The following is a 269,447-nucleotide window of genomic DNA, read 5'->3' as shown; positions in this document are numbered from 1 at the left end:
AGTTTCTCTAACTGTGTCCTGTTGCAAATAAAATGGACTATTATTACACTGATTCAAACAGCTATATTGTCATAAGTTAAGAACACTCATAACTATTTTTCAAATTCTGAAGAAGCCAGGAAGAGAAAGATAAACATGATTCAAATTTTCTTCACAGGAGTACACCTTACTCAAATATTAAAGGCTGTAAACAGCTCAAAATATGTTTCCTTGACTATGGTAAACAATACATGAGTCAGTAATGTTACAAGCAAAAATAGGAAAGATTACTTCATGTTTCTATCAGTCCAGTCCATTCAGTTAACTCTTGTTTTGTTTAATATTCATAAACATTTTAGCTCTTCATGGGTCCTGGTAGGTTTTTCCTGTATTCCTGTCACAGCTCCAGAGTTTTCAGAAGCCTGCATTTGTGAGCACCAGTCAAAGGTCTATAGCTGATTAAAAAACATTTTTGGAAAAACATCGAAACCAGATGACAACTGTCTGTGTTTAACAAAACATCCAGAGTAGTTACAGTCAGAAAGATGATTGACAAAAATTTTGGTTATGTCTATGGTTTGCAATAACTTAATATAACAGCATTAATTGTGGTTGATAGCATATATGTCAGACATTAGAATTTTAGAAATGCCGTACAATTTAGGAACATGTATTAGCATTATTCATGAAAATGCCATCTAAAGAATATTGAAAACCATTTTTGGGATTCCTTGTAACTAAACATGTTGTATGATCCTGTATAAAGCTCTCGTGGATACTCCAGGCACCCTCTTTAGCATTCGAAAACCAGAAATTAGGAAAGACCATTTTGTAATCAAAGTTTGATTTTGAGAAGGATACTACATGTTAGGAGTTTAAAATACTTGATGTTACAAAATAAAATTGCAGATTACCATAAATTATTTATTTAATGAAAATAATGACCTATAAATAAAAAAGCAGAAACTTTTACATTATTTAAAAATTTTCCTTCAGAGCAGATTCGTGCCTTAAGAGTACTTTTTGTGCTTTCATTTCAATGCTCAATTTACAAAAAACAAAAAACAAAAACAAAAATCATATAATATCCTCTTGAATTTAATTGATGTTCACACACAGAATTTCTTGGAAAGATTTATTTTTACAATTCTTCCATAACTTGTTTCAACTTTCAGCTTTATTATCTGTAATTCAAAACAGTTGTTTGATCCTAGGCAAGAATTTATATTTGCATTCCTTCTTATAATCTTTTATTAAAAACACATTTTACTGTCCTTACACACCTTGTCTGGAAATGTACTTCCAGTGGTTTCAATTACATATTATCACGGTAAATTTTAGCAATTTTAACTTTAATGTAAAGCCAGGTAAATTGTCCTAATTATGTGCTAGGAGCAGCCATAATTAAGGGTGTGTTTAGTTCCATTTTTCCTCAGGCTTGACCAATTGTGAAGCAAAGTTGAACTGTTTTCAAAAACCAAAAAAGCAGTTATAACCTTAAAACGTTCAGCAAACCTAGTATCTGACCTGCATAATTTAGTCCACCTACTCACATATTGATGACATTTGTGTTTTACTGATAATCTTAAGGCTGTTTTTATTCCTCAAGCATTAAAGTCATGTGAACTAAAACATACACATCTTTCATCTTTCCTTCAAAAATATTTGATCCAAGTGCTTATCATTTTTTCAGTAAACTTATTGGAGCTCTTTTACACACATACAGGCAGAAGAAAAACCTAGTACCTATAAGATTTTAAATTTGCCAATTTCCTGATTGAATTACTGGCCTCTCATGCATCCATTTTTTTCTTTACTTGTTCCCCTTCCTTGACATTTCCATGGCTCCACCTCCTTTTCCCAGTGCACGTGTGGCCATTACTCAGAGAGAAACAGTCAGGAAAGGGCCGATTTTATCTGAAATCAGCAGTTCAATTTATCAGCCTTTAGGCTGTTTTAGGCTTAAAAGTGAAGTTTTGGCCAGGACTCTTGACTGTCTCCTGTCTCTGTTACTCAAAATGAGAAAAGGTCCCTTGGCTATCTCCGGTCTCTATCACTTTACATGAAAAAAGAACAGTTTATTTAACAAATGAAGTAGAGAATACTGAATATTCAAACAAAAAAACAATTTTTGAACCTTACCACAAGGATGAACTTAAAATGAAACAGGACTTATTTTTATAGCTGTTGTAAATAATTTTTTTCTTGAACTTTTCTTTCAGATGGCTCATTCTTGGCATGTAAACATGCTCCTAATTTTGTATGTGAATTTGATATAATGCCACTTTACTGAATTTCTTTATTAATTCTCAAGATTTTTAGTGTACTATTTAGTTCTGCTATATAAAAAATTGTATGATCTGCGATCAGAGACAATCTGACTTTCTCCTTTTTCATTTGGATGTCTTTTATTTCTTTCTCTTGCAAAATGATCAGACTGAGAATTCCAGTACTCTGTTGAATGAAAGTGGTAAAAGTAGACATCATTGTCTTGTTCCAGATCTCAAATGAAAAACTTTCCTATTTTCCTGTTCAGTGTGATATCAGCTAATGAATTTCATATTTTGCCTTAATTGTATTCAGGTAGATACCATCTATACCTAATTTCTTCTGTTGTTTTAATCACAAAGGCATGTTAGATTTTTCCAAATACTTTTTTTGCATCTAGAATAAAAAATAAAGGTGCCTAGCAGTAAAACTAGTTAAAAAATAAACACTCTCTACACTGTAAATCATAAAACACTTCTAAAGAAAGTAAAACATGAAAAGTTTGAGAGATATTTTTGCTCATTAGCTATAAAACATATTGTTAAAATGGCTTTGCCACTCAAGGGCATCTACAGATTCAATGCAAACTCTATAAAATACCAAATGACATTTTTTTTTCACAGAAATGGAAAAAACAGGCCAAAAATTCATAGGAAACAAAAGAAAACCTCTCCAAATAGCCAAAGTAATCCTATGAAAAAAGAACAACCTGAAAGCATCAAAGCACCTGACTTTAAAATATCCTACAAAGCTATAACAAGCAAAAGAGCATGATACTGGCATAGAAAACAGACACATAGACCAAAGTATGCAGCGATCCCAATAATAAATTCAGAAACCTAGGGCCAAGTAATTGTTAAGCTGTTTGGAATACGCACTCAAGAAACAACAATCTTTTCAATGAATGGTGCTAGGAAAATTGATTATTTAAATGAATATAACTAGATGCCAACTGGTTACCTACCATATTAAAACAACTTAATTGTATATAATTAGAAGACTTAAAGGTACAACTCAATCTTAAAAACTATTTGAATAAAACATAGGGAAATGATTTACCAAATAGGACAGGAAGAAAATGTAAATAAGAACTCAAAAGCATAGGCAACAAAAGCAAAAGCAGGCAAGTGAATTTAACAGAATCTAAAAAAATTACATAGCAAAAATAAATTAATAGAATAGAGACAACTTACAGTGTGGGAGGATATATTTGCAAAATATGCATACGACAAGGGATAATCACACAAAATATATAACAAACACAAAAGCAAAAATAACCAGAATTTAGTAATACATGAGAGACCTTAAGTGAAATTTCTCCAAGGAAGACATACAAATGGCCAAGTACATGCCAAGAGGGTCAACACTATTAATTATTAGAAAAATGCAAATTAAAGCCACAATAGGATACCAGATTACTCCAGTTCAGATGGATATAATCAGAAATAATATGTTAATACGTTCCTGCCACTTTCAACGGGAGGCATTGTGACATATCTCTGGGCCTCTTATTTAGGTGATTTGACTCTCCTCTTCTGCCTGGAAACTGCCCACAAGGGCCATTGTGCCACAGAGTTAGGCGTAGCCCCAAACTTATGTGACATTTCTGCCAGGAACTTGCCTGAAAAGAGAATATTGGAATATTTCTGCCTCGGCATTTAGGTTATATGGCTGTCATGCCTGTTTCATTACCACAGAGTAAATTTTGACATATGCCTTGGCACAGCTCACAGGCATCATAATGACTCTGATATGCGGACCCCAGAAACAGGAGTTAATTTGACTTTTGTAACTTGCTCTAGAAACACGAGTGATGTCTTAGATCTCTTTCTGGTAAAAAAAGGCCACTGAAGATTATAACAGCCTCGGATATTTTATAAAGCCCATGACTTGTACAGAGAGTGTCTTAACAGAACCCAGAAGGATGAAATTGTAAGTTTCACATGCACACCCACCTTAAAGTAAGGACTGTCACATCTCACATTGTCACTCATGAAAACAGGACATGTGTGGTATTGTAAATCTCATCTCTGGTATATTCTACCAGTGTGAATGTGATACAAATATTTGCAAGCATCTGTGTGATTTGACCCTCTAGATTGGTTTCAGCCCACATAAGGGACTGTGATCTCTACCTGGGCCAACTTCTCGATGATATGACTCTCCTCCCTTGGATGTCTTCTCAGGATTGTGACATATCACTGGATGTAAAACCCAGGTGATGTTACAGCTTCTAGAGGATGTGAGCATCCTGCCTTCGCCATTCTCTAAGGATTGTGAAATATTACCAGATCTAACACCCAGATGATGTTACATTCTTGCCTGCGCCATTTCCGCAGACATCATTGTAACATATCACTGTGTCCACCACTTAGGAAATGTAACTCTCCTCTCTGGAAAGGACGCTGAACACAGCAGGTGGTAGTAACATATTGCTAGGCCCAGGCACACAAGTGACGGTACTCTTTTGCCAGGGCTGTGTTTTAAACAGGGCATTGTGACATATCTTTGGGCATATTACCAAAGTGATGTGACTCAAAGCTTGGGCCTCACCCACATAAGGCATTGTGACATAAAAGTTGAACCTACACCAAGGTGATGTAACTCTTTCACCTTGATTCTGTCCTAAGGGAGCCTTGCAACATATCTCAGGACCCAACACCCGGGCGATGTGGTTCTTCTGCCTGGTTTCTGTCTATGTCTTATACTGTGACGTATACCTAAAGAAGAACCCAGGTGATAAGACTCTCCTTTTCTGCCTGAGTCCTGCCTAATGGGGACACTGGGACATATCTCTGAGGCCATAACCTAACTGATATGACTCTCTTTCCCTGCCTGGGCCTTTCAAATGGTGGAATTGTGACATATTGCTGAGCACAGCATTTAGGTCATGTGATTCTCCTGTTTTTATCTGAACCATGCCCACAAAGAAAAATTTTGACAATTTGCGCACAGAGGATGTTACACTTCTGCTACGACACTGAATAAAGAGGGAATTATTGCATACTGGTGGGCCCAGCAGCCTGATGATGCTACTGTCCTGCCTGTGCCAGAGCCACAGAGGGTATTTTGACATATCTTCCTCCCATTCTGTAGGTGTTTTAGCTCTTATCCCTTGGCTAACTTTTTCTACATGTGGAATTGAGTGATACTGCTGGACACAGCACCCAGTTAATGGTCATTTGGCCACCTTCAAACCACACTGAGACGGAAGCTCGGCTTTTGTGCAGTCCAGCAGTACAGAGAAACAGCAACCCAAAGTCTTGGGTTAGGGTTGCTTGTGCCCAGAGACCAAAGCACACCACCTCCTCCGCTATCCTAGTGTGGGAAGGAGGGTCAGGATGCACATGCATCAAGCACCCAGTGCCCAGCAATCACTACCACAGGCAGCAGGGAGATGAGGCAGAAAGGGTGAGGAAAGTAGCAGTTGGAATGTGTGTGTGCAGAAAAGCTACTAACCCTCTTATTTCAGCCACAGTTAGCTCACTGCAAGCAACAGAAATCCACTCTGGGCAACCTAAGCCAAAAAGAAGATAAACTGAAGAACCAGAAGACAGAAAGGGAAGAAGGGGAATGGTGGCAGAAGGTACTTTGCGGGAGAAATGGATCTTTCTCAAACATTTTATCCCTGCCTGTTATTTAATCATGACTGGGTTCTTTGGGAAGAGGGTACGGCTGGCCAGGGGAGAGCAGGATACCGTGAGTGGTAGCTTCCAGGCATCTGTCTACCAACACAGGGGAAGGAAGCACTTCCCTCAAAGAAAGCCAGGATGCTGGCACCAGAAAAAGGGTGAAGGATGCTGAGCATGGGGAGGGCAGAGATGTCTCTCCTCTCTCTGGGACTGTATCTTGTCACCTGTAAAATGGGGGAAAACTGTGGCTACATTGTGAAAATTTAATGAGATAAAACAGCACAGTGTGGCTTATGGGAAGTCCCTAATATATAATAATTTTAAATAATTGTAGCTAAATAATTTTAGCTTATCATCTTAATTTTTGATTCAGCTCTCTCTGGATTTTACATCCTAGCACAGATCAATGATCTTGCAACTCCAACCACACCATTTTGCAGTTCTGAACCTCTACCTAGAGAAAGCAGTGGATCTTTATACATTCAACACATCCCTTCCCTCTAGAGTAATGAAAAATAAACCTAGTTTTGCATAAGTCTTTTTCTGTAGGCTGGGTCTCTGGAGTAAGTGAACCCCACGGCCAATCCATCTGAAGTCAAGGTTAATAGGGCCATGACACTAAAGATGAGGTATTAAAGATCTCCCTCTGGTACCGCATTCTTTATGATGCATGGCCAATTACCCACTAAGGAAGATATTGCAGCCGTAGCAATTTTATCCCAAAAGCATGTCATTTTATTTTTATTCCCACTGACAAGCACATACCTCTTTAAAAAAAAAAGAAAAAGAAAGTGACTATTGCTCAAACTTACATTTTGCCCACACATTTTTCAACTCTTGGGATTGTATATTCCAGTCTGGATATGGGCACTAACCAAGCCTTTCCTGATGGGTGGGCTTGGCTGTTTTCTCCATGGTTTCTTGGCTCAAATTTTTGGCAAATTACATGTTTTTGCTTAGTTTTCAGGCAAAACTAGATGTTTCTGTGGCTTTGCAGTTTTTCTCCACCAAAAGCATGAAATTTGACCAATTATTTACTGATAGAGTTATGGAAAGATGAAGCTGTGGCAGATTACAAGTTTCAAAATCCATCTCTGGTAAATTTGTTTGAAATAATTGACTACAGGATATGGTAGATATCAATTATATGACAAACCTTTTAGGTTTTGTTTAATGTTAAAAATAAAGTGATAATGCTGGCCTTAGCATATTAATTAATGACTTTGGTTTTCATCCTAAGAACAATGGGAGCACATTAATCTTTGGCAGAAGATAAAGTGACCAGATTTGTGTTTTAACAGGTCTCTGTAGCTATTGAAAATGGACTGGAGAAGACGAGTTGGAGTGAGAAGAGAGTAACAGAATCAGATAAAAATGTGCCATGTTACTATGAGCAGGAGATGAGGCAGCCTCAACCAATACGGTGCAGAGAGAAGAAAATCACTTGAGAGAATGGATTAAACTGGGTGGTTAGAAAAGAGAGCTGAATTGAAAATTATGATAGTAAGCTAAATAATTTTTACACACAAAAAGGCAGAGTTGCATTTACAATTAGTCTCTTCAGACTGAATATTACAGCCAAATTATAACAATTGGTGTTGCAATCACTTCCCTTGGGTTTGTATCCAAGGTTAAGAATGTCAGCATCCAGAGGTCCAAATTCTTCTTTTTTTCTTTCTTTCTTTTTTTTTTTTGAGAGGCCCAGAGGCCCAAATTCTTAATGTTTTTAGATGATAAAGTTTATTCAAGGTAGACTGTCTGTGTTGAATAATTTAGCCTTTTACAAATTTCAAGAAAAAATCTATTGTCCCTCTTCTCCACCACAGACACACTTTAATTGAACATTAAGCATATTTATTAAAGAAACATTCTCTTTTGCTTTTTCTCCCAAGAGAGATGGTGTTCTTACTCAGAGTTATAAGTGTCAGAATAAAGAATGCCCATGAGGTTGAATTGTATGATGCTACAGTAAAGTGAAATAAACATTCTCAAAAACATGATTAAGACTTACAAACAAACAAACAAAAACCAACAAACAACTTTCTGTCGAGGAATTACGCTTTTGGGACAGAAACTTTCCTTTAAATTTGAACAGCTGCATGCCGATAAAGAATATGAAAAAGGCACAACACACCGATTATGAAAACATGACTACACTTTAAGAGAACACAGAATTTTTCAGATCCATCTTAAATCGCAGGAGTTCTAGACCGAGACAGGAATGAGTGCTCTTGTTGCTAAAATCACTCTGATTTGCTTCTTGTTAAATAATTCACTCAGCAACATTACAGATTAGCACACACACACAAAAATTGTTTGTAGGTGAAAAATTGTTTGGAAAAGGACACCTTATTAGCCATGTTATCTACTTACAAATAAAAGCCGATTTTTGGCTCTCCTGAATGAAAAGAAGGATAATTGGAGGATATCTGGGGCTTACTAACTTGATTTTAGGCCAGGGGGGTCCCAGAATCAGGGAGCTCCTCAAGAGGGCCTTGTCGTAGGAACTACCCGATCTGAGCTTCTCCTCAGTCTGAGATGTACCAAGGCCACTGCTTGCCCCGTGTTTACAGGATTCAGAGTCTTCAGGAAAAGTTGAGCCCAAGTGGTAGAGTCTTCTTCCCCAGCTGTGTTCTCACCTCCCAAAGCCCCACACAATGGAAAATCCCTCAAGAGGAGGCAGTCACAGAGAGAAGTGGAGGCCAGGTGGCCTCCAAATGATCAGTGTCGTACAGGGCTCCTGTCTGCTCTACGGCCACCTCTCAAGTTGTTCTTTCCTAGGTTCCTTCTTAAATTTGATAGATTTATCCGAAACAGGTATGAATTCAGATCCTACCAATTTAATATTACAAGAACTCACCCAGGGGAAGGAATAGAGCTTAACAGTAATGTTGAAAAAGGAAAAGGAAATTTTTAATAAACAAAAGGTATCAATAAAATGGAGGACCCTTTATCTACTTAATTAACTGTTTGGTGACCCTGACGAATTTAGTGATACTCAAACCACCTAAGTAAGTGAGCTACTGGGACTGAAATTTTGGTGCTCTCTCTCTCTCTTTCTTTTTTTTAGAGAGGGTCTTGCTCTGTCATCCAGGCTGGAGTGCAGTGACACGATCAAATCTCACTGCAGCCTCCAAATCTCAGGCTCCGGCAATCCTCTCATCTCAGCCTCTCAGATAGTCAGGACTACAGGTACATGCCACCATATCTGGCAAGGTTTTAATTTTTAATTTTTGTAGAGACAGGGGCTCACTGTGTTGCCCTGGCTCAAACTTCTAGCCTCAAGTTATCTTTCCATCACAGTCACCCATAGTACTGGGATTACTGGCATGATCCCCTGTGCCTGGCCTTTCTTTGTTAAAATTTGCCTCTAAGTGGCAGCCCTTGAAATGTATTTCTAAACTGCTGGGAACAATTAAGTTTGATTTTTTTTAAAAAGTAAGAAGGAACCCGATTATTCAGACCTTGCACTAATTCAGGCTTTCCTTCCTACCAACCAGCCCCTTTTAAGATGGTCTCATGAGTTATTAGCATCTTCATCAATGTTTCAACAAGAATGACTACCTACATCTGCACAACAGTTTTCAAAATATTTCCATGGTTATTATTCTCTTATCTGGCCCCACCCACATCCTGCTGATTGGTCCATTTTAGAGAGAGCCGATTGGTCTGTTTTACAGAGAGCTGAATGGTCTGTTTTGACAGGGTGCTGACTGGTGCATTTACAATCCCTGAACTAGACAAAAAGGTTCTCCACATCCCCACTAGATTAGCTAGATACACAGTGTCGATTGGTGTATTTACAAACCCTGAGCTAGACACAGAGTGCTGATTGGTGCATTTACAAACCTTGAGCTACATACAGGGAGCCAACTGGTGCATTCACAATCCCTTAGCTAGACATAAAGATTCTCCAAGTCCCCACCAGATTAGCTAGACACAGAGCTCTAATTGCTACACTTACAAACCTTGAGCTAGACACAGAGTGCTGACTGGTGCATTCACAATCCCTTAGCTTGACATAAAGATTCTCCAAGTCCCCACTAGATTAGCTAGATACAGAGTGCCAATTGGTGCATCCACTAACCCTGAGCTACACACAGTGTGCTGATTGGTGTGTTTACAAACCTTGAGCTAGATACAGAGTGCTGATTGGTGTATTCACAATCCCTTAGCTAGACATAAAGATTCTCCAAGTCCCCACCAGATTAACTAGATACAGAGTGCCGGTTGGTGCATCCACAAACCCTGAGCTAGACACAGGGCGCTGATTGGTGTGTTCACAAACCTTGAGCTAGACACAGCATGCTGATTGGTGCACTCACAATCCCTTAGCTAGACACAGAGGTTCTCCAAGTCCCCACTAGACTCAGGAGCCCAGCTGGCCTCACCCAGTGGATCTTATACCGGGGCCACAGGTGGAGCTGCCCGCCAGTCACTCACCGTGCGCCTGCACTCCTCAGCCCTTGGGCGGCCGATGGGACCAGGCACCATGGAGTAGGGGGTGACGCTCATCCGGGAGGCTCAGGCCATGCAGGAGCCCATGGCGGTGGGGGGAGACTCAGGCATGGTGGGCTGCAGGTCCCAAGCCCTGCCCCGTGGGGAGGCAGCTAAGGCCTGGTGAGAAATCCAGCACAGCACTGGTGGGTCAGCACTGCTGGGGGACCCGGCACACCCTCTGCAGCTGCTGGCCTGGGTACTAAGTCCCTCCCTGCCTGGGGCTGGCAGGGCTGGCTGGCCACTGCAAGTGCAGGGATCAGCAAGCCCACACCCACCCAGAACACTAGCTGGCCCACAAGCACTGCACGCAGCCCTGGCTCCCACCCCTGCCTCTCCCTCCACACCTCCCCGCAAGCCAAGGGATCTGGCTCCGGCCTCGACCAGCCCAGACAAGGGCTCCCATGGTGCAGTGGCAGGCTGAAGGGCTCCTCAAGCATGGCCAGAATGGGCGCTGAGGCTGAGGAGGCACCGAGAGTGAGCCAGGGCTGTCAGCATGCTGTCACCTCTCAATCCCCCCTCTAAACAGGACACCCCAACTGCTGTTGGGAATTTGGCTGATGACTGCTCTAGGTACTTCCTGCTGCATAGGGGCAATAAAGGGGCCCTGCAGTTGTAGTGTCCTCTAGAGGGGAGCTCTCTAGGCCAGCAAAAGCGCCAGTGGGTTGGTCCAGGAGTCCTCAGTAGCAGTTGTTAGTTGAACTCATTTGGGGTTCCATTTGTGAGACCATCTGTAGCTTGATGTCCTCAATTCTAGAGGAGACAAATTTGATAAGGTTAAAAATATAGGGCCCAAAGGGGAGTAACAGCAAGATGGCTGCCATGGGACGTAGAAAGGGGAGAAGCCATGTTGCCCAACTCCAGAGGTTTGTATAAGAGTTTGAAAGGTGTCGCCTGATTTCAGAAGCCTTTTCCTATAAACGCCGGCAGCATCTCCTACTATCCCTGACTGGTTAGTGTAAAAACAACATTCTTCCCCTAAGAAGGTGCACAGTCCTCCTTTCTCAGCAGTGAGGAGGTCTAGGCCCTGGCAGTTTTGGAGAGTCACTGCTGCCAAAGAGTCTATTTGGGATTGTAAAGTAAGAACAGATTTCACTATTTCTTGCAAACTGTCTGAGATATCCTTTGAGAATGTGTGGTAGTAGGATAATGAAGTAGATAAACCAGATATTCCGGTTCCTGTAGCCATTCCTAACCCTTCAAGTAGGGGTATTAGTTGTATGGCTCTGTGCTGAGAGACTTGAGCTTTGAGGGGTACTGATAAGGTCTGATTTCCTGGGGCAATGATAATGTTGGGACTTAGAAAGACTAAGGTGCAGGTGCCTGTCAAGTTAGTGGGGAGGCAGACACAGGTCGTTGTTCCACGTAAGAAGAATATGCCTTGCCTGGGTAGACAGGACTTAACCCTGGCTTTTAAAGGAATAGTGTACACTGTTTTTTTTTTCTTTATTATTTCTTTCTCTCTCTTTCTCTCTTCAACTCTTTCTTTGTCTCTTCCTCTCTTTTTAACTCTCTCTTTGACTTTCTGTGTCTGACCCTCTTTCTCTCTGACTCCTTCTCTTTGTCCCTCTGTTTCTTCCTCTCTCTCTCTCTCTCTTTCTCTGACTTTCTTTTTCTCTCCTTCTTGCTGGTCTTTCCCTACCTCTGCCAGTCACTCATGCTGCTGTTCTCCCCTCTTCTTCCCATTTTGATGGCTTTGGCAGTGTAAGAGTGCCACCTACTTGTGCTTTTGCATTGCATGCAATAATTCTATAATTTCCTTGTGGCATTTAACAGGGGTTCCCCCAGAGGTTAGGAACTCCCTCTCTTAACATATTGCAGCATGGGCATGTAGGATTAGATAAGCATATCTGCTATCTGTATACACATTTATTCTTTTTCCCTTTCCCAGTTCTAAGGCTCGGGTAAGTGCCACTAGTGCTGCTAACTGGGCACTGGTCCCTGGGGGAAGAGGCTTACTTTCAAGTATGGATACATCACTAACTATGGCATAACCTGCCCTTCGTATCCCATTCTCCATAAATGAACTTCCATCGGTATATAGGTTAAGGTCAGGATTAGTTAAGGGGACTTCTAAGAGATCATCTCAAGCGGCATAAGTCTGGGCTATAATTTGTTGGCAGTCATGCTCGATTGGTTCCCCATCCTCTGGGAGAAAAGTGGCAGGGTTGAGGGCCATGCACATGAGTATTTGAAGCACCGGTCCCTCAAGGAGTAGCACCTGGTATCTAAGTAGGTGGTTGCCTGATAGCCACAAACTTCCTTTGGCACCTAGTATGCCATTTACATCATGAGTAGTCCAGACAGTGAAATCCTTTCCTTGTATTATTTTGATAGCCTCTGACACTAAGACGGCCACTGCTGCAGCTACCCTTAAACAGTGAGGGCAGCCTTTTGCTACTGCATCAGTTTCCTTACCTAGGTATGCCCCTGGTTGTGGGGTTGTCCCACGAGTCTGAGTAAGGACTCCAAGAGCTATCCTAGCTCTCTCTGTGAAGTATAAAGAGAAGTTTTGTCCTGTGGGAAGGCTTAAAGCTGGAGCTTCTACTAGGGCCTGCTTTAAGGTTTTGAAGGCTGTTTCTGCTTCTGGTTCCCATTCTACTAGATGAGTATTTGCCTTCTGGGTTTCCTTGATTAGAGTATAGAGGGGCCTGGCTATCTTGTTGCATCTGGGGATCCACAGTCAGCAAAAGCCGGTAATTCCAAGGAACCCCGCAACTGTTTTAATGTTTTAGGGTGGGGATAAGCCAGTAGAGGCTGTATTCATTCATTGCTGAGGGCCCTGGTCCCTCTGGCTAAGATTAGGCCTAGATATTTGACCTGCTCTAGGCAAAGCTGGGCCTTCGACCTAGACACCTTGTACCCTTGATTAGCTAGAAAGTTCAAGAGATCTAGAGTAGCCTGCTGGCATGAGGCTTCCAAACTGCTAGCCAAAATAAATCATCCACATACCAAAGGACCAGAGTGCCTGGACTTGAGAAGTGGCCTAGATCTTGGGCCAGTGCCTGATCAAACAGGAGAGGGCTATCCTTAAACCCTTGGGGCAAGACCGTCCATGTTAAGTTCGGATGTGTGGTCTGTGGGATCCTCAAAGGCAAAGAGGAACTGGGAGTCAGAGTGCAGGGGAATACAGAAGAAGGCATCCTTGAGGTCCAGAAGTGTGAACCATTCTGCTTCTTTTGGTATTTGAGAGCAGGGTATAGGGGTTGGGTACAAGTGGATATAGAGGAATTACTGCCTCATTGATGAGTCTAAGATCTTGCACTAGTCTCCACTGACCATTCGCTTTTTCTACTCCTAGAATTGGGGTGTTGCAGGGATGGCTGCATTTCCTTACTGAGCCTTGAGCTTTCAAATGTTTAACAATATTCTGTAGCCCTTTATTAGCTTCAGGCCTCAAGGGATAGTCTTTGATAAGGAAAAGTGGTGGGATCTTTTAAACTGATTTGGACTGGGTGGGAATTTTTTGCCCTTCCAAATTGTCCTTCCAATGCCCAGACTTCAGGGTTGATTCCCTCCTCAAGTAGGGGACAACAAATGGGTAACTTCTTCCCCATATTCATGTAGATAATAGCTCCAGCCTTGGCTAATATACCGCTCCCTAATAAGGGTGTGGGACTTTCAGGCATAACAAGAAAGGGATGTGAAAAGAGCAAAGTCTCCCAATTACAACTCAGGAGGTGCGAGAAATACCTGGTAACAGGTTGTCCCAGGATTCCTCAGATGGTAACGGACCTTGAGGACAGTCATCCAGGACCAGAGATTAACACTGAGAATGCTGCACCAGTGTCCAGGACGAAGTCAATTTCCGGGCCCTCAATAGTTAAACATACCCGGGGCTCAGTGTGGGTGATGGCATGAGCTGGTGCTTGCCCCGGGCACCCTCAGTCCTGTTGTTGGATCATCTGGTTGGGGGCTTCTGACCCAGGAAACCTTCATCCTCTAGTGGACATGGATGAGGGCGCAGCTTGTTTCTCATCGGACAATCTTTTTTAAAGTGTCCTAGTAAACCACACTGATAACAAGCCCTACCAGGTGATTGGCCTGCTCCATTTTCTGTCCTCTCTGAACCACCAAGGTTTGTTTATCTCAGGGCCAGGACTAAGGCCGCAGCCTTTCTCTGACCTCGCTTTTCTTTTGGGCCTCTTCCTCTTGGTCCCTATTATAGAACGACAAGGTTGCCAGGTTTAATAATGCCTCTAGATTTTGTTCAGGGCCCAGGGCTTGCTTTTGGAGCTTTCTCCTGATAGCTGTGGCTGATTGGGTAATAAATTTATCTTTTAGAATCAATTGACCCTCGAGGGAGTCAGGCGAGAGGGGAGTATACATTCTTAAGACCTCTCGTAGCTGCTCGAGGAAGGCAGAAGGATTTTATTCCTTTCCCTGTGTTACGGTGGACATCATTGAATAATTCATGGGCTCTTTTCTAATTCTCCGTAGTCCCTCTAGAACACAGGTCAACAGATGTTTACGACTCCAGTCCCCATGATCTGAGTCAAGGTCTCAGTGGGGATCCATACTGGGGATGGCTTGCTGACCAGTAGGGAATTTGTCCCTTTCTTCAGCTGCCATTCTATCATTTACTGACTAAGATACCAGGTATCTCCAAACTCTCAGGCTGCAGCTAAAGCCACATTCTTTTCATTAAAGACCAGGGTTTGATCTAAGAGTAGCATGACATCTCTCCAAGCGAGGTCAAAGGTTTTCCCTAGACCCTGTAGGACATCTATGTACCTATCAGGATCATCTGAAAACTTCCCCAGGTCTGCCTTGATCTGCTTTAAATCAGAGAGGGAGAAGGGGACATGCACGTGGGTTGGGCCAAGTTCTCTGCCCCCTACAGCTTGAAGGGGACATAACCGATTGCCTGGGGGGTGGGGTTGTGGTCCTTTGGAGATTTCTTTGCTTATTTCCTTCTGGGCAGGGGAGATTACAGGAGGATTATCATTAATAGGAAGGGGAGCTATAGGGAGGCTAGGATATGGGGGTAAGCTGAGAGGTCCTCCTGTGGGATGTAAATTGTAAGCTTTGCATAGTTGTGTATTCTCCCTCAATGAAAAGAAAGCTTGGACATAAGGTATTTCACTCCATTTGCCTTCCCTCTTACAGAAAAGGTCAGGATGCAGGATAGTATTGTAATTTCTACTTCCCTCACGTGGCCATTTTTCCCCATCAGAGAGGGAATATTGGGACCAAGCCGTAGTGCAGAAAAAAAAGAGCCACCTCTTTTTCAGGGTTTGTGGGTTAAATTGGTCCCAATGGCTTAGGATGCATTTCAAGGGTGAGCCTCTTGATGCCTGAGTGTTTCCCATCTGAAAGACAAAACCGCCTGCGGTTTTGGTTTGTTTTGTTTCTCCCCCTGCCCTAGAACCCGCAACAGTCCCTGGACCCTGCTGATCAGAATAGTTGCACTCACCAACACATCAGCAGAAACAACCCCTGCCCAGGAACCCACAATTGTCCCTGGACCCTGCTGGTCAGAATAGTTGTGCTCACCAATGCAGCAGCAGAAACACTAGCTTTCCTTCCAGACCACATGGAGGACTGAGGAAGGTCGGTCCTTACCGATGCATTCTCAAAAACCTGCACCCTTGCTGTCCTCCTAGACCACAAAGAGGACAGACTGAGAAAAGTCAGATTTAGTGGCCCTTACCAACACATTCTTAAAAACCTGTTAGAGTCCTAAGCATTCACCTTTTAGTGTTGGGACTTTACCCCTGTCCTATACAGATGTTATGCCCCAAAAATGAAGTGGAGGGCCATACCCTGAGGGAGGGAGGGGATCTCCAGGGTTGGAAGAGTGACACATCTTGTCCTCACTTACATGAATAGGAAGGATACAATTTCTGAGGCTCCCCATATCCTAGCTTCAGGAATAGCTTTTTTTAGGCCTATTAGTCTGAGGAGGGATCCTAAAATTCCAGGTAGTCCCCACTATGACAGGGCTTTGGGCAAAAGTTATGTCTTTCTGATTGGTGAGCCCAGGTGCCTGAAGAAAGTAACAGAGTCCTGGAGTTTATACTAGAAATCATTCTTACAGGAGAAACTAGAAAAGCACCAGAGACAGGTAACAATTTTTAGAAGGAGGACTAACCTCAGAGAAGAGAGGCAAGAGGAAGTTTGTGTGGCAAGCATTTGGACACAGAGGGCAAGGGTCAGGGATAGATAAGATAGATGGGCGAGTCTCGCTTGGGCGACATGCCTTTGAGAGTTCCACTCATGGCCGTAGGGTCAACCAACGTGTTGTCGGGACCCCGGAGCTGAATGGCTTTCCTCTCTGTTGACCCTCGGCTCAGCCCAGAAGTACAGGAAAAGCAGAAGCTTGTTCTAGGCAAACCAATGCTCCCAACTCCGAAGAGTTGGGGGTTGTTAGAGAGCGCATTTCCAGAAAGCCTGACACCCGTGTCTTTAGTCCGGTGGCCGCACTAGTCGCTTTTAGCTGGCCGACAGGTGCCCGATATTTAGCCCCCGAATTCTAAGGAAAATAGGGTAGAATAGCAAGTGAAAGGGGTCTGATGGTACTCACTGCTTGGTGACAGGCGACAGTCTCACCGCTTGGCGATAGTCCCTTCGTGGTCACCAAAATGTGTCCGGAATTGGCGGGTTCTTGGTCTCACTGACTTCAAGAATGAAGCCGTGGACCCTTGTGGTGAGTGTTACAGTTCTTAAAGGCAGCACGTCCGGAGATTTTTCCTTCTGGTGTTCGGATGTGTTTGGAGTTTCTTCCTTCTGGTGGGTTTGTGGTCTCGCTGGCTGATGAGTGAAGCTGCAGACTTTCACGATGAGTGTTACAGCACTTAAGGCAGCACGTCTGGAGTTGTTCGTTCCTCCCAGTGGGTTCATGGTCTCGCTGGCTTCAGGGGTGAAGCTCCAGACCTTCACAGTGAGTGTCATAACTCATAAAGGCAGTGTGGACCCAAAGAGTGAGCAGTAGCAAGATTTATTGCAAAGAGCAAAAGAACAAAGCTTCCACAGAGTGGAAGGGGACCCGAGCAGGTTGCCACTGTGGGCTCAGGCAGCCTGCTTTTATTCTGTTATCTGACCCCACCCACATCCTGCTGATTGGTCCATTTTAGAGAGAGCCAATTGGTCTGTTCTACAGAGAGCCGATTGGTCTGTTTTACAGAGAGCTGAATGGTCTGTTTTGACAGGGTGCTGACTGGTGCGTTTACAATCCCTGAGCTAGACAAAAAGGTTCTCCACATCCCCACTAGATTAGCTAGATACAGAGTGTCGATTGGTGTATTTACAAACCCTGAGCTAGACACAGAGTGCTGATTGGTGCATTTACAAACCTTGAGCTAGACAGAGTGCCGACTGGTGCATTCACAATCCCTTAGCTAGACATAAAGATTTTCCAAGTCCCCACCAGATTAGCTAGCCACAGAGCTCTGATTGGTGCATTTACAAACCTTGAGCTAGACACAGAGTGCTGACTGGTGCATTCACAATCCCTTAGCTGGACATAAAGATGCTCCAAGTCCCCACCAGATTAGCTAGATACAGAGTGCCGGTTGGCGCATCCACAAACCCTGAGCTAGACAAAGGGTGCTGATTGGTGTGTTCACAAACCTTGAGCTAGACACAGCGTGCTCATTGGTGCACTCACAATCCCTTAGCTAGACACAAAGGTTCTCCAAGTCCCCACTAGATTCAGGAGCCCAGCTGGCCTCACCCAGTGGATTTCACACCAGGAGACAGGTGGAGCTGCCCACCAGTCCCTCACCATGCGCCCACACTCCTCAGCCCTTGAGTGGTCAGTGGGACCGGGTGCCATTGAACAGGGGGTGGTGCTCACTGTGGAGGCTCAGGCCAGGCAGGAACCCATGGTGGGGAGGGGGGGTGATGGCGGGGACTGAGGGGGGTGGCAGGAGGGATTGGGTGGGTGGGAGCGGTTGGGGGGGCGGTTTTGTGAGGACAGCGGTGGAGGGCGGGCGGGGGTAGGGGTGTGGAGCCTCAGGCATGGGGGGCTGCACATCCGGAGCCCTACCCCGCGGGGAGGCAGCTAAGTCCCGGTGAGAAATCGAGGGCAGCACCAGTGGGCCAGCCGTGCTGGGGGACCCGGTGCACCCTCACAGCTGCTGGCCTGGGTGCTAAGCACCTCACTGCCTGGGTACAGCAGGGCCGGCTGGCTGGCTGCTCCGAGTGCGGGCCTGCCAAGCCCACACCCACCCGGAACTCTAGCTGGCCCACAAGCGCCGGGCGCAGCCCCGGTTCCCCCCGCCATGCCTCCCCCTCCATACCTCCCACAAGCGGAGGGAGCCGCCTCCAGCCTCGGCCAGCCCAGAGAAGAGCTCCCATGGTGCAGCGGCAGGCTGAAGGGCTCCTCAAGTGCAGCCAGAATGAGCACTGGGGCCGGGGAGGCACCGAGAGCAAGCAAGGGCTGCCAGCACGCTGTCACCTCTCACTAGGACAGAGATTCTCAAGTTTTTCCAGTTCACAGCTCCCCTAGTATCTCTGTAATTTTTTCATGGCACATACAGGTCAAAATAAATACCCCAAAATTTGTTTATGAATTAGTCAGGCCCAAATAATTTACCAATTATTTATGTCCTGAAAACACAGTGGCCACTTCAGGAAAAAATAATACAGACAGACTGAAATAAAAATACATTTACTTTATTTTCAAATGATCACAATTTTTTTTTTTTTTTTTTGAGACGGAGTCTCGCTCTGTTGCCCAGGCTGGAGTGCAGTGGGCCAATCTCGGCTCACTGCAATCTCCGCTTCCTGGGTTCACACCATTGTCCTGCCTCAGCCTCCCGAGTAGCTGGGATCACAGGCGCCGGCCACCATGCCTGGCTATTTTTTTTTTTTTTTTTTTTTTGTATTTTTAGTGGAGACAGGGTTTCACCATGTTAGCCAGGATGGTCTCAATCTCCTGACCTCATGATCCACCCACCTCGGCCTCCCAAAGCGCTGGGATTACAGGCAGGAGCCACCGTGCCCAGCCACAATTTCTTAATAATGTGAGGTGTGTGCCTGTTGGGCACTGAACAGTTACTCAGACCTTGGACTCAGATTGGATACTGCCATTCTCATTTCCTATTTCACGTTGATTTTTTTCACAATGCGTCTTTTTTATCATAGCAACTGTCTGAAACTCAGATACTGTGCAAAACCATCAAAACCAGTGTTTTTGCACAGTATCTGACAGATGTTAATGAGTTTCCTTCAAAAGTCTAAACTATCTTGCCGTGTTCTGATGTGTTCACTGAGGCACCTCAGAGAGCCTCAGCACACAATTTGAGAACCATGACGTACAAGTCACCATGCTATGCCTAGATATGGCTGTTCTGGAGGAGTAATGCCTTCTAACCTGCCTGGCAGTCACTTCCTCTGTCCTTTCCAGGCTCCTGTGTCATGCCAGGAGGACAAAGGGCTGATGATTTTACCAGCAGTTTCCCAGCTACCATTCCTCAGCCAGGAGGAACCAAGCTTCCCAACATGAAGCAAAACCCAACCCATTTAAAAAGTAAAGGTGATGATGGTAGGCTCCTGCATGTTTTCTGAAATTACCTATATTCCTCTCATCCTGTGCTCACAGGCATATGACATAGGTAAGAATGAAAACTGGATTGAATTGTGAGGAAAGAACAAGTTTTCCCCAGCTCCCAAGCATGTCCCATCTGAATACTGGAAACTATGTGTAAATCTTAAACAGCAAGGTGTGGAGGAGAATCCGTTCAAATTAGAGTCGAATGTTATGAAGACATCCCAGGATCCTCCTGGGGAAGGAGATCTGAACCATCAGGCACCTGAAGAACTGCTTTGTGGCGAGGTAGTGTCGAGGCATTTCAGTGTGGTTAGTGCTACACATAGCCTCCATGCAGGTGGGTGAGAAGCCTGATTGTCTTTGACTAAGACTGAATTTGGTTCCACTTCAAACTCTTATTCTACTGCATGGTAGAAATGAAACAGCAGGCAGTTCAGGCTTTCCCATGAAGTTACACAAAACAATATGAAATTGCTGCTATTTGATCATTTCTAAACTATAAAAATTGCAACTACATATGGCCCAGATGATAATTTGTCTCCATCACTCCCAGGGTTTGTGACAGTCATGATCCCAGGGGCCACCTGGTTTCCATCACCACCCACTCTGTTGTGCCTCCGAGATGTCCTCGCTCTCCTATGCTCTCCATCATTGGTCCATGAAGACCTCATCTGCCTTAGCCCCATCAGCCAGGGCTTCCTGAGGCTGGAGTGAATCATCTCAGCAATTCCCACATCTCCCTTGGGTGCTGCTATGAAAGGTCTGTGACAGGAATGAGGCACAGTCCCTTTTCTCAGTGACATTTACCAACAGCCAAACTCTCGTGGTCCCTAATCTCTCTTCTCTCCCGCTCTCTGGAGTGAGAAGAACCAGTTCTTCCAACTTTATTTACTCTTCCAAGTCAAATGCTTCTGGCATCAACTTAGTACCTGAACTGTAAGGGTCAGGGTTTTAAGCTCCTGCATCTCAAACCTTTGGTGTGGAAACAGAAAACATGAGTTTCTCTTCATATTCCCCAGCATCCCTCCTTTTAGACAGCAGATACCTCCCAGTGTAGCTCCAATGGGAGAAAGCCCTTGGGGTGAAAATAGTGAGGAAATCAGGACCCGCACATCACCTTGGTGTGCAGTGGGTGTCTGGCTCCTCTCATGCCTGGGTCTTGTCCAGGTGTGTGGGATGCACCTGACAGGGAAAGTCCTGACCTCTCATTTCCAAGCTGTGTAACCCTGGGCAAGCCACTGACCTCTCTCCAAACATCAGTTTCCTCAGGCCCTCAGAGTTAGAAAACATAGTGCCAGCAGGCCCAAGGCTCATCCTGTATGGTCAAATACAGTCAAGCAGAGAGAGAAAAATCTTCTGGATTCAATGCAAATGCAACAACTTCCTGTTGCTTAGGAGTAGCCAGACTGGCTGGCTTTCTAAAAGCTTAGAGATATTATTTTTGAAGCTATCTGTGTATACTTTATTCCCTTTCATACATACCCCTCCTGGCTGACCCAAATGAAAAAAGATATGAAACTCGTTTCTGGCCCGGCTCTTGCCTGATCAGATGGAATGTGTGGTGATAACGCCCATTTTTCCGCTCAGCTGTATTCCTGTTTATTCCTGTGAACACATGGTCTCTGTAATTGGCAATAATTTTTTTCTTTGGGATATTTACCTTCCTTTTGTGGGCCAGCCCAGATTCTTGGGTGGATTTGTTTCCCACTGAGTTACCAGAAAAGGGCACAATGTGATTGGGAGAGCTACATGGAAGAAAGCTCAGCTCCCAGGCCCTCACACAAGCGACTCTGTGCTCCCATCTGTGTCGGAGCCTGGGGACTATGAGGAGATTGCAACGGAACACCCTGTCCCCTCTACCAACATTCTTTCCCCATGAAGCAGTGGCATTTTCTTTTGTGTTCTCACACAATTCAGACTAGGTGGAGTAGCCTGCACGGCATGACTGGAATGACCCTACTGAGCAGAAGTGTCCCCCTTCTCCCTTGCCAAAACTGTGGGCTGAGAGAGAACCCGCCTGATAGCCCCCTGCTTTGGAGGTGTTTCTGCGGTGGTCCTTTTAAAAAGGGTGTATTCGGGGCATGGGTTGAAACACCAAGCAAGTGTAAATCACAGGCTTCACACACTTGCCTTTTGGGAGGCAGGTCAGCTCCAACCTGCAGCAGCTGAGAAAGAATACATAGCGGTCCTTGAGGACAGAGAGCTTTGTTGATGACCAGCCTTAGGGCACAGGAGAAAGCGAAAGGCCGGAGCAGCCACAGCCACTTCTCTGTGCCCAGCAGTGTAGCCACCCGCCTAGCAATGCTCCAGCCATGCAGAATGGGCCTGCCTCCTCTCTGCCTTGTCCTGAGGATGGAGATATCTCTGACCTGGAGGTCCTAGGACCTCACTTCCTAAATGTGTGACCCTAGATAAGTTGCTTAACCTCTACCGGAACCTCAATTTCATCATCTGTAAAACAAGAATAATCAACCCACCTACCTCATAGGGTTGTTTTGATACTTAAATGAGACAAAGCATGTGTCTAAGGGTTTTCTGATTCGTAAAACACCACAGGTATATAAGGATTGTTTTCCTGACTTATCTTAGGACCTTTTGAAAGAGACCTTCAATAAGAGACCTTCAATAAGTTATCTAAGTTCAACCTCTACTATGCACAATCCTGGACAAAAGGTCGTCTACCCTCTGCTTGAATCCTTGCTATTATGGGAAACTTACTACCTTTCTTTGAAGAAGAACTCACTACCACAAAGCCCTATGACTTGAGCTTCCTCTGGTTAAATCACAGCCATCTCACATAAGCTCCAGAGTAAATGGGAAGGGAGAAACTGACTCATCCAGCAATAGCAGAAATATCACCTTGTAGATTGTGTTGTTCTGCTATTTACAGATATTTGTGAAAAACCTGAAGTCAGTGTCATTCATCTTCCCTTTTGAAGGTTAAGTGTGTTTGTTTTTGTTTTTGTTTTTGTGACCAGAAATACATTAAAATTGGATTAGGAGCAATGTGCAGAAAAATTCACAGATGCTCAGTGCAGTGTATTCATTGTATAAACATGGAATAAAATGTTTGTCCCAAGATTATTTCACTTTGTCCACTTAGAAAGATTTCCTGTGACTTGCATAAATGTGGAAGAAAGCTTCTTCATTTCTTTTTAGCCAGGATCATTTGATGACATTTTGAAATGTCAGGGAGACTCTTAACTTGAATCTGACCTACAAAGGGCCATTGAGAACAGTGAAGTGTGCCCCCAAAGCCAAAAACTTTGTATAGCTTTAATTTCAGTACAGAGGTAAATCGACTTCTGCTTTTGGATTTAAGATTTGGCAAGCATGTGAAATTAAGTATCACTAAGGGGGATTTTTTACAGAAGGAAGCTAGGAGATTATGAGTGTTAGGGCTTACAGACTTAATCTGCAATTAGCATAAACATGCAAAGGTCACCCTAAAGAGATGCATGCCCCTGTGATCTGTAGGGGTAGCTGTCAGAAGTAGAGAGAAACGGCAAACAGAGTTTTGCAAACAAATGTGTGGTGGGGATTCAGGTTTTCATGTACGTGTTGCATCTGTGACCTAGAAGATATCAGACACATGGCCTAGGATAAATCAAGGGTGAGAAGTCACCAGCCCACAGAGAAGGTATCACTAACTTTGAGGCTAACAGAAGTAAATGACAGTTTGTGGCAGCAGCTGTTGGTCACCCACTCAACAGTGATTACCTCCTTCTTCTTTGTTAACAGAAAATGATTTCTGTTCAGGAACTGAGCAGCAGATAGTTTTTAGAATCTGGACCCCATTGAAGTTTCAAGGTGTCGACCTTGATTAGTCTGTGTCCAAAATTGTAGTTCTGTGTCCCTTGTTAGTGATCAGTTTACGATGGGGCATGTGGCACACTTCTGATCAATGAGAAGTCTGCTAGAGGTACTTCCAGAAGAGTTTTCCTTACTTTTAAAAAAGAAGAAACCACAGAGACTTTCTGTTTCCGTCATTTGGATGTTGCTGGGAGATAATGTGATGCTTGGAGCTGTTGCAGCCATTTTGCAACCATGAGGGGAGGACCCTGAGGCAAAGGCAACATGCTTAGGGTAACAGAATAGGAACATTGACAAATCTAGACTCCTGTATTAGGTTGAGGTGCTAAACCAATCAGTGCCAGTACTGCCTCCCTGTAGACTTATTACCTGGTCACTCAGAGATGAGACTATGGAGTCAGACTTCCTAGGTTCAAATTCCAACTTTCCCACTTACCAGCTGTGTGACTTTGGACTTCTCTGTGCCTCATATTTCTGATTTGTGTATCTACCCTGTAGTATTCTTGTTAGAATTAAATGAATTAATACGTGGAGAGTGCTAGAACCATACCTGATCACTCAAACATTTAACATTTTTTCATCATTTAAGCCATTTCGAGTTGCATCTTCTAGTTGTTGCTTTTGAAAGTATCCTATGTAACACAGCAACTTTCAGTTAACTTTTTTCCTGTCAGAAAGTTAGGAAACTCACAACAAAAAGACAAACCATCCCTTAAACAGTGGAAAAAGGACTTGAGTGGATATTTCTCCAAAGAAGATAGGCCATGGCCCACAAACACATGAAAACATTCTCAGCATCATTCATCATTAGGGAAATGCAAATAAAAAGGAGGCACCACTGTACACCCATTAGGATGGTAATAACTTTTTAAAAAGAAAACAGAAAACAGCAAGTATTGGTGAGGATGTGGAGAAACTGGAATTTGTATATTGCTGGTGGGAATGTAATATGGTTCAGCCACTGCAGGAAACAGTTGGTGGTTCCTCAGATGACTCAACACAGAATTATCACAGGACCCTGCAATTCCACTCCTAGGCATCTGTACCCAAAAGAATTGAAAACAGGGATGCAAGTACATGCATACACATGTTGATAGCAGCACAGTAGCCAAAAGGTGGAAGCAAACCACATGTCCATTGATGGATGAATGGATAAATAAATTGTGATATATACATACAGTCGAATAACATTCAGCCATAATAAATTAGAAAAAATGATGGGAAATGAGAAAAATATCCCATTTACAAAAGCAACCAAAATCACAGAATACTCAGAACCAAACACAGAAGAAATACAAAACGGCCTAAGGACACGGAAGAAGACATGAAATGAAGGGAAACATCACACACGTGACTGAGCAGGCTCAGGCCTGACAAGATATTAATTATTTCCCAGTCACCCTGTGAATTTAATCAATCTTTAATTTTTTAACTTAGCAAACTGATTTTTAAATTCCACCCAAAGAATACATTTGTAAAAGCAACTAAATTAATTTTTTTTAAAAGAGCCAGGTGTGGTGGTATGAGCCTGTATTCCCAGCTACTCTGGAGCCTGAGCTGAGATAGAAAGGTTGCTTGAGCCCAGAAGTTTAAGACCGGCCTGGACAACAGAGTGAGACCCCATTTAAAAAATTAAAGGGGATAGCTCTTACTAGATAGTAAGATATATTTTAAAATTGCTATAATTTATGAATTTGATACCAACATAGGAATGAGAAAATTGATTACCAAACCAGAAATCAGAATTTATCATATACTGCTTGGTATTTGCAATCGGTAGGAAAAGGAAAGATTAATTAAATAGTCTGGGAACAACTGCCTTGAAACTAATATACTAAAATAAATTCCACGTGGATTACACACAAAAATAAAACCACAATAGAACTCAAAGAAAATATAAGTAAATATTTTCCCATTTATCAGAACTCATCCACATGGTTCAATTCAACTGCAGGGGAGGTTTGAAAACGTGTGTGGTTTTTTGGGAGGCACTCGCTGTTATTGTCATAGATACATAACCTATTTCTAGGGATGAGGGAAAGGACAAAACAAAGGATTGAAACTGAGGGGCTTTCTGCCTATCCTCATGTTTATCAAAAAAATTCCAATACCCAAAATACACCATCCCACAATTATAATTGGTTGCATAGGCAAAGCTTCTCTTTCTCGTTTGGTGATCCTAGTATATCTCTATAAGGACCACATCTTAGCTGATATTCCAGCTGCACATTGGAATTACATCTGTTCTCATTCTCATATTAATAATGAAGCTTGATTAATAAATTGCAAGGGCTAACTCTGGAGCTATTGGTTCAAAATTCCTTGCTAGTGAGGAAAACAAAAGAACAACTGTATTTTAAGAATAGATCCACCATAATAACATGCTGATGGTCAAAACTGATCAGGTAGTCTGGATGAAGCCTCACACCTTCCTACACTTTGCAAAAGAAGTAGCAGGTAAGGAAGGACTAGCCTGAGCTCCTGTTCAGCCCTGGGGAGGAAGCAGGTATGATGGAGCTGGCAATGTGGTCAGTCCTGCTGTGCTCAGCCAATTTGCTTGAACTTCAAACAGAAGTGTTAACCTCACGGTGTGCAAGTTCATCCATCCTCTGCTTTTGTCCTCCTTGGAGGCTTTCAGTGGCGCATGTTGGGGGAAAAAAAGGCACTTGTTCTCTTCTCAATTGTACACAGCAGCTGATCAGTGTCTGCACGAATTCTTGAGCAAAGAACATATTTCAGACCTTCTTATTGCTTGCTTACTTAATTTAACAGATGTCAGTTGTGACACACACATACGACTTTCTCCCTAGACAATGGATTATGACAAATTTCATTTTATGCCTGGCATGAAAGCCATGCAATATTGGGTATTGAAAGGACTTTTTTTTTTTTTTTTTTTGAGAGAGAGACAGAAAGAGGGGAAAACCCGTTGTGCCTTAAAATCCCTAGTAATGCAAGAAAACCAATTTCCACAAAGGCATTGTCCTGGAAAGCTTTGTTGGTTTATGTCGCTACCTAATGGGAATGTGTCAGATTACACAAGGGCTGTTGTGTCAGGTCACACATCCTGTCACAATGAACACACTGGTGGTGTGTGGGTGGGAATGCAATTTATGGGGATGCCTGTGCTGGATGAGATGTTATCTTCACATTCTGTGTCTACTTCTAGTTATTTAACCTTGGGCAAGTCCCTCAACGCCTCTTAACTCAAGGATCCTCACCTAAAGGAGGGTTCCAGATGCCAGCTTTGTGAGATTGTTGACAGAACTAGGAAAAGGTGTACTTAACTGGGCTAGGTGGCTCATGCCTGCAATCCCAATGCTTTAGGAGGCTGAAGCAGGAGGATCACTTGAGGCCAGGAGTTAGAGACCAGCCTGGGCAAGATGGCAAGATCTCATTTCTTCAAAATAGAAATTAAAAAATTAGCTGGGTGTGGTGGTGTTAGCATGTATTATACACCATACCTGGGTAACAGAGAGACTCTGTCAGGGAAGAAAAGAAAAAAGAGAAGAGAGAAGGAGGAAGGAAGGAGAGAAAGGAAGGAAAGAAGGAAGGAAGGAAGGAAGGAACAAAGGAAGGAAGGGAGGGATGGAGGGAGGAAGGAAGAGAAGGGAAGAAGGAAGGAAGGAAGGAAGGAAGGAAGGAAGGAAGGAAGGAAGGAAGGAAGGAAGGAAGGAAGGAAGGCAGGCAGGCAGGCAGGCATGTATTTTAAACTGAGGCATAGTCCAAAGCTCGTAAACTCAGGGTTCTGTCAGTCCATGTAATAAAATCATGAAGCCCTACATATTTTTTCTTCTTTTGGTATAAGCTTCGGTTTCAGAGGTATGTTTTTTGACACAAGTAAAACTTCCAGCATGGAAATAAACTGCCGTCAATGGCTGCCCTTGAAGTTGGAGAGGTGATAGGAAACTGCATTGAACTGGACTGCATTGAACTGGTTTGAGTGGCTGCATTGATAGGCTGCATTGAACAGGACAACACTTATCTGGTCTCAGGTGGATGACTGCTGTCAGCACAGAATGGCCAGGATGTGTGGCAAGATCTTTCTGTTTACTAAAATCAACCAACCACTTGGGATATCCTGCTTGTAAATGCTGGCCCAATTTTTTAAACACTACAGGGGCTAAAGAAATCATCCCTGGGGGCCAGGTTCAGCTTGTGGATCTCAGCTGGCGCTCTGCTGTTCATTGCTATAGACTTGCAAGAAGGTGGGTGCTAGGTGTGGAGCCTACGCTATCTGGGGTACTCTATATGTGGGGAAGGGGGGCGGGGCTCAATGCTCCATGTCTGTGGGGAGGTTAGTGGGAATCTAGAGACAGAATCAGGATTGGGGACCTGAATTACTATGTTACTGGCCTGATGCCAGAGGCTCAGCCTGGTAGAGGCCTACGTAAGACCTTCCCTGGTCATCGATCCTCTTTCCTCGCCACCATGTGTTTCTCTCCTCTTCCTTGGGACAGCTCTCCCTGAAGCCTCCAGGCTTCCCTTATGAGATCCCCCCAAGAGCTAAACAGTTCCTGGAGACCACTGAGAAGACTGCCAGACTGAGAGTCAGACTTGTGGATACATACTTACTGTTTGGCCTTGAGCGGGAACCTCCATCCTTCTGAGTCTTTGTTTCCTCATTTGTAAAGTGAGGAGGAAGAGAAAAGCCTTTCCCAGCTTCTCAGGATGGCACCCGGGTACAGATCATAGAGATGATGCATGAGGCATGCTTCGTGATCTTGAAAGTGCTGAGCAGTACTCGGTCATTTTAAAACAATGACATCTTCTTTGAATAATTCTTAAATCCTGGTACAGAATTACGAAAGGATCATCTACTCAATTAGTCAACTATTTGTTCAAGAAATATGTACTGAGCCTTCATTATGTGCCAGGTACTTCTAAGCAATAACTAAGACAGACATGGATTGCCTGCCATGAAATGTCAATTCTAGAGTAGGAGGCAGAGCATAGGGAAGAAAGGACGGGAGGAGGGAAGAAAGGAAAGAAGGACGTGAGAAGGAAAGGAAGGGAAGGAGAGAAGGACAGAAGAAATGAGGGAGGGAGGGAGGAAACGAAGGAAGGAGGGGAGAAGGGAAGGAGGGGAGAAGGGGAGGAGGGAGGGATGGAGTGAAGGAAAGAAGCCAGCTTAAAATTGGCCGTGATGAGTATTTATACTACTAACATTGGAAAATTCAGTAAATCAGGGTTCTTCCTGCAGGCTGACTTTTAAATATTTGCCGTAACTACTGAAGCCAGAGGTTACAGTGAGGAGCCAGAGGAGGATTCTGAGTGCAGGAGAAACACAATTTGCTACTCATTTTATCCATTTTTCAAAGGATCCTCTTCACCACGTACAGAATAGACTGGAGCCAGGCACAGTAGCAGCGGGAGTTACCAGCCTAGAAGGCTGTGAAATAACCCAGGCATGAGATGCAAGGGGCTTCGGTTGGACTAGCAATGGAGTAGCCAGACATGGATGGTTGGGATATGATGGGGGGCAAGGCTGACAGCGTTCATTTGTGGATTGGCTGTGGGGTAAAGATAGAGACAGCTAGTGAATTGTACAGAAACACTCTGTTCATGAGGAGCTTACAGTTTAGTGGGAGAAACAAAGCAGGCAGTCAGCTAGGACTTCCACAGATATTTATTTATACTGGCTTTCAACGACATATAACACAGGGAAACCTAGCCACGTTTGGAAATGAAATGTCATTTGAGCTTTGTTATGGTGAGGTATGATACAATCACACACCCATGGAGGTATTTACGTATAATTTCTTCCACACCTGATTTGGTTCTGCAAACACCCCAGGCCCCAAACATGTCATTTGCTAGTAATGTGCTGTGGCAAGGAGGCGTCAGAACCGTGTGAGCTTTCACACATTATCTACCCACCCAACTTCTGGGTTTTGCCTATTCTGTCAGGGTCCTCTGTGAGCTGCTGGGGTAATGGGCAAAGGGTGGAGATGCAAATGAAAATAGAAATGCTGAGTGAACAGGTTATCTAGTGGAAAGAGGGTGCCAAAGGAAGCAGGGTAGCTAGTGTGAGTGGACTGTTTGATACAGAGTGTGGGAAAGAGTAAGATCTGGAGATGCCCTGATGAGGGGAGTCTTGAGGAAGGAAATGAATGATGAGTTTCTTCAGGGCTGATGATAGGTTATGTCATTCAACCCATTCTGCAATGACCACCATGTGACTTTGCTCCTAATAAATAAGCACATTATATTTCCCCACCCCTTGATATGGGGTTTGGCCATATCACTTGCTTTGGCTGAAAAGACTGAGATGAATGGGAGTGACAGGGAACTTGTTATGAGATTTCTGCTTTAAAGGCTTTCCACATTTGCCATTGTCATCTGCCATTGTTTGCCACAGGAGGAGAATGAGAGACATACGCTGCAGAGCCAGCCTAGCTAAGCCCTGCCTAGGTCAGCCAAAAAGCAGCTGACCTGCAGACATGTGAGCAATTATAAATGGTCATTGCTTTATCCTGCTGAGTCTTGAGGAGGTGTTTGCACAGCAACAGCTGACTGATGCAGGGACTTACAGTGTGTCCCACAGTGTAGTTTGGCTTTTCCTCATTTGGTGTTAGTAGGGACTTCAGTTACTTCTAAATGCTTTCCAAGTGGTTGATTACTATTTATTTTGGTAGTATATTGAAAGTGCCTTTGCAAAAATTCTATCAGTGAGAAAAATTATAACAGTAAGCTGAGCTAACTAGTTACACGTAGTTAGACAGGCATGACTGGGGCAAGAGAGACATCTTTCCCCTCCTACAAGGAATGTTAGGTGATACTTTGAGAACTATCACACTGTCTCTGAAAAAAAGATAATTTGGGGGTCTAGGCACAGTGGTTCACACCTATAATCCCAACACTTTGGGAGGCGGAGACCAACAGATAGCTTGACCCCAGGAATTCAAGACCAGCCTAAGCAACAAGGCAAATCCTGTCTCTACAAAAAATACAGAAGTTAGCCAAGTGTGGTGGCACACACCTGTAGTCCTGGCTACTCAGGAGGCTAAGGTGGGAGGATCAATTGAGCCCTGGAGGTTGAGGTTGCAGTGAACCATGATTGCCCCACTGCACGACATCTGGGGTGACAGAGTAAGACCTTGTCTCAAAAAAAAAAAAAAAAAGCTTTTGTTACCATAGGTAGTTAGGCAGGCATGAGCAGGGAAGGAGAGTGCCCTCTTCACCAGGAATGTCAGGCGACCATAAGGTGATAGTGAGGTGGTTGTTAAACTGTCTCTAAAATAATAATTGGTTGCAGCCGGCACCAGGGAAAGGCAGTCTCCCAACAGATAGAAAACACCTGAAACTGATGATCAGCAGCTTCCTGATTAGATCTCAGGAGTTGGGTGAGTGAACTCAAGCATGCACACTAAGAGGCAAAATGGTGGAATTAACTGGTACCTGACCTTCCTTAGGGAATACTCAACCGGTAAGGGAAAAATGTTTCAAGGAGGCCTGAATACAACTTTAGTAAACACAGTGCACACCTGGCCCCTCCTAAGTGCTGGCAGGCCACCCCAAGGGAAGGATCAGGGGAGAAGGGCACAATCACCCCGGAAGCATAAAAACCCAAGTCAACGGTCAAACCTTGCACTTGATCTCTCAAGTCACCCGCTTGCCCCTCTTCCAAGTGTACTTCACTTCCTTTCATTCTTGCTCTAAAACTTCTTAATAAACTTTCACTCCTTCCCTTAAACTTGCCTCCGTTTCTCCCTCTGCCTTATTCCCTTTGGTTGAATTCTTTCTTCTGATGGAGGTAAGAATTGAGGTTGCTGCAGTCTTGTGTGGATTCACCACTGATAACAGTTAAAATGGTAAATTTTATGTTATGTATATTTTATCACAATAAAAATTACCAAATAAGAGATAATTGGCTATTTAAACATAAATAATAACCATGTATTATAGGGGTTATGACTTATACAAATTGGAAGACAAAAACAATAACATAAAGGCTGGTGGGGGAGAAATAGAAGTATACCCATTTAAGGATGTCATACCACATATGAAAAGGTATAGTATCACTCAAAATATATTGTGATAAGAAAAGATGTATGCTACCACTAAAATAATAAAACAAAGACTTAAGGCTAATAAGTCTATAAAGGAGACAAAAATAGATCATAAAAATACTCAACTAATTCAAATCAATCCAGTTAATCTAAATTAATCCAATTAATCTAAAATAAAACAGAGGGGGAGGAAAAAAGGAACACAGAACAGGTGGAACAAATAAGAAACAAAGGCCAATGTGATAGAGTGAAAGTTAGCCATTACAGATAAAAAGTTTAAATAAAAATTGTCCAATTAGCCCCATTAAAAGGCAGACTGTCAGATTGGATAAAAATGCAACACAACTTTGTGCTGCCTGCAAGAGATGCACTTTAAAATATAAAGACACAAATGGGTTAAAAGTGAAAAAAAAATTTTTTTTTTCTTGAGGCCAGGCTGTTGTCAAACTCCTGCACTCAGGATCCACCTGCCTCAGCCTCCCAAACTACCGGGATTACAGGCATGAGCCACGGGGCCTGGCCAAATAGTCTAAGTTTTGACAAGGGTATGCCATTGCTGACACTGGCCAAGAGGAAGCTGGAGTGGCTGAGCAGTTTTCTGAGAGCCAAAACCCAACTCTGTGTGTGAGTTTTCAGCCACTACAAAGGACTTACCACAAGGTTTGTTCCATGGGTCCTCCCCACCTGGCCTCGGTGCACAATCAGAGCACACAGTCCCCTAGGGAAGTTGTATCAAAGACTCAGTTCCCCCCGTACTTATGTTCTTACACATACCTGCATTCCCAGCCCAGATACTTCCATGCAGAGGTCCCCAGATCAGGAGGGTGCTGGCAGAGGTCTTTCTTGGCTGCCTCTACTAGACACCAACTTCTTGAGGGTAACCTGAAAATCATGCTTTTCTCCCTTCTTCTTCTTCCTCCTCTTCTTCTTCTGCTTCTTCTTCCTCTTCTACTTCTCTTCTTCTTCTTCCTCTTCCACTTCCTTCTCTTCTTCTTCCCCTTCTTCCCCTTCTTCCTCCTCTTCTTCTTCTTTCTTCTTCTTCTTCTTCTCCTCCTCCTCCTTCTCCTTCTTCTTTTCTTCTCCTTCTCCTCCTCCTCCTCCTCCTCCACCTCCACCTCCCTCCTCCTCTTCTTCTTCTTCTTTTTTTTTTTTTTTGAGACTGAGTCTCATGCTGTACCTTAGGATGGACTGCAGTGGCGCGATCTCGGCTCACTGCAACAACCTCCACCTCTGCGGTCCTCAGTATTAAGTATCTTCCACTCCTAGCCTTCCCCAAACTCCCACCCTTCACCACAGGGTCCATAAATTCCCAGCAACAGCAAAATAGCAGGAGGCTCATGTTCGGCAGTCCCTCTCGCTAAGCAGGGAGATGATCACCCCCATACCCCAAACACCCCTCCTCTGAGCTGCTCCATGGGGGAAAACATGGAACATTCTGGGAGCTGGCACTTCTTCCTTTTTTGCTTCTTGCTTATACTGTTGCATAAGTGAATAAAGTCTTGATGGTTTCTTTTTTTTTCTTTTTAAGTTTGGCCGTTTTCTTAACTGACCACGTTAAAACCTGGCAGCTCAGCTCTCTCTCCAGCTGAGCCCTCGACAGAGGCTATATTAATATACTAAAAGAAGTAAATCTTAGAGTGAAAAATGTTACCGTGGGCAGAGAGTCATTTCAGCATGACAAATTGGTCAGTTAATGAAAATGTGACAATCCTAAGTGTTTATGTACTTCATAACAGTGCTTCAAATACATGAGGCAAAAACTAATAGATTGCAAGGAGAAATAAACACATCCATAATTGTAGCTGGGAATTTCAATAATCCTTTCTCGATAATTAATAGAACAAGTGGACAGAAAATCAGCAAGGATATAACAGATTTGAACAATACTATCAAACAACCCCTAATTGACATTTTTACAACACTCCATCCAATGGCAGCAGAATATATATTATTTTCAAGTACACATGGGCCATTTACAAAGACCAACTACATTCTGAGCCATAAAACCATTCTCAATATACGTAAAAAGATTCAAGTCATACAAATATGTTCTTTGACCACAATGAAATTAAATTAGAAATCAATAGAAGAGGGATAACTGAAAAATACCCAAATATCTAGAAACTAAATAACATGCTTCTAAATAACTCACAGTTCAAAGAAGAAATCAAAAGGGAAATTACAAAATATTCTGAGGTGAATGAAAATGAAAATACAGTATATCAGAATTTGTAGGATGCCACTAATGTTTGGCATGTAATACTAATACTAATGGAACTGTATAACACCAAATACCTATTTTACAAAAAAAAAAAAAAAAAAAAAAAAAAGATTCAAGGCAATGACCTCAGGATCCATCACAAGAAATAAATAATAAAAACAAGAGTGCACATTAAACTCTAAGGAAACAGACAGTAGGAAATAATAAAGATCAAAAGAGAAATCAATAAAATAGAAGACAAAAATAGAGAAAATCAACAAAAACAAAGTTGGTTTCTTGACAAGAAAAATAAAATGGAGTTGGGCACACTGGCTCATGCCTGAAATCCCAACACTTTGGAAGGCCAGGGCAGGTGGATCACCTGAGGTCAGGAGTTCTAGATGAGCCTGACCAATATGGTGAAACACCATCTCTACTGAAAAATGCAAAAATTAGCTGGGCTTGGTGGTGCACACCTGTAATCCCAACTACTCAGGATGTTGACGCAGGAGAATTGCCTGAACCCAGGAGGTGGAGGTTGCCCCATTGAGCCGAGATCGACCCATTGCACTGCAGCCTGGGCAACGAGACTGAATCTCCATCTCAGAGAGGGGGGAAGAAAAAACACAAAGCAAAAGAGAATGGATAAATCTCAAGACAGATTGATTAGGAAAAAGGAGAGATCAAAATTTTTCACATTAGGAATGAGAGAATGGGTATCAGTGGTTTCTAAGATACTAAAAAGTATAAAAAGGGAATATCACTTGTAAAATTTTATGCCCATAAATTTTACAATGGAAATGAAATTAACAAATTTCCTAAAACACATAAAATATCAAAGCTCAGTCACAAAGAAACAGATAATAGCCTTATATTTTAAAAAAAATTCAATATAGGGTGTGCACGGTGGCTCATGCCTGTAATCCCAACACATTGGGAGGCTGAGACAGGTGGATCATCTGAGGTCAGAAGTTCAAGACCAGCCTGACTAACATGGCAAAACCCTGTCTCTATTAAAGATTCAAACAAATTAGCTGGGTGTGGTGGCACACACCTGTAATCCCAGCTGCAAGGGAGACTGGGGCAGAAGAATTGCTTGAACCCAGGAGACAGAGGTTGCAGTGAGCTGAGATCGCACCACTGGGCTCCAGCCTAGGTGACAGAGAGACACTCCATCTCAGAAAATAAATAAATGTACAAATACAAATAAATTTAAAAATTTTCAATTTGTAGTTAGAAGTCTTCCCACAAAGGAAATTTGAGACCCAGATAGCTTTGCCAGTGAATTCTCCCAAACATTTAATGAAGAAATAATACCAATTCTATACAAACCATCCCAGAGAACTTACGAGGCAGGGAACACTTGTAAGAGACCAGAATTACCATGACACAAAAACCTTACTAAGATGTTAACAAAAAAGCAAACTATAGGCCAAGATTCTTCATGAATATAGAAGAAAAAAATTAAAATTTTAGCAAGTTGAATTCAAAATATGTAAAAAGAATACAATATCATCATAAATTGGGATTTCACTTCCTAGGAATTCAGGATGATTTTACACTGAAAATAAATCAATACAATTCTCCATGTTAGCAAAGAGATAAATCACATGATCATCTCAAAAGACACAGAAAAAGCAGGTGACAAAAATCTAACATGTATTATTAAATAAAAACTTTCAGCAAACTAAGCATAGAAAAGCATTTCCTCAAACTGATAAAGGGCGTCTGTGATGGTTAATACTGAGTATTAACTTGACTAGCTTGAAGGATGCCAAGTAGTGTTCCTGGGTGTGTCTGTGAGGGTGTTGCCAAAGGAGATTAACATTTGAGTCAGTAGACTAGGAGAGGCAGACCAGCCCTCATTCTGGGTGGGCACAATCTAATCAGCTGCCAGCACAGCTAGAATAAAGCAGGCAGAAGAACATGGAAGAACTAGACTTGCTGAGTCTTCCGGCTTTCATCTTTCTCCTGTGCTGGATGCTTCCTGCCCTCAAACATCGGAGTGCATGTTTTTCAGCTTTTGGAGTCTCAGGCTTAATGCCAGTGGTTTGCTAAGGGCTCTCAGGCCTTCGGCCACAGAGTGAAGGCGGCACTGTTGGCTTCCCTATTTTTGGGGTTTTGGGGCTTGGACTGGCTTTCTTGCTCGTCAGCTTGTAGACGGCCTATCATGGGATTTCACCTTGTGATCATGTGAGTCAATACTCCTTAATAAATTCCCTTTCATATACACATCTCTCCTATTAGTTCTGTTCCTCTGGAGACTCCTGAATAATACAGCATCTATGAAAAATCTATAGCTAAAAACATACTTCATGATAAAAGACTGAATGCATTTCCTCTGTGATCAGGACTAAGACAAGGATGTCTGCTCTCACCACTTGTATTCAACCTTGTGCTGGAGATACTGGAACATATAACCAGACATGAAAAAAAAATGCATCCAGAATGGAAGAAATAAAACTGTCTTTATATGTAGCCAACATGACTATCTATGTAGAAAATCTAATAGAAACACAAAAAAGTTAGAAGTAATAATTGATTTTAGCTAAGGTTTTAGGATAAAATATCAATAAAAAATCAACTGTATTTCTACAGACTAGCAAAGAACAATCACAAGTTGAAATTTTAAAAATACTTTGAATAACATAAAAATATGAAATACATAGGGATAAATCTGACATAAAATGTGAAAGACGTGTACACTATAAACTATAATACATTGCCAAAAGAAATTAAGGACCTATATAAATGGAGAGATAGACCATGTTTATGGATTAAAAGACTCATTATTATTAATATGCCAATTATCTCCAAATTACGGATTCAATGGAATCACAATCAAAACCCTAGCAGACATTTTACAGAAATTGACAAGCTGACTCTAAGATTAATGTGGAAATGAAAAGGACCCATACTAGACAAAACAATTTGGGAAAAGAAGAACGAGGCGGATTAACACTGTCTCAGGTCAAGACTTATTACTAAGCTACAGTAACCAGAATAGTGGGTATTGACATCACAATAGACAAGGGATATCATTAAAAAATAGAGAGAGCCCAGAAAGAGACCTAAATATATATGGGGTGTGCGTGTGTGTGTGTGTGTGTGTCTGTGTGTGTGTGTGTGTGTCTGTCTGTCTGTCTGTGTGTTTGTGTTTACAAAGGTGCAAATGTAATTAAGTGGAGAAAGGACAGTCTTTTCAACAAATGGTGCTAGAATAATTGGTTACCATATGCAAAATCCATACTTCACACTATACCTAGAAATGAACTGAAAAATGGGTCACAGGCCTAAGTTAGAAACCAAAAACGATAACATTTCTAAAAGAAAATCTTTGTGACTTTGCACTGGGCAAAGATTTCTTAGCTATAACACCAAAAGCATGATCCATAAAAGAACAAACTGATAAACTGGATTTCATCAAAATTCAAAACTTCTGTTCTTCAGATGATGCTACTAAGAGAATGAGAAAACAAGCCAGACTGGGAGAAAATATTCACACAGAATATGTCTGATAACAACCTTCATCCAGAATGTATAAAGTACTCTCAAAATTGAGTTAGAAAAACAATAAAACAATGGGCAAAATACTTGAACAGATACTTCCACAAAGAAGATACAGGGATGGGAAATAAGCGTATGAAAAGATGTTCAAAATCATTAGTAGTTAGGAAAATACAAATTAAAAGCATCATATGCCTACCACAATAGCTAAATTTAAAAAGATTGACAATACCAAATGTTGTCAAGGAGGTGGAGGAATTAGAACTGATATACTGTTGGAAACGAAAAATGGAAAACTGGCAGTTTCTTAAAAAGTCAGACATATTCCTGCTATGTGATCCAGCACTTGTATATCCAAGAAAACTAAAAGCGTATCATAAAGTGACTCATATATAAATGTTTATAGCAGCTTTATTTGTAAAAGTCTCACACTGAAAACAACCCAAATGTCCAAAACAAGTAACTAGATAAAGAAACGTTGGTGTATTCATACAATGAAATACTATTCAGCAAAAAAAAAAGAAAGGTCTATGCATACATATAACAATATGAATGAATGTTAAAGTAATTATGCTGAATAAAAGAAGCCACACCAAAATAAACTAGTAAGTGTATTATTACATTGGTATATGCCTCTAGACAATTAAAACCAATCTGTATGACAGAAAGGAGATCAGTGGTTGCCTGAGAAGAGGGTACATGGAGAGAGACAGGAAAGAGAGATTACAAAGGAGCACAAGGATACCTTTTGGGATGATGTTTATGTTCACTATATTGATCGGCTTCATGGGTATATACATATGTCAAAACTTATCAAATTGTACACTAGATACATATGCTGTTTATTTTATGTCACTTACACTTCAAAATGCTGTTAAAACTCTCACCGGCTTAGGTATGCAAGGAATGTTCCTCAGCAGAATAAATGCCATATTGGACAAGCCCACAGCCAACACCATACCCAATGGTAAAAAGCAGAAAGCTTTTCTTCTATGATCAGGAACAAGGGTGCCCACACTCACCACTTCTATTGTGCATAGTACCACAAGTGCTACCTAGAGCAGTTAGGCAAGAAAAAGAAATAAAAAATGTCCAAATCAGAAAGGAAGAAGCAAAATTGTCTCCGCAGATGACGCGACCTTGTATACAGAAACTCCACCAAAAAACTGTTAGACCTAAAAAGAGAATTCAGTAAAGTTCCAGAATACCAAAATCAACATTAAAATTGAATTGCACTTCTTTATTATTATTATTATTATTATATTATTATTATAACTTTAAGTTTTAGGGTACATGTGCACAACGTGCAGGTTTGTTACATATGTATACATGTGCCATGTTGGTGTGCTGCACCCATTAACTCCAACAATGATAGACTGGATTAAGAAAATGTGGCACCTATACACCATGGAATACTATGCTGCCATAAAAAATGATGAGTTCATGTCCTTTGTAGAGACATGGATGAAGCTGGAAACCATCATTCTCAGCAAACTATCGCAAGGACAAAAAAACAAACACCGCACGTTCTCAACCACTGGTGGGTATTGGACAATGAATTGCACTTCTATACAGCAACAACAAATTATCTGAAAAAGAAAGAAAGAAAACAATCCTACTTACAATAGCAACAAGCACAATAAAATTACTTAGGAATACATTTAATCAAGAAGTTTAAATATCAGTATATAAAACACTGAGAAAATAAATTGAAGATGACACAAATAAAAAGAAAGACATCACATGTTCATGTATCAGAATATTATTAAAATATCCATACTACCCAAGGTGATCTATAGGTTCATTGCAAACTCTATCAAAATTCCAATGGCAGCATTCTTCACAGATAGAGAAAAAATAATTCTAAGATTCACATGGAACCACAAAAAAACCTGACCAAAGGAATCTTGAGAAAGAAGAGCAAAGCTGGAGGCATCACATTTCCTGATTTCAAACTATGTTACAAAGCTATGTTGATCTAAAGAGTATGGTACTGGCATAAAAACAAACACATAGACTAATATAACATCACGAGTTTGAACGGTACAGGTCCACTTATATGTGAATTTTCTTCTGTTTCTGCCACATCTGAGACAGCAAGACCAATCCTCCTCTTCCTTCTCTTCCTCAGTCTACCCAATAGGAACACAAGGAGTATGAAGACCTCTCCGCTTTGACTTAAGGAATAGTAAATATATTTTCTTTTCCTTATGATTTTCTTAATAACACCATCTTTTCTATAGTTTACTTTAGCGCACGAATACAGTATATAATACATATACAAAATACATGTTAATCAAGTGTTTACGTTATTGGTAAGGCTATTGGTCAATAGTAGGCTATTAGTAGTTAAGTTTTTGGAGAATCAAGTTTTAAGGCCAAGGTAATTCAAGGTCAGTCTGGGCAACATAGTGAGACCCCATGCCTTAAGAAAAAGTTATATGCTGATTTGCGACTATGCAGGGGTCAGTGCTCAAACTCCACGCTGTTCAAGGGTCAACGGTATATTATATGCAGAATATAAGAGAGTTGAACTCATCAAAACATAGAGTACCATGGCAGTTGCCAGGGAATGGGGGTGGGGGAAATGGGTAGATTTTGACCAAAGGGCCCAAACTTTCAGTTATAAGATGAGCAATTTCTGAGAATCTAATGTATAGCATGGGTGATAATGTATGTATTAATTAATTTGATTGTAGTAATTATACAATGTATTAGGTTGGTGCAAACTAATTGCACCAACCTAATTTAGGTATATCAAATAATTGCATTGTACACCTTGAGTATATACGCTCTTCATCAATTAAATAAATAAAAATAAAAATGGTCAGATGAGTTTAATAATTAAGAATCTGAAAGAGGGAAAAGTCAGTTAAAATTTTGCTTGTAGTTACAGAATAGAGCCAAATATGTAAAATTTCCTTGTTCAATTAAAAATCACTAAAAAACTAACACTAATATGAATGTATGCTAATTCTGCAATGGTTTTGTACAGTGTGGTCATCTACAAGTTCAAATGCTACACAAGTATTCAAAAAATCATTCGGAAAGTGTTTCTAGTCTAATGCTAAGTGAGTAAAGGAGACTGAAAAATTGTGCCTAAACCTATGGGTGACAACTTTCCTTCTCACTATTAAAACTTGTTTCGAGCAATACTTTGTAACAAAATAGGAATGGAAACATTTTAAGGCTATTAATTTTTAATCAATGACTTAAAGACAGTCACTTATTTTTTTTTTTTCTAAATGATTCAAAACCTAAACAGGTGGTATGGAGGAAAGACCTGCACTTTTTTAGGAGTTTGAATAATCAGGCAATTGACCACATCAAACAAATTAATCTCTAGGGAGAGGCTGAAAATCCCTTCTCCAAAATGCTTGAAACCAGAAGTGTTTCGGATTTGGCGGTTTTTTTGTTTGTTTGTTTTTGTTTTTGATTTTGGAATATTTGCATATATATAATGAGATATCTGGGAGTGAGACCCAAATCTAAATATGGAATTCATTTATGTTTCATATATACCTTAGGCACATAGTCTGAAAGTAATTTTATACAACACCTTAAATAATTTTGTCTATGAAACAATGTTTTTGTACACTGAACCATCTGAAAGCAAAGGTTTCACTATCTCATATTAGCACCGAAAAACTTTCAGATTCAGGGGCATTTTTGGATTTGGGATTTTTGTATTAGGACACACACATCCTGTACTGATTTTAGAAGAAGGCTTTCCCGGGAATGATGCAGCCCAATAGGAATGGCAACTGCCATTAAAAGCAAAAAGCTAGATTGAAATATTATCAGAATAAGTTGCCACATCACTCATTATTCACTAAAACACTTCTATTCAAAAGGCCCAATTTTTGTAGATTCCTGAAGTAGGACTTGACACCGGGTATCACAAATTTACAAACTTACCACTTCAGCGTTTTAAAACTTTCTTACCAGGATCCCTGGTCTTCTGGGTGCCACGGAAACTCCAACTAGAAAAAAAAAAATGAAATTCCCTTCGGCTGGAAACTCTGTTCGTGTCATTCCTGAGCCCCCCTAGGTGTCTATTGTAGATTTATATAAGCTGCAGTTCGCAAACGCACTTTGCATTTGTTCCACAAACCCTGTTGAACACTTGTTTTGTAGGAGGTTCCACATGCTGGGCAAAGAAGAATGAATAAAACACAGTCTCTGCCCTGGAAGAATTTACAAAGAAATAGTGGTACTACAGGTGCTGTGGAACAGCACAGAGTGTGTAAATGTTAGCTTAATGGTATCTTTCTAACATCAAACTTTTTTATTTCTTCTGTTTTCACACTCTCGTTGCAAAAAACTCAAACAATTTAGAAAAGAATAAAGAAGAAAATTTTAAACTCTTTGAAATCCTACCATCAAGTAATAAGCATTGCTAACATTTGATGAACATCTTTCTTAAGCATTCATGTACTAAAAAAATGAGAATTACACCCTAAATGCTATTTTTATAAACTCAGTGCTATTTTTCAACATTCCTTTTCCTAATCAGGAGCATGTAGTAGATCTCATGAGATGCTGCATCTTTTTTTTAATGTGATGTCAGCTATTATCATTTATATGCATTGGCCTGTCATAAAAGTCTGCAGAATCTAACTAAAGCCACCTATGTTCATTCACCTCTACCTTATCTTGCAGGTGCTGCCTCTTGTCCCAGTGTGGAAGGAACCCTGACCTTGCAATTGAAAGGCCTTGCTTCTGGTACTGACCACGTTCTGACCCTCAGCCATCCCTTAAACCTCCCTAAGTTCCAATGTTCTCTTCTGTAAAACGAGGGTTGTAAATATTTGCCCTGCCTGCCTTCTTCCCACTGGCTATTCCCTCTGCCAAAAACTGGGCTACTTGACCTCCAGGAACCTTGCATATGTGTCACTCTTTATTCTCCTTATCATCTTTCTCCTTCACTAGAACATAAAGCACTACAAGGGCAAACATTTTTGTATGCTTTGTTTCCCGATATTTCTGTCTAGAACAATGTCTAGTGTAGTAGATGACAAACAAATGCTTGCTGAATTAATTGGACAGAGCTGAACAGAGAATGGGAGGTGGGAAGACTGCCTCGCCACACAACTCTGGGGGAATCCTTCACATTGTAGTCCATGTGATGGCATCTCCTGGAATTGTGCAACTGCACAGGCTTCACAGCTGTGCGGCAACCCCAACAACAACCATGGAAGTACTCTGTCAAAGAGTATGAATTATTAAATAAAAATATTTTTTCTAGTAATGAAAAAATGTGAAAACAAAAAAAGGAAAAAAATCATCTCAAATTCTTCAACCTAGTGATAATATCTTCATTAATATTTGCTGAACATCCTTCTAGACACTTCTCTACTGATATATATACATATCAATCTTCATTTTGCATAAGTGACATCATACCATAAATGCTATACTAAGTATCTGCTTTTGTTTTTGCCCAAGAGTATATTATAATCAGCTCTCTTTGTCAGTAAATACAAATCCAAATCCATATCATCTGTGTAAACCAGGGGTCTGCAAATTAAGGCTCATAAGCCAATTCCACCTGGGTTTTGTGTGTTTTTTTGTAAATAAACAAAGTTTTATTGGAACATGAATGTGCTGATTCCTTTATGTACTATCTATGCCCATTTCTGTGCTACAATAGCAGAATTGATTATTTCTGACAGATGCCATATGGCCCACAAATCTACAATACTTACTATCTATTCTTTTCCAGAAAAGTTTGCCAGCCCTGCTTCGTAGCTGAGTATTAAGTGGTATGAAAATACTCTATTTGAATTATTCCTCTATTAGAACATATTTACCTTGTTCCAATTTTTGTTGCTAAATACGTCATATACACATCTTTCAACTCATATCCAGTACATCACCTTGAGATAACTTCCTAGAAGTGGATTGGCTGGGCCAGACATGAACTCTATAAAGGTTCTTGATACACATGATTAAAATGCCCATGGCATGGAACCCTCATCTATTTCTGTGCTTTTGTATTTTCTGTGTGTATTTCAGTTTTGTTTAGTTGGCTCAAGTAAAATTAGTTCCTTTCGAAAACGTTCAGCTTGTATGAACTCAACTAAGGGTACCAGGAATTTCCATCTGCAACCCAGCCAGGAGTTTGCCAGAGGCCAGGAGAGCTCCTGTCCAGGAAGCTCCAAAGAGGCCAGGGGTCTGGTGAGGAATGGAGAAGAGCACGACTGAAAACTTAGAAGAGAGCAGCCAGGGACTGATGCCAGATCCTTTGACCCTGTCAAAAGATCTGAACTCTGGCCCACATTTGTCCTTTTGACCCCATCAAGTTAACCAAGAGTTTAGCCATCCATGCTCCACACAACTGTAGCTTTTCTTCTTCTTCTGTGCACCTATAACTCTTGTCTCATTAGATTGCTCTGAAGTTTGTTATTGATTATCTAGGAAATAAATACAACCAACTTTTTGCCTATTTCCCAATTGTTACGGCTGGTAGAAATAATCAGCATAAAATAAAACTGACAACAGATGATACCACACATGGCAACAATGCTATTGATTAAAAATGGAAAGAAGGCTCGCATCCTTTTAATAAAATGTATTCAAATTTTATTTTTTGTTTTTGTTTTTATTTTTTATTTCAATAGCTTTAGGGGTGCACGTGGTTTTTTGTTACATGGATGAATTGTATAGTGGTGAAGTCTGAAATTTTAGTGCACCCATCACCTGAGTAGTGTATATCGTACCCAATATGCAGCTTTTAGCCCTCATGCCTCACCCACCTTCTCCCCCTTTTGATTCTCTGATGTCCACTGTATAACTCTGAATGTCTTTGTGTCCTTATAGCTTAGCTCTCACTTATAACTGAGAACACATGGTTTCTGGATCTCCAGTCTTAAGTTACTTCATTTAGAATAATGGCCTCCAGTGACACCCAAGTTGCTGCAAAAGACATTTTCTTTACATTTAGACTTGCAAAATTTGATGTGAGGGAGATTTGGATTTGGAAAACAAAAGCAAAAATTGCAGTGGTTGAAACTAAATAAGGAAAAATTAATGTGATACAAAAAAACTGATCAATGAATCTAATTTGTGTAAAAACAATGAAAATAAGGAAAGAATTGCAGTGAAAAGAAAGTTCAGTGAAATAAAAATAAACACAGCAAACATGGAAACTGGCTTTGCTGCATGGTACAGAATACAATCAAGGGATTAAATTGGCTTGAGATTGTGCTGGAAAATATTTTCTTGATGAAAAGCCACCTATGTTGGGGATGAAATTTCTTTAAACCGACAGCTAGACAAATAACTTTCTACTCATTATTGGACTTCTATAGTCAATTTTTCACAAGAATGTTGGGGTCTCTGAAATCACTAAAGCCCCAGTAAAAAGGAAAATGGAATCTCCTATCAGTTGCTGTATGTAGAACCTCTTTTGTAAGCAAGTGGCAGCCAGTGTTAACACTTCTCACACTGACCTTAACAATTCTTAGAATATTAAAAAAAAATCTGCACAGAAATTAAGTATTATGTACTTATTTCTAACAATTCCAAGGAGGTAAACATTACTGTACCATTTCAAAGTCTTTTTGTAGTGTACATTTAATAGCAAATAAGAGAATATTTTACAATTTGATTACATAATTTTACTTGTGAGTTTTGTAGGGTTTATAGGCCATATTATTTTTTACCCATCTACTATACTTATTTAATAGGCTTCTGGAGAGGATTTTATAATGTTACACTAGTTAGTCTTATTTTTATTAGAATACGCTTATTACTGAAGGTTTCCTATATCAAAGAAACAAAGGAGAAAAATAAAATACAAAAATTAGAAATCAGCCATAGCCTCTGTGGAGTGCAGTCACCAAAGTGCCAATTCCAGAGGCAAAGTATTTTTGTTTTATTTATATTGTTATGGCTCATGTGGTGACTTCATTTAAAGACACTGTTCCCAAAGCTGAATTATGTATGAAAGCAAATACGGGAGACAGGAAGCAGGGAAGGAAAAGAGTAAAATCAAGAAAGCAACATCTCAAATACCATGAATGATCCCGTTACTTTTTCCCCCTCATCAAGACCGACTCAAGGCCCGGGCTGCACAATACTGAGAAAGACCAATTAAAAACTAAATTGTCTGAAATGACTGTGGTCACACAGGTGAAATTTTGTTTTCTGAAGAGAAAAAAGAAATTTGTCAGCTTCTTGAGGGCAGAAAAATATTGTTGTAGATCTCTATGTTGCCAACACTTAGTATAGAGCTAGTATAGTTATTTCTGAATAAATGAATGGGTAAGAAAAAAATAACGCACAAATGAAAATATGTCATTATTTAAATACTTGGGACTTGTCTGTCTAGTCTTGCTCAGTGGTTCTCAATATTGACTGCACATTACAATCATTTCGAGAGTTATTTTTTCTTCACTTTTTACAATGTATTATATACAGAGAAGTGCACATTTCTAGGGGAGATTTTAGAAACTGCTAATGACCCCTATAATGGTTTAAATTTAAGATACTGACAATATTGTGGTGTGGCAAAAATGTAGGACAACTGAACACTCACACATCACTGGTGGATGTGCGAAATAGCACAACTACTTTGAAAAATGGTTTGGAGGTTAGGCACAGTGGCTCATGGCTGTAATCCCAGCACCTTGGTAGGCCGAGGAGGGTAGATCATGAGGTTAGGAGTTGGAGACCAGCCTGGCCAACATGGTGAAACCAACGCCTCTATTAAAAACACAAAAATTACCCGGGCATGGTGGCACGTGCCTGTAATCCCAGCTATTCAGAAGACTGAGGCAGGAGAATTGCTTGAGCCTGGGAGGCCGAGGTTGCAGTGAGCCGAGATCGTGCCATTGCACTCCAGTCTGGGAGGCAGAACAAGACTCTGTCTTGGAAAAAAAGAAAAATGATTTGTAAATTTCTTATAAAGTTAAACAGACACTTACCATAAGACCCAGCAATTCTACTCCTACACATTTACCCAAGAGAAATGAAAACATATCTCCACACAAAGACTTATAAGAACGCACGTAGAAGCTCTATTCATAACAGTCAATACGTGGAAACAGCCCAGATGCCCATCAACAGGTGAATGGATAAACAAAATGTGGTACCTCCATACAATGAAATACTAATCAGTAGTGAAAAAGAATAAACTATGGATATATGTAACAATATGATGACTCTGATAAACATGCTGAGTGAAAGAAGCCAGACTCTTAGGTTCTGTTTATATGAAATTCTTGAATAATCACCATTAATCTACAGTAACAAGCCAGATTAGGGGTTGCCTGGGATGAAATGTGGGGTATTTGAAGATGATGGAAATATTGTATACTGGATTAGAGTAGTGTTTATAGGGAGGATATATACTTGTCAAAACTCATTGAACTGTACACTTAAAATAAATGCATTTTGTTGTATGTAAATCACTACCTTTGAAAGATTGATTAAAAAAAAATAATAAAAACTATTGACACCCAGACTCCACCTCAGACCAATTAAATTAGAATCTCTAATGGAATCCAGACATTGGGCCTATTTAAAAGAGCTTCCTGAGTAGTCTGATGTGTAGGAAGAGTTGAGAACTAGCGGCCTTAACTTTAAGAGAATATTGGGGAGGAAATAAAACAACAAAATAATTTTTTAAAGAGTGACTATGAAGGATCATGGATGATTTTTACTTTCTTCTTTAAGCTACTCTTTATTTTTGGATTTTTTTCCATCATGAATTATGTGCATAATTTTAAAAGACAGTGTTATTTTATTTATTTACCTATTCTACTCCTCTCATCCTCTCCAATTTTGCCCTCTCATTCATTTTGGTTCAGATAAGCCATTATCTGACATTCGTTCATCCAAAGCTGATTAACCATCCTTTTATGCAAAGGACTGTTTTGGGAATTGAAGGTGCAAAAAAGAACAAATAAATGTGCTCCAGGCAATCAAAGGCATAGGAGACAAAGATGTACACATTTATTTTTAAAAGAACCTCCAAATATTATAGTAGCACAAAGATGACAAGAGATAAGAATATGTTAATTTATTCTTGTGTGTTTCCAGAAAATGGTGTGGAAATTTCTTTAAAAACTTAAAATGCACCTAACATAGGACCTTGCTGTTCAATTCCTGGGTCTTTGCCCAAAAGAAATAAAAGCATACATCTACACAAAGACTTACACACTAACGTTAGTAGCACCTTTGTTTGCAATAGCCCCAAACTTGAAATAGCCCAAATGTCCATCAGTATAAGAACGGAAACACAAATTTTGCAAAATCTTTATTATGAAATACTACTAGGCAATAAAAAGGAAGAAACTATTGATACATGCAACAACACAGACGAATCTAAAAATCATTATGAGAAATGAGAGAAGTCACAGACCAAAGGGTATATACTGTATGATTCCATTTATATAAACTTCTAGAAAGCTTGAAGTAATTCATAGTGACAGAAAACAGATTATTAGTTGAGGGTGGGTTGGGGAATGAATTACAACGAGATGATGGGAATGTTTCTTATCTTCACTGTTGTGATGGTTTCACAGTTGTATACATATGTCAAAACTCAGCAAGGTGTACGATTTTAATATGTGCAGTTTATGTACAGTAATTATATTGCAATGAACCTGTTAAAATTAAAAGGAGGAAGAAAGAAAAAGTGAAACCAACAAGGCTGTGAATGGGCCTGAATGAGACCCACGGCATCCAACTGGTATCCTTGCTAACAACAGGGAACCATCTTGTGGGTCTGGACTAGGGAGAAGAATCTGGTGACTTCCTAAACTTTAGAGTCGGTTACTAATAGCAGAAGCAGCCAGTGGAGAGGAGGACACTTGGGATGGGGCTTTCTTTGAACCTTGAGAAGAACCTGCATGGATGACAGACATATCAAGAAAACGTGGGGCAGAGTCCCAGCACTTCCTCGTCTCATTGATTGTTTGGATTAAGCTAAAGTGATTTCAATCACTATTCAACAAACAACAAGGTACCAAGACCTTTTAGTGGGGGAAACAATTGTCTTTAATGATGCTGGGACAACTGAATATCCAAATGCAAAAGAAGAAAGTCGAGACCCTACTTCATACTATATAAAATGTTAACTCAAGATGAATCAATAACCTAAATATAAAAGCTAAAACTGTACCCCTTTGAAGAAAACATAGGTGTAAATCTTCTTCAAAGTGGATTTAGCAATAGATTATTACATATGACACCAAAAGCATGAAAAACAAAAACAGATAAATTATATTATGTCAAAATTTTTAAATTTTATGCATCAAAGGAAGGACATTACCAAGGAAGTAAAAATCCAGCCTACAAAATGGGTGAAAATAATTGTAAATCATATTTTTGATAAAGATCTAGTATTGAGAACATACATATAAACAACTTTTAACAACTCAACTACAAAATACCTAACAATCTGATTTTAAAAGGAGCAAAGGACTGAATAGATGTTTCTATAAAGAATATATACAAATGGCAAACAAACATGTTTTACAAATGTTCAATATCATTAGTCATTAGGGAAATGCAAATAAAAGCCACAATAAAGTATCACTTCACAGCCTCTAGGATAGCTATTCTTTTTTTAAATGGAAAATTAACAAGTGCTGGTGAGAAATTAGAACTTGTACATTGCTGGTTATAACGTAATATGGTTCAGCTGCTGTGGAAAACAGTTTGGCAATCTCTCAGATGATTAAACACACAATTACCATACGACCCTTAAGTTCATTGCTGTGTATACACCCAAGAGAATTAAAAATCGGAACTCAACAAAAAATAATAGATGCTAGTGAGGTTGCAGAGAAAAGGGAACCCTTATACACCACTGGTGGAGTGTAAATTCATTCAACTCTTATGAAAAGCGGTATGGCAACCCCTCAAACAGCTAAAAGCAGAACTGCCATTCGACCCAACAATCCAATTACTGGGTATATATATACCCAGGGGAATACAAATCATTCTGCCTTAAAGACAAATGCACACAAATGTTCATTGCAGCACTATTCACAATAGCAAAAACAACAAATCAACCTAAATGCCCATCAATGACAAATGGGATAAAGCAAATGTGGTACATATACACTATCAAATACTATGTAGCCATACAGAAAGAACAAGATCATGTCTTTTGCAGGAACGTGGATGGAGCTGGAGGCCATTATCCTCAGCAAAATAGTGCAGGAACAGAAAACCAAATACTGCATGTTCTCACTTATAAGTGGGAGCTAAATGATGAGAACTTGTGAATACAAAGAAGGAAACAACAGGCACTGAGGTGCACTTCAGGCAGGAGGGTGGGAGGAGAGAGAGGAGCAGAAAAGGTAACTGTTGGGTACTGGGTTTAATTCCTGGGTGATGAAATAATCTGTACAACAAACACTCCCATGACATGAGTTTATCTGTGTAACACGCCTTCACATGTACCCCCAAACCTAAAATAAAAGTATTAAAAAAGAAGAAAATAGGGACTCATAAATAAGTACATGTGCACACATGTTTATAGCAGCACTATTTACAATAATCAAAAAGTAGAAACAGCCCAAAAGTCCAGCAGGGGGAATGGATAAACATAATGTGGTATATTCATGGAACGGAATATTATTCAACCACGAAAAGGAATGAAGTATTTGATACCTGCTGCAATGTATGCTAAGTGAAGAAAACATGCTAAGTGAAAGCAGATAAAACATCACATACTGCATGATTCAATTCATACGAAATATTCAGAAAAGGTAAGAGTGCACCTAGGTGGTTTCCAGCGATTGCAGCTGTAGAGGGATGGGGGAAAATGGCTTAAAGGTATTTTTACTTTGGCATGATGAAAACATTTTAGAACTAAGATAGAGGTGCTGTTTGTAAGACATTATGAATCTACTTAGTGCTACTTTAAAATGGTTAATTTCATTATTTTAATTTCACCTCAACAAATTATTTTTTTAAAAGATTATCCGTATTCTAAACAAATCAGATCCGTTCTGTGTAAACCACTGCCTTCTAAGAAAAGGGCATGGAGTGAGATGGGATTGAAGTTTAAGTGACAGAGGAATTTAGGGTGGTAAACTGGGGGGCTCTGCAGTCAGACCCCTGGCTCTGTAGCTAACTAGCTCTGTGACATTTAGGTAAGACATTTAGGTAAGATACACTTACATTAGGTAAGTGTAAGTATTTGTGTTCTCATATATAAAAAATAAGAACAATATCTAACTTCACTAGGGTGTTGTAAGGATTAAATGAGGGGAGTTACTTAATGTGATTTTGTACAGAGCCTGCTGACACATGGTAAATTTTAGCTCAACCTATTCTTAAGTGAATTTTTTTCTCCCTCAAATTTTAAGTTGTCCATTTCACACTATAGTCCTAGTTATAGCTTTCATAAAGCCCAGTCAAAAATATTTCTGTCTCTTGGATTAATTAAGAGCAAGGCTGACTAGAAGCCCCTAGAGCTTGTCTCCATCACAGACACCAGAAAGACTAAAAAAACACTACATTTTAATGAGAGTAACTGAAGGAGAGATCCAGAGAAGCTCAGAGGAATAGCAGGAACCCTGATGAGCACAGAAACAGAACAGCCACAAAGAGAATGGAAGGAAATGCCAGGCCTTCACCACTCCATCCCCAAACTGAGATAAGCTAGGAACAAAGAGGAACTTCTTCATACAGTGAGGAGGTAAGCAAGAGAACACCAGCAACCCCGATCAACACCTTGGACATCCACAGACCTCACCATGGCAGAGGTGCCCTACGGTCCTCACAGGCACTACCTAAGCCCACCTGAAGGAGCTGTCTAGAGTTCACAAAGCTGTGCTCCCTTCAGAGAAGTAGCTAACACTATGTTCTCCTCTGTGGCCCACATGTCTACTGTGCTATACCATCTTGCAGCTAGACCTACAGCTGGAGTGTGTCGTGCTCAGGGTTCAAGTAGGCACAGGTCCCCTTCATCCCTGAGGCTAAACTGCCACCAAAACACTCCCAGCCTAGTGACTGAACATCCCCAAGGTGAGCTATAAGCATCTGTTACACACTTCTCCTGGGGCCAAGTGGAGGTGGAGCTGATCCACCTACTCTTCCCCTAAGTCCTCAGGCCAGATCTGAAACAGTACCCTGCCTCCAAGAAAACAATACCTTAGTCACTTTGAGCAGTCATGCCTCCCTGTGCCTAAGTTTTAGCAGTGCCCTGTATCCCAGAAAATGGTCTCTGGGCCACCTGGGGAATCAGGGCCCTGGCCAAGCTGAGCTAAACTGCTATAGTACCTTGCATCCCAGAGAAGCAAAACCGTGGCTGAACTGAGACAGTCTGCCCTACAGGCCAAACAACTCTAGTATCCTAATTCCCCGGAGAGCTGGACTAGCCACCTAGAGCTGGAGCTGCTGAGACACCCCTCTCCCTGGAAAGTAAAATCATCACAGTGCTGTTTCCTGCCTAACAGGGCCCAAAGGACAGCTGTGCTCCACTATTCAGGGTACTTGCTACTGCTACACCTGGCCTCAGAGAATCTGGAATACTGCTGACTCCACCATCACAAGGTCTAGAGTCACTACTACTGCCACTACAACAACTATTACTACTACAACTACAACTACAACTACAACAACTACTACACCTACTACTACTACTACAGCTACAACTACTACTACTACTACTATCACCACTACTACTACTACAATGGGACCCACATTGCCACTGATACCTATTGGCTTGGGTTCCTGAATTGCAGCACTACCCTGCTCCCTAGGCCCAAACATCCAGAGCACCCCTTCTTCTCCAGAGTTGGTCCAGTGCTGCTCCCTGGCCACTAGGGATAGAATCACAGCTACAACCCAAATCCCTGTAACCAAGCTGCTAGGGGGTACCTCAGAGTCAGAGATCCTGGCTCTTCGGGCAACCTGCATTCAACCTCACCACAGAGAATAAACAAGCACCCCAAGACCCAAGTGCCACACATAGTTCATGAAACCTTGAGCCTAGGACCCTAGCACCATAGCCATTTGGAGCACCTAAACCTGGAACACAGCACTGCTATAGCTACTTATAGGCCATGTCAGACCTGAATCCAGAAAGGATACTCTTGTCTAAATCTCCCCAGTGTGTGGAAAATGAGAATGAAGAAAACCCCCAAAGCCTTTGATATGGAGGACATTAACAACTTATGCCATCATCACTACCACAAACTTGTATGGCCTAGGCAACTGAGGTACTCACAGCTACTGCTGATATTGAATGCAGCCAAAGAAGCTGAATGAGGCCATACCACTTCATCTATCTTGAAAAAGAGTCACTGCACCCTTCTCAACTGGCACACTAAAACTCAGGTGCACATGAAAGTCTTTCTCTACAAAAGCAAGAGAAAAGCATCAAGTCACATATAAGGGCATCTCCATTAGACTAGTAGTGGTTTTCTCTGCAGAAATCTTACAGGCCAGGAGAAAATGAGATGATATAATTCAACATGCTAAAAAAAAAAAAAAAAATTCAGTCAAGAATGCTATTCCCAGCAAAGCAATCCTTCATAAATGAGGGAGAAATAAAGTCTGCCTAAAGCAAGCAAAAACTGAGGGAGTCCATCACTGCTAGACTGGCCTTACAAGAAACGGTTAAGGAAGTCCTACATCTGGAAGTAAAAAGATGATAATCACTACTACAGAGACATATACAAGTATAAAGATCACTGGTAGAGCAGATATACAACAAAAGGAACAATAATCAAATCGTATCACTATAGAAATGACCAAACTGCAATGATAAACAATAAGGCAGAAATAAATGAACAAAGGATATACAAAACAACAAGAAAATAATTAACAAAATGACAGGAGTAAGTCCTCACCTATCAGTAATACCTTGAATGTAAACAGATTAAATTCCTCACATAAAAGACTTAGGCTAGCAGAATGGATTGGAAAAAAAAAAAAAAAAATGACCCCAACTGGATGCTGCCTACAAGTAACTGACTTCACCTGTAAAGACACTTGTGTGATTACATAGACTGAAAGTGAAGGAACAGAAAAAGATATTCCATGTGAACCAAAACCAAAAGTGAATTAGAGTAGCTATACATATCAAATGAAACAGACTTCAAGTCAAAAACTGTAAAAAGAGACCAAAAAGGTCATTATGTAATCATAAAGGGTCCAATTGAGCCAGAGGATATAACAATTGTGAATATATATTCACCAAACATCAGAGCACCCAGATATATAAAAACCAAATATTATTAAATCTAAAGGGTGAGATAGACTTCAATATAGTAATAGTTGGGGACTTCCAACACTCACTCTCTGCATTAGACAGATATCTCTATATATACATATATATATATATATATATATATATATATACAGAAACCAACAAAGAAACATTAAACAGGAAATGAATCTGAGACCAGACAGACCTAACAGACATTTCTAGAACATTTTATCCAATAGCTGCAGAATACACATGCTTTTCATCAGTAAATTCTGCACATGGACTGTTCTTGGGGACAGACCACATGTTCATCCACACAATTAAGTTTCAACAAATTTAAATGAACTGAAATCATGGTAAGTATCTTCTCTTAACCACAATGGAATAAAACTAGAAATCGATAACAAGAGTAACTTTTGAAATTACACAAATACATGGAAATTAAACAACATGCTCCTGAATGAGAAGTAAGTCAATGAAAAAATTAAAACGATAATTTAAAAATTTCTGGAAACAAATGAAAACAGCAACATTTGAAAACCTATGCGATACAACAAAGCCATTTTAAGAGGGAAACTTACAGCAATAAATACCTGTATCCGAAAAGTGGAAATAAAATTAAAAACCTAATGATGCATATCAAGGAACTAGAAAAGTAAGAGCAAACCATGACCAAAATTAGTAGAAGAAAAAAAATAATGAAGATCAGAGCAGAAATAAAATGGGAAGTATAAAAATACAGAAGATCAACAAAAGAAGAAGTTGGTTTTGTGAAAAGGTAAACAAAATTTGCAAACAGTTAGCTACACAAACCAAGAATAAAAGAGAAAAAGACTATCAGAAATGAAATAGGAGACTACCAGAGAAATATAAAGGATCATTACAGACTATTCTGAACAACTATACACCAACAAATCAGAGAACCTAGCAGAAAGAAATAGACAAATTCCTGGACACATAAAACCTACCAAGATTGAACCAGTAAGAAATAGAAAACACGGGCCGGGCACGGTGGCTCACATCTGTAATCCCAGCACTTTGAGAGGGAGAGGCGGGTGGATAATGAGGTCAGGAGATGGAGACCATCCTGGCTAACACGGTGAAACCCCATCTCTACTAAAAATACAAAAAAAATTAGCTGGGCATCATGACAGGTGCCTGTAGTCCCAGCTACTCAGGAGTCTGAGGCAGGAGAATGGCATGAACCCAGAAGGAGGAGTTTGCAGTGAGCCAAGATCGCGCCACTGCACTCCAGCCTGGGTGACAGAGAGAGACTCCCTCTCAAAAAAAAAAAAAAAAAAAAAAAAAAAAAAAAAAAAAAAGAGAAATAGAAAACCTGAACAGACCAATTATGAGTAAGAAGACTGAATCTGTAATAAACAGCCTCCCATCAAATAACTGAGGAACTGAGGGCTTCAATGCTGAATTACACCACAAATTTAAATAAATAATAGCAATTCTTCTCAAACCCTTCCAGAAAGTTGAAGAGAATTCTTCAAAGTTCATTATTTGAGGTCAGCATTACTCTGTTACCAAATCCAGACAAGGACACAACAAAAAAAGAAAACTATAGACCAGTATCTCTGATTAACATAAACGCAAAAAACCTCAACCAAATACTAAGAAACTGAAACCAACAGCACATTAAAAAGATCATTCCCCATGACCAAGTGGGACTTATCCCAGGGATGCAAGGGATTCATCCCAGTAGAGCAGATATACAAGGGAGAAAGGAAAAAGAATCAAACTTTATCACTACAGGAAAATACTAAACTGCAATGATAAACAATAAGAAAGAAGTCAACAAAGGTTATACAAAACAACCAGAAAATAATTAACAAAATGACAGGATGTTTCCACATATGCAAACCAACTTAAATATGATACATCGCATTGACAGAGTGAAGAACAAAAACCATTTGATCATCTCAATAGATGCAGAAAAAACATTTGATAAAATTCAACAGAGCTTCATGATAAAAACTCTCCACAAGTCAGACATAAAAGGAATATATCTGAACACAATAAAGGCCATATATAATAAACCCACAACCAACATCATACTGAACAGGGAAAAATTCAAAGGATTTCCTCTAACATATGGAAGAGACAAAAATATCCACTTCACAACTTTTATTCAGCATAGTACCAGAAGTTCTAGCCACAGCAATTAGGCAAGGAAAAAAAAAAGAGCATCCAAATTGGAAAGGAAGAAGTCAATTTGTCCCTGTTTGCAGATACAAAACCTTTAAAACTCCACCAAAAAACTTTCAGAAGTCATAAATGAATTCAGCAAATTTGTTTGCAGATACAAAAACCCTTAAAACTCCACCAAAAAAACTTTCAGAAGTGATAAGTGAATTCAGTAAATTTGCAGTACACAAAATTAATATACAAAAACCACTAGACTTTCTGTGTACCAACAACAAGCCAGCAGGAAAAAATAATCAAGAAAGCAATCCCATTTATAATAGGTATAAAAAATAAAATAAAGTGTCTAGGAATACATTTAACCAATGAGACAAAAACCTCTACAAGGAAAACTATTAAAAAACTTACGAAATAAAGATTACACAAAAAAGTAGAAAGACACCCCAACCCCATGTTCACGGGTTGGAAGAATTAATATTGTTAAAATAACCAATTCTGCCAAAAGTGATCTACAGATTTCATGCAATCCCCGTGAAAATGCCAAATACTTCTTCATAGAAATTAGAAAAAAAAAATCATAAAATTCTATGGAACCACAAAAGACTCCAAGTAGCGAAAGCAATCCTGAGTCAAAAGAATAAAGCTGAAGGCATCACACTAGCGAATTTCAAAATGTACTGCAAAACCGTAGTAGTAACAAAAACAGCATGGCATGTTGAAGAGATCTCTGCACTCTCATGTTTATTGCACTACTATTCACAATATCCAAGATTTGGAACCAGCCTAAGTATCCGTCAACAGATGAACGCATAAAGAAAATGTGGTACATCTACACAGTGGAGTACTACTGAGCCGTTAAAAAGAATGAGATCCTGTCATTTGCAGCAACATGGATGGAACCAAGGACATTATTTTAAGTGAAATAAACCAGGCACAGAAAGACAAATGTCTTTATTCTCACTCATATGTGGGAGCCAAAATAATTGATCTCATGGAGGTACAGTGTAGAACAGTAGTTAACAGAGGCTATACAGAGTGAGTGTTGGGGTTGGGGGATGGGAATTAAGGGAGGTTGTTTACTGGATACAAAAATATAGTTAGAAGGAATAAGTTCTAGTGTTTGACAGCACAGGAGGGTGACTACAGTTAACAATAATTTATTGTGTAGTTCCAAATAGGTAGAAAATGCTCCCCACACAAAGAAATGATAAATGTTTGAGGTGATGGATATCCCAATTACCCTGTTTTGATCACCACATATTGCATGGAAGCATGAAATTGTCACAGATATCCCATAAATTGTGTATCATTATTATGTATTAGTAAAAATATTTCTGTATTTTGATTTGGAGAGTCTGCTATCTATGAGATAGTATAAAAAGCAATGGCCCAGATGTCAAGTCTCAGTTTCTTATTTATCTGAATCCCAGGGTGTGTAAATTTAAGAAAATCACACCTAAAACCTAGACATGTCTAGCACTTCAAAGGAGTTGACGAAGACCAAACGAAATCATATATACGAAGTAGCTCTGAAAACCCTAAAATCCTATACAAATTTCAGGGAGTATGCATGTGATGAGAAGAATGGGATATGAAATCCTGCCTGCCACCTCCAGCATTTCATGAAGGAAAAACAGAAATTGTGCTTAGGGAATGCTGGCCTATGTACCATTATTTCACTCATTTGTTAGTGTTCTACGCATTCAAGGCCCTCTCAGAAAAAGGGAACTATTCTAGAAAATATCCCGAAGAGCCTAGCATAATGAGCTGTTTCCTGCTACCAAAGAAGATACGCAAAAGACTACATTTCAGGACACAGTCATTCACCAAACCATGGCTGCTCTATACACAGACCACGTGTGAAGCTCTAGTTACTGAAATGTAAAGGCTACAGAAAACTTAGGTGGGTTTGAGTGGGATGCAGGTGGGTAGATTTGTGGATGGGAAGCTAACCACATTGATGTGTTGCCCCAAATAATCTCATAGTAACACTATAAAGTAGATATTAGTATCGTTGTTTTACAGAGGAAACCAAGACTCAGTGAGAAGCTCGTCCAAGCTTACTCAGGAAGTATTTGGGGCTGGGATTTAAAGTTCACTCTTTTTTATGACATTCTAGTACCTAAGTGATCAGAGGCATTTAACAATGTTCATAGGAGCATAGTTTGTAACAGCAATCAACGAATCAACACAATTTACATTTAAAATTTTAAAACGAAAAATAAAAGTCAATTGTCCCCCAGCGAGGGAAATAATAAACCGTAAAATATTCAACTGATACAACTAAAAAGCAGTGAAAATAAATACAATCTCCCAGTCAACACGGATGAGTCTAACAATGTGCCAAAAAAAAAAAAAAAAAAGTTACAGTATATGTTCTCTTAAAGTTCAAAATATTGTGAAAAGAAGCATTTTATTCAGCAGATGATTAAACCAAAATTCAATTTAGTGGTTTCTTCTTCTTGGGGAGGAAGAGGGTGTGATCAGGGAGGCCATATTTTTTAATTAATGAAATGTTCTATTTCTCAAGCCAACTTGGGTATTTATTATTCTTTAAATAAATATTTTTATACTTTTGAGTGAATTAAATGTGAAATTTTAAAACACAAATACACATACAAAAAGAATATGGATATCAAATGCCTAAGGCTGTCTCTGGAACTTGATCTCAACATAGTTTTTTGATATTGATCTGTTATTATCATTCTTGCTTAAAGGTGTTAAGAGGTATTAGTTAATTCCATAGCAGGAAAAGGAGCAGTGACAGGCCATGCTTTTCTAAAAACCGTGGGTAATACTATTTGTAAAGTGTGTCAAGTGAGTCAAAGGCATAGTTCTTCACTACAGGAGGCAAACACAGTGTCTCTGTCCCCACGATATCCACTCTGCCCCTTCCCACTCGAGCCTAGTCCCTCACCCTTGGCTTGCCTGCTCTTGGCCTTGGAATCCAGCTTTGCCTCTGTAGTCATTCCCTCCTGTCACTGATTTCTGGCCACAAGTCTTGGTTTTCAAACTTTCTATTCAATCTATTTCAGCCCATTCATGAGTCACTCTTGCCTGTGGACAGCTGGCATTCCCAGGCAGGGGCTTGGCAGGGAAAGATGAATTCGGTGAATTAAGCCAATGGAATCCTTTATGAAAGTCATAATTGACCTGACAGGGCTGTTTCTATCCTAAATCCAGGGGCAGCTTGAGATGATATAAGGAGAGCTCCCCAACTGAGGCCATATTTCTCGAAGTATGTTACAGTGGTCAGAATCACCTGGGGCACACGTTAAAAATGCAGATTACTGGGCCCATCCAGAGCATTAGAATAAGAGCATCTGAGAATGGGGCCCAGGATTTGGCTTCTGAAAAACACCCCTTATGATAGCTCTGATGCTCTTTGACTTCCCTGTAAAATTGGTATCTTGAGGAAACCTGCCCTATCGAATACTGCGCTGATCTGAACATGGGACACAACTTTGGATGGTGAGCATATCGGTTTGTCAAAGACACATCACCAACCAAAATGATGAGCAACAACCAAGTCATGTTCAGGGGGGGAAAAAAAAGTGCAGGTCACACTTTCCTCAATATAGTGGGTTTACTGCTTAAACACTTCAGATTTTACTCACAGTGAAGCTGCTCCAACACCACCAGGTAGGGGATCAGCATAGGTAAAAACAAGGAGAAAAATGTCCTCTGCCTTTTAAATTACCTCTCTCCATTCTTATGGGCCTAGTCAGATTTATGGAGGGTGTGAAGGAGGCGGGAAGAGTCCTATCAAAATTTTTAAACAAATGTACAAGGGCAGAGGGGACACGTCCACTTAAACAGCTGGCCTGGCTGTATCATTATCAACTGCCTTTCTTCTGGAGTTTCATCTAAGATTGAGCCAGAATGGAGTGTGTCTCTATCCATGTTATTTTGGGCAAAGACAATAGATGTGATTAGTACCTTAGTGTATTTTTGTTATTCTATAAAAAGATCTGATTGAGGGTTATGAAACCTCCAATTTTCCAAAGTGCTTAAAATGTTACTATTGCTTCAAATTTATAAGGAGTGTTCATGACCTGAATATCCCAGTCATGCAAGTATTTGTTCTATTGTTAAAGATGTAGTGAACCGGTATCTTGAAGTTTCATGTGGAAAAGACCTAGTGAACCGGCATCTTGAAGTTTCATGTGGAATTCCTGGCACGCAGCATTAATGAAGGTGCACGTAAGATACAAAGCCTTGTCTTGGGGAAACGAACTACAGACTTAACTAGAGAACTGTTTCAGACCAGTTAAAAATGTAAAATACAGCGACCATAGAGTTTAATTGTACAGTGGTAGTTTCAACTTCTGTACCAAGAGACAATTTTTTTTGTTTTTTTTTTTTTTTTGGTTTTTTTTTTTTTTTGCGTTTACTTAGGATTGGCCCACAGCTACAGCCATACTGGACAGATGTTTTTAACTCTAAGTGCAGTGTTGAATTGTCTATTATTTCTTTGCTACCCAGATTATCTTGCATGAGCATTCAAAAACATCTTTATAGTTTGAACTTCTTATGTCTATTGTTTTCTACTACAAAATGTACTGTCTACAGATGGAAAGTTCTGTCTTTGATGAGTGGCAAGGAATTGCTCACAACAATCAGTTACATACAGAGACATATACTACACATGTTGGGAAGGGATAGATTACACTTATCAAAATATGTACAGGAGCAATCCTTACCTAGGGATTCCAAATGATCATACTCAATAGCTGGCCCATTCACAAGACTTGGTCCATGTAAAATACTGCTACTTTTTTCTCCCTTATGTTTCCCCACTTTCTCTATTGGCATCTTTGTGAAAGCAAGGTGGCACACTGCCTTATCGTTGCTGCTCCTCATTACCCTCAACTGACAGCAAGGAAAGCAGGCAAGGCGATTAAGCAATGTGGCAGCCCATTTTTATCAGTTTACCTTTAAAAAAAAGCCAAGAAAAATTCAGTGAAGAGGGGGCTAGAGGTGCTTTATAACGACAGGGATGTGCTGTGGAGTATTTATTTTTAAGAGTCAATGACTTCCTTGCCAGACAGGTACTACCAATTCTGAAGTTATTTTGAATTAAAGGTAATCTGATTTTAGAAAAAGAAAAAACCAACATGCAGAATACACTTATGGAGGTGACCAACCTTTTTAGAGCTGCTTGATTTCACCATAACTTGAACTTTTTACAAAAAAGTGCTTAACTGTTATTTTTCAATTCCAAAGATTTTTGTGGTAATAATTTAATAGGAAACTAGAAACAAGCTGGTGTAAAGCAACTAACTTAACCCATATGTAGTCTAGTTTTGGGGTCTGAAAATACTGAAAACCTACTAGCTTGATCAGCTAGAACCAAATATTCTGGATAATTGTTAGTATGTACGTAACCATAAATATATGCATATATAGACACATATGTATACATATATACACACAGGCACATAAAAGAATTACTAATTTTTAGCCTATTATTGGACACTAAACATCACAATTTAATCTTTGGTGATGCAGAAAGCACTGTTTGCTATCCTGCATATCCTTGGAGTCAACTTTCTGGTTATGAATCAGCAAGCCTACTAACTAATGAAATACAAGAGTGTCTGAGGAGTTTCCTCTCCACTGGACTCAGCTTATAGAACTGAGTACTAACACTAAAGCTAGAAGAAGCGGTACTGATTTTTTTGATTGTATCCACAGGAAGTACCTGCAATATAAAAAATTTAAGCTCCATTAGGCAACTGCAATACCCCGAAATAAATGATCTAGAGACTAGGCCCAAAGTGTACAGCAGACAAAATGCTTCATAGGGTCCAAAATGTGAGGGACCTTAGCCGTGAGATAGCAGAGTCGGACGTGTTCATCAGCATTCCTACTCTGCACTGCTGTTGATGCACCTCTTAAACTTATCTTTGTACCTACAATTGCTTTTATAGGCTAACTCAGACAGATTAGTAAATTGAACTTTATACTTCTGCATTTTAACAATTATACTTCTGCATTTTAACAATCTAAAGCTTGTTATACGAATTTAAACCTTGTTACACAGTTCCCATGCAACTCCCCACCATTTTACATTATTACATCAGAAAGCCAAAAACACATTTGAAGAAAAAAAAGTTTATTTTTATTCATTTATGCAAAGACAGTATCAGCAATAGGTAGTAGGAACATTTTTCTCAGTTTAGAATTAATTTTCCATTTTGAAAGGTTTACGACTTAATATCTTCTTTACCTTACTCTATTAAACACTTCACTCCAACAAAGACAAAAATTTATTCCCTTACTTTTCCTTAAGGTCATATCGGAATAATTAGAATTAACTCTTTAGAATATAGGTATCATTTATAGAAATCTGGAGATTTAATCACAGAATGATGTATGTTGGAATGTTAAAAGCACTAAAAAAACTATGGATAATTTTTTAATGGACAAATTCATGGTGCTTTCAATTTCTGAGGTGTAATAAAGCCTTCTTGGGAATTCTAAAGTTTAAAGACTCTATCCTTCGGATTCAGAATGAAAATTTTGAGAAATCATAGACCCCAGTGGGCATTAGTAATATGGCCCATAGTAACGACATTAACTTAGAGTCTCCACGTTTTAGGGAAGAAGCCATTGAAAGAAGGGCCAGAAAGCCACTTTAAACACATGTCCATGGCAGATCAAATGATACTGATACAAATGTTTCCCTTAGAAAGGTATTATATCCCATTGCTACCATTCCACGGCTTGGCCCTTGAACTGCTCATACAGCTACTTCCATTCTTTACATCACCAGTTCTAAGAGCAAACCTCCTGAAAGACTAGTAAAAGAGGCTGGGAAAACAAGACTGTGGGTATAGCAAAAGGGCTCTGGTGCTCTAGCTGTGTGGTCACAATATAAAATGAGGACACTACCTAATCTAGAAACAACGCTAACTTTAACTCTAGCAGATTCTAAAGATATACTTACTAAACAACTTTCGTGGTTTAGAAATATCAAAACTACCTATTTTGCCTCTTCTGGACATATTTTATTTTACAAAAGGAAATATAACAGGCTAAAAAACAAAAATAAAAATCTATTTATAGCAAGTAACTAATACTTCAATGTTTTTATAAAAACAATTCCTTTCAGATACTCTGATTAACCTTTGAGTGACATAAAAAAGCTGCAGCGTTCTTTATTACCAGTATTTTGCAAATTTCACATACAGCCATTAAATTTAGCATTTCAAGGAACAATTTTTTTAATAAAAAAGAAGAATGGTAACTCATTGAGAAGGTTATATACCTAGTAAGGTTTAGTTTGTCTTCGATTCTTTAAAAAATTAGGCCCAGAATTTTAGTTATCCTAACTACTATCCCAATCAAATTGGACATACATATGTGGATTCTAGATAAAAGATAAAATACTTTGAATAAACATTATGACTCACTGATTGGACTGTTTGCTTAGAATCTGTTTTACTGGGTTTGGATAAGACTTCAACAAAGCTAACTATACATTGAGTTCCACTGATTAAAAATGCAGTTTTAAAAATTCTGCTTCTGAGGTAAATTTCTAGATAAATCATAAATGCAAAGCTCAATACTGAAATATTGTACTGTTCACAGGTACTTCTTGGAGAAGTGAAATGCTTGTGTTCAGACTATCAAAATTCTTAGCTTTCAAATCAGGTTTTAAAAACTTTTTTTGAAAATCAGTATTTGCTTTTAAACACTTAAAATGCAAATTTCAATTTTTTAAAAATCCTTGCAGATAAATCTTAACGTTCTTTCAGTCTCGATTATTTGTTACTTTAAACTATATATTAAACACAGAACCAGGTTCTAAATAAACATCTAATGAAGAACAGTTTCAGTGTTAAGATAAAACTAGAGAGTCTAATAATACAAGTTACACAGAAAGTTTCAGTGTGATTTACCAAAATTCAGACTTTCTGTAATAGTGGAAAACTTTTAGCTTAATATTCAAAACCAGCAACTTCCCATGAAACTAGATAGCTGAGAGGATCCAACAGATTTAAATACTGCCAAACTTCTTCTAAAGCGATGCACTCTTTTACCCTGGAAAAGACAGAAATAGTCCTTTTATTTTACTGATAATTTCTGATGACTACTATGGATCTGAAAGTTGTCAAAACTTAAACCATTTGTTTTGGGTTTAAACATTATAAATAATGAGAAAAAAAGATGATTCTTTTCAGGAAGCATATTTGAACACTGGGATAACAAATGTACCAAGATGGCTAGTTTTATTAAACAGTTAAAAAAAGAAATCAATAATTAAATAAAACAAATTCCAGTAAACTGAGAAATAATAGGACTTAAACTCAGTATCATTTTATGTACTTCTTAGTTAATAATTTTGCAGTAATGTCCCAAAGACAGCTGGTAGAAAATGTAGTTGTAAAGAATACTTTTTTCACTAATTGAACTGCATTTAATACCAACTACAGCTTGCAAACAGCTCTCCAATCTGAAATTTTGTGTTTTTAGATTAAAATATGTAAGTTTTGGCATTTGAAGAACATATCATTAACCTGTGAAGACATATCATTCTTTAGAAAGGAAGATAAAACTTTAAAATACATGCAAAACTTTCTCTTCACTCTATGTTGCCTGCAGACGTGCAGAGAGAAGTGAGAGGTCTTACAAGGAGGAATGGGAATGAGTGACCGAGTAATAACATTTCCTTTTCTACAAAGCTGTGCCCTTTTTTTAAGACTTCAGTTTCATTTTCATATAAATAAAAGTGGCTTCTGGAAGTTACCTCATCTGTCAAAAGAGTGATAATCAATTTAGGTTAAAATCTAGAAAACTGGTCACCAACATGTATGTATCTTCAGAGGTCATGTAGGAAACAAGATTGTGAAAGGGCTAGATAACTAAGACAGTGAAGAGAAATCGGCTATGGAAATTGTAAATACATTCAAAAATATCTCAGGCATTCTAATTCAATATAACAACGTGCAGTCAATTAAAATAGGTCTAAATGTCAGACAACTGCAGGATGCCAACTTCTGATTCCTCTCCCAAATAAGCAGAAAACTCTGGAAGTTTCAAAGCGAGTCTTTTGTCTACCACCAGGTGAGAACTCAAGTTTAAAAAAATATTTTCTGGGCTGGACATGGTGGCATACGCCTGTAATCCCAGCACTTTGGGAGGCTGAGGCAGGAGGATCACTTGAGCCCAGGAGTTCAAGACAAGCCAGGGCAATATAGTAAGATTCTCTCTTAAAAAAAAAATCTTTTGGCTGGGCACGGTGGCTCACACCTGTAATCCCAGCCATTTGGGAGGCCGAGGCGGGCAGATCACAAGGTCAGGAGATCGAGACCATCCTGGCTAACACGATGAAACCCCATCTCTACTAAAAACACAAAAAATTAGCTGGGCGTGGTGGCGGGCACCTGTACTCCCAGCCACTCGGGAGGCTGAGGCAGGAGAATGGCATGAACCCGGGAGGCAGAACTTGCAGTGAGCCAAGATCGCACCACTGCACTCCAGCCTGGGTGACACAGTGGGACTCTGTCTCAAAAAAAAATAATAATAATTTCTTTTTAACTAGTTAAGTGTGGTGCTGCATGTCTGTCGTCCTGTTTGGGACGCTGAGGCAGAAGGATCCCTTGAGTGCCGGAGTTTGAGGTTGTAGTAAGCTGTGATTGCGACACTGCACTCCAGCCTGGATGACCAAATGAGGTCACCTCAAAAAAAAAAAAAAAAAAAAAAAAAAAGAAAACACAAAAGACTATCTTCTGCTTTGAAAATCACTTAAGTACTACTGTAGACACCAATGTAATCAGAATTTTGGGCAAGATAAGCTGATGTACAACTCCAGTTCTTTCTTTTCTAAATTGTACTATCTATGTAGAATGAAGCAACGAGAGAACAAATGTCAAATTTATATATGTTTACTCCATGTTGCAAAGATGTTAAGAACTTAATTCTGCTATCTGGCTCTACTCTTCTACATTATACAGAAGATTCATAATATAACCCTTTAAAAAGGCTTAGGCTTCATCCCATATCCATTCACAGACAAAAAAAAAGCTAGTTCTGTTGTAAGACACAAAGTGATGGCTAAACATTTTCTTTTCAATGTAAAGTGTGTAGCCAGTTTTGACAAATCTGGCAGTTCCACTAAAGGTTAAATATGACTTAGCAATTCCATTCCCAAGTATATACGCAAGAGAGGTAAGCACGTATGTCCACACAATAACTTGTACATGAATGTTCACAGCATTAGTTATAACAGCTAAACAGTGGAAATAATCCAAATGTCTTTAACAGATGAATGCATAAACAGAATAAGGTAATATCCACAAATAAAAAGAAATGATTAAGTTCTGATACGTGCTAAAATATTGATGAACCTTACAAACATTATGCTGAGTGAAAAAAATCCAGTCACAAAATGCCACATCATTATGTATGATTCCATATACAAGAAATCTCCAGGACAGGAAAATCCTTAGAGGAAAAAAGTAAATTAGTGTTTGCCTAGGGATACACACAAGTTCCAGGAAAATAGCAGGTGACTGCTAAGGTACGGGGGTGATTTTTGAGGTGATTTAAATATTCTAAAATTGATTGTGGACATGGTTGCACAACTTTGAATATATGAAAAAACAGTGAAGTGCACATTTTAAATACATAAATTGTATTACTGGTATTGTTTCAATATAATTGTTATTTAAAAAACACCTTCCCTTTATTAACCATAATATTTTTCTCCCACCGGACTGACCAAGTTAGTTCTTTTTCGTATTTATAGACTTAGAACCACAGGGACCCAGAAACCTTTAGTCCTGTACCTTCTCATTTTAGACTTGTAAGAATTAGAGCCCTAATAAAAGATTTATCTATCCAACATGGATAGAAAGTGGGATCAGAAGTCAGATCTTTCTGGAATTCAACTAGCCACATTCTCTTCCACTTCACCAACTCTGAATCAACCTCTCTTTCTTTCTACTCAACTTTTTACTGCTTCATTTTACCCCTTTTCTCCCTTCACACTGTTCAGGTGTATCATCTGAGTAAACCATTTCTTTTCTTCTCTTTAGTTCAATATGCATGTATTAAGTTCTACTTTTTTTTTTTTTTTTTTTTTTTTGAGACAAGGTCTCTCACTCTGTTGCCCAGGCTGGACTACAATGGCACAATCATGGCTCAGTGAAGCCTCAACTTCCCAGGCTCAAGCGATCCTCCTGCCTCAGACTCCTCTGGAGTAGTTGGCACTACAGGTATGTACCATCACAACTGGCTGATTTTTGTATTTTTTTGTAGAGATGGTGTTTTGCCTTGTTACCCAGGGTGGCCTCGAACTCCTGAGCTCAAGCAATCCACCCACCTCAGCCCCACAAAGTGTTGGGATTACAGGCGTTAGCCTCTGCACCCAGCCAAGATCTGCTTTCTGTATCTAAAATTTTCTTTTACTATTTGGTCAAGGTAGTCAACTAACTCTCTTCTCTAGTAAACCCTTTCAATTACAAATTTCTGCTGCAGGATTCTTCCCTAAATTTGACTACATTATATCAAGGCTCGGCAGCAGAAAATATACTGCCAGGTAAAACCCACACTGGTTTACTGGGTTACAGTCAAATGCCAACAGTTCAATTAAATGTTCTAGGCCGGGCACGGTGGCTCATGCCTGTAATCCCAGCACTTTGGGAGGCTGAGGCAGGTGGATCACGAGGTCAGGAGATCGAGACCATCCTGGCTAACACGGTGAAACCCCGTCTCTACTAAAAATACAAAAAAATTAGCTGGGCGTGGTGCTGGGCGCCTGTAGTCCCAGCTACTCGGAAGGCTGAGGCAGGAGAATGGCGTTAAGTAAACCCGGGAGGTGGAGCTTGCAGTGAGCCTGGATGGGGCCACTCACTGCACTCCAGCCTGGGCGACAGAGGAGAGTCCGTCTCAAAACAAAAAAAAAGAAAAAAAATTCCTCTAAGAAAGCCCAAAACACATGTACCACAAGGAAAACAGCTAACTTGAGAGGGAACAAGTGTGCTTTTTAATTATGCATGCCATTCCTTTCATACCTTGAAGCAGTCATCTTGAGTAACAGCGGAATTTATCAGTCTCTTCTCTGGATTAAACAGACAAGATACCACCATTTGTATGCTTCGGTCCACAGATTTCTGAAACACAGAAGTTTTCAGTAATGTAAAGACAACTCTTTCTTTCACTCACTCTTAATAAGGGTGTGTTTTTTTTTTTTTTTTTTTGATGGTTTAATGAACATATTAGTTTATTTCTAAAGAAATGCAAAAATGCTAAAAGAGGCTGGGAGCAGTGGCTCACACCTGTAATCCCAGCACTTTGGGAGGCCAAGGAGGACGCATCACCTGATGTCAGGAGTTCAAGACCATCCTGGCCAACATGGCGAAACCCCTTCTCCACTAAAAAATACAAAAATTAGCTGGGTGATGGGTGCCTGTAATTCCACCTATTCGGGAGGCTGAGGCAGGGAAAATTACTGGAACCTAGGAGACAGAAGTTGCAGTGAGCCGAGATCATACCACTGCACTTCCAGCCTGGGCGACACCGCAAGACCCTGTCTCAATAAAAAAAGAAATTCATAAAAATGTGATTCATAATTGCTGCCACAGATCCTCAGTATGTAAGTTTTCTGACAAATCGAAGAATTATTTTAGAACCTTAGCGATAGAATGCTGGTTTAAAAAGCAGAATTTGTTAAATCCCTAAGTGAACTCCAATGTTTCAAGAAAAAATACTCAGAACAAAACCAGACAATTATACTGTAAGAGTTATGTTTTCCTATTTATTCACATTTTAAAATCCAATATCAAATCAAGGAATTTACATTCCAATGGGACTTCCTGGGTATTATACATATTACCAGCACATCAACTACTTCCACACTCCCACCTATCTAACAGAACATATGTGACGCAAGAGTGACAGTACTGTTATTACAGAAATTTGCACTAATGATAAAAAAAAGAAACAACCCTGTCTATTTCAGTATTTGAATAATTACTACTGACTTCACCACTGTTGGAAACTTCTGCCACATATAATGTTATGGAGAGAATGCTTATTTAAATAATATTTTTCACTGCTTAAGATCAAAACTGTTGTAAAAGAAAAGGGACATATAATTCATACTAATTCTTCTTTTGAGTAGAATTCTAGAGGAAACCCTCCCATAGCATTCTGCCAAATCATATTAATACAGTATTTATTAAAGAATGGCTTTTTAAAATTAGTGAAACTAAAATACAGGAAAGGACTTGCTGAATCAGAAACTTTAGGTATATACTGAAAATTTGGGGTATCTGAAATTTCAACAACCTTTACATTAACTGCTGAGTATCAGTCCACTATTTAAGCTCCATGATTTATGGCTAACATCTTTAAATTTGGGCAAAAATGTTTGCTTCTCAAAAAAAGTTATTCAAACTAGAAAAAAATATGAAATATATATTGTAAAAAAAATTCAAAATTAGATGTTTGCCTTTTGTGGGCCATTTCCAGAGGGTGGGGTAGCTTCATGAATTGAGCATTCATTTAGCACAACATCACCTCCCGTATCAACTTCACTACAGTGACAGTTAAGAGCTGAATAAGCCTATATTTAAAATAATGAAACTGTAATTAAACAGATAATACAGATACGTTTAAAAGCTGCTTATTTATTCCTCAAAAAGGTGAGCTGGTATCAAAAGTTTCAATGTAGGTTGTGTTGAAATTCAATTGTGTTACTTCAGAAACCTTGTTTTAAACAAAAAGTTGAAATACATTAAGGCAGCCTTTTGTTTTAAAACGTCTTCCAGGTATCAACATAATCAGAGGTAGAAGGATTCTAAGAAACAAATGTAGTTAAGGGAGTGTTTGAGAATTTTAACACTTATTATATATCCTTCAAATATCCAATCGTGATGTAAGACAGCAGCTCTGTTGTATTAGAGGTAATACTCTTGTTTTATTCCTATTCGTCTTTTTCCTCTTTAAGAGTAATTAATAGCAAAACATTTCGGTTTCTCTTCAACAAATGTTTTATGGCTAGTAAAGCCAGAGGCATATTCTAGGCAGATACATGCTAATTCTAAAGCCAGTTAATACCACCATTCCTGGATTATATCATCTATCAACAAGTAACTGAACACTTATCATTATGTGGACCAGCCACTGCTTCAGCACACAAAAATCCGAGAGACAAAAAGGCACTGTTGCTCCGGTGGGAGTTTATAATTGGGTTAAAAATAAAGTAACAAAACATAAAACGTTAATATAAAGAACCATTTAAAAATATCTATAGGCATATATGGCATAGAAAAGAAGTCAAGAAAGATGAGGAAGTATACGTTTCACTAATTCACTTTACTCCATAACCCCTTTTGCTCCCCAACAGGCCACTGCGGTAGTACCTTAAAAAAAAAAAAAAAAAAAAAAAGAAGGAAACCAAAACTATTAAAACATTCCTACACATTTTCAAAAACTCATGAGATACACAATATTGAAGCACTTATCATGCTGGCTCCTTTGTTATTAAAGTGAAAGAAACAGAGCAAAAAAAAAAGAAGTACTTTATGTTTCTAATCCCTGATGTTCTTGTTACTTTTATACATAAAACCTCGCCATTTTCCCAATTTTCTGGAGTTGGCATTGTGGAAATCTCAAGGATACTAGTTTTTTTCAATTTATTACTTATCATCATAGATATGATTATGGGTCACAGATGTAGTCATATCTATGAAAAGAGGCCCAGAGAACTACTATCATGAAGCAGCAAGCTAAAATAAAAATATAATTGGAATTCTGTGCTCTAAGAATGGGATGATAAAAAGATGAAAAAATACATGCTGAAATATAGAAGGGGACAACGAATCTCAGAAAACTGTTTTACAGAAAAGTTATTGCTAAGTATATCCCTGTCAAAATGTTAATTCATTACTTCTAAATAATACAGAAGGCTTCATTCTAGACCATTGCAAGTGTTTTCCTAAATTTTAGGTACATTTCACTAGTTTAATTCAGGAAATTCATATAAACAAATTAAAGGCTTCAATAATATCTGAAAACAAATCATTTTACTCCCTCTTCAATTACCTGATAATTATATACAGGCAACTGACACCCAGTGGTGACCTGACCTGGTAAATGTGGATAAGTAGGATATGTCTGAAAGTAAGTTTACAGAAAGAATGAATATGGTAAAACATCTTTTTAAATTAGAAAAAAAAATTATCCCCAAAATAAAAAAAATGAAAAACTTTAAAATATTTATTAATGTTCTATATAAAACAATGCAGAATTCTAAATGAATGAATGACTTTAGGAAGAAATAAATATTCTCTGTCAAGTGCTAAGCCCCTTTGGATGGGGCGGGGGAACACACAAATGACAAAGTAGTGACTATTTCACCAGGCAAAGTTCACCTTACTGACACTGTGTACTTATGCCCACCCAGAAGTTGTTTCTTACACTGCTGATAAGGCTCCATTAAGACAGATCTCAATGTAAGTTAAGTTAATACATTTGCTATTTCTTTGTCAATATACTTCCAGATAGTTTTGTCTTTAACAATATTACAGGGTAATATGTAGTTCTCCTACAGATGTTATGTTTTTTTTTCTGTACTTCATTTTGAAAAACTAAGGGCAGTGTACAATCCAAAACTGGAGAAGGACAGTACAATGTCTTATATGTTTCGATAAATACTTATTGTTTGAAAACATATAGGAAGCAGCATACATGAATACACCCAGATTCAGTAATGGCCCACCGTAAATGTTAGGAACAAGGAGGGCTTTGTCTCTAGCCATTGTTCAGAGAAGAAAAAAGAAGAAGAGGTATATCCTACACATTTCAAGTACACAGAAAATGTCAATAAATGAGAGACACTGAAGAACTATTTCACTACTATTTTGTTCCTTTATTTTCCATCAGAGAAAATGTCTTTTAAACTAACACATAAATAAAATGGACTAAGAAGAAAATAGACGTTATTTATCACCAATAAGTGATAGAGTATGCCAAATCCTACTTTAAGTATCAAAGTAATCAGGATCAGAGAAATTACATGCCAGAAATTCACAGGATTTATAGGTACAGTAAAATAGGTCAGAAATCTATACATTCCAGAACGAGAATATATCCAGAAGTCAGCAGTTTATATGAGGAGTCACCTGGAAATCATTGCAAGTAAAGAAGAGCTAGATTAATCGCTATCCTTAAAGAATAAACTAGGCAGAAACATTAGAACAGCTGCTTTCAAATGTTTTCAGAACTAGGTATAATGGGGGAAAGAAGTTCAGGTATTTTAGAGGTAATACTCTTTTTTTATTCCTATTCTTATTTAAGGGTAATTAACAGCAAAACATTTCTGTTTCTCTTCAACAAATTTTTGGTGGCTGGTAAAGCCAGAGGCAGACCCTATGCAGATACATGCTAATTCTAAAGTAAGTAACATTAATACTATCTTTCTTAGATTACACAGTCTATCAACAAGTAACTGAACACTTATGATGTGGACCAGCCACTCCTTAAGAACACAAAAACCTGAGAGAGAAAAAGGCACTGTTGCACCCATGGGAGATTGTAACTGGGTTAAAAAGAAAGTAACAAAATGTAACACATTAATATAAATAATCATTTAAAAATATTTATAAGGCATAAATGATATGGAAAATAATCCAGAAAGAACAGAAGTACATGGTAGGCTAATTCACTTTACCAGAGGTACAACCTACCTGCTTTGCTCCCCAACAGGCCACTGCGGTGGCATCTTAAAAAAAAATAGGAAAACAAAATTATTCAAATATTCATAAACATTTTCAAAAACAAATGATATATAAAATATTGAAGTACCTATGCTGGCTCCTTTGTTATTATAATAAAAGAAACGCAATGGAAAAAAGAAGTACTTTATGGTTCTAATTCCTGACACTCTTGTTGTTACTTCCACATACAAATATGAAACCACACCTTTTCCCCAATTTTTTGGATTTGGCATTGTGGAAATCTCAAAGATGTTACTACTTTGAACTTATTATGCTACATATGATTATTGGTCATAGATAGAGTCCTACCTACTATGAGAAGAGAACCAGACAACAACTGTCGGGAAACAGCCTACTAAATGAAACTATAATTTGAATTGTGTGCTCTAAGAATTGGGTAATAATTTTATTTACTCTATATCCCTAAAAAATTCATGAAAGTCATTCTGGAGGTTTCAATCAGCTATTTGACAGCAAAGATGAAAACTATATCCTGAAATATAGAAGGGCCAAATCTCAGAAAACTGTTCTACAGAAAAGTTATTGCCAAGTACATTCCTGTCAAAATATTACTTCATTACTTCTAAATAAGACAGAGGTCTTCACTCTACACTAATTCTAAGTGTTTTCTTAAATATTAGGTCACTTCACTGGTTTAAAATGACCAACTATTCAGGAAATTTGTATAAACAAGTTAAAGGCCTCAATAATACCTGAAAGCAAATCATTTCATTCCTACCTACATTACCTGGTAATTGTATACATGGAACTGATATCCAGTGGTGACCTGAACCGCTGAATTTGGATAAGCAGGAAATGCCTGAAAAGAAAGGTGGCAGAAAAAAAAGAATATGGTAAACCATTTTTTTAAATTAGAAAGAAATATCATGCCCAATATAACAAAAATATTAAAAAAGGTAACATATCATTTTTATACATACAACAATGCAGAATTCTAAATGAATGACTGACTTTATGAAGAAAGAAAGAATCTATGTCATGTGCTACACTTTGGGTGTGAAGGGGGAACAAATGACAAAAGAATTGACTATTTCACCAAAGTTTACCTTACACTGTGTACTTATTCACACCCAGAAATTATTTCTTACACTGGTGATGAGGCTCCATTAAGACAGATTGCAATGTAAGTTAAAATTATACATTTGCTATTTCAATGTCAGAATATTTCCAGATTGTTTTGTATCAGACAATATTAAAGGGTAATATGTAGTTCTATAGATATTAGTGCTAGGTCTGTACTTCATTCCAAAAAACTAAGCGCAGTCTATAATCCAATACTGGAGAAGAGAAAGTAGAATGTCTTATATGTTTCAATGAATTCTTATTGTTTGAAAACATACAGGTAGCAGCATACATGAATACACCCAGATTCAGTAATGCCTCACAGTAAATGACAGAAACAAGTAGGGCTTTTTTTCCAGCCATCGTTCAGAGAAGGAAAAAGAAGAGGTATACCATACATGTTTCAAGTACACGGAAAACATCAACAAATTAAAGACACTGCAGAACTATTTCACTATTATTTTGTTACTTCATTTTCCATCAAAGGAAATGTCTTTTAAGCTAACACATAAATAAAATGAACTAAGAAGAATATAAACGTTATTTATCAACATTAAGTGATGGAGTATGTCAAACCCGACTTTAAATATCAATGTAACCAAGATCAGAGAAATTAGATGACAGAAGCTCACGGGATTTAAATATATACTAAAGCACATCAGAAATCTACCCATTCCAGAAACAGAATATATCCAGAAGTCAGCAATTTATATGAGGAGGCATCTGGAAATCATTTCAAATAAAGGATAGCTAGATGAACTGTTAAACTTACCAAAGAATAAAGTAGGCAGACACATAAGGAGAGCTGCTTTCATTCAATCTGGTACTGGTTATAAGGGGGAAAGCAGCTCTGGTGATTTGGAGGTAATACTCTCGTTTACTCCTATTCTTATTTAAGCGTAATTAACAGCAAAGCATTTCTGTCTCTTTTCTACAAATTTTCTATTGCTGGTAAAGCCAGCGGCAGAATCTACGCAGATACATGCTAATTCAAAAGCCACGTGAATACTACCTTTCTTTGATTATATAGTCTATCATGAAGTGGACCTGCCATTGCTTAAGCAAATAAAAACCTCAGGGCAAAAAAGGCACTGTTGCTCCCATGGGAGTTTATAATCGGGTTAACAAGAAAGTAAAAAAATAAAATAAAACATTAATATAAAAATCACTTAAAAATATTTACAGGCATATACGACGTGGAAAAAAAATCAAGAATGAACAGGAAGTCTATGTTTGGCTAATTCACTTAACGTCAAGGAAAACATAATCCCTTTGCTCCCCAACAGGCCCCTAAGGTGGCATCTTAAAAAAAAAAAAAGAAACCAAAACTATTAAAATATTCCTACACATTTTCAAAAACACACGAAAAACACAATTTTTTTTTTCAAAAAACTTTATTTTTATCGACAAATAATAATCATATATATTTATGGGATACAATACAGGTATACATTGTAGACTGAGAAAATTAGGCTAATTAATGTATCCATCACCTCACATTCTTCAGCTTTGTCAGTGTCCCTTTGGACATGATATCTTCTCTTTTTTTTTTTCACTAGTATTATGGTAATTATATGATTGTTTTGGTCTTCTCACCTCACTGCCTGCTTCTTCCAAGATATCTTTTGTTTTGTGCACGGTTTCTGTCTTTCATCAATGTACTGTAATATTTACCTATCTGTTCATATGAAGAGACACTAAAAAAGCTGAAAAACACAATACTGAAGTACTTATCCTGCTGTCTCCTTTTTTATTATAATAAAAGTAACAGAAAGGAAAACTTGAGTACTTTATGTTTCTAGTCCATGACATTCTTGGTACTTTTATATTAGAAACTTCAACTTTCTCCAAATTTTCAGGAGTTGGCAATGTGGAAACCTCAAAGATACTAGCTCTTTCAGTTTATTACCATATATATAATTAGTGGTCATAGATATACTTGTATCTATGAAAAGAGATCCAGAGAATTACTATCCTGAAACAGCCAGCTAAAATGAATATATAATTGGAATTCTGTGCTCTGAAAAGTGGATCATAATTTTATTTCACTCTATCTCCGTAAGAAAATTCATGAGAGTCAGTTTGGATGTTTCATTCAGCTATTTGACAGTAAAGATGAAAACTACATCCAGAAATGAAGAAGGGGACACCCAATCTCAGAAATCTGTTCTACAGAAAAGTTATTGCCAAGTATATTCCTGTCAAAATATTACTTCATAACTTCTAAATAAGACAGAGGTCTTCATTCTACACTAAGTCTTTCCTTAAATTTTAGGTACATTTCACTAGCTTAAAATGACCAACTATTCAGCAAATTTGCATAAACAAGTTAAAGGCCTGAATAATACCTGAAAGCAAATCATTTTACTCCCTCTTACATTACCTGATAATTGTATACAGCCAACTGATATCCAGTGGTGACCTGAACTGGTGAATTTGGACAAGCAGGAAATGCCTGAAAACAAAGGTTGCAGAGAAAAATGAATATGGTAAAACATTTTTTTAAAATTAGAAAAAAATATAATTTCCAACATAACAAAAATATTGAAAAAAGGTAAAATATCGTTTTTCTACATACAACAATGCAGAATTCTAAATGAATGACTTTATGAAGAAAGAAAGATTCTATGTCAAGTGCTACACTTTGGGTGTGAAGGGGAACAAATGACAAAAGAATTGACGATTTCACCAAAGTTTACCTTATACTGTGTACTTACTCACACCCAGAAGTTATTTCTTGGTGTGATACACTGGTGATAAGGCTCCATTAAGACAGATTGCAATATAAGTTAAATTAATACATTTGCTATTTCCCTGTCAGAATATTCCTAGACTCGTTTGTATCACACAATATTATAGGACAATATGTACTTCTACAGATGTTATGGCTTTGTCTGTACTTCATTCCGAAAAACTAAGTGCAGTCTATGATCCAATACTGGAGAAGAGAAAGTACAATGTCTTATATGTTTCAATAAATTCTTATTGTTTGAAAACATACAGGTAGCAGCATACATGAATACACCCAGATTCAGTAGTGCCTCACAGTAAATGACAGAAATAACTACGGCTTTTTTTCCAGCCATCGTTCAGAGAAGGAAAAAAAGAGGTATACCATACATGTTTCAAGCACACGGAAAATATCAACAAATTAGAGACACTGCAGAACTATCTCCCTATTATTTTGTTACTTCATTTTCCATCAAAGAAAATGTCTTTTAAGCTAACACATAAAGAAAACAAACTAAGAATGTAAACGTTATTTATCAACATTAAGTGATGGAGTATGTCAAACCCTACTTTAAATATCAATGTAACCAGGATCAGAGAAATTACATGCCAGAAGCTCACGGGATTTATATATATATATATATATATACTAAACATATCAGAAATCTACCCATTCCAGAACCAGAATATATCCAGAAGTCAGCAATTTATATGAGGAGGCATCTGGAAATCATTCCAAATAAAGGATAGCTAGATGAACTGCTAAACTTACTGAAGAATAAAGTAGGCAGACACATAAGGAGAGCTGCTTTCATTCACTTTAGGAACTGGTTATAAGGGGGAAAGCAGCTCCGGTGATTTGCAGCTAATGCTCTCGTTTACTCCTATTCTTATTTAAGCGTCATTAACAGCAAAGCATTTCCCTTTCTCTTCTATAAATATTCTATTGCTGGTAAAGCCAGAGGCAGATTCTATGCAGACACATGCTAATTCTAAAGTCACGTGAACACCACCTTTATCTGATTACATAGTCTATCATTATGTGGACCTGCCATTGCTTAAGCACATAAAAACCTGAGGGCAAAAAAGGCACTCTTGCTCCCATGGGAGTTTATAATCGGGTTAACAAGAAAGTAACAAAAAAAAATTAATATAAAGAATCACTTAAAAATATTTATAGGTATATCTGACATGGAAAAAAAAATCAAGAATGAACAGGAAGTCTATGTTTGGCTAATTCACTTAATGTCAAGGGAAACATAATCAATCCCTTTGCTCCCCAACAGGCCCCTATGGTGGCAACTTAAAAAAAAAAAAAAAAAAAAAAGGAAACCAAAACTATTAAAGTATTCCTACACATTTTCAAAAACACAGGGGAAACACAGTATTGAAGTACTTATCCTGCTGTCTCCTTTTTTATTATAATAAAAGTAACAGAAAGGAAAACTTGAGTACTTTATGTTTCTAGTCCATGACATTCTTGTTACTTTTATACGTGAAACTTCACCTTTCGCCAAATTTTCGGGAGTTGGCAATGTGGAAACCTCAAAGATACTAGCTCTTTCAGCTTAGTACCATAGACATAATTATGTGTCATAGATATACTCGTATCTATGAAAAGAGACCCAGAGAATTACTATCGTGAAACAGCCAGCTAAAATGAAAATATAACTGGAATTCTGTGCTCTGAAAAGTGGGTCATAATTTTATTTCACTCTATCTCCATAAGAAAATTCATGAAAGTCAGTCTGGATGTTTCATTCAGCTATTTGACAGTAAAGATGAAAACTACATCCAGAAATGAAGAATGGGACACCAAATCTCAGAAATCTCTTCTACAGAAAAGTTATTCCCAAGTATATTACTGTCAAAATATGACTTCATTACTTCTAAATAAGACAGAGGTCTTCATTCTACACTGATTCTAAGTGTTTCCTTAAATTTTAGGTACACTTCACTAGTTTAAAATGACCAACTATTCAGGAAATTTGTATAAACAAGTTAAAGGCCTCAATAATACCTGAAAGCAAATCATTTTACTCCTTCTTACATTACCTGGTAATTATATACAGGCAACTGATATCCAGTGGTGACCTGAAATGGTGAATCTGGATAAGCAGGAAATGCCTGAAAAGAACGGTTGCAGAAAAAAATGAATATGGTAAACAACTTTTTAAAATTAGAAAGAAATGTAATTCCCAATATAACAAAAATCTTAAAAAAGGTAAAATATCATTTTTCTACATACACCAATGCAGAATTCTAAATGAATGACTGACTTTATGAAGAAAAAGATTCCATGTCAAGTGCTACACTTTGGGTGTGAAAGGGGAACAAATGACAAAAAAGAATTGACGATTTCACCAAAGTTTACCTTATACTGTGTACTTATTCACACCCAGAAGTTATTTCTTACACTGGTGATAAGCCTCCATTAAGACAGATTGCAATGTAAGTCAAATTAATACATTTGCTATTTCCCTGTCAGAATATTTCTACACTGTTTTTTATCAGACAATATTATAGGACAATGTGTAGTTGTACACACGTTATGGCTTTGTCTGTACTTCATTTGGAAAAACTAAGTGCAGTCTATAATCCAATACTGGAGAAGAGAAACTGTAATGTCTTATATGTTTCAATAAATTCTTATTGTTTGAAAACATACAGGTAGCAGCATACATGAATACACCCAGATTCAGTAATGCCTCACAGTAAATGACAGAAATAACTAGGGCTTTTTTTCCAGCCATTGTTCAGAGGAGGAAAAAGAGGAGGTATACCATACATGTTTCAAGTACATGGAAAATATCAACAAATTAGAGACATGGCAGAACTATTTCACTATTATTTTGTTACTTCATTTTCCGTCAAAGAAAATATCTTTAAAGCTAACACATAAATAAAATGAACTAAGAAGAATATAAACGTCCTTTATCAACATTAAGTGATGGAGTATGTCAAACCCTACTTTAAATATCAGTGTAACCAGGATCAGAGAAATTACATGCCAGAAGCTCACGGGATTTATATATACACTAAAGCACATCAGAAATCTACCCATTCCAGAACCAGAATATATCCAGAAGTCAGCAATTTATATGAGGAGGCATCTGGAAATCATTTCAAAGAAAGGGTAGCTAGATGAACTGTTAAACTTACCAAAGAATGAAGTAGGCAGACACATAAGGAGAGCTGCTTTCATTCACTTTAGGAACTGGTTATAAGGGGGAAAGCAGCTCTGGTGATTTGCAGCTAATACTCTCGTTTACTCCTATTCTTATTTAAGCGTCATTAACAGCAAAGCATTTCCCTTTCTCTTCTATAAATATTCTATTGCTGGTAAAGCCAGAGGCAGATTCTATGCAGATACATGCTAATTCTAAAGTCACGTGAATACTACCTTTCTTTGATTATATAGTCTATCATTATGTGGACCTGCCATTGCTTAAGCAAATAAAAACCTAAGGGTAAAAAAAGGCACTGCTGCTGCCATGGGAGTTTATAATCGAGTTAACAAGAAAGTAAAAAAATAAAATAAACCATTAATATAAAAATCACTTAAAAATATTTGTAGGCATATACGACGTGCAAAAAAATGAGGAACGAACAGGAAGTCTATGTTTGGCTAATTCACTTAACGTCAAGGACAACATAATCCCTTTGCTTCCCAACAGGCCACTATGGTGGCATCTTAAAAAAAAAAGGGGGGGGGGGGGAGGAGCCAAGATGGCTGAATAGGAACAGCTCTGGTCTACAGCTCCCAGCGTGAGCGACGCAGAAGACGGGTGATTTCTGCATTTCCATCTGAGGTACCAGGTTCATCTCACTAGGGAGTGCCAGACAGTCGGCGCAGGTCAGTGGATGCGCGCACCGTCCACGAGCCGAAGCAGGGCGAGGCACTGCCTCACTTGGGAAGCTCAAGGGGTCAGGGAGTTCCCTTCTGAGTCAAAGAAAGGGGTGATGGAGGGCACCTGGAAAATCAGGTCACTCCCACCCGAATACTGCGCTCTCCTGATGGGCTTAAAAAACAGCGCACCACTAGATTCTATCCCGCACCTGGCTCAGAGGGTCCTACGCCCATGGAGTCTCCCTGATTGCTAGCGCAGCAGTCTGAGATCAAACTGCAAGGCGGCAGCCAGGCTGGGGGAGGGGCGCCCGCCATTGCCCAGGCTTGATTAGGTAAACAAAGCAGCCGGGAAGCTCCAACTGGGTGGAGCCCACCACAGCTCAAGGAGGCCTGCCTGCCTCTGTAGGCTCCACCTCTGGGGGCAGGGCACAGACAAACAAAAAGACAGCAGTAACCTCTGCAGACTTAAATGTCCCTGTCTGACAGCTTTGAAGAGAGCAGTGGTTCTCCCAGCACGCAGCTGGAGGTGTGAGAACGGGCAGACTGCCTCCTCAAGTGGGTCCCTGTCCCCTGACCCCCGAGCAGCCTAACTCGGAGGCACCCCCCAGCAGCAGCACACTGACACCTCACACGGCAGGCTATTCCAACAGAACTGCAGCTGAGGGTCCTGTCTGTTAGAAGGAAAACTAACAAACAGAAAGGACATCCACACCAAAAACCCATCTGTACATCACCATCATCAAAGACCAAAAGTAGATATAACCACAAAGATGGGGAAAAAACAGAACAGAAAAACTGGAAACTCTAAAAAGCAGAGCGCCTCTCCTCCTCCAAAGGAATGCAGTTCCTCACCAGCAACGGAACAAAGCTGGATGGAGAATGACTTTGACGAGCTGAGAGAAGAAGGCTTCAGACTATCAAATTACTCTGAGCTACGGGGAGGACATTCAAACCAAAGGCAAAGAAGTTGAAAACTGAAGAAAATTTAGAAGAATGTATAACTAGAATAACCAATACAGAGAAGTGCTTAAAGGAGCTGATGGGGCTGAAAACCAAGGCTCGAGAACTACGTGAAGAATGCAGAAGCCTCAGGAGACGATGCGATCAACTGGAAGAAAGGGTATCAGCAATGGAAGATGAAATGAATGAAATGAAGCGAGAAGGGAAGTTTAGAGAAAAAAGAATAAAAAGAAATGAGCAAAGCCTCCAAGAAATATGGGACTATGTGAAAAGACCAAATCTACGTCTGATTGGTGTACCTGAAAGTGACGGGGAGAATGGAACCAAGTTGGAAAACACTCTGCAGGATATTATCCAGGAGAACTTCCCCAATCTAGCAAGGCAGGCCAACGTTCAGATTCAGGAAATACAGAGAACGCCACAAAGATACTCCTCGAGAAGAGCAACTCCAAGATACATAATTGTCAGATTCACCAAAGTTGAAATGAAGGAAAAAATGTTAAGGGCAGCCAGAGAGAAAGGTCGGGTTACCCTCAAAGGGAAGCCCATCAGACTAACAGCGGATCTCTTGGCAGAAACCCTACAAGCCAGAAGAGAGTGGGGGCCAATACTCAACATTCTTAAAGAAAAGAATTTTCAACCCAGAATTTCATATCCAGCCAAACTAAGCTTCATAAGCGAAGGAGAAATAAAATACTTTACAGACAAGCAAATGCTGAGAGATTCTGTCACCACCAAGCCTGCCTTATAAGAGCTCCTGAAGGAAGCACTAAACATGGAAAGGAACAACCGGTACCAGCCGCTGCAAAATCATGCCAAAATGTAAAGACCATCGAGACTAGGAAGAAACTGCATCAACTAACGAGCAAAATAACCTGCTAACATCATAATGACAGGATCAAATTCATACATAACAATATTAACTTTAAATGTCAATGGACTAAATGCTCCAATTAAAAGACACAGACTGGCAAATTGTATAAAGAGTCAAGACCCATCAGTGTGCTGTATTCAGGAAACCCATCTCACGTGCAGAGACACACACAGGCTCAAAATAAAAGGATGGAGGAAGATCTACCAAGCCAATGGAAAACACAAAAAAGGCAGGGGTTGCAATCCTAGTCTCTGATAAAACAGACTTTAAACCAACAAAGATCAAAAGAGACAAAGAAGGCCATTACATAATGGTAAAGGGATCAATTCAACAAGAAGAGCCAACTATCCTAAATATATATGCACCCAATACAGGAGCACCAAGATTCATAAAGCAAGTCCTGAGTGACCTACAAGGAGACTTAGACTCCCACACATTAATAATGGGAGACTTTAACACCCCACTGTCAACATTAGACAGATCAACGAGACAGAAAGTCAACAAGGATACCCAGGAATTGAACTCAGCTCTGCACCAAGTGGACCTAATAGACATCTACAGAACTCTCCACCCCAAATCAACAGAATATACATTTTTTTCAGCACCACACCACACCTATTCCAAAACTGACCACATACTGGGAAGTAAAGCTCTCCTCAGCAAATGTAAAAGAACAGAAATTATAACAAACTATCTCTCAGACCACAGAGCAATCAAACTAGAACTCAGGATTAAGAATCTCACTCAAAACCGCTCAACTACATGGAAACTGAACAACCTGCTCCTGAATGACTACTGGGTACATCACGAAATGAAGGCAGAAATAAAGATGTTCTTTGAAACCAACGAGAACAAAGACACAACATACCAGAATCTCTGGGACGCATTCAAAGCAATGTGTACAGGGAAATTTATAGCACTAAATGCCCATAAGAGAAAGCAGGAAAGATCCAAAATTGACACCCTAACATCACAATTAAAAGAACTAGAAAAGCAAGAGCAAACACATTCAAAAGCTAGCAGAAGGCAAGAAATAACTAAAATCAGAGCAGAACTGAAGGAAATAGAGACACAAAAAACCCTTCAAAAAATTAATGAATCCAGGAGCTGGTTTTTTGAAAGGATCAACAAAATTGATAGACTGCTAGCAAGACTAATAAAGAAAAAAAGAGAGAAGAATCCAATAGACGCAATAAAAAAGGATAAAGGGGATATCGCCACCGATCACACAGTAATACAAACTACCATCAGAGAATACTACAAACACCTCTATGCAAATAAACTAGAAAATCTAGAAGAAATGGATAAATTCCTCGACACATACACTCTCCCAAGACTAAACCAGGAAGAAGTTGAATCTCTGAATAGACCAATAACAGGAGCTGAAATTGTGGCAATAATCAATAGCTTACCAACCAAAGAGTCCAGGACCAGATGGATTCACAGCCGAATTCTTACCAGAGGTACAAGGAGGAACTGGTACCATTCCTTCTGAAACTATTCCAATCAACAGAAAAAGACGGAATCCTCCCTAACTCATTTTATGAGGCCAGCATCATTCTGATACCCAAGCCAGGCAGAGACACAACCAAAAAAGAGAATTTTAGACCAATATCCTTGATGAACATTGATGCAAAAATCCTCAATAAAATACTGGCAAAACGAATCCAGCAGCACATCAAAAAGCTTATCCACCATGATCAAGTGGGCTTCATCCCTGGGATGCAAGGCTGGTTCAATATATGCAAATCAATAAATGTAATCCAGCATATAAACAGAACCAAAGACAAAAACCACATGATTATCTCAATAGATGCAGAAAAAGCCTTTGACAAAATTCAACAACCCTTCATGCTAAAAACTCTCAATACATTAGGTATTGATGGGACGTATTTCAAAATAATAAGAGCTATCTATGACAAACCCACAGCCAATATCGTACTGAATGGGCAAAAACTGGAAGCATTCCCTTTGAAAACTGGCACAAGACAGGGATGCCGTCTCTCACCACTCCTATTCAACACAGTGTTGGAAGTTCTGGCCAGGGCAATTAGGCAGGAGAAGGAAATAAAGGGTATTCAATTAGGAAAAGAGGAAGTCAAATTGTCCCTGTTTGCAGACGACATGATTGTACATCTAGAAAACCCCATTGTCTCAGCCCAAAATCTCCTTAAGCTGATAAGCAACTTCAGCAAAGTCTCAGGATACAAAATCAATGTACAAAAATCACAAGCATTCTTATACACCAACAACAAACAGAGAGCCCAATCATGAGTGAACTCCCATTCACAATTGCTTCAAAGAGAATAAAATACCTAGGAAATCAACTTACAAGGGATGTGAACGACCTCTTCAAGGAGAACTACAAACCACTGCTCAAGGAAATAAAAGAGGATACAAACAAATGGAAGAACATTCCATGCTCATGAGTAGGAAGAATCAATATCCTGAAAATGGCCATACCGCCCAAGGCAATTTACAGATTCAATGCCATCCCCATCAAGCTACCAATGCCTTTCTTCACAGAATTGGAAAAATACTACTTTAAAGTTCATATGGAACCAAAAAAGAGCCCGCATTGCCAAGTCAATCCTAAGCCAAAAGAACAAAGCTGGAGGCATCACACTACCTGACTTCAAACTATACTACAAGTCTACAGTAACTAAAACAGCATGGTACTGGGTACCAAAACAGAGATATAGATGAATGGAACAGAACAGAGCCCTCAGAAATAACGCCACATATCTACAACTATCTGATCTTTGACAAACCTGAGAAAAACAAGCAATGGGGAAAGGATTCCCTATTTAATAAATGGTGCTGGGAAAACTGGCTAGCCGTATGTGGAAAGCTGAAACTGGATCCCGTCCTTACACCTTATACAAAAATCAATTCAAGATGGATTAAAGACTTAAACGTTAGACCTAAAACCATAAAAACCCTAGAAGAAAACCTAGGCAATACCATTCAGGACACATGCATGTGCAAGGACTTCATGTCTAAAACACCAAAAGCAATGGCAACAAAAGACAAAATTGACAAATAGGACCTAATTAAACTAAAGAGATTCTGCACAGCAAAAGAAACTACCATCAGAGTGAACAGGCAACCTACAAAATGGGAGAAAATTTTTGCAACCTACTCATCAGACAAAGGGCTAATATCCAGAATCTACAATGAACTCAAACAAATTTACAAGAAAAAGAAAAACAACCCCATCAAAAAGTGGGCGAAGGACATGAACAGACACTTCTCAAAAGAAGACATTTATGCAGCCAAAAAACACACGAAAAAATGCTCATCATCACTGGCCATCAGAGAAATGCAAATCAAAACCACAATGAGATACCATCTCACACCAGTTAGAATGGCAATCATTAAAACGTCAGGAAACAACAGGTGCTGGAGAGGATGTGGAGAAATAGGAACACTTTTACACTGTTGGTGGGTAGTTCAATCATTGTGGAAGTCAGTGTGACGATTCCTCAGGGATCTAGAACTGGAAATACCATTTGACCCAGCCATCCCATTACTGGGTATACACCCAAAGGACTAAAAATCATGCTGCTATAAAGACACATGCACACGTATGTTTATTGCGGCATTATTCACAATAGCCAAGACTTGGAACCAAGCCAAATGTCCAACAATGATAGACTGGATTAAGAAAATCTGGCACATATACACCATGGAATACTATGCAGCCATAAAAAATGATGAATTCACGTCCTTTGTAGGGACATGGGTGAAACTGGAAATCATCATTCTCAGTAAACTATCACAAGAACAAAAAACCAAACAGCACATATTATCACTCATAGGTGGGAACTGAACAATGAGATCACATGGACACAGGAAAGGGAATATCACACTCTGGGGACTGTTGTGGGGTGGGCGGAGGGGGGAGGGATAGCATCGGGAGACATACCTAATGCTAGATGACGAGAAGGTGGGTGCAGCGCACCAACATGGCACATGAATACATATGTAACTAACCTGCACGATGTGCACATGTACCCTAAAACTTAAAGTATAATAATAAAAAAGAAAAAATAAATATATAAAGGAAACCAAAAATATTAAAATATTCCTACACATTTTCAAAAACACCTGAGAAACACAATATTCAAGTACTTATCCTGCTGTCTCCTTTTTTATTATAATAAAAGTAACAGAAAGGAAAACTTGAGTACTTTATGTTTTCAGTCCATGACATTCTTGTTACTTTTATAGTAGAAACTTCAACTTTCTCCAAATTTTTGGGAATTGGCAATGTGGAAACCTCAAAGATACTAGCTCTTTCAGTTTATTACCATATATATAATTAGCGGTCATAGATATACTTGTATCTATGAAAAGAGATCCAGAGAATTACTATCCTGAAACAGCCAGCTAAAATGAAAATATAATTGGAATTCTGTGCTGTGAAAAGTGGATCATAATTTTATTTCACTCTATCTCCGTAAGAAAATTCATGAGAGTCAGTTTGGATGTTTCATTCAGGTATTTGACAGTAAAGATGAAAACTACATTCAGAAATGAAGAAGGGGACACCCAATCTCAGAAATCTGTTCCACAGAAAAGTTATTGCCAAGTATATTCCTGTCAAAATATTACCTCATAACTTCTAAATAAGACAGAGGTCTTCATTCTACACTAAGTCTTTCCTTAAATTTTAGGTACACTTCACTAGTTTACAATGACCAACTATTCAGGAAATTTGTATAAACAAGTTAAAGGCCTCAATAATACCTGAAAGCAAATCATTTTACTCCCTCTTACATTACCTGATAATTGTATACAGCCAACTGATATCCAGTGGTGACCTGAACTGGTGAATTTGGACAAGCAGGAAATGCCTGAAAAGAAAGGTTGCAGAAAAAAATGAATATGGTAAAACATTTTTTTAAATTAGAAAAAAATATAATTCCCAACATAAAAAAATATCAAAAAAGGTAAAATATAGTTTTTCTACATACAACAATGCAGAATTCCAAATGAATGACTGACTTGATGAAGAAAGAAAGATTCTATGTCAAGTGCCACACTTTGGGTGTGAAGGGGGAACAAATGACAAAAGAATTGACTACTTCACCAAAGTTGACTTTATACTGTGTACTTACTCACACCCAGAAGTTATTTCTTACACTGGTGGTAAGGCTCCATTAAGACAGATTGCAATGTAAGTTAAATTAATACATTTGCTATTTCCCTGTCAGAATATTCCTAGACTCTTTTGTATCACACAATATGATAGGACAATATGTACTTCTACAGATGTTATGGCTTTGTCTGTACTTCATTCCGAAAAACTAAGTGCAGTCTATGATCCAATACTGGAGAAGAGAAAGTATAATGTCTTATATGTTTCAATAAATTCTTATTGTTTGAAAACATACAGGTAGCAGCATACACGAATACACCCAGATTCAGTAACGACTCACAGTAAATGACAGTAACAAGTAGTGCTTTTTTTCTACCCATTGTTCAGAGAAGGAAAAAGAAGAGGTATACCATACATGTTTCAAGTACATGGAAAATATCAACAAATTAGAGACACTGCAGAACTATCTCACTATTATTTTGTTACTTCATTTTCCATCAAAGAAAATGACTTTTAAGCTAACACATCAACAAAATGAACTAAGAAGAATATAAACGTTATTTATCAACAGTAAGTGACAGAGTATGACAAACCCTACTTTAAATATCAATGTAACCAGGATCAGAGAAATTAGATGCCAGAAACTCACGGGGTTTATATATATATATATATATATATGTGTATATATATATATACACACATGTATATATATACATATATATGTGTATATATATATATACACACACACATATATATATGTATATATAGTAAACCACATCAGAAATCTACCCATTCCAGAACCAGAATATATCCAGAAGTCAGCAATTTATATGAGGAGGCATCTGGAAATCATTTCAAATAAAGAATAGCTAGATGAATTGCTAAACTTACTGAAGAATAAAGTAGGCAGACACATAAGGAGAGCTACTTTCATTCACTTTAGGAACTGCTTATAAGGGGGAAAGCTGCTCTGGTAATTTGCAGGTAATACTCTCCTTTACTTCTATTTTTATTTAAGCATAATTAACAGCAAAGCATTTCTGTTTCTCTTCTACAAATTTACTACTGCTGGTAAAGCCAGAGGCAGATTCTATGCAGCTACATGCAAATTCTAAAGTCATGTGAATACTACCTTTCTCTGATTATATAGTCTATCATTATGTGGAGCTGCCATTGCTTAAGCACATAAAACCCTGAGGGCAGAAAAGGCACTGTTGCTGCCATAGGAGTTTATAATCGGGTTAACAAGAAAGTAACAACAACAAAGAAAACATTAACATGAAGACTCACTTAAAAATATTTATAGGCATATATGACATGGAAAAAAATCAAGAATGAACAGGAAGTCTATGTTTGGCTAATTCACTTAACGTCAAGGACAACATAATCCCTTTGCTCACCAACAGGCCCCCATGATGGCATCTTAAAAAAAAAAAAAGGGAACTAAAACTATTAAACTATTCCTACACATTTTCAAACACACATGAGAAACACAGTATTGAAGTACTTATCCTGCTGTCTCCTTTTTTATTATAATAAAAGTAACAGAAAGGAAAACTTGAGTACTTTATGTTTCTTGTCCATGACATTCTTGTTACTTTAAATTTGAATCTTCACCTTTCTCCAAATTTTTGGGAGTTGGCAATGTGGAAACCTCAAAAATACTAGCTCTTTCAGTTTATTACCATAGATATAGTTATTGGTCATAGATATACTTGTATCTATGAAAAGAGATCCAGAGAATTACTATCGTCAAACAGCCAGCTAAAATGAAAATATAATGGGAATTCTGTGCTCTGAAAAGTGGATCATAATTTTATTTCACTCTATCTCCCTAAAAAAATTCATGAAAGTCAGTTTGGATGTTTCATTCAGCTATTTCACAGCAAAGATGAAAACTACATCCAGAAATGAAGAAGGGGACACCCAATCTCAGAAATCTCTTCTACACAAATGTTATTGCCAAGTAAATTCCTGTCAAAATATTACTTCATTACTTCTAAATAAGACACAGGTCTTCATTCTACACTAAGTCTTTCCTTAAATTTTAGGGACACTTCACTAGTTTTAAATGACCAAGTATTCAGGACATTTGTATAAACAAGTTAAAGGCCTCAATAATACCTGAAAGCAAATCATTTTACTCCCTCTTACATTACCTGATAATTGCATACAGGCAACTGATATCCAGTGGTGACCTGAAATGGTGAATCTGGATAAGCAGGAAATGCCTGAAAAGAAAGGTTGCAGAAAAAAAAGAATATGGTAAACCACTTTCTAAAATTAGAAAGAAATATAATTCCCAATATAACAAAAATATTAGAAAAGGTAAAATATCGTTCCTCTACATACAGAAAAACAGAATTCTAAATGAATGACTGACTTGATGAAGAAAGAAAGATTCTATGTCAAGTGCCACACTTTGGGTGTGAAGGGGGAACAAATGACAAAAGAATTGACTACTTCACCAAAGTTGACTTTATACACTGTACTTACTCACACCCAGAAGTTATTTCTTACACTGGTGGTAAGGCTCCATTAAGACAGATTGCAATGTAACTTAATTAATAGGTTTGCAATTTTGCTGTAAGAATATTTGTAGACTGTTTTGTATCAGACAATATTATAGGGTAATATGTAGTTCTATAGATGTTATGGCTTTGTCTGTACTTCATTCCAAAAAACTACGTGCAGTCTATAATCCAATACTGGAGAAGAGAAAGTATAATGTCTTGTATGTTTTAATAAATTCTTATTGTTTGAAAACATACAGGTAGTAGCATACATGAATACACCCAGATTCAGTAATGGCTCACAGTAAACGACTGAAACAAGTAGGGCTTTTTTTCTGGCCATTGTTTGGAGAAGGAAAAAGAAGAGGTATACCATACATGTTTCAAGAACATGGAAAGTATCAACAAATTAGAGACACTGCAGAATTATTTCACTATTATTTTGTTACTTCATTTTCCGTCAAAGAAAATGTCTTTTAAGCTAACACATCAATAAAACGAACTAAGAAGAATATAAACGTTATTTATCAACAGTAAGTGACAGAGTATGACAAACCCTACTTTAAATATCAATGTAACCAGGATCAGAGAAATTAGATGCCAGAAGCTCCCGGGGTTTATCTAGATATACTAAACCACATCAGAAATCTACCCATTCCAGAACCAGAAAATATCCAGAGGTCAGCAATTTATATGAGGAGGCAACCGGAAATCATTTCAAACAAAGGATAGCGAGATGAACTGCTAAACTTACCGAAGAATAAAGTAGGCAGACACATAAGGAGAGCTGCTTTCATTCACTTTAGGAACTGGTTGTAAGGGGGAAAGCAGCGCCGGTGATTTGGAAGTAATACTCTCGTTTACTCCTGTTCTTATTTAAGTGTCATTAACAGCTAAGCAATTCTGTTTCTCTTCTATAAATTTTCTATTGCTGCTAAAGCCAGAGGCAGATTCTATGCAGATACGTGCAAATTCTAAAGTCACGTGAATACTACCTTTCTGTGATTATATAGTCTATCATTATGTGGACCAGCCATTGCTTAAGCACATAAAAACCTGAGGACAAAAAAGGCACTGTTGCTGCCCTGGGAGTTTATAATCGGGTTAACAAGAAAGTAACAATAACAAAAAAATTAATATAAAGAATCTCTTAAAAATATGTATAGGCATATATGACATGAAAAAAAATCAATAATGAACAGGAAGTCTATGTTTGGCTAATTCACTTAATATCAAGGACAACATAATCCCTTTGCTCCCCAACAGGCTCCTATAGTGGCACCTTAAAAAAAAAAAAGGACACCAAAACTATTAAAGTATCCCTACACATTTTCAAAAACACCTGAGAAACACAATATTCAAGTACTTATCCTGCTGTCTCCTTTTTTATTATAATAAAAGTAACAGAAAGGAAAACTTAAGTACTTTATGTTTCTAGTCCATGACATTCTTGTTACTTTTATATTTGAAACTTCACTTTTCGCCAAATTTTCAGGAGTTGGCAATGTGGAAACCTCAAAGATACAAGCTCTTTCAGTTTATTACCATAGATATAATTATAGGTCATAGATATACTTGAATCTATGAAAAGAGATCCAGAGAATTACTATCGTCAAACAGCCAGCTAAAACGAAAATATAATTGGAATTCTGTGCTGTGAAAAGTGGATCAGAATTTTATTTCACTCTATCTCCTTAAGGAAACTCATGAAAGTCAGTTTGGATGTTTCGTTCAGCTTTTTGAAAGTAAAGATGAAAACTACATCTAGAAATGAAGAAGGGGACACCAAATCTCAGAAATCTGGTCTACAAAAAAGTAATTGCCAAGTATATTCCTGTCAAAACACTACTTCATTACTTCTAAATAAGACAGAGGTCTTCATTCTACACTAATTCTAAGTGTTTCCTTAAATTTTACGTACACTTCAATAGTTTAAAATGACCAACTATTCAGCAAATTTGTATAAACAAGTTAAAGGCCTCAATAATACCTGAAAGCAAATCATCTTACTCCTTCTTACATTACCTGATAATTATATACAGGCAACTGATATCCAGTGGTGACCTGAAATGGTGAATTTGGATAAGCAGGAAATGCCTGAAAAGAAAGGTTGCAGAAAAAAATGAATGTGGTAAACCACTTTTTAAAATCAGAAAGAAATATAATTCTCAATATAACAAAAAATATTACAAAACAAAAAATATCGTTTTTCTACATACAACAATGTAGAATTCCAAATGCATGACTGCCTTCATGAAGAAAGAAAGATTCTATGTCAAGTGCTATACTTCGGGTGTGAAGGGGGAACAAATGACAAAAGAATTGACTACTTCACGAAAGTTTACCTTATACTGCATACTTATTCACACCCAGAACTTATTTCTTACACTGGTGATAACAGAGACACCAATCTGTCTTAATAGAGACAGATTGCAATGTAAGTTAAATTAATACATTTGCAATTTCGCTGTAAGAATATTTCTAGACTGTTTTGTACCAGACAATATTGTAGGGTAATATGTAGTTCTACAGATGTTATGGCTTTGTCTGTACTTCATTCCAGAAACTAAGTGCAGTCTATAATCCAATACTGGAGAAGAGAACGTATAATGTCTTATATGTTTCAATAAATTCTTACTGTTTGAAAACACACAGGTAGCAGCATGCATGAATACACCCAGATTCAGTAATGCCTCACAGTAAATGACAGAAACAAGTACGGCTTTTTTCCTAGCCATTGTTCAGAGAAGGAAAAAGAAGAGGTACACCATACATGTTTCAAATACATGGAAAATACCACCAAATTAGAGACACTGCAGAACTATTTCACTATTATTTCGTTACTTCATTTTCCGTCAAAGAAAATGTCTTTTAAGCTAACACATCAATAAAACGAACTAAGAAGAATATAAACGTTATTTATCAACAGTATGTGACAGAGTATGTCAAACCCTACTTTAAATATCAATGTAACCAGGATCAGAGAAATTAGATGCAAGAAGCTCACGGGGTATATATATATATATACACGTATATATATACACATATATATATACGTATATATATATATATATACGTATATATATATATACACATATATATACGTATATATATATATACGTATATATATGTACATGTATATACGTATATGTGTATATATATATATATACACTAAACCACATCAGAAATCTACCCATTCCAGAACCAGAAAATATCCAGAAGTCAGCAATTTATATGAGGAGGCAACCAGAAATCATTTCAAATAAAAGATAGCTAGACGAACTGCTAAACTTACTGAAGAATAAAGTAGCCAGACACATAAGGAGAGCTGCTTTCATTCACTTTAGGAAACGGTTATAAGGGGGAAAGCAGCTCCGGTGATTTGCAGGTAATACTCTCGTCTACTCCTATTCTTATTTAAGCATAATTAACACCAAAGTATTTCTGTTTCTCTTCTACAAATTTTCTACTGCTGGTAAAGCCAGAGGAAGATTCTATGCAGATACATGCTAATTCTACAGTCACGTGAATACTACCTTTCTTTGATTATATAGTCTATCATTATGTGGACCTGCCATTGCTTAAGCACATAAAATCCTGAGGGCAAAAAACGCACTGTTGCTGCCATGGGAGTATATAATCGGGTTAACAAGAAAGTAACAACAACAACAAAAAAAAAAAACATTAACATAAAGCGTCACTTAAAAATATTTATAGGCAAATATGACATGGAGAAAAATCAAGAATGAACAGGAAGTCTATGTTTGGCTAATTCAATTAACGTCAAGGACAACATAATCCCTTTGCTCCCCAACAGGCCCCTATGGTGGCATCTTTAAAAATAATAATAATAAATAAATAAAATAAACGGAAACCAAAACTATTAAAGTATTCCTACACATTTTCAAAAACACATGAGAAACACAATATTCAAGTACTTATCCTACTGTCTCCTTTTTTATTAGAATAAAAGTAACAGAAAGGAAAACTTAAGTACTTTATGTTTCTAGTCCATGACATTCTTGTTACTTTTATATTTGAAACTTTGCCTTTCTCCAAATTTTCGGGAGTTGGAAATGTGGAAACCTCAAAGATAATAGCTTTTTCAGTTTATTACCATAGATATAATTATGGCTCATAGATATACTTGTATCTATGAAAAGAGATCCAGAGAATTACTATCGTCAAAAAGCCAGCTAAAATGAAAATATAATTGGAATTCTGTGCTCTGAAAAGTGGATCTTGATTTTATTTCACTCTATCTCCCTAAGAAAATTCATGAGAGTCAGTTTGGATGTTTCATTCAGCTATTTGACAGTAAAGATGAAAACTACATCCAGAAATGAAGAAGGGGACACAAAATCTCAGCAATCTATTCTACAGAAAAGTTATTCCCAAGTATATTCCTGTCAAAATACTACTTCATTACTTCTAAATAAGACAGAGGTCTTCATTCTACACTAAGTCTTTCCTTAAATTTTAGGGACACTTCACTAGTTAAAAATGACCAACTATTCAGGAAATTTGTATAAACAAGTTAAAGGCCTCAAAAATACCTCAAAGCAAATCATTTTACTCCTTCTTACATTACCTGATAATTATATACAGGCAACTGATATCCAGAGGTGACCTGAAATGGTGAATTTGGATAAGCAGGAAAGGCCTGAAAAGAAACGTTGCAGAAAAAAATGAATATGGTAAACCACATTTTAAAATTAGAAAGAAATAGAATTCCCAATATAACAAAAATATTACAAAACAGAAAATATCCTTTTTCTACATACAACAATGCAGAATTCCAAATCAATCACTTTATGAAGAAAGAAAGATTCTATGTCAAGTGCTACACTTTGGGTGCGAAGGGGGAACAAATGACAAAAGAATTGACTACTTCACGAAAGTTTACCTTATACTGCGTACTTATTCACACCCAGAAATTATTCCTTACACTGGTGATAAGGTTCCATTAAGACAGATTGCAATGTAAGGTAAATCAATACATTTGCAATTTCGCTGTAAGAATATTTCCAGACTGTTTTGTATCAGACAATATTGTAGGGTAATATGTAGTTCTATAGATGTTATGGCTTTGTCTGTATTTCACTCCAAAAAACTAAGTGCACTCTATATTCCAATACTGGAGAAGAAAAAGTATAATGTCTGACATGTTTCAATAAATTCTTATTGCTTGAAAACATACAGGAAGCAGCATACATGAATACACCCAGAATCACTAATCCCTCACAGTAAACAACAGAATCAAGTAGGGCTTTTTTTCTAGCCATTCTTCAGAGAAGGAAAAAGAAGAGGTATACCATACATGTTTCAAGTACATGGAAAATATCAACAAATTAGAGACACGGCAGAACGATTTCACTATTATTTCGTTACTTCATTTTCTGTCAAAGAAAATGCCTTTTAAACTAACACATCAATAAAATGAACTAAGAGGAATATAAATGTTATTTATCAACAGTAAGTGACAGACTATGTCAAACCCTACTTTAAATATCAATGTAACCACGATCAGAGAAATTGCATGCCAGAAGCTCACAGGGTTTATATATATATACTAAACCACATCAGAAATCTACCCATTCCAGAACCAGAATATATCCAGAAGTCAGCAATTTATATGAGGAGGCATCTGGAAATCATTTCGAATAAAAGATAGCTAGATGAACTGCTAAACTTACCGAAGAATAAAGTAGGCAGACACATAAGGAGAGCTGCTTTCATTCACTTTAGGAACTGCTTATAAGGGGGAAAGCAGCTCCAGTGAGTTGGAGGTAATACTCTCCTTTACTCCTATTCTTTTTTAAGCGTAATTAACAGCAAAGCATTTCCCTTTCTCTTCTATAAATTTTCTACTGCTGGTAAAGTCAGAGGCAGATTCTATGCAGACACATGCTAATTCTAAAGTCACGTGAATACTACCCTTCTTTGATTATATAGTCTGTCATTACGTAGACCTGCCATTGCTTAAGCACATAAAAACCTGAGGACAAAAAAGGCACTGTTGCTGCCATGGGAGTTTATAATCAGGTTAACAAGAAAGTAACAACAACAACAACAACAAAATTAACATAAAAAGTCACTTAAAAATATTTGTAGGCATACATGACATGGAAAAAAATCAAGAATGAACAGGAAGTCTATGTTTGGCTAATTCAAATCACATCAAGGACAACATAATCCCTTTGCTCCCCAACACGCCCCTAAGGTGGAATCTTAAAAAATAAATAAATAAATAATAAATAAATAAATAAATAAATAAAAAAAATAAAAGGACACCAAAACTATTAAAGTATTCCTACACATTTTCCAAAACACATGAGTAACACAATATTAAAGTATTTATCCTGCTGTCTCCTTTTTTATTATAATAAAAGTAACAGAAAGGAAAACTCAAATACTTTATGTTTCTACTCCATGACATTCTTGTTACTTTTATATTGGAAACTTCACCTTTCTCCAGATTTTCGGGATTTCGCAATGTGGAAACCTCAAAGATACTAGCTCTTTCAGTTTATTACCATAGATATAATTATGGGTCATAGATATACTTGTATCTATGAAAAGAGAGCCAGATAATTGCTATCCTCAAACAGCCCGCTAAAATGAAAATATAATTGGAATTCTGTGCTCTGAAAAGTGGGTCAGAATTTTATTTCACTCTATCTCCATAAGAAAATTCATGAAAGACACTTTGGATGTTTCATTTAGCTATTTGAAAGTAAAGATGAAAACTACATCCAGAAATGAAGAAGAGAACACCAAATCTCAGAAATCTGTTCTACAGAAAAGTTATTGCCAAGTATATTCCTGTCAAAATACTACCTCATTATTCTAAATAACACAGAGGTCTTCATTCTACACTAATTCTAAGTGTTTCCTTAAATTTTAGGGACACTTCCCTAAGTTAAAAGGACCAACTATTCAGGAAATTTGTATAAACAAGTTAAAGGCCTCAGTAATACCTGAAAGTAAATCATTTTACTCCTTCTTACATTACCTGATAATTATACACAGGGAACTGATATCCAGTGGTGACGTGAAATGGTGAATTTGGATAACCAGGAAATGCCTGAAAACAAAGGTTGCAGAAAAAAATGAATATGGTAAACCACTTTTTAAAATTAGAAAGAAATACAATTCCCAATATAACAAAAATATTAGAAAAGGTAAAATATGGTTTATGTACATACAACAATGCAGAATTCCAAATGAATGACTGACTTTATGAAGAAAGAAAGATTCTATGTCAAGTGCTACGCTATGAGTGTGAAGGGGGAACAAATGACAAAAGAATTGACTACTTCACCAAAGTTTACCTTATACTGTACTTATTCACACCCAGAAGTTATTCCTTATACTGGTGATAAGGCTCCATTAAGACATATTACAATGTAAGTTAAATTAATACATTTGCAATTTCGCTGTAAGAATATTTCTAGACTGTTTTGTATCAGACAATATTATACGGTAACATGTAGTTCTGCAGATGTCATGGATTTTTCTGTACTTCATTCCAAAAAACTAAGTGCAGTCTATAATCCAATACTGGAGAAGAGAAAGTATAATGTCTTGTATGTTTTAATAAATTCTTATTGTTTGAAAACATACAGGTAGCAGCATGCATGAATACACCCAGATTCAGTAATGGCTCACAGTAAACGACTGAAACAAGTAGGGCTTTTTTTCTGGCCATTGTTTGGAGAAGGAAAAAGAAGAGGTATACCATACATGTTTCAAGAACATGGAAAATATCAACAAATTAGAGACACTGCAGAATTATTTCACTATTATTTTGTTACTTCATTTTCCGTCAAAGAAAATGTCTTTTAAGCTAACACATCAATAAAACGAACTAAGAAGAATATAAACGTTATTTATCAACAGTAAGTGACAGAGTATGACAAACCCTACTTTAAATATCAATGTAACCAGGATCAGAGAAATTAGATGCCAGAAGCTCCCGGGGTTTATCTAGATATACTAAACCACATCAGAAATCTACCCATTCCAGAACCAGAAAATATCCAGAGGTCAGCAATTTATATGAGGAGGCAACCGGAAATCATTTCAAACAAAGGATAGCGAGGTGAACTGCTAAACTTACCGAAGAATAAAGTAGGCAGACACATAAGGAGAGCTGCTTTCATTCACTTTAGGAACTGGTTGTAAGGGGGAAAGCAGCTCCGGTGATTTGGAAGTAATACTCTCGTTTACTCCTATTCTTATTTAAGCGTCATTAACAGCTAAGCAATTCTGTTTCTCTTCTATAAATTTTCTATTGCTGCTAAAGCCAGAGGCAGATTCTATGCAGATACGTGCAAATTCTAAAGTCACGTGAATACTACCTTTCTGTGATTATATAGTCTATCATTATGTGGACCAGCCATTGCTTAAGCACATAAAAACCTGAGGACAAAAAAGGCACTGTTGCTGCCCTGGGAGTTTATAATCGGGTTAACAAGAAAGTAACAATAACAAAAAAATTAATATAAAGAATCTCTTAAAAATATGTATAGGCATATATGACATGAAAAAAATCAATAATGAACAGGAAGTCTATGTTTGGCTAATTCACTTAATATCAAGGACAACATAATCCCTTTGCTCCCCAACAGGCTCCTATAGTGGCACCTTAAAAAAAAAAAAAAAGGACACCAAAACTATTAAAGTATCCCTACACATTTTCAAAAACACCTGAGAAACACAATATTCAAGTACTTATCCTGCTGTCTCCTTTTTTATTATAATAAAAGTAACAGAAAGGAAAACTTGAGTACTTTATGTTTCTAGTCCATGACATTCTTGTTACTTTTATATTTGAAACTTCACTTTTCGCCAAATTTTCAGGAGTTGGCAATGTGGAAACCTCAAAGATACAAGCTCTTTCAGTTTATTACCATAGATATAATTATAGGTCATAGATATACTTGAATCTATGAAAAGAGATCCAGAGAATTACTATCGTCAAACAGCCAGTTAAAATGAAAATATAATTGGAATTCTGTGCTCTGAAAAGTGGATCAGAATTTTATTTCACTCTATCTCCTTAAGGAAACTCATGAAAGTCAGTCTGGATGTTTCGTTCAGCTTTTTGAAAGTAAAGATGAAAACTACATCTAGAAATGAAGAAGGGGACACCAAATCTCAGAAATCTGGTCTACAAAAAAGTAATTGCCAAGTATATTCCTGTCAAAACACTACTTCATTACTTCTAAATAAGACAGAGGTCTTCATTCTACACTAATTCTAAGTGTTTCCTTAAATTTTACGTACACTTCAATAGTTTAAAATGACCAACTATTCAGCAAATTTGTATAAACAAGTTAAAGGCCTCAATAATACCTGAAAGCAAATCATCTTACTCCTTCTTACATTACCTGATAATTATATACAGGCAACTGATATCCAGTGGTGACCTGAAATGGTGAATTTGGATAAGCAGGAAATGCCTGAAAAGAAAGGTTGCAGAAAAAAATGAATGTGGTAAACCACTTTTTAAAATCAGAAAGAAATATAATTCTCAATATAACAAAAAATATTACAAAACAAAAAATATCGTTTTTCTACATACAACAATGTAGAATTCCAAATGCATGACTGCCTTCATGAAGAAAGAAAGATTCTATGTCAAGTGCTATACTTCGGGTGTGAAGGGGGAACAAATGACAAAAGAATTGACTACTTCACGAAAGTTTACCTTATACTGCATACTTATTCACACCCAGAACTTATTTCTTACACTGGTGATAACAGAGACACCAATCTGTCTTAATAGAGACAGATTGCAATGTAAGTTAAATTAATACATTTGCAATTTCGCTGTAAGAATATTTCTAGACTGTTTTGTACCAGACAATATTGTAGGGTAATATGTAGTTCTACAGATGTTATGGCTTTGTCTGTACTTCATTCCAGAAACTAAGTGCAGTCTATAATCCAATACTGGAGAAGAGAACGTATAATGTCTTATATGTTTCAATAAATTCTTATTGTTTGAAAACATACAGGTAGCAGCATGCATGAATACACCCAGATTCAGTAATGCCTCACAGTAAATGACAGAAACAAGTACGGCTTTTTTTCTAGCCATTGTTCAGAGAAGGAAAAAGAAGAGGTACACCATACATGTTTCAAATACATGGAAAATACCACCAAATTAGAGACACTGCAGAACTATTTCACTATTATTTCGTTACTTCATTTTCCGTCAAAGAAAATGTCTTTTAAGCTAACACATCAATAAAAAGAACTAAGAAGAATATAAACGTTATTTATCAACAGTATGTGACAGAGTATGTCAAACCCTACTTTAAATATCAATGTAACCAGGATCAGAGAAATTAGATGCAAGAAGCTCACGGGGTTTATATATATATATACACATACATATATATTTATATATATATATATATACACATACTATATATATATAAATACACATACATATATATATATACACACATACATATATATATATATATATACACATACATATATATATATATATATATATACACACATTAAACCACATCAGAAATCTACCCATTCCAGAACCAGAAAATATCCAGAAGTCAGCAATTTATATGAGGAGGCAACCAGAAATCATTTCAAATAAAAGATAGCTAGACGAACTGCTAAACTTACCGAAGAATAAAGTAGCCAGACACATAAGGAGAGCTGCTTTCATTCACTTTAGGAAACGGTTATAAGGGGGAAAGCAGCTCTGGTGATTTGCAGGTAATACTCTCGTTTACTAATTTTCTTATTTAAGCGTAATTAACAGCTAAGCAATTCTGTTTCTCTTTTATAAGTTTTCTGTTGCTGGTAAAGCCAGAGGCAGATTCTATGCAGATACCGGCTAATTCTAAAGTCACGTGAATACTACCTTTCTATGATTACATACTCTATCGTTATGTGGATCTGCCATTCCTTAAGCACAGAAAAACCTAAGGGCAAAAAAGGCACTCTTGCTCCCATGGGAGTTTATAATCGGGTTAACAAGAAAGTAACAAAAAAAATTAATATAAAGAATCACTTAAAAATATTTATAGGCATATATGACATGGAAAATATCAAGAATGAACAGGAAGTCTATGTTTGGCTAATTCACTTAACGTCAAGGACAACATAATCCCTTTGCTGCCCAACAGGTCCCTATGGTGGCATCTAAAAAAAAGAAAAAGAAAAAAAAACGGCACCAAAACTATTAAAGTATTCCTGCACATTTTCAAAAACACATGAGAAACACAATATCGAAGTACTTATCCTGCTGTCTCCTTTTTATTATAATAAAAGTAACAGAAAGGAAAACTTAAGTACTTTACGTTTCTAGTCCATGACATTCTTGTTACTTTTATATTAGAAACTTCACCTTTCTCCAAATATTCGGGAGTTGGCAATGTGGAAACCTCAAAGATACTAGCTCTTTCTCTTTATTACCACAGATATAATTTTCGGTCATAGATAAAATTGTATCTATGAAAAGAGATCCAGAGAATTACTATCGTCAAACAGCCAGCTTAAATGAAAATATAATTGGAATTCTGTGCTCTGAAAAGTGGATCAGAATTTTATTTCACTCTATCTCCCTAAGAAAATTCATGAAAGTCAGTTTGGATGTTTCATTCAGCTATTTGACAGTAAAGTTGAAAACTACATCCAGAAATGAAGAAGGGGACACCAAATCTCACAAATCTGTTCTACAGAAAATTATTCCCAAGTATATTCCTGTCAAAATACTACTTCATTCCTTCAGAATAAGACAGAGGTCTTCATTCTACACGAATTCTAAGTGTTTCCCTAAATTTTAGGTACACTTCACTAGTTTAAAATGACCAACTATTCAGGAAATTTGTATAAACAAGTTAAAGGCCTCAATAATACCTGAAAGCAAATCATTTTACTCCCTCTTACATTACCTGATCATTATATACAGGCAACTGATATCCAGTGGCGACCTGAAATGGTGAATTTGGATAAGCAGGAAATGCCTGAAAAGAAAGGTTGCAGAAAAAAATGAATATGGTAAACCACTTTTTAAAATTAGAAAGAAATATGATTCCCAATATAACAAAAATATTACAAAAGGTGAAATATTGTTTTTCTACATACAACAATGCAGAATTCTAAATGAATAACTGACTTTATGAAGAAAGAAAGATTCTATGTCAAGTGCTACACTTTGGGTGTGAACGGGGAACAAATGACAAAAGAATTGATTATTTCACCAAAGTTTACCTTATACTGTGTACTTATTCACACCCAGAAGTTATTTCTTACACTGATGATAAGGCTCCATTAAGACAGATTGCAATGTAAGTTAAATTAATACATTTGCTATTTCCCTGTCAGAATATTTCTAGATTGTTTTGTATCAGACAATATTATAGGACGATATGTAGTTCTACAGATGTTATGGCTTTGTCTGTACTTCATTCGAAAATCTAAGTGCAGTCTCTAATCCAATACTGGAGAAGAGAAAGTATAATGTCTTATATGTTTCAATAAATTCTTATTGTTTGAAAACATACAGGTAGTAGCATACAAGAATACATCCAGATTCAGTAATGCCTCACAGTAAATGACAGAATCAAGTAGGGCTTTTTTTCTAGCCATTGTTCAGAGAAGGAAAAAGAAGAGGTATACCATACATGTTTCAAGTACATGGAAAATATCAACAAATTAGAGACACTGGAGAACTATTTCACTATTATTTTGTTACTTCATTTTCCATCAAAGAAAATGTCTTTTAAGCTAACACATCTATAAAATGAACGAAGAATATAAACATTATTTATCAACTGTAAGTGATACAGTATGTCAAATCCTACTTTAAGTATCAATGTACCCAGGATGAGAGAAATTAGATGCTAGAAGCTCACGGGGTTTATATATATATATATATACTAAGCCACATCAGAAATCTACCCATTCCAGAACCAGAATATATCTAGAAATCAGCAATTTATACGAGGAGGCATCTGGAAATCACTTCAAATAAAGCATAGCTAGACGAACTGCTAAACTTACCGAAGAATAAAGTAGGCAGACACATAAGGAGAGCTGCTTTCATTCACTTTAGGAACTGCTTATAAGGGGGAAAGCAGCTCCGGTGATTTGGAGGTAATACTCTTGTTTACTCCTATTGTTATTTAAGCGTAATTAACAGCAAAGCATTTCCCTTTCTCTTCTATAAATATTCTATTGCTGGTAAAGCCAGAGGCAGATTCTATGCAGATACATGCTAATTCTAAAGTCACGTGAATATTACCTTTCTTTGATTATATAGTCTGTCATTATGTGGACCTGCCATTGCTTAAGCACATAAAAACCTGAGGGCAAAAAAGGCACTGTTGCTGCCATGGGAGTTTATAATCAGGTTAACAACAAAGTAACAAAAAAAATAAAAGATTAATATAAGGAATCACTTAAAAATATTTATAGGCATATATGACATGGAAAAAAATCAAGAATGAACAGGAAGTATGTGTTTGGCTAATTCACTTAAAGTCAAGGACAACATAATCCCTTTGCTCCCCAACAGGCCCCTATGATGGCATCTTAAAAAAAAAAAAAAAGGATACCAAAACTATTAAAGTATTCCTACACATTTTCAAAAACACATGAGAAACACGATATTGAAGTACTTATTCTGCTGTCTCCTGTTTTATTACAATAAAAGTAACAGAATGGAAAACTTGAGTACTTTATGTTTCTAGTCCATGACATTCTTGTTACTTTTATATTAGCAACTTCACCTTTCTCCAAATTTTCAGGAGTTGGCAATGTGGAAACCTCAAAGATACGAGCTCTTTCAGTTTATTACCATAGACATAATTATGGGTCACAGATATAATTGTATCTCTTTTCATAGAGATCCAGGGAATTACTATCGTCAAACAGCCAGCTAAAATGAAAATATAATTGGAATTCTGTGCTCTGAAAAGTGGATCAGAATTTTATTTCACTCTATCTCCTTAAGAAAATTCATGAAAGTCAGTTTGGATGTTTCATGCAGCTATTTGACAGCAAAGATGAAAACTACATCCAGAAATGAAGAAGGGGACACCAAATCTCAGAAGTCTGTTCTACAGGAAATTATTGCCGAGTATATTCCTCTCAAAATACTACTTCACTACTTCTAAATAAGACAGAGGTCTTCGTTCTACACTAATTCTAAGTGTTTCCCTAAATTTTAGGTACACTTCACTAGTTTAAAATGACCAACTATTCAGCAAATTTGTATAAACAAGTTAAAGGCCCCAATAATACCTGAAAGCAAATCATTTTACTCCCTCTTACATTACCTGATAATTATATACAGGCAACTGATATCCAGTGGTGACCTGAAATGGTGAATTTGGATAAGTAGGATATGCCTGAAAATAAATTATACAGAAAGAATGAATTAATACGGTAAAACATTATTTTTAATTAGGAAGAATTAGTCCCAATATAACAAAACTATGAAAAATTTTGAAATACTAATTATTTTTCTATATGCAACAATGTAGAATTGTAAGTGACTGACTGATTTATGAAGAACGTATTATTCTCGGTCAAGTGCTATGGTTGGGCGTGGAGGGGGAACAGACAAATGTCAAAAGAACTGGCTATTTCACCAGGCAAAGTTAACCTTACTTATATTGTGTACTTATGCCCACCCAGAAGTTATTTCCTGCACTGGTGATAAGGCTGCATTAAGACAGAGTTCAATGTAAGTTAAATTAATACATTTGCTATTTCCCTGTAAAAATGCTTCCAGAGTGATGTGTATTTGACAATATTATAAGGTAATACGTAGTTCTACAGAATTTACGGCGTTTTCTGTACTTCATGTTGAAAAACTAAGTGCAGTATATAATCCAATACTGGAAAAGAGACAGTATAATGTCTCATATGTTTCAATAAATACTTATTGATTGTTTCAACACATATAGGTAAGCAGCATGCATCAATACACCCAGATTCAGTAATGGCTCACAGTAAATGTTAGAAGTAGGGCTTTTATTCCAGCCATTGTTCAGAGAAGGAAAAAGAAGATGAGGTATACCGTACATGTCTCAAGTACAGGGAAAATGTCAACGAATGAGAAACACTGAATAACTACTTCACTACTATTCTGTTACTTTATTTTCCATCAAAGAAAATGTCTTTTAAACTAAGATATAAATAAAATGAACTAAGAAGAAAATAAACGTTATTTACCACCAGTAAGTGACAGAATATGTCAAATCTACTTTAAATAGCAAACTAACAAGGATCAGAGACATTACATGCCAGAAACTGACAGGATTTACAGATATCTAAAACACATCAGAAATCTACCCATTCCAGAACCAGAATATATCTGGAAGTCAGCAATTTAATATGCAGAGGCATCTGGAAATCATTTCAAATAAAGAATAGCTGGATTAACTGCTAAACTTAGAGAAGAATAAAGCAGGCAGACACATGAGGAGAACTGCTTTCAAATATTTTAGTTATATGGGGGAAAGCAGCTCAGGTGTTATAGAGGTAATACTCTTTTTAATCCTATTCTTATTTAAGAGTAATTAACAGCAGAACATTTCTGTTTCTCTTTATGAAATGTTTTATGGTTGGTACATCCAGATGCAGAGTCTCATCAGATACATGCTATTCTAAAGCCAAATTAATACTACCTTTCTTAGATAAAGCCACATTAGGACTACCTTTCTTAGATTAAATAATCTATCGACAAGTAACTGAACACTTGTCATTATGTGGAGAAGCCATTGCTTAAGCATACAAAAACCTGAGAGAGAAAAAGGCACTGTTGCTCCCACGGGAGATTATAATTGGGTTAAAAAGAAAGTAACAAAACGTTAACACATCAATATAAAGAATCATTAAACATATTTATAGGCATATATGCCACACAAAAAATCAAGAAAGAAGAGCAAGTATATGTTTCACTAATTCGCTTTACCGGAGGAACAACATAACTCCTTTGCGCCCCAACAGGCCAGTGCAGTGGAATCTTAAATAAATAAAAAAAAGTAACCAAAATTATTTAAATACTCCTACACATTTTCAAAAACACAGGAGTTACATAATATTGGAGTATTTATCATGACGGCTCCTTTGTTATAATAAAAGAAACAGAATAGAAAAAAGAAGTACTTTAGGTTTCTAATCCCCAAAGTTCTTGTTGTTACTTCTACACAGAAAACCTCACCCTTTTCCCAATTTTCTGGAAATAGAATTGTGGAACCCTCAAAGATATTAATTCTTTGAATTTGTTACCACAGATACAATTATGGGTCACAGATAATAGTTGTACCGTTGAAAAGAGACCCAGAGAACTACTACTATCATGAAGCAGCAAGCTAAAATAAAAATACAATTGAAATTCTGTGCTCTAAGAATTCGGTAAAGCTTTTATTTCACTCTGTATCTCTACAAGATTCATGCAAGTCAGTCTGGATGTGTCAGCTCTTTGACAGCAAAGATAACAAAATACATGCTGAAACAAAGAAGGGAACACCAAATCTCAGAAATTGTTCTATGGAAAAGTTATTGCTAAGTACCCTCCAGTCAAAATCTTATTTCATCACTTCTAAATAAAACAGAGGTCCTCATTACACTAATTCTAAGTGATTTCTTAAATTTTAGGTACATTTCACTAGTTTAAAACGACAACCTATTCAAGCAATTTGTATAAGCAAGTTGAAGGCCTCAATAGTAGCTGGAAGTAAATCATTTTACTCCCTCTTCAATTACCTGATAATTATATACAAGCAACTGATATCCAGTGATGACCTGACCTGGTGAATGTGGATAAGCAGAATAAGCCTGAAAATAAAGTTTACAGAAAGAATGGATTAATACGGTAAAACATTTTCTTTATTTAGAAAGAAATATCATTCCCAAAATAATAAAATACGAAAAACTTTAAAACAGTAATTATTTTTCTATATACAGCAATGCAGAATTCTAAATGACTGACTTTATGAAGAAATAAACATTCTCTGTCAAGTGCTACCCTTTGGGCGGGGAGGGGGAAGAGACAAATGACAAAAGAAGTGACTGTTGCACCGGCCAAAGTTTACCTTATTTATACTGTGTACTTAATGCCCACCCAGAAGTTATTTCTTACACTGGTGATAAGGCTCTATTAAGATACATTTCAACATAAGTTAAATTAATACACTTGCTATTTCTTTGGCAAAATACTTCTCGACTTTGTTATTTCACAATATCATAGGGTAATACTGTAGTTCTTCGGCAGATGTTACGGCTTACTCTGTACTTAATTTCCACAAATTAAGGGCAGTATATAAGCCACAACAGGAAAACAGACAGTATAATGTCTTCTACGTTTCAATAAATACTTACTGATTAAAAACATACAGGTAGCAGCATTCATGAATACACCCACATTCAGTAATGGCTCACAGTAAATGCTACAAACAAGTAGGGCTTTTCTTCTAGCCATTGCTCAGAGAAGGAAAAAGAAGAGGTGTACCCTACACGTTTCAAGTACATGGAAAATGTCAACAAACGAGAGACACTGAAGAACTATTTCACTACTATTTGGTTACTTTATTTTCCATCGAAGATAATCTCTTTTAAAGTAACACATAAATAAAATGAACGAAGAACAAAATAAACATTATTTATCACCCATAAGTGACAAGAGTACGTCAAATCCTACTTTAAATATCAAAGCAACCAGCATCAGAGAAATTACATGCCAGAAACTCAAGGGATTTCTAGATAGAGCAAAAGAGATCAGAAATCTACCCATCCCAGAACCAGAATATATCCAGAAGTCAGCAATTTATATGAGGAGGCATCTGGAAATCATTGCAAGTAAAGAATAGCTGGGTTAACTGCTAACCTTAGAGAACAATAAACTAGGCAGACACATAAGGAGGGCTGCTTCCAAATACTTTAGGAACTAGTTATATGAGGTGAAAAAGGAAGAGATAGGAAGAGATTTGTTCATGTGTCTACAGAGGTCATTTCTAAGCGAAAGCTTCGCCAAGTATATAGAAGATTCTTAGCTCAAATGACGAACACGAAGAATAAGAAATTTCTAACAAAAGTAACAGATTTCCCATTACTCACACTGTTCAAACAGGGATTCTACTACCACTTACTATGGAAAGTGTAGATACAATTCCACAGAGGGAAGGATGACTACAATAAGCAAGAGAACAGGAACATAAGCAGTTCTTACCTGAACGTGCTGAGTTATAGGATTCAGCGTGATTAGGGGCTGCAGGCAGGTTTCAGTGTTTGGATTCTGCCAGATGTTCTGAAACTGTGGCGGAGGAGGCGGATTAGACACCAAAGGACCTGGCTGCACACGACAAGCACCTTTTTAAAAAGCAAGAAGAAAAAAGCCTATTTTCAGTTATTTGAAAAGCTACACGGGTCAAAAAAGAACAATTTCTTTTCCTACTCACATAACTTTTGTTTCCTGATTGCAGGGCCCAGCTTCAGCTTTTTACCATGGAAATGTATCTGTGACTGAAAATAGAACCGTTAACAAAACTAGAATCAATTTTCAAGCCTTAGCTTCCAAGACTTGGGTAAACACCTGAAGTCTTCTAAAGTACCTATCATCATAGAAGATCGGGGACAACTACGCACCAAATTAAAATTTGTCATCACGAAGCTACCTTACTTACCCTTACTACTCTAATCAGTGTCAAGAGGCATCAAGTGAAAGTTGATCAAAAACTTTCCATCACCCTGTCTCCAACCCTTCCTGTCTGTAGTTCATGAACCTAGGTGTCCAGTCAAAAATAAACAGGATCAAACAAGCTATGTGAGGTTACTCTCAGTTTGGATTATGAACAGGAAGTGTGTCTCTCTCCCAATTTTACACAAGTCCGAGTATATCACTGACACTAAACGTTGTATCAATAAGATAAATAAGAGAATTTTCTATTAGATTACTTACTTCTACTATCTTCTGGACATCCACGTCATTAACAAACGAAACAAATCCACAGCTATAAAGGCAGATAAACGAAGCATAAAATCACCATCATACAGTACATGGTTCAGACCTTCTACTATACTATATACAGAAGTGATCATGACAAAAGACGAATAATATACCATGATAAGTATCTGCTGAGAAGTACATGACAGATCCTCTACAAATATTACTTTTTCTTTAGCAGAACTATGTCAAAATGTGCTAGGATTAGGGCAGTGTGAAAACTTTATTGATTAACAAAGAATTCATATCTGTGAACCTGAATTTAACTTACTGTCTAAGACAAGGTGGTTAAAATTTAAGATGCTGTGCAGTGTATGAAGAAAACAATTGTTTGAGAAAACTGATTAACTCATCTGTATGAAATAGAAACTGGAGACATTTAAAAACAAACATCAGAAAAATGGTTAAATAAAAGAACTGGTAATAGCCTTTTATCCCCTACGTGAAAGAAATTAACACTGCAGAATATTTCATTTATACAAGGGTCCGAATATCAGTTTTGAAGTCTTGTCTGACACCTATAGAATGGGTGACTGGAGTTCAGATATTTTTGATAAAATTACTCACCCTTTGGACACACCAGTTCGATTGGTGATTATCTTCACTTCTTTCACTGAACCGTATCTACCAAAGAAGCTTCTAATCTCAGTTGCATCCGTCTATGGAAAAGAATTGAACGTCAGAGTAAAAATTCAGCATTCAAAAATTTCAACTTTACTACAATTTTACTACCATGAGGTGGAAATTTCTCCCCCATTTGTCCCCGAATGACCAGCAGCCCTTTGTCAAAGATATTTTTAGTACCTATGGGTCAAACCTAAAAGCAATTCTAAACCTCCAGGAAGTACAAAAAAAAATTTAAGTTTGTAACAGGGCCCAAATCCCATTGTTCATGATGTATTTTAAGGTAAAAATGAGGTATGAATACAATACCCTATCATCAATTCCACCAACAAAAACAGTGTTGGGCACGATTTTGCCTTCTGGTAACACCCAGCCTTGGCTAGCTGCAGCTGATGAAGACTGGGTGCTGGCCTCTCTGGAGATGGTTGAGTTTGGAGTCTCAGGATTTGCAGAAGACTGTAATTTGGAAAGTAGACATCATAATTACGTACGCAGGCAAAACCCATACATAATGTGAAATACCATTTTTGTATTTTAAGTATATTTTATATAAATTACTTTCATTGTAAATTAGTCACCAGTGCAGCTCAGTTCAGGCTCAGGATTTAAACTAATCAGAGTACATCAGCATGGAATTTTAACCGAAGGATACGGTACTTTCTTAAACCTAGTGCCGCTCATCGCCGAGTCTTGTATAATGCTGTGGAAGAATACCCATTTAGTATTTGTGAAAGTACTATGTGAAGTAGTTAAAAAAGACACCCAAAACTAGAGAGTTTAGATGTGTAAAAATTAAAGTTATTAAAATCATCCTGTTCTATATTCATAAACAACTTTTCACTTTACTGAGTAGACTAAAGATAAATCTTAAAAAAAAAAAAAAAAAAAAAAAGCCCCACCAAAAAGAAAATAAGCCTCAACGTTTTAACCCAATTTGTTACAATCCTCTTCCCTAACGCTAGGGTGTTCGAAGCATCTTTTGAAATAACATTTTTCTACCTCAGTAACACGAAATCAGTCTGACTGATAATTCTGATTTTCACAGTGGGCTGATAGATATAAATGATACCATCTTTATTTTCAGATAAAAAAACACATACATATAACTCACTAATTTTCTAGATTCTGATCAGAACTGTCTTTATTCTTTCCACAGTAGACTCTAAGGTTAATGTAAAATTTTCTGAAGTAGTATTCGTAAGTAATATATACGTTGGAGAAACAATATAGCATAGTGAAACAAAAATTAATTCAGTCAGGAGATCTAGGTTTATGTCCCTTACAGGTAAGTGGTTATAAGCCACCTACTTGCCAGCTATGTATCTGTGGGCAAACTGCTTGGAGAATGACATGAGATCACATCTGTGAATTCACTTTGTACGTATAAAGTGGTACAAGTGGTTTGCCAATGTAAGTTAGTGTCCTGTTATTTGAATTTATTTTCAGCCGATTTGTTTTCAAGTTTCTCTTTTGGCTTCACTATTTAGCTGACTTATTTTGAAAAAAATTTAATTAAGAACTAATTGACACATCAGGAAACTATGACACATCATTAATTTAAAAATCATTGGTGAAGTGCTGTTGACTTCACAAATGTCAGTACAAAATGCTGCAAAAGAGAAAGCTATTACACATATACCTGTCTGAAAGAAAACAAAAGACAAAAGAAACTGTGTTATCTTTTTGAACACAGTAATGTTATAGAAGTTAATAAGAAAGGAGGGTTCCTGCTTTGTTAATTAGAGGCTAGAAGTTACTGATTCTACACAGCATTACTAGAGATGAAATCTAAATTGTCAAATCAACTAAAGCCGAGGTTACTGCATTTCTCTATTCTTTCCTGCTTGTACTTGGTATTTTGGGTTTGTAACTAATTCCTGATTCTTTCCTTTAACAGCGTTATTTCATGACAATGATGTCAAAGAGAAATTTAAAACACTATTTTTAAAGTTTTTCCTTTCAAAAATGTCTCACATTATTGTTTTTTCCAAATGACATTAAGCTGCATTATCTTGAACCATTGGGAACCTGATTAGATCTCCCTTCCCTGTAGACAATTTACCAATTCCTTCTCAGTTCATTCAGAAATCCCAAACAGAATAAAACAAAACAAAACAAATTCTGAAATTCTTGTAGTTTCTTCTTCTCCTTTCCAATTCCCCCTTGATTTGTGGATGAACTTTGGGTATGTTTTTCTTTGATAAACAAGCTATATTACAGTATTGTCTCTGCACCACAGTGTTTGGATGTATTTTAATTTAGAAATGTAACATCTGGCAGTAAACTGTGTCAGACTACGAGAGGTTATGGAAATGCACTGATTCTCAACTGGGCAAGATTTTTGAGACCCAGGGGCAGTTAGCGACGTTTAGAGATTGGCTGTCACAACTGAGATGTATTCCTGGAATCTGATGGGCCGAAGGCCAGGCATACTACTGCGCATCCTACAGTGTAAAGACCGCCTCCTACAATAAGGAAGTATTTGGTGCAAAATTTGAAAAGGGTCTGGTTAAGAAACCTTGTCACAGTGCCACAAGAAGTGAAGAGGAAAATTCTCCTTTGGGAAGAACCTGATTTCCATTGCTCACTAAAGTGAATCTTTTCATGACCTCGGTTTCAGTTTCCTTGCTTGAAAATGAATGGCCGGAAAAGACCTCGGGTGTCTCTTCTGATTCTCATACTCTATACAACTGTAAAATGGATACTCAGTTCAGTAAAGAGGAAGAAAGGCATTTGATTTTATAAGAAGTTTGACGTTAGCTTGAGTCTTACAAACTGACTGCCTGCTTAACTGGAATCGTACATATAAAATTCACTGAATCTCTTTAACATCGTCAGAACATTTTAAATTAAGGAAGTCACCATCATGTCCCAGTCTGCAGCCGGCAGGTGGCGCCCAAAGCTAACAAAGTAAGCAATGTACTTCATTTTTTGCAACGTACTTCATTTTTACCATGGCTTGACTAGCAGGGATTGTTCAATTCCAACTGTGTGTGTATTTATACATAATCATATAATGTGTGTGTGTGTGTGTGTGTGTGTGTGTATGTATATATGTGTATATATGTATATATACATGTATATACACGTATACGTGTATACGTATATATACATATGTGTGTATATGTGTATATATATGTATATATGTGTATATGTGTATATAGGTATATATGTATATATACACACACATACATACATACATACATATAAATCCACAATCAATAGATAATACTTCGGTTAGTTTTACAACTATGGCCAAAAATATAAATGAATGCTTAGGATAAGCTGAAGTTTAATTTTAAAGAAAGTACCATCATAACCGTCAATAGCATCCTGCAAACAAACTGCATAATAAAAGTAATTTTCTTAATGATACCTTCAAGTGAGTTTGTGAATTTTGAAATGAGAAATGTTGGAATCGTAAACAGGGGTGAGCTTCAAGACCATCATAATCACAACTCTCACTGCTATTTCTAGCAAACATATTCCTTGTTATATGCGGACTATCAAGTGACAAAGACAGCTAAAAGCTGGAAAAAATTATCATTAAACTCCTGCCATGTCAGCTCCTTTGCCAGTATTGTCTAATGCAATTACTATGTGAACATGTAAGCAAATTGATATTTACATAAACTGGCCAGGAAAAAGCCTATCATTTGCAGTCATCAAAGTTACATTCACAGCAATAGGAAGAGGGGCAAATAAAGAGAATGCTAAAATTAAGAAAATATGACGTGAAAATCAGAAGTTAATCCAAGAACACATTCTCGGGGAGTGGTGGGTGGGAAGGATGAAATTCAAGCAATATACAATCCTTGCAAAACTGTGCAAGAAAAAGCAAAAATATATATGAGACCTGAAAAATGAGCTGTAGCCACAGGTTATAGAAGAATGCAATGCACAATCTCTTTGGGAATAAACTTATATATATACATATTTTTTTTTCTATAGGAAGAAATATTTATATAAACTGACCAGGAAAAAACCTATCATTTGTAGTCAGCAAAGTTACACTCACAGCAATAGGAAGAGGAGCAAATAAAGAGAGTACTAAAATTAAGAAGATATGACGTGAAAATCAGAATCAAAACCTTAAGCAAATCAAGGAGCAGATTCTCGGGGAGTGGCGGGTGGGGAGGATGAAATTCAAGCAAGAAACAATCCTGGCAAAACAAAGCCAGATAACACAAGAAAGCTGAAGTATATATGAGACCTCAAAAATGGGTTGTGGCCACAGACAATAATAAAAGAATGCTATGCAGAAACATTATTTTCAAAGAGGAAGTATTTCTCAACGCATTTTACAAAGCTAAAAGCATGTAAGTAACAAAGCCTCATCCAGATGATCCATCCCTGCCCTCAACACAAATGCAAAATTCCAGCAGTATATAAAGAGTCTAAGTTTATATTGGGAATGCAAGAATACTCCATTCGCAGGATACATTACTTTAATTCATCACTGAAAATCAATTGATAAAATACAGCACTCGTTTTTAAATTTTGTAAAAACCCAAGTAAAATAGAGATAGAGGAATCGTAATTTCTATCAATCTTATTCTACCCTATCATCAAGCTTACAAGTGATGATAATAGCTGAGTCAACTCAATTGAAAGCAGGAATAAGGTAAGGGCACTGGGGTCACCTCCTTATTACTCCTGTATGTTTTTTCCACTATGTATGACAAAAGTGAATACTAGTACAAAGCTTCTTATGAATCAGTAACAAAAATAGTATTTAAAAAGTGATTAAAAAACCTAAAGATCAATGATCAACTTCACTGATGATTTTAAAAAGTGCACATCAACATAATGTAGTATTTTCCAGCTATTAGGCTGACAATTTAAAAAATACTAGTAATTTTCGCTGGAATGGGTGTGGAAAAGAGAGCACTCTACACACCATCAGTGAGAAAATACTAATACGTGATTTACCAAGAGTACTTTGGAAAAGGTGTATCATAATTTGATAAGCGGGGATACACACCAGTATACTAAAAAGGAGAATTCATTATAAAATTGTTATACAAGGGGCAAACTGCTTTCACCTAGCAATTCCACTTATAGCAATTCATCTCAAGAAATTAATAGTACAAGCGTGCCAAGATATTTACACAAAGATATTCATAGCGTTGTTCTTTTTGAGACTGAGTCTCTCTTTGCCGCCTAGGCTGGAGTGCAGTGGCACAATCTCAGCTCACAGCAATCTGCGTCCCAGGATCAAGTGATTCTGCTGCCTCAGCCTCCCGAGTAGTTGGGATTACAAGTGTGCGCCACCACCCCTGGCTAATTTTTTTTTGTATTTTTAGTAGAGACAGGAAACAAAAATCATTCCCATATTCCTTCACATTTTCAAAAACACATGAGATAACACAATATTGAAGTACATACGCTGGCTCCTTTAATTTGTTACTATACTACAAGAAACAGAACAGAGAAAAGAATTACTTTAGGTTTCTAATCCCTGACGTTCTTGTTGTTACTGCTATACGTAAAACCTCAACTTTTTCCCAGTTTTCTGGGGTTGGTATTGTGGAAATCTCAAGGATATTAGTTCTTTGAATTTATTACCATAGATATGATTATGGGTCATGTATACGGTCATATCTATGAAAAGAGACCTAGAGGACTACTATTGAGAAGCAGCCAGCTAAAATAAAAATATAATTCAAATTCTGTGCTCTAAAAAGTGGGTAATAATTTTATTTCACTCTGTCTCTCTAAAAAATTGATAAAATTCAGTCTGGATATTTCACCTATTTGACAGCAAAGATGAAAATAAACATGCTACAATATAGAAGGAAACACCAAATCTCAAAAAACTGTTCTGAAGTTTTTGCTAAGTACATTCCTGTCAAAACGTTACGCAATTACTTCTAAATAATACAGAGGCCTTCATTCTAGACTAATTCAAAGTGTCGTCTTAAATTTTAGGTACATTTCACTTCTTTAAAGTGGCAAACTATTCAAGCACTTTATATAAACAAAGGGCTCAAATAGTATCTGAAAGTAAATCATTTTACTCCCTCTTAAATTACGGATAATTATACACAGGCAAATGATATCCAGTGATGACGTGAACTGCTGAATTTGGATAAGTACGATGTGCCTAAAAATAAAGTTTACAGTAAGAATGAATGAATACGGTAAAACATTTTCTTAATTAGAAATACCACTCCCAATATAAAAAACTATGAAAAAGTTTTAAAACATTATTTTTCTATATACAGCATTGCAGAATTCTAAATGAGTGACTGATTTTATGAAGAAAGAAATATTCTGTCAAGTGCTGCCCTTTGGCTGGGAAGGGGGAACAGACAAATGACAAATGAAGTGACTATTTCACCAGACAAGTTTACCTTATTTATACTGTGTACTTATGCCCACCCAGAAGTTATTTCTTACGCTGGTGACAAGTCTCTACTAAGACAGACGTTAGTGTAAGTTAAATTAATACACTTGCTATTTCTTTGTTAAAATACTTCTAAAGGGTTTTGTATTTGACAATACTATAGGGAAATATGAAGTTCTCCTACAAATGTTACGGCTTTTTCTGTACTTCATTTCAAAAAACTAAGGGCAGTATATGATGCGCAACTGGAAAAGAGACAGTATGATGTCTTCTACGTTTCAATAAATACTTACTGATTGAAAACATATACGTAGCATCACACCTGAATACACCCAGATTACGTAATGGCTCACCGTAAATGTGAGAAACAGGGCTTTTTTTCTAGCCATCGTTCAGAGGACAAAAAAGAAGCAGAGGTATACCCTACCTGTTTCGAGTACATGGAAAATGTCAACAAAGGAGAGACACTGAAGAACTATTTCACCACTGTTTGGTTACTTTATTTTCCATCAAGAAAATGTCTTTTAAACTAGGACATCAATAAAACAAACTAAAAAGAAAATAAACGTTACTTATCCCCAGTAAGTGACAGAGTATGTCAAATCCTGCTTTAAATATCAAGGTAACCAGCATCAGAGAAATCACATGCCCGAAACTCACGGGATTTATAAATATAGTAAAACACATCAGAAATCTACCCATTCCAGAACCAGAATATATCCAGAAGTCAGCAATCTATATGAGGAGGCATCTGGAAATCATTGCAAGTAAAGAACAGCTGGATGAATTGCTAACCTTCGGGAAGAATAAACTAGGCAGACACACAAAGACAGCCGCTTTCAAATATTTTCGGAACTAGTTATGTGGGGGGAAAGCAGTTCGGGTGTTTTACAGGTAATACTCTTTTTTCTTCCTATTCTTATTTAAGAGTAATTAATAGCAAAACATTTCTGTTTCTCTTGAACAGACTTTTTTTACCGAGGGTAAAGCCAGAGGCAGATTCTAGGCAGACACATGCTCATTCTAAAGCCACATTAATACTACCTTTCATGGATTGTATAGTCTATCAAAAAGTAACTGAATTCTTATCATTATGTGGACCAGCCATCGCTTAAGCACACAAAAACCTGGGAGAGAAAAAGGCACCGTTGCTCCCACAGGAGTTTATAATTGGGTTAAAAAGAAAGTAACAAAACGTGCCACTTTAATAGAAAGAACCGTTTAAAAAATTTATAGGCATATATGACAGAGAAAAAAAATCCAGGAACAATAGGGAGTATATGTTTGACGCATTCACTTTACCGGAGGTACAGCATAACTCCTTTGCTCCCCAACAGGCCACTGTGGCGGCATCTTGAAAAAACAAGAAGGAAACCAAAAGTATTCAAATATTCCTGTACATTTTCAAAAACACATGAGATACATAACATTGAAGTACTTCTCATTCTGGCTCTTTGGTTAATATAACAAAAGAAACACAATAGAAAAACGAAGTACTTAAGGTTTCTGATCCCTGAAGTTCTTGTTGTTCCTTCTACACAGAAAACCTCACCCTTTTCCCAATTTTCTGCAAATGGCATTGTGGAACTCTCAAAGATATTAATTCTCTGAATTTCTTACCACAGATAGGAGTATGGGTCACAGACATAGTCGTATCGTTGAAAGGAGACCCAGAGAACTACTATCGTGAAGCAGCAAGCTAAGATAAAAATACAATTGGAATTCTGTGCTCTAAGAATTGGGTAAAGCTTTTATTTCACTCCGTATCTCTATAAAATTCATCAAAGTCACTCTGGATGTTTCAGCTCTTTGACAGCAAAGATAACAAAATACATGCTGAAACAAAGAAGGGAACACCAAATCACAGAAATTGTTCTACGGAAAAGTTATTGCTAAGTACCCTCCTGTCAAAATATTATTTCATCACTTCTAAATAATACAGAGGTCCTCATTACGCTAATTCTAAGTGTTTTCTTAAATTTTAGGTACATTTCACTAGTTTAAAATGAAAAACTATTCAAGCAATTTGTATAAACAAGTTGAAGGCCTCAATAGTAGCTGAAAGTAAATCATTTTACTCCCTCTTCAGTTACCTGATAATTATATACAAGCAACTGATATACAGTAATGACCTGACCTGGTGAATTTGGATAAGTAGAATAAGCCTGAAAATAAAGTTTACAGAAAGAGTGGATTAATACGGTAAATTATTTTTTATTAGAAAGAAATATCATTCCCAATATAAGAAAAATGTGAAAAACTTTGAAACAGAAATTATTTTTCTATATACAGCAAAGCAGAATTCTAAAAGAATGACTGACTTTATGAAGAAACAAACATTCTCTGTCAAGTGCTACCCTTTGGGCGGGGACGGGGAAGAGACAAATGATGAAAGACGTGACTATTGCAACAGCCAAAGTTTACATCACTTATACTGTGTACTTATGGCCCACCCAGAAGTTATTTCTTACACTGGTGATAAGGCTCTATTAAGATAGATTTCAACGTAAGTTAAATTAATACATTTGCTATTTCTTTGGCAAAATACTTCTAGACTGTTTGCTATCTGATGAAATTATAGGGTAATACTGTAGTTCTTCCACAGATGTTACGGCTTTCTCTGTACTCCATTTCCACAAATTAAGGGCAGTAAATAAGCCACAACTGGAAAAGAGACAGTATAACGTCTTCAACGTTTCAATAAATACTTACTAATTAAAAACATACAGGTAGCAGCATTCATGAATTCACCCACATTCAGTAATGGCTCACAGTAAATGCTACAAACAAGTAGGGCTTTTCTTCTAGCCATTGCTCAGAGAAGGAAAAAGAAGAAGAGGTGTACCCTGCACGTTTCAAGTACATGGAAAATGTCAACAAATGAGATGCACTGAAGAACTAATTCACTACTATTTGGTTACTCTATTTTCCATCGAAGAAAATCTCTTTGAAACTAACACATAAATAAAATGAACAAAAAACAAACTAAACGTTATTTATCACCAGGAAGTGACAAGAGTATGTCAAATCCTACTTTAAATATCAAAGCAACCAGCATCAGAGAAATTACATGCCAGAGACTCGCGGGATTTATAGATCGAGTAAAAGAGATCAGAAATCTACACATCCCAGAACCAGAATATATCCAGAAGTCAAGCAATTTATATGCGGAGGCATCTGGAAATCATTTCAAGTAAAGAACAGCCAGGTTAACTGCTAACCTTAGAGAACAATAAACTAGGCAGACACATAAGGAGGGCTACTTCCAAATACTTTACTAGTTATATGGGGTGAAAAAGGAAGAGATAGGAAGAGAATTGTTCACGTGTCTACAGAGGTCATTTCTAAGAGAGAGGCTTGCAAAGACTATAGAAGATTTTTAGCTCAAATGACAAACACGAAGAATAAGAAATTTCTAACAAAAGTAACAAATTTCCCATTACTCACACTGTTCAAACAGGGATTCTATTGCCACTTACTATGGAAAGTGTAGATACAATTCCACAGAGGGAAGGATGACTAAAATAAACAAGAGAACAAGAACATAAGCAGTTCTTACCTGAACATACTGAGTTACAGGATTCAGCGTGATTAGGGGCTGCAGGTAGGTTTCAGTGTTTGGATTCCTCCAGATGTTCTGACACTGTGGCGGAGGAGGCGGATTAGACACCAAAGGACCTGGCTGCACACGACAAGCACCTTTTTGAAAAGCAAGAAGAAAAAAGCCTATTTTCAGTTATTTGAAAAGCTACACGGGTCAGAAAAGAACAATTTCTTTTCCTACTCACATAACTTTTGTTTCCTGATTGCAGGGCCCAGCTTCAGCTTTTTACCATGGAAATGTATCTGTGACTGAAAATAGAACCATTAACAAAACTAGAATCAATTTTCAAGTCTTAGCTTCCAAGACCTGGGTAAACACCTGAAGTCTTCTAAAGTACCTATCATCATAAAAGATCAGTGACAACTACGCACCAAATTAAAATTTGTCATCACGAAGCTACCTTACTTACCCTTACTACTCTAATCAGTGTCAAGAGGCATCAAGTGAAAGTTGATCAAAAACTTTCCATCACCCTGTCTCCAACCCTTCCTGTCTGTAGTTCATGAACCTAGGTGTCCAGTCAAAAATAAACAGGATCAAACAAGCTATGTGAGGTTACTCTCAGTTTGGATTATGAACAGGAAGTGTGCCTCTCTCCCAATTTTACACAAGTCCGAGTATATCACTGACACTAAACGTTGTATCAGTAAGATAAATAAGAGATTTTTCTATTAGATTACTTACTTCTACTATCTTCTGGACATCCACGTCATTAACAAACGAAACAAATCCATAGCTATAAAGGCAGATAAACGAAGCATAAAATCACCATCATACAGTACATGGTTCAGACCTTCTACTATACTATATACAGAAGTGATCATGACAAAAGACGAATAATATACCATGATAAGTATCTGCTGAGAAGTACGTGACAGATCCTCTACAAATACTACTTTTTCTTTAGCAGAACTATGTCAAAATGTGCTAGGATTAGGGCAGTGTGAAAACTTTATTGATTAACAAAGAATTCACATCTGTGAACCTGAATTTAACTTACTGTCTAAGACAAGGTGGTTACAATTTAAGATGCTGTGCAGTGTATGAAGAAAACAATTGTTTGAGAAAACTGATTAACTCATCTGTATGAAATAGAAACTGGAGACATTTAAAAACAAACATCAGACAAATGGTTAAATAAAAGAACTGGTAATAGCCTTTTATCCCCTACGTGAAAGAAATTAACACTGCAGAATATTTCATTTATACAAGGGTCCGAATATCAGTTTTGAAGTCTTGTCTGATACCTATAGAATGGGTGACTGGAGTTCAGATATTTTTGATAAAATTACTCACCCTTTGGACACACCAGTTTGATTGGTGATTATCTTCACTTCTTTCACTGAACCGTATCTACCAAAGAAGCTTCTAATCTCAGTTGCATCCATCTATGGAAAAGAATCGAACGTCAGAGTAAAAATTCAGCATTCAAAAATTTCAACTTTACTACAATTTTACTACCATGAGGTGGAAATTTCTCCCCCATTTGTCCCCGAATGACCAGCAGCCCTTTGTCAAAGATATTTTTAGTACCTATGGGTCAAACCTAAAAGCAATTCTAAACCTCCAGGAAGTACAAAAAAAAAATTTAAGTTTGTAACAGGGCCCAAATCCCATTGTTCATGATGTATTTTAAGGTAAAAATGAGGCATGAATACAATACCCTATCATCAATTCCACCAACAAAAACAGTGTTGGGCACGATTTTGCCTTCTGGTAACACCCAGCCTTGGCTAGCTGCAGCTGATGAAGACTGGGTGCTGGCCTCTCTGGAGATGGTTGAGTTTGGAGTCTCAGGATTTGCAGAAGACTGTAATTTGGAAAGTAGACATCATAATTACGTATGCAGGCAAAACCCATACATAATGTGAAATACCATTTTTGTATTTTAAGTATATTTTATATAAATTACTTTCATTGTAAATTAGTCACCAGTGCAGCTCAGTTCAGGCTCAGGATTTAAACTAATCAGAGTACATCAGCATGGAATTTTAACCGAAGGATACGGTACTTTCTTAAACCTAGTGCCGCTCATCGCCGAGTCTTGTATAATGCTGTGGAAGAATACCCATTTAGTATTTGTGAAAGTACTATGTGAAGTAGTTAAAAAAGACACCCAAAACTAGAGAGTTTAGATGTGTAAAAATTAAAGTTATTAAAATCATCCTGTTCTATATTCATAAACAACTTTTCACTTTACTGAGTAGACTAAAGATAAATCTTAAAAAAAAAAAAAAAAAAAAAAAAAAAGCCCCACCAAAAAGAAAATAAGCCTCAACGTTTTAACCCAATTTGTTACAATCCTCTTCCCTAACGCTAGGGTGTTCGAAGCATCTTTTGAAATAACATTTTTCTACCTCAGTAACACGAAATCAGTCTGACTGATAATTCTGATTTTCACAGTGGGCTGATAGATATAAATGATACCATCTTTATTTTCAGATAAAAAAACACATACATATAACTCACTAATTTTCTAGATTCTGATCAGAACTGTCTTTATTCTTTCCACAGTAGACTCTAAGGTTAATGTAAAATTTTCTGAAGTAGTATTCGTAAGTAATATATACGTTGGAGAAACAATATAGCATAGTGAAACAAAAATTAATTCAGTCAAGAGATCCAGGTTTATGTCCCTTACAGGTAAGTGGTTATAAGCCACCTACTTGCCAGCTATGCATCTGTGGGCAAACTGCTTTGAGAATGACATGAGATCACATCTGTGAATTCATTTTGTACGTATAAAGTGGCACAAGTGGTTTGCCAATGCAAGTTAGTGTCCTGTTATTTGAATTTATTTTCAGCCGATTTGTTTTCAAGTTTCTCTTTTGGCTTCACTATTTAGCTGACTTATTTTGAAAAAAATTTAATTAAGAACTAATTGACACATCAGGAAACTATGACACATCATTAATTTAAAAATCATTGGTGAAGTGCTGTTGACTTCGCAAATGTCAGTACAAAATGCTGCAAAAGAGAAAGCTATTACACATATACCTGTCTGAAAGAAAACAAAAGACAAAAGAAACTGTGTTATCTTTTTGAACACAGTAATGTTATAGAAGTTAATAAGAAAGGAGGGTTCCTGCTTTGTTAATTAGAGGCTAGAAGTTACTGATTCTACACAGCTTTACTAGAGACGAAATCTAAATTGTCAAATCAACTAAAGCCGAGGTTACTGCATTTCTCTATTCTTTCCTGCTTGTACTTGCTATTTTGGGTTTGTAACTAATTCCTAATTCTTTCCTTTAACAGCGTTATTTCATGACAATGATGCGAAAGAAAAATTTAAAACACTATTTTTAAAGTTTTTCCTTTCAAAAATGTCTCACATTATTGTTTTTTCCAAATGACATTAAGCTACACTATCTTGAACTACTGGGAACCTGATTAGATCTCCCTTCCCTGTAGACAATTTACCAATTCCTTCTCAGTTCATTCAGAAATCCCAAACAGAATAAAACAAAACAAAACAAATTCTGAAATTCTTGTAGTTTCTTCTTCTCCTTTCCAATTCCCCCTTGATTTGTGGATGAACTTTGGGTATGTTTTTCTTTGATAAACAAGCTATATTACAGTATTGTCTCTGCACCATAGTGTTTGGATGTATTTTAATTTAGAAATGTAACATCTGGCAGTAAACTGTGTCAGACTACGAGAGGTTATGGAAATGCACTGATTCTCAACTGGGCAAGATTTTTGAGACCCAGGGGCAGTTAGCGACGTTTAGAGATTGGCTGTCACAACTGAGATGTATTCCTGGAATCTGATGGGCCAAAGGCCAGGCATACTACTGCGCATCCTACAGTGTAAAGACCGCCTCCTACAATAAGGAAGTATTTGGTGCAAAATTTGAAAAGGGTCTGGTTAAGAAACCTTGTCACAGTGCCACAAGAAGTGAAGAGGAAAATTCTCCTTTGGGAAGAACCTGATTTCCATTGCTCACTAAAGTGAATCTTTTCATGACCTCGGTTTCAGTTTCCTTGCTTGAAAATGAATGGCCGGAAAAGACCTCGGGTGTCTCTTCTGATTCTCATACTCTATACAACTGTAAAATGGATACTCAGTTCGGTAAGGAGGAAGAAAGGCATTTGATTTTATAAGAAGTTTGACGTTAGCTTGGGTCTTACAAACTGACTGCCTGCTTAACTGGAATCGTACATATAAAATTCGCTGAATCTCTTTAACATCCTCAGAACATTTTAAATTAAGGAAGTCACCATCATGTCCCAGTCTGCAGCCGGCAGGTGGCGCCCAAAGCTAACAAAGTAAGCAATGTACTTCATTTTTTGCAATGTACTTCATTTTTACCATGGCTTGACTAGCAGGGATTGTTCGATTCCAACTGTGTGTGTATTTATACATAATTATATAATGTGTGTGTACATATACATAGATAGATATATACACATATAAATCCACAATCAATAGATAACCTTTGGTTAGTTTTAAACTATGGCCAAAAATATAAATGAATGCTTAGGATAAGCTGAAGTTTAATTTTAAAGAAAGTACCATCATAACCGTCAATAGCATCCTGCAAACAAACTGCATAATAAAAGTAATTTTCTTAATGATACCTTCAAGTGAGTTGGTGAATTTTGAAATGAGAAATGTTGGAATCGTAAACAGGGGTGAGCTTCAAGACCGTCATAATCACAACTCTCACTGCTATTTCTAGCAAACATATTCCTTGTTATATGCGGACTATCAAGTGACAAAGACAGCTAAAAGCTGGAAAAAATTATCATTAAACTCCTGCCATGTCAGCTCCTCTGCCAGTATTATCTAATGCAATTACTATGTGAACATGTAAGCAAATTGTTATTTACATAAACTGGCCAGGAAAAAGCCTATCATTTGTAGTCATCAAAGTTACATTCACAGCAATAGGAAGAGGAGCAAATAAAGAGAATGCTAAAATTAAGAAAATATGACGTGAAAATCAGAAGTTAATCCAAGAACGGAGTCCCGGGGAGTGGTGGGTGGCAAGGATGAAATTGAAGCAATACACAATCCTTGCAAAACTAAGCAAGAAAAAGCAAAAATATATGAGACCTGAAAAATGGGCTGTGACCCGTGGTTATAAAAGAATGTTATGCACAAACTCTATAGGAATAAATTTTGAAATCAACGACATGGTCAACTTGTACAGAAATTTTAATTCTTCCCAAACAATCTTGAAAAAGAACACCCAATGGTATTTGGCTTAGTTTCCCTGGGAGTTTTTTCAACTTGTAAAGAAACAGGTAACTTGGGTGTATGTGGTGTGTCACAGAGAGGTGCACACAGACGCCAGAAATCTGAAGTAAAGATAGAAGAAGAGATTAAGAAATTTAAACTCTTTTCTTCAATTTTCAAAGAGGAAAAAAGTACTTCTCAATGCATTTTACAAAGGTTAACAGCATATAAGCAACAAAGCCTCATCAAGATGGTCCAACCCTCTCCTCAACACAAATGCAAAATTCCAGTAGTAAAGAATATAGTTTATATTGGCAATGAAAGAATACTCCATTCGCAGGATACGTTACTTTAATTCATCATTGAAAAAGTATTTAATAAAATACAGCATTCATTTTAAAATTTTTTAAAAACCTAAGTAAAATAGAAATAGAGGATTCTTATTTTCTATCAATCTAATTCTACCCTATCATGAAGCTTACAGTGAAATACTAGAGCCATCTCCACTGAAAATAGGAATAAGGTAAGGGCACCACGGCACCTCATCATTACTACTATATATATTTTCCCACTATGTATGAGAAATGCGAATATTAATACAGAGATTTTATGAGTCAGTAAGAAAAATAAAATTAAAAAAGGAAATTTAAAAAGCTAATGATCAAAGCTCAACTTCACTGATGATTCAAAAAAGTGCACAACAACATAGTGTAATATTATCCAGCTATTAGGCTGACGATGTACAAAATCCTAATACCGTTCACTAGAAAGGGTGTGGAACAGAGATCACTCTACACACCATCAGTGGGAAAATACTGATACATGCTTTACCAAGAGTACCTTGGAAAAGGTGTATCATAATTTGACAGGGGGATACTCACCACTATACTAATGAGGAGCATAATTTAAAATTGTTATGAAAGGGCAAAGCACTTCCACCCAGCAATGCCGCTTACAGCAATTCATCTCAAGGAATTAGTAATTAAGTACAAGTGTACCAAGATATTTATTTACACAAGGACATTCATGGCATTTTTTTAAATTTTGTTTTGAGACTGAGTCTCCCTTTGTTGCCTAGGCTGGATTGCAGTGGCACCATCTCAGCTCACTGCAACCTGCTTCCCAGGTTCAAATGATTCTCCTGCCTCAGCCTCCCGAGTAGCTGGGATTACAAGTGCACGCCACCACGCCTGGCTAATTTTTCGTATTTTTAGTAGAGATGGGGTTTCACCATGTTAATCGGGCTGCTCTCGAAATCCTGACCTCAAGTGATCCGCCCGCCTCAGTCTCCCAAAGTGTTGGGATTACAGGCGTGAGCCACCGCGCCCAGCCCATGATAGTTTTAATACTGAAAAAGTATTCATCGTAAGGGAATTCAGTAAAACAACAGTACAATTTTTAACATGATATACTGAAAATTAAAGTTATCTTCAGAATAATACCCACATTAATTGAAAGCTGCCAGTTGTAGAATAGTATTAAGCAGCACTATGTAACTTTTGTAAAAGCTGGCCTATCTATATGCAATTGCAATACATGCATAAAAATAAGCTGGAAAGGCATTCATGTATCAAAATTTAACTGTGGTTTTATGTGTTGGTATTAAGATGGACTGCTATTTTCTTACTGTGATTGTTTTCAAATGAGTAAATATACTACTTTTATAATCAGCAAAAAAACCTAATGAAACTATAAGCATTTCTTCCCTCTACCTCTAAAAGTGAAAAGTATTATTGTAAATAATTATAACTTATAACTCAAGGTGATTTTTTCATTAGCATGGGTAACATGTTGCACACTTATTACACATAATAGTTGCTTATATATTTCTATTTTAATGTTTATACATGGTAATATAAACCGTGTATAAAACTCCTTTTATTTCTAAAAACGAAAAGACAGAATTATCAATGCAGATACGCACACAGCATGTAACACGCGTGTTTGTGACTCAGTGTTTGGTCAGCGTATTCAGAGCCACATCTGTGATGGCGCTCAACGAACGCTGGGCATTTACCAAACTCACAGAAATGCACACCCAACATTATCTACCAACTGGACATTTAGTCAGAGATTCCTGGTTTATCTACGGGGGAAAGATTGTGCCTGGAGTTTAAAAATTCTAAAATTCTCAATGGTAACTGCCGAAGCCAACCTCCTGCCACAAAGATGGCGTCGAGTGAGCTTTTGTGCCTGTCGCCGCCGCAGTAGGGAGCCGCCATCAGCCAAGCCCCCAGCAGCTGCTAGCCGCGAAAGGATCAGAGGCACTTCCCACCCAGGCCCCTCAGCTAGTGGGCCGCGCCTTCAGGCCGCCCCACCCGCCACACTCAGGCCCCCACAAACCCCACCAACCCACCCCACGCAGTAGTACAAGGACCAGGAGGGAACCACTTCCTGAAGAAGTTCCGGCCCTCCCAATCCAAGGAGGCAAGTCTCTCAGCAGGCCCGCCGCCATCTTGCGGAGCCACCAGGAGGGCGTCAGAAGTGAAGTTGGCGGGGTGGGGGCGCGTGGGAGTGGGGGAAGGAGAAAGGGCGCCTAGGAGTGGGGGTGGGGAACCCACACCCCAAACCGCCGCCAGGAGAGAACCCGGGGCAGGAAATGGGTTCTGCAAGGAGGCCGTGGCCCTTGTAAGTGAACTGTGAGGCAGGGCGTCCTGGGGGCCCACGCCATGCTTGCTGTCCCGCCACTTCTGTGCCTGCCCCTCTGTATAGGCCGCGCTGCTGCCAGGCCGCCTCACCCCACCCTGCGGGCCACGGCTCCTAATGCGTTCAGGGGGGTGGCCACGAAACAGGAAAACCGAGGATAAGGCGGAGCCTGGTTTCACCCACCGGTGAAGACCCCACAGGCCTTGCCCCTCAGGTCTTTCCTTCAACTCACCATGATGGTGGCAGGCAGCAGCTCCCGACAGGCTCAAGGAGGAGCAGAGGCAGTGTTTCACCCACCACTTCTGGGTCTGCTGGTGAAGTCCGCTGGAACACGCTGTGGGGCTTCGAGGGGTCAAAGGAGCCAAAGGCGAAGGTGTAAGGAAAACCAAGGGCGGGCGAACCCTCGGAGGCAGAACCGCCAGGCTGAGGAGCGCAGGCGGACTGAGGCATGGACTGCGGGGCTCTGGGAGGTGGCTCCTGTGCCGGGTATCGGGGCGCGTGGTATCGGCCTGAGCCAATGGGTGGCAGCACACCCGCCCCCTGGAGGGTGGAGGCCTGCCGGGGATGATGGCGTCCCCCACGCTGTGGGTGCGTAGAGTACGCAGGGTATGCCGTGCGTGTGTGCTGGCAAGTGCCTGGGTTCCAGGCAGGCACCGCCTCCAAAACACCCTTGAAATAAGTAGGCATACTGAAATATATGGTATAGTTTTAAAAAATGATAATGTGTCTGGGCTGTAGTTTGAAAATGGCTTCCGGAATGCACAGGTTTAGCACAATCACTGTTAGCGTCACACCCACCCCAAAATCTTTTAAAGTACCTACAGAAATAAATAGTAGCAAGTCTGTGGAAAACGGAAGGAGACATCAACAGGCCAGAAACTTGGACTCCTTTCTGTCAAGTTTGAGATATAAGGGGTTGGATGGCAGGAAATGCCAGTTTTGACATTCAGGATGTTCCTTCTTTCAAGAGATAGTTACTGAGTGCCTGTGATTACCAGGTACTGCAGATGCAGGAGTGAACAGAATAAAATAATATCTCTTTGCTCAGGGATTTTACATTTTAATGGAAGACTTCACGTTCTAGGACTTACAGAAAGGTGCTAGGCCTGCCTGGAGACTTACAGAACATTCTCAAGATCAGAGCAAGGGCCTAGAGCGGGAGCAAGCTGTGGGGCAGTTGGTGGAGCCAATCACATAACTTTGGGGACCACTCCAGCACCTTGTTATGCACACAGGGCTAAGTGGCTATGACCTTTATCCTCAAACTTCACTTCTGTACTGACGGAAAGAATTAAAATGTGACTTTTTGAACTGGCAAAATGCTGGACTGCTGTAACGTGAGACGTGTCTCACTACTGACATCTAGTAATGCGGGATTTAAAAAAAATAACGTTTTGTTTCCAATAGGCAGATAAACCCATAAAAAAAGAAGGGAAATTCCAAGAACCAAAAATAAACTGAAAACCAGAGCAATGAATTGTTCAAATGATTGTTCTCCTGCCCTGGATATGGGGGCTGGGTTGTAGGGCAGCCAGTCATACTAGTTTGCCCAGGACTTACTGGTTTTAGCACTGAAAAATTCCTGCATCCCTAAGGAAACCAGAAGGATTGGTCCTCCTAGGTGTGGGCAAAATGTTACTCTCTCTAACTTGAGGTCTGGTTGTTTAGGGGCAGGAGGTAAGGGCTCAAGGTGGGAGCTGGAACTGAGTACTCTGCAAAAAGCCATTGTCCCTAAAATCCTTAGGAAAAGGATGGAGTGGGGAAAATATAAATCACCCATGAACGAGCAGATGAGGAAGCTTGCCCCATCTCTGGATGAAGTTAAATACGTATTTAACTCTCATTATATTTTAAAACCCTAGACCTGCATTTCACCAAAGTTTGCGGTTTAAATCTATGACATATTGTTGGAATCCGCAAGCCAAGAAATGGGTCCTCCTACACCATCACCCTCTCTCCTGCCTAAAGAGATCCTAGACATGGGGCATCTAGAATGCCTGGCAGAAGCAAACATAAAGCCGACTTGGATGAATCCTTCTACAACCTAGGCTGAAAGAAAATGATCCTTTAAGGACACGCTCACAGTAAAAATTTATGCAACACTACTTATCTTGAATAAGAATGGCATACAAACAAGAAAGTTAAAACTTACAGAAGAAGCTTCTCAGTAGCAATAGAAACTAGAAGATAACAGTAATATGCTCACGTGTGTATGTGTTTTGTTTTGTGTTTTTTCTTTTTGTCACGTTATTTTTTTCCTCGACTTATTTGGAGTAATGCAGTCTATATTTTTAAGTGACTGTTTTACTATTTGAAAATGTAAACTTAAAATATAAAGCTAATACATAGTTTTACTCTCCTCTTGAATAATACAAAGGCCTTTAGGACGTTTTAGCTTTGGACACCCTCCCCTCTCTCAGTTTATATGTTATTCACTATTTTAGCTCTATCCTGGTTTCATCATATAAATTAGACATCGTTTTTTTAGACCCATCCACATATGTAGTAACATTTTGCCTACCATTTCTTTGCATATCTCAGATCTGCCTTCTGAATCATTTTCCTTACGCCTGTAGCGAATTCTTTATAATTTCCTTGTGTGACAGTGTGATGTGGTAAACTCTTGGGGTTTTTTCTACCTAAAATATTTTGATTGTTCCCTGTTGTTTCATAATTATACTGAATATATAATTATAGGTTTAAAAGTATTTTCCCTCTCAGAATATTGAGCATATTACTCTGTTATCTTCTAGTTTCTATTGCAACTGAGAAATCTGCTGTCAGTCTTTTTGCTGTGTAAGATCAGTTTTTCTTTGGTGTTCTGAACTTTTACAATGATGTAAGTAGGTGTGGAGTTTTTAAAAATTTCGCCTGCTTAGGAGTTTTAACACTTTCTGGATTTGTGTATTAGTTCTTAACAGTTCTGAACAGTTTCACCCATTTTCTTGTTAAAGGTTAGCTGGTCAAGGGATCAAACATTATTTGTATTTTATATTTCATAAGCGATTCTTAGAATTTACTTTTCTTTAGATCATGAATTTTTCAAAGGCTGGTGCTGTTTTCCTGAAATCTTATGAAATCTCTTAAAAAAAATTTTAGGATCAAAACTGATTGTATCCATTTCAATGTGTTAAGTAAGATTAGTGGCGTAATTCGTATCAGCTCAGAAATAGATCTCTATATTTCTTCCTATACGCTGGGGGAGAAGAAAAAACGCTGGTGTCTTTGAACACCTCTGCCAGTTCTTCTGTGCTCCTAAAGCCTACGGCTTTGGAAAGAAGGCTACGTTTGTATAGGCACACTTGAATTTCAATCACTTGCAAATCATTTTCAAGATTTTTGTTTTATCTGCCCTGAGCGTCTATTATTATTTACCTGTTTTTAAAATTAACTTCTTGTCCTAAACAATAACATTTGCAAGATCAGATGTACTGTTTTAGCTACATTTTAAACAGTGACATTAAAATAAATACAGAAAGATTCAAATTTAAAACACTGTTTGTTTATGCGTCACTTCATACCACATTCTGCCAGGTCAACGGGTAACATGGTTTTGGGAAACACTGGATTAGCAGAACTCTATAGAGCTTTAGATACGCAAAGTTAGGCCCAAGGGACTAAAGAGTAGAGTTTCAAATTGTTCTGCCTAATAAATGAGAATAATCAAATTACAAGGGGAGAAAGCAAGCAAGGGGGTGGGGGGAGAAGTGGAAGTCCTGGAAGCTGGAGAAAAGAAGTAACCTTGCAGGTTGGCTTATTTGCTCACACCTGTAATTCTCACACTTTGGGAGGCTGAGCCCGATGGATCGCCTAAGTTCAGGAGTTTGAGACCAGTCTGGGGAACATGGGAAAACCCTGTCTCTACCAAAAATACCAAAAATTAGCTGGGTGTGGCAGTGTGCAGCTGTGGTCCCTGCTCCTCAGGAGGCTGAGGTGGGAGGATCATTTGAGTCTGGGAGGTGGCGGTTGCAGTGAGCCAAGATTGCCCCCACTGCATTCCAGCCTGGGTGACACAGTGAGACTCCTTCTCAGAAAAATGAAATTAAAATAACCTTGCAAAGAGACAAGAAGTTGGAGCCTGCAGTGAAAGATGTCTGAGTATATTAGAAACTTTTATTTTTTTATATATTTTTTAAATAATTTATATTTTTTAATTTTAAAAATTATATTTATTGTTTAAATAAATTTAACTATTTTTTAAACAAATTTAAAAAATTTGTATGTCCGTGCCTCACCCCAAACCAATTAAATCAGCTGAGGGCAGGGCTCAGAAGTCAATATTTTTTTTTAAGGAAATGTTTCTCTTGTTACTCCAATATGGCGCCAAATTTGAAAATTGGTGCTATTGGTGCTATGGAGGCTTGCTACTCAGTGTATGTAATCCTCAGATCAGCAACTTCACATCACGCGGGTGCTGTAGAATCTCAGGTCCCATGCCAAACCTACTGAATCAGAGTCTGCATTTTAACAAGATCTCCAAATGGCTCATGTGCACACTGACGGTCAAGAAACATTACCATCGAGAGCACTTGTCATAAACAAGTTGCACCCCCCCCCTGGATCTGAGAATGCTTCACCTTATAAATAAATAGTCTACTTTCTCAGCCTTTCTTGCAGCTACATCTTGGGCAGGTAACCTACACAACATCAGTGAGATGCACCCATCCCAAATTTTGAAGAGGGGACTACTGATGCTGTAAAGAAGGGACTGCAGAGAATACTTTCTGGAGAAGAGTATCAACAGCAGCAGCAGCAGCCATGGTATCGGTTAGAGCTGCAATGGCCACTACTGTCAGTTGTGCAAGCCACAATGTAACTCAGTGCCCAGTGGTGACAACTGAGGTTTCTTCACTGGACAAGTTCTGCGGCATGGTTTTGTGTGTCATTCCTGGAGACAACCTGGCTCTTTGGTTCATTTTGAGATTCTGTGGGCTAGTTACCCAATAAATTTTAGTAAGTTGTTCTCCTGTTTAAACCAGCCAAAACTTCTGTGACTACTGCTTGCAACGAAGCATCTTGACTACATTAGGTGATGAGTGAGGTTAGCCAAACTGCTTTTAAAAAGAAGGTTAACAGCTAAAATATGACTCTTTACTGTGATTACGTAGCATACTGTCCTGCTATTGTGTCCAACCTTTACCAAGCTTCCAGTACACACACAAATGCCTTATGTCAGCGGTATTTTGTGAGGAGTGTCAAGGACACTGTCCGTTGCAACATGGGTCAGGGACAGCATGCTGATCCACAGCAAGATGATATGTAGATGAAATAATTCAGCAGGAACAGTAGCTTACAGCCAAAAGTGACCTGGAAAAGCAAAAATCATAAGCTCAGTATGCCCAGAAAGATAGAAAGAAATATGTGCTATTCCCATTGCATGTTAGCAGATGTTTAAACCAATTCCATTTAAATCTCAGGGTATGGTGCCTCATCTTCTATTGGGCCTGTATTCGTGTGGTCCAGCATAGCAACACACATCTCGTGTACACTTGTGCATACTTACAGATATGTCTATCAACTGAGCAACGTTGGCTTAAGCCCTGCCTATTCACCTTTAATCCTACTACCTGCAATAATAGTTTATTCAGCCAAAACTTAAATCTCCTAAGCAGATTGTCTGAATTTTGGGATTGGTCTGAAGCAAACTTGCATAATCTTCATGATGGCCTCTTGATACTAAATATTAAATATTTAACTGAAAAATTATTGATTTGTTAAAAGTAATAATATTGACACAAGGCACTGATACTGATACGGTGCATACTATGTACCAGGCATTATTGTAATCATTTTACTTCTAGTTCACCTAATCCTCATAACAATACTAGGTGCTATTATTATCTCAATTTTACAGAGAAGGAAGTAGAGGTACACAGAGGTTGGATAACTTGCCTGAGGTCATAGTTGGTAGGCATCAGAGCTGTGATTTAAACCCAGTCAGACTTTAACATCTGAGTTGTCAACCATTATGCTATATTAGCAAACTACATGGAGGAAGAAAGGGGTAATATAGTGGGACAAATTTATGTATTAAATGTCTTGTTCCCATGAGAGTAGCTAAACAAAGAAGCAAAACCACAAATCTAAGCCCTAAACAACACTATGGTCTGAATGTTTGCCCCCACTCAACCCCTCACCTATACATATGTTGAAACTCTAGTCCCTGGGGTGATGGTATCAGGAAGTGGAGCCTTTGGGAGATGAATTAGGTCCTAAGGGCAGAGCGTTCGTGAATGAGTGATGGTATTAGGAAGTGGAGCCTTTGGGAGACGAATTATGTCAGGAGGCCAGAGCTTTGGTGAATGGGAGTGATGCCCTTGTAAAAGAGGACTCAGGGAGCTTAGTTACTCCTTCTACCATGTAAGAATACAGCAAGAAGTTGGCAGTCTGCAGCCCAGAAAAGTGTCCTCACCAGAACCTCACCATGCTGACACCCTGGTCTTGGACTTGCCAGTCTCCAAAACTGTGAGATACAAATTTCTGTTGTTTATAAGCCATCCAGGTTCAGGTATTTTTATTATAAGAGCCTGAACAGATTAAGAAAGGTAGTACTGGGAGAGGGGTGCTGCTATAATAAATGCCTAAAACTATGGAATCAGTTTTGGAAATGGGTAATGGGTAGAGGCTGGAAGAGTTTTGACATGTATCCTAGAAAAATGCTACACTGCTGTGAACAGACCAGGCCATAAAGGGTGGTTCTGATGAGGGTTCAGAAGGAGAAAAGGAGAGCTGTAGAGAAAACTTGACTCTTCTTAGAGAGTACCTAAGTAGTTGTGAAGAGACTTAGTAGAAATATAGACAGTAAAGACCATTCTGACGTGAGGAACATGTTATTGGAAACTAGAGGAAAGACAATCCTTGTTACAAAGTAGCAACAAACTTGGATAAATCATGTTCATGTACTATTGTTTTGTGGAGTATTGCTTTTACTATAGCAGCCTGAACAGATAATACATCTATCTACGCTAATGAATTGCTCCAAAACAATTGGCCCTTGAGGAGCCTATCTGCTTAACAGAAGTAAAATTTCCACATTTCCTTCTGAATTTTGCCTGTTAACAAATCCTTCAGTACTTTTTTCAAATGTTGGAATCAATCTCACCTCTACACCACTGACTGCCTACTCACACACATACTTCTCCCAGTTGCTTTGAAACTGCTTTTTCTGCATCAGGAGGCATCATTACTGAGCAAACTCTTGCAAATCACAAGTTGAACACTTGTGGAGGAAGCAGAGAGAAAAAGCTGGTATAACTCACTCTTCTTCCTTTCCTCATCCCTAATCATGCTAACCTTCATTTCCTTAATTTTATTCTTTCTTCATTCATTTTTTGTTTCTTACCCATTTTTGACAATACGAGTAATAGATAATATGTGCCCCTTTCTTTAAAATACTAAAAACATTCAGGTAGGCTTAAGTTACCTTTTGACCACCAGCTCTACATCCCAGATCCATTCCCAGAGATTGGTAGTTTGGTGTAAATCCTTTCAGATGTTTTTCTAGATGTTTCCTTTTATACACTTATACAGAACATTTGATATTTGAACTTACAGAACATATTTACTAACATAAAATATGTGGTATTTTTACTATACTTGTAATAGAGAAATTATATTCATATAATAAGTAATATGTATATGTATACATATTGTAGAAAATATATGCTTACACTATATATTTATACTTAAAGGGTATATAGAGGGAATATATATTATTTGGGGTATATGTTCTTGAACAAAAATGCTATTAAAATGTATGTAACTTGATTTTTTTCCCCCAAGAACATGACTCAGAAATATCTACATTAACAGGTAGATTTTTTTTCTTTTTTAGAAATGAGGTCTTGCTGTATTGCCCAGGCTGGCCTGGAACTCCTGGGTTCAAGTGATCCTCCCACCTCAGCCTATGAGTAGCTGGGACTATGGGCGTACACCATCACACCCAGTTACTCAGAAATTTCTAATGTCAGCATATATATATATATATACTTAATTCCTTTTAACTTTGGCATAATTTTACATAATATGGGTATGCCACCATTAGTAGCCATTCCCTGGTCAATGGACATTTAGGTCACTTGTGCTTTCTCGTGGTTATTAATAATATACAATGAACCTCTCTCATTGGAGCCAAATGAGTATTTATTTTTTCTGGGGGTGAACGCCAAGAGATATATCTGTCGGGTCATGGATATGCACATTTCAAATTTTAATAGATAACAGAAAATTGCCCTTTGAAGTGTTGTGCCAGTATGTACCAATTTACATTCCACCATTTGTGAGTTAGAGTCTTCATTTGTCTATTCACTTTCCAATATTGATATCACTACTCTTTAATTTGCCAACCTGGTGGTCAAGAAGTGGCATCTCATTTTCATTTTACTTTGGTTTTCCCTGATTGCTCATGGAGTTAAACTTTTTTCTACTGTTTGTTGACTGTTTGGATTCCTCATTGTTGAGAGACCTGTTCATAGACTCCGGTCATTTTTCATTTGAGTTGCTTGTCTTTATCATATTGTTTTGTGGTAATCTGGCTTCCTTCATTTTTTTGTTTGTTTGTTTGTTTGTTTGTTGTTTTGTTTTTTTTGGTTGTTTTCAGGCAGAGTCTGGCTCTGTTGCCCAGACTGGAGTGCAGTGGCGCGATCTTGGCTCACTGCAACCTCTGCCTCCCAGGTTAAACTGATTCTCCTGCCTCAGCGTCCAGTGTAGCTGAGACTACAGGCACACACCACCACGCCTGGCTAATTTTTGTAATTGTAGTACAGATGAGGTTTCACCATATTGGTCAGGCTGGTCTCGAACTCCTGACCTCAGGTGATCCACCCACCTCAGCCTCCCAAAGTGCTGGGATTACCGGCATGAGCCACCACACCCAGCCAGCTTCCTTCTTTATCTTCCTCCTCAGTCCCTCAGGCAAAGGTGCAGCGGTATTGGTGCCTCTTTGAAGTTCCGCTTCAGTGTGATGAACTACAGTTACATTTATTTTCAAGAATTTCTTTTCCTAAACTGGAGAAATTTAAGCCATGAATCAGAGAGAAAGGGAAATCTCTGGTGTAAACATTAACCACTGAAACTTTCAATGTCTTTGAACCCGTCAGCTCTGCTGACCTCTTTCTAAAAAACAGATGAGAGTTGTTATTCAAGTCAGTTAGCCCTTTAGTACTTTCAAACATTTTTTTTTAGGAGCTCGAGGAATTGCCAGAGAGAAGGAGAACTGTTAGCTCTGATTTCTAAAGAGCTTTCCTAAATATTGATTGCATTTTTTAGGCAATGCGACAATCTCAAAGCACTTTGCTAAGGGCAACATTGTGTTGTGGTCTAACAACTGTTAAATTTCTCATCTTGCCCCGATTCCCTTAATTTACAATGAGAATATCTGTAGAGAAATGAGGTGAGACATCAGGTGAGTAAATACACATTAACAGGGGCAGCATTTACAGATTAGCAGGGAAGGTTCTGATGAAAACTTGATTAATGCAAAACTAAATTAATCAATCTCTGATCACCACAAAAAGGAGCGGGTGAAATGTTTCTTTTTTTCTCATGAAGGATTTTTTTTTTCTGTGACTTACATGGCATTGACTGAAAAAAAAAAAAGTCCACAATTTCAAAACCCTTTTGGCAAAAACTTTATGTACCTATAGCTAGCACTGGGTCCAAGTTCCAACATTTCACCCAAAAGTCCAAGTTCAAAGTCTCACCTGAGACAAGGCAAGTCTCGCGTATGAGCCTGTAAAATCAGCCTGCTTTCACAGGCTGGCATTGAATGTATTTTGCATTTTCCAGGAGCACAGTGCAAGATGTGAGTGGATCTGCCATTCTGGGGTCTGAAGGGTAGTGGCTCTCTTCTCACACATCTGCTAGGTAGTGCCGCAATGGGGACCATGTAGGGGCTTCAACCCCACATTTCTCTCCTGCACTGCCCTGGCAGAGATTCTCCATGAGGGCTCCACCCCTGCAGCAAACTTCTCCCTGGACATGCAGGCATTGTCATGCATCCTCTGAAATCTAGGCAGAGGTTCCTAAACCTAACTTCTTGGCTTCTGTGCACCCACAGGCTCAACAGCACATGGGAGATGCCAAGGCTTGGGGCTTGCAGCCTCTGAAGCAATAGCCTGAGCTCTGTGTTATCCCCTTTTACCCATGGCTGAGATGCAGGGCACCAAGTCCCAAGACTGCACAAAGCAGCAAGGCCCTGTGCCCAGCCCATGAAACCATTTTTTCCCCCTAGGCCTCCAGGTGTGTCATAAGAGGGGCTGCTGTGAAGTTCTCTGGCATGCCCTGGAGACATCTTCCCCACCGTCTTGGTGACTATCATTTGGTTCCTTGTTACTTATGCAAATTTCTGAAGCCAGCTCAAATTTCTCAACAGAAAATGGGTTTTTCTTTCTTTTCTGTCACATGATGAGGTTACAAATTTTCCAAACTTTTACACTCCATTTCACTTTTAAACATAAGTTCCAATTCCAAACCATCTCTTTATGAATGCATAAAACTGAGTGCTTTTAGGAGCATCCAAGTCAATTCTTGAACACATTGCTGCTGAGAAATTTCTTCCACCAGATACCCTAAATCTTCTCCTTCAAGTTCAAAGTTCCACAGATCTCTAGGGTAGGTGCAAAATGCTCCCAGTCTCTTTGCTAAATTATAGCAATAGTCACCTTTATTCTGCTTCCCAACAAGTTCCTCATCTCCATCTGAGACCACATCAGCCTGGACTTCATTGTCTATATCACTATCAGCATTTTGGTGAAAGACATTCAACAAGTCTCTAGGAAGTTCCAAACTTTCCCTCATTTTCTTGTCTTCTTCTGAGCCCTCCAAACTATTCCAACCTCCGCCTGTTACCCTGTTCCAAAGTTGCTTCCACATTCTTGGATATCTTTATAGCAGCACCCCACTCTCAGTCATACCAACTTACTGTATTAGGCCATTTTCATACTGCTATAAATAACTGCCCAAAACTGAGTAATTTACAAAGGAAAAAGGGTCTAATTGACTCACAGTTCAGCATGCCTGGAGAGGCCTCAGGAAACTTACAATCATGGTGGAAGGTGAAGGGGAGGCAAGGCACCTTATTCACAAGGTAGCAGGAAAAACTGCCAAGGGAAGGGGGAAGACACCCTCATAAAACCATCAGCTCTCATGAGAACTCATTATAATTAGAACGGTGTGGGGGAAGCTGTCCCCTATGATTCAATTACCGCCACCTGGTCTCTCCCTTGACATTTGGGGATTATGGAGATTACAATTCAGGATGAGATTTGGGTGAGGACACAAAGCCTAACCATATCAGACCCCATCTCTACAAAAAATACAAAAATGAAAACAAAATTAACTGGACATGGTGGCATGAACCCATAGTACTACCTCCTTGGGAGGCTGAGGTGGGAGGATCCCTTGAGCCCAGGAATTTGAGACTGCAGTGAGCTATGACAACACCACCGTACTCCAGCCTAGCTGACAGAACGAGACCTGTCTCTTAAAAACGGAACAAAACAAAATAAAACTTGTTGACTGACTAGGTATTGGAAATAACAAAAAAGGTTTGCCTCAACTTCCTTCCTTTTTTTAAAAAGTATGCATATTATCTCTGTGTCTGGTTTTTCTTTATTCCATGATTTTCCTTTGACTGTATTCTCTTCTTTAGTCCTTGCAGTTCCTTGTACTTGCTCATGCTGGCTGAAATGCTACCTATAGGTACATAAAGTTTTTGCCAAAAGGGTTTTGAAATTGTGGACTTTTTTTTTTTTCAGTCAATGCCATGTAAGTCACAGAAAAAAAAAATCCTTCATGAGAAAAAAAGAAACATTTCACCCGCTCCTTTTTGTGGTGATCAGAGATTGATTAATTTAGTTTTGCATTAATCAAGTTTTCATCAGAACCTTCCCTGCTAATCTGTAAATGCTGCCCCTGTTAATGTGTATTTACTCACCTGATGTCTCACCTCATTTCTCTACAGATATTCTCATTGTAAATTAAGGGAATCGGGGCAAGATGAGAAATTTAACAGTTGTTAGACCACAACACAATGTTGCCCTTAGCAAAGTGCTTTGAGATTGTCGCATTGCCTAAAAAATGCAATCAATATTTAGGAAAGCTCTTTAGAAATCAGAGCTAACAGTTCTCCTTCTCTCTGGCAATTCCTCGAGCTCCTAAAAAAAAATGTTTGAAAGTACTAAAGGGCTAACTGACTTGAATAACAACTCTCATCTGTTTTTTAGAAAGAGGTCAGCAGAGCTGACGGGTTCAAAGACATTGAAAGTTTCAGTGGTTAATGTTTACACCAGAGATTTCCCTTTCTCTCTGATTCATGGCTTAAATTTCTCCAGTTTAGGAAAAGAAATTCTTGAAAATAAATGTAACTGTAGTTCATCACACTGAAGCGGAACTTCAAAGAGGCACCAATACCGCTGCACCTTTGCCTGAGGGACTGAGGAGGAAGATAAAGAAGGAAGCTGGCTGGGTGTGGTGGCTCATGCCGGTAATCCCAGCACTTTGGGAGGCTGAGGTGGGTGGATCACCTGAGGTCAGGAGTTCGAGACCAGCCTGACCAATATGGTGAAACCTCATCTGTACTACAATTACAAAAATTAGCCAGGCGTGGTGGTGTGTGCCTGTAGTCTCAGCTACACTGGACGCTGAGGCAGGAGAATCAGTTTAACCTGGGAGGCAGAGGTTGCAGTGAGCCAAGATCGCGCCACTGCACTCCAGTCTGGGCAACAGAGCCAGACTCTGCCTGAAAACAACCAAAAAAAACAAAACAACAAACAAACAAACAAACAAACAAAAAAATGAAGGAAGCCAGATTACCACAAAACAATATGATAAAGACAAGCAACTCAAATGAAAAATGACCGGAGTCTATGAACAGGTCTCTCAACAATGAGGAATCCAAACAGTCAACAAACAGTAGAAAAAAGTTTAACTCCATGAGCAATCAGGGAAAACCAAAGTAAAATGAAAATGAGATGCCACTTCTTGACCACCAGGTTGGCAAATTAAAGAGTAGTGATATCAATATTGGAAAGTGAATAGACAAATGAAGACTCTAACTCACAAATGGTGGAATGTAAATTGGTACATACTGGCACAACACTTCAAAGGGCAATTTTCTGTTATCTATTAAAATTTGAAATGTGCATATCCATGACCCGACAGATATATCTCTTGGCGTTCACCCCCAGAAAAAATAAATACTCATTTGGCTCCAATGAGAGAGGTTCATTGTATATTATTAATAACCACGAGAAAGCACAAGTGACCTAAATGTCCATTGACCAGGGAATGGCTACTAATGGTGGCATACCCATATTATGTAAAATTATGCCAAAGTTAAAAGGAATTAAGTATATATATATATATATGCTGACATTAGAAATTTCTGAGTAACTGGGTGTGATGGTGTACGCCCATAGTCCCAGCTACTCATAGGCTGAGGTGGGAGGATCACTTGAACCCAGGAGTTCCAGGCCAGCCTGGGCAATACAGCAAGACCTCATTTCTAAAAAAGAAAAAAAATCTACCTGTTAATGTAGATATTTCTGAGTCATGTTCTTGGGGGAAAAAATCAAGTTACATACATTTTAATAGCATTTTTGTTCAAGAACATATACCCCAAATAATATATATTCCCTCTATATACCCTTTAAGTATAAATATATAGTGTAAGCATATATTTTCTACAATATGTATACATATACATATTACTTATTATATGAATATAATTTCTCTATTACAAGTATAGTAAAAATACCACATATTTTATGTTAGTAAATATGTTCTGTAAGTTCAAATATCAAATGTTCTGTATAAGTGTATAAAAGGAAACATCTAGAAAAACATCTGAAAGGATTTACACCAAACTACCAATCTCTGGGAATGGATCTGGGATGTAGAGCTGGTGGTCAAAAGGTAACTTAAGCCTACCTGAATGTTTTTAGTATTTTAAAGAAAGGGGCACATATTATCTATTACTCGTATTGTCAAAAATGGGTAAGAAACAAAAAATGAATGAAGAAAGAATAAAATTAAGGAAATGAAGGTTAGCATGATTAGGGATGAGGAAAGGAAGAAGAGTGAGTTATACCAGCTTTTTCTCTCTGCTTCCTCCACAAGTGTTCAACTTGTGATTTGCAAGAGTTTGCTCAGTAATGATGCCTCCTGATGCAGAAAAAGCAGTTTCAAAGCAACTGGGAGAAGTATGTGTGTGAGTAGGCAGTCAGTGGTGTAGAGGTGAGATTGATTCCAACATTTGAAAAAAGTACTGAAGGATTTGTTAACAGGCAAAATTCAGAAGGAAATGTGGAAATTTTACTTCTGTTAAGCAGATAGGCTCCTCAAGGGCCAATTGTTTTGGAGCAATTCATTAGCGTAGATAGATGTATTATCTGTTCAGGCTGCTATAGTAAAAGCAATACTCCACAAAACAATAGTACATGAACATGATTTATCCAAGTTTGTTGCTACTTTGTAACAAGGATTGTCTTTCCTCTAGTTTCCAATAACATGTTCCTCACGTCAGAATGGTCTTTACTGTCTATATTTCTACTAAGTCTCTTCACAACTACTTAGGTACTCTCTAAGAAGAGTCAAGTTTTCTCTACAGCTCTCCTTTTCTCCTTCTGAACCCTCATCAGAACCACCCTTTATGGCCTGGTCTGTTCACAGCAGTGTAGCATTTTTCTAGGATACATGTCAAAACTCTTCCAGCCTCTACCCATTACCCATTTCCAAAACTGATTCCATAGTTTTAGGCATTTATTATAGCAGCACCCCTCTCCCAGTACTACCTTTCTTAATCTGTTCAGGCTCTTATAATAAAAATACCTGAACCTGGATGGCTTATAAACAACAGAAATTTGTATCTCACAGTTTTGGAGACTGGCAAGTCCAAGACCAGGGTGTCAGCATGGTGAGGTTCTGGTGAGGACACTTTTCTGGGCTGCAGACTGCCAACTTCTTGCTGTATTCTTACATGGTAGAAGGAGTAACTAAGCTCCCTGAGTCCTCTTTTACAAGGGCATCACTCCCATTCACCAAAGCTCTGGCCTCCTGACATAATTCGTCTCCCAAAGGCTCCACTTCCTAATACCATCACTCATTCACGAACGCTCTGCCCTTAGGACCTAATTCATCTCCCAAAGGCTCCACTTCCTGATACCATCACCCCAGGGACTAGAGTTTCAACATATGTATAGGTGAGGGGTTGAGTGGGGGCAAACATTCAGACCATAGTGTTGTTTAGGGCTTAGATTTGTGGTTTTGCTTCTTTGTTTAGCTACTCTCATGGGAACAAGACATTTAATACATAAATTTGTCCCACTATATTACCCCTTTCTTCCTCCATGTAGTTTGCTAATATAGCATAATGGTTGACAACTCAGATGTTAAAGTCTGACTGGGTTTAAATCACAGCTCTGATGCCTACCAACTATGACCTCAGGCAAGTTATCCAACCTCTGTGTACCTCTACTTCCTTCTCTGTAAAATTGAGATAATAATAGCACCTAGTATTGTTATGAGGATTAGGTGAACTAGAAGTAAAATGATTACAATAATGCCTGGTACATAGTATGCACCGTATCAGTATCAGTGCCTTGTGTCAATATTATTACTTTTAACAAATCAATAATTTTTCAGTTAAATATTTAATATTTAGTATCAAGAGGCCATCATGAAGATTATGCAAGTTTGCTTCAGACCAATCCCAAAATTCAGACAATCTGCTTAGGAGATTTAAGTTTTGGCTGAATAAACTATTATTGCAGGTAGTAGGATTAAAGGTGAATAGGCAGGGCTTAAGCCAACGTTGCTCAGTTGATAGACATATCTGTAAGTATGCACAAGTGTACACGAGATGTGTGTTGCTATGCTGGACCACACGAATACAGGCCCAATAGAAGATGAGGCACCATACCCTGAGATTTAAATGGAATTGGTTTAAACATCTGCTAACATGCAATGGGAATAGCACATATTTCTTTCTATCTTTCTGGGCATACTGAGCTTATGATTTTTGCTTTTCCAGGTCACTTTTGGCTGTAAGCTACTGTTCCTGCTGAATTATTTCATCTACATATCATCTTGCTGTGGATCAGCATGCTGTCCCTGACCCATGTTGCAACGGACAGTGTCCTTGACACTCCTCACAAAATACCGCTGACATAAGGCATTTGTGTGTGTACTGGAAGCTTGGTAAAGGTTGGACACAATAGCAGGACAGTATGCTACGTAATCACAGTAAAGAGTCATATTTTAGCTGTTAACCTTCTTTTTAAAAGCAGTTTGGCTAACCTCACTCATCACCTAATGTAGTCAAGATGCTTCGTTGCAAGCAGTAGTCACAGAAGTTTTGGCTGGTTTAAACAGGAGAACAACTTACTAAAATTTATTGGGTAACTAGCCCACAGAATCTCAAAATGAACCAAAGAGCCAGGTTGTCTCCAGGAATGACACACAAAACCATGCCGCAGAACTTGTCCAGTGAAGAAACCTCAGTTGTCACCACTGGGCACTGAGTTACATCGTGGCTTGCACAACTGACAGTAGTGGCCATTGCAGCTCTAACCGATACCATGGCTGCTGCTGCTGCTGTTGATACTCTTCTCCAGAAAGTATTCTCTGCAGTCCCTTCTTTACAGCATCAGTAGTCCCCTCTTCAAAATTTGGGATGGGTGCATCTCACTGATGTTGTGTAGGTTACCTGCCCAAGATGTAGCTGCAAGAAAGGCTGAGAAAGTAGACTATTTATTTATAAGGTGAAGCATTCTCAGATCCAGGGGGGGGGTGCAACTTGTTTATGACAAGTGCTCTCGATGGTAATGTTTCTTGACCGTCAGTGTGCACATGAGCCATTTGGAGATCTTGTTAAAATGCAGACTCTGATTCAGTAGGTTTGGCATGGGACCTGAGATTCTACAGCACCCGCGTGATGTGAAGTTGCTGATCTGAGGATTACATACACTGAGTAGCAAGCCTCCATAGCACCAATAGCACCAATTTTCAAATTTGGCGCCATATTGGAGTAACAAGAGAAACATTTCCTTAAAAAAAAATATTGACTTCTGAGCCCTGCCCTCAGCTGATTTAATTGGTTTGGGGTGAGGCACGGACATACAAATTTTTTAAATTTGTTTAAAAAATAGTTAAATTTATTTAAACAATAAATATAATTTTTAAAATTAAAAAATATAAATTATTTAAAAAATATATAAAAAAATAAAAGTTTCTAATATACTCAGACATCTTTCACTGCAGGCTCCAACTTCTTGTCTCTTTGCAAGGTTATTTTAATTTCATTTTTCTGAGAAGGAGTCTCACTGTGTCACCCAGGCTGGAATGCAGTGGGGGCAATCTTGGCTCACTGCAACCGCCACCTCCCAGACTCAAATGATCCTCCCACCTCAGCCTCCTGAGGAGCAGGGACCACAGCTGCACACTGCCACACCCAGCTAATTTTTGGTATTTTTGGTAGAGACAGGGTTTTCCCATGTTCCCCAGACTGGTCTCAAACTCCTGAACTTAGGCGATCCATCGGGCTCAGCCTCCCAAAGTGTGAGAATTACAGGTGTGAGCAAATAAGCCAACCTGCAAGGTTACTTCTTTTCTCCAGCTTCCAGGACTTCCACTTCTCCCCCCACCCCCTTGCTTGCTTTCTCCCCTTGTAATTTGATTATTCTCATTTATTAGGCAGAACAATTTGAAACTCTACTCTTTAGTCCCTTGGGCCTAACTTTGCGTATCTAAAGCTCTATAGAGTTCTGCTAATCCAGTGTTTCCCAAAACCATGTTACCCGTTGACCTGGCAGAATGTGGTATGAAGTGACGCATAAACAAACAGTGTTTTAAATTTGAATCTTTCTGTATTTATTTTAATGTCACTGTTTAAAATGTAGCTAAAACAGTACATCTGATCTTGCAAATGTTATTGTTTAGGACAAGAAGTTAATTTTAAAAACAGGTAAATAATAATAGACGCTCAGGGCAGATAAAACAAAAATCTTGAAAATGATTTGCAAGTGATTGAAATTCAAGTGTGCCTATACAAACGTAGCCTTCTTTCCAAAGCCGTAGGCTTTAGGAGCACAGAAGAACTGGCAGAGGTGTTCAAAGACACCAGCGTTTTTTCTTCTCCCCCAGCGTATAGGAAGAAATATAGAGATCTATTTCTGAGCTGATACGAATTACGCCACTAATCTTACTTAACACATTGAAATGGATACAATCAGTTTTGATCCTAAAATTTTTTTTAAGAGATTTCATAAGATTTCAGGAAAACAGCACCAGCCTTTGAAAAATTCATGATCTAAAGAAAAGTAAATTCTAAGAATCGCTTATGAAATATAAAATACAAATAATGTTTGATCCCTTGACCAGCTAACCTTTAACAAGAAAATGGGTGAAACTGTTCAGAACTGTTAAGAACTAATACACAAATCCAGAAAGTGTTAAAACTCCTAAGCAGGCGAAATTTTTAAAAACTCCACACCTACTTACATCATTGTAAAAGTTCAGAACACCAAAGAAAAACTGATCTTACACAGCAAAAAGACTGACAGCAGATTTCTCAGTTGCAATAGAAACTAGAAGATAACAGAGTAATATGCTCAATATTCTGAGAGGGAAAATACTTTTAAACCTATAATTATATATTCAGTATAATTATGAAACAACAGGGAACAATCAAAATATTTTAGGTAGAAAAAACCCCAAGAGTTTACCACATCACACTGTCACACAAGGAAATTATAAAGAATTCGCTACAGGCGTAAGGAAAATGATTCAGAAGGCAGATCTGAGATATGCAAAGAAATGGTAGGCAAAATGTTACTACATATGTGGATGGGTCTAAAAAAACGATGTCTAATTTATATGATGAAACCAGGATAGAGCTAAAATAGTGAATAACATATAAACTGAGAGAGGGGAGGGTGTCCAAAGCTAAAACGTCCTAAAGGCCTTTGTATTATTCAAGAGGAGAGTAAAACTATGTATTAGCTTTATATTTTAAGTTTACATTTTCAAATAGTAAAACAGTCACTTAAAAATATAGACTGCATTACTCCAAATAAGTCGAGGAAAAAAATAACGTGACAAAAAGAAAAAACACAAAACAAAACACATACACACGTGAGCATATTACTGTTATCTTCTAGTTTCTATTGCTACTGAGAAGCTTCTTCTGTAAGTTTTAACTTTCTTGTTTGTATGCCATTCTTATTCAAGATAAGTAGTGTTGCATAAATTTTTACTGTGAGCGTGTCCTTAAAGGATCATTTTCTTTCAGCCTAGGTTGTAGAAGGATTCATCCAAGTCGGCTTTATGTTTGCTTCTGCCAGGCATTCTAGATGCCCCATGTCTAGGATCTCTTTAGGCAGGAGAGAGGGTGATGGTGTAGGAGGACCCATTTCTTGGCTTGCGGATTCCAACAATATGTCATAGATTTAAACCGCAAACTTTGGTGAAATGCAGGTCTAGGGTTTTAAAATATAATGAGAGTTAAATACGTATTTAACTTCATCCAGAGATGGGGCAAGCTTCCTCATCTGCTCGTTCATGGGTGATTTATATTTTCCCCACTCCATCCTTTTCCTAAGGATTTTAGGGACAATGGCTTTTTGCAGAGTACTCAGTTCCAGCTCCCACCTTGAGCCCTTACCTCCTGCCCCTAAACAACCAGACCTCAAGTTAGAGAGAGTAACATTTTGCCCACACCTAGGAGGACCAATCCTTCTGGTTTCCTTAGGGATGCAGGAATTTTTCAGTGCTAAAACCAGTAAGTCCTGGGCAAACTAGTATGACTGGCTGCCCTACAACCCAGCCCCCATATCCAGGGCAGGAGAACAATCATTTGAACAATTCATTGCTCTGGTTTTCAGTTTATTTTTGGTTCTTGGAATTTCCCTTCTTTTTTTATGGGTTTATCTGCCTATTGGAAACAAAACGTTATTTTTTTTAAATCCCGCATTACTAGATGTCAGTAGTGAGACACGTCTCACGTTACAGCAGTCCAGCATTTTGCCAGTTCAAAAAGTCACATTTTAATTCTTTCCGTCAGTACAGAAGTGAAGTTTGAGGATAAAGGTCATAGCCACTTAGCCCTGTGTGCATAACAAGGTGCTGGAGTGGTCCCCAAAGTTATGTGATTGGCTCCACCAACTGCCCCACAGCTTGCTCCCGCTCTAGGCCCTTGCTCTGATCTTGAGAATGTTCTGTAAGTCTCCAGGCAGGCCTAGCACCTTTCTGTAAGTCCTAGAACGTGAAGTCTTCCATTAAAATGTAAAATCCCTGAGCAAAGAGATATTATTTTATTCTGTTCACTCCTGCATCTGCAGTACCTGGTAATCACAGGCACTCAGTAACTATCTCTTGAAAGAAGGAACATCCTGAATGTCAAAACTGGCATTTCCTGCCATCCAACCCCTTATATCTCAAACTTGACAGAAAGGAGTCCAAGTTTCTGGCCTGTTGATGTCTCCTTCCGTTTTCCACAGACTTGCTACTATTTATTTCTGTAGGTACTTTAAAAGATTTTGGGGTGGGTGTGACGCTAACAGTGATTGTGCTAAACCTGTGCATTCCGGAAGCCATTTTCAAACTACAGCCCAGACACATTATCATTTTTTAAAACTATACCATATATTTCAGTATGCCTACTTATTTCAAGGGTGTTTTGGAGGCGGTGCCTGCCTGGAACCCAGGCACTTGCCAGCACACACGCACGGCATACCCTGCGTACTCTACGCACCCACAGCGTGGGGGACGCCATCATCCCCGGCAGGCCTCCACCCTCCAGGGGGCGGGTGTGCTGCCACCCATTGGCTCAGGCCGATACCACGCGCCCCGATACCCGGCACAGGAGCCACCTCCCAGAGCCCCGCAGTCCATGCCTCAGTCCGCCTGCGCTCCTCAGCCTGGCGGTTCTGCCTCCGAGGGTTCGCCCGCCCTTGGTTTTCCTTACACCTTCGCCTTTGGCTCCTTTGACCCCTCGAAGCCCCACAGCGTGTTCCAGCGGACTTCACCAGCAGACCCAGAAGTGGTGGGTGAAACACTGCCTCTGCTCCTCCTTGAGCCTGTCGGGAGCTGCTGCCTGCCACCATCATGGTGAGTTGAAGGAAAGACCTGAGGGGCAAGGCCTGTGGGGTCTTCACCGGTGGGTGAAACCAGGCTCCGCCTTATCCTCGGTTTTCCTGTTTCGTGGCCACCCCCCTGAACGCATTAGGAGCCGTGGCCCGCAGGGTGGGGTGAGGCGGCCTGGCAGCAGCGCGGCCTATACAGAGGGGCAGGCACAGAAGTGGCGGGACAGCAAGCATGGCGTGGGCCCCCAGGACGCCCTGCCTCACAGTTCACTTACAAGGGCCACGGCCTCCTTGCAGAACCCATTTCCTGCCCCGGGTTCTCTCCTGGCGGCGGTTTGGGGTGTGGGTTCCCCACCCCCACTCCTAGGCGCCCTTTCTCCTTCCCCCACTCCCACGCGCCCCCACCCCGCCAACTTCACTTCTGACGCCCTCCTGGTGGCTCCGCAAGATGGCGGCGGGCCTGCTGAGAGACTTGCCTCCTTGGATTGGGAGGGCCGGAACTTCTTCAGGAAGTGGTTCCCTCCTGGTCCTTGTACTACTGCGTGGGGTGGGTTGGTGGGGTTTGTGGGGGCCTGAGTGTGGCGGGTGGGGCGGCCTGAAGGCGCGGCCCACTAGCTGAGGGGCCTGGGTGGGAAGTGCCTCTGATCCTTTCGCGGCTAGCAGCTGCTGGGGGCTTGGCTGATGGCGGCTCCCTACTGCGGCGGCGACAGGCACAAAAGCTCACTCGACGCCATCTTTGTGGCAGGAGGTTGGCTTCGGCAGTTACCATTGAGAATTTTAGAATTTTTAAACTCCAGGCACAATCTTTCCCCCGTAGATAAACCAGGAATCTCTGACTAAATGTCCAGTTGGTAGATAATGTTGGGTGTGCATTTCTGTGAGTTTGGTAAATGCCCAGCGTTCGTTGAGCGCCATCACAGATGTGGCTCTGAATACGCTGACCAAACACTGAGTCACAAACACGCGTGTTACATGCTGTGTGCGTATCTGCATTGATAATTCTGTCTTTTCGTTTTTAGAAATAAAAGGAGTTTTATACACGGTTTATATTACCATGTATAAACATTAAAATAGAAATATATAAGCAACTATTATGTGTAATAAGTGTGCAACATGTTACCCATGCTAATGAAAAAATCACCTTGAGTTATAAGTTATAATTATTTACAATAATACTTTTCACTTTTAGAGGTAGAGGGAAGAAATGCTTATAGTTTCATTAGGTTTTTTTGCTGATTATAAAAGTAGTATATTTACTCATTTGAAAACAATCACAGTAAGAAAATAGCAGTCCATCTTAATACCAACACATAAAACCACAGTTAAATTTTGATACATGAATGCCTTTCCAGCTTATTTTTATGCATGTATTGCAATTGCATATAGATAGGCCAGCTTTTACAAAAGTTACATAGTGCTGCTTAATACTATTCTACAACTGGCAGCTTTCAATTAATGTGGGTATTATTCTGAAGATAACTTTAATTTTCAGTATATCATGTTAAAAATTGTACTGTTGTTTTACTGAATTCCCTTACGATGAATACTTTTTCAGTATTAAAACTATCATGGGCTGGGCGCGGTGGCTCACGCCTGTAATCCCAACACTTTGGGAGACTGAGGCGGGCGGATCACTTGAGGTCAGGATTTCGAGAGCAGCCCGATTAACATGGTGAAACCCCATCTCTACTAAAAATACGAAAAATTAGCCAGGCGTGGTGGCGTGCACTTGTAATCCCAGCTACTCGGGAGGCTGAGGCAGGAGAATCATTTGAACCTGGGAAGCAGGTTGCAGTGAGCTGAGATGGTGCCACTGCAATCCAGCCTAGGCAACAAAGGGAGACTCAGTCTCAAAACAAAATTTAAAAAAATGCCATGAATGTCCTTGTGTAAATAAATATCTTGGTACACTTGTACTTAATTACTAATTCCTTGAGATGAATTGCTGTAAGCGGCATTGCTGGGTGGAAGTGCTTTGCCCTTTCATAACAATTTTAAATTATGCTCCTCATTAGTATAGTGGTGAGTATCCCCCTGTCAAATTATGATACACCTTTTCCAAGGTACTCTTGGTAAAGCATGTATCAGTATTTTCCCACTGATGGTGTGTAGAGTGATCTCTGTTCCACACCCTTTCTAGTGAACGGTATTAGGATTTTGTACATCGTCAGCCTAATAGCTGGATAATATTACACTATGTTGTTGTGCACTTTTTTGAATCATCAGTGAAGTTGAGCTTTGATCATTAGCTTTTTAAATTTCCTTTTTTAATTTTATTTTTCTTACTGACTCATAAAATCTCTGTATTAATATTCGCATTTCTCATACATAGTGGGAAAATATATATAGTAGTAATGATGAGGTGCCGTGGTGCCCTTACCTTATTCCTATTTTCAGTGGAGATGGCTCTAGTATTTCACTGTAAGCTTCATGATAGGGTAGAATTAGATTGATAGAAAATAAGAATCCTCTATTTCTATTTTACTTAGGTTTTTAAAAAATTTTAAAATGAATGCTGTATTTTATTAAATACTTTTTCAATGATGAATTAAAGTAACGTATCCTGCGAATGGAGTATTCTTTCATTGCCAATATAAACTATATTCTTTACTACTGGAATTTTGCATTTGTGTTGAGGAGAGGGTTGGACCATCTTGATGAGGCTTTGTTGCTTATATGCTGTTAACCTTTGTAAAATGCATTGAGAAGTACTTTTTTCCTCTTTGAAAATTGAAGAAAAGAGTTTAAATTTCTTAATCTCTTCTTCTATCTTTACTTCAGATTTCTGGCGTCTGTGTGCACCTCTCTGTGACACACCACATACACCCAAGTTACCTGTTTCTTTACAAGTTGAAAAAACTCCCAGGGAAACTAAGCCAAATACCATTGGGTGTTCTTTTTCAAGATTGTTTGGGAAGAATTAAAATTTCTGTACAAGTTGACCATGTCGTTGATTTCAAAATTTATTCCTATAGAGTTTGTGCATAACATTCTTTTATAACCACGGGTCACAGCCCATTTTTCAGGTCTCATATATTTTTGCTTTTTCTTGCTTAGTTTTGCAAGGATTGTGTATTGCTTCAATTTCATCCTTGCCACCCACCACTCCCCGGGACTCCGTTCTTGGATTAACTTCTGATTTTCACGTCATATTTTCTTAATTTTAGCATTCTCTTTATTTGCTCCTCTTCCTATTGCTGTGAATGTAACTTTGATGACTACAAATGATAGGCTTTTTCCTGGCCAGTTTATGTAAATAACAATTTGCTTACATGTTCACATAGTAATTGCATTAGATAATACTGGCAGAGGAGCTGACATGGCAGGAGTTTAATGATAATTTTTTCCAGCTTTTAGCTGTCTTTGTCACTTGATAGTCCGCATATAACAAGGAATATGTTTGCTAGAAATAGCAGTGAGAGTTGTGATTATGACGGTCTTGAAGCTCACCCCTGTTTACGATTCCAACATTTCTCATTTCAAAATTCACCAACTCACTTGAAGGTATCATTAAGAAAATTACTTTTATTATGCAGTTTGTTTGCAGGATGCTATTGACGGTTATGATGGTACTTTCTTTAAAATTAAACTTCAGCTTATCCTAAGCATTCATTTATATTTTTGGCCATAGTTTAAAACTAACCAAAGGTTATCTATTGATTGTGGATTTATATGTGTATATATCTATCTATGTATATGTACACACACATTATATAATTATGTATAAATACACACACAGTTGGAATCGAACAATCCCTGCTAGTCAAGCCATGGTAAAAATGAAGTACATTGCAAAAAATGAAGTACATTGCTTACTTTGTTAGCTTTGGGCGCCACCTGCCGGCTGCAGACTGGGACATGATGGTGACTTCCTTAATTTAAAATGTTCTGAGGATGTTAAAGAGATTCAGCGAATTTTATATGTACGATTCCAGTTAAGCAGGCAGTCAGTTTGTAAGACCCAAGCTAACGTCAAACTTCTTATAAAATCAAATGCCTTTCTTCCTCCTTACCGAACTGAGTATCCATTTTACAGTTGTATAGAGTATGAGAATCAGAAGAGACACCCGAGGTCTTTTCCGGCCATTCATTTTCAAGCAAGGAAACTGAAACCGAGGTCATGAAAAGATTCACTTTAGTGAGCAATGGAAATCAGGTTCTTCCCAAAGGAGAATTTTCCTCTTCATTTCTTGTGGCACTGTGACAAGGTTTCTTAACCAGACCCTTTTCAAATTTTGCACCAAATACTTCCTTATTGTAGGAGGCGGTCTTTACACTGTAGGATGCGCAGTAGTATGCCTGGCCTTTGGCCCATCAGATTCCAGGAATACATCTCAGTTGTGACAGCCAATCTCTAAACGTCGCTAACTGCCCCTGGGTCTCAAAAATCTTGCCCAGTTGAGAATCAGTGCATTTCCATAACCTCTCGTAGTCTGACACAGTTTACTGCCAGATGTTACATTTCTAAATTAAAATACATCCAAACACTATGGTGCAGAGACAATACTGTAATATAGCTTGTTTATCAAAGAAAAACATACCCAAAGTTCATCCACAAATCAAGGGGGAATTGGAAAGGAGAAGAAGAAACTACAAGAATTTCAGAATTTGTTTTGTTTTGTTTTATTCTGTTTGGGATTTCTGAATGAACTGAGAAGGAATTGGTAAATTGTCTACAGGGAAGGGAGATCTAATCAGGTTCCCAGTAGTTCAAGATAGTGTAGCTTAATGTCATTTGGAAAAAACAATAATGTGAGACATTTTTGAAAGGAAAAACTTTAAAAATAGTGTTTTAAATTTTTCTTTCGCATCATTGTCATGAAATAACGCTGTTAAAGGAAAGAATTAGGAATTAGTTACAAACCCAAAATAGCAAGTACAAGCAGGAAAGAATAGAGAAATGCAGTAACCTCGGCTTTAGTTGATTTGACAATTTAGATTTCGTCTCTAGTAAAGCTGTGTAGAATCAGTAACTTCTAGCCTCTAATTAACAAAGCAGGAACCCTCCTTTCTTATTAACTTCTATAACATTACTGTGTTCAAAAAGATAACACAGTTTCTTTTGTCTTTTGTTTTCTTTCAGACAGGTATATGTGTAATAGCTTTCTCTTTTGCAGCATTTTGTACTGACATTTGCGAAGTCAACAGCACTTCACCAATGATTTTTAAATTAATGATGTGTCATAGTTTCCTGATGTGTCAATTAGTTCTTAATTAAATTTTTTTCAAAATAAGTCAGCTAAATAGTGAAGCCAAAAGAGAAACTTGAAAACAAATCGGCTGAAAATAAATTCAAATAACAGGACACTAACTTGCATTGGCAAACCACTTGTGCCACTTTATACGTACAAAATGAATTCACAGATGTGATCTCATGTCATTCTCAAAGCAGTTTGCCCACAGATGCATAGCTGGCAAGTAGGTGGCTTATAACCACTTACCTGTAAGGGACATAAACCTGGATCTCTTGACTGAATTAATTTTTGTTTCACTATGCTATATTGTTTCTCCAACGTATATATTACTTACGAATACTACTTCAGAAAATTTTACATTAACCTTAGAGTCTACTGTGGAAAGAATAAAGACAGTTCTGATCAGAATCTAGAAAATTAGTGAGTTATATGTATGTGTTTTTTTATCTGAAAATAAAGATGGTATCATTTATATCTATCAGCCCACTGTGAAAATCAGAATTATCAGTCAGACTGATTTCGTGTTACTGAGGTAGAAAAATGTTATTTCAAAAGATGCTTCGAACACCCTAGCGTTAGGGAAGAGGATTGTAACAAATTGGGTTAAAACGTTGAGGCTTATTTTCTTTTTGGTGGGGCTTTTTTTTTTTTTTTTTTTTTTTTTTTAAGATTTATCTTTAGTCTACTCAGTAAAGTGAAAAGTTGTTTATGAATATAGAACAGGATGATTTTAATAACTTTAATTTTTACACATCTAAACTCTCTAGTTTTGGGTGTCTTTTTTAACTACTTCACATAGTACTTTCACAAATACTAAATGGGTATTCTTCCACAGCATTATACAAGACTCGGCGATGAGCGGCACTAGGTTTAAGAAAGTACCGTATCCTTCGGTTAAAATTCCATGCTGATGTACTCTGATTAGTTTAAATCCTGAGCCTGAACTGAGCTGCACTGGTGACTAATTTACAATGAAAGTAATTTATATAAAATATACTTAAAATACAAAAATGGTATTTCACATTATGTATGGGTTTTGCCTGCATACGTAATTATGATGTCTACTTTCCAAATTACAGTCTTCTGCAAATCCTGAGACTCCAAACTCAACCATCTCCAGAGAGGCCAGCACCCAGTCTTCATCAGCTGCAGCTAGCCAAGGCTGGGTGTTACCAGAAGGCAAAATCGTGCCCAACACTGTTTTTGTTGGTGGAATTGATGATAGGGTATTGTATTCATGCCTCATTTTTACCTTAAAATACATCATGAACAATGGGATTTGGGCCCTGTTACAAACTTAAATTTTTTTTTTGTACTTCCTGGAGGTTTAGAATTGCTTTTAGGTTTGACCCATAGGTACTAAAAATATCTTTGACAAAGGGCTGCTGGTCATTCGGGGACAAATGGGGGAGAAATTTCCACCTCATGGTAGTAAAATTGTAGTAAAGTTGAAATTTTTGAATGCTGAATTTTTACTCTGACGTTCGATTCTTTTCCATAGATGGATGCAACTGAGATTAGAAGCTTCTTTGGTAGATACGGTTCAGTGAAAGAAGTGAAGATAATCACCAATCAAACTGGTGTGTCCAAAGGGTGAGTAATTTTATCAAAAATATCTGAACTCCAGTCACCCATTCTATAGGTATCAGACAAGACTTCAAAACTGATATTCGGACCCTTGTATAAATGAAATATTCTGCAGTGTTAATTTCTTTCACGTAGGGGATAAAAGGCTATTACCAGTTCTTTTATTTAACCATTTGTCTGATGTTTGTTTTTAAATGTCTCCAGTTTCTATTTCATACAGATGAGTTAATCAGTTTTCTCAAACAATTGTTTTCTTCATACACTGCACAGCATCTTAAATTGTAACCACCTTGTCTTAGACAGTAAGTTAAATTCAGGTTCACAGATGTGAATTCTTTGTTAATCAATAAAGTTTTCACACTGCCCTAATCCTAGCACATTTTGACATAGTTCTGCTAAAGAAAAAGTAGTATTTGTAGAGGATCTGTCACGTACTTCTCAGCAGATACTTATCATGGTATATTATTCGTCTTTTGTCATGATCACTTCTGTATATAGTATAGTAGAAGGTCTGAACCATGTACTGTATGATGGTGATTTTATGCTTCGTTTATCTGCCTTTATAGCTATGGATTTGTTTCGTTTGTTAATGACGTGGATGTCCAGAAGATAGTAGAAGTAAGTAATCTAATAGAAAAATCTCTTATTTATCTTACTGATACAACGTTTAGTGTCAGTGATATACTCGGACTTGTGTAAAATTGGGAGAGAGGCACACTTCCTGTTCATAATCCAAACTGAGAGTAACCTCACATAGCTTGTTTGATCCTGTTTATTTTTGACTGGACACCTAGGTTCATGAACTACAGACAGGAAGGGTTGGAGACAGGGTGATGGAAAGTTTTTGATCAACTTTCACTTGATGCCTCTTGACACTGATTAGAGTAGTAAGGGTAAGTAAGGTAGCTTCGTGATGACAAATTTTAATTTGGTGCGTAGTTGTCACTGATCTTTTATGATGATAGGTACTTTAGAAGACTTCAGGTGTTTACCCAGGTCTTGGAAGCTAAGACTTGAAAATTGATTCTAGTTTTGTTAATGGTTCTATTTTCAGTCACAGATACATTTCCATGGTAAAAAGCTGAAGCTGGGCCCTGCAATCAGGAAACAAAAGTTATGTGAGTAGGAAAAGAAATTGTTCTTTTCTGACCCGTGTAGCTTTTCAAATAACTGAAAATAGGCTTTTTTCTTCTTGCTTTTCAAAAAGGTGCTTGTCGTGTGCAGCCAGGTCCTTTGGTGTCTAATCCGCCTCCTCCGCCACAGTGTCAGAACATCTGGAGGAATCCAAACACTGAAACCTACCTGCAGCCCCTAATCACGCTGAATCCTGTAACTCAGTATGTTCAGGTAAGAACTGCTTATGTTCTTGTTCTCTTGTTTATTTTAGTCATCCTTCCCTCTGTGGAATTGTATCTACACTTTCCATAGTAAGTGGCAATAGAATCCCTGTTTGAACAGTGTGAGTAATGGGAAATTTGTTACTTTTGTTAGAAATTTCTTATTCTTCGTGTTTGTCATTTGAGCTAAAAATCTTCTATAGTCTTTGCAAGCCTCTCTCTTAGAAATGACCTCTGTAGACACGTGAACAATTCTCTTCCTATCTCTTCCTTTTTCACCCCATATAACTAGTAAAGTATTTGGAAGTAGCCCTCCTTATGTGTCTGCCTAGTTTATTGTTCTCTAAGGTTAGCAGTTAACCTGGCTGTTCTTTACTTGAAATGATTTCCAGATGCCTCCGCATATAAATTGCTTGACTTCTGGATATATTCTGGTTCTGGGATGTGTAGATTTCTGATCTCTTTTACTCGATCTATAAATCCCGCGAGTCTCTGGCATGTAATTTCTCTGATGCTGGTTGCTTTGATATTTAAAGTAGGATTTGACATACTCTTGTCACTTCCTGGTGATAAATAACGTTTAGTTTGTTTTTTGTTCATTTTATTTATGTGTTAGTTTCAAAGAGATTTTCTTCGATGGAAAATAGAGTAACCAAATAGTAGTGAATTAGTTCTTCAGTGCATCTCATTTGTTGACATTTTCCATGTACTTGAAACGTGCAGGGTACACCTCTTCTTCTTTTTCCTTCTCTGAGCAATGGCTAGAAGAAAAGCCCTACTTGTTTGTAGCATTTACTGTGAGCCATTACTGAATGTGGGTGAATTCATGAATGCTGCTACCTGTATGTTTTTAATTAGTAAGTATTTATTGAAACGTTGAAGACGTTATACTGTCTCTTTTCCAGTTGTGGCTTATTTACTGCCCTTAATTTGTGGAAATGGAGTACAGAGAAAGCCGTAACATCTGTGGAAGAACTACAGTATTACCCTATAATTTCATCAGATAGCAAACAGTCTAGAAGTATTTTGCCAAAGAAATAGCAAATGTATTAATTTAACTTACGTTGAAATCTATCTTAATAGAGCCTTATCACCAGTGTAAGAAATAACTTCTGGGTGGGCCATAAGTACACAGTATAAGTGATGTAAACTTTGGCTGTTGCAATAGTCACGTCTTTCATCATTTGTCTCTTCCCCGTCCCCGCCCAAAGGGTAGCACTTGACAGAGAATGTTTGTTTCTTCATAAAGTCAGTCATTCTTTTAGAATTCTGCTTTGCTGTATATAGAAAAATAATTTCTGTTTCAAAGTTTTTCACATTTTTCTTATATTGGGAATGATATTTCTTTCTAATAAAAAATAATTTACCGTATTAATCCACTCTTTCTGTAAACTTTATTTTCAGGCTTATTCTACTTATCCAAATTCACCAGGTCAGGTCATTACTGTATATCAGTTGCTTGTATATAATTATCAGGTAACTGAAGAGGGAGTAAAATGATTTACTTTCAGCTACTATTGAGGCCTTCAACTTGTTTATACAAATTGCTTGAATAGTTTTTCATTTTAAACTAGTGAAATGTACCTAAAATTTAAGAAAACACTTAGAATTAGCGTAATGAGGACCTCTGTATTATTTAGAAGTGATGAAATAATATTTTGACAGGAGGGTACTTAGCAATAACTTTTCCGTAGAACAATTTCTGTGATTTGGTGTTCCCTTCTTTGTTTCAGCATGTATTTTGTTATCTTTGCTGTCAAAGAGCTGAAACATCCAGAGTGACTTTGATGAATTTTATAGAGATACGGAGTGAAATAAAAGCTTTACCCAATTCTTAGAGCACAGAATTCCAATTGTATTTTTATCTTAGCTTGCTGCTTCACGATAGTAGTTCTCTGGGTCTCCTTTCAACGATACGACTATGTCTGTGACCCATACTCATATCTGTGGTAAGAAATTCAGAGAATTAATATCTTTGAGAGTTCCACAATGCCATTTGCAGAAAATTGGGAAAAGGGTGAGGTTTTCTGTGTAGAAGGAACAACAAGAACTTCAGGGATCAGAAACCTTAAGTACTTCGTTTTTCTATTGTGTTTCTTTTGTTATATTAACCAAAGAGCCAGAATGAGAAGTACTTCAATGTTATGTATCTCATGTGTTTTTGAAAATGTACAGGAATATTTGAATACTTTTGGTTTCCTTCTTGTTTTTTCAAGATGCCGCCACAGTGGCCTGTTGGGGAGCAAAGGAGTTATGCTGTACCTCCGGTAAAGTGAATGCGTCAAACATATACTCCCTATTGTTCCTGGATTTTTTTTCTCTGTCATATATGCCTATAAATTTTTTAAACGGTTCTTTCTATTAAAGTGGCACGTTTTGTTACTTTCTTTTTAACCCAATTATAAACTCCTGTGGGAGCAACGGTGCCTTTTTCTCTCCCAGGTTTTTGTGTGCTTAAGCGATGGCTGGTCCACATAATGATAAGAATTCAGTTACTTTTTGATAGACTATACAATCCATGAAAGGTAGTATTAATGTGGCTTTAGAATGAGCATGTGTCTGCCTAGAATCTGCCTCTGGCTTTACCCTCGGTAAAAAAAGTCTGTTCAAGAGAAACAGAAATGTTTTGCTATTAATTACTCTTAAATAAGAATAGGAAGAAAAAAGAGTATTACCTGTAAAACACCCGAACTGCTTTCCCCCCACATAACTAGTTCCGAAAATATTTGAAAGCGGCTGTCTTTGTGTGTCTGCCTAGTTTATTCTTCCCGAAGGTTAGCAATTCATCCAGCTGTTCTTTACTTGCAATGATTTCCAGATGCCTCCTCATATAGATTGCTGACTTCTGGATATATTCTGGTTCTGGAATGGGTAGATTTCTGATGTGTTTTACTATATTTATAAATCCCGTGAGTTTCGGGCATGTGATTTCTCTGATGCTGGTTACCTTGATATTTAAAGCAGGATTTGACATACTCTGTCACTTACTGGGGATAAGTAACGTTTATTTTCTTTTTAGTTTGTTTTATTGATGTCCTAGTTTAAAAGACATTTTCTTGATGGAAAATAAAGTAACCAAACAGTGGTGAAATAGTTCTTCAGTGTCTCTCCTTTGTTGACATTTTCCATGTACTCGAAACAGGTAGGGTATACCTCTGCTTCTTTTTTGTCCTCTGAACGATGGCTAGAAAAAAAGCCCTGTTTCTCACATTTACGGTGAGCCATTACGTAATCTGGGTGTATTCAGGTGTGATGCTACGTATATGTTTTCAATCAGTAAGTATTTATTGAAACGTAGAAGACATCATACTGTCTCTTTTCCAGTTGCGCATCATATACTGCCCTTAGTTTTTTGAAATGAAGTACAGAAAAAGCCGTAACATTTGTAGGAGAACTTCATATTTCCCTATAGTATTGTCAAATACAAAACCCTTTAGAAGTATTTTAACAAAGAAATAGCAAGTGTATTAATTTAACTTACACTAACGTCTGTCTTAGTAGAGACTTGTCACCAGCGTAAGAAATAACTTCTGGGTGGGCATAAGTACACAGTATAAATAAGGTAAACTTGTCTGGTGAAATAGTCACTTCATTTGTCATTTGTCTGTTCCCCCTTCCCAGCCAAAGGGCAGCACTTGACAGAATATTTCTTTCTTCATAAAATCAGTCACTCATTTAGAATTCTGCAATGCTGTATATAGAAAAATAATGTTTTAAAACTTTTTCATAGTTTTTTATATTGGGAGTGGTATTTCTAATTAAGAAAATGTTTTACCGTATTCATTCATTCTTACTGTAAACTTTATTTTTAGGCACATCGTACTTATCCAAATTCAGCAGTTCACGTCATCACTGGATATCATTTGCCTGTGTATAATTATCCGTAATTTAAGAGGGAGTAAAATGATTTACTTTCAGATACTATTTGAGCCCTTTGTTTATATAAAGTGCTTGAATAGTTTGCCACTTTAAAGAAGTGAAATGTACCTAAAATTTAAGACGACACTTTGAATTAGTCTAGAATGAAGGCCTCTGTATTATTTAGAAGTAATTGCGTAACGTTTTGACAGGAATGTACTTAGCAAAAACTTCAGAACAGTTTTTTGAGATTTGGTGTTTCCTTCTATATTGTAGCATGTTTATTTTCATCTTTGCTGTCAAATAGGTGAAATATCCAGACTGAATTTTATCAATTTTTTAGAGAGACAGAGTGAAATAAAATTATTACCCACTTTTTAGAGCACAGAATTTGAATTATATTTTTATTTTAGCTGGCTGCTTCTCAATAGTAGTCCTCTAGGTCTCTTTTCATAGATATGACCGTATACATGACCCATAATCATATCTATGGTAATAAATTCAAAGAACTAATATCCTTGAGATTTCCACAATACCAACCCCAGAAAACTGGGAAAAAGTTGAGGTTTTACGTATAGCAGTAACAACAAGAACGTCAGGGATTAGAAACCTAAAGTAATTCTTTTCTCTGTTCTGTTTCTTGTAGTATAGTAACAAATTAAAGGAGCCAGCGTATGTACTTCAATATTGTGTTATCTCATGTGTTTTTGAAAATGTGAAGGAATATGGGAATGATTTTTGTTTCCTGTCTCTACTAAAAATACAAAAAAAAATTAGCCAGGGGTGGTGGCGCACACTTGTAATCCCAACTACTCGGGAGGCTGAGGCAGCAGAATCACTTGATCCTGGGACGCAGATTGCTGTGAGCTGAGATTGTGCCACTGCACTCCAGCCTAGGCGGCAAAGAGAGACTCAGTCTCAAAAAGAACAACGCTATGAATATCTTTGTGTAAATATCTTGGCACGCTTGTACTATTAATTTCTTGAGATGAATTGCTATAAGTGGAATTGCTAGGTGAAAGCAGTTTGCCCCTTGTATAACAATTTTATAATGAATTCTCCTTTTTAGTATACTGGTGTGTATCCCCGCTTATCAAATTATGATACACCTTTTCCAAAGTACTCTTGGTAAATCACGTATTAGTATTTTCTCACTGATGGTGTGTAGAGTGCTCTCTTTTCCACACCCATTCCAGCGAAAATTACTAGTATTTTTTAAATTGTCAGCCTAATAGCTGGAAAATACTACATTATGTTGATGTGCACTTTTTAAAATCATCAGTGAAGTTGATCATTGATCTTTAGGTTTTTTAATCACTTTTTAAATACTATTTTTGTTACTGATTCATAAGAAGCTTTGTACTAGTATTCACTTTTGTCATACATAGTGGAAAAAACATACAGGAGTAATAAGGAGGTGACCCCAGTGCCCTTACCTTATTCCTGCTTTCAATTGAGTTGACTCAGCTATTATCATCACTTGTAAGCTTGATGATAGGGTAGAATAAGATTGATAGAAATTACGATTCCTCTATCTCTATTTTACTTGGGTTTTTACAAAATTTAAAAACGAGTGCTGTATTTTATCAATTGATTTTCAGTGATGAATTAAAGTAATGTATCCTGCGAATGGAGTATTCTTGCATTCCCAATATAAACTTAGACTCTTTATATACTGCTGGAATTTTGCATTTGTGTTGAGGGCAGGGATGGATCATCTGGATGAGGCTTTGTTACTTACATGCTTTTAGCTTTGTAAAATGCGTTGAGAAATACTTCCTCTTTGAAAATAATGTTTCTGCATAGCATTCTTTTATTATTGTCTGTGGCCACAACCCATTTTTGAGGTCTCATATATACTTCAGCTTTCTTGTGTTATCTGGCTTTGTTTTGCCAGGATTGTTTCTTGCTTGAATTTCATCCTCCCCACCCGCCACTCCCCGAGAATCTGCTCCTTGATTTGCTTAAGGTTTTGATTCTGATTTTCACGTCATATCTTCTTAATTTTAGTACTCTCTTTATTTGCTCCTCTTCCTATTGCTGTGAGTGTAACTTTGCTGACTACAAATGATAGGTTTTTTCCTGGTCAGTTTATATAAATATTTCTTCCTATAGAAAAAAAAATATGTATATATATAAGTTTATTCCCAAAGAGATTGTGCATTGCATTCTTCTATAACCTGTGGCTACAGCTCATTTTTCAGGTCTCATATATATTTTTGCTTTTTCTTGCACAGTTTTGCAAGGATTGTATATTGCTTGAATTTCATCCTTCCCACCCACCACTCCCCGAGAATGTGTTCTTGGATTAACTTCTGATTTTCACGTCATATTTTCTTAATTTTAGCATTCTCTTTATTTGCCCCTCTTCCTATTGCTGTGAATGTAACTTTGATGACTGCAAATGATAGGCTTTTTCCTGGCCAGTTTATGTAAATATCAATTTGCTTACATGTTCACATAGTAATTGCATTAGACAATACTGGCAAAGGAGCTGACATGGCAGGAGTTTAATGATAATTTTTTCCAGCTTTTAGCTGTCTTTGTCACTTGATAGTCCGCATATAACAAGGAATATGTTTGCTAGAAATAGCAGTGAGAGTTGTGATTATGATGGTCTTGAAGCTCACCCCTGTTTACGATTCCAACATTTCTCATTTCAAAATTCACAAACTCACTTGAAGGTATCATTAAGAAAATTACTTTTATTATGCAGTTTGTTTGCAGGATGCTATTGACGGTTATGATGGTACTTTCTTTAAAATTAAACTTCAGCTTATCCTAAGCATTCATTTATATTTTTGGCCATAGTTGTAAAACTAACCGAAGTATTATCTATTGATTGTGGATTTATATGTATGTATGTATGTATGTGTGTGTATATATACATATATACCTATATACACATATACACATATATACATATATATACACATATACACACATATGTATATATACGTATACACGTATACGTGTATATACATGTATATATACATATATACACATATATACATACACACACACACACACACACACACATTATATGATTATGTATAAATACACACACAGTTGGAATTGAACAATCCCTGCTAGTCAAGCCATGGTAAAAATGAAGTACGTTGCAAAAAATGAAGTACATTGCTTACTTTGTTAGCTTTGGGCGCCACCTGCCGGCTGCAGACTGGGACATGATGGTGACTTCCTTAATTTAAAATGTTCTGACGATGTTAAAGAGATTCAGTGAATTTTATATGTACGATTCCAGTTAAGCAGGCAGTCAGTTTGTAAGACTCAAGCTAACGTCAAACTTCTTATAAAATCAAATGCCTTTCTTCCTCTTTACTGAACTGAGTATCCATTTTACAGTTGTATAGAGTATGAGAATCAGAAGAGACACCCGAGGTCTTTTCCGGCCATTCATTTTCAAGCAAGGAAACTGAAACCGAGGTCATGAAAAGATTCACTTTAGTGAGCAATGGAAATCAGGTTCTTCCCAAAGGAGAATTTTCCTCTTCACTTCTTGTGGCACTGTGACAAGGTTTCTTAACCAGACCCTTTTCAAATTTTGCACCAAATACTTCCTTATTGTAGGAGGCGGTCTTTACACTGTAGGATGCGCAGTAGTATGCCTGGCCTTCGGCCCATCAGATTCCAGGAATACATCTCAGTTGTGACAGCCAATCTCTAAACGTCGCTAACTGCCCCTGGGTCTCAAAAATCTTGCCCAGTTGAGAATCAGTGCATTTCCATAACCTCTCGTAGTCTGACACAGTTTACTGCCAGATGTTACATTTCTAAATTAAAATACATCCAAACACTGTGGTGCAGAGACAATACTGTAATATAGCTTGTTTATCAAAGAAAAACATACCCAAAGTTCATCCACAAATCAAGGGGGAATTGGAAAGGAGAAGAAGAAACTACAAGAATTTCAGAATTTGTTTTGTTTTGTTTTATTCTGTTTGGGATTTCTGAATGAACTGAGAAGGAATTGGTAAATTGTCTACAGGGAAGGGAGATCTAATCAGGTTCCCAATGGTTCAAGATAATGCAGCTTAATGTCATTTGGAAAAAACAATAATGTGAGACATTTTTGAAAGGAAAAACTTTAAAAATAGTGTTTTAAATTTCTCTTTGACATCATTGTCATGAAATAACGCTGTTAAAGGAAAGAATCAGGAATTAGTTACAAACCCAAAATACCAAGTACAAGCAGGAAAGAATAGAGAAATGCAGTAACCTCGGCTTTAGTTGATTTGACAATTTAGATTTCATCTCTAGTAATGCTGTGTAGAATCAGTAACTTCTAGCCTCTAATTAACAAAGCAGGAACCCTCCTTTCTTATTAACTTCTATAACATTACTGTGTTCAAAAAGATAACACAGTTTCTTTTGTCTTTTGTTTTCTTTCAGACAGGTATATGTGTAATAGCTTTCTCTTTTGCAGCATTTTGTACTGACATTTGTGAAGTCAACAGCACTTCACCAATGATTTTTAAATTAATGATGTGTCATAGTTTCCTGATGTGTCAATTAGTTCTTAATTAAATTTTTTTCAAAATAAGTCAGCTAAATAGTGAAGCCAAAAGAGAAACTTGAAAACAAATCGGCTGAAAATAAATTCAAATAACAGGACACTAACTTACATTGGCAAACCACTTGTACCACTTTATACGTACAAAGTGAATTCACAGATGTGATCTCATGTCATTCTCCAAGCAGTTTGCCCACAGATACATAGCTGGCAAGTAGGTGGCTTATAACCACTTACCTGTAAGCGACATAAACCTAGATCTCCTGACTGAATTAATTTTTGTTTCACTATGCTATATTGTTTCTCCAACGTATATATTACTTACGAATACTACTTCAGAAAATTTTACATTAACCTTAGAGTCTACTGTGGAAAGAATAAAGACAGTTCTGATCAGAATCTAGAAAATTAGTGAGTTATATGTATGTGTTTTTTTATCTGAAAATAAAGATGGTATCATTTATATCTATCAGCCCACTGTGAAAATCAGAATTATCAGTCAGACTGATTTCGTGTTACTGAGGTAGAAAAATGTTATTTCAAAAGATGCTTCGAACACCCTAGCGTTAGGGAAGAGGATTGTAACAAATTGGGTTAAAACGTTGAGGCTTATTTTCTTTTTGGTGGGGCTTTTTTTTTTTTTTTTTTTTTTTAAGATTTATCTTTAGTCTACTCAGTAAAGTGAAAAGTTGTTTATGAATATAGAACAGGATGATTTTAATAACTTTAATTTTTACACATCTAAACTCTCTAGTTTTGGGTGTCTTTTTTAACTACTTCACATAGTACTTTCACAAATACTAAATGGGTATTCTTCCACAGCATTATACAAGACTCGGCGATGAGCGGCACTAGGTTTAAGAAAGTACCGTATCCTTCGGTTAAAATTCCATGCTGATGTACTCTGATTAGTTTAAATCCTGAGCCTGAACTGAGCTGCACTGGTGACTAATTTACAATGAAAGTAATTTATATAAAATATACTTAAAATACAAAAATGGTATTTCACATTATGTATGGGTTTTGCCTGCGTACGTAATTATGATGTCTACTTTCCAAATTACAGTCTTCTGCAAATCCTGAGACTCCAAACTCAACCATCTCCAGAGAGGCCAGCACCCAGTCTTCATCAGCTGCAGCTAGCCAAGGCTGGGTGTTACCAGAAGGCAAAATCGTGCCCAACACTGTTTTTGTTGGTGGAATTGATGATAGGGTATTGTATTCATACCTCATTTTTACCTTAAAATACATCATGAACAATGGGATTTGGGCCCTGTTACAAACTTAAATTTTTTTTTGTACTTCCTGGAGGTTTAGAATTGCTTTTAGGTTTGACCCATAGGTACTAAAAATATCTTTGACAAAGGGCTGCTGGTCATTCGGGGACAAATGGGGGAGAAATTTCCACCTCATGGTAGTAAAATTGTAGTAAAGTTGAAATTTTTGAATGCTGAATTTTTACTCTGACGTTCAATTCTTTTCCATAGACGGATGCAACTGAGATTAGAAGCTTCTTTGGTAGATACGGTTCAGTGAAAGAAGTGAAGATAATCACCAATCGAACTGGTGTGTCCAAAGGGTGAGTAATTTTATCAAAAATATCTGAACTCCAGTCACCCATTCTATAGGTGTCAGACAAGACTTCAAAACTGATATTCGGACCCTTGTATAAATGAAATATTCTGCAGTGTTAATTTCTTTCACGTAGGGGATAAAAGGCTATTACCAGTTCTTTTATTTAACCATTTTTCTGATGTTTGTTTTTAAATGTCTCCAGTTTCTATTTCATACAGATGAGTTAATCAGTTTTCTCAAACAATTGTTTTCTTCATACACTGCACAGCATCTTAAATTTTAACCACCTTGTCTTAGACAGTAAGTTAAATTCAGGTTCACAGATATGAATTCTTTGTTAATCAATAAAGTTTTCACACTGCCCTAATCCTAGCACATTTTGACATAGTTCTGCTAAAGAAAAAGTAATATTTGTAGAGGATCTGTCATGTACTTCTCAGCAGATACTTATCATGGTATATTATTCGTCTTTTGTCATGATCACTTCTGTATATAGTATAGTAGAAGGTCTGAACCATGTACTGTATGATGGTGATTTTATGCTTCGTTTATCTGCCTTTATAGCTATGGATTTGTTTCGTTTGTTAATGACGTGGATGTCCAGAAGATAGTAGAAGTAAGTAATCTAATAGAAAATTCTCTTATTTATCTTATTGATACAACGTTTAGTGTCAGTGATATACTCGGACTTGTGTAAAATTGGGAGAGAGACACACTTCCTGTTCATAATCCAAACTGAGAGTAACCTCACATAGCTTGTTTGATCCTGTTTATTTTTGACTGGACACCTAGGTTCATGAACTACAGACAGGAAGGGTTGGAGACAGGGTGATGGAAAGTTTTTGATCAACTTTCACTTGATGCCTCTTGACACTGATTAGAGTAGTAAGGGTAAGTAAGGTAGCTTCGTGATGACAAATTTTAATTTGGTGCGTAGTTGTCCCCGATCTTCTATGATGATAGGTACTTTAGAAGACTTCAGGTGTTTACCCAAGTCTTGGAAGCTAAGGCTTGAAAATTGATTCTAGTTTTGTTAACGGTTCTATTTTCAGTCACAGATACATTTCCATGGTAAAAAGCTGAAGCTGGGCCCTGCAATCAGGAAACAAAAGTTATGTGAGTAGGAAAAGAAATTGTTCTTTTTTGACCCGTGTAGCTTTTCAAATAACTGAAAATAGGCTTTTTTCTTCTTGCTTTTTAAAAAGGTGCTTGTCGTGTGCAGCCAGGTCCTTTGGTGTCTAATCCGCCTCCTCCGCCACAGTTTCAGAACATCTGGCAGAATCCAAACACTGAAACCTGCCTGCAGCCCCTAATCACGCTGAATCCTATAACTCAGCACGTTCAGGTAAGAACTGCTTATGTTCCTGTTCTCTTGCTTATTGTAGTCATCCTTCCCTCTGTGGAATTGTATCTACACTTTCCATAGTAAGTGGTAGTAGAATCCCTGTTTGAACAGTGTGAGTAATGGGAAATCTGTTACTTTTGTTAGAAATTTCTTATTCTTCGTGTTCGTCATTTGAGCTAAGAATCTTCTGTATACTTGGCGAAGCTTTCTCTTAGAAATGACCTCTGTAGACACATGAACAAATCTCTTCCTGTCTCTTCCTTTTTCACCTCATATAACTAGTTCCTAAAGTATTTGGAAGCAGCCCTCCTTATGTGTCTGCCTAGTTTATTGTTCTCTAAGGTTAGCAGTTAACCTAGCTATTCTTTACTTGCAATGATTTCCAGATGCCTCCTCATATAAATTGCTTGACTTCTGGATATATTCTGGTTCTGGGATGGGTAGATTTCTGATCTCTTTTGCTCTATCCAGAAACCCCTTGAGTTTCTGGCATGTAATTTCTCTGATGCTGGTTGCTTTGATATTTAAAGTAGGATTTGACATACTCTTGTCACTTATGGGTGATAAATAACGTTTAGTTTGTTCTTCATTCGTTTTATTTATGTGTTACTTTAAAAGAGATTTTCTTTGATGGAAAATAGAGTAACCAAATAGTAGTGAATTAGTTCTTCAGTGTCTCTCATTTGTTGACATTTTCCATGTACTTGAAACGTGTAGGGTACACCTCTTCTTTTTCCTTCTCTGAGCAATGGCTAGAAGAAAAGCCCTACTTGTTTGTAGCATTTACTGTGAGCCATTACTGAATGTGGGTGTATTCATGAATGCTGCTACCTGTATGTTTTTAATCAGTAAGTATTTATTGAAAAGTAGAAGACATTATACTATCTCTTTTTCAGTTGTGGCTTATTTACTGCCCTTAATTTGTGGAAATGAAGTACAGAGAAAGCCATAACATCTGTTGAAGAACTACAGTATTACCCTATAATATCGTCAGATAGCAAACAGTCTAGAAGTATTTTGCCAAAGAAATAGCAAATGTATTAATTTAACTTACGTTGAAATCTGTCTTAATAGATCCTTATCACCAGTGTAAGAAATAACTTCTGGGTGGGCATAAGTACACAGTATAAATAAGGTAGACTTTGGCTGGTGCAGCAGTCAGTTCTTTTGTCATTTGTCTCTTCCCCCTCCCCGCCCAAACGGTAGCACTTGACAGAGAATATTTGTTTCCTCATGTCAGTCATTCATTTAGAAATCTGTATTTCTGTATGTAGAAAAATAATCACCATTTCAAGGTTTTTCGTATTTTTGTTATTTTGGGAATGATATTTCTTTCTAGTAAAAAAAATACATTTTACCGTATTAATCCATTCTTTCTGTAAACTTTATTGTCGGCTTATTCTCCTTATCCAAACTCACCAGGTCAGGTCATCACTGGATATCAGTTGCCTGTGTATAATTGTCAGGTAACTGAAGAGGGAGTAAAATGATTTACTTTCAGCTACTACTGAGGCCTTCAACTTGTTTATACAAATTGCCTGAATAGTTTGTCCTTTTAAACTAGTGAACTGTACCTAAAATTTAAGAGAACACTTAGAATTAGCATAATGAAGACCTCTGTAGTATGTAGAAGTGATGAAATAATATTTTGACAGGAGGGTACTTAGCAGTAACTTTTCTGTAGAACAGTTTCTGAGATTTGGTGTTCCTGTCTTGGTTTCAGCATGAATTTTGATATCTTTGCTGTCAAAGAGCTGAAACATGCAGACTGTCTTTTGTGAATTTTGTAGAGATACAGAGTGAAATAAAAGCTTTACCCAATTCTTAGAGCGCAGAATTCCAATTGTGTTTTTATTTTAGCTTGCTGCTTCGTGATAAAGACTTCTCTGGGTCTCTTTTCAACGATACGAGTATATCTATGACCGATAATCGTATCTGTGGTAACAAATTCAAAGAATTAGTATCTTTGAGAGTTCCACGATGCCATTTGCAGAAAATTGGGAAAAAGGTGAGGATTTTCTATGTAGAAGGAACAACAAGAACTTCAGGGATTAGAAACCTAAAGTACTTCTTTTTTCTATTCTGTTTCTTTCGTTATATTAACCAAGGAGCCAGCATGAGAAGTACTTCAATATTGTGTATCTCATGTGTTTTTGAAAGAGTACAGGAATATTTGAATAATTTTGGTTTCCTTTTTTTTTTTTTTCGAGTTGCCACCACAGTGGCCTGTTGGGGAGCAAAGGAGTTAACGCTGTACCTCAGATAAAGTGAATGCGCCGAACCTATACTCCCTGTTCTTTCTTGATTTTTTTTCTATGTGATATACGCCTATAAAATTTTTAAATCGTTCTTTGTATTAATGTGGCACATTTTGTTACTTTCTTTTTAACCCAATTTTAAACTCCTATGGGAGCAACAGTGCCTTTTTCTCTGTCAGGTTTTTGCGTGCTTAAGGAATGGCTCGTACACATAATGATAAGAATTCAGTAACTTTTTGATAGACTATACACTCCATGAAAGGTAGTACTAATAGTGGCTTTAGAATGAGCATGTATCTGCCTGGAATCTGCCTCTGGCTTTACCCTTGGTAAAAAAAAAAAAAAAAAAAGTGTTCAAGAGAAACAGGAATGTTTTGCTATTAATTACTCTTAAATAAGAGTAGGAAGAAAAAAGAGTATTACCTCTAAAACACCCGAACTGCTTTCCCCCCACATAACTAGTTCCGAAAATATTTGAAAGCAGCTGTCTTCGTGTGTCTGCCTAGTTTGTTCTTCCCGAAGGTTAGCAATTCATCCAGCTGTTCTTTACTTGCAATGATTTCCAGATATCTCCCCATATAGATTGCTGACTTCTGGATATATTCTGGTTCTGGAATGGGTAGATTTCTGATGTGTTTTACTATATTTATAAATCCTGTGAGTTTCGGGCATGTGATTTCTCTGATGCTGGTTACCTTGATATTTAAAGTAGGATTTGACATACTCTGTCACTTACTGGGGATAAGTAACGTTTATTTTCTTTTTCGTTTGTTTTATTGATGTCTTAGTTTAAAAGACATTTTCTTTGATGGAAAATAAAGTAACAAAATAGTGGTGAAATAGTTCTTCAGTGTCTCTCATTCGTTGACGTTTTCCATGTGCTTGAAACAGGTAGGGTATACCTCTGCTTCTTTTTTGTCCTCTGAACGATGGCTAGAAAGAAAGCCCTGTTTCTCACATTCACTGTGAGCCATTACGTAATCTGGGTGTATTCATGTGTGATGCTACGTATAGTTTTCAATCAGTAAGTACTTATTGAAACGTGGAAGACATCATACTGTCTCTTTTCCAGCTGTGGATCATATACTGCCCTTAGTTTTTTGAAATGAAGTACAGAAAAAGCCGTAACATTTGTAGGAGAACTTCATATTACCCCATAATATTGTCAAATAGAAAACCCTTTAGAAGTATTTTAACAAAGAAATAGCAAATGGATTAATTTTACTTACAATTGAAGTCTGTCTTAATAGAGCCTTATCACCAGCGTAAGAAATAACTTCTGGGCGGGCATAAGTACACAGTATAAATAAGGTAAACTTGTCTGGTGAAATAGTCCCTTCTTTTGTCATTTGTCTGTTCCCCTTCCCCAGCCTAAGGGCCTCACTTGACAGAATATTTTTTCTTCATAAAATCAGTCACTCATTTAGAATACTGCAATGCTGTATATAGAAAAGTAATGTTTTAAAACTTTTTCATATTGGGAATAGTATTTGTAATTAACAAAATGTTTTACCGTATTCATTCATTCTTACTGTAAACTTTATTTATAGGCACACACTACTTATCCAAATTCAGCAGTTCACGGCATCACTAGATATCATTTGCCTGTATATAATTATCAGGTAATTTAAGAGGGAGTAAAATGATTTACTTTCAGATATTATTGAGCCCTTTGTTTATACAAATTGCTTGAATAGTTTGCCATTTTAAAGAAGTGAAATGTACCTAAAATTTAAGACAACACTTCAAATTAGTCTAGAATGAAGGCCTCTGTATTATTTAGAAGTAATTGAGTAATATTTTGACAGGAATGTACTTAGCAAAAACTTTACTGTAGAATAGTTTTTTGAGATTTGGTGTCCCCTTCTATATTGTAGCATTTTTTTTTATCTTTGCTGTCAAATAGCCGAAACATCCAGACTGACTTTTATCAATTTTTTAGAGAGACAGAGTGAAATAAAATTATTACCCACTTTTTAGAGCACAGAATTAAATAAATTAAATAAAATATTTTTATTTTAGCTGGCTGCTTCACAATAGTAGTCCTCTGTGTCTCTTTTCATAGATATGACTGTGTATATGACCCATGATCATATCTATGGTAATACATTCAAAGAACTAATATCCTTGAGATTTCCACAATACCAACCCCAGAAAATTGGGAAAAAGTTGAGGTTTTACCTATAGAAGTAACAAGAAGAACGTCAGGGATTAGAAACTTGAAGTAATTCTTTTTTCCATTCTGTTTCTTTTATTATAATAACAAATTAAAGGAGCAAGCGTATGTACTTCAATATTGTGTTATCTCATGTGTTTTTGAAAATGTGAAGGAATATTTGAATGATTTTTGTTTCCTGTCTCTACTAAAAATACAAAAAAATTAGCCAGGCATGGTGGCGCACACTTGTAATCCCAACTACTCGGGAGGCTGAGGCAGCAGAATCACGTGATCCTGGGACGCAGATTGCTGTGAGCTGAGATTGTGCTGCTGCACTCCAGCCTAGGCGGCAAAGAGAGACTCAGTCTCAAAAAGAACAATGCTGTGAATATCTTTGTGTAAATATCTTGGCACGCTTGTACTATTAATTTCTTGAGATGAATTGCTATAAGTGGAATTGCTAGGTGAAAGCACTTTGCCCCTTGTATAACAATTTTATAATGAATTCTCCTTTTTATTATACTGGTGAGTATCCCCACTTATCAAATTATGATACATCTTTTCCGAAGTACTCTTGGTAAATCACATATTAGTATTTTCTCACTGATGGTGTGTAGAGTGCTCTCTTTTCCACACCCATTCCAGTGAAAGTTATTAGTATTTTTAAATTGTCAGCCTAATAGCTGGAAAATATTACATTATGTTGATGTGCACTTTTAAAAATCATCATTGACGTTGATCATTGACCTTTAGCTTTTAAAATTACCTTTTTAATTTTATTTTTCTTACTGATTCATAAGAATACTTTGTATTAGTATTCGCTTTTGTCATACGTAGTGGAAAACATATGTAGGAGTAATAAGGAGGTGCCCTGGTGCCCTTACCTCATTCCTACTTTCAATTGAGTTGACTCAACTATTTCACTTGTAAGCTTGATGATAGGGTAGAATGAGATTGATAGAAAATAAGATTCCTCTACCTCTATTTTACTTGGGTTTTTAAAATTTTAAATTATGAGTGCTGTATTTTATCAAATAATTTTCAGTGATGAGCTAAAGTAATGTATCCTGCGAATGGAGTATTCTTGCATTCCCAATATAAACTTAGACTCTTTATATACTGCTGGAATTTTGCATTTGTGTTGAGGGCAGGGATGGATCATCTGGATGAGGCTTTGTTACCTATATGCTTTTAGCTTTGTAAAACGCGTTGAGAAATACTTTCTTCCTCATTGAAAATAGAGTTTCTGCATAGCATTCTTCTATTATCTGTGGCCGCAACCCATTTTTCAGGCCTCATGTATACTTTTGCTTTCTTGCGTTTTCTTGCTTTGTTTTGCCAGGATTGTTTATTGCTTGAATTTCATCCTCCCCACGCACCACTCCCCGAGAATCTGCTCTTTGATTTGCTTAAGGTTTTGATTCTGATGTTCACGTCGTATTTTCTTGATTTTATCACTCTCTTTATTTGCTCCTCTTCTATTGCTGTGAATGTAACTTTGCTGACTACAAATGATAGGCTTTTTCCTGGTCAGTTTATATAAGTATCAGTTTGCTTACAGGTTGAGATAGTAATTGAATTAGGTAATACTGGCAAGGGAGCTGACATGCCAGGAGTTTAAATAACGATGATTTTTTTTTTGCAGCTTTTAGCTGTCGTTGTCACTTGGTTGTCCACATGTAACAAGGAATGTATTTGCCCTATGTAGCAGTGAGAGTTGCGTGTATGATGGTGTTGAAGCTCACCCCTGTTTACTATTGCAACATTTCTCATTTGAAAATTCAACAACTCACTTGAAGATACGGTTAAGAAAATTACTTCTTTAATGCAGTTTGTTTTCAGGATGCCATTGACGGTTACGATGGTACTTTCTTTAAAATTAAACTTTTGCTTATCCGAAGCATTCATTTATATTTTTGGCCGTAGTTTAAAACCAACCAAAGATTGTCTGCTGATTGTGGATTTTTATATATACATTATATAATTATGTATAAATACACAGTCGGAATTGAACAATCCCTGCTACTCGAGCCATGGTAAAAGTGAAGTACATTGCAGAAAACGAAGTACATGGCTTACCTTGTTAGCTTTGAGCGCCACCTGCTGGCTGAGGACTAGGACATGATCATTACTTCCTTAATTTAAAATATTATGACGCTATTAAAGAGATTCAGTGAATTTTATATGTACGATTCCAGTTAAGCAGGCAGCTGGTTTGTAAGATCCAAGCTAAAGTCAAACTTCTTAATAATATCAAATGCCTTTTTTCCTCTTTACCAAACTACGGTTATTTCGAGTATCCAAATGAGTATGAGAATCAGAAGTGACACCAGAGATCTTTTCCAGCCATTCGTTTTCAAGCAAGGAAACTGAAACTGAGGTCATGAAAAGATTTACTTTAGTGAGCGATGGAAATCAGGTTCTTCCCAAAGAGGAATTTTCCTCTTCAATTCTTGTGGCACGGTGACAAGGTTTCTTAACCAGACCCTTTTCAAATTGTGCACCAAATAATTCCTTATTGTAGGAGGCTGTCTTTACATTGTAGGATGTGCAGTAGTATGCCTGGCCTTCGACCCATCAGATTCCAGGAATACATCTCAGTTGTGACAGCCAATCTCTAAACGTCGCTAAATGCCCCTGGGGCTCAAAAATCTTGCCCAGTTGAGAATCAGTGCATTTCCATAACCTCTCATAATCTGACACAGTTTTCTGCCAGATGTTACATTTCTAAATTAAAATACATCCAAACACTATGGTGCAGAGACAATACTGTAATATAGCTTGGTTTATCAAAGAAAAACATACCCAAAGTTCATCCACAAATCAAGGGGGAGTTGAAAAGGAGAAAAAGAAACTACAAGAATTTCAGAATTTGTTTTGTTTTGTTTTATTCTGTTTGGGATTTCTGAATGAACTGAGAAGGAATTGGTAAATTGTCTATAGGGAAGGGAAATCTAGTCAGGTTCCCAATGGTTCAAGATAATGCAGCTTAATGTCATTTGGAAAAAACAATAATGTAAGACATTTTTAGAAAGGAAAAACTTTAAAAAGAGTGTTTTAAATTTTTCTTCCACATCATTGTCATGAAAAAACGCTGTTAAAGGAAAGAATTAGGAATTAGTTACAAACCCAAAATAGAAAGCACAAGCAGGAAAGAAAAGAGAAACGCAGTAACCTCAGCTTTGGTTGATTTGACAATTTAGATTTCATCTCTAGTAAAGCTGTGTAGAATCAGTAACTTCTAGCCTCTAATTAACAAAGCAGGAACTCTCTTATTAACTTCTGTAACATTACTGTGTTGTTCAAAAAGATACACAGTTTCTTTCATCTTTTGTTTTCTTTCAGACAGGTGTATATGTATAATGGCTTTCTGTTTTGCAGCTTTTTGTACTTACCTTTTATAGTCAACAGCACTTCACCAATGATTTTTAAATTAATGATGTGTCATAGTTTCCTGATGTGTCAATTAGTTCTTAATTAAATTTTTTTCAAAATAAGTCAGCTAAATAGTGAAGCCAAAAGAGAAACTTGAAAACAAATCGGCTGAAAATAAATTCAAATAACAGGACACTAACTTACATTGGCAAACCACTTGTACCACTTTATACGTACAAAGTGAATTCACAGATGTGATCTCATGTCATTCTCCAAGCAGTTTGCCCACAGATACATAGCTGGCAAGTAGGTGGCTTATAACCACTTACCTGTAAGGGACATAAACCTAGATCTCCTGACTGAATTAATTTTTGTTTCACTATGCTATATTGTTTCTCCAACGTATATATTACTTACGAATACTACTTCAGAAAATTTTACATTAACCTTAGAGTCTACTGTGGAAAGAATAAAGACAGTTCTGATCAGAAGCTAGAAAATTAGTGAGTTATATGTATGTGTTTTTTTATCTGAAAATAAAGATGGTATCATTTATATCAGCCCACTGTGAAAATCAGAATTATCAGTCAGACTGATTTCGTGTTACTGAGGTAGAAAAGTGTTATTTCAAAAGATGCTTCGAACACCCTAGCGTTAGGGAAGAGGATTGTAACAAATTGGGTTAAAACGTTGAGGCTTATTTTCTTTTTGGTGGGGCTTTTTTTTTTTTTTTTTTTTTTAAGATTTATCTTTAGTCTACTCAGTAAAGTGAAAAGTTGTTTATGAATATAGAACAGGATGATTTTAATAACTTTAATTTTTACACATCTAAACTCTCTAGTTTTGGGTGTCTTTTTTAACTGCTTCACATAGTACTTTCACAAATACTAAATGGGTATTCTTCCACAGCATTATACAAGACTCGGCGATGAGCGGCACTAGGTTTAAGAAAGTACCGTATCCTTCGGTTAAAATTCCATGCTGATGTACTCTGATTGGTTTAAATCCTGAGCCTGAACTGAGCTGCACTGGTGACTAATTTACAATGAAAGTAATTTATATAAAATATACTTAAAATACAAAAATGGTATTTCACATTATGTATGGGTTTTGCCTGCATACGTAATTATGATGTCTACTTTCCAAATTACAGTCTTCTGCAAATCCTGAGACTCCAAACTCAACCATCTCCAGAGAGGCCAGCACCCAGTCTTCATCAGCTGCAGCTAGCCAAGGCTGGGTGTTACCAGAAGGCAAAATCGTGCCCAACACTGTTTTTGTTGGTGGAATTGATGATAGGGTATTGTATTCATACCTCATTTTTACCTTAAAATACATCATGAACAATGGGATTTGGGCCCTGTTACAAACTTAAATTTTTTTTTGTACTTCCTGGAGGTTTAGAATTGCTTTTAGGTTTGACCCATAGGTACTAAAAATATCTTTGACAAAGGGCTGCTGGTCATTCGGGGACAAATGGGGGAGAAATTTCCACCTCATGGTAGTAAAATTGTAGTAAAGTTGAAATTTTTGAATGCTGAATTTTTACTCTGACGTTCAATTCTTTTCCATAGACGGATGCAACTGAGATTAGAAGCTTCTTTGGTAGATACGGTTCAGTGAAAGAAGTGAAGATAATCACCAATCGAACTGGTGTGTCCAAAGGGTGAGTAATTTTATCAAAAATATCTGAACTCCAGTCACCCATTCTATAGGTGTCAGACAAGACTTCAGAACTGATATTCGGACCCTTGTATAAATGAAATATTCTGCAGTGTTAATTTCTTTCACGTAGGGGATAAAAGGCTATTACCAGTTCTTTTATTTAACCATTTTTCTGATGTTTGTTTTTAAATGTCTCCAGTTTCTATTTCATACAGATGAGTTAATCAGTTTTCTCAAACAATTGTTTTCTTCATACACTGCACAGCATCTTAAATTTTAACCACCTTGTCTTAGACAGTAAGTTAAATTCAGGTTCACAGATATGAATTCTTTGTTAATCAATAAAGTTTTCACACTGCCCTAATCCTAGCACATTTTGACATAGTTCTGCTAAAGAAAAAGTAATATTTGTAGAGGATCTGTCATGTACTTCTCAGCAGATACTTATCATGGTATATTATTCGTCTTTTGTCATGATCACTTCTGTATATAGTATAGTAGAAGGTCTGAACCATGTACTGTATGATGGTGATTTTATGCTTCGTTTATCTGCCTTTATAGCTATGGATTTGTTTCGTTTGTTAATGACGTGGATGTCCAGAAGATAGTAGAAGTAAGTAATCTAATAGAAAAATCTCTTATTTATCTTATTGATACAACGTTTAGTGTCAGTGATATACTCGGACTTGTGTAAAATTGGGAGGGAGACACACTTCCTGTTCATAATCCAAACTGAGAGTAACCTCACATAGCTTGTTTGATCCTGTTTATTTTTGACTGGACACCTAGGTTCATGAACTACAGACAGGAAGGGTTGGAGACAGGGTGATGGAAAGTTTTTGATCAACTTTCACTTGATGCCTCTTGACACTGATTAGAGTAGTAAGGGTAAGTAAGGTAGCTTCGTGATGACAAATTTTAATTTGGTGCGTAGTTGTCCCCGATCTTCTATGATGATAGGTACTTTAGAGGACTTCAGGTGTTTACCCAAGTCTTGGAAGCTAAGACTTGAAAATTGATTCTAGTTTTGTTAACGGTTCTATTTTCAGTCACAGATACATTTCCATGGTAAAAAGCTGAAGCTGGGCCCTGCAATCAGGAAACAAAAGTTATGTGAGTAGGAAAAGAAATTGTTCTTTTTTGACCCGTGTAGCTTTTCAAATAACTGAAAATAGGCTTTTTTCTTCTTGCTTTTTAAAAAGGTGCTCGTCGTGTGCAGCCAGGTCCTTTGGTGTCTAATCCGCCTCCTCCGCCACAGTTTCAGAACGTCTGGCAGAATCCAAACACTGAAACCTACCTGCAGCCCCTAATCACGCTGAATCCTATAACTCAGCACGTTCAGGTAAGAACTGCTTATGTTCCTGTTCTCTTGCTTATTGTAGTCATCCTTCCCTCTGTGGAATTGTATCTACACTTTCCATAGTAAGTGGTAGTAGAATCCCTGTTTGAACAGTGTGAGTAATGGGAAATCTGTTACTTTTGTTAGAAATTTCTTATTCTTCGTGTTCGTCATTTGAGCTAAGAATCTTCTATATACTTGGCGAAGCTTTCGCTTAGAAATGACCTCTGTAGACACATGAACAAATCTCTTCCTATCTCTTCCTTTTTCACCTCATATAACTAGTTCCTAAAGTATTTGGAAGCAGCCCTCCTTATGTGTCTGCCTAGTTTATTGTTCTCTAAGGTTAGCAGTTAACCCAGCTATTCTTTACTTGCAATGATTTCCAGATGCCTCCTCATATAAATTGCTGACTTCTGGATATATTCTGGTTCTGGGATGGGTAGATTTCTGATCTCTTTTGCTCTATCTAGAAATCCCTTGAGTTTCTGGCATGTAATTTCTCTGATGCTGGTTGCTTTGATATTTAAAGTAGGATTTGACGTACTCTTGTCACTTATGGGTGATAAATAATGTTTATTTTGTTCTTCGTTCATTTTATTTATGTGTTACTTTAAAAGAGATTATCTTCGATGGAAAATAAAGTAACCAAATAGTAGTGAAATAGTTCTTCAGTGTCTCTCGTTTGTTGACATTTTCCATGTACTTGAAACGTGTAGGGTACACCTCTTCTTTTTCCTTCTCTGAGCAATGGCTAGAAGAAAAGCCCTACTTGTTTGTAGCATTTACTGTGAGCCATTACTGAATGTGGGTGTATTCATGAATGCTGCTACCTGTATGTTTTTAATCAGTAAGTATTTATTGAAACGTAGAAGACATTATACTGTCTGTTTTCCTGTTGTGGCTTATATACTGCCCTTAATTTGTGGAAATTAAGTACAGAGTAAGCCGTAACATCTGCCGAAGAACTACAGTATTACCCTATGATATTGTGAAATAACAAAGTCGAGAAGTATTTTGCCAAAGAAATAGCAAGTGTATTAATTTAACTTATGTTGAAATGTATCTTAATAGAGCCTTATCACCAGTGTAAGAAATAACTTCTGGGTGGGCATTAAGTACACAGTATAAATAAGGTAAACTTTGGCCGGTGCAACAGTCACTTCTTTTGTCATTTGTCTCTTCCCCCTCCCCGCCCAAAGGGTAGCACTTGACAGAGAATGTTTATTTCTTCATAAAGTCAGTCATTTAGAATTCTGCATTGCTGTATATAGAAAAATAATTACTGTTTTAAAGTTTTTCGTATTTTATTATTTTGGGAATGATATTTCTTTCTAAATAAAGAAAATGTTTTACCGTATTAATCCATTCTTTCTGTAAACTTTATTTTCAGGCTTATTCTGCTTATCCACATTCACCAGGTCAGGTCATCACTGGATATCAGTTGCTTGTATATAATTATCAGGTAATTGAAGAGGGAGTAAAATGATTTACTTCCAGCTACTATTGAGGCCTTCAACTTGCTTATACAAATTGCTTGAATAGGTTGTCGTTTTAAACTAGTGAAATGTACCTAAAATTTAAGAAATCACTTAGAATTAGTGTAATGAGGACCTCTGTTTTATTTAGAAGTGATGAAATAAGATTTTGACTGGAGGGTACTTAGCAATAACTTTTCCATAGAACAATTTCTGAGATTTGGTGTTCCCTTCTTTGTTTCAGCATGTATTTTGTTATCTTTGCTGTCAAAGAGCTGACACATCCAGACTGACTTGCATGAATCTTGTAGAGATACAGAGTGAAATAAAAGCTTTACCGAATTCTTAGAGCACAGAATTTCAATTGTATTTTTATTTTAGCTTGCTGCTTCATGATAGTAGTAGTTCTCTGGGTCTCTTTTCAACGGTACAACTATTATCTGTGACCCATAATTGTATCTGTGGTAACAAATTCAAAGAATTAATATCTTTGAGGGTTCCACAATTCTATTTCCAGAAAATTGGGAAAAGGGTGAGGTTTTCTGTGTAGAAGTAACAACAAGAACTTTGGGGATTAGAAACCTAAAGTACTTCTTTTTTCTATTCTGTTTCTTTTATTATAACAAAGGAGCCGTCATGATAAATACTCCAATATTATGTAACTCCTGTGTTTTTGAAAATGTGTAGGAGTATTTAAATAATTTTGGTTACTTTTTTTTATTTATTTAAGATTCCACTGCACTGGCCTGTTGGGGCGCAAAGGAGTTATGTTGTTCCTCCGGTAAAGCGAATTAGTGAAACATATACTTGCTCTTCTTTCTTGATTTTTTGTGTGGCATATATGCCTATAAATATGTTTAATGATTCTTTATATTGATGTGTTAACGTTTTGTTACTTTCTTTTTAACCCAATTATAATCTCCCGTGGGAGCAACAGTGCCTTTTTCTCTCTCAGGTTTTTGTATGCTTAAGCAATGGCTTCTCCACATAATGACAAGTGTTCAGTTACTTGTCGATAGATTATTTAATCTAAGAAAGGTAGTCCTAATGTGGCTTTATCTAAGAAAGGTAGTATTAATTTGGCTTTAGAATAGCATGTATCTGATGAGACTCTGCATCTGGATGTACCAACCATAAAACATTTCATAAAGAGAAACAGAAATGTTCTGCTGTTAATTACTCTTAAATAAGAATAGGATTAAAAAGAGTATTACCTCTATAACACCTGAGCTGCTTTCCCCCATATAACTAAAATATTTGAAAGCAGTTCTCCTCATGTGTCTGCCTGCTTTATTCTTCTCTAAGTTTAGCAGTTAATCCAGCTATTCTTTATTTGAAATGATTTCCAGATGCCTCTGCATATTAAATTGCTGACTTCCAGATATATTCTGGTTCTGGAATGGGTAGATTTCTGATGTGTTTTAGATATCTGTAAATCCTGTCAGTTTCTGGCATGTAATGTCTCTGATCCTTGTTAGTTTGCTATTTAAAGTAGATTTGACATATTCTGTCACTTACTGGTGGTAAATAACGTTTATTTTCTTCTTAGTTCATTTTATTTATATCTTAGTTTAAAAGACATTTTCTTTGATGGAAAATAAAGTAACAGAATAGTAGTGAAGTAGTTATTCAGTGTTTCTCATTCGTTGACATTTTCCCTGTACTTGAGACATGTACGGTATACCTCATCTTCTTTTTCCTTCTCTGAACAATGGCTGGAATAAAAGCCCTACTTCTAACATTTACTGTGAGCCATTACTGAATCTGGGTGTATTGATGCATGCTGCTTACCTATATGTGTTGAAACAATCAATAAGTATTTATTGAAACATATGAGACATTATACTGTCTCTTTTCCAGTATTGGATTATATACTGCACTTAGTTTTTCAACATGAAGTACAGAAAACGCCGTAAATTCTGTAGAACTACGTATTACCTTATAATATTGTCAAATACACATCACTCTGGAAGCATTTTTACAGGGAAATAGCAAATGTATTAATTTAACTTACATTGAACTCTGTCTTAATGCAGCCTTATCACCAGTGCAGGAAATAACTTCTGGGTGGGCATAAGTACACAATATAAGTAAGGTTAACTTTGCCTGGTGAAATAGCCAGTTCTTTTGACATTTGTCTGTTCCCCCTCCACGCCCAACCATAGCACTTGACCGAGAATAATACGTTCTTCATAAATCAGTCAGTCACTTACAATTCTACATTGTTGCATATAGAAAAATAATTAGTATTTCAAAATTTTTCATAGTTTTGTTATATTGGGACTAATTCTTCCTAATTAAAAATAATGTTTTACCGTATTAATTCATTCTTTCTGTATAATTTATTTTCAGGCATATCCTACTTATCCAAATTCACCATTTCAGGTCACCACTGGATATCAGTTGCCTGTATATAATTATCAGGTAATGTAAGAGGGAGTAAAATGATTTGCTTTCAGGTATTATTGGGGCCTTTAACTTGTTTATACAAATTTGCTGAATAGTTGGTCATTTTAAACTAGTGAAGTGTACCTAAAATTTAGGGAAACACTTAGAATTAGTGTAGAACGAAGACCTCTGTCTTATTTAGAAGTAGTGAAGTAGTATTTTGAGAGGAATATACTCGGCAATAATTTCCTGTAGAACAGACTTCTGAGATTTGGTGTCCCCTTCTTCATTTCTGGATGTAGTTTTCATCTTTGCTGTCAAATAGCTGCATGAAACATCCAAACTGACTTTCATGAATTTTCTTAAGGAGATAGAGTGAAATAAAATTCTGATCCACTTTTCAGAGCACAGAATTCCAATTATATTTTCATTTTAGCTGGCTGTTTGACGATAGTAATTCCCTGGATCTCTATGAAAAGAGATACAATTATATCTGTGACCCATAATTATGTCTATGGTAATAAACTGAAAGAGCTCGTATCTTTGAGGTTTCCACATTGCCAACTCCTGAAAATTTGGAGAAAGGTGAAGTTGCTAATATAAAAGTAACAAGAATGTCATGGACTAGAAACATAAAGTACTCAAGTTTTCCATTCTGTTACTTTTATTGTAATAAAACAGGAGACAGCAGAATAAGTACTTCAATATCGTGTTTCTCATGTGTTTTTGAAAATGTGTAGGAATACTTTAATAGTTTTGGTATCCTTTTTTTTTTTTTTTAAGATGCCATCATAGGGGCCTGTTGGGGAGCAAAGGGATTATGTTGTCCTTGACTTTAAGTGAATTAGCCAAACACATACTTCCTGTTCATTCTTGATTTTTTTCCATGTCATATATGCCTATAAATATTTTTAAGTGATTCCTTATATTAATCTTTTATTTTTTTTGTTACTTTGTTGTTAACCTGATTATAAACTCCCATGGCAGCAACAGTGCCTTTTTTGCCCTCAGGTTTTTATGTGCTTAAGCAATGGCAGGTCCACATAATGACAGACTATATAATCAAAGAAAGGTAATATTCACGTGACTTTAGAATTAGCATGTATCTGCATAGAATCTGCCTCTGGCTTTACCAGCAATAGAATATTTATAGAAGAGAAAGGGAAATGCTTTGCTGTTAATTACGCTTAAATAACAATAGGAGTAAACAAGAGTATTACCTCCAAATCACCGGAGCTGCTTTCCCCCTTATAAGCAGTTCCTAAAGTGAATGAAAGCAGCTCTCCTTATGTGTCTGCCTACTTTATTCTTCGGTAAGTTTAGCAGTTCGTCTAGCTATGCTTTATTTGAAGTGATTTCCTGATGCCTCCTCGTATAAATTGCTGATTTCTAGATATATTCTGGTTCTGGAATGGGTAGATTTCTGATGTGGCTTAGTATATATATATATATATAAACCCCGTGAGCTTCTAGCATCTAATTTCTCTCATCCTGGGTACATTGATACTTAAAGTAGGATTTGACATACTGTATCACTTACAGTTGATAAATAATGTTTATATTCTTCGTTCATTTTATAGATGTGTTAGCTTAAAAGACATTTTCTTTGATGGAAAATGAAGTAACAAAATAATAGTGAAATAGTTCTCCAGTGTCTCTAATTTGTTGATATTTTCCATGTACTTGAAACATGTATGGTATACCTCTTCTTTTTCCTTCTCTGAACAATGGCTAGAAAAAAAGCCCTACTTGATTCTGTCATTTACTGTGAGGCATTACTGAATCTGGATGTATTCTTGTATGCTACTACCTGTATGTTTTCAAACAATAAGAATTTATTGAAACATATAAGACATTATACTTTCTCTTCTCCAGTATTGGATTAGAGACTGCACTTAGATTTTCGAATGAAGTACAGACAAAGCCATAACATCTGTAGAACTACATATCGTCCTATAATATTGTCTGATACAAAACAATCTAGAAATATTCTGACAGGGAAATAGCAAATGTATTAATTTAACTTACATTGCAATCTGTCTTAATGGAGCCTTATCATCAGTGTAAGAAATAACTTCTGGGTGTGAATAAGTACACAGTATAAGGTAAACTTTGGTGAAATAATCAATTCTTTTGTCATTTGTTCCCCGTTCACACCCAAAGTGTAGCACTTGACATAGAATCTTTCTTTCTTCATAAAGTCAGTTATTCATTTAGAATTCTGCATTGTTGTATGTAGAAAAACAATATTTCACCTTTTGTAATATTTTTGTTATATTGGGAATCATATTTCTTTCTAATTTTAAAAAGTGGTTTACCATATTCATTTTTTTCTGCAACCTTTCTTTTCAGGCATTTCCTGCTTATCCAAATTCACCATTTCAGGTCGCCACTGGATATCAGTTGCCTGTATATAATGATCAGGTAATGTAAGAGGGAGTAAAATGATTTGCTTTCAGGTATTATTGAGGCCTTTAACTTGTTTATACAAATTTCCTGAATAGTTGGTCATTTTAAACTAGTGAAGTGTACCTAAAATTTAGGGAAACACTTAGAATTCGTGTAGAATGAAGACCTCTGTCTTATTCTGAAGGAATGAAGTAGTATTTTGACAGGAATATACTTGGGAATAATTTTCTGTAGAACAGATTTGTGAGATTTGGTGTCCCCTTCTTCATTTCTGGATGTAGTTTTCAACTTTACTGTCAAATAGCTGAATGAAACATCCAAACTGACTTTCATGAATTTTCTTAGGGAGATAGAGTGAAATAAAATTCTGATCCACTTTTCAGAGCACAGAATTCCAATTATATTTTCATTTAAGCTGGCTGTTTGACGATAGTAATTCTCTGGATCTCTTTTCATAGATACAATTTTATCTATGACCGAAAATTATATCTGTGGTAATAAAGAGAAAGAGCTAGTATCTTTGAGGTTTCCACATTGCCAACTCCCGAATATTTGGAGAAAGGTGAAGTTTCTAATATAAAAGTAACAAGAATGTCATGGACTAGAAACGTAAAGTACTTAAGTTTTCCTTTCTGTTACTTTTATTATAATAAAAAGGAGACAGCAGGATAAGTACTTCGATATTGTGTTTCTCATGTGTTTTTGAAAATGTGCAGGAATACTTTAATAGTTTTGGTGCCGTTTTTTTTTCTTTTTCTTTTTTTTAGATGCCACCATAGGGACCTGTTGGGCAGCAAAGGGATTATGTTGTCCTTGACGTTAAGTGAATTAGCCAAACATAGACTTCCTGTTCATTCTTGATATTTTCCATGTCATATATGCCTATAAATATTTTTAAGTGATTCTTTATATTAATTTTTTTTGTTACTTTCTTGTTAACCCGATTATAAACTCCCATGGGAGCAAGAGTGCCTTTTTTGCCCTTAGGTTTTTCTGTGCTTAAGGAATGGCAGATCCACATAACGATAGAGTATGTAATCATAGAAAGGTAGTATTCACGTGACTTTAGAATTAGCCGGTATCTGCATAGAATCTGCCTCTGGCTTTACCAGCAACAGAAAACTTATAAAAGAGAAACAGAATTGCTTAGCTGTTAATTACGCTTAAATAAGAAAATTAGTAAACGAGAGTATTACCTGCAAATCACCAGAGCTGCTTTCCCCCTTATAACCGTTTCCTAAAGTGAATGAAAGCAGCTCTCCTTATGTGTCTGGCTACTTTATTCTTCGGTAAGTTTAGCAGTTCGTCTAGCTATCTTTTATTTGAAATGATTTCTGGTTGCCTCCTCATATAAATTGCTGACTTCTGGATATTTTCTGGTTCTGGAATGGGTAGATTTCTGATGTGGTTTAATGTGTGTATATATATATATATATATATATGTATGTGTATATATATATATATATATGTATGTGTGTATATATATATATATGTATGTGTATTTATATATATATAGTATGTGTATATATATATATATATAAATATATATGTATGTGTATATATATATATAAACCCCGTGAGCTTCTTGCATCTAATTTCTCTGATCCTGGTTACATTGATATTTAAAGTAGGGTTTGACATACTCTGTCACATACTGTTGATAAATAACGTTTATATTCTTCTTAGTTCTTTTTATTGATGTGTTAGCTTAAAAGACATTTTCTTTGACGGAAAATGAAGTAACGAAATAATAGTGAAATAGTTCTGCAGTGTCTCTAATTTGGTGGTATTTTCCATGTATTTGAAACATGTATGGTGTACCTCTTCTTTTTCCTTCTCTGAACAATGGCTAGAAAAAAAGCCGTACTTGTTTCTGTCATTTACTGTGAGGCATTACTGAATCTGGGTGTATTCATGCATGCTGCTACCTGTATGTTTTCAAACAATAAGAATTTATTGAAACATATAAGACATTATACGTTCTCTTCTCCAGTATTGGATTATAGACTGCACTTAGTTTCTGGAATGAAGTACAGACAAAGCCATAACATCTGTAGAACTACATATTACCCTACAATATTGTCTGGTACAAAACAGTCTAGAAATATTCTTACAGCGAAATTGCAAATGTATTAATTTAACTTACATTGCAATCTGTCTCTATTAAGACAGATTGGTGTCTCTGTTATCACCAGTGTAAGAAATAAGTTCTGGGTGTGAATAAGTATGCAGTATAAGGTAAACTTTCGTGAAGTAGTCAATTCTTTTGTCATTTGTTCCCCCTTCACACCCGAAGTATAGCACTTGACATAGAATCTTTCTTTCTTCATGAAGGCAGTCATGCATTTGGAATTCTACATTGTTGTATGTAGAAAAACGATATTTTTTGTTTTGTAATATTTTTTGTTATATTGAGAATTATATTTCTTTCTGATTTTAAAAAGTGGTTTACCACATTCATTTTTTTCTGCAACCTTTCTTTTCAGGCATTTCCTGCTTATCCAAATTCACCATTTCAGGTCACCACTGGATATCAGTTGCCTGTATATAATTATCAGGTAATGTAAGAAGGAGTAAGATGATTTGCTTTCAGGTATTATTGAGGCCTTTAACTTGTTTATACAAATTTGCTGAATAGTTGGTCATTTTAAACTATTGAAGTGTACGTAAAATTTAAGGAAACACTTAGAATTAGTGTAGAATGAAGACCTCTGTCTTATTTAGAAGTAATGAAGTAGTGTTTTGACAGGAATATACTTGGCAATTACTTTTTTGTAGACCAGATTTCTGAGATTTGGTGTCCCCTTCTTCATTTCTAGATGTAGTTTTCATCTTTACTTTCAAAAAGCTGAACGAAACATCCAGACTGACTTTCATGAGTTTCCTTAAGGAGATAGAGTGAAATAAAATTCTGATCCACTTTTCAGAGCACAGAATTCCAATTATATTTTCATTTTAACTGGCTGTTTGACGATAGTAATTCTCTGGATCTCTTTTCATAGATTCAAGTATATCTATGACCTATAATTATATCTATGGTAATAAACTGAAAGAGCTTGTATCTTTGAGGTTTCCACATTGCCAACTCCTGAAAATTTGGCGAAAAGTGAAGTTTCAAATATAAAAGTAACAAGAATGTCATGGACTAGAAACATAAAGTACTCAAGTTTTCCTTTCTGTTACTTTTATTATAATAAAAAAGGAGACAGCAGGATAAGTACTTGAATATTGTGTTTCTCAGGTGTTTTTGAAAATGTGTAGGGATACTTTAATAGTTTTGGTGTCCTTTTTTTTTTTTTTTAAGGTGCCACTATAGGAGCCTGTTGGGGAGCAAAGGGATTATGTTGTCCTTGATATTAAGTGAATTAGCCAAACATAGACTTCCTGTTCATTATTGATTTTTTTCATGTCATATATGCCTATACATATTTTTAAGAGATTCTTTATATTAATTTTTTTGTTATTGTTACTTTCTTGTTAACCCGATTATAAACTCCCAGGGCAGCAACAGTGCCTTTTTTGTCCTCAGGTTTTTATGTGCTTAAGCAATGGCTGGTCCACATAATGATAGACTATATAATCACAGAAAGGTAGTATTCACGTGACTTTAGAATTTGCACGTATCTGCATAGAATCTGCCTCTGGCTTTAGCAGCAATAGAAAATTTATAGAAGAGAAACAGAATTGCTTAGCTGTTAATGACGCTTAAATAAGAATAGGAGTAAACGAGAGTATTACTTCCAAATCACCGGAGCTGCTTTCCCCCTTACAACCAGTTCCTAAAGTGAATGAAAGCAGCTCTCCTTATGTGTCTGCCTACTTTATTCTTCGGTAAGTTTAGCAGTTCACCTCGCTATCCTTTGTTTGAAATGATTTCCGGTTGCCTCCTCATATAAATTGCTGACCTCTGGATATTTTCTGGTTCTGGAATGGGTAGATTTCTGATGTGGTTTAGTATATCTAGATAAACCCCGGGAGCTTCTGGCATCTAATTTCTCTGATCCTGGTTACATTGATATTTAAAGTAGGGTTTGTCATACTCTGTCACTTACTGTTGATAAATAACGTTTATATTCTTCTTAGTTCGTTTTATTGATGTGTTAGCTTAAAAGACATTTTCTTTGACGGAAAATGAAGTAACAAAATAATAGTGAAATAATTCTGCAGTGTCTCTAATTTGTTGATATTTTCCATGTTCTTGAAACATGTATGGTATACCTCTTCTTTTTCCTTCTCCAAACAATGGCCAGAAAAAAAGCCCTACTTGTTTCAGTCGTTTACTGTGAGCCATTACTGAATCTGGGTGTATTCATGCATGCTGCTACCTGTATGTTTTCAAACAATAAGAATTTATTAAAACATACAAGACATTATACTTTCTCTTCTCCAGTATTGGATTATAGACTGCACTTAGTTTTTTGGAATGAAGTACAGAAAAATCCATGACATCTGCAGAACTACATGTTACCGTATAATATTGTCTGATACAAAACAGTCTAGAAATATTCTTACAGCGAAATTGCAAATGTATTAATTTAACTTACATTGTAATATGTCTTAATGGAGCCTTATCACCAGTATAAGGAATAACTTCTGGGTGTGAATAAGTACAGTATAAGGTAAACTTTGGTGAAGTAGTCAATTCTTTTGTCATTTGTTCCCCCTTCACACTCATAGCGTAGCACTTGACATAGAATCTTTCTTTCTTCATAAAGTCAGTCATTCATTTGGAATTCTGCATTGTTGTATGTACATAAACCATATTTTACCTTTTCTAATATTTTTGTTATATTGGGAATTGTATTTCTTTCTAATTTTAAAAAGTGGTTTACCATATTCATTTTTTTCTGCAACCTTTGTTTTCAGGCATTTCCTGGTTATCCAAATTCACCATTTCACGTCACCACTGGATATCAGTTCCCTGTGTATAATTATCAGGTAATGTAAGAAGGAGTAAAATGATTTACTTTCAGGTATTACTGAGGCCTTTAACTTGTTTATACAAATTTCCTGAATAGTTGGTCCTTTTAACTTAGGGAAGTGTCCCTAAAATTTAAGGAAACACTTAGAATTAGTGTAGAATGAAGACCTCTGTGTTATTTAGAATAATGAGGTAGTATTTTGACAGGAATATACTTGGCAATAACTTTTCTGTAGAACAGATTTCTGAGATTTGGTGTTCTCTTCTTCATTTCTGGATGTAGTTTTCATCTTTACTTTCAAATAGCTAAATGAAACATCCAAAGTGTCTTTCATGAATTTTCTTATGGAGATAGAGTGAAATAAAATTCTGACCCACTTTTCAGAGCACAGAATTCCAATTATATTTTCATTTTAGCGGGCTGTTTGAGGATAGCAATTATCTGGCTCTCTTTTCATAGATACAAGTATATCTATGACCCATAATTATATCTATGGTAATAAACTGAAAGAGCTAGTATCTTTGAGGTTTCCACATTGCGAAATCCCGAAAATCTGGAGAAAGGTGAAGTTTCCAATATAAAAGTAACAAGAATGTCATGGAGTAGAAACATAAAGTATTTGAGTTTTCCTTTCTGTTACTTTTATTATAATAAAAAAGGAGACAGCAGGATAAATACTTTAATATTGTGTTACTCATGTGTTTTGGAAAATGTGTAGGAATACTTTAATAGTTTTGGTGTCCTTTTATTTTTTTTATTTATTTATTTATTTATTTATTATTTATTTATTTATTTTTTAAGATTCCACCTTAGGGGCGTGTTGGGGAGCAAAGGGATTATGTTGTCCTTGATGTGATTTGAATTAGCCAAACATAGACTTCCTGTTCATTCTTGATTTTTTTCCATGTCATGTATGCCTACAAATATTTTTAAGTGACTTTTTATGTTAATTTTGTTGTTGTTGTTGTTGTTACTTTCTTGTTAACCTGATTATAAACTCCCATGGCAGCAACAGTGCCTTTTTTGTCCTCAGGTTTTTATGTGCTTAAGCAATGGCAGGTCTACGTAATGACAGACTATATAATCAAAGAAGGGTAGTATTCACGTGACTTTAGAATTAGCATGTGTCTGCATAGAATCTGCCTCTGACTTTACCAGCAGTAGAAAATTTATAGAAGAGAAAGGGAAATGCTTTGCTGTTAATTACGCTTAAAAAAGAATAGGAGTAAAGGAGAGTATTACCTCCAACTCACTGGAGCTGCTTTCCCCCTTATAAGCAGTTCCTAAAGTGAATGAAAGCAGCTCTCCTTATGTGTCTGCCTACTTTATTCTTCGGTAAGTTTAGCAGTTCATCTAGCTATCTTTTATTCGAAATGATTTCCAGATGCCTCCTCATATAAATTGCTGACTTCTGGATATATTCTGGTTCTGGAATGGGTAGATTTCTGATGTGGTTTAGTATATATATATAAACCCTGTGAGCTTCTGGCATGCAATTTCTCTGATCGTGGTTACATTGATATTTAAAGTAGGGTTTGACATAGTCTGTCACTTACTGTTGATAAATAACATTTATATTCCTCTTAGTTCATTTTATTGATGTGTTAGTTTAAAAGGCATTTTCTTTGACAGAAAATGAAGTAACGAAATAATAGTGAAATCGTTCTGCCGTGTCTCTAATTTGTTGATATTTTCCATGTACTTGAAACATGTATGGTATACCTCTTCTTTTTCCTTCTCTGAAGAATGGCTAGAAAAAAAGCCCTACTTGATTCTGTTGTTTACTGTGAGGGATTAGTGATTCTGGGTGTATTCATGTATGCTGCTTCCTGTATGTTTTCAAGCAATAAGAATTTATTGAAACATGTCAGACATTATACTTTTTCTTCTCCAGTATTGGAATATAGAGTGCACTTAGTTTTTTGGAGTGAAATACAGACAAAGCCATAACATCTATAGAACTACATATTACCCTACAATATTGTCTGATACAAAACAGTCTGGAAATATTCTTACAGCGAAATTGCAAATGTATTGATTTACCTTACATTGCAATCTGTCTTAATGGAACCTTATCACCAGTGTAAGGAATAATTTCTGGGTGTGAATAAGTACGCAGTATAAGGTAAACTTTTGTGAAGTAGTCAATTCTTTTGTCATTTGTTCCCCCTTCGCACCCAAAGTGTAGCACTTGACATAGAATCTTTCTTTCTTCATAAAGTGATTGATTTGGAATTCTGCATTGTTGTATGTAGAAAAAGGATATTTTCTGTTTTGTAATATTTTTGTTATATTGGGAATTCTATTTCTTTCTAATTTTAAAATGTGGTTTACCATATTCATTTTTTTCTGCAACGTTTCTTTTCAGGCCTTTCCTGCTTATCCAAATTCACCATTTCAGGTCACCTCTGGATATCAGTTGCCTGTATATAATTATCAGGTAATGTAAGAAGGAGTAAAATGATTTGCTTTGAGGTATTTTTGAGGCCTTTAACTTGTTTATACAAATTTCCTGAATAGTTGGTCATTTTTAACTAGTGAAGTGTCCCTAAAATTTAAGGAAAGACTTAGTGTAGAATGAAGACCTCTGTCTTATTTAGAAGTAATGAAGTAGTATTTTGACAGGAATATACTTGGGAATAACTTTTCTGTAGAATAGATTGCTGAGATTTTGTGTCCCCTTCTTCATTTCTGGATGTAGTTTTCATCTTTACTGTCAAATAGCTGAATGAAACATCCAAACTGACTCTCATGAATTTTCTTAGGGAGATAGAGTGAAATAAAATCAAGATCCACTTTTCAGAGCACAGAATTCCAATTATATTTTCATTTTAGCTGGCTTTTTGACGATAGTAATTCTCTGGATCTCTTTTCATAGATACAAGTATATCTATGAGCCATAATTATATCTATGGTAATAAACTGAAAAAGCTATTATCTTTGAGGTTTCCACATTTCCAACTCCCGAAAATTTGGAGAAAGGCAAAGTTTCAAATATAAAAGTAACAAGAATGTCATGGACTAGAAACATAAAGTACTTAAGTTTTCCTTTCTGTTACTTTTATTCTAATAAAAAAGGAGACAGTAGGATAAGTACTTGAATATTGTGTTTCTCATGTGTTTTTGAAAATGTGTAGGAATACTTTAATAGTTTTGGTTTCCGTTTATTTTATTTATTTATTATTATTATTTTTAAAGATGCCACCATAGGGGCCTGTTGGGGAGCAAAGGGATTATGTTGTCCTTGACGTTAATTGAATTAGCCAAACATAGACTTCCTGTTCATTCTTGATTTTTCTCCATGTCATATTTGCCTATAAATATTTTTAAGTGACGCTTTATGTTAATGTTTTTTTTTTTTGTTGTTGTTGTTACTTTCTTGTTAACCCGATTATATACTCCCATGGCAGCAACAGTGCGTTTTTTGCCCTCAGGATTTTATGTGCTTAAGCAATGGCAGGTCCACATAATGATAGACTATATAATCAAAGAAAGGTAGTATTCACGTGACTGTAGAATTAGCATGTATCTGCATAGAATCTTCCTCTGGCTTTACCAGCAGTAGAAAATTTGTAGAAGAGAAACAGAAATACTTTGGTGTTAATTATGCTTAAATAAGAATAGGAGTAGACGAGAGTATTACCTGCAAATCACCGGAGCTGCTTTCCCCCTTATAACCGTTTCCTAAAGTGAATGAAAGCAGCTCTCCTTATGTGTCTGGCTACTTTATTCTTCAGTAAGTTTAGCAGTTCGTCTAGCTATCTTTTATTTGAAATGATTTCTGGTTGCCTCCTCATATAAATTGCTGACTTCTGGATATTTTCTGGTTCTGGAATGGGTAGATTTCTGATGTGGTTTAGTGTATATATATATATATACACATATACGTATATACATGTACATATATATACGTATATATATATATACGTATATATATGTGTATATATATATATACGTATATATATATATATATACGTATATATATATGTGTATATATATACGTGTATATATATATATATACCCCGTGAGCTTCTTGCATCTAATTTCTCTGATCCTGGTTACATTGATATTTAAAGTAGGGTTTGACATACTCTGTCACATACTGTTGATAAATAACGTTTATATTCTTCTTAGTTCGTTTTATTGATGTGTTAGCTTAAAAGACATTTTCTTTGACGGAAAATGAAGTAACGAAATAATAGTGAAATAGTTCTGCAGTGTCTCTAATTTGGTGGTATTTTCCATGTATTTGAAACATGTATGGTGTACCTCTTCTTTTTCCTTCTCTGAACAATGGCTAGGAAAAAAGCCGTACTTGTTTCTGTCATTTACTGTGAGGCATTACTGAATCTGGGTGTATTCATGCATGCTGCTACCTGTGTGTTTTCAAACAGTAAGAATTTATTGAAACATATAAGACATTATACGTTCTCTTCTCCAGTATTGGATTATAGACTGCACTTAGTTTCTGGAATGAAGTACAGACAAAGCCATAACATCTGTAGAACTACATATTACCCTACAATATTGTCTGGTACAAAACAGTCTAGAAATATTCTTACAGCGAAATTGCAAATGTATTAATTTAACTTACATTGCAATCTGTCTCTATTAAGACAGATTGGTGTCTCTGTTATCACCAGTGTAAGAAATAAGTTCTGGGTGTGAATAAGTATGCAGTATAAGGTAAACTTTCGTGAAGTAGTCAATTCTTTTGTCATTTGTTCCCCCTTCACACCCGAAGTATAGCACTTGACATAGAATCTTTCTTTCTTCATGAAGGCAGTCATGCATTTGGAATTCTACATTGTTGTATGTAGAAAAACGATATTTTTTGTTTTGTAATATTTTTTGTTATATTGAGAATTATATTTCTTTCTGATTTTAAAAAGTGGTTTACCACATTCATTTTTTTCTGCAACCTTTCTTTTCAGGCATTTCCTGCTTATCCAAATTCACCATTTCAGGTCACCACTGGATATCAGTTGCCTGTATATAATTATCAGGTAATGTAAGAAGGAGTAAGATGATTTGCTTTCAGGTATTATTGAGGCCTTTAACTTGTTTATACAAATTTGCTGAATAGTTGGTCATTTTAAACTATTGAAGTGTACGTAAAATTTAAGGAAACACTTAGAATTAGTGTAGAATGAAGACCTCTGTCTTATTTAGAAGTAATGAAGTAGTGTTTTGACAGGAATATACTTGGCAATTACTTTTTTGTAGACCAGATTTCTGAGATTTGGTGTCCCCTTCTTCATTTCTAGATGTAGTTTTCATCTTTACTTTCAAAAAGCTGAACGAAACATCCAAACTGACTTTCATGAGTTTCCTTAAGGAGATAGAGTGAAATAAAATTCTGATCCACTTTTCACAGCACAGAATTCCAATTATATTTTCGTTTTAGCTGGCTGTTTGACGATAGTAATTCTCTGGATCTCTTTTCATAGATTCAAGTATATCTATGACCTATAATTATATCTGTGGTAATAAACTGAAAGAGCTTGTATCTTTGAGGTTTCCACATTGCCAACTCCTGAAAATTTGGCGAAAAGTGAAGTTTCAAATATAAAAGTAACAAGAATGTCATGGACTAGAAACATAAAGTACTTAAGTTTTCCTTTCTGTTACTTTTATTATAATAAAAAAGGAGACAGCAGGATAAGTACTTGAATATTGTGTTTCTCAGGTGTTTTTGAAAATGTGTAGGGATACTTTAATAGTTTTGGTGTCCTTTTTTTTTTTTAAGGTGCCACTATAGGAGCCTGTTGGGGAGCAAAGGGATTATGTTGTCCTTGATATTAAGTGAATTAGCCAAACATAGACTTCCTGTTCATTATTGATTTTTTTTCATGTCATATATGCCTATACATATTTTTAAGAGATTCTTTATATTAATTTTTTTGTTATTGTTACTTTCTTGTTAACCCGATTATAAACTCCCAGGGCAGCAACAGTGCCTTTTTTGTCCTCAGGTTTTTATGTGCTTAAGCAATGGCTGGTCCACATAATGATAGACTATATAATCACAGAAAGGTAGTATTCACGTGACTTTAGAATTTGCACGTATCTGCATAGAATCTGCCTCTGGCTTTAGCAGCAATAGAAAATTTATAGAAGAGAAACAGAATTGCTTAGCTGTTAATGACACTTAAATAAGAACAGGAGTAAACGAGAGTATTACTTCCAAATCACCGGCGCTGCTTTCCCCCTTACAACCAGTTCCTAAAGTGAATGAAAGCAGCTCTCCTTATGTGTCTGCCTACTTTATTCTTCGGTAAGTTTAGCAGTTCATCTCGCTATCCTTTGTTTGAAATGATTTCCGGTTGCCTCCTCATATAAATTGCTGACCTCTGGATATTTTCTGGTTCTGGAATGGGTAGATTTCTGATGTGGTTTAGTATATCTAGATAAACCCCGGGAGCTTCTGGCATCTAATTTCTCTGATCCTGGTTACATTGATATTTAAAGTAGGGTTTGTCATACTCTGTCACTTACTGTTGATAAATAACGTTTATATTCTTCTTAGTTCGTTTTATTGATGTGTTAGCTTAAAAGACATTTTCTTTGACGGAAAATGAAGTAACAAAATAATAGTGAAATAATTCTGCAGTGTCTCTAATTTGTTGATACTTTCCATGTTCTTGAAACATGTATGGTATACCTCTTCTTTTTCCTTCTCCAAACAATGGCCAGAAAAAAAGCCCTACTTGTTTCAGTCGTTTACTGTGAGCCATTACTGAATCTGGGTGTATTCATGTATGCTACTACCTGTATGTTTTCAAACAATAAGAATTTATTAAAACATACAAGACATTATACTTTCTCTTCTCCAGTATTGGATTATAGACTGCACGTAGTTTTTTGGAATGAAGTACAGACAAAGCCATAACATCTATAGAACTACATATTACCCTATAATATTGTCTGATACAAAACAGTCTACAAATATTCTTACAGCAAAATTGCAAACCTATTAATTAAGTTACATTGCAATCTGTCTTAATGGAGCCTTACCACCAGTGTAAGAAATAACTTCTGGGTGTGAGTAAGTACAGTGTATAAAGTCAACTTTGGTGAAGTAGTCAATTCTTTTGTCATTTGTTCCCCCTTCACACCCAAAGTGTGGCACTTGACATAGAATCTTTCTTTCTTCATCAAGTCAGTCATTCATTTAGAATTCTGTTTTTCTGTATGTAGAGGAACGATATTTTACCTTTTCTAATATTTTTGTTATATTGGGAATTATATTTCTTTCTAATTTTAGAAAGTGGTTTACCATATTCTTTTTTTTCTGCAACCTTTCTTTTCAGGCATTTCCTGCTTATCCAGATTCACCATTTCAGGTCACCACTGGATATCAGTTGCCTGTATGCAATTATCAGGTAATGTAAGAGGGAGTAAAATGATTTGCTTTCAGGTATTATTGAGGCCTTTAACTTGTTTATACAAATGTCCTGAATACTTGGTCATTTAAAACTAGTGAAGTGTCCCTAAAATTTAAGGAAAGACTTAGTGTAGAATGAAGACCTGTGTCTTATTTAGAAGTAATGAAGTAATATTTTGACAGGAATTTACTTGGCAATAACATTTGTGTAGAAGAGATTTCTGAGATTGGGTGTCCCCTTCTTCATTTCTGGATGTAGTTTTCATCTTTGCTGTGAAATAGCTGAATGAAACATCCAAACTGACTTTCATGAATTTTTTTAGGGAGATAGAGTGAAATAAAATTATGATCCACTTTTCAGAGCACAGAATTCCCATTATATTTTCATTTTAGCTGGCTGTTTGACGATAGTAATTCTCTGGATCTCTTTTCATAGATACAAGTATATCTATGACCAATAACTATATCTATGGTAATAAACTGAAAGAGCTAGTATTTTTGAGGTTTCCACATTGCCAACTCCCAAAAATTTGGAGAAAGGTGAAGATTCAAATTTAAAGTAACAAGAATGTCATGGACAAGAAACATAAAGTACTCAAGTTTTCCTTTCTGTTACTTTTATTATAATAAAAAAGGAGACAGCAGGATAAGTACTTCAATACTGTGTTTCTCATGTGTGTTTGAAAATGTGTAGGAATAGTTTAATAGTTTTAGTTCCCTTTTTTTTTTTTTAAGATGCCATCATGGGGGCCTGTTGGTGAGCAAAGGGATTATGTTGTCCTTGACGTTAAGTGAATTAGCCAAACATAGACTTCCTGTTCATTCTTGATTTTTTTCCATGTCATATATGCCTATAAATATTTTTAAGTGAGTCTTCATGTTAATGTTTTCTTTGTTGTTGTTACTTTCTTGTTAACCCGATTATAAACTCCTATGGCAGCAACAGTGCCTTTTCTGCCCTCAGGGTTTTATGTGCTTAAGCAATGGCAGCTCCACATAATGATAGACTATATAATCAGAGAAAGGTAGTATTCACATGACTTTAGAATTTGCATGTAGCTGCATAGAATCTGCCTCTGGCTTTACCAGCAGTAGTAAATTTGTAGAAGAGAAACAGAAATGCTTTGCTGTTAATTATGCTTAAATAAAAATAGAAGTAAAGGAGAGTATTACCTGCAAATTACCAGAGCAGCTTTCCCCCTTATAAGCAGTTCCTAAAGTGAATGAAAGTAGCTCTCCTTATGTGTCTGCCTACTTTATTCTTCAGTAAGTTTAGCAATTCATCTAGCTATTCTTTATTTGAAATGATTTCCAGATGCCTCCTCATATAAATTGCTGACTTCTGGATATATTCTGGTTCTGGAATGGGTAGATTTCTGATGTGGTTTACTATATATACATATATATATGTGTGTGTGTATATATATATATACACATATATATGTATATATATACATGTGTGTATATATATATATACACATATATATATATATATATATATAAACCCCGTGAGTTTCTGGCATCTAATTTCTCTGATCCTGGTTACATTGATATTTAAAGTAGGGTTTGTCATACTCTGTCACTTACTGTTGATAAATAACGTTTATATTCTTCTTAGTTCATTTTGTTGATGTGTTAGCTTAAAAGTCATTTTCTTTGATGGAAAATGAAGTAACAAAATAATAGTGAGATAGTTCTGCAGTGTCTCTAATTTGTTGATATTTTCCATGTACTTGAAACATGTATGGTATACCTCTTCTTTTTCCTTCTCTGAACAATGGGTAGAAAAAAAGCACTACTTGTTACTGTCATTTACTGTGAGTCGTTACTGAATCTGGGTGTATTCGTGTATGCTGCTACCTGTATGTTTTCAAACAATAAGAATTTATTGAAACATATAAGACATTATACTTTCTCTTCTCCAGTATTGGATCATAGACTGCACTTAGTTTTTCGGAATGAAGTACAGACAAAGCCATAACATCTGTAGAAGTACATATTGTCCTATCATATTGTGTGATACAAAAGAGTCTAGGAATATTCTGACAGGGAAATAGCAAATGTATTAATTTAACTTACATTGCAATCTGTCTTAATGGAGCCTTACCACCAGTGTAAGAAATAACTTCTGGGTGTGAGTAAGTACACAGTATAAAGTCAACTTTGGTGAAGTAGTCAATTCTTTTGTCATTTGTTCCCCCTTCACACCCAAAGTGTGGCACTTGACATAGAATCTTTCTTTCTTCATCAAGTCAGTCATTCATTTGGAATTCTGCATTGTTGTATGTAGAAAAACTATATTTTACCTTTTTTGATATTTTTTTATGTTGGGAATTATATTTTTTTCTAATTTAAAAAAATGTTTTACCATATTCATTTTTTTCTGCAACCTTTCTTTTCAGGCATTTCCTGCTTGTCCAAATTCACCAGTTCAGGTCACCACTGGATATCAGTTGGCTGTATACAATTATCAGGTAATGTAAGAGGGAGTAAAATGATTTGCTTTCAGGTATTATTGAGGCCTTTAACTTGTTTATACAAATTTCCTGAATAGTTGGTCATTGTAAACTAGTGAAGTGTACCTAAAATTTAAGGAAAGACTTAGTGTAGAATGAAGACCTCTGTCTTATTTAGAAGTTATGAGGTAATATTTTGACAGGAATATACTTGGCAATAACTTTTCTGTGGAACAGATTTCTGAGATTGGGTGTCCCCTTCTTCATTTCTGAATGTAGTTTTCATCTTTACTGTCAAATACCTGAATGAAACATCCAAACTGACTCTCATGAATTTTCTTACGGAGATAGAGTGAAATAAAATTATGATCCACTTTTCACAGCACAGAATTCCAATTATATTTTCATTTTAGCTGGCTGTTTCAGGATAGTAATTCTCTGGATCTCTTTTCATAGATACAAGTATATCTATGACCGCTAATTATATATATGGTAATAAACTGAAAGAGCTAGTATCTTTGAGGTTTCCACATTGCCAATTCCCAAAAATTTGGAGAAAGTTGAAGTTTCTACTATAAAAGTAACAAGAATGTCATGGACTGAAAACATAAAGTACTCAAGTTTTCCTTTCTGTTACTTTTATTATAATAAAAAAGGAGACAGCAGGATAAGTACTTGAATATTGTGTTTCTCAGGTGTTTTTGAAAATGTGTAGGAATATTTTAATATTTTTGGTTTCCTTTATATATTTATTTTTTCTTTTTTATTATTATACTTTAAGTTTTAGGGTACATGTGCACATCGTGCAGGTTAGTTACATATGTATTCATGTGCCATGTTGGTGCGCTGCACCCACCTTCTCGTCATCTAGCATTAGGTATGTCTCCCGATGCTATCCCTCCCCCCTCCGCCCACCCCACAACAGTCCCCAGAGTGTGATATTCCCTTTCCTGTGTCCATGTGATCTCATTGTTCAGTTCCCACCTATGAGTGATAATATGTGCTGTTTGGTTTTTTGTTCTTGTGATAGTTTACTGAGAATGATGATTTCCAGTTTCACCCATGTCCCTACAAAGGACGTGAATTCATCATTTTTTATGGCTGCATAGTATTCCATGGTGTATATGTGCCAGATTTTCTTAATCCAGTCTATCATTGTTGGACATTTGGCTTGGTTCCAAGTCTTGGCTATTGTGAATAATGCCGCAATAAACATACGTGTGCATGTGTCTTTATAGCAGCATGATTTTTAGTCCTTTGGGTGTATACCCAGTAATGGGATGGCTGGGTCAAATGGTATTTCCAGTTCTAGATCCCTGAGGAATCGTCACACTGACTTCCACAATGATTGAACTACCCACCAACAGTGTAAAAGTGTTCCTATTTCTCCACATCCTCTCCAGCACCTGTTGTTTCCTGACGTTTTAATGATTGCCATTCTAACTGGTGTGAGATGGTATCTCATTGTGGTTTTGATTTGCATTTCTCTGATGGCCAGTGATGATGAGCATTTTTTCGTGTGTTTTTTGGCTGCATAAATGTCTTCTTTTGAGAAGTGTCTGTTCATGTCCTTCGCCCACTTTTTGATGGGGTTGTTTTTCTTTTTCTTGTAAATTTGTTTGAGTTCATTGTAGATTCTGGATATTAGCCCTTTGTCTGATGAGTAGGTTGCAAAAATTTTCTCCCATTTTGTAGGTTGCCTGTTCACTCTGATGGTAGTTTCTTTTGCTGTGCAGAATCTCTTTAGTTTAATTAGGTCCTATTTGTCAATTTTGTCTTTTGTTGCCATTGCTTTTGGTGTTTTAGACATGAAGTCCTTGCACATGCATGTGTCCTGAATGGTATTGCCTAGGTTTTCTTCTAGGGTTTTTATGGTTTTAGGTCTAACGTTTAAGTCTTTAATCCATCTTGAATTGATTTTTGTATAAGGTGTAAGGACGGGATCCAGTTTCAGCTTTCCACATACGGCTAGCCAGTTTTCCCAGCACCATTTATTAAATAGGGAATCCTTTCCCCATTGCTTGTTTTTCTCAGGTTTGTCAAAGATCAGATAGTTGTAGATATGTGGCGTTATTTCTGAGGGCTCTGTTCTGTTCCATTCATCTATATCTCTGTTTTGGTACCCAGTACCATGCTGTTTTAGTTACTGTAGACTTGTAGTATAGTTTGAAGTCAGGTAGTGTGATGCCTCCAGCTTTGTTCTTTTGGCTTAGGATTGACTTGGCAATGCGGGCTCTTTTTTGGTTCCATATGAACTTTAAAGTAGTATTTTTCCAATTCTGTGAAGAAAGGCATTGGTAGCTTGATGGGGATGGCATTGAATCTGTAAATTGCCTTGGGCGGTATGGCCATTTTCAGGATATTGATTCTTCCTACTCATGAGCATGGAATGTTCTTCCATTTGTTTGTATCCTCTTTTATTTCCTTGAGCAGTGGTTTGTAGTTCTCCTTGAAGAGGTCGTTCACATCCCTTGTAAGTTGATTTCCTAGGTATTTTATTCTCTTTGAAGCAATTGTGAATGGGAGTTCACTCATGATTGGGCTCTCTGTTTGTTGTTGGTGTATAAGAATGCTTGTGATTTTTGTACATTGATTTTGTATCCTGAGACTTTGCTGAAGTTGCTTATCAGCTTAAGGAGATTTTGGGCTGAGACAATGGGGTTTTCTAGATGTACAATCATGTCGTCTGCAAACAGGGACAATTTGACTTCCTCTTTTCCTAATTGAATACCCTTTATTTCCTTCTCCTGCCTAATTGCCCTGGCCAGAACTTCCAACACTGTGTTGAATAGGAGTGGTGAGAGACGGCATCCCTGTCTTGTGCCAGTTTTCAAAGGGAATGCTTCCAGTTTTTGCCCATTCAGTACGATATTGGCTGTGGGTTTGTCATAGATAGCTCTTATTATTTTGAAATACGTCCCATCAATACCTAATGTATTGAGAGTTTTTAGCATGAAGGGTTGTTGAATTTTGTCAAAGGCTTTTTCTGCATCTATTGAGATAATCATGTGGTTTTTGTCTTTGGTTCTGTTTATATGCTGGATTACATTTATTGATTTGCATATATTGAACCAGCCTTGCATCCCAGGGATGAAGCCCACTTGATCATGGTGGATAAGCTTTTTGATGTGCTGCTGGATTCGTTTTGCCAGTATTTTATTGAGGATTTTTGCATCAATGTTCATCAAGGATATTGGTCTAAAATTCTCTTTTTTGGTTGTGTCTCTGCCTGGCTTGGGTATCAGAATGATGCTGGCCTCATAAAATGAGTTAGGGAGGATTCCGTCTTTTTCTGTTGATTGGAATAGTTTCAGAAGGAATGGTACCAGTTCCTCCTTGTACCTCTGGTAAGAATTCGGCTGTGAATCCATCTGGTCCTGGACTCTTTGGTTGGTAAGCTATTGATTATTGCCACAATTTCAGCTCCTGTTATTGGTCTATTCAGAGATTCAACTTCTTCCTGGTTTAGTCTTGGGAGAGTGTATGTGTCGAGGAATTTATCCATTTCTTCTAGATTTTCTAGTTTATTTGCATAGAGGTGTTTGTAGTATTCTCTGATGGTAGTTTGTATTACTGTGTGATCGGTGGCGATATCCCCTTTATCCTTTTTTATTGCGTCTATTGGATTCTTCTCTCTTTTTTTCTTTATTAGTCTTGCTAGCAGTCTATCAATTTTGTTGATCCTTTCAAAAAACCAGCTCCTGGATTCATTAATTTTTTGAAGGGTTTTTTGTGTCTCTATTTCCTTCAGTTCTGCTCTGATTTTAGTTATTTCTTGCCTTCTGCTAGCTTTTGAATGTGTTTGCTCTTGCTTTTCTAGTTCTTTTAATTGTGATGTTAGGGTGTCAATTTTGGATCTTTCCTGCTTTCTCTTATGGGCATTTAGTGCTATAAATTTCCCTGTACACATTGCTTTGAATGCGTCCCAGAGATTCTGGTATGTTGTGTCTTTGTTCTCGTTGGTTTCAAAGAACATCTTTATTTCTGCCTTCATTTCGTGATGTACCCAGTAGTCATTCAGGAGCAGGTTGTTCAGTTTCCATGTAGTTGAGCGGTTTTGAGTGAGATTCTTAATCCTGAGTTCTAGTTTGATTGCTCTGTGGTCTGAGAGATAGTTTGTTATAATTTCTGTTCTTTTACATTTGCTGAGGAGAGCTTTACTTCCCAGTATGTGGTCAGTTTTGGAATAGGTGTGGTGTGGTGCTGAAAAAAATGTATATTCTGTTGATTTGGGGTGGAGAGTTCTGTAGATGTCTATTAGGTCCACTTGGTGCAGAGCTGAGTTCAATTCCTGGGTATCCTTGTTGACTTTCTGTCTCGTTGATCTGTCTAATGTTGACAGTGGGGTGTTAAAGTCTCCCATTATTAATGTGTGGGAGTCTAAGTCTCCTTGTAGGTCACTCAGGACTTGCTTTATGAATCTTGGTGCTCCTGTATTGGGTGCATATATATTTAGGATAGTTGGCTCTTCTTGTTGAATTGATCCCTTTACCATTATGTAATGGCCTTCTTTGTCTCTTTTGATCTTTGTTGGTTTAAAGTCTGTTTTATCAGAGACTAGGATTGCAACCCCTGCCTTTTTTGTGTTTTCCATTGGCTTGGTAGATCTTCCTCCATCCTTTTATTTTGAGCCTGTGTGTGTCTCTGCACGTGAGATGGGTTTCCTGAATACAGCACACTGATGGGTCTTGACTCTTTATACAATTTGCCAGTCTGTGTCTTTTAATTGGAGCATTTAGTCCATTGACATTTAAAGTTAATATTGTTATGTATGAATTTGATCCTGTCATTATGATGTTAGCAGGTTATTTTGCTCGTTAGTTGATGCAGTTTCTTCCTAGTCTCGATGGTCTTTACATTTTGGCATGATTTTGCAGCGGCTGGTACCGGTTGTTCCTTTCCATGTTTAGTGCTTCCTTCAGGAGCTCTTATAAGGCAGGCTTGGTGGTGACAGAATCTCTCAGCATTTGCTTGTCTGTAAAGTATTTTATTTCTCCTTCGCTTATGAAGCTTAGTTTGGCTGGATATGAAATTCTGGGTTGAAAATTCTTTTCTTTAAGAATGTTGAGTATTGGCCCCCACTCTCTTCTGGCTTGTAGGGTTTCTGCCAAGAGATCCGCTGTTAGTCTGATGGGCTTCCCTTTGAGGGTAACCCGACCTTTCTCTCTGGCTGCCCTTAACATTTTTTCCTTCATTTCAACTTTGGTGAATCTGACAATTATGTATCTTGGAGTTGCTCTTCTCGAGGAGTATCTTTGTGGCGTTCTCTGTATTTCCTGAATCTGAACGTTGGCCTGCCTTGCTAGATTGGGGAAGTTCTCCTGGATAATATCCTGCAGAGTGTTTTCCAACTTGGTTCCATTCTCCCCGTCACTTTCAGGTACACCAATCAGACGTAGATTTGGTCTTTTCACATAGTCCCATATTTCTTGGAGGCTTTGCTCATTTCTTTTTATTCTTTTTTCTCTAAACTTCCCTTCTCGCTTCATTTCATTCATTTCATCTTCCATTGCTGATACCCTTTCTTCCAGTTGATCGCATCGTCTCCTGAGGCTTCTGCATTCTTCACGTAGTTCTCGAGCCTTGGTTTTCAGCCCCATCAGCTCCTTTAAGCACTTCTCTGTATTGGTTATTCTAGTTATACATTCTTCTAAATTTTCTTCAGTTTTCAACTTCTTTGCCTTTGGTTTGAATGTCCTCCCCGTAGCTCAGAGTAATTTGATAGTCTGAAGCCTTCTTCTCTCAGCTCGTCAAAGTCATTCTCCATCCAGCTTTGTTCCGTTGCTGGTGAGGAACTGCATTCCTTTGGAGGAGGAGAGGCGCTCTGCTTTTTAGAGTTTCCAGTTTTTCTGTTCTGTTTTTTCCCCATCTTTGTGGTTATATCTACTTTTGGTCTTTGATGATGGTGATGTACAGATGGGTTTTTGGTGTGGATGTCCTTTCTGTTTGTTAGTTTTCCTTCTAACAGACAGGACCCTCAGCTGCAGTTCTGTTGGAATAGCCTGCCGTGTGAGGTGTCAGTGTGCTGCTGCTGGGGGGTGCCTCCGAGTTAGGCTGCTCGGGGGTCAGGGGACAGGGACCCACTTGAGGAGGCAGTCTGCCCGTTCTCACACCTCCAGCTGCGTGCTGGGAGAACCACTGCTCTCTTCAAAGCTGTCAGACAGGGACATTTAAGTCTGCAGAGGTTACTGCTGTCTTTTTGTTTGTCTGTGCCCTGCCCCCAGAGGTGGAGCCTACAGAGGCAGGCAGGCCTCCTTGAGCTGTGGTGGGCTCCACCCAGTTGGAGCTTCCCGGCTGCTTTGTTTACCTAATCAAGCCTGGGCAATGGCGGGCGCCCCTCCCCCAGCCTGGCTGCCGCCTTGCAGTTTGATCTCAGACTGCTGCGCTAGCAATCAGGGAGACTCCATGGGCGTAGGACCCTCTGAGCCAGGTGCGGGATAGAATCTAGTGGTGCGCTGTTTTTTAAGCCCATCAGGAGAGCGCAGTATTCGGGTGGGAGTGACCTGATTTTCCAGGTGCCCTCCATCACCCCTTTCTTTGACTCAGAAGGGAACTCCCTGACCCCTTGAGCTTCCCAAGTGAGGCAGTGCCTCGCCCTGCTTCGGCTCGTGGACGGTGCGCGCATCCACTGACCTGCGCCGACTGTCTGGCACTCCCTAGTGAGATGAACCTGGTACCTCAGATGGAAATGCAGAAATCACCCGTCTTCTGCGTCGCTCACGCTGGGAGCTGTAGACCAGAGCTGTTCCTATTCAGCCATCTTGGCTCCTCCCCCCCCCCCCTTTTTTTTTTAAGATGCCACCATAGTGGCCTGTTGGGAAGCAAAGGGATTATGTTGTCCTTGACGTTAAGTGAATTAGCCAAACATAGACTTCCTGTTCGTTCCTCATTTTTTTGCACGTCGTATATGCCTACAAATATTTTTAAGTGATTTTTATATTAATGGTTTATTTTATTTTTTTACTTTCTTGTTAACTCGATTATAAACTCCCATGGCAGCAGCAGTGCCTTTTTTTACCCTTAGGTTTTTATTTGCTTAAGCAATGGCAGGTCCACATAATGATAGACTATATAATCAAAGAAAGGTAGTATTCACGTGACTTTAGAATTAGCATGTATCTGCATAGAATCTGCCTCTGGCTTTACCAGCAATAGAATATTTATAGAAGAGAAAGGGAAATGCTTTGCTGTTAATGACGCTTAAATAAGAATAGGAGTAAACGAGAGTATTAGCTGCAAATCACCAGAGCTGCTTTCCCCCTTATAACCAGTTCCTAAAGTGAATGAAAGCAGCTCTCCTTATGTGTCTGCCTACTTCATTCTTTGGTAAGTTTAACAGTTCATCTAGCTACCCTTTCTTTGAAATGATTTCCAGATGCCTCCTCATATAAATTGCTGACTTCTGGATATATTCTGGTTCTGGAATGGGTAGATTTCTGATGTGCTTTAGTGTATATATAAATCCCGTGAGCTTCTGGCATGTAATTTCTCTGATCCTGGTTACACTGATATTTAAAGTAGGGTTTGACATACTCCATCACTTAATGTTGATAAAGGACGTTTATATTCTTCTTAGTTCATTTTATTTATGTGTTAGCTTTAAAGATATTTTCTTTGACGGAAAATGAAGTAACAAAATAATAGTGAAATAGTTCTGCCATGTCTCTAATTTGTTGATATTTTCCATGTACTTGAAACATGTATGGTATACCTCCTCTTTTTCCTCCTCTGAACAATGGCTGGAAAAAAAGCCCTAGTTATTTCTGTCATTTACTGTGAGGCATTACTGAATCTGGGTGTATTCATGTATGCTGCTACCTGTATGTTTTCAAACAATAAGAATTTATTGAAACATATAAGACATTACAGTTTCTCTTCTCCAGTATTGGATTATAGACTGCACTTAGTTTTTCCAAATGAAGTACAGACAAAGCCATAACGTGTGTACAACTACACATTGTCCTATAATATTGTCTGATAAAAAACAGTGTAGAAATATTCTGACAGGGAAATAGCAAATGTATTAATTTGACTTACATTGCAATCTGTCTTAATGGAGGCTTATCACCAGTGTAAGAAATAACTTCTGGGTGTGAATAAGTACACAGTATAAGGTAAACTTTGGTGAAATCGTCAATTCTTTTTTGTCATTTGTTCCCCTTTCACACCCAAAGTGTAGCACTTGACATGGAATCTTTTTCTTCATAAAGTCAGTCATTCATTTAGAATTCTGCATTGGTGTATGTAGAAAAATGATATTTTACCTTTTTTAAGATTTTTGTTATATTGGGAATTACATTTCTTTCTAATTTTAAAAAGTTGTTTACCATATTCATTTTTTTCTGCAACCGTTCTTTTCAGGCATTTCCTGCTTATCCAGATTCACCATTTCAGGTCACCACTGGATATCAGTTGCCTGTATATAATTACCAGGTAATGTAAGAAGGAGTAAAATGATTTGCTTTCAGGTATTATTGAGGCCTTTAACTTGTTTATACAAATTTCCTGAATAGTTGGTCATTTTAAACTAGTGAAGTGTACCTAAAATTTAAGGAAACACTTAGAATCAGTGTAGAATGAAGACCTCTGTCTTATTTAGAAGTAATGAAGTCATATTTTGACAGTAATATACTTGGGAATAACTTTTCTGTAGAAGAGATTTCTGAGATTTGGTGTCCCATTCTTCATTTCTGGATGTAGTTTTCATCTTTACTGTCAAATAGCTGAATGAAACATCCAGACTGACTTTCATGAATTTTCTTATGGAGATAGAGTGAAATAAAATTATGACCCACTTTTCAGAGCACAGAATTCCAGTTATATTTTCATTTTAGCTGGCTGTTTCACGATAGTAATTCTCTGGGTCTCTTTTCATAGATACGAGTATATCTATGACACATAATTATGTCTATGGTACTAAGCTGAAAGAGCTAGTATCTTTGAGGTTTCCACATTGCCAACTCCCGAAAATTTGGCGAAAGGTGAAGTTTCACGTATAAAAGTAACAAGAATGTCATGGACTAGAAACATAAAGTACTCAAGTTTTCCTTTCTGTTACTTTTATTATAATAAAAAAGGAGACAGCAGGATAAGTACTTCAATACTGTGTTTCCCCTGTGTTTTTGAAAATGTGTAGGAATACTTTAATAGTTTTGGTTTCCTTTTTTTTTTTTTTTTTTTTTTAAGTTGCCACCATAGGGGCCTGTTGGGGAGCAAAGGGATTGATTATGTTTCCCTTGACATTAAGTGAATTAGCCAAACATAGACTTCCTGTTCATTCTTGATTTTTTTTTCCATGTCAGATATACCTATAAATATTTTTAAGTGATTCTTTATATTAATTTTTTTTTGTTACTTTCTTGTTAACCCGATTATAAACTCCCATGGGAGCAAGAGTGCCTTTTTTGCCCTCAGGTTTTTATGTGCTTAAGCAATGGCAGGTCCACATAATGATAGACTATGTAATCAGATAAAGGTGGTGTTCACGTGACTTTAGAATTAGCATGTGTCTGCATAGAATCTGCCTCTGGCTTTACCAGCAATAGAATATTTATAGAAGAGAAAGGGAAATGCTTTGCTGTTAATGACGCTTAAATAAGAATAGGAGTAAACGAGAGCATTAGCTGCAAATCACCGGAGCTGCTTTCCCCCTTATAACCAGTTCCTAAAGTGAATGAAAGCAGCTCTCCTTATGTGTCTGCCTACTTTATTCTTCAGTAAGTTTAGCAGTTCATCTAGCTATCCTTTATTTGGAATGATTTCCAGATGCCTCCTCATATAAATTGCTGACTTCTGGATATATTCTGGTTCTGGAATGGGTAGATTTCTGATATGTTTAGTATATATATATATATATATATAAATCCCGTGAGCTTCTGGCATGTAATTTCTCTGATCCTGGTTACATTGATATTTAAAGTAGGGTTTGACATACTCCATCACTTAATGTTGATAAATAACGTTTACATTCTTAGTTTGTTTTCTTTATGTGTTAGCTTAAAAGACATTTTCTTTGATGGAAAATGAAGTAACAAAATAATAGGGAGATAGTTCTGCAGTGTCTCTAATTTGTTGATATTTTCCGTGTGCTTGAAACATGTATGGTATACCTCTTTTTTTCCTTCTCTGAACGATGGCTGGAAAAAAAGCCGTAGTTATTTCTGTCATTTACTGTGAGGCACTACTGAATCTGGGTGTATTCATGTATGCTGCTACCTGTATGTTTTCAAACAATAAGAATTTATTGAAACATATAAGACATTGTACTTTCTCTTCTCCAGTATTGGATCATAGACTGCACTTAGTTTTTCGGAATGAAGTACAGACAAAGCCATAACATCTGTAGAAGTACATATTGTCCTATAATATTGTGTGATACAAACGAGTCTAGGAATATTCTGACAGGGAAATAGCAAATGTATTAATTTAACTTATATTGCAATCTGTCTTAATGGAGCCTTATCACCAGTGTATCACACCAAGAAATAACTTCTGGGTGTGAGTAAGTACACAGTATAAGGTAAACTTTGGTGAAATCGTCAATTCTTTTGTCATTTGTTCCCCTTCACACCCAAAGTGTAGCACTTGACATAGAATCTTTCTTTCTTCATAAAGTCATTCATTTAGAATTCTGCATTGTTGTATGTAGAAAAACGATATTTTACCTTTTTTCAATATTTTTGTTATGTTGGAAATTATATTTTTTTCTAATTTTAAAAAAATGTTTTACCATATTCATTTTTCTCTGCAACCTTTGTTTTCAGGCATTTCCTGCTTGTCCAAATTCACCAGTTCAGGTCACCACTGGATATCAGTTGGCTGTATACAATTATCAGGTAATGTAAGAGGGAGTAAAATGATTTGCTTTCAGGTATTATTCAGGCCTTTAACTTGTTTATGCAAATTTGCTGAATAGTTGGTCATTTTAAGCTAGTGAAATGTACCTAAAATTTAAGGAAAGACTTAGTGTAGAATGAAGACCTCTGTCTTATTTAGAAGTTATGAAGTAATATTTTGACAGGAATATACTTGGCAATAACTTTTCTGTAGAACAGATTTCTGAGATTGGGTGTCCCCTTCTTCATTTCTGGATGTAGTTTTCATCTTTACTGTCAAATAGCTGAATGAAACATCCAAACTGACTCTCATGAATTTTCTTACGGAGATAGAGTGAAATAAAATTATGATCCACTTTTCAGAGCACAGAATTCCAATTATATATTCATTTTAGCTGGCTGTTTCAGGATAGTAATTCTCTGGATCTCTTTTCATAGATACAAGTATATCTATGACCACTAATTATATATATGGTAATAAACTGAAAGAGCTAGTATCTTTGAGGTTTCCACATTGCCAACTCCTGAAAATTTGGAGAAAGTTGAAGTTTCTAATATAAAAGTACCAAGAATGTCATGGACTAGAAACATAAAGTACTCAAGTTTTCCTTTCTGTTACTTTTATTATAATAAAAAAGGAGACAGCAGGATAAGTACTTCAGTATTGTGTTTTTCAGCTTTTTTAGTGTCTCTTCATATGAACAGATAGGTAAATATTACAGTACATTGATGAAAGACAGAAACCGTGCACAAAACAAAAGATATCTTGGAAGAAGCAGGCAGTGAGGTGAGAAGACCAAAACAATCATATAATTACCATAATACTAGTGAAAAAAAAAAAGAGAAGATATCATGTCCAAAGGGACACTGACAAAGCTGAAGAATGTGAGGTGATGGATACATTAATTAGCCTAATTTTCTCAGTCTACAATGTATACCTGTATTGTATCCCATAAATATATATGATTATTATTTGTCGATAAAAATAAAGTTTTTTGAAAAAAAAAATTGTGTTTTTCGTGTGTTTTTGAAAATGTGTAGGAATATTTTAATAGTTTTGGTTTCTTTTTTTTTTTTTAAGATGCCACCTTAGGGGCCTGTTGGGGAGCAAAGGGATTATGTTTTCCTTGACGTTAAGTGAATTAGCCAAACATAGACTTCCTGTTCATTCTTGATTTTTTTTCCACGTCGTATATGCCTGTAAATATTTTTAAGTGATTTTTATATTAATGTTTTATTTTATTTTTTTACTTTCTTGTTAACCCGATTATAAACTCCCATGGGAGCAACAGTGCCTTTTTTGCCCTGAGGTTTTTATTTGCTTAAGCAATGGCAGGTCCACTTCATGATAGACTATATAATCAAAGAAAGGTAGTATTCACGTGGCTTTTGAATTAGCATGTATCTGCGTAGATTCTGCCGCTGGCTTTACCAGCAATAGAAAATTTGTAGAAAAGAGACAGAAATGCTTTGCTGTTAATTACGCTTAAATAAGAATAGGAGTAAACGAGAGTATTACCTCCAAATCACCAGAGCTGCTTTCCCCCTTATAACCAGTACCAGATTGAATGAAAGCAGCTCTCCTTATGTGTCTGCCTACTTTATTCTTTGGTAAGTTTAACAGTTCATCTAGCTATCCTTTATTTGAAATGATTTCCAGATGCCTCCTCATATAAATTGCTGACTTCTGGATATATTCTGTTTCTGGAATGGGTAGATTTCTGATGTGCTTTAGTATATATTTAAATCCCGTGAGCTTCTGTCATCTAATTTCTCTGATCTTGGTTACATTGATATTTAAAGTCGGGTTTGACATACTCCATCACTTAATGTTGATAAATAACGTTTATATTCTTCTTAGTTCATTTTATTTATGTGTTAGCTTAAAAGACATTTCCTTTGATGGAAAATGAAGTAACAAAATAATAGTGAAATAGTTCTGCAGTGTCTTTAATTTGTTGATGTTTTCCGTGTACTTGAAACATGTATGGTATACCTCTTCTTTTTCCTTCTCTGAACGATGGCTGGAAAAAAAGCCCTACTTGTTTCTGTCATTTACTGTGAGGCATTACTGAATCTGGGTGTATTCATGTATGCTGCTACCTGTATGTTTTCAAACAATAAGAATTCATTGAAACATATAAGACATTCTACTTTCTCTTCTCCAGTATTGGATTATAGACTGCGCTTAGTTTTTTGGAATGAAGTACAGACCTAGCACTAATATCTATAGAACTACATATTACCCTTTAATATTGTCTGATACAAAACAATCTGGAAATATTCTGACATTGAAATAGCAAATGTATAATTTTAACTTACATTGCAATCTGTCTTAATGGAGCCTCATCACCAGTGTAAGAAATAATTTCTGGGTGTGAATAAGTACACAGTGTAAGGTAAACTTTGGTGAAATAGTCAATTCTTTTGTCATTTGTTCCCCCTTCACACCCAAAGTGTAGCACATGACATAGATTCTTTCTTTCTTCATAAAGTCAGTCATTCATTTAGAATTCTGCATTGTTGTATGTATAAAAATGATATGTTACCTTTTTTAATATTTTTGTTATATTGGGCATGATATTTCTTTCTAATTTAAAAAAATGGTTTACCATATTCTTTTTTTTCTGCCACCTTTCTTTTCAGGCATTTCCTGCTTATCCAAATTCAGCGGTTCAGGTCACCACTGGATATCAGTTCCATGTATACAATTACCAGGTAATGTAGGTAGGAATGAAATGATTTGCTTTCAGGTATTATTGAGGCCTTTAACTTGTTTATACAAATTTCCTGAATAGTTGGTCATTTTAAACCAGTGAAGTGACCTAATATTTAAGAAAACACTTAGAATTAGTGTAGAGTGAAGACCTCTGTCTTATTTAGAAGTAATGAAGTAATATTTTGACAGGAATGTACTTGGCAATAACTTTTCTGTAGAACAGTTTTCTGAGATTTGGCCCTTCTATATTTCAGGATATAGTTTTCATCTTTGCTGTCAAATAGCTGATTGAAACCTCCAGAATGACTTTCATGAATTTTTTAGGGATATAGAGTAAATAAAATTATTACCCAATTCTTAGAGCACACAATTCAAATTATAGTTTCATTTAGTAGGCTGTTTCCCGACAGTTGTTGTCTGGTTCTCTTCTCATAGTAGGTAGGACTCTATCTATGACCAATAATCATATGTAGCATAATAAGTTCAAAGTAGTAACATCTTTGAGATTTCCACAATGCCAAATCCAAAAAATTGGGGAAAAGGTGTGGTTTCATATTTGTATGTGGAAGTAACAACAAGAGTGTCAGGAATTAGAACCATAAAGTACTTCTTTTTTCCATTGCGTTTCTTTTATTATAATAACAAAGGAGCCAGCATAGGTACTTCAATATTTTATATATCATTTGTTTTTGAAAATGTTTATGAATATTTGAATAATTTTGTTTTCCTATTTTTTTTTAAGATGCCACCGCAGTGGCCTGTTGGGGAGCAAAGCAGGTAGGTTGTACCTCTGGTAAAGTGAATTAGCCTACCATGTACTTCTGTTCTTTCTGGATTATTTTCCATATCATTTATGCCTTATAAATATTTTTAAATGATTATTTATATTAATGTGTTACATTTTGTTACTTTCTTTTTAACCCAGTTACAATCTCCCATGGGTGCAACAGTGCCTTTTTCTCTCTCAGGTTTTTGTGTTCTTAAGGAGTGGCTGGTCCACATCATAAGTGTTCAGTTACTTGTTGATAGACTGTGTAATCTAAGAAAGATAGTATTAATGTTACTTACTTTAGAATTAGCATGTATCTGCATAGGGTCTGCCTCTGGCTTTACCAGCCACCAAAAATTTGTTGAAGAGAAACAGAAATGTTTTGCTGTTAATTACCCTTAAATAAGAATAGGAATAAAAAAAGAGTATTACCTCTAAAATACCTGAACTTCTTTCCCCCATTATACCTAGTTCTGAAAACATTTGAAAGCAGCTGTTCTAATGTTTCTGCCTAGTTTATTCTTTAAGGATAGCGATTAATCTAGCTCTTCTTTACTTGCAATGATTTCCAGGTGACTCCTCATATAAACTGCTGACTTCTGGATATATTCTCGTTCTGGAATGTATAGATTTCTGACCTATTTTACTGTACCTATAAATCCTGTGAATTTCTGGCATGTAATTTCTCTGATCCTGATTACTTTGATACTTAAAGTAGGATTTGGCATACTCTATCACTTATTGGTGATAAATAACGTCTATTTTCTTCTTAGTCCATTTTATTTATGTGTTAGTTTAAAAGACATTTTCTCTGATGGAAAATAAAGGAACAAAATAGTAGTGAAATAGTTCTTCAGTGTCTCTCATTTATTGACATTTTCTGTGTACTTGAAATGTGTAGGATATACCTCTTCTTCTTTTTTCTTCTCTGAACAATGGCTAGAGACAAAGCCCTCCTTGTTCCTAACATTTACGGTGGGCCATTACTGAATCTGGGTGTATTCATGTATGCTGCTTCCTATATGTTTTCAAACAATAAGTATTTATCGAAACATATAAGACATTGTACTGTCCTTCTCCAGTTTTGGATTGTACACTGCCCTTAGTTTTTCAAAATGAAGTACAGAAAAAAAAACATAACATCTGTAGGAGAACTACATATTACCCTGTAATATTGTTAAAGACAAAACTATCTGGAAGTATATTGACAAAGAAATAGCAAATGTATTAACTTAACTTACATTGAGATCTGTCTTAATGGAGCCTTATCAGCAGTGTAAGAAACAACTTCTGGGTGGGCATAAGTACACAGTGTCAGTAAGGTGAACTTTGCCTGGTGAAATAGTCACTACTTTGTCATTTGTGTGTTCCCCCGCCCCATCCAAAGGGGCTTAGCACTTGACAGAGAATATTTATTTCTTCCTAAAGTCATTCATTCATTTAGAATTCTGCATTGTTTTATATAGAACATTAATAAATATTTTAAAGTTTTTCATTTTTTTTATTTTGGGGATAATTTTTTTTTCTAATTTAAAAAGATGTTTTACCATATTCATTCTTTCTGTAAACTTACTTTCAGACATATCCTACTTATCCACATTTACCAGGTCAGGTCACCACTGGGTGTCAGTTGCCTGTATATAATTATCAGGTAATTGAAGAGGGAGTAAAATGATTTGTTTTCAGATATTATTGAAGCCTTTAATTTGTTTATATGAATTTCCTGAATTAAACTAGTGAAATGTACCTAAAATTTAGGAAAACACTTGCAATGGTCTAGAATGAAGCCTTCTGTATTATTTAGAAGTAATGAATTAACATTTTGACAGGGATATACTTAGCAATAACTTTTCTGTAAAACAGTTTTCTGAGATTCGTTGTCCCCTTCTATATTTCAGCATGTATTTTTTCATCTTTTTATCATCCCATTCTTAGAGCACAGAATTCCAATTATATTTTTATTTTAGCTTGCTGCTTCATGATAGTAGTTCTCTGGGCCTCTTTTCATAGATATGACTACATCTGTGACCCATAATCATATCTATGATGATAAGTAATAAATTGAAAAAAACTAGTATCCTTGAGATTTCCACAATGCCAACTCCAGAAAATTGGGAAAATGGCGAGGTTTTATGTATAAAAGTAACAAGAACATCAGGGATTAGAAACATAAAGTACTTCTTTTTTTTTTGCTCTGTTTCTTTCACTTTAATAACAAAGGAGCCAGCATGATAAGTGCTTCAATATTGTGTATCTCATGAGTTTTTGAAAATGTGTAGGAATGTTTTAATAGTTTTGGTTTCCTTCTTTTTTTTTTTTTTTTTTTTTTTAAGGTACTACCGCAGTGGCCTGTTGGGGAGCAAAAGGGGTTATGGAGTAAAGTGAATTAGTGAAACGTATACTTCCTCATCTTTCTTGACTTCTTTTCTATGCCATATATGCCTATAGATATTTTTAAATGGTTCTTTATATTAACGTTTTATGTTTTGTTACTTTATTTTTAACCCAATTATAAACTCCCACCGGAGCAACAGTGCCTTTTTGTCTCTCGGATTTTTGTGTGCTGAAGCAGTGGCTGGTCCACATAATGATAAGTGTTCAGTTACTTGTTGATAGATGATATAATCCAGGAATGGTGGTATTAACTGGCTTTAGAATTAGCATGTATCTGCCTAGAATATGCCTCTGGCTTTACTAGCCATAAAACATTTGTTGAAGAGAAACCGAAATGTTTTGCTATTAATTACTCTTAAAGAGGAAAAAGACGAATAGGAATAAAACAAGAGTATTACCTCTAATACAACAGAGCTGCTGTCTTACATCACGATTGGATATTTGAAGGATATATAATAAGTGTTAAAATTCTCAAACACTCCCTTAACTACATTTGTTTCTTAGAATCCTTCTACCTCTGATTATGTTGATACCTGGAAGACGTTTTAAAACAAAAGGCTGCCTTAATGTATTTCAACTTTTTGTTTAAAACAAGGTTTCTGAAGTAACACAATTGAATTTCAACACAACCTACATTGAAACTTTTGATACCAGCTCACCTTTTTGAGGAATAAATAAGCAGCTTTTAAACGTATCTGTATTATCTGTTTAATTACAGTTTCATTATTTTAAATATAGGCTTATTCAGCTCTTAACTGTCACTGTAGTGAAGTTGATACGGGAGGTGATGTTGTGCTAAATGAATGCTCAATTCATGAAGCTACCCCACCCTCTGGAAATGGCCCACAAAAGGCAAACATCTAATTTTGAATTTTTTTTACAATATATATTTCATATTTTTTTCTAGTTTGAATAACTTTTTTTGAGAAGCAAACATTTTTGCCCAAATTTAAAGATGTTAGCCATAAATCATGGAGCTTAAATAGTGGACTGATACTCAGCAGTTAATGTAAAGGTTGTTGAAATTTCAGATACCCCAAATTTTCAGTATATACCTAAAGTTTCTGATTCAGCAAGTCCTTTCCTGTATTTTAGTTTCACTAATTTTAAAAAGCCATTCTTTAATAAATACTGTATTAATATGATTTGGCAGAATGCTATGGGAGGGTTTCCTCTAGAATTCTACTCAAAAGAAGAATTAGTATGAATTATATGTCCCTTTTCTTTTACAACAGTTTTGATCTTAAGCAGTGAAAAATATTATTTAAATAAGCATTCTCTCCATAACATTATATGTGGCAGAAGTTTCCAACAGTGGTGAAGTCAGTAGTAATTATTCAAATACTGAAATAGACAGGGTTGTTTCTTTTTTTTATCATTAGTGCAAATTTCTGTAATAACAGTACTGTCACTCTTGCGTCACATATGTTCTGTTAGATAGGTGGGAGTGTGGAAGTAGTTGATGTGCTGGTAATATGTATAATACCCAGGAAGTCCCATTGGAATGTAAATTCCTTGATTTGATATTGGATTTTAAAATGTGAATAAATAGGAAAACATAACTCTTACAGTATAATTGTCTGGTTTTGTTCTGAGTATTTTTTCTTGAAACATTGGAGTTCACTTAGGGATTTAACAAATTCTGCTTTTTAAACCAGCATTCTATCGCTAAGGTTCTAAAATAATTCTTCGATTTGTCAGAAAACTTACATACTGAGGATCTGTGGCAGCAATTATGAATCACATTTTTATGAATTTCTTTTTTTATTGAGACAGGGTCTTGCGGTGTCGCCCAGGCTGGAAGTGCAGTGGTATGATCTCGGCTCACTGCAACTTCTGTCTCCTAGGTTCCAGTAATTTTCCCTGCCTCAGCCTCCCGAATAGGTGGAATTACAGGCACCCATCACCCAGCTAATTTTTGTATTTTTTAGTGGAGAAGGGGTTTCGCCATGTTGGCCAGGATGGTCTTGAACTCCTGACATCAGGTGATGCGTCCTCCTTGGCCTCCCAAAGTGCTGGGATTACAGGTGTGAGCCACTGCTCCCAGCCTCTTTTAGCATTTTTGCATTTCTTTAGAAATAAACTAATATGTTCATTAAACCATCAAAAAAAAAAAAAAAAAAACACACCCTTATTAAGAGTGAGTGAAAGAAAGAGTTGTCTTTACATTACTGAAAACTTCTGTGTTTCAGAAATCTGTGGACCGAAGCATACAAATGGTGGTATCTTGTCTGTTTAATCCAGAGAAGAGACTGATAAATTCCGCTGTTACTCAAGATGACTGCTTCAAGGTATGAAAGGAATGGCATGCATAATTAAAAAGCACACTTGTTCCCTCTCAAGTTAGCTGTTTTCCTTGTGGTACATGTGTTTTGGGCTTTCTTAGAGGAATTTTTTTTCTTTTTTTTTGTTTTGAGACGGACTCTCCTCTGTCGCCCAGGCTGGAGTGCAGTGAGTGGCCCCATCCAGGCTCACTGCAAGCTCCACCTCCCGGGTTTACTTAACGCCATTCTCCTGCCTCAGCCTTCCGAGTAGCTGGGACTACAGGCGCCCAGCACCACGCCCAGCTAATTTTTTTGTATTTTTAGTAGAGACGGGGTTTCACCGTGTTAGCCAGGATGGTCTCGATCTCCTGACCTCGTGATCCACCTGCCTCAGCCTCCCAAAGTGCTGGGATTACAGGCATGAGCCACCGTGCCCGGCCTAGAACATTTAATTGAACTGTTGGCATTTGACTGTAACCCAGTAAACCAGTGTGGGTTTTACCTGGCAGTATATTTTCTGCTGCCGAGCCTTGATATAATGTAGTCAAATTTAGGGAAGAATCCTGCAGCAGAAATTTGTAATTGAAAGGGTTTACTAGAGAAGAGAGTTAGTTGACTACCTTGACCAAATAGTAAAAGAAAATTTTAGATACAGAAAGCAGATCTTGGCTGGGTGCAGAGGCTAACGCCTGTAATCCCAACACTTTGTGGGGCTGAGGTGGGTGGATTGCTTGAGCTCAGGAGTTCGAGGCCACCCTGGGTAACAAGGCAAAACACCATCTCTACAAAAAAATACAAAAATCAGCCAGTTGTGATGGTACATACCTGTAGTGCCAACTACTCCAGAGGAGTCTGAGGCAGGAGGATCGCTTGAGCCTGGGAAGTTGAGGCTTCACTGAGCCATGATTGTGCCATTGTAGTCCAGCCTGGGCAACAGAGTGAGAGACCTTGTCTCAAAAAAAAAAAAAAAAAAAAAAAAGTAGAACTTAATACATGCATATTGAACTAAAGAGAAGAAAAGAAATGGTTTACTCAGATGATACACCTGAACAGTGTGAAGGGAGAAAAGGGGTAAAATGAAGCAGTAAAAAGTTGAGTAGAAAGAAAGAGAGGTTGATTCAGAGTTGGTGAAGTGGAAGAGAATGTGGCTAGTTGAATTCCAGAAAGATCTGACTTCTGATCCCACTTTCTATCCATGTTGGATAGATAAATCTTTTATTAGGGCTCTAATTCTTACAAGTCTAAAATGAGAAGGTACAGGACTAAAGGTTTCTGGGTCCCTGTGGTTCTAAGTCTATAAATACGAAAAAGAACTAACTTGGTCAGTCCGGTGGGAGAAAAATATTATGGTTAATAAAGGGAAGGTGTTTTTTAAATAACAATTATATTGAAACAATACCAGTAATACAATTTATGTATTTAAAATGTGCACTTCACTGTTTTTTCATATATTCAAAGTTGTGCAACCATGTCCACAATCAATTTTAGAATATTTAAATCACCTCAAAAATCACCCCCGTACCTTAGCAGTCACCTGCTATTTTCCTGGAACTTGTGTGTATCCCTAGGCAAACACTAATTTACTTTTTTCCTCTAAGGATTTTCCTGTCCTGGAGATTTCTTGTATATGGAATCATACATAATGATGTGGCATTTTGTGACTGGATTTTTTTCACTCAGCATAATGTTTGTAAGGTTCATCAATATTTTAGCACGTATCAGAACTTAATCATTTCTTTTTATTTGTGGATATTACCTTATTCTGTTTATGCATTCATCTGTTAAAGACATTTGGATTATTTCCACTGTTTAGCTGTTATAACTAATGCTGTGAACATTCATGTACAAGTTATTGTGTGGACATACGTGCTTACCTCTCTTGCGTATATACTTGGGAATGGAATTGCTAAGTCATATTTAACCTTTAGTGGAACTGCCAGATTTGTCAAAACTGGCTACACACTTTACATTGAAAAGAAAATGTTTAGCCATCACTTTGTGTCTTACAACAGAACTAGCTTTTTTTTTGTCTGTGAATGGATATGGGATGAAGCCTAAGCCTTTTTAAAGGGTTATATTATGAATCTTCTGTATAATGTAGAAGAGTAGAGCCAGATAGCAGAATTAAGTTCTTAACATCTTTGCAACATGGAGTAAACATATATAAATTTGACATTTGTTCTCTCGTTGCTTCATTCTACATAGATAGTACAATTTAGAAAAGAAAGAACTGGAGTTGTACATCAGCTTATCTTGCCCAAAATTCTGATTACATTGGTGTCTACAGTAGTACTTAAGTGATTTTCAAAGCAGAAGATAGTCTTTTGTGTTTTCTTTTTTTTTTTTTTTTTTTTTTTTTTTGAGGTGACCTCATTTGGTCATCCAGGCTGGAGTGCAGTGTCGCAATCACAGCTTACTACAACCTCAAACTCCGGCACTCAAGGGATCCTTCTGCCTCAGCGTCCCAAACAGGACGACAGACATGCAGCACCACACTTAACTAGTTAAAAAGAAATTATTATTATTTTTTTTTGAGACAGAGTCCCACTGTGTCACCCAGGCTGGAGTGCAGTGGTGCGATCTTGGCTCACTGCAAGTTCTGCCTCCCGGGTTCATGCCATTCTCCTGCCTCAGCCTCCCGAGTGGCTGGGAGTACAGGTGCCCGCCACCACGCCCAGCTAATTTTTTGTGTTTTTAGTAGAGATGGGGTTTCATCGTGTTAGCCAGGATGGTCTCGATCTCCTGACCTTGTGATCTGCCCGCCTCGGCCTCCCAAATGGCTGGGATTACAGGTGTGAGCCACCGTGCCCAGCCAAAAGATTTTTTTTTTAAGAGAGAATCTTACTATATTGCCCTGGCTTGTCTTGAACTCCTGGGCTCAAGTGATCCTCCTGCCTCAGCCTCCCAAAGTGCTGGGATTACAGGCGTATGCCACCATGTCCAGCCCAGAAAATATTTTTTTAAACTTGAGTTCTCACCTGGTGGTAGACAAAAGACTCGCTTTGAAACTTCCAGAGTTTTCTGCTTATTTGGGAGAGGAATCAGAAGTTGGCATCCTGCAGTTGTCTGACATTTAGACCTATTTTAATTGACTGCACGTTGTTATATTGAATTAGAATGCCTGAGATATTTTTGAATGTATTTACAATTTCCATAGCCGATTTCTCTTCACTGTCTTAGTTATCTAGCCCTTTCACAATCTTGTTTCCTACATGACCTCTGAAGATACATACATGTTGGTGACCAGTTTTCTAGATTTTAACCTAAATTGATTATCACTCTTTTGACAGATGAGGTAACTTCCAGAAGCCACTTTTATTTATATGAAAATGAAACTGAAGTCTTAAAAAAAGGGCACAGCTTTGTAGAAAAGGAAATGTTATTACTCGGTCACTCATTCCCATTCCTCCTTGTAAGACCTCTCACTTCTCTCTGCACGTCTGCAGGCAACATAGAGTGAAGAGAAAGTTTTGCATGTATTTTAAAGTTTTATCTTCCTTTCTAAAGAATGATATGTCTTCACAGGTTAATGATATGTTCTTCAAATGCCAAAACTTACATATTTTAATCTAAAAACACAAAATTTCAGATTGGAGAGCTGTTTGCAAGCTGTAGTTGGTATTAAATGCAGTTCAATTAGTGAAAAAAGTATTCTTTACAACTACATTTTCTACCAGCTGTCTTTGGGACATTACTGCAAAATTATTAACTAAGAAGTACATAAAATGATACTGAGTTTAAGTCCTATTATTTCTCAGTTTACTGGAATTTGTTTTATTTAATTATTGATTTCTTTTTTTAACTGTTTAATAAAACTAGCCATCTTGGTACATTTGTTATCCCAGTGTTCAAATATGCTTCCTGAAAAGAATCATCTTTTTTTCTCATTATTTATAATGTTTAAACCCAAAACAAATGGTTTAAGTTTTGACAACTTTCAGATCCATAGTAGTCATCAGAAATTATCAGTAAAATAAAAGGACTATTTCTGTCTTTTCCAGGGTAAAAGAGTGCATCGCTTTAGAAGAAGTTTGGCAGTATTTAAATCTGTTGGATCCTCTCAGCTATCTAGTTTCATGGGAAGTTGCTGGTTTTGAATATTAAGCTAAAAGTTTTCCACTATTACAGAAAGTCTGAATTTTGGTAAATCACACTGAAACTTTCTGTGTAACTTGTATTATTAGACTCTCTAGTTTTATCTTAACACTGAAACTGTTCTTCATTAGATGTTTATTTAGAACCTGGTTCTGTGTTTAATATATAGTTTAAAGTAACAAATAATCGAGACTGAAAGAACGTTAAGATTTATCTGCAAGGATTTTTAAAAAATTGAAATTTGCATTTTAAGTGTTTAAAAGCAAATACTGATTTTCAAAAAAAGTTTTTAAAACCTGATTTGAAAGCTAAGAATTTTGATAGTCTGAACACAAGCATTTCACTTCTCCAAGAAGTACCTGTGAACAGTACAATATTTCAGTATTGAGCTTTGCATTTATGATTTATCTAGAAATTTACCTCAGAAGCAGAATTTTTAAAACTGCATTTTTAATCAGTGGAACTCAATGTATAGTTAGCTTTGTTGAAGTCTTATCCAAACCCAGTAAAACAGATTCTAAGCAAACAGTCCAATCAGTGAGTCATAATGTTTATTCAAAGTATTTTATCTTTTATCTAGAATCCACATATGTATGTCCAATTTGATTGGGATAGTAGTTAGGATAACTAAAATTCTGGGCCTAATTTTTTAAAGAATCGAAGACAAACTAAACCTTACTAGGTATATAACCTTCTCAATGAGTTACCATTCTTCTTTTTTATTAAAAAAATTGTTCCTTGAAATGCTAAATTTAATGGCTGTATGTGAAATTTGCAAAATACTGGTAATAAAGAACGCTGCAGCTTTTTTATGTCACTCAAAGGTTAATCAGAGTATCTGAAAGGAATTGTTTTTATAAAAACATTGAAGTATTAGTTACTTGCTATAAATAGATTTTTATTTTTGTTTTTTAGCCTGTTATATTTCCTTTTGTAAAATAAAATATGTCCAGAAGAGGCAAAATAGGTAGTTTTGATATTTCTAAACCACGAAAGTTGTTTAGTAAGTATATCTTTAGAATCTGCTAGAGTTAAAGTTAGCGTTGTTTCTAGATTAGGTAGTGTCCTCATTTTATATTGTGACCACACAGCTAGAGCACCAGAGCCCTTTTGCTATACCCACAGTCTTGTTTTCCCAGCCTCTTTTACTAGTCTTTCAGGAGGTTTGCTCTTAGAACTGGTGATGTAAAGAATGGAAGTAGCTGTATGAGCAGTTCAAGGGCCAAGCCGTGGAATGGTAGCAATGGGATATAATACCTTTCTAAGGGAAACATTTGTATCAGTATCATTTGATCTGCCATGGACATGTGTTTAAAGTGGCTTTCTGGCCCTTCTTTCAATGGCTTCTTCCCTAAAACGTGGAGACTCTAAGTTAATGTCGTTACTATGGGCCATATTACTAATGCCCACTGGGGTCTATGATTTCTCAAAATTTTCATTCTGAATCCGAAGGATAGAGTCTTTAAACTTTAGAATTCCCAAGAAGGCTTTATTACACCTCAGAAATTGAAAGCACCATGAATTTGTCCATTAAAAAATTATCCATAGTTTTTTTAGTGCTTTTAACATTCCAACATACATCATTCTGTGATTAAATCTCCAGATTTCTATAAATGATACCTATATTCTAAAGAGTTAATTCTAATTATTCCGATATGACCTTAAGGAAAAGTAAGGGAATAAATTTTTGTCTTTGTTGGAGTGAAGTGTTTAATAGAGTAAGGTAAAGAAGATATTAAGTCGTAAACCTTTCAAAATGGAAAATTAATTCTAAACTGAGAAAAATGTTCCTACTACCTATTGCTGATACTGTCTTTGCATAAATGAATAAAAATAAACTTTTTTTTCTTCAAATGTGTTTTTGGCTTTCTGATGTAATAATGTAAAATGGTGGGGAGTTGCATGGGAACTGTGTAACAAGGTTTAAATTCGTATAACAAGCTTTAGATTGTTAAAATGCAGAAGTATAATTGTTAAAATGCAGAAGTATAAAGTTCAATTTACTAATCTGTCTGAGTTAGCCTATAAAAGCAATTGTAGGTACAAAGATAAGTTTAAGAGGTGCATCAACAGCAGTGCAGAGTAGGAATGCTGATGAACACGTCCGACTCTGCTATCTCACGGCTAAGGTCCCTCACATTTTGGACCCTATGAAGCATTTTGTCTGCTGTACACTTTGGGCCTAGTCTCTAGATCATTTATTTCGGGGTATTGCAGTTGCCTAATGGAGCTTAAATTTTTTATATTGCAGGTACTTCCTGTGGATACAATCAAAAAAATCAGTACCGCTTCTTCTAGCTTTAGTGTTAGTACTCAGTTCTATAAGCTGAGTCCAGTGGAGAGGAAACTCCTCAGACACTCTTGTATTTCATTAGTTAGTAGGCTTGCTGATTCATAACCAGAAAGTTGACTCCAAGGATATGCAGGATAGCAAACAGTGCTTTCTGCATCACCAAAGATTAAATTGTGATGTTTAGTGTCCAATAATAGGCTAAAAATTAGTAATTCTTTTATGTGCCTGTGTGTATATATGTATACATATGTGTCTATATATGCATATATTTATGGTTACGTACATACTAACAATTATCCAGAATATTTGGTTCTAGCTGATCAAGCTAGTAGGTTTTCAGTATTTTCAGACCCCAAAACTAGACTACATATGGGTTAAGTTAGTTGCTTTACACCAGCTTGTTTCTAGTTTCCTATTAAATTATTACCACAAAAATCTTTGGAATTGAAAAATAACAGTTAAGCACTTTTTTGTAAAAAGTTCAAGTTATGGTGAAATCAAGCAGCTCTAAAAAGGTTGGTCACCTCCATAAGTGTATTCTGCATGTTGGTTTTTTCTTTTTCTAAAATCAGATTACCTTTAATTCAAAATAACTTCAGAATTGGTAGTACCTGTCTGGCAAGGAAGTCATTGACTCTTAAAAATAAATACTCCACAGCACATCCCTGTCGTTATAAAGCACCTCTAGCCCCCTCTTCACTGAATTTTTCTTGGCTTTTTTTTAAAGGTAAACTGATAAAAATGGGCTGCCACATTGCTTAATCGCCTTGCCTGCTTTCCTTGCTGTCAGTTGAGGGTAATGAGGAGCAGCAACGATAAGGCAGTGTGCCACCTTGCTTTCACAAAGATGCCAATAGAGAAAGTGGGGAAACATAAGGGAGAAAAAAGTAGCAGTATTTTACATGGACCAAGTCTTGTGAATGGGCCAGCTATTGAGTATGATCATTTGGAATCCCTAGGTAAGGATTGCTCCTGTACATATTTTGATAAGTGTAATCTATCCCTTCCCAACATGTGTAGTATATGTCTCTGTATGTAACTGATTGTTGTGAGCAATTCCTTGCCACTCATCAAAGACAGAACTTTCCATCTGTAGACAGTACATTTTGTAGTAGAAAACAATAGACATAAGAAGTTCAAACTATAAAGATGTTTTTGAATGCTCATGCAAGATAATCTGGGTAGCAAAGAAATAATAGACAATTCAACACTGCACTTAGAGTTAAAAACATCTGTCCAGTATGGCTGTAGCTGTGGGCCAATCCTAAGTAAACGCAAAAAAAAAAAAAAACCAAAAAAAAAAAAAAAACAAAAAAAATTGTCTCTTGGTACAGAAGTTGAAACTACCACTGTACAATTAAACTCTATGGTCGCTGTATTTTACATTTTTAACTGGTCTGAAACAGTTCTCTAGTTAAGTCTGTAGTTCGTTTCCCCAAGACAAGGCTTTGTATCTTACGTGCACCTTCATTAATGCTGCGTGCCAGGAATTCCACATGAAACTTCAAGATGCCGGTTCACTAGGTCTTTTCCACATGAAACTTCAAGATACCGGTTCACTACATCTTTAACAATAGAACAAATACTTGCATGACTGGGATATTCAGGTCATGAACACTCCTTATAAATTTGAAGCAATAGTAACATTTTAAGCACTTTGGAAAATTGGAGGTTTCATAACCCTCAATCAGATCTTTTTATAGAATAACAAAAATACACTAAGGTACTAATCACATCTATTGTCTTTGCCCAAAATAACATGGATAGAGACACACTCCATTCTGGCTCAATCTTAGATGAAACTCCAGAAGAAAGGCAGTTGATAATGATACAGCCAGGCCAGCTGTTTAAGTGGACGTGTCCCCTCTGCCCTTGTACATTTGTTTAAAAATTTTGATAGGACTCTTCCCGCCTCCTTCACACCCTCCATAAATCTGACTAGGCCCATAAGAATGGAGAGAGGTAATTTAAAAGGCAGAGGACATTTTTCTCCTTGTTTTTACCTATGCTGATCCCCTACCTGGTGGTGTTGGAGCAGCTTCACTGTGAGTAAAATCTGAAGTGTTTAAGCAGTAAACCCACTATATTGAGGAAAGTGTGACCTGCACTTTTTTTTCCCCCCCTGAACATGACTTGGTTGTTGCTCATCATTTTGGTTGGTGATGTGTCTTTGACAAACCGATATGCTCACCATCCAAAGTTGTGTCCCATGTTCAGATCAGCGCAGTATTCGATAGGGCAGGTTTCCTCAAGATACCAATTTTACAGGGAAGTCAAAGAGCATCAGAGCTATCATAAGGGGTGTTTTTCAGAAGCCAAATCCTGGGCCCCATTCTCAGATGCTCTTATTCTAATGCTCTGGATGGGCCCAGTAATCTGCATTTTTAACGTGTGCCCCAGGTGATTCTGACCACTGTAACATACTTCGAGAAATATGGCCTCAGTTGGGGAGCTCTCCTTATATCATCTCAAGCTGCCCCTGGATTTAGGATAGAAACAGCCCTGTCAGGTCAATTATGACTTTCATAAAGGATTCCATTGGCTTAATTCACCGAATTCATCTTTCCCTGCCAAGCCCCTGCCTGGGAATGCCAGCTGTCCACAGGCAAGAGTGACTCATGAATGGGCTGAAATAGATTGAATAGAAAGTTTGAAAACCAAGACTTGTGGCCAGAAATCAGTGACAGGAGGGAATGACTACAGAGGCAAAGCTGGATTCCAAGGCCAAGAGCAGGCAAGCCAAGGGTGAGGGACTAGGCTCGAGTGGGAAGGGGCAGAGTGGATATCGTGGGGACAGAGACACTGTGTTTGCCTCCTGTAGTGAAGAACTATGCCTTTGACTCACTTGACACACTTTACAAATAGTATTACCCACGGTTTTTAGAAAAGCATGGCCTGTCACTGCTCCTTTTCCTGCTATGGAATTAACTAATACCTCTTAACACCTTTAAGCAAGAATGATAATAACAGATCAATATCAAAAAACTATGTTGAGATCAAGTTCCAGAGACAGCCTTAGGCATTTGATATCCATATTCTTTTTGTATGTGTATTTGTGTTTTAAAATTTCACATTTAATTCACTCAAAAGTATAAAAATATTTATTTAAAGAATAATAAATACCCAAGTTGGCTTGAGAAATAGAACATTTCATTAATTAAAAAATATGGCCTCCCTGATCACACCCTCTTCCTCCCCAAGAAGAAGAAACCACTAAATTGAATTTTGGTTTAATCATCTGCTGAATAAAATGCTTCTTTTCACAATATTTTGAACTTTAAGAGAACATATACTGTAACTTTTTTTTTTTTTTTTTTGGCACATTGTTAGACTCATCCGTGTTGACTGGGAGATTGTATTTATTTTCACTGCTTTTTAGTTGTATCAGTTGAATATTTTACGGTTTATTATTTCCCTCGCTGGGGGACAATTGACTTTTATTTTTCGTTTTAAAATTTTAAATGTAAATTGTGTTGATTCGTTGATTGCTGTTACAAACTATGCTCCTATGAACATTGTTAAATGCCTCTGATCACTTAGGTACTAGAATGTCATAAAAAAGAGTGAACTTTAAATCCCAGCCCCAAATACTTCCTGAGTAAGCTTGGACGAGCTTCTCACTGAGTCTTGGTTTCCTCTGTAAAACAACGATACTAATATCTACTTTATAGTGTTACTATGAGATTATTTGGGGCAACACATCAATGTGGTTAGCTTCCCATCCACAAATCTACCCACCTGCATCCCACTCAAACCCACCTAAGTTTTCTGTAGCCTTTACATTTCAGTAACTAGAGCTTCACACGTGGTCTGTGTATAGAGCAGCCATGGTTTGGTGAATGACTGTGTCCTGAAATGTAGTCTTTTGCGTATCTTCTTTGGTAGCAGGAAACAGCTCATTATGCTAGGCTCTTCGGGATATTTTCTAGAATAGTTCCCTTTTTCTGAGAGGGCCTTGAATGCGTAGAACACTAACAAATGAGTGAAATAATGGTACATAGGCCAGCATTCCCTAAGCACAATTTCTGTTTTTCCTTCATGAAATGCTGGAGGTGGCAGGCAGGATTTCATATCCCATTCTTCTCATCACATGCATACTCCCTGAAATTTGTATAGGATTTTAGGGTTTTCAGAGCTACTTCGTATATATGATTTCGTTTGGTCTTCGTCAACTCCTTTGAAGTGCTAGACATGTCTAGGTTTTAGGTGTGATTTTCTTAAATTTACACACCCTGGGATTCAGATAAATAAGAAACTGAGACTTGACATCTGGGCCATTGCTTTTTATACTATCTCATAGATAGCAGACTCTCCAAATCAAAATACAGAAATATTTTTACTAATACATAATAATGATACACAATTTATGGGATATCTGTGACAATTTCATGCTTCCATGCAATATGTGGTGATCAAAACAGGGTAATTGGGATATCCATCACCTCAAACATTTATCATTTCTTTGTGTGGGGAGCATTTTCTACCTATTTGGAACTACACAATAAATTATTGTTAACTGTAGTCACCCTCCTGTGCTGTCAAACACTAGAACTTATTCCTTCTAACTATATTTTTGTATCCAGTAAACAACCTCCCTTAATTCCCATCCCCCAACCCCAACACTCACTCTGTATAGCCTCTGTTAACTACTGTTCTACACTGTACCTCCATGAGATCAATTATTTTGGCTCCCACATATGAGTGAGAATAAAGACATTTGTCTTTCTGTGCCTGGTTTATTTCACTTAAAATAATGTCCTTGGTTCCATCCATGTTGCTGCAAATGACAGGATCTCATTCTTTTTAACGGCTCAGTAGTACTCCACTGTGTAGATGTACCACATTTTCTTTATGCGTTCATCTGTTGACGGATACTTAGGCTGGTTCCAAATCTTGGATATTGTGAATAGTAGTGCAATAAACATGAGAGTGCAGAGATCTCTTCAACATGCCATGCTGTTTTTGTTACTACTACGGTTTTGCAGTACATTTTGAAATTCGCTAGTGTGATGCCTTCAGCTTTATTCTTTTGACTCAGGATTGCTTTCGCTACTTGGAGTCTTTTGTGGTTCCATAGAATTTTATGATTTTTTTTTTCTAATTTCTATGAAGAAGTATTTGGCATTTTCACGGGGATTGCATGAAATCTGTAGATCACTTTTGGCAGAATTGGTTATTTTAACAATATTAATTCTTCCAACCCGTGAACATGGGGTTGGGGTGTCTTTCTACTTTTTTGTGTAATCTTTATTTCGTAAGTTTTTTAATAGTTTTCCTTGTAGAGGTTTTTGTCTCATTGGTTAAATGTATTCCTAGACACTTTATTTTATTTTTTATACCTATTATAAATGGGATTGCTTTCTTGATTATTTTTTCCTGCTGGCTTGTTGTTGGTACACAGAAAGTCTAGTGGTTTTTGTATATTAATTTTGTGTACTGCAAATTTACTGAATTCACTTATCACTTCTGAAAGTTTTTTTGGTGGAGTTTTAAGGGTTTTTGTATCTGCAAACAAATTTGCTGAATTCATTTATGACTTCTGAAAGTTTTTTGGTGGAGTTTTAAAGGTTTTGTATCTGCAAACAGGGACAAATTGACTTCTTCCTTTCCAATTTGGATGCTCTTTTTTTTTTCCTTGCCTAATTGCTGTGGCTAGAACTTCTGGTACTATGCTGAATAAAAGTTGTGAAGTGGATATTTTTGTCTCTTCCATATGTTAGAGGAAATCCTTTGAATTTTTCCCTGTTCAGTATGATGTTGGTTGTGGGTTTATTATATATGGCCTTTATTGTGTTCAGATATATTCCTTTTATGTCTGACTTGTGGAGAGTTTTTATCATGAAGCTCTGTTGAATTTTATCAAATGTTTTTTCTGCATCTATTGAGATGATCAAATGGTTTTTGTTCTTCACTCTGTCAATGCGATGTATCATATTTAAGTTGGTTTGCATATGTGGAAACATCCTGTCATTTTGTTAATTATTTTCTGGTTGTTTTGTATAACCTTTGTTGACTTCTTTCTTATTGTTTATCATTGCAGTTTAGTATTTTCCTGTAGTGATAAAGTTTGATTCTTTTTCCTTTCTCCCTTGTATATCTGCTCTACTGGGATGAATCCCTTGCATCCCTGGGATAAGTCCCACTTGGTCATGGGGAATGATCTTTTTAATGTGCTGTTGGTTTCAGTTTCTTAGTATTTGGTTGAGGTTTTTTGCGTTTATGTTAATCAGAGATACTGGTCTATAGTTTTCTTTTTTTGTTGTGTCCTTGTCTGGATTTGGTAACAGAGTAATGCTGACCTCAAATAATGAACTTTGAAGAATTCTCTTCAACTTTCTGGAAGGGTTTGAGAAGAATTGCTATTATTTATTTAAATTTGTGGTGTAATTCAGCATTGAAGCCCTCAGTTCCTCAGTTATTTGATGGGAGGCTGTTTATTACAGATTCAGTCTTCTTACTCATAATTGGTCTGTTCAGGTTTTCTATTTCTCTTTTTTTTTTTTTTTTTTTTTTTTTTTTTTTTTTTTTTTGAGAGGGAGTCTCTCTCTGTCACCCAGGCTGGAGTGCAGTGGCGCGATCTTGGCTCACTGCAAACTCCTCCTTCTGGGTTCATGCCATTCTCCTGCCTCAGACTCCTGAGTAGCTGGGACTACAGGCACCTGTCATGATGCCCAGCTAATTTTTTTTGTATTTTTAGTAGAGATGGGGTTTCACCGTGTTAGCCAGGATGGTCTCCATCTCCTGACCTCATTATCCACCCGCCTCTCCCTCTCAAAGTGCTGGGATTACAGATGTGAGCCACCGTGCCCGGCCCGTGTTTTCTATTTCTTACTGGTTCAATCTTGGTAGGTTTTATGTGTCCAGGAATTTGTCTATTTCTTTCTGCTAGGTTCTCTGATTTGTTGGTGTATAGTTGTTCAGAATAGTCTGTAATGATCCTTTATATTTCTCTGGTAGTCTCCTATTTCATTTCTGATAGTCTTTTTCTCTTTTATTCTTGGTTTGTGTAGCTAACTGTTTGCAAATTTTGTTTACCTTTTCACAAAACCAACTTCTTCTTTTGTTGATCTTCTGTATTTTTATACTTCCCATTTTATTTCTGCTCTGATCTTCATTATTTTTTTTCTTCTACTAATTTTGGTCATGGTTTGCTCTTACTTTTCTAGTTCCTTGATATGCATCATTAGGTTTTTAATTTTATTTCCACTTTTCGGATACAGGTATTTATTGCTGTAAGTTTCCCTCTTAAAATGGCTTTGTTGTATCGCATAGGTTTTCAAATGTTGCTGTTTTCATTTGTTTCCAGAAATTTTTAAATTATCGTTTTAATTTTTTCATTGACTTACTTCTCATTCAGGAGCATGTTGTTTAATTTCCATGTATTTGTGTAATTTCAAAAGTTACTCTTGTTATCGATTTCTAGTTTTATTCCATTGTGGTTAAGAGAAGATACTTACCATGATTTCAGTTCATTTAAATTTGTTGAAACTTAATTGTGTGGATGAACATGTGGTCTGTCCCCAAGAACAGTCCATGTGCAGAATTTACTGATGAAAAGCATGTGTATTCTGCAGCTATTGGATAAAATGTTCTAGAAATGTCTGTTAGGTCTGTCTGGTCTCAGATTCATTTCCTGTTTAATGTTTCTTTGTTGGTTTCTGTATATATATATATATATATATATATATATATGTATATATAGAGATATCTGTCTAATGCAGAGAGTGAGTGTTGGAAGTCCCCAACTATTACTATATTGAAGTCTATCTCACCCTTTAGATTTAATAATATTTGGTTTTTATATATCTGGGTGCTCTGATGTTTGGTGAATATATATTCACAATTGTTATATCCTCTGGCTCAATTGGACCCTTTATGATTACATAATGACCTTTTTGGTCTCTTTTTACAGTTTTTGACTTGAAGTCTGTTTCATTTGATATGTATAGCTACTCTAATTCACTTTTGGTTTTGGTTCACATGGAATATCTTTTTCTGTTCCTTCACTTTCAGTCTATGTAATCACACAAGTGTCTTTACAGGTGAAGTCAGTTACTTGTAGGCAGCATCCAGTTGGGGTCATTTTTTTTTTTTTTTTTCCAATCCATTCTGCTAGCCTAAGTCTTTTATGTGAGGAATTTAATCTGTTTACATTCAAGGTATTACTGATAGGTGAGGACTTACTCCTGTCATTTTGTTAATTATTTTCTTGTTGTTTTGTATATCCTTTGTTCATTTATTTCTGCCTTATTGTTTATCATTGCAGTTTGGTCATTTCTATAGTGATACGATTTGATTATTGTTCCTTTTGTTGTATATCTGCTCTACCAGTGATCTTTATACTTGTATATGTCTCTGTAGTAGTGATTATCATCTTTTTACTTCCAGATGTAGGACTTCCTTAACCGTTTCTTGTAAGGCCAGTCTAGCAGTGATGGACTCCCTCAGTTTTTGCTTGCTTTAGGCAGACTTTATTTCTCCCTCATTTATGAAGGATTGCTTTGCTGGGAATAGCATTCTTGACTGAATTTTTTTTTTTTTTTTTAGCATGTTGAATTATATCATCTCATTTTCTCCTGGCCTGTAAGATTTCTGCAGAGAAAACCACTACTAGTCTAATGGAGATGCCCTTATATGTGACTTGATGCTTTTCTCTTGCTTTTGTAGAGAAAGACTTTCATGTGCACCTGAGTTTTAGTGTGCCAGTTGAGAAGGGTGCAGTGACTCTTTTTCAAGATAGATGAAGTGGTATGGCCTCATTCAGCTTCTTTGGCTGCATTCAATATCAGCAGTAGCTGTGAGTACCTCAGTTGCCTAGGCCATACAAGTTTGTGGTAGTGATGATGGCATAAGTTGTTAATGTCCTCCATATCAAAGGCTTTGGGGGTTTTCTTCATTCTCATTTTCCACACACTGGGGAGATTTAGACAAGAGTATCCTTTCTGGATTCAGGTCTGACATGGCCTATAAGTAGCTATAGCAGTGCTGTGTTCCAGGTTTAGGTGCTCCAAATGGCTATGGTGCTAGGGTCCTAGGCTCAAGGTTTCATGAACTATGTGTGGCACTTGGGTCTTGGGGTGCTTGTTTATTCTCTGTGGTGAGGTTGAATGCAGGTTGCCCGAAGAGCCAGGATCTCTGACTCTGAGGTACCCCCTAGCAGCTTGGTTACAGGGATTTGGGTTGTAGCTGTGATTCTATCCCTAGTGGCCAGGGAGCAGCACTGGACCAACTCTGGAGAAGAAGGGGTGCTCTGGATGTTTGGGCCTAGGGAGCAGGGTAGTGCTGCAATTCAGGAACCCAAGCCAATAGGTATCAGTGGCAATGTGGGTCCCATTGTAGTAGTAGTAGTGGTGATAGTAGTAGTAGTAGTAGTTGTAGCTGTAGTAGTAGTAGTAGGTGTAGTAGTTGTTGTAGTTGTAGTTGTAGTTGTAGTAGTAATAGTTGTTGTAGTGGCAGTAGTAGTGACTCTAGACCTTGTGATGGTGGAGTCAGCAGTATTCCAGATTCTCTGAGGCCAGGTGTAGCAGTAGCAAGTACCCTGAATAGTGGAGCACAGCTGTCCTTTGGGCCCTGTTAGGCAGGAAACAGCACTGTGATGATTTTACTTTCCAGGGAGAGGGGTGTCTCAGCAGCTCCAGCTCTAGGTGGCTAGTCCAGCTCTCCGGGGAATTAGGATACTAGAGTTGTTTGGCCTGTAGGGCAGACTGTCTCAGTTCAGCCACGGTTTTGCTTCTCTGGGATGCAAGGTACTATAGCAGTTTAGCTCAGCTTGGCCAGGGCCCTGATTCCCCAGGTGGCCCAGAGACCATTTTCTGGGATACAGGGCACTGCTAAAACTTAGGCACAGGGAGGCATGACTGCTCAAAGTGACTAAGGTATTGTTTTCTTGGAGGCAGGGTACTGTTTCAGATCTGGCCTGAGGACTTAGGGGAAGAGTAGGTGGATCAGCTCCACCTCCACTTGGCCCCAGGAGAAGTGTGTAACAGATGCTTATAGCTCACCTTGGGGATGTTCAGTCACTAGGCTGGGAGTGTTTTGGTGGCAGTTTAGCCTCAGGGATGAAGGGGACCTGTGCCTACTTGAACCCTGAGCACGACACACTCCAGCTGTAGGTCTAGCTGCAAGATGGTATAGCACAGTAGACATGTGGGCCACAGAGGAGAACATAGTGTTAGCTACTTCTCTGAAGGGAGCACAGCTTTGTGAACTCTAGACAGCTCCTTCAGGTGGGCTTAGGTAGTGCCTGTGAGGACCGTAGGGCACCTCTGCCATGGTGAGGTCTGTGGATGTCCAAGGTGTTGATCGGGGTTGCTGGTGTTCTCTTGCTTACCTCCTCACTGTATGAAGAAGTTCCTCTTTGTTCCTAGCTTATCTCAGTTTGGGGATGGAGTGGTGAAGGCCTGGCATTTCCTTCCATTCTCTTTGTGGCTGTTCTGTTTCTGTGCTCATCAGGGTTCCTGCTATTCCTCTGAGCTTCTCTGGATCTCTCCTTCAGTTACTCTCATTAAAATGTAGTGTTTTTTTAGTCTTTCTGGTGTCTGTGATGGAGACAAGCTCTAGGGGCTTCTAGTCAGCCTTGCTCTTAATTAATCCAAGAGACAGAAATATTTTTGACTGGGCTTTATGAAAGCTATAACTAGGACTATAGTGTGAAATGGACAACTTAAAATTTGAGGGAGAAAAAAATTCACTTAAGAATAGGTTGAGCTAAAATTTACCATGTGTCAGCAGGCTCTGTACAAAATCACATTAAGTAACTCCCCTCATTTAATCCTTACAACACCCTAGTGAAGTTAGATATTGTTCTTATTTTTTATATATGAGAACACAAATACTTACACTTACCTAATGTAAGTGTATCTTACCTAAATGTCTTACCTAAATGTCACAGAGCTAGTTAGCTACAGAGCCAGGGGTCTGACTGCAGAGCCCCCCAGTTTACCACCCTAAATTCCTCTGTCACTTAAACTTCAATCCCATCTCACTCCATGCCCTTTTCTTAGAAGGCAGTGGTTTACACAGAACGGATCTGATTTGTTTAGAATACGGATAATCTTTTAAAAAAATAATTTGTTGAGGTGAAATTAAAATAATGAAATTAACCATTTTAAAGTAGCACTAAGTAGATTCATAATGTCTTACAAACAGCACCTCTATCTTAGTTCTAAAATGTTTTCATCATGCCAAAGTAAAAATACCTTTAAGCCATTTTCCCCCATCCCTCTACAGCTGCAATCGCTGGAAACCACCTAGGTGCACTCTTACCTTTTCTGAATATTTCGTATGAATTGAATCATGCAGTATGTGATGTTTTATCTGCTTTCACTTAGCATGTTTTCTTCACTTAGCATACATTGCAGCAGGTATCAAATACTTCATTCCTTTTCGTGGTTGAATAATATTCCGTTCCATGAATATACCACATTATGTTTATCCATTCCCCCTGCTGGACTTTTGGGCTGTTTCTACTTTTTGATTATTGTAAATAGTGCTGCTATAAACATGTGTGCACATGTACTTATTTATGAGTCCCTATTTTCTTCTTTTTTAATACTTTTATTTTAGGTTTGGGGGTACATGTGAAGGCGTGTTACACAGATAAACTCATGTCATGGGAGTGTTTGTTGTACAGATTATTTCATCACCCAGGAATTAAACCCAGTACCCAACAGTTACCTTTTCTGCTCCTCTCTCTCCTCCCACCCTCCTGCCTGAAGTGCACCTCAGTGCCTGTTGTTTCCTTCTTTGTATTCACAAGTTCTCATCATTTAGCTCCCACTTATAAGTGAGAACATGCAGTATTTGGTTTTCTGTTCCTGCACTATTTTGCTGAGGATAATGGCCTCCAGCTCCATCCACGTTCCTGCAAAAGACATGATCTTGTTCTTTCTGTATGGCTACATAGTATTTGATAGTGTATATGTACCACATTTGCTTTATCCCATTTGTCATTGATGGGCATTTAGGTTGATTTGTTGTTTTTGCTATTGTGAATAGTGCTGCAATGAACATTTGTGTGCATTTGTCTTTAAGGCAGAATGATTTGTATTCCCCTGGGTATATATATACCCAGTAATTGGATTGTTGGGTCGAATGGCAGTTCTGCTTTTAGCTGTTTGAGGGGTTGCCATACCGCTTTTCATAAGAGTTGAATGAATTTACACTCCACCAGTGGTGTATAAGGGTTCCCTTTTCTCTGCAACCTCACTAGCATCTATTATTTTTTGTTGAGTTCCGATTTTTAATTCTCTTGGGTGTATACACAGCAATGAACTTAAGGGTCGTATGGTAATTGTGTGTTTAATCATCTGAGAGATTGCCAAACTGTTTTCCACAGCAGCTGAACCATATTACGTTATAACCAGCAATGTACAAGTTCTAATTTCTCACCAGCACTTGTTAATTTTCCATTTAAAAAAAGAATAGCTATCCTAGAGGCTGTGAAGTGATACTTTATTGTGGCTTTTATTTGCATTTCCCTAATGACTAATGATATTGAACATTTGTAAAACATGTTTGTTTGCCATTTGTATATATTCTTTATAGAAACATCTATTCAGTCCTTTGCTCCTTTTAAAATCAGATTGTTAGGTATTTTGTAGTTGAGTTGTTAAAAGTTGTTTATATGTATGTTCTCAATACTAGATCTTTATCAAAAATATGATTTACAATTATTTTCACCCATTTTGTAGGCTGGATTTTTACTTCCTTGGTAATGTCCTTCCTTTGATGCATAAAATTTAAAAATTTTGACATAATATAATTTATCTGTTTTTGTTTTTCATGCTTTTGGTGTCATATGTAATAATCTATTGCTAAATCCACTTTGAAGAAGATTTACACCTATGTTTTCTTCAAAGGGGTACAGTTTTAGCTTTTATATTTAGGTTATTGATTCATCTTGAGTTAACATTTTATATAGTATGAAGTAGGGTCTCGACTTTCTTCTTTTGCATTTGGATATTCAGTTGTCCCAGCATCATTAAAGACAATTGTTTCCCCCACTAAAAGGTCTTGGTACCTTGTTGTTTGTTGAATAGTGATTGAAATCACTTTAGCTTAATCCAAACAATCAATGAGACGAGGAAGTGCTGGGACTCTGCCCCACGTTTTCTTGATATGTCTGTCATCCATGCAGGTTCTTCTCAAGGTTCAAAGAAAGCCCCATCCCAAGTGTCCTCCTCTCCACTGGCTGCTTCTGCTATTAGTAACCGACTCTAAAGTTTAGGAAGTCACCAGATTCTTCTCCCTAGTCCAGACCCACAAGATGGTTCCCTGTTGTTAGCAAGGATACCAGTTGGATGCCGTGGGTCTCATTCAGGCCCATTCACAGCCTTGTTGGTTTCACTTTTTCTTTCTTCCTCCTTTTAATTTTAACAGGTTCATTGCAATATAATTACTGTACATAAACTGCACATATTAAAATCGTACACCTTGCTGAGTTTTGACATATGTATACAACTGTGAAACCATCACAACAGTGAAGATAAGAAACATTCCCATCATCTCGTTGTAATTCATTCCCCAACCCACCCTCAACTAATAATCTGTTTTCTGTCACTATGAATTACTTCAAGCTTTCTAGAAGTTTATATAAATGGAATCATACAGTATATACCCTTTGGTCTGTGACTTCTCTCATTTCTCATAATGATTTTTAGATTCGTCTGTGTTGTTGCATGTATCAATAGTTTCTTCCTTTTTATTGCCTAGTAGTATTTCATAATAAAGATTTTGCAAAATTTGTGTTTCCGTTCTTATACTGATGGACATTTGGGCTATTTCAAGTTTGGGGCTATTGCAAACAAAGGTGCTACTAACGTTAGTGTGTAAGTCTTTGTGTAGATGTATGCTTTTATTTCTTTTGGGCAAAGACCCAGGAATTGAACAGCAAGGTCCTATGTTAGGTGCATTTTAAGTTTTTAAAGAAATTTCCACACCATTTTCTGGAAACACACAAGAATAAATTAACATATTCTTATCTCTTGTCATCTTTGTGCTACTATAATATTTGGAGGTTCTTTTAAAAATAAATGTGTACATCTTTGTCTCCTATGCCTTTGATTGCCTGGAGCACATTTATTTGTTCTTTTTTGCACCTTCAATTCCCAAAACAGTCCTTTGCATAAAAGGATGGTTAATCAGCTTTGGATGAACGAATGTCAGATAATGGCTTATCTGAACCAAAATGAATGAGAGGGCAAAATTGGAGAGGATGAGAGGAGTAGAATAGGTAAATAAATAAAATAACACTGTCTTTTAAAATTATGCACATAATTCATGATGGAAAAAAATCCAAAAATAAAGAGTAGCTTAAAGAAGAAAGTAAAAATCATCCATGATCCTTCATAGTCACTCTTTAAAAAATTATTTTGTTGTTTTATTTCCTCCCCAATATTCTCTTAAAGTTAAGGCCGCTAGTTCTCAACTCTTCCTACACATCAGACTACTCAGGAAGCTCTTTTAAATAGGCCCAATGTCTGGATTCCATTAGAGATTCTAATTTAATTGGTCTGAGGTGGAGTCTGGGTGTCAATAGTTTTTATTATTTTTTTTTAATCAATCTTTCAAAGGTAGTGATTTACATACAACAAAATGCATTTATTTTAAGTGTACAGTTCAATGAGTTTTGACAAGTATATATCCTCCCTATAAACACTACTCTAATCCAGTATACAATATTTCCATCATCTTCAAATACCCCACATTTCATCCCAGGCAACCCCTAATCTGGCTTGTTACTGTAGATTAATGGTGATTATTCAAGAATTTCATATAAACAGAACCTAAGAGTCTGGCTTCTTTCACTCAGCATGTTTATCAGAGTCATCATATTGTTACATATATCCATAGTTTATTCTTTTTCACTACTGATTAGTATTTCATTGTATGGAGGTACCACATTTTGTTTATCCATTCACCTGTTGATGGGCATCTGGGCTGTTTCCACGTATTGACTGTTATGAATAGAGCTTCTACGTGCGTTCTTATAAGTCTTTGTGTGGAGATATGTTTTCATTTCTCTTGGGTAAATGTGTAGGAGTAGAATTGCTGGGTCTTATGGTAAGTGTCTGTTTAACTTTATAAGAAATTTACAAATCATTTTTCTTTTTTTCCAAGACAGAGTCTTGTTCTGCCTCCCAGACTGGAGTGCAATGGCACGATCTCGGCTCACTGCAACCTCGGCCTCCCAGGCTCAAGCAATTCTCCTGCCTCAGTCTTCTGAATAGCTGGGATTACAGGCACGTGCCACCATGCCCGGGTAATTTTTGTGTTTTTAATAGAGGCGTTGGTTTCACCATGTTGGCCAGGCTGGTCTCCAACTCCTAACCTCATGATCTACCCTCCTCGGCCTACCAAGGTGCTGGGATTACAGCCATGAGCCACTGTGCCTAACCTCCAAACCATTTTTCAAAGTAGTTGTGCTATTTCGCACATCCACCAGTGATGTGTGAGTGTTCAGTTGTCCTACATTTTTGCCACACCACAATATTGTCAGTATCTTAAATTTAAACCATTATAGGGGTCATTAGCAGTTTCTAAAATCTCCCCTAGAAATGTGCACTTCTCTGTATATAATACATTGTAAAAAGTGAAGAAAAAATAACTCTCGAAATGATTGTAATGTGCAGTCAATATTGAGAACCACTGAGCAAGACTAGACAGACAAGTCCCAAGTATTTAAATAATGACATATTTTCATTTGTGCGTTATTTTTTTCTTACCCATTCATTTATTCAGAAATAACTATACTAGCTCTATACTAAGTGTTGGCAACATAGAGATCTACAACAATATTTTTCTGCCCTCAAGAAGCTGACAAATTTCTTTTTTCTCTTCAGAAAACAAAATTTCACCTGTGTGACCACAGTCATTTCAGACAATTTAGTTTTTAATTGGTCTTTCTCAGTATTGTGCAGCCCGGGCCTTGAGTCGGTCTTGATGAGGGGGAAAAAGTAACGGGATCATTCATGGTATTTGAGATGTTGCTTTCTTGATTTTACTCTTTTCCTTCCCTGCTTCCTGTCTCCCGTATTTGCTTTCATACATAATTCAGCTTTGGGAACAGTGTCTTTAAATGAAGTCACCACATGAGCCATAACAATATAAATAAAACAAAAATACTTTGCCTCTGGAATTGGCACTTTGGTGACTGCACTCCACAGAGGCTATGGCTGATTTCTAATTTTTGTATTTTATTTTTCTCCTTTGTTTCTTTGATATAGGAAACCTTCAGTAATAAGCGTATTCTAATAAAAATAAGACTAACTAGTGTAACATTATAAAATCCTCTCCAGAAGCCTATTAAATAAGTATAGTAGATGGGTAAAAAATAATATGGCCTATAAACCCTACAAAACTCACAAGTAAAATTATGTAATCAAATTGTAAAATATTCTCTTATTTGCTATTAAATGTACACTACAAAAAGACTTTGAAATGGTACAGTAATGTTTACCTCCTTGGAATTGTTAGAAATAAGTACATAATACTTAATTTCTGTGCAGATTTTTTTTTAATATTCTAAGAATTGTTAAGGTCAGTGTGAGAAGTGTTAACACTGGCTGCCACTTGCTTACAAAAGAGGTTCTACATACAGCAACTGATAGGAGATTCCATTTTCCTTTTTACTGGGGCTTTAGTGATTTCAGAGACCCCAACATTCTTGTGAAAAATTGACTATAGAAGTCCAATAATGAGTAGAAAGTTATTTGTCTAGCTGTCGGTTTAAAGAAATTTCATCCCCAACATAGGTGGCTTTTCATCAAGAAAATATTTTCCAGCACAATCTCAAGCCAATTTAATCCCTTGATTGTATTCTGTACCATGCAGCAAAGCCAGTTTCCATGTTTGCTGTGTTTATTTTTATTTCACTGAACTTTCTTTTCACTGCAATTCTTTCCTTATTTTCATTGTTTTTACACAAATTAGATTCATTGATCAGTTTTTTTGTATCACATTAATTTTTCCTTATTTAGTTTCAACCACTGCAATTTTTGCTTTTGTTTTCCAAATCCAAATCTCCCTCACATCAAATTTTGCAAGTCTAAATGTAAAGAAAATGTCTTTTGCAGCAACTTGGGTGTCACTGGAGGCCATTATTCTAAATGAAGTAACTTAAGACTGGAGATCCAGAAACCATGTGTTCTCAGTTATAAGTGAGAGCTAAGCTATAAGGACACAAAGACATTCAGAGTTATACAGTGGACATCAGAGAATCAAAAGGGGGAGAAGGTGGGTGAGGCATGAGGGCTAAAAGCTGCATATTGGGTACGATATACACTACTCAGGTGATGGGTGCACTAAAATTTCAGACTTCACCACTATACAATTCATCCATGTAACAAAAAACCACGTGCACCCCTAAAGCTATTGAAATAAAAAATAAAAACAAAAACAAAAAATAAAATTTGAATACATTTTATTAAAAGGATGCGAGCCTTCTTTCCATTTTTAATCAATAGCATTGTTGCCATGTGTGGTATCATCTGTTGTCAGTTTTATTTTATGCTGATTATTTCTACCAGCCGTAACAATTGGGAAATAGGCAAAAAGTTGGTTGTATTTATTTCCTAGATAATCAATAACAAACTTCAGAGCAATCTAATGAGACAAGAGTTATAGGTGCACAGAAGAAGAAGAAAAGCTACAGTTGTGTGGAGCATGGATGGCTAAACTCTTGGTTAACTTGATGGGGTCAAAAGGACAAATGTGGGCCAGAGTTCAGATCTTTTGACAGGGTCAAAGGATCTGGCATCAGTCCCTGGCTGCTCTCTTCTAAGTTTTCAGTCGTGCTCTTCTCCATTCCTCACCAGACCCCTGGCCTCTTTGGAGCTTCCTGGACAGGAGCTCTCCTGGCCTCTGGCAAACTCCTGGCTGGGTTGCAGATGGAAATTCCTGGTACCCTTAGTTGAGTTCATACAAGCTGAACGTTTTCGAAAGGAACTAATTTTACTTGAGCCAACTAAACAAAACTGAAATACACACAGAAAATACAAAAGCACAGAAATAGATGAGGGTTCCATGCCATGGGCATTTTAATCATGTGTATCAAGAACCTTTATAGAGTTCATGTCTGGCCCAGCCAATCCACTTCTAGGAAGTTATCTCAAGGTGATGTACTGGATATGAGTTGAAAGATGTGTATATGACGTATTTAGCAACAAAAATTGGAACAAGGTAAATATGTTCTAATAGAGGAATAATTCAAATAGAGTATTTTCATACCACTTAATACTCAGCTACGAAGCAGGGCTGGCAAACTTTTCTGGAAAAGAATAGATAGTAAGTATTGTAGATTTGTGGGCCATATGGCATCTGTCAGAAATAATCAATTCTGCTATTGTAGCACAGAAATGGGCATAGATAGTACATAAAGGAATCAGCACATTCATGTTCCAATAAAACTTTGTTTATTTACAAAAAAACACACAAAACCCAGGTGGAATTGGCTTATGAGCCTTAATTTGCAGACCCCTGGTTTACACAGATGATATGGATTTGGATTTGTATTTACTGACAAAGAGAGCTGATTATAATATACTCTTGGGCAAAAACAAAAGCAGATACTTAGTATAGCATTTATGGTATGATGTCACTTATGCAAAATGAAGATTGATATGTATATATATCAGTAGAGAAGTGTCTAGAAGGATGTTCAGCAAATATTAATGAAGATATTATCACTAGGTTGAAGAATTTGAGATGATTTTTTTCCTTTTTTTGTTTTCACATTTTTTCATTACTAGAAAAAATATTTTTATTTAATAATTCATACTCTTTGACAGAGTACTTCCATGGTTGTTGTTGGGGTTGCCGCACAGCTGTGAAGCCTGTGCAGTTGCACAATTCCAGGAGATGCCATCACATGGACTACAATGTGAAGGATTCCCCCAGAGTTGTGTGGCGAGGCAGTCTTCCCACCTCCCATTCTCTGTTCAGCTCTGTCCAATTAATTCAGCAAGCATTTGTTTGTCATCTACTACACTAGACATTGTTCTAGACAGAAATATCGGGAAACAAAGCATACAAAAATGTTTGCCCTTGTAGTGCTTTATGTTCTAGTGAAGGAGAAAGATGATAAGGAGAATAAAGAGTGACACATATGCAAGGTTCCTGGAGGTCAAGTAGCCCAGTTTTTGGCAGAGGGAATAGCCAGTGGGAAGAAGGCAGGCAGGGCAAATATTTACAACCCTCGTTTTACAGAAGAGAACATTGGAACTTAGGGAGGTTTAAGGGATGGCTGAGGGTCAGAACGTGGTCAGTACCAGAAGCAAGGCCTTTCAATTGCAAGGTCAGGGTTCCTTCCACACTGGGACAAGAGGCAGCACCTGCAAGATAAGGTAGAGGTGAATGAACATAGGTGGCTTTAGTTAGATTCTGCAGACTTTTATGACAGGCCAATGCATATAAATGATAATAGCTGACATCACATTAAAAAAAAGATGCAGCATCTCATGAGATCTACTACATGCTCCTGATTAGGAAAAGGAATGTTGAAAAATAGCACTGAGTTTATAAAAATAGCATTTAGGGTGTAATTCTCATTTTTTTAGTACATGAATGCTTAAGAAAGATGTTCATCAAATGTTAGCAATGCTTATTACTTGATGGTAGGATTTCAAAGAGTTTAAAATTTTCTTCTTTATTCTTTTCTAAATTGTTTGAGTTTTTTGCAACGAGAGTGTGAAAACAGAAGAAATAAAAAAGTTTGATGTTAGAAAGATACCATTAAGCTAACATTTACACACTCTGTGCTGTTCCACAGCACCTGTAGTACCACTATTTCTTTGTAAATTCTTCCAGGGCAGAGACTGTGTTTTATTCATTCTTCTTTGCCCAGCATGTGGAACCTCCTACAAAACAAGTGTTCAACAGGGTTTGTGGAACAAATGCAAAGTGCGTTTGCGAACTGCAGCTTATATAAATCTACAATAGACACCTAGGGGGGCTCAGGAATGACACGAACAGAGTTTCCAGCCGAAGGGAATTTCATTTTTTTTTTTCTAGTTGGAGTTTCCGTGGCACCCAGAAGACCAGGGATCCTGGTAAGAAAGTTTTAAAACGCTGAAGTGGTAAGTTTGTAAATTTGTGATACCCGGTGTCAAGTCCTACTTCAGGAATCTACAAAAATTGGGCCTTTTGAATAGAAGTGTTTTAGTGAATAATGAGTGATGTGGCAACTTATTCTGATAATATTTCAATCTAGCTTTTTGCTTTTAATGGCAGTTGCCATTCCTATTGGGCTGCATCATTCCCGGGAAAGCCTTCTTCTAAAATCAGTACAGGATGTGTGCGTCCTAATACAAAAATCCCAAATCCAAAAATGCCCCTGAATCTGAAAGTTTTTCGGTGCTAATATGAGATAGTGAAACCTTTGCTTTCAGATGGTTCAGTGTACAAAAACATTGTTTCATAGACAAAATTATTTAAGGTGTTGTATAAAATTACTTTCAGACTATGTGCCTAAGGTATATATGAAACATAAATGAATTCCATATTTAGATTTGGGTCTCACTCCCAGATATCTCATTATATATATGCAAATATTCCAAAATCAAAAACAAAAACAAACAAACAAAAAAACCGCCAAATCCGAAACACTTCTGGTTTCAAGCATTTTGGAGAAGGGATTTTCAGCCTCTCCCTAGAGATTAATTTGTTTGATGTGGTCAATTGCCTGATTATTCAAACTCCTAAAAAAGTGCAGGTCTTTCCTCCATACCACCTGTTTAGGTTTTGAATCATTTAGAAAAAAAAAAAATAAGTGACTGTCTTTAAGTCATTGATTAAAAATTAATAGCCTTAAAATGTTTCCATTCCTATTTTGTTACAAAGTATTGCTCGAAACAAGTTTTAATAGTGAGAAGGAAAGTTGTCACCCATAGGTTTAGGCACAATTTTTCAGTCTCCTTTACTCACTTAGCATTAGACTAGAAACACTTTCCGAATGATTTTTTGAATACTTGTGTAGCATTTGAACTTGTAGATGACCACACTGTACAAAACCATTGCAGAATTAGCATACATTCATATTAGTGTTAGTTTTTTAGTGATTTTTAATTGAACAAGGAAATTTTACATATTTGGCTCTATTCTGTAACTACAAGCAAAATTTTAACTGACTTTTCCCTCTTTCAGATTCTTAATTATTAAACTCATCTGACCATTTTTATTTTTATTTATTTAATTGATGAAGAGCGTATATACTCAAGGTGTACAATGCAATTATTTGATATACCTAAATTAGGTTGGTGCAATTAGTTTGCACCAACCTAATACATTGTATAATTACTACAATCAAATTAATTAATACATACATTATCACCCATGCTATACATTAGATTCTCAGAAATTGCTCATCTTATAACTGAAAGTTTGGGCCCTTTGGTCAAAATCTACCCATTTCCCCCACCCCCATTCCCTGGCAACTGCCATGGTACTCTATGTTTTGATGAGTTCAACTCTCTTATATTCTGCATATAATATACCGTTGACCCTTGAACAGCGTGGAGTTTGAGCACTGACCCCTGCATAGTCGCAAATCAGCATATAACTTTTTCTTAAGGCATGGGGTCTCACTATGTTGCCCAGACTGACCTTGAATTACCTTGGCCTTAAAACTTGATTCTCCAAAAACTTAACTACTAATAGCCTACTATTGACCAATAGCCTTACCAATAACGTAAACACTTGATTAACATGTATTTTGTATATGTATTATATACTGTATTCGTGCGCTAAAGTAAACTATAGAAAAGATGGTGTTATTAAGAAAATCATAAGGAAAAGAAAATATATTTACTATTCCTTAAGTCAAAGCGGAGAGGTCTTCATACTCCTTGTGTTCCTATTGGGTAGACTGAGGAAGAGAAGGAAGAGGAGGATTGGTCTTGCTGTCTCAGATGTGGCAGAAACAGAAGAAAATTCACATATAAGTGGACCTGTACCGTTCAAACTCGTGATGTTATATTAGTCTATGTGTTTGTTTTTATGCCAGTACCATACTCTTTAGATCAACATAGCTTTGTAACATAGTTTGAAATCAGGAAATGTGATGCCTCCAGCTTTGCTCTTCTTTCTCAAGATTCCTTTGGTCAGGTTTTTTTGTGGTTCCATGTGAATCTTAGAATTATTTTTTCTCTATCTGTGAAGAATGCTGCCATTGGAATTTTGATAGAGTTTGCAATGAACCTATAGATCACCTTGGGTAGTATGGATATTTTAATAATATTCTGATACATGAACATGTGATGTCTTTCTTTTTATTTGTGTCATCTTCAATTTATTTTCTCAGTGTTTTATATACTGATATTTAAACTTCTTGATTAAATGTATTCCTAAGTAATTTTATTGTGCTTGTTGCTATTGTAAGTAGGATTGTTTTCTTTCTTTCTTTTTCAGATAATTTGTTGTTGCTGTATAGAAGTGCAATTCATTGTCCAATACCCACCAGTGGTTGAGAACGTGCGGTGTTTGTTTTTTTGTCCTTGCGATAGTTTGCTGAGAATGATGGTTTCCAGCTTCATCCATGTCTCTACAAAGGACATGAACTCATCATTTTTTATGGCAGCATAGTATTCCATGGTGTATAGGTGCCACATTTTCTTAATCCAGTCTATCATTGTTGGAGTTAATGGGTGCAGCACACCAACATGGCACATGTATACATATGTAACAAACCTGCACGTTGTGCACATGTACCCTAAAACTTAAAGTTATAATAATAATATAATAATAATAATAATAATAAAGAAGTGCAATTCAATTTTAATGTTGATTTTGGTATTCTGGAACTTTACTGAATTCTCTTTTTAGGTCTAACAGTTTTTTGGTGGAGTTTCTGTATACAAGGTCGCGTCATCTGCGGAGACAATTTTGCTTCTTCCTTTCTGATTTGGACATTTTTTATTTCTTTTTCTTGCCTAACTGCTCTAGGTAGCACTTGTGGTACTATGCACAATAGAAGTGGTGAGTGTGGGCACCCTTGTTCCTGATCATAGAAGAAAAGCTTTCTGCTTTTTACCATTGGGTATGGTGTTGGCTGTGGGCTTGTCCAATATGGCATTTATTCTGCTGAGGAACATTCCTTGCATACCTAAGCCGGTGAGAGTTTTAACAGCATTTTGAAGTGTAAGTGACATAAAATAAACAGCATATGTATCTAGTGTACAATTTGATAAGTTTTGACATATGTATATACCCATGAAGCCGATCAATATAGTGAACATAAACATCATCCCAAAAGGTATCCTTGTGCTCCTTTGTAATCTCTCTTTCCTGTCTCTCTCCATGTACCCTCTTCTCAGGCAACCACTGATCTCCTTTCTGTCATACAGATTGGTTTTAATTGTCTAGAGGCATATACCAATGTAATAATACACTTACTAGTTTATTTTGGTGTGGCTTCTTTTATTCAGCATAATTACTTTAACATTCATTCATATTGTTATATGTATGCATAGACCTTTCTTTTTTTTTTGCTGAATAGTATTTCATTGTATGAATACACCAACGTTTCTTTATCTAGTTACTTGTTTTGGACATTTGGGTTGTTTTCAGTGTGAGACTTTTACAAATAAAGCTGCTATAAACATTTATATATGAGTCACTTTATGATACGCTTTTAGTTTTCTTGGATATACAAGTGCTGGATCACATAGCAGGAATATGTCTGACTTTTTAAGAAACTGCCAGTTTTCCATTTTTCGTTTCCAACAGTATATCAGTTCTAATTCCTCCACCTCCTTGACAACATTTGGTATTGTCAATCTTTTTAAATTTAGCTATTGTGGTAGGCATATGATGCTTTTAATTTGTATTTTCCTAACTACTAATGATTTTGAACATCTTTTCATACGCTTATTTCCCATCCCTGTATCTTCTTTGTGGAAGTATCTGTTCAAGTATTTTGCCCATTGTTTTATTGTTTTTCTAACTCAATTTTGAGAGTACTTTATACATTCTGGATGAAGGTTGTTATCAGACATATTCTGTGTGAATATTTTCTCCCAGTCTGGCTTGTTTTCTCATTCTCTTAGTAGCATCATCTGAAGAACAGAAGTTTTGAATTTTGATGAAATCCAGTTTATCAGTTTGTTCTTTTATGGATCATGCTTTTGGTGTTATAGCTAAGAAATCTTTGCCCAGTGCAAAGTCACAAAGATTTTCTTTTAGAAATGTTATCGTTTTTGGTTTCTAACTTAGGCCTGTGACCCATTTTTCAGTTCATTTCTAGGTATAGTGTGAAGTATGGATTTTGCATATGGTAACCAATTATTCTAGCACCATTTGTTGAAAAGACTGTCCTTTCTCCACTTAATTACATTTGCACCTTTGTAAACACAAACACACAGACAGACAGACAGACACACACACACACACACAGACACACACACACACACACACGCACACCCCATATATATTTAGGTCTCTTTCTGGGCTCTCTCTATTTTTTAATGATATCCCTTGTCTATTGTGATGTCAATACCCACTATTCTGGTTACTGTAGCTTAGTAATAAGTCTTGACCTGAGACAGTGTTAATCCGCCTCGTTCTTCTTTTCCCAAATTGTTTTGTCTAGTATGGGTCCTTTTCATTTCCACATTAATCTTAGAGTCAGCTTGTCAATTTCTGTAAAATGTCTGCTAGGGTTTTGATTGTGATTCCATTGAATCCGTAATTTGGAGATAATTGGCATATTAATAATAATGAGTCTTTTAATCCATAAACATGGTCTATCTCTCCATTTATATAGGTCCTTAATTTCTTTTGGCAATGTATTATAGTTTATAGTGTACACGTCTTTCACATTTTATGTCAGATTTATCCCTATGTATTTCATATTTTTATGTTATTCAAAGTATTTTTAAAATTTCAACTTGTGATTGTTCTTTGCTAGTCTGTAGAAATACAGTTGATTTTTTATTGATATTTTATCCTAAAACCTTAGCTAAAATCAATTATTACTTCTAACTTTTTTGTGTTTCTATTAGATTTTCTACATAGATAGTCATGTTGGCTACATATAAAGACAGTTTTATTTCTTCCATTCTGGATGCATTTTTTTTTCATGTCTGGTTATATGTTCCAGTATCTCCAGCACAAGGTTGAATACAAGTGGTGAGAGCAGACATCCTTGTCTTAGTCCTGATCACAGAGGAAATGCATTCAGTCTTTTATCATGAAGTATGTTTTTAGCTATAGATTTTTCATAGATGCTGTATTATTCAGGAGTCTCCAGAGGAACAGAACTAATAGGAGAGATGTGTATATGAAAGGGAATTTATTAAGGAGTATTGACTCACATGATCACAAGGTGAAATCCCATGATAGGCCGTCTACAAGCTGACGAGCAAGAAAGCCAGTCCAAGCCCCAAAACCCCAAAAATAGGGAAGCCAACAGTGCCGCCTTCACTCTGTGGCCGAAGGCCTGAGAGCCCTTAGCAAACCACTGGCATTAAGCCTGAGACTCCAAAAGCTGAAAAACATGCACTCCGATGTTTGAGGGCAGGAAGCATCCAGCACAGGAGAAAGATGAAAGCCGGAAGACTCAGCAAGTCTAGTTCTTCCATGTTCTTCTGCCTGCTTTATTCTAGCTGTGCTGGCAGCTGATTAGATTGTGCCCACCCAGAATGAGGGCTGGTCTGCCTCTCCTAGTCTACTGACTCAAATGTTAATCTCCTTTGGCAACACCCTCACAGACACACCCAGGAACACTACTTGGCATCCTTCAAGCTAGTCAAGTTAATACTCAGTATTAACCATCACAGACGCCCTTTATCAGTTTGAGGAAATGCTTTTCTATGCTTAGTTTGCTGAAAGTTTTTATTTAATAATACATGTTAGATTTTTGTCACCTGCTTTTTCTGTGTCTTTTGAGATGATCATGTGATTTATCTCTTTGCTAACATGGAGAATTGTATTGATTTATTTTCAGTGTAAAATCATCCTGAATTCCTAGGAAGTGAAATCCCAATTTATGATGATATTGTATTCTTTTTACATATTTTGAATTCAACTTGCTAAAATTTTAATTTTTTTCTTCTATATTCATGAAGAATCTTGGCCTATAGTTTGCTTTTTTGTTAACATCTTAGTAAGGTTTTTGTGTCATGGTAATTCTGGTCTCTTACAAGTGTTCCCTGCCTCGTAAGTTCTCTGGGATGGTTTGTATAGAATTGGTATTATTTCTTCATTAAATGTTTGGGAGAATTCACTGGCAAAGCTATCTGGGTCTCAAATTTCCTTTGTGGGAAGACTTCTAACTACAAATTGAAAATTTTTAAATTTATTTGTATTTGTACATTTATTTATTTTCTGAGATGGAGTGTCTCTCTGTCACCTAGGCTGGAGCCCAGTGGTGCGATCTCAGCTCACTGCAACCTCTGTCTCCTGGGTTCAAGCAATTCTTCTGCCCCAGTCTCCCTTGCAGCTGGGATTACAGGTGTGTGCCACCACACCCAGCTAATTTGTTTGAATCTTTAATAGAGACAGGGTTTTGCCATGTTAGTCAGGCTGGTCTTGAACTTCTGACCTCAGATGATCCACCTGTCTCAGCCTCCCAATGTGTTGGGATTACAGGCATGAGCCACCGTGCACACCCTATATTGAATTTTTTTTAAAATATAAGGCTATTATCTGTTTCTTTGTGACTGAGCTTTGATATTTTATGTGTTTTAGGAAATTTGTTAATTTCATTTCCATTGTAAAATTTATGGGCATAAAATTTTACAAGTGATATTCCCTTTTTATACTTTTTAGTATCTTAGAAACCACTGATACCCATTCTCTCATTCCTAATGTGAAAAATTTTGATCTCTCCTTTTTCCTAATCAATCTGTCTTGAGATTTATCCATTCTCTTTTGCTTTGTGTTTTTTCTTCCCCCCTCTCTGAGATGGAGATTCAGTCTCGTTGCCCAGGCTGCAGTGCAATGGGTCGATCTCGGCTCAATGGGGCAACCTCCACCTCCTGGGTTCAGGCAATTCTCCTGCGTCAACATCCTGAGTAGTTGGGATTACAGGTGTGCACCACCAAGCCCAGCTAATTTTTGCATTTTTCAGTAGAGATGGTGTTTCACCATATTGGTCAGGCTCATCTAGAACTCCTGACCTCAGGTGATCCACCTGCCCTGGCCTTCCAAAGTGTTGGGATTTCAGGCATGAGCCAGTGTGCCCAACTCCATTTTATTTTTCTTGTCAAGAAACCAACTTTGTTTTTGTTGATTTTCTCTATTTTTGTCTTCTATTTTATTGATTTCTCTTTTGATCTTTATTATTTCCTACTGTCTGTTTCCTTAGAGTTTAATGTGCACTCTTGTTTTTATTATTTATTTCTTGTGATGGATCCTGAGGTCATTGCCTTGAATCTTTTTTTTTTTTTTTTTTTTTTTTTTGTAAAATAGGTATTTGGTGTTATACAGTTCCATTAGTATTAGTATTACATGCCAAACATTAGTGGCATCCTACAAATTCTGATATACTGTATTTTCATTTTCATTCACCTCAGAATATTTTGTAATTTCCCTTTTGATTTCTTCTTTGAACTGTGAGTTATTTAGAAGCATGTTATTTAGTTTCTAGATATTTGGGTATTTTTCAGTTATCCCTCTTCTATTGATTTCTAATTTAATTTCATTGTGGTCAAAGAACATATTTGTATGACTTGAATCTTTTTACGTATATTGAGAATGGTTTTATGGCTCAGAATGTAGTTGGTCTTTGTAAATGGCCCATGTGTACTTGAAAATAATATATATTCTGCTGCCATTGGATGGAGTGTTGTAAAAATGTCAATTAGGGGTTGTTTGATAGTATTGTTCAAATCTGTTATATCCTTGCTGATTTTCTGTCCACTTGTTCTATTAATTATCGAGAAAGGATTATTGAAATTCCCAGCTACAATTATGGATGTGTTTATTTCTCCTTGCAATCTATTAGTTTTTGCCTCATGTATTTGAAGCACTGTTATGAAGTACATAAACACTTAGGATTGTCACATTTTCATTAACTGACCAATTTGTCATGCTGAAATGACTCTCTGCCCACGGTAACATTTTTCACTCTAAGATTTACTTCTTTTAGTATATTAATATAGCCTCTGTCGAGGGCTCAGCTGGAGAGAGAGCTGAGCTGCCAGGTTTTAACGTGGTCAGTTAAGAAAACGGCCAAACTTAAAAAGAAAAAAAAAGAAACCATCAAGACTTTATTCACTTATGCAACAGTATAAGCAAGAAGCAAAAAAGGAAGAAGTGCCAGCTCCCAGAATGTTCCATGTTTTCCCCCATGGAGCAGCTCAGAGGAGGGGTGTTTGGGGTATGGGGGTGATCATCTCCCTGCTTAGCGAGAGGGACTGCCGAACATGAGCCTCCTGCTATTTTGCTGTTGCTGGGAATTTATGGACCCTGTGGTGAAGGGTGGGAGTTTGGGGAAGGCTAGGAGTGGAAGATACTTAATACTGAGGACCGCAGAGGTGGAGGTTGTTGCAGTGAGCCGAGATCGCGCCACTGCAGTCCATCCTAAGGTACAGCATGAGACTCAGTCTCAAAAAAAAAAAAAAAGAAGAAGAAGAAGAGGAGGAGGGAGGTGGAGGTGGAGGAGGAGGAGGAGGAGGAGAAGGAGAAGAAAAGAAGAAGGAGAAGGAGGAGGAGGAGAAGAAGAAGAAGAAGAAAGAAGAAGAAGAGGAGGAAGAAGGGGAAGAAGGGGAAGAAGAAGAGAAGGAAGTGGAAGAGGAAGAAGAAGAAGAGAAGTAGAAGAGGAAGAAGAAGCAGAAGAAGAAGAGGAGGAAGAAGAAGAAGGGAGAAAAGCATGATTTTCAGGTTACCCTCAAGAAGTTGGTGTCTAGTAGAGGCAGCCAAGAAAGACCTCTGCCAGCACCCTCCTGATCTGGGGACCTCTGCATGGAAGTATCTGGGCTGGGAATGCAGGTATGTGTAAGAACATAAGTACGGGGGGAACTGAGTCTTTGATACAACTTCCCTAGGGGACTGTGTGCTCTGATTGTGCACCGAGGCCAGGTGGGGAGGACCCATGGAACAAACCTTGTGGTAAGTCCTTTGTAGTGGCTGAAAACTCACACACAGAGTTGGGTTTTGGCTCTCAGAAAACTGCTCAGCCACTCCAGCTTCCTCTTGGCCAGTGTCAGCAATGGCATACCCTTGTCAAAACTTAGACTATTTGGCCAGGCCCCGTGGCTCATGCCTGTAATCCCGGTAGTTTGGGAGGCTGAGGCAGGTGGATCCTGAGTGCAGGAGTTTGACAACAGCCTGGCCTCAAGAAAAAAAAAATTTTTTTTTCACTTTTAACCCATTTGTGTCTTTATATTTTAAAGTGCATCTCTTGCAGGCAGCACAAAGTTGTGTTGCATTTTTATCCAATCTGACAGTCTGCCTTTTAATGGGGCTAATTGGACAATTTTTATTTAAACTTTTTATCTGTAATGGCTAACTTTCACTCTATCACATTGGCCTTTGTTTCTTATTTGTTCCACCTGTTCTGTGTTCCTTTTTTCCTCCCCCTCTGTTTTATTTTAGATTAATTGGATTAATTTAGATTAACTGGATTGATTTGAATTAGTTGAGTATTTTTATGATCTATTTTTGTCTCCTTTATAGACTTATTAGCCTTAAGTCTTTGTTTTATTATTTTAGTGGTAGCATACATCTTTTCTTATCACAATATATTTTGAGTGATACTATACCTTTTCATATGTGGTATGACATCCTTAAATGGGTATACTTCTATTTCTCCCCCACCAGCCTTTATGTTATTGTTTTTGTCTTCCAATTTGTATAAGTCATAACCCCTATAATACATGGTTATTATTTATGTTTAAATAGCCAATTATCTCTTATTTGGTAATTTTTATTGTGATAAAATATACATAACATAAAATTTACCATTTTAACTGTTATCAGTGGTGAATCCACACAAGACTGCAGCAACCTCAATTCTTACCTCCATCAGAAGAAAGAATTCAACCAAAGGGAATAAGGCAGAGGGAGAAACGGAGGCAAGTTTAAGGGAAGGAGTGAAAGTTTATTAAGAAGTTTTAGAGCAAGAATGAAAGGAAGTGAAGTACACTTGGAAGAGGGGCAAGCGGGTGACTTGAGAGATCAAGTGCAAGGTTTGACCGTTGACTTGGGTTTTTATGCTTCCGGGGTGATTGTGCCCTTCTCCCCTGATCCTTCCCTTGGGGTGGCCTGCCAGCACTTAGGAGGGGCCAGGTGTGCACTGTGTTTACTAAAGTTGTATTCAGGCCTCCTTGAAACATTTTTCCCTTACCGGTTGAGTATTCCCTAAGGAAGGTCAGGTACCAGTTAATTCCACCATTTTGCCTCTTAGTGTGCATGCTTGAGTTCACTCACCCAACTCCTGAGATCTAATCAGGAAGCTGCTGATCATCAGTTTCAGGTGTTTTCTATCTGTTGGGAGACTGCCTTTCCCTGGTGCCGGCTGCAACCAATTATTATTTTAGAGACAGTTTAACAACCACCTCACTATCACCTTATGGTCGCCTGACATTCCTGGTGAAGAGGGCACTCTCCTTCCCTGCTCATGCCTGCCTAACTACCTATGGTAACAAAAGCTTTTTTTTTTTTTTTTTGAGACAAGGTCTTACTCTGTCACCCCAGATGTCGTGCAGTGGGGCAATCATGGTTCACTGCAACCTCAACCTCCAGGGCTCAATTGATCCTCCCACCTTAGCCTCCTGAGTAGCCAGGACTACAGGTGTGTGCCACCACACTTGGCTAACTTCTGTATTTTTTGTAGAGACAGGATTTGCCTTGTTGCTTAGGCTGGTCTTGAATTCCTGGGGTCAAGCTATCTGTTGGTCTCCGCCTCCCAAAGTGTTGGGATTATAGGTGTGAACCACTGTGCCTAGACCCCCAAATTATCTTTTTTTCAGAGACAGTGTGATAGTTCTCAAAGTATCACCTAACATTCCTTGTAGGAGGGGAAAGATGTCTCTCTTGCCCCAGTCATGCCTGTCTAACTACGTGTAACTAGTTAGCTCAGCTTACTGTTATAATTTTTCTCACTGATAGAATTTTTGCAAAGGCACTTTCAATATACTACCAAAATAAATAGTAATCAACCACTTGGAAAGCATTTAGAAGTAACTGAAGTCCCTACTAACACCAAATGAGGAAAAGCCAAACTACACTGTGGGACACACTGTAAGTCCCTGCATCAGTCAGCTGTTGCTGTGCAAACACCTCCTCAAGACTCAGCAGGATAAAGCAATGACCATTTATAATTGCTCACATGTCTGCAGGTCAGCTGCTTTTTGGCTGACCTAGGCAGGGCTTAGCTAGGCTGGCTCTGCAGCGTATGTCTCTCATTCTCCTCCTGTGGCAAACAATGGCAGATGACAATGGCAAATGTGGAAAGCCTTTAAAGCAGAAATCTCATAACAAGTTCCCTGTCACTCCCATTCATCTCAGTCTTTTCAGCCAAAGCAAGTGATATGGCCAAACCCCATATCAAGGGGTGGGGAAATATAATGTGCTTATTTATTAGGAGCAAAGTCACATGGTGGTCATTGCAGAATGGGTTGAATGACATAACCTATCATCAGCCCTGAAGAAACTCATCATTCATTTCCTTCCTCAAGACTCCCCTCATCAGGGCATCTCCAGATCTTACTCTTTCCCACACTCTGTATCAAACAGTCCACTCACACTAGCTACCCTGCTTCCTTTGGCACCCTCTTTCCACTAGATAACCTGTTCACTCAGCATTTCTATTTTCATTTGCATCTCCACCCTTTGCCCATTACCCCAGCAGCTCACAGAGGACCCTGACAGAATAGGCAAAACCCAGAAGTTGGGTGGGTAGATAATGTGTGAAAGCTCACACGGTTCTGACGCCTCCTTGCCACAGCACATTACTAGCAAATGACATGTTTGGGGCCTGGGGTGTTTGCAGAACCAAATCAGGTGTGGAAGAAATTATACGTAAATACCTCCATGGGTGTGTGATTGTATCATACCTCACCATAACAAAGCTCAAATGACATTTCATTTCCAAACGTGGCTAGGTTTCCCTGTGTTATATGTCGTTGAAAGCCAGTATAAATAAATATCTGTGGAAGTCCTAGCTGACTGCCTGCTTTGTTTCTCCCACTAAACTGTAAGCTCCTCATGAACAGAGTGTTTCTGTACAATTCACTAGCTGTCTCTATCTTTACCCCACAGCCAATCCACAAATGAACGCTGTCAGCCTTGCCCCCCATCATATCCCAACCATCCATGTCTGGCTACTCCATTGCTAGTCCAACCGAAGCCCCTTGCATCTCATGCCTGGGTTATTTCACAGCCTTCTAGGCTGGTAACTCCCGCTGCTACTGTGCCTGGCTCCAGTCTATTCTGTACGTGGTGAAGAGGATCCTTTGAAAAATGGATAAAATGAGTAGCAAATTGTGTTTCTCCTGCACTCAGAATCCTCCTCTGGCTCCTCACTGTAACCTCTGGCTTCAGTAGTTACGGCAAATATTTAAAAGTCAGCCTGCAGGAAGAACCCTGATTTACTGAATTTTCCAATGTTAGTAGTATAAATACTCATCACGGCCAATTTTAAGCTGGCTTCTTTCCTTCACTCCATCCCTCCCTCCTCCCCTTCTCCCCTCCTTCCCTTCTCCCCTCCTTCCTTCGTTTCCTCCCTCCCTCCCTCATTTCTTCTGTCCTTCTCTCCTTCCCTTCCTTTCCTTCTCACGTCCTTCTTTCCTTTCTTCCCTCCTCCCGTCCTTTCTTCCCTATGCTCTGCCTCCTACTCTAGAATTGACATTTCATGGCAGGCAATCCATGTCTGTCTTAGTTATTGCTTAGAAGTACCTGGCACATAATGAAGGCTCAGTACATATTTCTTGAACAAATAGTTGACTAATTGAGTAGATGATCCTTTCGTAATTCTGTACCAGGATTTAAGAATTATTCAAAGAAGATGTCATTGTTTTAAAATGACCGAGTACTGCTCAGCACTTTCAAGATCACGAAGCATGCCTCATGCATCATCTCTATGATCTGTACCCGGGTGCCATCCTGAGAAGCTGGGAAAGGCTTTTCTCTTCCTCCTCACTTTACAAATGAGGAAACAAAGACTCAGAAGGATGGAGGTTCCCGCTCAAGGCCAAACAGTAAGTATGTATCCACAAGTCTGACTCTCAGTCTGGCAGTCTTCTCAGTGGTCTCCAGGAACTGTTTAGCTCTTGGGGGGATCTCATAAGGGAAGCCTGGAGGCTTCAGGGAGAGCTGTCCCAAGGAAGAGGAGAGAAACACATGGTGGCGAGGAAAGAGGATCGATGACCAGGGAAGGTCTTACGTAGGCCTCTACCAGGCTGAGCCTCTGGCATCAGGCCAGTAACATAGTAATTCAGGTCCCCAATCCTGATTCTGTCTCTAGATTCCCACTAACCTCCCCACAGACATGGAGCATTGAGCCCCCCCCCCCTTCCCCACATATAGAGTACCCCAGATAGCGTAGGCTCCACACCTAGCACCCACCTTCTTGCAAGTCTATAGCAATGAACAGCAGAGCGCCAGCTGAGATCCACAAGCTGAACCTGGCCCCCAGGGATGATTTCTTTAGCCCCTGTAGTGTTTAAAAAATTGGGCCAGCATTTACAAGCAGGATATCCCAAGTGGTTGGTTGATTTTAGTAAACAGAAAGATCTTGCCACACATCCTGGCCATTCTGTGCTGACAGCAGTCATCCACCTGAGACCAGATAAGTGTTGTCCTGTTCAATGCAGCCTATCAATGCAGCCACTCAAACCAGTTCAATGCAGTCCAGTTCAATGCAGTTTCCTATCACCTCTCCAACTTCAAGGGCAGCCATTGACGGCAGTTTATTTCCATGCTGGAAGTTTTACTTGTGTCAAAAAACATACCTCTGAAACCGAAGCTTATACCAAAAGAAGAAAAAATATGTAGGGCTTCATGATTTTATTACATGGACTGACAGAACCCTGAGTTTACGAGCTTTGGACTATGCCTCAGTTTAAAATACATGCCTGCCTGCCTGCCTGCCTTCCTTCCTTCCTTCCTTCCTTCCTTCCTTCCTTCCTTCCTTCCTTCCTTCCTTCCTTCCTTCTTCCCTTCTCTTCCTTCCTCCCTCCATCCCTCCCTTCCTTCCTTTGTTCCTTCCTTCCTTCCTTCCTTCTTTCCTTCCTTTCTCTCCTTCCTTCCTCCTTCTCTCTTCTCTTTTTTCTTTTCTTCCCTGACAGAGTCTCTCTGTTACCCAGGTATGGTGTATAATACATGCTAACACCACCACACCCAGCTAATTTTTTAATTTCTATTTTGAAGAAATGAGATCTTGCCATCTTGCCCAGGCTGGTCTCTAACTCCTGGCCTCAAGTGATCCTCCTGCTTCAGCCTCCTAAAGCATTGGGATTGCAGGCATGAGCCACCTAGCCCAGTTAAGTACACCTTTTCCTAGTTCTGTCAACAATCTCACAAAGCTGGCATCTGGAACCCTCCTTTAGGTGAGGATCCTTGAGTTAAGAGGCGTTGAGGGACTTGCCCAAGGTTAAATAACTAGAAGTAGACACAGAATGTGAAGATAACATCTCATCCAGCACAGGCATCCCCATAAATTGCATTCCCACCCACACACCACCAGTGTGTTCATTGTGACAGGATGTGTGACCTGACACAACAGCCCTTGTGTAATCTGACACATTCCCATTAGGTAGCGACATAAACCAACAAAGCTTTCCAGGACAATGCCTTTGTGGAAATTGGTTTTCTTGCATTACTAGGGATTTTAAGGCACAACGGGTTTTCCCCTCTTTCTGTCTCTCTCTCAAAAAAAAAAAAAAAAAAAGTCCTTTCAATACCCAATATTGCATGGCTTTCATGCCAGGCATAAAATGAAATTTGTCATAATCCATTGTCTAGGGAGAAAGTCGTATGTGTGTGTCACAACTGACATCTGTTAAATTAAGTAAGCAAGCAATAAGAAGGTCTGAAATATGTTCTTTGCTCAAGAATTCGTGCAGACACTGATCAGCTGCTGTGTACAATTGAGAAGAGAACAAGTGCCTTTTTTTCCCCCAACATGCGCCACTGAAAGCCTCCAAGGAGGACAAAAGCAGAGGATGGATGAACTTGCACACCGTGAGGTTAACACTTCTGTTTGAAGTTCAAGCAAATTGGCTGAGCACAGCAGGACTGACCACATTGCCAGCTCCATCATACCTGCTTCCTCCCCAGGGCTGAACAGGAGCTCAGGCTAGTCCTTCCTTACCTGCTACTTCTTTTGCAAAGTGTAGGAAGGTGTGAGGCTTCATCCAGACTACCTGATCAGTTTTGACCATCAGCATGTTATTATGGTGGATCTATTCTTAAAATACAGTTGTTCTTTTGTTTTCCTCACTAGCAAGGAATTTTGAACCAATAGCTCCAGAGTTAGCCCTTGCAATTTATTAATCAAGCTTCATTATTAATATGAGAATGAGAACAGATGTAATTCCAATGTGCAGCTGGAATATCAGCTAAGATGTGGTCCTTATAGAGATATACTAGGATCACCAAACGAGAAAGAGAAGCTTTGCCTATGCAACCAATTATAATTGTGGGATGGTGTATTTTGGGTATTGGAATTTTTTTGATAAACATGAGGATAGGCAGAAAGCCCCTCAGTTTCAATCCTTTGTTTTGTCCTTTCCCTCATCCCTAGAAATAGGTTATGTATCTATGACAATAACAGCGAGTGCCTCCCAAAAAACCACACACGTTTTCAAACCTCCCCTGCAGTTGAATTGAACCATGTGGATGAGTTCTGATAAATGGGAAAATATTTACTTATATTTTCTTTGAGTTCTATTGTGGTTTTATTTTTGTGTGTAATCCACGTGGAATTTATTTTAGTATATTAGTTTCAAGGCAGTTGTTCCCAGACTATTTAATTAATCTTTCCTTTTCCTACCGATTGCAAATACCAAGCAGTATATGATAAATTCTGATTTCTGGTTTGGTAATCAATTTTCTCATTCCTATGTTGGTATCAAATTCATAAATTATAGCAATTTTAAAATATATCTTACTATCTAGTAAGAGCTATCCCCTTTAATTTTTTAAATGGGGTCTCACTCTGTTGTCCAGGCCGGTCTTAAACTTCTGGGCTCAAGCAACCTTTCTATCTCAGCTCAGGCTCCAGAGTAGCTGGGAATACAGGCTCATACCACCACACCTGGCTCTTTTAAAAAAAATTAATTTAGTTGCTTTTACAAATGTATTCTTTGGGTGGAATTTAAAAATCAGTTTGCTAAGTTAAAAAATTAAAGATTGATTAAATTCACAGGGTGACTGGGAAATAATTAATATCTTGTCAGGCCTGAGCCTGCTCAGTCACGTGTGTGATGTTTCCCTTCATTTCATGTCTTCTTCCGTGTCCTTAGGCCGTTTTGTATTTCTTCTGTGTTTGGTTCTGAGTATTCTGTGATTTTGGTTGCTTTTGTAAATGGGATATTTTTCTCATTTCCCATCATTTTTTCTAATTTATTATGGCTGAATGTTATTCGACTGTATGTATATATCACAATTTATTTATCCATTCATCCATCAATGGACATGTGGTTTGCTTCCACCTTTTGGCTACTGTGCTGCTATCAACATGTGTATGCATGTACTTGCATCCCTGTTTTCAATTCTTTTGGGTACAGATGCCTAGGAGTGGAATTGCAGGGTCCTGTGATAATTCTGTGTTGAGTCATCTGAGGAACCACCAACTGTTTCCTGCAGTGGCTGAACCATATTACATTCCCACCAGCAATATACAAATTCCAGTTTCTCCACATCCTCACCAATACTTGCTGTTTTCTGTTTTCTTTTTAAAAAGTTATTACCATCCTAATGGGTGTACAGTGGTGCCTCCTTTTTATTTGCATTTCCCTAATGATGAATGATGCTGAGAATGTTTTCATGTGTTTGTGGGCCATGGCCTATCTTCTTTGGAGAAATATCCACTCAAGTCCTTTTTCCACTGTTTAAGGGATGGTTTGTCTTTTTGTTGTGAGTTTCCTAACTTTCTGACAGGAAAAAAGTTAACTGAAAGTTGCTGTGTTACATAGGATACTTTCAAAAGCAACAACTAGAAGATGCAACTCGAAATGGCTTAAATGATGAAAAAATGTTAAATGTTTGAGTGATCAGGTATGGTTCTAGCACTCTCCACGTATTAATTCATTTAATTCTAACAAGAATACTACAGGGTAGATACACAAATCAGAAATATGAGGCACAGAGAAGTCCAAAGTCACACAGCTGGTAAGTGGGAAAGTTGGAATTTGAACCTAGGAAGTCTGACTCCATAGTCTCATCTCTGAGTGACCAGGTAATAAGTCTACAGGGAGGCAGTACTGGCACTGATTGGTTTAGCACCTCAACCTAATACAGGAGTCTAGATTTGTCAATGTTCCTATTCTGTTACCCTAAGCATGTTGCCTTTGCCTCAGGGTCCTCCCCTCATGGTTGCAAAATGGCTGCAACAGCTCCAAGCATCACATTATCTCCCAGCAACATCCAAATGACGGAAACAGAAAGTCTCTGTGGTTTCTTCTTTTTTAAAAGTAAGGAAAACTCTTCTGGAAGTACCTCTAGCAGACTTCTCATTGATCAGAAGTGTGCCACATGCCCCATCGTAAACTGATCACTAACAAGGGACACAGAACTACAATTTTGGACACAGACTAATCAAGGTCGACACCTTGAAACTTCAATGGGGTCCAGATTCTAAAAACTATCTGCTGCTCAGTTCCTGAACAGAAATCATTTTCTGTTAACAAAGAAGAAGGAGGTAATCACTGTTGAGTGGGTGACCAACAGCTGCTGCCACAAACTGTCATTTACTTCTGTTAGCCTCAAAGTTAGTGATACCTTCTCTGTGGGCTGGTGACTTCTCACCCTTGATTTATCCTAGGCCATGTGTCTGATATCTTCTAGGTCACAGATGCAACACGTACATGAAAACCTGAATCCCCACCACACATTTGTTTGCAAAACTCTGTTTGCCGTTTCTCTCTACTTCTGACAGCTACCCCTACAGATCACAGGGGCATGCATCTCTTTAGGGTGACCTTTGCATGTTTATGCTAATTGCAGATTAAGTCTGTAAGCCCTAACACTCATAATCTCCTAGCTTCCTTCTGTAAAAAATCCCCCTTAGTGATACTTAATTTCACATGCTTGCCAAATCTTAAATCCAAAAGCAGAAGTCGATTTACCTCTGTACTGAAATTAAAGCTATACAAAGTTTTTGGCTTTGGGGGCACACTTCACTGTTCTCAATGGCCCTTTGTAGGTCAGATTCAAGTTAAGAGTCTCCCTGACATTTCAAAATGTCATCAAATGATCCTGGCTAAAAAGAAATGAAGAAGCTTTCTTCCACATTTATGCAAGTCACAGGAAATCTTTCTAAGTGGACAAAGTGAAATAATCTTGGGACAAACATTTTATTCCATGTTTATACAATGAATACACTGCACTGAGCATCTGTGAATTTTTCTGCACATTGCTCCTAATCCAATTTTAATGTATTTCTGGTCACAAAAACAAAAACAAAAACAAACACACTTAACCTTCAAAAGGGAAGATGAATGACACTGACTTCAGGTTTTTCACAAATATCTGTAAATAGCAGAACAACACAATCTACAAGGTGATATTTCTGCTATTGCTGGATGAGTCAGTTTCTCCCTTCCCATTTACTCTGGAGCTTATGTGAGATGGCTGTGATTTAACCAGAGGAAGCTCAAGTCATAGGGCTTTGTGGTAGTGAGTTCTTCTTCAAAGAAAGGTAGTAAGTTTCCCATAATAGCAAGGATTCAAGCAGAGGGTAGACGACCTTTTGTCCAGGATTGTGCATAGTAGAGGTTGAACTTAGATAACTTATTGAAGGTCTCTTATTGAAGGTCTCTTTCAAAAGGTCCTAAGATAAGTCAGGAAAACAATCCTTATATACCTGTGGTGTTTTACGAATCAGAAAACCCTTAGACACATGCTTTGTCTCATTTAAGTATCAAAACAACCCTATGAGGTAGGTGGGTTGATTATTCTTGTTTTACAGATGATGAAATTGAGGTTCCGGTAGAGGTTAAGCAACTTATCTAGGGTCACACATTTAGGAAGTGAGGTCCTAGGACCTCCAGGTCAGAGATATCTCCATCCTCAGGACAAGGCAGAGAGGAGGCAGGCCCATTCTGCATGGCTGGAGCATTGCTAGGCGGGTGGCTACACTGCTGGGCACAGAGAAGTGGCTGTGGCTGCTCCGGCCTTTCGCTTTCTCCTGTGCCCTAAGGCTGGTCATCAACAAAGCTCTCTGTCCTCAAGGACCGCTATGTATTCTTTCTCAGCTGCTGCAGGTTGGAGCTGACCTGCCTCCCAAAAGGCAAGTGTGTGAAGCCTGTGATTTACACTTGCTTGGTGTTTCAACCCATGCCCCGAATACACCCTTTTTAAAAGGACCACCGCAGAAACACCTCCAAAGCAGGGGGCTATCAGGCGGGTTCTCTCTCAGCCCACAGTTTTGGCAAGGGAGAAGGGGGACACTTCTGCTCAGTAGGGTCATTCCAGTCATGCCGTGCAGGCTACTCCACCTAGTCTGAATTGTGTGAGAACACAAAAGAAAATGCCACTGCTTCATGGGGAAAGAATGTTGGTAGAGGGGACAGGGTGTTCCGTTGCAATCTCCTCATAGTCCCCAGGCTCCGACACAGATGGGAGCACAGAGTCGCTTGTGTGAGGGCCTGGGAGCTGAGCTTTCTTCCATGTAGCTCTCCCAATCACATTGTGCCCTTTTCTGGTAACTCAGTGGGAAACAAATCCACCCAAGAATCTGGGCTGGCCCACAAAAGGAAGGTAAATATCCCAAAGAAAAAAATTATTGCCAATTACAGAGACCATGTGTTCACAGGAATAAACAGGAATACAGCTGAGCGGAAAAATGGGCGTTATCACCACACATTCCATCTGATCAGGCAAGAGCCGGGCCAGAAACGAGTTTCATATCTTTTTTCATTTGGGTCAGCCAGGAGGGGTATGTATGAAAGGGAATAAAGTATACACAGATAGCTTCAAAAATAATATCTCTAAGCTTTTAGAAAGCCAGCCAGTCTGGCTACTCCTAAGCAACAGGAAGTTGTTGCATTTGCATTGAATCCAGAAGATTTTTCTCTCTCTGCTTGACTGTATTTGACCATACAGGATGAGCCTTGGGCCTGCTGGCACTATGTTTTCTAACTCTGAGGGCCTGAGGAAACTGATGTTTGGAGAGAGGTCAGTGGCTTGCCCAGGGTTACACAGCTTGGAAATGAGAGGTCAGGACTTTCCCTGTCAGGTGCATCCCACACACCTGGACAAGACCCAGGCATGAGAGGAGCCAGACACCCACTGCACACCAAGGTGATGTGCGGGTCCTGATTTCCTCACTATTTTCACCCCAAGGGCTTTCTCCCATTGGAGCTACACTGGGAGGTATCTGCTGTCTAAAAGGAGGGATGCTGGGGAATATGAAGAGAAACTCATGTTTTCTGTTTCCACACCAAAGGTTTGAGATGCAGGAGCTTAAAACCCTGACCCTTACAGTTCAGGTACTAAGTTGATGCCAGAAGCATTTGACTTGGAAGAGTAAATAAAGTTGGAAGAACTGGTTCTTCTCACTCCAGAGAGCGGGAGAGAAGAGAGATTAGGGACCACGAGAGTTTGGCTGTTGGTAAATGTCACTGAGAAAAGGGACTGTGCCTCATTCCTGTCACAGACCTTTCATAGCAGCACCCAAGGGAGATGTGGGAATTGCTGAGATGATTCACTCCAGCCTCAGGAAGCCCTGGCTGATGGGGCTAAGGCAGATGAGGTCTTCATGGACCAATGATGGAGAGCATAGGAGAGCGAGGACATCTCGGAGGCACAACAGAGTGGGTGGTGATGGAAACCAGGTGGCCCCTGGGATCATGACTGTCACAAACCCTGGGAGTGATGGAGACAAATTATCATCTGGGCCATATGTAGTTGCAATTTTTATAGTTTAGAAATGATCAAATAGCAGCAATTTCATATTGTTTTGTGTAACTTCATGGGAAAGCCTGAACTGCCTGCTGTTTCATTTCTACCATGCAGTAGAATAAGAGTTTGAAGTGGAACCAAATTCAGTCTTAGTCAAAGACAATCAGGCTTCTCACCCACCTGCATGGAGGCTATGTGTAGCACTAACCACACTGAAATGCCTCGACACTACCTCGCCACAAAGCAGTTCTTCAGGTGCCTGATGGTTCAGATCTCCTTCCCCAGGAGGATCCTGGGATGTCTTCATAACATTCGACTCTAATTTGAACGGATTCTCCTCCACACCTTGCTGTTTAAGATTTACACATAGTTTCCAGTATTCAGATGGGACATGCTTGGGAGCTGGGGAAAACTTGTTCTTTCCTCACAATTCAATCCAGTTTTCATTCTTACCTATGTCATATGCCTGTGAGCACAGGATGAGAGGAATATAGGTAATTTCAGAAAACATGCAGGAGCCTACCATCATCACCTTTACTTTTTAAATGGGTTGGGTTTTGCTTCATGTTGGGAAGCTTGGTTCCTCCTGGCTGAGGAATGGTAGCTGGGAAACTGCTGGTAAAATCATCAGCCCTTTGTCCTCCTGGCATGACACAGGAGCCTGGAAAGGACAGAGGAAGTGACTGCCAGGCAGGTTAGAAGGCATTACTCCTCCAGAACAGCCATATCTAGGCATAGCATGGTGACTTGTACGTCATGGTTCTCAAATTGTGTGCTGAGGCTCTCTGAGGTGCCTCAGTGAACACATCAGAACACGGCAAGATAGTTTAGACTTTTGAAGGAAACTCATTAACATCTGTCAGATACTGTGCAAAAACACTGGTTTTGATGGTTTTGCACAGTATCTGAGTTTCAGACAGTTGCTATGATAAAAAAGACGCATTGTGAAAAAAATCAACGTGAAATAGGAAATGAGAATGGCAGTATCCAATCTGAGTCCAAGGTCTGAGTAACTGTTCAGTGCCCAACAGGCACACACCTCACATTATTAAGAAATTGTGGCTGGGCACGGTGGCTCCTGCCTGTAATCCCAGCGCTTTGGGAGGCCGAGGTGGGTGGATCATGAGGTCAGGAGATTGAGACCATCCTGGCTAACATGGTGAAACCCTGTCTCCACTAAAAATACAAAAAAAAAAAAAAAAAAAAAATAGCCAGGCATGGTGGCCGGCGCCTGTGATCCCAGCTACTCGGGAGGCTGAGGCAGGACAATGGTGTGAACCCAGGAAGCGGAGATTGCAGTGAGCCGAGATTGGCCCACTGCACTCCAGCCTGGGCAACAGAGCGAGACTCCGTCTCAAAAAAAAAAAAAAAAAATTGTGATCATTTGAAAATAAAGTAAATGTATTTTTATTTCAGTCTGTCTGTATTATTTTTTCCTGAAGTGGCCACTGTGTTTTCAGGACATAAATAATTGGTAAATTATTTGGGCCTGACTAATTCATAAACAAATTTTGGGGTATTTATTTTGACCTGTATGTGCCATGAAAAAATTACAGAGATACTAGGGGAGCTGTGAACTGGAAAAACTTGAGAATCTCTGTCCTAGTGAGAGGTGACAGCGTGCTGGCAGCCCTTGCTTGCTCTCGGTGCCTCCCCGGCCCCAGTGCTCATTCTGGCTGCACTTGAGGAGCCCTTCAGCCTGCCGCTGCACCATGGGAGCTCTTCTCTGGGCTGGCCGAGGCTGGAGGCGGCTCCCTCCGCTTGTGGGAGGTATGGAGGGGGAGGCATGGCGGGGGGAACCGGGGCTGCGCCCGGCGCTTGTGGGCCAGCTAGAGTTCCGGGTGGGTGTGGGCTTGGCAGGCCCGCACTCGGAGCAGCCAGCCAGCCGGCCCTGCTGTACCCAGGCAGTGAGGTGCTTAGCACCCAGGCCAGCAGCTGTGAGGGTGCACCGGGTCCCCCAGCACGGCTGGCCCACTGGTGCTGCCCTCGATTTCTCACCGGGACTTAGCTGCCTCCCCGCGGGGTAGGGCTCCGGATGTGCAGCCCCCCATGCCTGAGGCTCCACACCCCTACCCCCGCCCGCCCTCCACCGCTGTCCTCACAAAACCGCCCCCCCAACCGCTCCCACCCACCCAATCCCTCCTGCCACCCCCCTCAGTCCCCGCCATCACCCCCCCTCCCCACCATGGGTTCCTGCCTGGCCTGAGCCTCCACAGTGAGCACCACCCCCTGTTCAATGGCACCCGGTCCCACTGACCACTCAAGGGCTGAGGAGTGTGGGCGCATGGTGAGGGACTGGTGGGCAGCTCCACCTGTCTCCTGGTGTGAAATCCACTGGGTGAGGCCAGCTGGGCTCCTGAATCTAGTGGGGACTTGGAGAACCTTTGTGTCTAGCTAAGGGATTGTGAGTGCACCAATGAGCACGCTGTGTCTAGCTCAAGGTTTGTGAACACACCAATCAGCACCCTTTGTCTAGCTCAGGGTTTGTGGATGCGCCAACCGGCACTCTGTATCTAGCTAATCTGGTGGGGACTTGGAGCATCTTTATGTCCAGCTAAGGGATTGTGAATGCACCAGTCAGCACTCTGTGTCTAGCTCAAGGTTTGTAAATGCACCAATCAGAGCTCTGTGGCTAGCTAATCTGGTGGGGACTTGGAAAATCTTTATGTCTAGCTAAGGGATTGTGAATGCACCAGTCGGCACTCTGTCTAGCTCAAGGTTTGTAAATGCACCAATCAGCACTCTGTGTCTAGCTCAGGGTTTGTAAATACACCAATCGACACTCTGTATCTAGCTAATCTAGTGGGGATGTGGAGAACCTTTTTGTCTAGCTCAGGGATTGTAAACGCACCAGTCAGCACCCTGTCAAAACAGACCATTCAGCTCTCTGTAAAACAGACCAATCGGCTCTCTGTAGAACAGACCAATTGGCTCTCTCTAAAATGGACCAATCAGCAGGATGTGGGTGGGGTCAGATAACAGAATAAAAGCAGGCTGCCTGAGCCCACAGTGGCAACCTGCTCGGGTCCCCTTCCACTCTGTGGAAGCTTTGTTCTTTTGCTCTTTGCAATAAATCTTGCTACTGCTCACTCTTTGGGTCCACACTGCCTTTATGAGTTATGACACTCACTGTGAAGGTCTGGAGCTTCACCCCTGAAGCCAGCGAGACCATGAACCCACTGGGAGGAACGAACAACTCCAGACGTGCTGCCTTAAGTGCTGTAACACTCATCGTGAAAGTCTGCAGCTTCACTCATCAGCCAGCGAGACCACAAACCCACCAGAAGGAAGAAACTCCAAACACATCCGAACACCAGAAGGAAAAATCTCCGGACGTGCTGCCTTTAAGAACTGTAACACTCACCACAAGGGTCCACGGCTTCATTCTTGAAGTCAGTGAGACCAAGAACCCGCCAATTCCGGACACATTTTGGTGACCACGAAGGGACTATCGCCAAGCGGTGAGACTGTCGCCTGTCACCAAGCAGTGAGTACCATCAGACCCCTTTCACTTGCTATTCTACCCTATTTTCCTTAGAATTCGGGGGCTAAATATCGGGCACCTGTCGGCCAGCTAAAAGCGACTAGTGCGGCCACCGGACTAAAGACACGGGTGTCAGGCTTTCTGGAAATGCGCTCTCTAACAACCCCCAACTCTTCGGAGTTGGGAGCATTGGTTTGCCTAGAACAAGCTTCTGCTTTTCCTGTACTTCTGGGCTGAGCCGAGGGTCAACAGAGAGGAAAGCCA

General features: G+C 37.6%; 2 protein-coding genes across 7 annotated transcripts; one reads left to right on the top strand and one right to left on the bottom strand.

Moving 5' to 3' along the window:
• Positions 1 to 61,836: 61,836 nt before the first annotated feature.
• LOC129530216 (deleted in azoospermia protein 3) lies at positions 61,837 to 127,471 on the bottom strand. 2 transcript variants are annotated; one of them, XM_055377086.2, is made up of 26 exons: positions 127,213 to 127,471; positions 120,817 to 120,963; positions 120,450 to 120,541; positions 119,838 to 119,889; positions 119,338 to 119,401; positions 119,109 to 119,248; positions 109,510 to 109,656; positions 109,144 to 109,235; positions 108,532 to 108,583; positions 108,032 to 108,095; positions 107,803 to 107,942; positions 106,341 to 106,412; positions 103,904 to 103,975; positions 101,516 to 101,587; positions 98,975 to 99,046; positions 96,595 to 96,666; positions 94,171 to 94,242; positions 91,605 to 91,676; positions 89,226 to 89,297; positions 86,750 to 86,821; positions 78,334 to 78,405; positions 75,932 to 76,003; positions 73,214 to 73,285; positions 72,436 to 72,470; positions 67,759 to 67,857; positions 61,837 to 63,784 (listed from the first exon to the last, which is right to left on the bottom strand). In XM_055377086.2, the coding sequence occupies exons 1-25, from the start codon at positions 127,213 to 127,215 to the stop codon at positions 67,794 to 67,796; spliced, it is 1,956 nt and encodes a 651-aa protein (XP_055233061.1). In that variant the 5' UTR covers positions 127,216 to 127,471; the 3' UTR covers positions 61,837 to 63,784; positions 67,759 to 67,793. The 2 variants fall into 2 exon arrangements, with proteins under 2 accessions (XP_055233061.1, XP_063559483.1); XM_063703413.1 differs by lacking the exon at positions 91,605 to 91,676.
• Positions 127,472 to 147,731: 20,260 nt separating this feature from the next.
• DAZ1 (deleted in azoospermia 1) lies at positions 147,732 to 224,256 on the top strand. Of its 5 annotated transcripts, XM_055377081.2 has the most exons (33): positions 147,734 to 148,085; positions 154,335 to 154,481; positions 154,757 to 154,848; positions 155,409 to 155,460; positions 155,897 to 155,960; positions 156,050 to 156,189; positions 158,396 to 158,446; positions 165,638 to 165,784; positions 166,059 to 166,150; positions 166,711 to 166,762; positions 167,199 to 167,262; positions 167,352 to 167,491; positions 176,436 to 176,582; positions 176,857 to 176,948; positions 177,509 to 177,560; positions 177,997 to 178,060; positions 178,150 to 178,289; positions 179,680 to 179,751; positions 180,495 to 180,545; positions 182,117 to 182,188; positions 184,505 to 184,576; positions 187,048 to 187,119; positions 189,428 to 189,499; positions 191,852 to 191,923; positions 194,418 to 194,489; positions 196,797 to 196,868; positions 199,273 to 199,344; positions 207,688 to 207,759; positions 210,090 to 210,161; positions 212,808 to 212,879; positions 213,623 to 213,657; positions 218,236 to 218,334; positions 222,309 to 224,256. In XM_055377081.2, the coding sequence occupies exons 1-32, from the start codon at positions 148,083 to 148,085 to the stop codon at positions 218,297 to 218,299; spliced, it is 2,553 nt and encodes an 850-aa protein (XP_055233056.1). In that variant the 5' UTR covers positions 147,734 to 148,082; the 3' UTR covers positions 218,300 to 218,334; positions 222,309 to 224,256. The 5 variants fall into 5 exon arrangements, with proteins under 5 accessions (XP_055233059.1, XP_055233056.1, XP_055233058.1 ...); XM_055377083.2 differs by lacking the exon at positions 180,495 to 180,545 and having other exon boundaries at positions 147,761 to 148,085; XM_055377082.2 differs by lacking the exon at positions 158,396 to 158,446 and having other exon boundaries at positions 147,812 to 148,085.
• Positions 224,257 to 269,447: the final 45,191 nt, after the last annotated feature.

Source organism: Gorilla gorilla, chromosome Y (genome assembly GCF_029281585.2).
Source record: "Gorilla gorilla gorilla isolate KB3781 chromosome Y, NHGRI_mGorGor1-v2.1_pri, whole genome shotgun sequence".
In the NCBI taxonomy this organism is placed as follows: domain Eukaryota; kingdom Metazoa; phylum Chordata; class Mammalia; order Primates; family Hominidae; genus Gorilla; species Gorilla gorilla.
The sequence above is the reverse complement of the archived record's forward strand: the minus strand, read 5'-3'. Positions and strand labels throughout refer to the sequence as shown.

Bases quoted from the DNA above. Each gene is read 5' to 3' on its own strand.
- DAZ1 (XM_055377081.2), top strand. The intron at 155,961-156,049 runs GTGAGTAGGAAA...CTTTTCAAAAAG, and splicing joins AATCAGGAAACAAAAGTTAT to GTGCTTGTCGTGTGCAGCCA. The intron at 199,345-207,687 runs GTAATGTAAGAG...CGTTCTTTTCAG, and splicing joins TGGCTGTATACAATTATCAG to GCATTTCCTGCTTATCCAGA.
- LOC129530216 (XM_055377086.2), bottom strand. The intron at 76,004-78,333 runs GTAATGTAAGAA...CTTTGTTTTCAG, and splicing joins TGCCTGTATATAATTACCAG to GCATTTCCTGCTTGTCCAAA. The intron at 72,471-73,213 runs GTAATGTAGGTA...TTTTTTTTTAAG, and splicing joins TCCATGTATACAATTACCAG to ATGCCACCGCAGTGGCCTGT.